The sequence below is a fragment of the Callithrix jacchus genome, chromosome 5 (assembly GCF_049354715.1).
Source record: "Callithrix jacchus isolate 240 chromosome 5, calJac240_pri, whole genome shotgun sequence".
NCBI classification, from domain to species: domain Eukaryota; kingdom Metazoa; phylum Chordata; class Mammalia; order Primates; family Cebidae; genus Callithrix; species Callithrix jacchus.
This window is the reverse complement of record NC_133506.1, coordinates 28032966-28276758: the sequence shown is the minus strand read 5'-3', so window position 1 is coordinate 28276758 and position 243793 is coordinate 28032966. Positions and strand designations below refer to the sequence as shown.

Sequence of the window (243793 nt, the reverse complement as noted above, 5' to 3'; positions counted from 1 at the left end):
TGTATTTTTAGTAGAGATGGGGTTTTACCATATTGGCCAGGCTGCTCTCAACCTCCTAACCTCAGGCAATCGGCCTGCTTCAGTCTCCCAAAGTGTTGGGATTACAGGTGTAAGCCACTGCGCCCAGCCATCTATGTTTACTTCTAACAGTTTTATAGTTATAGCTCTTAACATTTAGTTTCTTGGTCCATTTTGGTTAATTTTTATAGAGTGTGAGGTAGGGATCCGCATTCATTCTTTTGCATGTGCCTATCCATTTGTCCCAGCATCATTTTTTGAAAAGACTATTCTTTCCTCCATAGAATAGCAGAAATTGCCACCCTTGTCAAAAATTAAAATTGGCTCAAATGTGAGAGTTTGTTTTTGGATGCTCACTTCTAGATATATATAAATCAACAGAGTCAATATTCCATTGATCTCTGTTAATCTAGTACCACAGTATCTCAATTACTGTAGCTTTTCATTAAGTTTTGAAATAAGAAAATGTGAGAACTCCAACTCTGTATTTCTTTTTTTTTTTTTTTTGAGGCAGAGTCTTGCTCTGTCACCCAGGCTGGAGTGTAGTGGCATGATCTCGGCTCACTGCAACCTCTGCCTACCTCCCAAGTTCAGGCAATTCTACTGCCTCAGCCTCCCAAGCAGCTGGGATTACAGGTGCATACCACCACACACAGCTAATTTTTGTATTTTTAGTAAAGATGGGGTTTTACTGTGTTTGCCAGGCTGGTCTCGAACAGGATCCTGACCTCAAGTGATCTGCCCAATTGTATTTCTTGGCCTCCTAACTGTATTTCTTTTTCAAGACTGTCTTAGCTATTCTGGGTCTCTTGAATTTCCATATGAATTTAAGATTGGCTGGCTAATTCCTACAGAGAAAGCAACTTGAATTTTGATAGGCACTGCATTCCTCACTTTGCTTCACGATGACACTTAAAAATGATTATGCAAGTTCATATTTATAAAATTTCACTTGAATAGCAATGTAGTCCTATGTTCTCCTATGAAACAATTAGAAAACTTAAAGGAACATATTTATTTTGGCATCACATATGAACACAGGATTTCAATTTGTTTAAAGACTTCATTTCCAACAGATGTTACAGCATATTAGTCATAAAAATCATCAGAATCGTCGGCATTATAGTTTCTAGGGCATAAAGCAGCCTCAATTTCTGAGTTACTGTCGTCAGACTCATCCCAGAGGGCTGGAAAATAAAACCAGACAGACATTTAACACTTCTGCACTCTAGTTAAGAGCTTACAAAACAGCACAGCACAGAAGGACTGGTTAACAGAGTGTCAGTTTGCAAAATGCCTCACAGGGACACCACATGATGTACCTGACCAGATACACGCAAATGCATGTCCGTATTGCACAAATGTCCACATTTCAAAGTGTGTCCTATGCAGTGTTATGGAAAACACTTTGTAGAATACTTCCTTTTCCCTTCTGTGGTGCCCAACTCTTTATTACAGGATAGGGATTTAAAGTCAGGGTTAATGGCCGGGCACGGTAGCTCACGCCTATAATCCCAGCACTTTGGGAGGCCGAGGTAGGGGTATTACCTGAGGTTAGAAGTTCGAAACCAGGCTGACCAACATGTAGAAACCCCAACTCAACTAAAAATACAAAATTAGCCAGGCGTGGTGGCACATGCCTGTAATCCCAGCTACTTGGGAGGCTGAGGCAGGAGAATCGCTTGAACCTGGGAGGCAGAGGCTGAAGTGAGCCGAGATCATGCCATTGCACTCCAGCCTGGGCAACAAGAGCGAAATTCCCTCAAATAAATAAACAAACAAACAAACAAATAAATAAATAAAGTCAGAGTTAACATGGAAGCAGGGTTCCCTGGGGTGTTGTATCATCCTGATGCCGCCCCTCCCCAGCTGCCCCTCCACTTTCATCTCTCTCTCTTCTTTATGAGAGCAGAGAGGAGAAGGGAAAGATATGGCTGAGGAATAAGCAGAGCTGTTTAGCCTGAGACAGGACTTTGGTCCACATTGTTTATTTGAGAGGTGATCCCAGGAACCATGGGGACAGTGATACAGGAAGACGGGAAGCCAGTGAAGGGTATGATGACGAGTGGCTGCCTGGTAGTGAGTGGACAGGCGAGGCTCAGCCTGCTGGGGCCCCCTCAGAGCCTGAAGGGCTCTCCCCAGATTGTCCCAATGAAGAGCAAAGGAACGGGGTTCCCAATCACCAACTGGTCTCTGTTGGCTGAGGGTTGCTCTTAACCCAGGGCATCAACTCCCTGGCACTTTGGGCTGCCCTGTGAGGGCTGAGTCTGCTCCTGCAGCCAGAGAAAGCCCTCAGGCAGACAGACACAGCTGCCCGGTGGAGCTGAGGTGCCTTCAGGTGGCCGGCAGGATGTGGTGGTGGAGCTGACCACATCTACTACAGCAAGAATCTCGTGACTCTGCTGACACCTGCACGTACCGCCTGCCAGCTCTGTGCTGACTTCTCATATGTGACCCCATCTCATCCTCACACCAGCCTGGCAAGGTAAGTATTAATGTTTCCATTTTACTGAGCAAACAAACTGGGGCTGAGGGGTTAAGTAACTGGCCACAATCACAATGCCAGTGAGTGGCCAAGCCGGGAGTCCCACCAAGTCATCTGACTCAAGCCCATACTCTGCATCACAACCCACTGGGTACTCGTCTCCCCAGCATTAGGTAGCTGTCCTTCTAGAAGAGTGATTCATACTGGAGTACTTGCTAAAAATGCAGATTCCTAGGCCTAGGCACTATAGCAGCTCTGAATTCGTTTCCATGCTGGGTTAGCAAAGTGGGACACATTGGGTGTTTAAAAAATAGTAAATATCTTTGTTATTAGCAATAAAACTATTAATCAAATTATACCTTTAATTTAAGGTATAAGGGGGTTTAAGGAGACAGGAGTTGAGAAAGCCCAAGCTGGGCAATGGGTATGCCACAGTGTCACGGTAGAAGTAGGCCTAGATCTTTCCTGTGAGCAGGGTGTTGAAGGATGAATAGGAGCTCACTGGGCTGAGGAGAAGGAAAAGAGACTCCCTACAGAAGGAACAACATGGGCAAAAATACAGAGGCACAGGTGTGGAATAGCTGACAAAAACTGACCGTGGCTTGACTCAAAGAGGACAGAACCTTGGGACGAATAAGCTGGAGAGCAGGGCTGGGGCCTCCCGGGAATGGAGAAAGCTCAGACTCTGCCCTGCAGGCGGTGGGGAGGCATCGGTAGTCCTTACATAGAAAGGTGGGGGAAGCCAGGGTTTGGAGGCTGGTGGTCAGGTGGAGGATAGTCAGGAGCTGGGAGGGACTGGGTATGAAGAAACCAGTTAGTTACTCCAAGAGCCTGTCTTGGTCATGAGCAACGAGTACTTCTGAGGATGGGGAGAGAGGCAAGAAACATTTTATTGGTAAAATACATAATGCTGGTAATTAATGAGATGTGGGGCCAGGATCCCCTGCAAACTCACACTTGCAAATTACAATGCTCTGCCCCTGTGGTCCATAGCACCTGTGTGGCCCTGTCTACGAAGAACTGTGCCTCCAGAAGCTCTCAGGTCCCACCCCAGGGAGAGCTGCAAGGGCAGTCCCTGTGAGCATGGCCACTTCGGGACTCACACGAGGGTGTAAACCACAAATGCATGTCACAGAGTTTTTTGGTTAAAACAAAAAATGAAAATCTGGTGTCCAGTTATTTCTCTTACCATTAGATATTAAATTGATCATGGGTTTCTTTTTGTTTTCATGCCTGCAAAATAAAGAAACAGTCTAAGTTCTGGAAAAAAAAAAAGACAATGAGACTAACATTTTTGTAATTAATGCATTATTAGCACTTTGAGTCACTGGAGGCCAGAACTTTGCACTTACTTCCCAGATTTTAAAAGTAAAAGGAAGATATTGGGATGCAGCGTGGCCTTGTTGGGAGGGTCGCTGCTCAACAGCATCGCTCCTGTCTTGTGTGTGTCCCCTCGGCAGGTCAGCATGGCCCACCCCCAACTGCTGAGCTGTACCTGCGTGGGGCCATGTGTTTTTGGGGGAGGATGACTGCATGGGCCCCTGAGGCAGAGGACTGGTTTCCCTTCAACAGTCTTCTGGAAAACAGCAGTGTGTAAAGCTTTAGTGCTTTTAGGCAAGCTAAAAATGAAACACTTCCAGTGGGGAATTCCAGATGTTGGGGAGGAAGTTAAAACACTTAGTCAAACCAGTGGCGACGATACTAACAGCTTAAGAAAGGATTCCAAAATCAACAGCTGGAGGACAGCACAGCAACTGTCACATAAAAGCTAGTGTGCATGACATCCAGGACCGAGTGACCTCTCGACTGAGGCCAAGACAGCAAGAAAATGGCTCTAGGTGACATGATTTCTCCATGTGCCTTTTCAGGAGCTTTTGCAATTTTAATAAATTTAAGATTCTTTTAAGACTTGTCTGAATGGTCACAGGAGATGTCAGAAGAGAAACCATTCTTGGTGCATGGCTCGACACTTTGCCCCACACCACACACCACCACCGCCCTTCTCACGGCCGGAGCCTTGCTCTTCCGGACACGGGAAACCCTGCAAATACATCTTTTCCGTCCCTTTGGGCCAAGTCTGGTTGTTTTGGCTTAAAAATCTACCTTTTGGTATAATTTCCTTTTTTTTTTCCCAGAAAAGCATGCTCCACTATGGTATCTTTTCTAGGCTATTTTCAGTGTTCCCTGTAAATTTAGTGCTTGTTTCTTTAATTGCCATGACTGAGTAGTGCTCACAGCCATTTCTCCATGAAGCATGGAAGACCTCTATGAGCATCTGGAAGGGTCAGCAGCTGATAGTCCTAGAGCTGCCAGGATTGTGGGGACCTGCCAGTGAGGTGAGCCTGCAAGAACCCATTTTACAGCAAGTCTCTCTCTCTCTCACACACACACACACGCAAACACAACTGTGGGGATGTGTATCATTTCCCCACCTCCCCCGATACCTGAGGACACAGGGATAGGTGCTGCAGGGGAGGGTAGATTATAAAAGTCTAGGAGTAGAAAGAGCCTAATTTGCCAGCCGTGGTCCATACAAGAAGAGCCACAGCGGGAGGGGGAGAGATCTTTGCTGGCCGGGAGGACTGAGAGCACTGTGGCAGCGATGCAGGGAGCTGCAAGACCACAGAGGAGGCCAGGCACCTCCAAAGGCAGAGGCCTTCACAGGCTGGGACTGAGGAACAAGGTGTGGTGTGGTGGGGTAGCAGGATACAGGAGGAAGGACACAGTGGCAGGAGAGCTCAGCCAGGTGCCCATGGCCTGGGTCACTTCTCTGAGCTCCAGAAAGAAACACATTAAGTGCCCACTTGGTGGCTTCATGTAGCTCCTCCAAAATGTCTCATGGTCAACACTCCCATCCACAACCAAACTCACCATCCTCTCTGCCAAACCAGGCCCTTCCTCCCATCTCAGCAAATGGCACCCCCGGCCCACTAGTTCTCCCAAGCCTCTCTCCAGTCTCCACTCCTCTTTTCTCCACACTGTCTGGCCCTTGGTCCTGCCATTCCTCCCCAACTTCCACAAGACTTCCTGCAGTCCTCACCAGTTCCCTGGGCACTGCCACCACACTAGTCAACAAAACTATCAGGTATTACTGCTATCTCTGCAACAACCTCCTAAGTGGTGACACACTCATCTTGTCCCCTACAATCCATTTTCCACTAGGCAATTAAGAGTGAGCTTTCTGAAATGCAAATCTGGTCACTTCACTTCCTTGCTTAAAATTCTTCAATGCCTTGCCACTGATTTCTGCTCAAAGACCTAAATGCCAAGCAGTGCCTCCAAGGTGGATCCCCAGGAGTGTTGTGCTGTCCCACTGGAGCCTTCCCACTTCCGCCTCCCTGTCTTCACCACTGAGCCCTCATCAAGTTGCTGTTTCACATTCACTTGTGCAGTGAACTGAGGAGCCACCCCTTTCCCCTCTGAACTGCAAGCTCCATGTGCGTGGTGACCGCACCTGTTTCAGCTCACCTGGGTAATGTGGTACACAGCACATAACAGGTGATTAATGAACATGTTCACTTGGAATGAACAAGTGGTCCTCACTAAGCGGAGGGCCCTGATTAAAGGCATTGGATCAATATTCAATTTGACAATACTTAATTTGCCTATTTCTACTTCACATTACACTTCAGAATCAAGTTCAAGTTTCTCTGGCTTTCCTGCTGAAAAAAAATAAAATAAAAACCCAGAAAAGCTAAAGGGAAAGGAAAAAGGTCACGTACAATGCGGTAAACACAGACACATGAGAACCATCTATGCGAGTGTGTGTCAGTAGTCACTGAACTCATCAAAAGCAATCAGCCAGCAATGCTGAGTCCTGCCATGGAGGTGACCCGCTGCGCATTTCAGGGACCTCACTTCTGCATGTGGCACTCTAGGAAAAAATGATTTCCTGAAGCCATGTCTCTATGAGGCCACTTGAACTTGCTTTTTCTGTCTGTCCTGTGGTTATACAGTGCGGCTTTGAGAACATTTAAGCCACAGGGAGCCAGTAAACATCCCAGTGAAATGCGAATTAATTGTGTAATGGTTCTTAATTGTCTGTGTTACTGGTTTTCTCCCAGGAAACACGTGTCAGAGCTACATGTGCACAGTGTGTGGTCTCCTACGGAGAAGGGTGAAGGGCGCTTTCCTGGGTTTTGTTCTCGACTTTCACATTGAAGGGGCAATTATTGTTTCTTTTGAGAAAATCTCTGAAAGTCAATGTAAACCTGCAATTCGAGGTTGATTTTTTATTATACCGAATTCTTAGGGACAACATTTTCTTCTTTTGGTCATACCTAATACGTAAAGCTAAGGCAAGGCTGATGGAGAAGCCCGGGAACTTTCTATGATGTGCTGGATAGAGCCAACGACTGTGGCTACTAGAGTAGATGAAATAAAAACAAAGGTGCATTTCAGAAAGTAAAAGAAATCAAAGAGCAAAGGGTGTAGGTCATGGGATATGGTCGCCATGTGGTCTTACGTGCTTGGAATCTGACTGCCTCATCTCTGCTGAGAGTGCAGAAGTAATGTCTCCATCTTGTAAGACAGAGGCTGGCAAAGGTTTTCTGTAAAGAACCAGACAGTAAATAGTTTGGGCTTTGTGGGCCGGATGGTCAGCTGCAACTACTGAATTCTGTGGCTGTAGCATAGAAACCACCATGGACAATTTGTAAACGAAAAGATGTGGCTCTATTCCAGTTAAACTTCATGGATAGACACTGCAATTTCAATTTCATGTAATCTTCAGATGTCATGAAACATTATTCTTTGAATTTTCTTCCAACCATTAAAAAATGTGAAAACCACTCTTCGCTTTTGGGCTGCACAGACCCAGGCAGTGGCCTGGGCATGGCCCAAGGGCCATTACAGCTGTCAAGAATTGCTGCAAGCCAGAGTCTGCCTTTTCCCTGCACTGTGGCTCAGCGGTGACTCTGGAACCCCAGAGAGCAGACTTGGTATTCTTTCCCTAGAAGTTTACAATTGGACTGGAGGTCCTACTTCAAAATAAACCATTTTCAGGCAAAACACTAGAGATTATTAACTGAGCAAATTAAAACCTAACTCTGTTCCGCTGGCCTCATTTTAATGGAACAATCAGCTGGGTGCAGTGGCTCTCGCCTATAATCCTAGCACTTTGGAAGGCTGAGGCAGGTGGATCACCTGAGGTCAGGAGTTCGAGATAAGCCTGGCCAATATGGTGAACCCCTGTCTCTACTAATAATACAAAAATTAGCCAGGCATGGTGTTATGTGCCTGTAATCCCAGCTACTCGGGAGGCTGAGGCAGGAGAACACTTGAACCTAGTAGATGGAGGTTGGAATGAGCCAAGATCACACCATTGCACTCCATCCTGGGTGACAGAGCAAGACTCTGTCTCAAAAAAATTAATTTATTTTAATTAATTTAAAAATGATATGACAATTATCTCTGTAGAATTTTCCAGTAGGTTTGGCCTTTTTTTCTCCCAGCTGTACCAGGAGTGCCCCGTTCCCGTTGGGCAGACACCCACTTATTACCATTCCGCCGTACTGACTTCATCACATCTCTCCCCTCTGCCTATCCATTAAACCATCTCACTTTGGATGCATTTTGATAAATACTTATCAATTCCCCTGCTACTGATAAACCAGATTAGGACAATTCTAATCAAAGTCACTTTTGTTCTCAACCTTGTTAAGAAGTGAAGGCCAGCCAGGTTTCAACAGAAGAGGTTTTATCTGAGAGCAGCCCTGACACACGGTGAACACCCTATGCATGGGGGTCAGGATGACACTGTGTGTGATGGAAAACAGTAATAATTACGTGTCAGTTGTTCATTTCATAAGAGCAAAAGGCTAACGTGGCAAGAATTGGTCTACACAGCCAACATCAACATGAAGTTAGATAATAAGGATTATTGACAATAATAAGTTTTGCTTTGTGGAGCCAACAAGTAAAGACAAAAAAGAAACACAGAATACCCAAGGCCAAGAATGCCACTATCAGATTAGAAGACAGCATTTACATATTATCAACCCAGAGCCTTTGCTGTACAGGGGTCGAGCCCAGAGAGGTTGAGAAATGTGTCCTGAGACACACAGAACGAGCCAGCAATAGAGGAGAAGTGGAACAAAACACTCTTTTTGGGACACTCCTAAAGCGCACACATTGTAGACACCCACCCCACGGGACCTCCTGAGAAGCGGTAAAACACCAGGACAAGGAGAACCCTACCATAGCGTGTGCTTCGCTATATGAGCTGCCTTCATGAGAGAGAATCAGCTCTGGGGCCAGACAGCCTCTGCTCACCGCAGGGTCTCGGGCAAGTTCCCTAACTCTCCAAGCACCAGTTTCCTCATCTGTAGAATGGGGACAGTAATGCCTTCTTGGAAGTGTTCTGACACATTTACAGACAATCCCATGTGAGATACTGTAGAGAGCAGACCTCAGTAAGCAGTGCCACTGCACAGTCATCACATTTGGCTCAAGGAAAGCATGTGCTCCGTTTGGTGATGTGCAGCCATGGGTTCTAGGTGGGGGTGATCAATACTCAGGCACAGGGGCCAAGGAATGAGAGGTTCAGGGACAGATGGAGAGAAGATAGGCCTGAGATGCGTGAAGTTTCTTCCTTGAAGAACCTGATGGGTGGGTGCCTTTGAAACGGGAAGAGATAGGGAAACTGCCTCAGCCAGGCCTTCCAAGAGCAGGGGCAGAGCAAGGCATCAGACTTTGTGCTGGGGCTGCAGCCGCAAACAAGACCGACTCGCTTGATGCCCTTGAGGTGCTCGTGCTCCAGTAGAGAGACTGACACCAGAATAACCACCATGACATGGGCTGAAAAGGCAGCTGCAGGGTTGGCCAAGAACTGATAACCGTGGAGTTGGGGGATGATGTTCCAGGCCTTCAACGTGTGCCAAGAGCTCTCATCAAGGTCAGGGCCCGAAGCCAGACACCTTTCCATCAGCAGACAAGACAGCAGCCAGGAAAGAACCCCAGTGAGGCTCTCCGCAAGTGTGTTCAGCCAGGTCCTACTTCCTGAAACTGCGGATGCATCAGCAGAGGGCATATTCAGTCACCACCAGTCTTCCTTTGAAAATCTGTGTGTCTAAACACATACACATACACATTCACTCACACATACTCTCTCTCATACACAATCTCTCACACACTCAGGTAGATAACTGTAAGAAATGCATGATTCCCTGCAGCTCAAGTACGTGATGCCATACAGAAGGGAGGGAACTTGTACAAACTGACTTTCATTAAAAACAAACAAAAACTGGAGTGAATGGTGAAGCTATATATCCATGCTTACTCACTCAGGAAACGCAATGCCTATCCAGCACTGGTGATTAAGAAACCCGCCGCTGGGCATGGTGGCTTGCCTATAATCCCAGCACTTTGAGAGGCTGAGGAGAGAGGAATGCCTGAGCTCAGGAGTTAGCAACCAGCCTGGGCAACATATCGTTTCTACCAAAAACACAAAAAAATAGTGGGGCGTGATGGCATGTGCCTGTGTTTCTGCCTACTTGCCCGTGATTTATAATACAATAAACATCAGATTCTATTACGGCTCATGCACTGAAGCTGCTGCTCTGAAAAACGGAATATGAAAGCACCCAAACCCCACCACCATCACAATGAAATGAGCATGTATAAATGTGCTAAGAGTATCTCTTTGCATCTTTTATAGCTTGTGTGTATTAATCTGTAACGCTTATTAAGAAAGTCATTGCTATTTACTTGGGAGGCTGAGGAAGGAGAATTTCTTGAACCTGGGAGGCAAAGGTTGCAGTGAGCCAAGATTGTGTCACTGCACACCAGCCTGGGTGACAGAGCAAGACCCTGTCTCAATAAATAAATAAACTCATGAAATCTGCCACACTGTGGGAGGAAGGATACAGGGAAATGGCTTCTATCCCTGCACTACACATGGTAACAGAAATAGCTAGGGCGACCACAGGAGGGGTATGCTGTACAGCCAGGTCTCTGCTTCGGAAACTTTCAGAAGGTTGAGTTAACCCTTGAAAAACCTAGATGGCCTTAACCAGGTAAAAGAGCGGGGTAGGAACATTCCAAGGAAAGCTAGGGACATGAAAGAATGGGTCACATGCGGGCACGACACGTGGTCTGACTGTTAACTATTCATGAGCAGGAGGATAAGGGGAGCTGCCTGGTAAGGGTGTGCAGTGTGCAGACCACCCATGCTTGACAGGGTGCAGGTCCTCCTGAGAGATTCATGGCAGCAGAGGTGGGTGTAAGGTACTCATTCCTGGCCCAGAGAGGAGGCGGGGGGTGGAGTTTGGAATAAAGAGCAGAGGGAAAGCCTAATGTTTGTAACACATTGACTCAATTTCATGATCAATTTTTTTTTTTTTTTGAGACAGAGTTTTGCCCTGTCGCCCAGGCTGGAGTACAGTGGCATCAACCTCTGCCTCCCAGGTTCAATGATTCTCCTGCCTCAGCCTCCTGAGTAGCAGGGATTACAGGCCCCCACCACCATGTCCAGCTAATTTTTGTATTTTTAGTAGAGACAGGGTTTTGCCATGTTGGCCAGCCTGGTCTCAAATTCCTGACCTCAGGTGATACACCCACCTTGGCCTCCCAAAGTGCTGCGATTACAGGCGTGAGCCACCACATCCGGTCGTCATTTTTTCTTTTTTTTAAAACAGTCTTGCTCTGTTGCCCAGGTAAGTGCAGTGATACAATCTTGGCTCACTGCAAATTCGGCCTCCAGGTTCATGAGATTCTCCTACCTCGGCCTTCTAAGTAGCTGGAAATACAGGTGCACACCACCACAACTGGCTAATTTTTTTTTGTATTTTTAGCAAAGATGGGGATTCACCATGTTGGCCATGCTGGTCTCAAATTCCTGACCTCAAGTGATCTGCCTGCCTCAGCCTCCCAAAGTGCTGGGATTACAGGCATGAGCCACTGTGTCCTTCCTGTCGATATAATGCTATAAAAAAGAAAAAATAGTCATGGTCCATTAACAAACATACCCAAGTTATTGTGATTGTGAGGCCACACCAGTTGAATGTGGCAATGAGACTCAGAGGGTCCTGCCAGGAGCACTGTCTATGGTGTCCAGGATTAGGAGGAATGGCTCCTGGCAGGAAGTGTCCTTCCAGTTCTGGAGTCTTATTAGAAAGATGAATAGCTAATTTATAAGAAGACATGGTCTTTAGACTCCAAATTCTAAAATTATTAATGGTTTTGGACTGCTAGCAGAAATCAGCGTTACAATTTCTAAAGGAGCAACTTCGGCTGGAATGTTCCTCAAAACAGACATATGTTTCTGAAAAACAGAAGGCAAAAAATAATCCAGAAAGAAAAAAAATCCCAATGACTGTGCCAACAAATTTCTGTAAGCCACTGACTGTAGGTTTTAAAGGCCAACCAGTAATTTAACAAAGTCTGAGCGCCCCCTGATGGTTAATCAGGGGTCCTACAGAGGATGCCACTTTTAGCGGCCTGAGGTCAACTTGTTAACTTTTTCTCTTCAAATAAGCAGTGATGGTTCTTATTTGCTTTGTGCAGAAAAAGAAAGTATGTGGGCTTGCGATAAGAAGCATGCCATATTTAGGAAGCTGCTAATTCAATGGAATTTAAGAACAGAGATTTGCCAAACCCACGATACAGAAGAGTGCTTTTATGTAAGCACCTAAAGGACTTCCAGCAAAAACTCATTTTTATTTCATTGGACGATTGGTTCCTTATAATCTTTATGCTATCCCGGGGAATATGCACAGTGACCAGGCAAATTCAGAAGATGCCACCGCCCCCACCAGAGCATCAACTGCAGCCTGGCGCCCTCCACTGGTCGCTCCGGTGGCTGCAAGTTGGCACAGAATGCCACCCACGGTGGCCCTGCCAGGGTACAGTGGCTGGGTGACTTCTGCTACCTTTCCCCCAGGCAGTTATGTTGCAAGCACACACCCTTTCCTTTTGGTAAAACACTGTCTGGTCCAACCAGTAAGCTGAAGTTACAAGGCAGGAACCAGTAAGCTAAGGGCAGGCTGTTAAAATATACTCTCCACTGAAGAAACGGATCCGGGAGAGTGAAAACCACTTGCTGGGGAAGGTAAAGCGAGACAATGTTTGCAGAGGAGAGGAAGCTCTGGCATGCACCCATGAACAAAAGGGAACAAGTGGTCTTTACTTGGAGAACAGCTTCCTATTAGGACTCACTCCTTCGTACATTATGCCTTTCATCCCCACTCAACCACAAAATGATTTTGCTGAAGCAAATACAATGGTAGAAAAAGATTTACACTGAAAGAATCTTTAATAATAAACTGTTGCCAATCTGCCTACTTGCCCGTGATTTATAATACAATAAACATCAGATTCTATTACGGCTCATGCACTGAAGCTGCTGCTCTGAAAAACGGAATATGAAAGCACCCAAACCCCACCACCATCACAATGAAATGAGCATGTACAAATGTGCTAAGAGTATCTCTTTGCATCTTTTATAGCTTGTGTGTATTAATCTGTAACGCTTATTAAGAAAGTCATTGCTATGCAAAGCAGCACCCAATCCCTTTCTCTGGCTTTTCAACAGGAGTGCACTGTTTAGCCAATAGGACGGACCCTCTGGCCCTCATTCTGCATTCATCACAGGCAACATTTGCACAATGTATCTCTCAAAGGCGGCTGAAAAGAAGGCCTTAATACTCATGTAAACAACTGCAAACCAATTACTTAATGAATCAGGCCCACACATAATGAGGTGCAGACAAAGAGCTATAAATGCATTTTTGCGCCCAAGCCGCTGCTTTAAAGTGAAATCCCTCAGCTGTAGTTTGCGCTTAACTAGCACATCATAATTATTGTCTCTAGGACATCAGAGGAAGCCATTTTTTTTTTTTTTTTTTTTTAGGTCCAGCGGGGTCTTTTTTTTTTTTTTTTTTTTTGAGGTTGCTCATCAGCTCACTGACAAAATAGAGCAAAGAAGAATTTTTAAAGTGCTACAGCAGCACTGCACTGTTATGTTTATTCTCAAGTACCGGGTTTGAGACCACTTGTAAAAGCAATAAAGCACAAGGAGTGACTGCCGTAAGTGGGATCCTTAAATGTAAGCCTCTAAGAAATTTCAGTGAATCCAGCACAAACAGCAAAACTGGAGCTCTCCAAAGCCCAGGGTGGCGTATTGACAACACCAAACCCGGCACAAGAACCAAACCGTGACCAACAGCACACCAAACCCGCGCGCTCTGGGCCCAGACCTTTTCATCACTGCACTATTATCAAGTGCCTAGAACCAAGAGTGCCTTGAAGGCCTTTTTGTGTGGTATTTTTTTTTTCACCTTAAAGGGGATGATGAGATTACCTGTCATTTATTAGGAAATTAATTTCATACAGAAACAATACTAATAACAAAAGGCCTTGGCCTGAATTTGAAGAAGAAAAAAGTTTGATTTTAGTTTAGTGAAATATAGACAAGATGTGAAATTATTAGACTGGGAATTGTTCTACAAAATCCAATTGCTTTCTCAATGTCTTTAAAATTCTCCCAAAGAACCTCTGCAAAGACTGTCCCGGAAGAACTGAGGTTTTCAGTGTCTCTATATTATTAAGCCAAATGGTAACATTCGACCCTGAAAACGATCTGTAGAATTTATTGTCATTTAAAATTTGTTTTGGAAGACCTAGAACCTGAATTTATAAGCTAATCATAATAACATAATACTTTAACACTCTTCCTGTCCTGTTTACCTCCCCCTTCCTTCAAAAATATGGATGAAAACCCGGGTATCAAAAATAATAATTTCTGATAATTAAATGAGTTGTTTCCCTAAAACTGAACTTGTCGAGCTTCTAAAACCATTTTAGAAATTTAATCATGTTTTAAAATATTCCACTTTCTAAAAACATTGTATTGTTTTATAAAATATGAATAAAAATAGGATTTTTTCATTTTAAAAATTCGACACTTCTGGCTCAAACCATTTTCTCTTACGGAACATTATATGTTATACTGGGAATGTAAAGTCCCTGTTCTAAAATTTCATCGGGGACAGGCGGTTAATTCAAATGTAATATAATCATCTAAAGGACACCTTTTTACTGAGCAACACTGTTACAAAAGGAAACTTGCTATGCTATTTTAAACAATATTTGGCTCAAAGCAAAAGAGTAGGGTATTTCATCAGATGATTGCTTATATTCCCATCTGTAAATTCTAAGTGACCTGAAGCTTCTGTGATTAGTATTTTATGTTAGTGACAAATTCAGTGCACAACTCTCTTATCACTGCTTACAAAAAGCTACTGCTACAGTTTAACAAATGTGAAAAGATAAGTTTTGTTCTTTATGGAAAATAAGCACGAAAGTATTAGAAAAGGAAAGAATCTAACCTAAATACTTGGTCTAAAAAAGAAGAGGAAAATAAAAATGAATATCCACCAATTACTAGTTTATACATTAGCCATCACAAAAAGAAGAAACATGTCACTTTATTTCTTTTAAGGCCTGATGTTTTCTCTCTGCCCTTTTTCTGACAACCTCCATTGTGTGGTCTCTAAGCAGTCCTACTGAGAGCAGCTGTAGACGCTAATTTGTGGTTCACTGAGGTGTCAATTGAGTCTTAAACCAAGGAAACAACAGCTGCAAAACAATACTTGGCTCTGGTGCAAATATTTTCAAAGGTAGACTAAAGTTTCAACTGTTATTTTAGATAAACAAAAACCCAAACCATAACCCTCCAAGTCACACAACAAAATAATATGCAGCCAGGCTTTAATTCATTGCGTTGTGACATTTCTCATCTTGTTGCCACTATTCAGAAAGCCTTTCACAACTTTACCTTGACAAAGGACTTCCTTCGCTGCTAGATGAAAAAGTAGCTTCCAAAGCAATTTTGTTAGTTGTCTTTGCCTCGAATGCACCGCTGCCAATATTCAAACCTGTGATAAGCGTAAACATGGAGAGTCAGCATTAGCTGTCGCGCAGCCATGGGACAAAATGAACAAAGTGGCCTCACAGTAAGTTTGGTGAAACAAGCACCAACAGAGTAAGATGCTGTTCAAGCCACAGAAGGCAAGGGAGCTTCTGAGGCAGAGAATGAAATGTTGGCAGAACACTGAAAGGGAGTGGGGTGTTTTCTTGTGACACCTACATAGAAATCACAAAAAGCAAAAACTGAAATCATCCAAACAGGTCAGTTTAAAATGACCAAGATGCACATGTAGGCATATGGATCTTTACTGTGTCACAAAGCACTGGATAATTCCCATTGTTAAAACACACAGGCAGCAAACCAGGGCTCAGAAATAATTGAGGCCCGTGGATAACAGTTACCCACCTTATCCACTCTCAAGGCCCTCTGCAAAATCTTCTATTTTCCATCCCACAGAGGAGACTGAATTTCCACTGAAAACCATCAAGACCGCTCTTTATCAGCCTCTAAAGGTTGAGAAGGAGGATGCACACTCCACCTCTTTTCCTGGAGCCAGAGACCTGGATATTCCCACACTGCCCCCAGTTTGCAGGGCAATCCCTGATCTTTGACTCCTGGGAGTTCTCAGCCTTGGATGTTTCTGCTACAGGTCTGCTTCTTAACTGGCAATCAAAGTCACACATACAGCATGCATGGGCATCTTTGCAAAAAGCATTTGCTGAGTTTCTAACCTGTAACCTGCCTGCTTGCATGTACGCTCTGCAGCAAAGCAATTATTTTTAAAATGTGTCCACGTTCAGCCCAAAGAGGGTGTCCACATGCTTAACAGGAGGCAGTCTTTTCAGACATGAAAACTAAGGCTGAAGTTTTAAGTGGCTTTCCTCAGGTCAGGTCCAAAGACCCAGGAGTAAGTGAAACGTGCACTGCTTCTTCGCTAGTTAGATTTGGGGTGGGCTCCTTGAGTGCAGAGTGCACCACGGCCTCCCACCCCTGCTACTTGTAACAGCACTGTGAAGCTGCCCTCCACCCTCCCAGCCCACTTTCTGCTTCTCTTTAGGGCTCAGATAAGTCCTTAGGATCAGAAAAAGAGTAAGGGCAAAAAGACAACACACAGCCAAATCTAAGATGAACATCAGGGGAAGGATCTGACCACAATGACAATGACAGCAAACACAGGCAGGAGCACTTCCATGATTCTACTGCCAGAAACTCTGGAACCTTGCAAAACACGTAGTGCAATTTTGAGTATGGAGTAAGGAAACTGAATTCAGGGGTGCCTGACTATACAACCTAGAGAGCATCATTTCACTTATGAATTAATAAACATGCATTAAACATGAGATTAATAGTACCGTAATCTATAATTTCTGGTACATATCCAAGGGACTACAACTTATATGTCAAATTTAATCATCTTTTGTTTTTTTGAGACAGAGTCTGGCTCTGTCACCCAGGCTGGAGTGCAGTGTCATGATCTCAGCTCACTGCAACCTCTGCCTTAGGGGTTCAAGCCTTTCTCCTGCCTCAGCCTCCCGAGTAGCTGAGGCGCTAGTCAGCATGCCTGGCTAATTTTTGTATTTTTCGTAGAGACGGGGTTTCACGATGTTGGCCAGGCTGGTCTCAAACTCCTGACCTCAGGTGATCCACCTGTCTTGGCCTCCCAAAGTGCTGGAATTACAGGTGTGAGCCATGGCCCAGCCAAATTTACTCATCTTTTGCACCTGTCCAATTAACTACTGAAAATAACACTTACTAGAAAAAGATGTGTGGAGTCACTTTTCAGAGTCTGTGTCAGCTATCCAGCTGAAAGGCTCTGAGCAAGTATTACTCTCCTCGGGCTTCATTTGTGAAATGAGAGTGTTGGGTACATTCTACTATCCCTCTAGATTCTAATTCCATGACTCAAATGTGAAGAAGATCATGGAAAGCAAACAGTTAAGAGTTTGCAAGTGATGACAATCTCCAGTAGGACAGAGACCCTGGTTATTTTTTTTGAGATAGAGTCTCATTCTGTCACCCAGGCTAGAGTGTAGTGGCGAAATCTTGGCTCACTACAACCTCTGCCTCCCGGGTTCAAGCAATTATCTGTCTCAGCCTCCTGAGTAGCTGAGATCACAGGTGTCCACCACCATGCCCAGCTAATTTTTGTATTTTTAGTAAAGACGAGGTTTCACCATTTTGGTCAGGCTGGTCTTGAACTCCTGACCTCGTGACCTACCCACCTTGGCCTTCCAAAGTGCTGGGATTACAGGCGTGAGCCATCGCACTGGGCCAAAGGCCCTGTTTTATACCTAACAAACTACAATGTCTTATGTTTGCAGAGTTCAAATCACCACTACCACTGCAGTGGCCGGCTCTCCAGGGGACTTTTTACTATCAGACACTGTGCTGGGCACTTAACGTGCAGAGGGTCACCAAATCCTCAAAACCACCAAAATAACTGAATTTTGCCACAACTGACTCTATCACTAGTATTATCTAGGAAACAGCTCTCAAACACAGACAGCTAAGTCTGATGCACCATAAGTACGTCTCTCAAAAATATCTGTCTGAAGAAGACATTTTTTTTTGTCTTCTTTTTTAGATAGGATCTTGCTTTGCTGCCCAGTGCAGTGGTGTGATCATAGCTCACTACAGCCTCAAACTTCTGGGCCCAAGTGATCCTTTTGCCTTAGTTTCTTGAGTAGCTGGGACTATAGGAACACACTAACATGTACGGCTAATTTTTAAACTTTTTGGTAAAAACGGTGTCTTGCTATATTGCCCAGGCTGTTCTCAGACTCCTGGCCTCAAGCAACCCTGTCACCGTGGCCTCCCAAAATGCTGGGATTATAGGCATGAGCCACTGTACCTGGCTAAAGAAGACATCCTTGAGACAACTGGGAAATCTGAATATGGACTGGGAATTATGTGGTATTTAGAAAACACTGTTCATTCTGCTAGGTGAAATAATGACATGGTAGCTAAGGAAGTCATTAACGTTCATTTCTTTCTGTATTAATCCATTTACTGTCACAGAGGACATTAAGGTGATTTATACTTTAAAAACTGGTATAATGAAAGGAAAATCACTGAAAATAATAGATAAACAATAACAAAGTATAAAAACCAAAATTACAATTAAAACAAAATCCTAGATGGAAGGAACTATAATCAAGTTTAAAATTTAGCTTTCCTGGACAGGCATGGTGGCTCACACCTGTAATCCCAACACTTTGGGAGACCAAGGCAGGTGTATTGCTTGAATCCAGGAGTTCAAGATCAGTCTGAGCAACATGGGAAAACGCTATCTCTACAAAAAACAAAACAAAACAAACAAACAAAAAAAACAAAAGTTAGCTGAGTGTGGACCGGTGCACACCTGTAGTCTCAGCTACATGGGAGACTGGGTGGGAAGACTGCTTGAGCCTGGGAGGTTGAGGCTTCATAAGCCATGCTAAGAGACAGAGCAAGACCCTATCTCAAAAATAATACATACATAAATAACTAAATAATTAAAATTTAGCTTTCCTGGGATTTATACACCTTTTCCTAAAGAACTCAAAGCCCTCCAACATTTTGGTGAGGGAGATCAGCCCAACACAACACTGCCGCTCAACGACTAAGAGACCAGCAGCCACAGGGAAAAGAAGGAATTTGGGTGTGTCTTCTCAGGGTCACTGGTGACAAGTCACTATCATGACATGCCTGGCAGAATCCAGGGCCTGGGAGGGCCATTGCCATGCTGGCCAGCACATATCTAGGACACAACAAAAGGGCTTTTCCACATGTCCATCTGCTAAGAATAGAAAAGTATTAGCTCATTCTGACCTTGTGACAGCTTGTTACAGAGAAAACTTCAGAAACCTTCAAATAACCACCCTTCCCTGAACACAGCCCTGCCTTGCCACTTTGGTCCCCTGGACACTGCCATCTGCCCTAACTTACCTGACAAGTGTGACACAGGAGCATCTGCCTTTTGAAACCTGTTTTCAGTTTGATTTGTATTATCCTGAAGGGTAGCCTTCTTCAGCAACTGGTAGGCTTCTGTTTCTATGGATTAAAGAAACACACAAAAACACATTTTTTACTGCCCAGAAAGAAGCTTCTTAAATTCTTCCTATGAGATTAACACTTCTCATATACATGCAAATTATTTTTTCAACTGTCGCTTTTTAGACATTCTGAAAAAAAAACAAAAACAATTTAGTTGAACCCAAGTTTCAGGACTCAAAGACAAATAGTATGAGTTTATTTGAGGCAGCAAAACTCTAGTCATTGTTTGAACGTATCTGTGGATCTGTGGATAGGTTCACTACCACAGTAAAGTAGTTTCTCTTCCCTCTGGGCCTTGTAGAGGCAGCCACTGGAATGAACCAGAAGAGAGAGCCAGTCTTCCTAAGTGGTCAGGTCACTCAGAAACACTCTTTCCTCTGGCTCTTGGACTCTCACACTTGAGTGCAGGGGCTCCGGCACAGGGCTGTGGGAATGGGGAGAGGGTCAGGAAGGGTGGTGACAGCTGAATGAGCTCAGAGTCCCACAGCTGAGGAAATCTAACCAAGTCTTGCCATGGGGAAGGAGTGAGAACGAGTTTGCAGACAGCAAAGCCAGGTGTCCACAAGGATCAGCGGCAGCCTGCACCTGCTCATGTTCATAGGATGCCCTCGGCCATGCAGGGCTTCTAATGGCATCTGCTGTAGATGAAATTGAGGAAGACTTGGGAAAAGCAGTAAACAAAAATATTTAAAGAAGCTGAGTGACACAACCTTCCCCATTACTCTAAGTTTCAAGGGCACCTAGATGAAATGGAGAATGGAGAATCAGAGTTTCATCACAGACATAACAAAATAGCACCTATGTCTACATCTTCAATGTGGCACAAAAAGAATCCCACTGTCAATGTCAGGGGCTGGCAATAGGTTGCATTTCTGCTTTTGCTGGCTTCATTTAAGAGCTTAACCGTGAGACTCTTATTACGAGTACTTAAGATGAGCATTATACTTTGGAACATTAAATACTATATAATTAAAATATGTACAGATCAGGGATTCTTCGCTCTGAAGATAAAAAATTCTAAGGTAACACTTGCTGGATGGTGAAATCAGTTTAGGTCACTGAAACTAGTATTTTGAAAAATCTAACAAAGAAAACATCAGACAGAGTGCATACAGAGGGGAAAGTACTGTTTTGTGTAACGTGAGTCTGTGTGTGTGGGCGGGGTGGGGGAGGGAGCTGGGACAAAAGTATTTCCTGATGAGACTGGTCACAGTGTCCTAGGGTGGCTCCGATGGGATGGTGTCATGATGCCCTCTGGCTAGTCCTAACATCTGTGTTACTTCAACTATACTGTAAGGTAACTGTGAAAGAGGGACAATATTAACAAAATCAAAAACAGAGCATCTGAATTCTAAAGGTAAAGAATCAGTGTAAAAGAGGTAAAAATGCCGTTTCATTTTTACTTTATAAAAATCAACCAAAAAGTTTTTCAGGATACAAGTCCAGATCTTAATTACCATACGTTATTTCTGCATTCAATTAAACTTATTTCATCAAGGAAAAAATAGCAAAGACGGAAATTAAAAAAAAAAAAAAAAAAAGGAGAAGCTTCTTGATCAACAAAGCCTCCCGGCCACTGGAAGCTGGAGCTGCGCACTGCAGGTTCTCTTGTCCTTTGTCTGAAGGTAAATCACTTGACTCCAGTGATGGCTCTCCTGCTTCTCAGAAACCAGAAAATGTGTCACTGGCAATCAGAAGAGGATTTCTGTGAGAAATACCAAGCTAGTCGTCTTGAGGTAATTTCAGATTTGGGAGGGATTAAGCATTCTGCCCAAACAGAAGAAGGACTGATAATATTACTGGTTTGAGGTAAGCAAGGGAGGAAATTACCAATGTGAAGTGAAATCACTTAGAGCAACAAGGGACCATTCTGATGCTCCGGAAAAGATGGGCCCTTTCTGTGCTCCACGTTTTCCATTCTGGTACCCCTCCCTTCCTTCCTGAAGGTTGTGGGCTCTGTAATTGGGCTTTCGCTCCATGACTTTTGGCTGGCTCACTCTCCTGCCCCATTCAACCAGAGCCCACCACTTCCCAATCACACTCCTCACCAGTGTTTCATCCTTAAGCCTCCGTGGCCCTTCTCCAAGCAGAGTCACCGAAGCCCACCTGGATAGTTTTTATCTGGATGCGGATGCCCTGACATGAGTCATGAAGGTGTGGCAAGATCAGGCTGAGGACTGTTGGGCACATCTCTTGCCCCCAATCCCAGTGTGCACTCCCTCCAACTGCTTAAAGGCAAAGTGAAGTTTAAAAGGAATAAAGATGAAGTGTATTCACCTGGAGGAATGACACTCACTGAGGCCGGACCACAGACATCAAAGCAGCTAGAGAGGGCAGAGCAGCCAGCACTGCTGCCGTCTGATTGAGGATCAGATGCATCAGAGCCAGAGTCGTTTTCCCCACAGCATGCGTCACACCTCTATTTAGTCAGAATTGTTGCACAAAACTATTTATCAAAGACTAAGAGATTATCCACATAGGAAAAACAAAATTAATAGGGCTGGCTAAAACAAATTATAAGTGGTTAAAGGATACATAGCCTGCAGAGAACAAGGTTGGAGAAGGGAGGGTTCAAGGGCAGGTATTGCAAACAGACTGGACGGGGTGGGCACTGTGGATGCAGATGCCTCTGGGGCCAAGCAGGTACCTCCAGTAAGTGACTATCGCCAGGCAGGGGCAGCAGGAAGGGCCTGCCTTGAAGCAGGCAGGGAGGCACATGACCTGTGTGTCCATAGAGCACAGCTGCTCCTTGGCTCCAGCCAATTGCTGCCTGGTGGGAAAGTGGGCCTGGTCTTGCCAGACTTCTGCCTTCTCTTTCTTCTTTTTAAAAACAAAACACTGCACAGACAAAACAGAACATATCTGCAGCCTCAAAACTAGATGGTAGTGAGCAACTTTTTGTGTTCACTGAAAGTGGTACAAGAATACTTAGGGAAAAACTGCAGCCAAAAAATACAAGTTAGATGTTAGGAAAAGCTTTCTTGTTGAAAGGGCTGTTGGAACACGTTACCCAGGGACGATGCATCAGCTGTATGAAGATTTTTAAGGAGCTGTCTGTATGAAACAGATCAGGTTTCAGACTCTGGAGGGAAGAGTGTACTTTTTGCTAGAAGTTCTCAAACAATCAGACATCCTCCGGAAACAGCCCAGGAGACTTGGCCAGGATACTAGCTTTATCAAGCAAGAGTGTAAAGCTATGGACTGAGGGTTGTGGCAATTCAGGCCCAGGATTTTTTAGAAGGAAGAAAGACAGTGATGAGCCAAGCAGTTAAAAGCTGCACTTTGCTGCTGCTCTGCAAATTCATAGTTATTAAATAATGAACAAATAAAGAAGTAAAAGTAATGAATCTAGAAGTTCAAGTTAGACTGTTATAAACAAGGTAGCGACAAAGTTTATATATTTCCGAAGGGAAAAGAATTTAGTTTTTCAACTGCAAGTAAACTATAAGTCTGAAAATTTGAGGACTGGGTGACTGCTTTAAAGGCTTCACTTTCTAGCCTCACTTAGAACCCCAGGGATAGGAGGCTGAGGCAGGAGAATTGCCTGAACCCAGGAGGCGGAGGTTGCGGTGAGCCGAGATCGCGCCATTGCACTCCAGCCTGGCTAACAAGAGCGAAACTCTGTCTCAAACAAAAAACAAAAAACAAACAAACAAAAAGAACCCAGGGAAACATTTCCTAGCCTAAAATGCTCAGAAAATATTGAGTAGTAAAAATGTTTCGATAAAACAAACATTTCTAAAGAATGCAATCATTTTTGGTTGTAATGTTCTGATACACACAGAAACAAACACACACATGCATGCTCAAGCTTTCAGTTCTCAATCTTTTGTTCAAGCATCAATTACATACTCAAATTGGTGCCAAGATTTAGTTTAAAAAGTAGAAAATATTGCAGTTTAAAATGTAAGGCAAGGCAAGGGGGGGGCCATCCCATGCAGTCTACATACAGCTCCAGAAGGTGGAAATCTGTCCTTGTCTATTGACTCCTGCCTGATGACATGAGATAGATGTATTTTCCTCTACTTTGTTACATAAGCTGCCTGAACCCAATCATCTATCTTCCTTCAAACTGCTGAAGGACTCCTGAGACTGCTTTTTATTTTTTGGTATGTGTTTTGTGTCTAGAAAATAGAAATGGTTAGAGAAAGAAAGGGAAAACATGCTGAATAGAGAGGTGAGAGAGAGACGATGCTGAGAGGAGAAAGAGAAAGCCTCAACTTCTTATCTTTTTTCTCTTTTATATGCAAATGTACACCTGCTAAAATACTTCTAAATCTACAAATAAAAAGAAAATATCCGATGAACAAGTGCTTTTAACTCCCCATTACAGGAGCCAGACAAACACTTGGTTCACAGTCTCTAAGGGGTATCTCGGAGGCAGGGAATTTGCCCATTGCTTTTGCAGAAATCCTTAATGAAAAAAAGAAGAGTTGGGCCCAGAAAAAAAATAACAAAGGGAGATGCACACAATACTGTCACTACGGCTAAAAAACTGACCTTGAACCGACAGAGAACTGGGCATGTGTGAGTAGGGAGGGTAACTGCTATTTCTATATGAAGTTAAAATGAAATCCGGAAAATATTCGCTGTCCACTGAGTTTTCCAGCATGGTTACTTTTCACATATTTCTACACTTACGTGTTTTTTCATATTGTACTAGATGTGTTGCTGACACAGCAAATTCGGTCATTTTTGCAAAATAAAATAAAAATTGTGGGATATATTTCTTAAGTTACTTCTAAAGGTAAATATTATCATTGAAAATCCAGAAATCATTTGCCTAGTAATCTGCTTAAATAAAAATAAGGGCGGGGCACTATGGCTCACCCTGTAATCCCAGCACTCTGGGAGGCTGAGGCGGGAGGATCACCTGAGGTTGGGAGTTCAAGACCAGCTTGACCAACATGGTGAAACACTGTCTCTACTAAAAATACAAAAATTAGCCGGGCATGGTGGCGCATGCCTGTAATCCTAGCTACTCGGCAGGCTGATGCAGGAGAATCACTTGAACTCAGGAGGCGGAGGTTGCGGTGAGCCAAGTGCCATTGCACTCCAGCCTGGCAACAAGAATGAGACTCCATCTCAAAAAAAAAAAAAAAAAAAAAAATGGAAACAGGGCCAGGTGCAGTGGCTCATACCTGTAATCCTAGCATTTTGGGAGGCCAAGGTGGGTGGATCACTTGAGGTCAGGAGTTCAAGACCAGTCTGGCCAACACAGTGAAACACCATCTCTACTACAAATACAAAAATACAAAAATTAGCCGGGCATGTTAGCAGGTGCCTATAATCTCAGGAGGCTGAGGTACGATAATCGTTTGAACCCCAGAGGTGGAGGTTGCAGTGAGCCAAGATAGCACCATTGCACTCTAGCTTGGGTGACAGAGCAAGACTTTGTTTCTGGGAAAAAAAAATAGAGAGAGAGAAAATAAGATATGGCTGCTTTTGCAATTGTCAAAATATAGAAAAGTCGTCTATATTTAGGAATTTTTTTAAAAGGCAGGAAGATACACAAATCTTCCATAACAAGGGGTCCATAACAAGAATCACTTTTTATGTCCATCACTTGGGTCCATAACAAGAATCAGTTTTTAGGCCCAGACTTTCTGCAACAAACTCCACTCCACCAGCAGACCTGGACCTGCAAGTTCTATTGCCAAGGTTGCTCTCTGTGCTCCTAGGAAGAGGGCTGATGCACAAGAAGAGACCAGCCTAAATCACAGGGGTCGCCTGGGGCTGCTTCAGAAAACAGAGATTTATATTACAAATTAATATCTATGGGGCACTTAACAACTAAACCTGAAAACAAATTCCAGGCTCGAAACTGACCTTTAACCAGCATTCCCCAAATGAGCGGAAACACTTTCGCTTGGTATTACTTCCCACATATACAGCCACAGTGCCGGCCATTTAACACTGTTCAGTCAGGAGAGGTGAATTTTCAACTCTCAACCTCAAAAAACCTTTGACTTTTCAGAGCTAGAGTAATCTTAATCAGAAAACTGTATTTTATTGATATATTTACATAGATTTTTAAAAAACAGTATATTTTAGCCATTTGTACTCAACGATTTATTTAATGAGAGAAATTAGAAATAGACAATATTACCTTTACCATTATTTATAGTAGGTTCAGAAATAATTACTATAGAAGATGAGCTAGATGCTAAGAATGTAAAATATGAAGAAGTCCATATTCCTTGTAGTTAGTTGAATAGTGCTGTTCCCCTCAACCCAACAAACTCATGGCCTCCCAGAACCTCAGAATGTGACCTTATTTGGGAATAGGTTCTTTACACATAGATTAATTAAGGTTCTCAAGATGAAATCCTTCTGTATTTATAGTGGGCCCTAAGTCCAACTTCTGGGGTCCTTCTAAGAAGAAGAGCAGATACAGAGACACAGAAGAGAAGGCCAAGTAAAGACAAAGGCAGAGATGGGGCTCATACTCCCACAGGCAGGAGCCACCAGCCAGCAGCTTCAGAGGCAAGAGCCCTGCTGACACCTGGACTTCAGACTTCTTGCTCTCAGAACTGTGAGAGTGCATTTCTGTCGTTTTCAGTTTGTGAGACTTTGTTCTAAAAGCTCTAGGAAAATAATACGCTCCAATCCTCCATTTATTAAAATATTTAAAGCTGGATTTCGTCTCTCTCTTAGTTTCCTATGTAAAATGAGGGAGCTCCACAACAGGACCTACAAGGGCTCTTCTGAACCAGGACCCCAGCTCCGCAGTTCTCAAACCTAAGAATTCACCTGGATGTGTTATAAAGTAGTTAGTTATACCTGGGTCCCACCCCCAGAGGTGCAGAAATAATTGGCCAAGGGTATGGCTGGGGCATGGGCATGTTCTAAAACTCCACATGGGATTCTGCAGTGAACCACTGGGGAGAATTTCTCTCAGCATTTATGAGTTCATCTCCTTGAACGTAGAAGCATCCAGTCAGGAAGACCATTCAGAAAGTTCCCTTCTATTCTTTTTGTTTGTTTTTGTTTTTTTTTGAGACGGAGTTTCGCTCTTGTTGCCCAGGCTGGAGTGCAATGGCGCGATCTCAGCTCACCGCAACCTCCACCTCCTGGGTTCAGGCAATTCTCCTGCCTCAGCCTCCCGAGTAGCTGGGATTACAGGCACGCGCCACCATGCCCAGCTAATTTTTTGTATTTTTAGTAGAGACGGGGTTTCACCATGTTGACCAGGATGGTCTCGATCTTTTGACCTCGTGATCCACCCGCCTCGGCCTCCCAAAGTGCTGGGATTACAGGTGTGAGCCACCGTGCCCGGCCGGTACCTTCTATTCTTTAATGACCATGTTAAATGAACAGCACTGCCCTGCAATATAATGAGGAATGTTTTGCTACTGCAAGTAGCAGGTAGCCGGCTCCGTGGGTGAAGCCCCAGCAGGCTGATCCCTGGCACAGAGATGGCCACGTGGATTTTCAACGGACAATCCAGCAACATATGGTGCATTCCTCTGGTTTTACACAAGCTGGGGTTTCCTGTCTCAGGGACAATAGGTAACATGTTTTGACTGATTCTTGTCAGGAAAGTGCTTCTGGGACAGGACAGGTGAAGCACATTCTCGGTAAAGCCTCAGTACTTGCAGTGTTATGCCACTGTGCTTTCCTCTCAGGATAAATCAAGTCACCAGTGACAACCTAGCCACTTATATCTTTCCAGCCCCTTTCCAAATTGATGTAAAACTCATGCAATCGTGTTTTGAGAAGCACTGCCTAGAACTCCAAGTGGCACCCTCTAAATCTATGCTGACCTACTGGAAATATTCTAAATGGATGTCTCAGCATTACCTTGCAAATTTACACTTGCCAAAGAATATCTATGAGGAATGGCACAGTCAGGGAACCACTTTCAACACAGCTTGACCAAGAGAATTGGTGTCAAAAGAATGAGAGGCTGAATGGACATTCTTAGAGGCTTAATCTTCTTGAGATAAAAGCTGAGAGCCCTTTTCACATGGAGCTTAAGGAGACTAGTTTAGCCAGGATGGGCACATGGGGTGGGAAAAGTATTGGTGGAGTGAATGATGGAAAGAGATAGTATTCTGTCCTGAATTAACAAGCATTCAAGAAAATTCCTTAATAGCCCTATTTTTATTCATTTGACAAATTAAGTGCCCACTCTGTGCCAGATACTGTGCTAGGTGCTGGGTTTTTATGACATTTAGCATAGACGCAGCATCTGCTGAAACTAAAACTCACTTAATGCTGAAAGGTAAATTTAGTGTGAATACAAACAAAATTGTCCATGTGGGGAGTTTTCACTTTGGAGGCATAAGTAGTTCAAAAGACAGACTTTCTCTCCCAATCTAGATAAGTATCACTTTTCTCATGGCCTGAGTGTTTCAGGAAACTGACCTACAGTATTAGGTCAGGAAGTGTTTCAGGGAAACTGACTTCCCAACAGCCCACCTGGGCTCAGGTTTGTCCTACTTTATAAAAGGCATACCTCTTGGGACAAGCCGGTTTGAAAATCCTTGCAAGCTGACCACCTCTCCAGGCCTAACCCAAGAGAAAGAAAAGGCAATCTTTGTTTATCTTTGCTCTCAGAAGCAGCCTTGCAATGCTCATCTTCTGTTACAATGTATGCTGATGTTTAATTGGTCCTCATACCCTGATGCAGTTGTCTTTTTGGTAAAATAAAAGAGGCAGGGTAGGCTAGGCATGGTGGCTCATGCCTGTAATCCCAGCAGTTTGGGAGACCAAGATAGGTGGATCTCTTGAGGCCAGGAGTTCCAGATCAGCCTGGCCAACAGGGCAAAACCATCTCTACTAAGAATACAAAATTAGCCAGGCATGGTGGAACACACCTGTAATTCCAGCTACTCAGGAGGCTGCGGCACAAGAATTGCTTAAACCCAGGAGGCAGAGGTTGCAGTGAGCCGAAATCATGCCACCACAATCCAGCCTGGGTGACAGAGTGAGGCTCTGTCTAAAAATAAATAAATAAATAAACAAACAAACAAATAAATAAATAAAATAAAATAAAATAAAATAAAAGAGGTAGAGTAGTGAAATGGAAGAAGTTCAGGGACCCAAATCCCAAAGTCTGAGTTCAATTCAAAATCTATCACACTAACTACACGGCCTTGAGCAGACACCTTTCTAAGTTTCTGTTTGACCACTTGTAGGGCAGTAATAATGTTTACCCTATAGGACTGTTGTGAAGCTTAGAGATGAGGGAGGCTTAGCGAGGGCAGGGATCCCATCTTCTGTGGTCCCTGGTATCCCAGGATTCAGCCCAAGTAAAAGTATTAATTATATTAATTAATACAATTAAGGATTTTATATATGATTATAACTAACATATGTATCAATACATCTAATTATATATTAATTATATACAGAAAACCATACATTTAGAGACATAAAAATTCATCTTTGATTTCCACCAGATTCTTTAGTGAACAACAACTAGACTAATAAAAGGGGTAGATTATACTCACAACAACAGATCATACAGGCTATGGAATACTGACTTTATGTGTGTAGTTGGGGCAGCAGTGTGTGACCAGGAGAGTTTCTATGTAAATCTCAACACAGAAAACTCACATGTTCCATAATAATGATTAACAAGGCAGATGCCTTCAAAGTGATAGCTGACTCTTTAAGGAGGAGCCCCTCGGCCAAGATAACCTCCATTTGGGGTGATGAGCAAATGAGAAAGGAAATGAAGACACAAGAATGCTGGCACACTGTATTCCATTTAGCAAAGAGTAAGAAGCACAGTCCCTTGGCATTAGAATGGATGTCAGGGGTCACAGAAACAAGAATTCCTTCCAAAATGCCTCTTTTAGCAAGTCACAGGGCCAGGCAAGGTAGCTCATGCCTATAATCCCAGAACTTTGGGAGGCCAAGGCGGGCGGACTGCTTGAGCTCGGGAGTTTGAGACCAGCCTGGTGAAATCCCGTCTCCATAAAAAATACAAAATTATCCAGGCATGGTGGTGCATGCCTGCAGTCCCAGCTACTTGAGAGGCTGAGGAAGGAAGATCACTTGAGCCCAGGAGATAGAGGCTATAATGAGCTGTGATCACACCAATACACTTCAGCCTGGGCGACAGAGCAAAACCCTGACCCTGTCTCCAGTATTGAGAAGACTGGTGCCCCCACTGGACTCACTGCTTTAAAAAGTGTTCCAAAAAAAAAAAGTCATGGTTCTTGCCATGGTTCAAGCACTCACATCTGGAAGGTATTGAACCTGGTTTTGCTGAAATGAAGAGCTAGAAAGTTGTTTTGTTACTGAGCTACTCTCTATAATTAAGCTCAATAAATATTCTGCCTGGTATATGGCAGCTCCTCAAATATTTAAAGAGCTACTGTGCACTTACTTCCCAGGTTAAACCTCCCCAGGACCCCCTCATTCTGATAACGGTGACTTCACAGCCTCCCACCCCAACCCCCTGTGACTTCCCAGATTTCACCTCAGCCACGTCTTCTCTTACACTTCTTCTGAAATGGCTAAAAAGCAAGTAAAGACACACAGAAGGACCCCACACTGAAGAACGGCACCTCTGGGCACCTTTAGTTACGTTAGTTACTACCGTAACCTCCTCATCAATTCAAGGAGAAGCGGTAACGAGCAGCTGTCAGTCATAACATCTGAGTGTAGTTACACTACAGTAGCCCCAAACCTCACTACAAAGCAATCTCAGCCACAAAGGAGCTTCCCACAAAATGAAACCATAGGAACACTTTGAAGATAATTTTAGTGTATTGAGAAGACTGGTGCCCCCACTGGACTCACTGCTTTAAAAAGTGTTCCACATATATGTGTGTATATTTTACAAAGGATGCGCCACAGAACATTAATTCTGTTGGATGTTAGGAAGAGTTCTATTTTCAAAAACATAAGTCATCTCAAACTCTAGGATCACACTTTTAAACAATTCCTTTGCTGAAAGTCGTCTAAGTCTTCACTATGCTTCTATGCATTATGCATACTGCAGAGAGAGAGAAGGGTCATACAGGGCTTGACAACAAAATATGTTAATTGATGTATTTTCTGAGTGGAGCATTGCAAAGAACACATTTCGGGAAATGCTGCATTAGCTCAATACTTGTGGGGCAGCACACTCATCAGGGGAGGTCTTCCACCTGATACCCTACGTCTTCCACTATGAGTACATAGGGGTTACCAAGGGCCCATAGGCACCCCCAGGCAGAGATGTCTGGGCCCTGACTCATGAGATCTTCAGGAGTACTTCAGCAGCTGTTTGGGATTTTTCTCAACGGATTTCCTCAGGGGACTAAGTGGAAGTTGGAAGTTGGAAAGTATCATCAAACTCTCCTTGAGATTCCTTTTTGATAATGTAAACATCCTTCTGGATTTGAATCTCAACTGTGTTCTCAAGTGGCAATTTCTTGCAGAAACTAACATAGCAGGACCACCGGGAAGTACTGTCTTGCAGGTACTGCAGCAGCGCTGTGCCTGCGTGGGTCCTGGTCCCAAGTGGCTACCACAGCTCGGGGAAGGCATGCAGGTCCACAGGAACAGACTAGAAATGTCCACTCTTCTGGGGCGGGGGGGTTCATCTGTCACGCTGCACCCCCATACTCTCTGCTTCTGTTCCTCTTTCAGTTTGCTGTGTGAGGCTTCCTCATAGCTGGCATGGAAATGCGGGGGATTGCGGGGGCCACGGAAGACCGAGAACTCTAATCATGTTCACATGAATATTATCCTACATCACAGATAAAATTGAGTGTCTAGTATCTGCTCGGCACTTTCACAAATGATTTCATTTAAACTGTAAGATAATTCTGTTGGGCAGTATGTCTGCTTTCCCAATACAGAGGCTCAGAGAGGGTGGAGAAACAGAGCAAGGAGTAAAAGAGCTGACAATGATGGCTCGTTCCAAAGCCCCAGCCCAACTGCTACATTTCCTCAACCCCCAGCAATATTTCTTTTCTTTGGAATATTCTAGAAGGAATGCAGCCCATACATACACATCCAGCATGCACCCGCCCAAACAGGAAACCCCAGCAGAACTAGTATAAAGAGGCAGGCGGACTCCGCCGTAAACTACGTGCTCGCTTTACTCGACCGAGAGCCAAATCTCCCACAGTCACAGACGTTTAATAAAGGGATGATAGTCAGGACCTCAGAGACCAAAGTAGCCACAGTGATGGACAAAGCAACAGTATTAGCAGTGCCAAGGTGCATGAGGCCCTCAAACATGAATGTCATGGGACGTCCCGGGGTGGGGAGAGTGCACTGGCACGGACAGAACGGCAACACTTTAACAAAGTGTATGGCTTTGCTAATTTTTTTTTTTTATTTCAAAAGGTTTTCTTTTTGTCTAATATTTTGGCACAAAATAGGCACAACACATTTTTTAAAAACTGCCAACTATTGATTAATCAATGGCAGGTTGTTAGAATTACAATTTCTTTTAAAATCTTAATGGCAAATAGCCCAGGTTGCTTCTAGGCATACTGCACATCTTTCTGCATAATGGAGGATTTGAAACCCTGGTACTTAACTAACGGTTTTCTTACAAAGAAAGTCTGTGAGAAAACACATTTGCATTACCTTTAGGGAGAGTCAACTACTCCCAGCAAGGGATGATTGTAAAGAATGGTGAGAAGAGAAGAAAGAATGAACAACTACGTCATTTCCTGGTTTCTCCTCAACAAGCTTTTATAATTTTAACTGAAATAAATCCAGAGGCCATTAGATACTTCTGCATCCAAAGGTAAACGCAAGGGAAAAGCATCCAAACGACTTCTTGGTTATCTGTAGTTTGGGATCATCTATATTTCTATTAATAAAAATAACAGGGACCCATATCAGATTTTTCTGAAAATGAAAACTAAAAACACTATGAACATATCATTGGGGAAAATGTTTAAAATTATAAAAAACCTGCATTTTGGAGTGAAATATTATCTGGATGCATAATATGTACAATAATTGTTCTTCCATAAACTCCGTTTTCAAAACCAGAGTTCATCACAGGAACATGAGTTTAAAAAATTAATCATCATGCCAGGAACTGCACTCTGCCATAAAAGCAAATCATTCTTTTCTGCTTACAAACAAAAACAAAACTACCACATATGCAGATGCATGCCTCAGTACCTTGATGCAATGGTGTATTTACTTGTATAAATATTTAAAGTCAGACCTTTGAATTTATAATGAAGTAGTACACCACTTTACAAAACAAGGTACTAGTAAATTCAGACTATGACAAATAGAACTCTGTACAGAATACTAATTGCTGCTGTTGATATTCTAAAAAGAAAAAAAATAATGATATCATTCAGATTCCACCTAAAAAAGCCTAATACATGTGCAGAAATCTTAATAGGTCTTGATGAAGCCTGATTGGTACAACTTTTAAATTATCAGACAGGTTTTTAACTGAGGCAAACGCAAGCTTCCTATTTGGCATTTTTTTTCTTAATTTCCTGCTCTTATTTTAATATACATATTCAATTACAACAGGAAAAAAAAGAGTAAAATCAGACACATCTATAGTTTGCTATGTAATGACTGGGTGTTCCCCAGGGAGATGGACCGTTTCACACAGACGCAGGTGCAAAGGGTGCGTGCTGGTGGATGTTACAGATGTAAATACGTAACACGGTGAGGAAGAATTCAGCAGACACGGTGATTTTCCACCTTAGTTTATGTTAACATAAGCATTTACGTTCTGCCCTTATGACTGATCTCCTGCTCCAGCACGCAGTAGCTGAATACACTTGCTCTTCGTGGGGTCCAAAAATCACTAACCAAAAATGTTCTGATTATACAACAATGCTAAATTCTGTGTTTGAACCTCTTATATAGCCATAGCTTTACCTGTGATTGGGATATCTGCAGCCACATTTTCTTTCTTGTTCTTGTCTCCACAGCCACTTGAAACTTCTAAAAATTGGATGTATAGTAATAAAAATGATTTCAAAGTTAAGAAATAGATCCTTTGGATGTTTAATTGCCATTCCTTTCATGTTCACTTTTTTTTGTTGTTGTTAATGTATTTCTTGTCTGAAATAACACTGTTACTAAAAGGAAACCTATTCTAAAATTAAGGCATCTCATAAATGAAAATTTAAAAATAAAATTAAATAAAGGTACTCTATGTTGCTTTCATGCAAAATAATTTGCCCTGACATCTATCAAATCTGGGTTAGACATGAAATAAGCAAGTCTCACATCCTGCACTTCTACATCGACTCGAGCAATTCCTGAGGAATTCATAGCTGTCTTGGAAAACCACATGTCTTAGCAGTAATGCTAAAATAATAACAGTTTCTGGGTACTCAAAACTGGTTAGTAAATTTTGGGGGCATAAATTCATTGATTCTTAATCAACTGTTTGGATACTGACAAGGTTCTATTACAACTAAAAGGTATGTTTACAATTATGAGTAAATTCCACTAAGTGATATCAAAAACTTCACAGTATTTTATGGAATCATCTTCATCTTTGTGGGAAAAAAATTATCTACTGCCAAGTGATTAGTTTTGTTAAGATTTCCCAATTTCTTCATACTTATTTTGTTAGAAAGTCACTAGAACTACAGACTTACAGTTAGATTTCCCATTCCTGTTAGACTAAAGGGAAGATGGTATAAAACAAATAACATATTATGCATATTAAAATCAGAGGTATTCTCTAGTCAGTGATAGTCCATAGGTATACCTCGAGAAGGATGATGGTCCTGAATGCCTTTTTGCTGTGGACACACACTTTAACAATAGTTACCTTGTTCCCTTGTAGGAACACTGTGGAGCCATACAGCAGGTTTAGCTTCCTTCACTCCACTATTGTCATTCAGAATAGATGACAAGCTGCAAGATGATTCACTACTGTGAACAGTTGACCTATGGCCACACTCTTCTGTAAGGGCGTTTCTCAATAATGCTGTTGCCTATAGTATTTCAAAAAAAAAAAAAGCACAAAGAAATAAAAAACTGCAGCCACATTTCCCTTGGTCTCAAAGACGTAGCCTTCAAATATAATTTTATGTTAAGCTTTACTTAGGATTTAATTTGTTTCCTACATTTAAATAAAATTTAAATGTCAAGATAAATAACACCTGGTCATTTTCTACTATAATCTAATTCCTTGCAAGTTACCCTCACAATAATACACTTTTTGAGGGCTGAATCTTATATAATGCAGAAATGTTTTTCTGCTTGTGAAGTATGCATATGAAATGTGACTACCTCTGTTAATCTGGGCAGGTTTATCCTCCCTTTGATATATATAAATGGCAGAGCCTCAGACCTCCTTTCTGAAGAAAAAATTTATTCTGTCATTACATGAATCCTATTTTCCAGGCATGTCAGACAGAATTACTCTGAACCGGGAAAGAGATCTGGAAAGATGTGACCTTGCAATATCCATATCCTCCTAAAAATGACCCATACACTTCCCCTAAACAAGAAGACTGCAGAAACATTTGTAACTGAAGAGGATGCACTGAGCACAAAGATAGCTGCCTCATTCTAAATCCCAATCTTCAATCAAGTACGAACATGGTCTGCACTTTGCCTCTAAGTTGGCGCGGGATCTGGGGGAACTCTCCCACCACATTGCTTATCTGTTTTCAAAGGCATTGTCTTACTTACATACATCATGTGTCCTGAGCAAGGGTGAGGACACAGGTTTTTATCAGAGCCAAATTTAGAGGTGGAGAAAAGGCAACTGCCTTTAGTCCTGACATCCCTGCAGAGTTCTTGCCTTCTGCCCTCCCTAGGACTGGCTGACCTCCTGGACCCATGGCCTACCCTAGGAGCTAGAACAGCTGATTAGGGGAATTTAAGGAGTTCTAGTCCCCTTGGCCAAAGAACTTGGTGTCAAGTTAGCCTTGCAGCCAGGACCTTTCTGTGGTACAGTTCTAGTGACCAGGGGCTTTTCCTCTGTTTCCAGAAACTACTCCCTGGATTTCACTCCACTGTGATAACTCTGTTGGGATGACCTGCTCAGTATGCCCATTTCTGCAGACTAAGGGGAAGGCATAGGGTCCTGCCTTTGAAGCCTAGGCCAAGGCTGGTTACAATCAATGCCCCCCCTCCCAATTGCCTACAAGGACCACTGCACTGTACCTGCTTCTGGAATCTACCATGAACACCTTTCCAATGAGTCCCAGTATGCTTGGTAAGAATACCGCCATTGCTAACAGTTCTACACTGAGCCCTTTCTCCATGGTGAGGTAAGCACTGTGGCGAGCACACTGCACTGCTAGTTTAGTTTACTTTGCATGCAGACACTCCTTGACTTTATGAAGGAGTCACATCCAATACACCCACCACAAGTTGAAAAAACGGTAAGCTGGAAACGTATTTAACACACCTAACCTTCTGAACATCATAGTTTAAGTTCTGCCTAACTTAAACTGCTCAGAACACTCACATTAGCCTACAGATGGGTAAGACAAAGCCTATTTTATTATAAAATGTTGATTTTCACATGGAATTTGTTGGATACTATACTAAAAATGAAAGATATAATTGCTGTATGGGTATTTGCAGTATGGTTTCCACTGAATGCCTATCACTTTCACACCACTGTGAAATCAAAAAGTTGTAAGTTGAACCACTGGAAGTCTGGGACTATCTGTATTTTATCCCATTTATCTTTACTACTCAATACTTATCTCCAGGATTTCTGTTACTTTTTTGATAGAAATGTTTATAAAAGAACATATCTTTTAAGATAATTCTATAGATAATTCATCAAAGATGATAAGCAGGGACAAAGACAAAAGTAGCCTCAGACAAGGATAGACAAGAATAGGTCATAGATTTTTAGTCGAAAACAACTTCTTTTTGAGACGGACTCTCATTTCTCGCCCAGGCTGGAGTGCAGTGGTGTGATTGCAGCTCACTACAACCTCTACCTCCCAGGTTCAAGTGATTCTTGTGCCTCAGCCTCCCAAGTAGCTGGGATTACAGGCGTGTGCCACCACAGCAGGCTAATTTTTGTAATTTTAGTAGACACGGGGTTTCACCATGTTGGTCAGGCTGGTCTCGAACTACTGTCTTCAGGTGATCTGTGCTCCTTGACCTCCCAAAGTGCTGGGATTATAGATGTGAGCCACTGCGCCTGGCAAAAACAACTTCTGCAGTCAGGAAAACATCTGTAACACATTCTCAAGATGTACTGTTTGCAGATGTTCCAGAAAAGTACATTTCTAAGGAAACCTCCAATATGAAGGAGATTACAATCTGAGACTGATGACACTAACCCACAGGGAAGCTCAGAGAAGAGTTAACAGGTTGCTTTACTAAATTTCATGCTGGGACTCAATGAGTTCTGCAAATTGGTGCTAATTCTCTGAAAAAATATCACCAGACAACAATTTTACCACAGGCTTTCTGATAGTGCTTATGAATGACCAATGCATGGGTTTCAACTTACCTGTTACTAATAAAGGCTCTCTTTGAATCATGTACATTCGGAGCCCAGAAGAGATAACCAGAGATTGTTTCACTGTTCTCAGCAGTCCAAAGCCTAAGTCAATACCAACAAACCACCCTCTCACTTTTCAGCCTTCCCAGGAGTCAGGAGAAAGGGCTTGGAAATTAAATGTCAGGGCACACACTACTTGTGGAATGACTGATGTTGATACCTCCATATTTCAGACATTATGGCAGATAAATCGTTCAATGAATTATACCTACAGTGCTATTCCTTTAATTATTAGCTCAGTTCTACCAGAATTTTCCTCCATGTTCAGTTTAAGTATTAATCTTGCTATGTCTAGAACCCCAAGAATCATCTAGGCTGACTCTTAAATTATATCCAAAAATTGAATGGTTGTGATATTCAAACATACAGACAGACAGATGAAGATATTAATGGAAACGACATTGTGTCCAAAACACCATTAAGAAAAATGACAGAAATTAAACTGCTAAAAATATTGCAACAAAATGTCCAAATTTATATGTTAAAAGTTTTTGCAAGTCAATAAGAAAACATATTACTAACCTAATGGAAAAATGAGCAAAGAACATGAGCTGGCAGATTATGAAAAAAGAACTACAAATAGCTAATAAATAGGTAGAGAAAAAGTTTGACCTCAATTGTAATAAAAAGGTCAAATGAACAACAAAAAAATTGGATGTCATTTTCATCTCTCAAATTGGTGCCCCTAAAAAAAAAGTTGATAGTATACAATTTCATAAAGAACTCAGAGAAATGATTTATTCATCCATTCCTGGTAACTCTGATGACCCTTCTAGAGTGAGATCTGGCTATGCATAGCAAAACCCTGAAAGATATACCCACCTTTTGACCTAATAATTCTACATCTAGGAATTCATTCTAAGGAAATATTATAGATATCTGTAAAATCTGAATTGCACAGATACTCTTGGAAACTTTTTTACTAGAGGAAAAATTAGAAAATGTTGAACAACAGGTAAATGACTGAAGTGACAGTAGACCTCTAGAAAGCCATTTGAAATGATGTAAATAGAACAGGTAATGGTATGAAAGAATTCACCTTGCAGCATATGGGGATAAACAAAACAAGGTGATGTGTACAAATAATGCAACCTATGTTTTTCAACATACTGAATTTTTTTTTTTCTTGAGACGGAGTTTCACTCTGTCATCTAGGCTAGAGTATAGTGGCACAATCTCGGCTCACTGTAACCTCCGCCTCCCAAGTTTAAGCAATTCTTGTGCCTCAGCCTCCCAAATAGCTGGGATTACAGGTGCGTGCCATCATACTAATTTTTCTATTTTTAGTAGAGATGGAGTTTTGCCATGTTGCCCAGGCTGGTCTCGAACTCCTGACCTCAGGTGATCCACCCATCTTGGCCTCCCAAATAAATATATTAAATATTAAAAACCACACATCATAATGTTAACAGGGTTATATATAAATAGCAGAATAGTGGGATCATGACCAGTTTTCTTCTTTTTGTTTACCTTACTATTTCAAGATTTTTTAATGCTTGTTTTTAAAAAAAAAAACATATGCTAGCTCTAAAGAAATCCAATTTCTGCTATTCATGGTACCAATACAAAGAGAAAATGAATGCAAATGCACCTGATAAAATGAAATTCCCTTCTATGTGCAAACCAGTGTTACTAATACAGACACAGAAAAGTAAAATAATTAAAAATCATGCATGTGGACAGCAGATATTTTCCCCTAATATGCAGATTTAGCTGACTCTTCCTTGAGGTTCAAGAACATTCCTTTTGGACACTGGAAGTAATTCCTTGGTCTTTAAAGAAAAGTGCAAGCATCATTACTTAAGTTCTAAGTTAAAGGGAATGAAGGGATTTTATCTGTGTAGCAATTTTTTTAAATTGGGAAGATATTTATATGACCTAGCAAATAAGTATGCAGGAGATAAGAACAAGAAAACAGTCCAGCATTTGGGGAAAGCATCTTCCTGGTGAATAAAACTGGTCTGTGTGTATGGTGAGGGCAGGACCCGATCTACTCTATGAGTGTCACCAGCAAGTTGCTCTGCTGTGACAAAGTTCTCCAGAGTGGAAACAGATATCCATTGGGAGAAAAGTAATATTAAGGCATTTTGTATTTTAATGAAACACCCAACTCATTTTTTCTCCACAAAAAGTAATTACAAATTTTTCTGATTTAAAAGCATGCAGCTCAATTATGTAATTGCCTAATGGGTTATGCGGGCACTGTGGACCTTATCTGGTCTCCTGGGGACATAATCTGAGTTTCTACGGCTTTGATGATGTATTTACTCAAGAGAAGGGATTGACTCGCTGACAGCACAGGGACCCACAGGTAAACATCATTTACATGCGGCTTTTTAATTAGCCATTTACCCAAGAGATCAAAAAAAGTATTTCTGAGCTTCATTAGACTCTTAGCTAAGGAGTTTCTAGTAGAGCTTTTTTAAACTTTGAAAATCACTTACTTTTAAGATTTTATCTAAAGAGAGAGATTTAACCCTAGCATTTACTAAATGTGTACATGGTTTCAATACACAGAAACAACTCAAAGACACTTTATTTCACTAATTGAAAAAGAATGACATGTAAACCAAAACAGTTCTAGGACTTACAAAGCATTTGATCCTTAGGTTCACAAACCTGCCCTGCTTGTATCATTTTGTTAATATTGTTCTTGGGGCTGTGCATTTCTTCAACCACATCCTAACTGTACGAGAAATTACCAGTTTACTTCCATTTTTAAGGCTAGATTTTGTCATTAATGCATTGGTAATTTTTATGATTGTCACTAAAGTGACAATCACATTGTGATCATTAAAGATCACAATGATTTAAAAACCAACAAAGATCTATTATGGAGGCAGAATATAATTTGTTTCATTAGTTATTAGTTGGACAGCACCCCCTCCCATTATTGGAAAAATTACGAGTGGATTGATTGATTGGGACTTGGACCATGTTTTCTAATATAAACAATACCATTTTTAAAAAAAGATTAGATAGTAAAAGACGCCAATCAACACTTATTTTACCCTTAAAATGCCTGAGATGTGATATACTTGCAGTGAACAAGTATAAAAAATAATGGTGTTATAAGACAGTGCTAAATCAAAGGAACAATAAAACCCAAACAATATCTTTCTTAAGATCTACGTTCATCAGCCGGGCATGGTAGCTCACACCTGTAATCCCAGCACTTTGGGAGGCCGGGGGAGGCAGATCACCTGACGTCAGGAGTTTGAGACCAGCCTGGCCAACATGGTGAAACCCTGTCTCTACTGAAAATTTAAAAAAAAATTTATACTCTTGCCATGGTGGCATGTGCCTGTAGTCCCAGCTACTTGGGAGGCTGAGGCAGGAAAATCGCTTGGACCCAGGAGGCGGAGGTTGCAGTGAGCCGAGATCATCACTGCACTCCAGACTGGGCAACAGAGCGAAACTCTGTCTTCAAAAAACAAACAACAAAAAAGACCCACATTCATCAACAGAGAAGGAATTGATCTAGGTTATCTTTGAAAAGGGGCATGAAATCTGTAAGAGGCATACAGGGGGCTGTATCTATCTTTTTAATAATTTATTTCTTCCCCCTAAAGCAAAGGGGAAGGGAAGGAAGTTTGAGGAGAAGAGAGAGGAGAGAGAAAGAGCAGAAGAGAGAGAAGGTGGGTGAAGTTGGGGTAGGACACAAGGAGGAGAAAGGGAGTGGGGTTCGAAGATGAGGTAAAGGTGGATGATGAGAAGGGGGTCTGAAACAAATACGGTGCAATGGTAACAACAACACAGGTGAATTGGGTTGTGGGCACGGGATTAGTGGGTCCGTCCTATCACTGAATATATGTATGTGTGAAATGCTAAAAAACAAAAGTCCTGCTGCTCTCTTAATTGGAGTGGCAAGGAAAGAGGTGTCTGAGTAGGACTAAAGGTGCTCTCGAAGGCTGGAGGGGCAATTCTAGAGGCTTTAGACAGCATAGCTACGTGGGCATGTGACTTTAGGACAGACGCAGCAAGGTGTGTCTCCAGAAGGTGCAGATATATAATCCTTGAACTATGAGCATGGTAATAATAGTTTTTAAAACACCTTAAAAAGAATCAAAGCCAGAAAATTCTATATTATGTATAAGGATGAAAAAACATGCTTTGAAACAAGACATATTCCCCAGATGTTCAACCTAGGAGAAGAAAGGCTGTTTCCCTGGGTGTGGCTTTTCTAGGGAATGAGGACAGAATATGCCAAAGGACATGCTCTAAACTTGGGTTTCTAGTTCTTCCCTTCAGAATTTCCTTGGGAACTTGCTCCATCCATTTCCATTTTCCGTTCATCTTCAAACTCTCTCTTGGCACCAGCTCCCAAATCATGACCCTCCTTCCTCTTCCCTGAACCACTGCTGCAGGGCTCTCTCCTTCAATGTCTCAGTCCCAAACCAAACATGAAATTCCCTAAGAAACTGCAGAAATCCTATCACAGCTCTGTTCAAAAAGCTCCAGTGACTTTTCAAAAGGTACGAAAGTCAACAGTCTCCGTGGCCTGGCACTGGATGCTGCACAGCATGGCAAGAAACTACCTCTTGTGCTCCTTCTTACCACCCCCAGACTTGAGCCCACGCTTCGGCCTCAGGATGTCCATGTCCCCTGAATTATGTGTTGGGTTCCCCAGTGTGTTCTTTGGCTCATGGCAACCCTCTCTTGTCGCTTCTGCCCCCATGCAACTCATACCATCAAAAACCTGTCATTTAAGGGTTCTCTCAGAGTCATAGCTTGGCTCTCTTTCCTGAAACCCCTATTTTTGCCATTTTCTTGTTATATGCATCCCATGATGTCAGACCCCAGAAGGAGGGGCCATATTTTATTTGTCTCTTTCCCTCCGATGGATCTGGGCTGATATCTGTGTACAGTAATGGATCAATACGTATTTGCTGAATTGACGTGAATGACTAGATAGTATTTCTAAAGTATGGCGTGGAGACGGAAAACCCGAGTGTTATCTTATAGATGCCTCGATAGTTCTTGGAAAATGAATTCCTACATAAAACATTATGTAAAAGGCCTGAGGTCCAACCACAAAACCTCACTTACTACTTTTCTTACTGTTTTTTTTTTTTTTTTTTTTCAAATATAACATTTCCTCAAATGAGTAACTTGCACATCTTGAGATATATGGTTTTTAAAAATAAAAATTACTAAACTTGCCCTCTGGTCCACATCTGTGATCGGGAAAACTTCAGATAGTTTAGCTACTGACCTCTTCTTTGAGAGAATTATCCTGTTCTTTCAAGGTGGCAACATGCTGACCCACCTGTGTCCTCGGTCTGCTTGAGTCTGGTGCTTGTCCAGGTCTATAAAACAGAAACAGGACACTCACTATAGACTTGTAATATTATAAGATTCCCACATTTTTAAAGGCCTCAATTATGTTAGTAGAACACAGTTTATCCAGAAAAGTCTGGAACTCAACATATTCTGGACTAAGGGAGTTTGAGTCCAAGTATCTTTTTTTCTTTAAACTTTTAAAACCTTTGGTTATTATTTCATTGCTAAATAAGTATTCTCAACTTTTGCTGCACATAGAACAACCTGGGGAGCTTTGCACAATCTGGGTGCCTGATGCCACCCCTATAGAGTCTAGGAAAATTGGACTGGGGTGTGGCCTGGCCAATGGGATTTTTTTTAAAATTTTATTTAAAATTTTATTTAAAAATTTTAAGCTATTTATTTATTTAGAGACTGGGTTATGAAACTGACTAACTTTTGTATTTTTAGTAGAGGCAGGCTTTCACCATCTTGCCCAGGCTTGTCTTAAACTCCTAGTCTCAAGCAATCCACCTGCCTTGGCCTCCCAAAGTGCTGAGATTATAGGCATGAGCCATCACGCCTGGCCTGGTCAGTGGGATTTTTAAGGCTCACAGAGTGATTCTGAAGTACAACAATGGTTTTGAATCACTCAGAGATGATCAGTCTCCTACATGTAGCTAAGAGAAACAAATCACATCTTCATCTCAACAGCAGTTTTTGTTGTTGCTGTTGTTATACTCTTACCATGGTATACTTACAATATTTTTAAAATTAAGATACTAGGAAAGAGTTAAAAAGTAAGCCTATGTTGCTGCCCAGGTTGTGGTATTTATACACTAAAAGGAACCAGAGTTCTTTGAAGAAATGCCCTACTCAGGGCTGGGGCAGGAAATGTACAAGATGAACCTGAAACTTCTTGTTGTATCAGAAAGTAAGGAAGCTCTCCAAATTGTGTCAAAAGAACTGAAGACGGGGAGGGGGTACCTTGAGGAAGCTCTCGTTGTCACAGATGGGACAATTTAAACACCAATAATTGCAATGGACTCAAACACAGGGAATACAAAAAATCTACAAGTTTATCTAAAAATACAAAAACAAAACTTAAAAAATAAAAATCTTTGGATTCAGCCTTAAAAGGAAGGAAATCCTGTCACATACTACAACATAGATAAATCTTAAGGACATCGTGCTAAGTGAAATCAGTCAGTCAGAAAAGGACAAATACCGTATGATCTGACTTACATGAAGTGCCTAGAACAGTCAAATTCATAAGGACAGAAGTTGATAAGTGGGTGCTAGGGCCTGGGGGAAGGAAAAATGGGGAGCTGTTTAATGGGGATAGATTTTCCATTTTGTAAGATGAAAACGTTCTGGAGATCTGTTGTACAGCGAAGTAAAGATATTTAACACTACTGAATTGTACAGTTCAAAATGGTTAAGACGGTTAATTTTACATTTTTTAAAACTACAATAAAGACAAAATAAAAATAAATTTTAAAACCCTTTGGAGGCTGGTAGGGCAACAATTCATTATTCTGCGAATTGGTAAAGAAATAGAGTCAAGCATTTCTCCCACTTTTGTGGTAAAAAAAAAAAAAATGCATTTCGGAGTCACCAAGTAGTTTATAAGGGAAAGTTCTTCCAATAAATGCAGAAGAAATAATCAAATTAGAAAAGTCATCATTTTGTAAGTCCAAATTAATGAATTTGTCTAGGAAATTGTCATAATTTTATAAAAATTACATAATAGTAAACTTCTGTACTGAAGTCATCAACCTTCCAACATTAGTATCACTAACCATGGGGTGACCAAGTATCATGTGCTGCCCAGTTTTAAGTACCAGCACCACCCATGACATTTTCTTGCCAAAATAACTGGCCTGGAACTTAATCACATATTTGGATCTAACCACCAGTTTACAGGTAATAAAGAGTAAAGAGGATCTAGTTAAACATACCAACCAAATAAAGAATGTAAATTCTCCCGGATAAATGACCCAATTCCTTCAACAAATCAATAGTATAAAAAAACAGAGGGAGGGAATGTTACACAATTAAAAGAGATTTCGGAGACATAGCCAATTGTAATACGTGGACCTTATTTGAACCCTGATTCAAACAAAACAAATGTAAAAAAACATTTTTTGAGATAAGCAAGGAAAACTGACAAGGACTAGGTATTAGATAAAGTGAAGACTTTTGTTATGTTAAATAATAATATTTTAAATCCTTATATGTTAGCGGTATAAGTATTTGTGAGTGAAATGATATGCTGTCTGTTTTAAACTACTCAAGAAAAAATGGGTTAGAGAAAGAGATAAAACAAGACTAATGAAACATAGCCAGTTGGTGAATCTGAGTAATGGGTATATGAGTCTTCAAATGTTTAAAAATGTCAAGGTAAGAAGTTAAATGTATGCGAGTGTCTGCAACTTACTTAGAAATGTATAAAAATAAGAGACTGATGGAAGGATGGATAAACAAGTATGAGAGTGTAACAAAGTGTCGGCAGCAGAGTCTGCGTGGTATGTATAAAATGTTCACTGTATGATTCCTTTTACTTTTCTTTATGTTTGAAAAATTTCATAATAAAATCTCTGGGAAAAAAAGCAAGTCTAGGTATAGTTCAGAACCTTCCTTAATAAATCTTAATTGTTATAACTGGTGCCTGACCTAACCCTATTTTTTTTCCAGGACTTTCATAAAGTGAGATGAGTCACTAGAATCCTTTAACATATTTAAAAGCTTCCGAAAAATGATTCTAAGGCTTGTGATGAGTTTGATGGAAAGACCTTTCAGCAACTTGCCTTTCTTGGTTAATATCATACTGCAATGATGTCATTGAACTTCCCAATTCCTTTGTCTTGACCTTTGCATCTATATTCGGTTTCTTCACAGAATGCCCTGCATTTCAGGGAAAATGGACTGACCAGTCATCAGCAAATTCTAGCCCGTTCCGCAGATGTATTTCTTATAATAAGTAAGACAACTATGCTTTTGGCTTGAAAGCAAGTTTAATTAGGATGAACTAAATTAGTTAAATAGCTAAGTGAGTCAAATTAGCAAAGAACAGTCCCTCTGTTGTTTGTACATGACTAATGTACATGAATTTCTGCAGAAGCAAAACCAAGGCAAGACTCTGGTGACTAATACACCATTCAATTGCGACTACCCTTTGGGTCCTAGCAAGAAAAACTAGTTAAGGTTTCCTATAATTATTATACTTTTCCCACGAAAGGGCAAAATCGATTAACTGACTTGCACAACGTCAAATGGAAAATGAGCTGTTGAAGGAAGCACAGCACCTAGGGTTTGTGACTTCTGAACAACTAACGCAACCCCTAAAGCACAAAAACTTTCAGGACAGATGAGGCAAGAGGGCAAGAGCCATGGCTTCCTTAAATCAAGTTTTGTCCATCGTACTACAAAAACATGCCATATTAGAAAGTTTGCAAAGTGGTACAAGGATTTAAAGGAGATTTTTCTGTTTTGTCTACTTTACATTGGAAAATTTATAACATTGATGACACATAGAAAAAACAAAGTTTGCTGTCAGGTAATTCTTTAAAAATGTAATAAAGAAATATACTTCAAATTGTCTATAATTAATTTCACGTACTTGAAAGGGCTTCTAATCGCAAACAATAGCTTGGTCCTCTACATGATAATAGCAAACATCGTATATGAGACTTTTTTTTTTTTTGAGACAAAAAAAAAAGTATTGCTGTGTCACCCAGGCTGGAATGCAGTGGCACAATCACAGCTCACTGCAGCCTTGACATCTTGGCCTCAAGCAATCCTCCTGCCTCAGCCTCCTGAGTAGCTGAGACTATAGCTGTGTGCCACCACACCATGCTAATTTTTTTGTATTTTTTGTAGAAACATGGTTTCTCTATGTTGCCCAGGCTTCAAACTGCTGAGCTCAATCCACCTGCCTCAGCCTCCCAAAGTGCTGGAATTAAAGGCATAAGCCACCTGGCCCATATGAAAGTCTTAATCCTTGATATAACATAAACCAATAATGATGACAAGAGTGATCTGTTCTTTTCGTCTCTCAAGATGCTCCATTTTGTGAGCAAAAATTCAGAAATCTTCACATTATCTTCTAGAGCAGGAGTTCCAACTCCTGGGCCACGTACTGGTACTGGTATGTGGTCTGCTAGGAACTGGGCCACAAAGCAGGAGGTGAGTGGCAGGAGGGCAGAGCATTAGCTCTTCCTGAGCTCTGCCTCCTGTCAGATCAGGGGCAACATTAGATTCTTATAGGAGCACGAACCCTACTGTGAACTGTGCATGCAAGGGAGCTAGGTTGCATGTTCCTTATGAGAATCTAATGCCTAATGATCTGTCACTGTCTCCCATCACCCCCAAATGGGACAGTCTAGTTGCAGCAACACAAGCTCAGCGCTCCCACTGATTCTCCATTATGGTGAATTATATAATTATTTTATTATACATCAAAATGCAGTAATAACAGAAATAAAGTGTGCCATAAATGTAATGTGCTTGAATCATCCTGAAACCATCCCTCTGCCCACACCCCCATAACCCCAGTCAGTGGAAAAACTCTCTTCCATGAAACCGATCCCTGGTGTCAAAAAAGGATGGGGACTGCGGCCCTGGAGTATGCTACCGCGGGTGGTGTCTCATTTTACAGATGAAGCTTAAAGAGATGGATGTGAGCTGCTGCTATACTACACACTCCTTAAAGGACTTTGTAACCAGTCAAAGCCTTTCCACCCTGCCTGGATTAGAATTCTATGATACCAGGCCAGGTGTGATGGCTCACACCTGTAATCCTAACACTTTGGGAGGAAGAGGCAGGTGGATCACTTGAGGCCAGGAGTTCAAGACCAGACTGGCCAACGTGGTGAAACTCCGTCTTCTACCAAAAATACAAAAAATTAGCAGGACGTGCTAATACAAAAATCCAAAATACAAAAAATTAGCATGCACACTTGTAATCCCAGCTACTCGGGAGGCTGAGGCACAGGAATTCCTTGAGCTCAGGAGGAAGAGGTTATAGTGAGCCGAAATCATGCCACGGCACTCTAGCCTCAGTGACAGAGCACGATTCTGTCTTTAAAAAAAAGGAAAAAAGAATTCTATGACACCAGAGTTATTAACCATTAAAGCACAAGAATAAATCATTCTCTCCAAAGCAGCGTTTCTGCAGTGGTTGATCAAACTGGCCAGGTGATGATCACAAAGCAGACAGGTCTATTTCACGTCGACTTGGAGGTCCTAGCGGGGACTTCTGGGTGCTAAAGGGCACAAGGCGAAGCCAGAGTAAGGAGAGCAGCAGGGGAGCCTGGTGAATAAAATCCATTAGAAAGAATCTGTATTTAAAGACCCGACTGCTGTTCTCTCAAAGGTCACAAATACTTGGCACATTTTCAAGGCTAGAGAGTGAACCAGTGACAATCAGTGTGCATTAAACTCCAGTCACAACGTATGAGGCAATTCTAACTGTAGCTGGATACAATGCTGACAGCAGAAAACATTCTTGACTTCTTTATCTGGCTCTAAAACATGATTGTGGTAAAGAAACAGTTTTGAAGACTCCAGATATTAATTTAAATATTTGTGGTCGTCATAAAGAAAGATCATTTCTTATGGAAGGCTGATTTACACATAACTGTAGATCAATAGTCATGTAAAACACAACCTTTCATAATGGAAATCAATGCTCTATCATGAATGATGAGAAACTCTAACAATCGTTAGTCTAGTAGGTGCAGACATCATGGCTTATCACCCATAATCACAGTTTGGCAGCCTAGGTTAAGAGAGTCACAAAATGAATCATTTAGTTTAACAACTCAGTTTGCACAGAGAATTATAAATGCACATATCCTTCCCATGCTACACCACAACTGTGGTTTATGCCAAATAGTATATAAACAGATACAAAAGGCAGTGAAAAAGAAACAGATTAAAGAGCCTTCTAACACATAATCACCAAATGACCTAGAGAGCTCAGAAGGACTCCTCCCAAGCCGGCTTCTTCCACCACGTTGTAAAGGAGTATTTTAAGACTGTGGTTTTTATTTTGCATGATAAAAATGGAAAGAGGGTTTTCTTGCATTGCCCTTTACTGCATTAGGTTGAAAAGCTACTGACCGGGAAGGTCATTTCTAGCATTTTCCATAGCTTCAATATTACAAGTACAGATGCAGAAGGTAATGTAAAACGGAGCCACTTAATACAGTGAAGTTTTCCTGTGACAAGGTCCCTTTAAAGACTATTATCCTGGTTTCTATCCACCCTTTGATAGAATCCAATGTGTACTAGATTTAAGGCGAATCCTCTAAATATCCTCCCTATTTATATCATTAACATAAAACAGCCTAAATGGCACATGACAGGTGAGGAAGACAGCGCCATTTGTAGGCTAAGCAGACCCAAAGCCACGCACTCACTTGGCCAGCCAAACAAGGTCCCTTCAGAGGGGCTTTCACAGACATGCATCTCTGACCACTTCTGAGTAGTAATCTGTTCTCTGCTAGTAAACAGTACAGATGTATTTTAATAAGAGGATTGCAACTTGGCGCTCTTTCTGATTTTGGAGCATTTAGGAACAAGAATGGCCATCCCATCATGACAGCAATGTCAAGCCAGTAAGACTTGACTTGCTTTTCATTGCTGTCACCCCCAGGTAGGAGTCCTGGGAGCCAGTAAGGTCAGCTGCTCTGTGAGCTTCAAGGTCTTCTTTCAGAATGTCACTGTGATTACAGAACTTATAAAATAAAACAGGTGCTGCAGGAGATGCTTATATAAGCACAGATTGCCAGCTTCTAGAATCTACAGTGGTTCTTCATGGTTTACTGCAATGTATCTGTAGTATAATCTGAACATTAAAATGCAGCAACTAGACTGTCTCTCAACAAAGATATAAAATGGGGCAGTTTGAAAACTTGTTTGTGTGTATGCAGCAATTTCAAATCCAGCAGAGGAAGTAACTTTTAACCCGTTGTTGACTTTACTAATGTTCAAATCCACAGCTGGGCAATCTCATTCCACATTCCACCTGACTGATAGGTATGCTAGATAATCTTAACAGCAGAAAAGGCTAATTTTATATTGTCAATCATAACAAAGTTAGATCCCTACGACTCGTATGAAATTTACTTAAATTGTCACTTCTAAGAAATTGGAAACTTCTGGCTGAAGTATAGGTTACGTCCTCTATTTCTGAGTGTAGAAAAATGACTATCAGTTTTTTATTCAGATCCTATTGTAAAATTTTCTTTATTCTTAGTAAGAATAGGAAAGTATGAAACGACGGATTTATCCTTTATTATCTATATCCAGTCTACTGGGTAAGTGATAAAAGTCCAACAATTCGGTCACTGTTTTAGGTGAGGTCTTTCATTGCAACACAGTAGCCTTCAAACAGATTGGTTAGTTATGATCTTTAAAAAAAAAAAGTCTATTTGGGGGGATGCATGATTCTAAAAAGCTACAGGAGAAGATATTAAAGACAAAACAGTGTTTCTATTTTAAAGGAGCTATTCCCATTTGTAGTTGGGAATATCCGACACATACCCCAAAAAGAAAATGAAGATTAGTCACAAAGCAACTTGTAAAGCAAAATGTTATTTGCAAAGTACTAATCTGTACATAGTACTACAGTTGGCGAAGTTACTGGACCTAGTTGATGGCCATGTGCCTGATGCGATAAGGATGAAGGAGATGTGGTCCCCTATTGCAGGGTGAGTGGCAACTGCAGACTTAGGCCTACCCCTACTCTGAAGTATATCTTTACACTGGGAAGGAAACAGTCACAGGCACACAGGATCCTAGTGCTATTACTAGTGCTATTACAATAGATCCTAGGGCTATTCGTGACTCTTTCCCACACTGCTGGTGCTCCAGCTCCTTGCCAAGTCCCAAGCTTCTGTCTACACTCTAAGCCTGGGTTCTTAGTTCCTACAGGTCAGACCCTGAGTTGGGTCCTTCACTCCTCCGTTCTGCTGCCCCAAAGCTTCCAGACTTCAGGCCTGTCTGACTTATTGTACCTATGAATACCTCTTACTGCCCAGGCAAAATCTGGATCCTAATTCTTCCTGGAAGCCTTTATCTTGTTATCACTCAATTCCCAGAAAAACACCTGCCCTTCAGAGGTTCCACGAATCGTGAGCTGATTTCAGGGCAGTAAAAGAGAACATGTAATCAATGGTGAGAGGTAAAGAGCAGGCCACCAATCAGGAATTATGAAGCAGTAAAGACACAGAGAGATCACTGGAGTCCCAGGGGCACTAAGGAGGAAGAACCTGAGATAGGCAGGTTTTTAGGGAGAAGGGGAGATGATGTTTGAAATTAAGGAGAGACACAGGCAAAGTGACAGGAAATGGCAGGGTAAGGAGGTGTGGGGACCAGCAAGGGAGACAAGTTTGGCTGGGTGGGGGTTGCTGCTGGGGATAGGATAGTAATGGAGAATTAAATTCAATATGAAACATTGGAAAGAATATAGCAATAAGCTTGTGGATTTCTGAGCCATCGCTGTTTTTCAGAGGGTTAGCCAGCAGCCCTGCAAGGAGGGAGTTGGTGAGGAGAGACCTGAGGCCCAGAGATCATTCAGGGGACTGACTTTGTGCTATAGATGGCAGAAGAACAGTACGTAGGTGAGCAAGGGAGAAAGAAACAGGCCTTCACTGCTCACTAGGATGGCAGAGATAAAATACACCTTCCCATGGAGGGAAGCTGCTCCCACTGCAGCATCGGCCAGCACTGACACAGAAGGCAGACTGACTTTTAGTGGTCTTATCATTGTTTTCAAATTCTTCCACGGAACGCACCTACTTATTACCTGCACGTGCACCCCTCCAACACCCCCTCACTACCACCGCGCCACAGCATGTCGGTGCTCAGTAATGCGTGATTGTCCCGCCAGGACCAATGCTAGACAACTTTTGTTCTTTGCCGATCTGATCGATCTAAGTGTCAGACTTCCTCACACGAGCTCATCCCACAGCCCACTAGAAGCTTTCCTGACTACCTTACTCAGAGGAATCTTTCTTACCCCTGAATTCTTTAGCACGAAAGAGACAACATCTTACCTTCTTACCTTGCGCTATTCCATAGTTGAGTCAGGCCTGCCGAGTCTTCTCAGTAAGAGCAAAAGCCTGGTGAGAATAGCAACTGTATTTCTGCATTTTTATTTTACTTCACATTTCTCACAGCACTCAGCACAACGCTGAGCATCTAACTTAATACTACATGTCGAATGACAAGCCGAAACTTCAACCCAGATAAAAGAAATTCACGACACTTATCTTTATAGTGTGTGTGTATGTATAGGTATATATATATTTCTTTTTTTTTAAATAAAAATGAGATGGGGTCTCGCTATGTTGCCCAGGCTGGTCTTAAACTCCTGAGCTCAGGCGATCCTTTCACCTCAGCCTTCCAAAGTGCTGGGATTACAGACATGAGCCACCGCACCTGGCCGACAGTACTTTTTGTAATGTTGTTGTTATGCCAGCCCAGGGCTTTCCCCCTTAGTACTAGGTGCCCAATCAGCTGGCCACAAGCACTACGCACAGAGCTTATGATCTACTCTAACTCAGAACTTTCTCTGGCTAAAAGGTGACCTGGCTTATGCTGAGAATTTCTAACAGTGCTCTTCCCAGATACCAGACTTTAGTTTATAAAATATTCAACAGTTCTTTTGCTGAAAAGAAGTCAACTAAAGAATTCAAACACTGTGATGGGGTTAAACAGTGAAGACTATGTGTTATCAAAACCCTGTAACTATTTTAGAACTCAAGACCTCAACTCCTTTTTCTATGTGCATTCCTGCCAAAATCATTCCAGCTAGAAGGGCACTGGCCTGAGGAACTCGCGTCCAGTCTCTGGCACCAACACACTAGCCCTCCCATCACCTTGCTCTCTGAGGTCTGGCAGGTGGAGAAACTGCTGAATGACAAGTAACCTCGGGATGCACAAGTGGCACTTTAAAGATATAGATCTTATCCAACAACAGTTAAAGCATATAATACATTTTTAAAAATTTGGACAAATTAAAAATAATTGTTTTCTAGCTTCATTTTCAGTCACACAGAATTTAGAAGACAACTCCACTCCAGGCTATTGTGAACACTGAAATTAAGGCACAGAGTTTTTAAAAGTAGTAAGAGAGAAAACGTGCTATGCTCAGAACTGCAAACTGAGAATTACTTCTTGGCAAAAATGACCCTGTACGAGGGCTACAGAAAATAAACTTTTCCTGAACCCTCCCAGATAACTTCTACGCATTCCTGCCATTGTTATCTTTTTGGTGTTAATTGTGTTTCAGTTGTGGCACGATAGGCTTGATTTGCGGATTTTATTTTCTCCAAGGAATGGCAATCTCAAATGGTGTGGTAATCCCTGATCATAAAGAGTAACAAGTTTGCCAACAGTGGGGCTTGGAAGCGGATAGCCCAAAACACAGCACTTTGAAATGCTGGGCCGGAGCGGCGATGCAGGGTCTCACCAATCTTCCTCACCTTCCTGTCTCTCAATTCTCTATCTCTCCTAAAACGCAGGGTGCAATTGTTCTCCGACATTCCCTTATCTGCCTAAAGTCTGGACCTGCTGCAAGAAGAAAACAATCACCTCTGGTCCCTTCTCTGAATTTTCATTCACTTAACTTACACTGCAGGAAGAAAAGACTAAGTCTGTCAACACACCTAGACAGGTTTTGTCACAAACCACTGTCTACTCTGCAGGGCCAAGAGACTTTGTCCCAAGCCACTGTATGTTCTTCAAGTCCTTTCATTTCCTCCCAAAAATCACTTACTATCCCCCAAATTGCCAGCTTTCAACACCTCCCCTCCTCTATGAAGAAGGGTAAAGAAGTATCCATGTCCTAATGGGTTATTGGGTAATCATTCTCCTGTAATTCCCCTGTGCTGTGCACATCAGAATAAATGTCACAAGTCTTTTCTCGTATTAATCTGCCTTGCATCAGTTGATTTTTCAGGGAAGCTTATGTGTTCCCTAAGTGATGAACATGTAATTCGGGAATACCCTGTATTCAGAAAGGTGGGAAGAGGCAAGGCAGCCAACCTTTGTTATTCAGTACTGACTGTTTTCCAGTGATGCATAAAAACTGGCTAGGAAACTCAACTTCCATCTTCTCATGGGATCGGCCCTACCTTCCGTCCTGGTCCTGTTCCTTGAAGCCCTGGTTTCCCTTCTTTCAATCCCAGCATATTCCTCCCCGCCAGCAGGAGCTGGAGTTGGACAGTTCCCAACAAAGAGGGTTTGTGAGTGGAATAAACTAAATCATTCTCCATAAGGGAGCTCTGGGCTGCTTTAATGCCTTCTCTCACTAAACTCCTTTTACTGGTAGCAGTCTGGGGCTGCTTTCTTTTTTTCTTTTAAACAACCCCCATATCCTCCCCCCCAAAAAAACAAAACAAATTTGTTGTTTAACCTCATATACTAAAATTCTTTTCGGGTACAAATCAATGAAGGTAAGTCCCCTCTTGGATGCTTCCTCGCCCTTTGTTCTCTTTTAGCATGTGTACAAAGACACATTAAAGCAAAATGAACAGGCTTCCTTATTTCATATTTTAATTTTTAAACAGTGATGATTTATTTAGCCTCTGTGAGGATCAACAAACATCCAGTCATTGCCTCAAAATTTTCCAAAGTTAAAATACAAAAAATAATTTAGCTGTGGTTGCTTTCTTGGAATGCCGAAGCCTTTGCTGTGGCTCACCTCTCCAGCAATGCCTGGCCACCATGCTTTCCCCAGAGGCTCCAAACCACCTTTCCCGGGGAGTACCCCAAAAATCCTTCCACCCGATGCATTCAATTGCTTTAATGTTCCTTAAAAGGGCACTATTCATTTATAAACAGTTGTATCTACTTTCCTTCTGCCTGGCATGTCTATTACACGGAAAACTTGCAGGCTGCAAAGTCTGTTTAAATTATGTTTACCATCCTGACCACTCTCAGCAACCAAAACAATTCTCTTTACTCCACACGCAATATCACTAAATTCGGTGGCTAACACCACGCCTGAGATGGACACTTAATAACTATTTGTTTAATAAATGAACAAATGCTTTACGAGGGAAAAATAGTGGAACTGGTGATAAGGTGGTCACTAAAATGCCCCAAGCTTTGTTTTCATCCCACCTGAGCGTTCCAAACTCCATCAGTTTTCATCCATTTAATGCAGTTTAACACTGTCTCTTCCTGCCAAGCTCCCGACCTGCTAGTTTCCCTCCCTGTCCCCCCAGCCCCCGCCACTCCGTCTTACAATTAAAACTCACTCAGGCCTAGGCTGGGCATCTGAAATTGATGTGCAGCTCCAGCTTTACACTAGGAAAAGACAAATTCATCTATTGTTTATTGACAGGGCAATTCTAAACATAAACAGGCTCTGATCTTTAAGAATATATGGTCTGGATAGAAAAAGGATACTTTTAAAACTATCACGTTCTGGTTTTGGTTTTTGCATATAATTCCCAAGGAAATTTGTTGCTTACAATCAACAACATTTAGAATCCTCCTAACCCAGGGACACGGGAGGGGAGCATCACACCCTGAGGTCTGTGGAGGGGAACTAGGGTAGGGACACAGCAGGGTGGGGAGTTGGGTAGGGATAACATGGGGAGAAATGCCAGATATAGGTGATGGGGAGAAAGGCAGCAAACCACATTGTCATGTATGTACCTATGCAACAATCCTGCATGTTCTTCACATGTACCCCAAAACCTAAAATGCAATAAAATATATATATATATAAAGAATCCTCCTAGACCCATGAAAATTTTTACTTGAAACAGATGTAGAATAATGCATCCAGGTACCAAACACTCAAAGACCACAACTGCTACAAAATATTATTAATGAACCAAAGCAGACTACTGTCTGCCAGTTGGAACCTGAGAGGCTAATTCAGTATTTGTGACATACAGGTCATCCCGAAGCAATTTAGCACCCTCATCAATAAGAGAAATCTCTAGTGACTCTCCCATCTACAGGTACAGAAATCCAGCTGGGAACCGGAGAGGTCTCTGGACGCTCTACCTCCATAAGGATGCAAGTTAAGATTTAAACAGTGTAACAACTGGCTGGTGCTAATCCTTTTACAGAGGTGTGAATGGCTACTGAGAACTGAATTCCAGGCTGTTAGCTTTTGTTCAGTAGCATTACAGGCAAATTTTACCCAAGAGCAATACCCAGCCGTCAACTCTGAGGACTACTGATAAAAAAAGTTTAATGAAGCCAGTGTAATTTGCTTGTTTTGATATCACATTTCTTGGTCATAAATCTAAGCATGTAACTAGAAACCACATCAAGAATTAGTGTCCTGGGAAAATAAACTGGAAGCGACTATCTCAAGGCTGACACCCGATGGCTGGAACAGCTGTATGTGAAGCCACATTGAAGTTTGTATACAGGGTTTTGTTTGCCACACAAAACAGTTGTAGAAAGGACAAACACATACATAGTTAAACAGTATTTTTCTTTTAAAGGGCTGTCTTACAAAACCTGTATTTTGGTGGCTACCTCAGTCTCCATTGTGCCGACCCCTGGGTGGTCCCTTCCAGGGGGCCACTTGAAGGGAACACAATGCCAAAAAGGAGGGAAGGAGGGGACAGCGACACAAAGGCCAGCAGAGCAAGGCGACCACGGCAGGCTGTGGACCAGGGGTCAGCAAACAACGCTCCTTCTCTTTACCCAGGAAACAAGGGCTCCTTCTCTTTACCTGGAAACAGTGTGAAGCTGACAGCTTGAATGATGGGCTACATTTGGTAGGGTACCGTCTGTCTGCACTAATGTCCTCTTCCCTGTAGCACAGGCTGCACAAGCAAAACCCTTGCCTTGTCCCCACTTTGGCCTCTGAACAGACCTCATCATTCTGCTCCATTTTAATTTTCAGAACGAACCCCCTCACATGTGGCTTTTTAAAAAAGTTTCTTAATTGGAGAGCTGGAAGGCCTGGGAGAATTTATAATACATATTTCCCTCCACCTTAAAGAGAGAACCCATCACACATTTTTCCCTACATCCTCAAATTGCCTGAACCCATCACCCATTTTTAATAGCCAAGACTCATCTGTAATGGTGGCAGACAGACATCCTTTATGAAATGAATAACATTCCCTCTTTGGTAACTCTATGGATCCCAAACTTAACCCCTTCACAGAAAGAACAGGGCTTCTGTTTTTTTCAGGTTGGAAAAAATCCTGAGCCCACTGGTACCACCTGAGGCTTGGGCAAAGCCAGCCTGAAGACTGTCTTCCGTCGGACTGCACTGACACGTGCAATGACAGAGTCCCAGTGTATACAAAGAGAAAACACACTTTAAAAAGAGGTGAAAAGGACCAAAAATAAATCCTGTAATTTACTGTTTCTGTATCAGTTTTATTTTCATTGTAAGCATGCCAACTCTTTGATTATAAAATACAAAATGTTTTGCATGACCTGAAGAATATTTAGCACATATGTAAAAAGAAACGGTCATTAAAACAACCCCATTATGGGAAGATTTCCAGGGCCATCCATGAAAGCCGCGAAGCTAGCCCCACCGCCAAAGGCGCCCTTGCCTCTGCAGGGCAAGCACCACAGAGCTGTGCTACGTGCTTTTTAAGCTTTGGAATTCAAATGTATTTTTAACTGCTCTACCGAGATATGATTCACTGACTATAAAATTCACTAATTCACTGACACTTCGTTTTTATTAGTATACTCAGAGTTGTGCAGCCATCACACAACTGAATTTTCGAACATTTCTGAAAGATGGTTTTAATTTTTTTTCCGATTATAAAAGCAGTATCTATTCATCTCAGACAACTTGCCTGTGGCATTCCCATTTTAACCCACCAGACACAGGTCAAACACCTTGCTGGGGTAGAGTTCTGTCTCCAGACTCGGTCCCTTTGGCTGTTTCCGACATCTACTAACCTTTTTTTGGACCAAATTTAGCAATGCTGTGGTTGCCTACTCAATGTCCACCTCCCTTCTTCCTTTTTGTGGAGCCCCATTTTGTTCAGTAATCAACTTCTCTCTTGTATAACTCATGGGGCAACACCCCTTGCCTGATTCAGGGGTAGACTGTGATTAGTCAGTCTACTGCCTAATCAGGTGTGACCAAATCCAGTCAGAGCCTGATGTTGTATAGCTCTTAAGCATATACTGAAAGAGAAGACACAGGGAGGGAAAAGGAGGAGAAAAGAAGCCTAAAATATTTATTATTATTGTTATTATATTATTATTATTTTAGAGACCATCTTGCTCTGTTGCCCAGGCTGGAGTGCAGTGGCACAGTCTCAGCTCACTGCAACTCCACCTCCCAGGGTCAACTAATTCTCATGCCTCAGCCTCCCGAGTAGCTGGAATTAGAGGTGCGCACAAACACACCCAGCTAATTATTGATATTTTTAGTAGAGATGGGGTTTTGCCGTGTTGCCCAGGTTGGTCTCGAACTCCTGAGGTCAGGCAATCCACCCACCTTGGCTACCCAAAGTGCTAGGATTACAGGTGTGAGCCACCACGCCCGGCCTTACTATTTGGTCTTTTACAGAAAAGGTTTCCTTAGTCTAGGCCAAATATAGTCACTCTTGCCAGTAATTAACTTAGGAATAGGTCTCCGAACAAATTTTGGTCAACGAGATGCAAGGGGAAGTCTACTGAACACTTTCCTTGCTTCTAACAGAGACCCAAGAAGAGAGAGTCTCTTCCTGTCTTTTGAAGCTAATAGGCTGTAGTGTCTAGATGGGGTCCTTGGTACTTACCCACCTTCTCACTCCTCACTGTGTCCTCAGATGGTAGGGGAGAGAGAGAGTGCTCTTGTGTCTCTTCTTATAAGAGCATTTAATTCTATCATGACAGCCTTACCATCCTGACCTCATCTAACCCAAATTACCTCCCAAAGGTCCCTTCTCCAAATATCAGCACACTGAGGGTTACAGCTTTAACATAAGGAATTTTAGAGGGAAACAAACATTCAGTCCATAATAGCACTGCTGCTGTCACTTTGCTCCTGGCCATAGCAAGAGGTCAACACTGAGGATGTGAGAGCAGGGAAAGGGAAAGGATCTGGGTCTTTGACAACAAAAGTGAAGGAACTCCATGGCCTGCTGTACTTCCGGACTTCTGGAAATGAGACATAACAAATGTATCTCTTGTTTAAGCACATGTGTTTGAGACAGTGTTCCTGTTACTGGCAGCCAACAGCATCCTGATATATCAAGAAAACTAACAGCTGCATGTTCAACAATGCCAGAAAACTAAGTTTTAAAAAAGAACTCTGAAGCCAGGTGCAGTGGCTCACAACTGTAATCCCAGCACTTTGGTAGGCTGAGGTGGGTGGATCACTTGAGGTCAGAAGTTCAAGACCAGCTTGGGCCACATGGTAAAGGCATGTCTCTACTAAAAATACAAACATTACCCAGGTGTGGTGGCGCATGCCTGTGATACCAGCTACAAGGGAAGCTGAGGCATGAGAATCACTTGAACCTGGGAGGCAGAGGCTGCAGTGAGCCAAGATCATGCCGCTGCATTCTGGCATGGGTAACAGAGTGAGACCCTGTCTCAAAAGGAAAAAAAAAAAAAGAACTCTGATAGATAACTTTTCAGTAATTCAAATTTATGTTTCACTGAAAAGAATTTAAGGAGGTATTTTAAAATGGCAAATGTGCGTCCTGCCCCTAACATGTCTCCTCTTTGCCCTTTTAAAAAATCTGAGTTAACAACAGAACCCTTGCCTTTGGTGTGGCTAAGGCAGCAAGAGGCAAGACAAGGTGGCTGCTCTTGTGTGGGAACTGGAAAGATGAGGAAAAGACATTCTGCAGACCCTGACTGCATCCCCTGGGTGTCCAGTGCTGCTATCTGCTGGCATGTGAGCCACTCCTTCAGTTGGAATAACAACAGTTCCCAGATATAGGCATGCTGGCTTATCTCCAGGCCTCTGCTCAGATGCCATGATATACAGAAAACTCTAAAGAGCACATACACACACACATGCTGCACACTGTTAGAACTAACAAATGAATTCAGTAAAGTTGTAGGATACAAAATCAACATACAAAAATCAGTTGTGTTTCTATACACTAAAAACAAACTGTCTGAATATGAAATTCAAAAAATAACCCCATTTACAATAGCACCAATAAGGATAAAATATAAAATACTTAGGAGTAAACTTAAGGAGGAAAAAGACTTTCATGCTAAAAACTACAAAACACTGATGATAAAAATTAAAGAAGACACAAGCAAATAGAAAAAAATCCATGTTCTGGCTGGGCGCGGTGGCTCAAGCCTGTAATCCCAGCACTTTGGGAGGCCGAGGCGGGTGGATCACGAGGTCAGCAGATCGGGACCATCCTGGTCAACATGGTGAAACCCCGTCTCTACTAAAAATACAAAAAATTAGCTGGGCATGGTGGTGCGTGCCTGTAATCCCAGCTACTCGGGAGGCTGAGGCAAGAGAATTGCCTGAACCCAGGAGGCGGAGGTTGCGGTGAGCCGAGATTGTGCCATTGCACTACAGCCTGGGTAACAAGAGTGAAACTCCGTCTCAAAAAGAAAAAAATCCATGTTCACGGATTCGAAGATTTAATATTGTTAAAATGTCCATAGTACAAAGCAACCTTCAGATTCTATGAAATCTCCATCAAAATCTCAATTGAATTTTTTTTCCAGAAATAGAAAACCAAGACTAAAATTCACATGGAATCACAAAAGACCGTGAATAATCAGGACAATCTTGAGAAAGAAGAAAAAGTTAGAGGCATCACACTCCTGATTTCAAAATATATTACAAAGCTACAGTAATCAAAACAGTATGTATTAGCATAAAGAGAGACATATAGATCAATGAAACATTCAGAATAGAGAGCCCATAAATCAATCCATGCAAATGCAGTCAACGGATCATTGACAGGGGTGTCAAGCATATATGATGAGGAAAGGATAGTCTTTTAATATATGGTGTTGGGAGAAACTGGAAATCCATATGCAAAAGAATAAAATTGGACTCTTATACCACACACAAAAATCAACTCAAAATGAATTAAGGATTTAAATGTGAGACCTGACACTCTAAAACTCCTAGAAAAAGACATAGGGAAAAAGCTTCATAACACTGGCAAAGATTTCATCAATATGACACCAAAAGCACAGGCAAAAAAGCCAAAACATTTCTCCAATATCTCCCTAAAACATCCAGATGGCCAACAGGTATATGAAAAGATGCTCATCACTAATCATCAGGGAAATGCAAATCAAAACCACAGAAAAATATCAGTTCATATCTGTTAGGGTGGCTATTATCAAAAAGCACAAAAGATAACAAGTGTTAGCAAATATGCAGAGAAAACTGGACACTGTTGGTGGGAATGTAAAACCATGCAGATGCTATAGAAAACAGTATGGAGATTCCTCAATAAATTAAAAGTAGAACTACCATTTGTTCCAACAATCTCAGTTTTGGGTATATATCCAAAAGAACTGAAATCAGGATCTCAAAGAGGTATCCTTAAAAAGGAACACTTCAATGTTCGTCACACCACTATTCAAATAGTGAAGATTTAGAAACAACCAAAATGTTCATCAATGGATGAATGGACAAAGAACATATACATACGATGAAATACTATTCTGCCTTAAAAAGGAAGGAAACTTTGAGACATGTCCTAATATGGATGAGTTCTGAAGACATCATAAGTGAAATGAGATACATATCATTTCTCTACCAAGTCCAATCTACTGATAAGCCCATCAAAGGCATTCTTCATTTCTGTTACAGAGTTTTTTAATTCTAGCATTACTTTATTCTTCATTATAATTTCCATCTTTCTGTTTACATTATCCATCCTTTCCTACACATTGTCCTTTTTCCTTTAGAGCCCTAGCTCCCTAGCATATTAATCAGTTATTTTAAATTCCTAGTCTGACAAATCCAACATCTGCCATATCTGAGTCTAGCTCTGATGTTTGCTCTGTCTATTCAAACTGTATTTTTTTTGTTTTTTTTTTGCCTTTTAGTGTGCCTTCTAATTTTTTGTTGAAAGCCAGGCATGACATACTAGGTAAATAGCCCTTTAGGGTGACTATGTAAACAGGCCTTCAGAGTGAGGTTTTATGTTCATCTGGCTGGAAATTAGACGGTGTTTATTGTTTGTTGTAGCTACAAATGTAGGTATCGGAGGCTAACATTGCCTTGGGTGTCCTTGTTTTTGTCTTCTTCCCTTGTCTTCAGGTTTCCCTGAAGACTTATTTATTTATGTTTTTGAGAAAAGTCCCACTCTGTCACCCAGGAGAGGGTGCAGTGGTGCGATCTCGGCTCACTGCAAACTCTGCCTCCTGGGTTCAAGTGATTCTTGTGCCTCAGCCTCTCAATTAGCTGGAATTACAGGCACCCGCCACCATGGCCAGCTAATTTTCGTATTTTTAGTAGAGACGGGGTTTTGCCCTGTGGGCCAGGTTGGTCTCAAAATCCTGACCTCAGGTGATCCACTCATTTTGGTCTCCCAAAGTGCTGAGATTATAGGCATGAGCCACCGTGCCCGGCCCACTTTCTTTTTCAGACATGGTCTTACTCTGTTGCACAGGCTGGAGTACAGTGGCACAATCTTGGCTCACTGCAACCTCTGCCTTCTGGGTTCAAGTGATCCTCCTACTTCAGCCTCCTGAGTAGCTGGGACTACAGAAACACCATCATGACCAGCTAATTTTTGTATTTTTTGGTAGAGACTGGGTTTCACCACATTGGCCAGACTGGTCTCAAACTCCTGACCGAAAGTGATACACCTGCCTTGGCCTCCCAAAGTTTTGGGATTATAGGCGTGAGCAAGCCACCATGCCTGGCCTCCTAGAGACTTCTTAACTAAGGTCTGAGACATGTGGTTCATTCAGTTGTACAACAGTTTCCTGCTACTATACAGAATCCCTATTGATGTGGTGGCAAGGTATGGGGGAGGGGAAGCCTTTATGGTCTGTGGATTAAGTCTCAGTCTTCTAGTGACCTGTGCCCTGACCTGAGCTGTGACCTTTACAAGTGCTTCTCAGTTCCTATCTAAGCCCTGCCTTTGCTCCTTGTCACTCATGTTCTTCTGACTGAGGCTAGAAGCCCATATGGTGAGGTGACTGGCAAAGGATGGGGAACTGGGTTCATTCACGTTGGCCAATGGAGACTCCTTTTAACACCTCCTACAGACACCAGGTAACAGTGACTGCGATTATGATCATTGCCCATTTTGCTGAGGATCACGTCTCAGGACTACTCCCTTCTCAGAAACCTGGTTTGGACCTTTGAAAATTTAAACCAAAATAAGCATAATGAAAGTCTTAGATTTTTCAGATCAAACTAGATGAGCTAACGGGAAAAGCACAGGCAAGACAAGAATGAAGTGACAGGTAGAAAACAAAGGGAATCCTCTGATAGCCACACCTACCGGCACTGGGTTGTTTTGCCAGAAGTATAATGCATAGCCTTACTTTGGGAACAAAGGCCAGAATCTGTGTGGTGGCAAGAAAAGGCTCAGGGGCCACCTGTGTTGAGGGGCAAAGGTCACGTTCAAGAAAAACAAGCAACTGTGCTGATGAAAACAGACAGCTGAGAACAGACATTCGAAGGCAGCAGCACATCTGCAGGAAAGCTGGATTTCTAAATATGCTTCCAGCTCCTCATAAAGCGAATTTAGGGTCAATTCTAAAAGAACACAGTACAAAGCTATTATTACAGGCACATGACTTTCAGCAACAAATTTTTCTCAGATGCAATAACTTCTTTCCTACATTTAACTTTGAAGAGGGGCTAAATTAAAATCACTGGATGGGATTCAATCTATGCCATCACATTTTTATGACCTTGAGAAACCAAGGCTTTCATGTGACTTAGTTTAAAAGGCAGCATTACATTCTGTTTTCAGTCACACTCCAGGGGGAGAGGGAACAAAGAAACTTTGCAAGTGCTCTGCTCAAGCTTGAAGAAAGGCACATAGCACTTCATCGGCCTATTTGAGGCTGGAAAGCACAAAAATCAATATGGATGGAGCAAAAGGTCAAATTGCCGCCGCTTAATTTCTTTTCTTTTTTCTTTTTCTAACTAAAGAATCTAATTTGCTTCTTGAGCTTCCTGTTTAAGCTTATAAAATATTATCCTTGATGACACTCCTACTATCTAGGTAGCAAAGATTTACTGGGAGACAGCATAGGGTACCCGTTAAGAACACGAACTCCAGACACAGAGGGCCAGTTTGGCGCACACACAGCTGTTTTATGACTTTCCATATATCACATAACTCCCTGTGCCTCAGTTTCTTCATCTGTAAAATGATGATGATAATAGGATTAAATTATTATAAATAAAGGTGTTAAAACAGTGCCTGGCATGGAGTCAGTAATATTGAAGGATATACCACCATTATGGTTGTGATTTAGGTGGTGGAAAACGGAAAATAAGAGCATGCATTCTGGCATTAGACTGTTAGTTTAGACCCTAGCTGCACCTCTGTGACTTGGGCAAGTTATTTAAGCTTTCTAAACCTCATCTGAAACACTCTACTTGGCACCTGCAGCACAAAGACCCCTCTTGGTTCTCCTCATTCTTCCCTGCGGCATCTTCTCATTCCTTCTGATCTTCCCGACCCTGAATGTGGAGTCATGCCCTGGGCCGCTTTCCTATTTATATTTACTCTCTAGTGTTGTTCTTAGGGCCCATGGCTTTAAAATGCATTTATACCCTGATGATTTACAAATTTATTTCTCTAGCATCTCAAATGTAACATACCCAGAAACTTCTTTGTTTTCTTTCCCTCAAGTCTGTGCATCCTACTTGTTCCGTATCTCAATAAATAACTCGATGGTTACTCTCCTGGTCACTCTGCCCCCAAACCTTGGAGTCATCCTTCTGCTCCCTTTTCATAACCCATGCCCAATCCATAAAGAATCCAGCTGGTTCTTTTATACAAAAATATATCCAGAATCTGACCACTTCTCACCACCCCACTGCTGCCACCACAGTCCAAAGCAACAGCACCTCTCTACAGGATCTCTGCAATATTCTCCTTTCCCCCAGTTTATTTTCCATAAGTGGCCAAAGTGATTCTTCATTCCACTTGAGGTTCAATCCAAAGTCCTTCCTTCAGCCTACTGACCCTTCATGATGTGGCACACTTATGCTCTCTGACTGCAGCCTCTCCCTTCTCCCCATCACCTGTCCAAATTCAGGTGCACCAGCCACTTTACTGTTCCAGGAAACAGTATGCTCCCACTGTATGGCCTCTGTACTGTGGTTCCCTGTGCCCAGTTTGCTCTTTCTCAAGACATATCCCATCCTGCTCTCCTCTCTCCCCTAGAGAAGAGAGGAAGCCCAAACTAAGAAACAAACACATAGGCTGAGCACAGTGGCTCACACCTGTAATCCCCACTCTTTGGGAGGCCAAGGCGGGCAGATCACGAGGTCAGGATTCAAGACCAGTCTGTGCAACAGAGTGAAACCCCACCTCTACTAAAAATACAAAAAAATTCGCCGGGTGTGGTGGTGTGCGCCTGTAATCCAAGCTACTCAGGAGGCTGAGGCAGGAAAATTGCTTGAACCCAGGAGGCAGAGGTTGCTGTGAGCTGAGATCGCACCAGAATAGATCAGGTTAAGTGGATAGAGAAGGCATAGGCACAACTGAATGTGGCTTACCAACTCTCTCACTTCAGGTCCTACTCAACTACCATCTTCCCACAGAGACCTTTCTCCACCATCTTATATCCTATATTAAAATGCACCCATTCCTTCTCTATCTACTTAATCTGCTTATTCTTCATCATAATACTTTTTTTTTTGAGACAGGGTCTCACTTTGTCATGCAGGCTGGAGTGCAGTGGCACGATCTTGGCTCACTGCAATCTGAACCTCCTGGGTTTAAGTGATCTTCCTGCCTCAGTCTCCCCAAATAGCTCAAGCGTGCACCACCACACCTGGCTAATTTTTTTGCATCTTTTGTGGAGACGAGGTTTCACCATGTTGCCCAGGCTGGTCTCGAACTCCTGAGCGCAAGCAATCCATCTGCCTCAGCTTCTTAAAATGCTGGGATCATACGTTAGTCACCGCGCCTGGCCTTTTGTCATAATACTTTTCATACAGATTGTTCACTGGTTTATAATTCCTTCCTCTCCTCCACAGGCACGATCATAAATACCATAAGAGCAAGAACAATGCCCAGCACAGAGCAGGTGCTCCAGATGTAATGTTAAAAGAATGTAGCCCTTTTCACATTTTCTATAGACTCACAACAAACTACCTCAAAACTTAGTAGCTTAAAACAACAACCAAGTCATTATATCGCACGCTTTTGTGGAAATCAGGCAGGGAGTGGCTGGATGATTCTTCTGTTTCACATATTATTAAGAATATTTAGCCTGTGGATGGACTTGTCTGGAGAGTCCAAGAAGGCTTTGCCAACATGCCTGGCACCTTGGTGGGGATGACTGGAAGGATAAGGCTCAGCAAGGACTATGGACTGGGGCACCTACACATAATTTCGTAGCAGCCCTGGAATGATCAGACTTCCAGTATGGTGGCTCATGGTTCCCGCAGTAAGAGTTCCAGCGAATAGGGTAAAAATTGCAAGGCCTTTTAAATATAACTCAACCTCAAAAGTCATATATCAACAGGCATGGTGTGGTGGCTCACACCTGTAATCCCAGCACTTTGGGAGGCCAAGGCAGGTGGGTCACCGGTGGTCAGGAGTTCGAGATGAGCCTGGCCAACATGGTGAAACCCCATCTCTAGTAAAAATACAAAATTAGCTGGGCATGGTGTTATGCACCTGTAATCCCAGCTACTCGGGAGGCTGAGGCAGAAGAATTGCTTGAACCCAGGAGGCAGAACTTGCAGTGAGCCGAGCCGCACTACTGCACTCCAGCCTGGGCAACAGAGCAAGACTCCGTTTCAAAAAAAAAAAAACCAAAAAGAAGTCACATAGCAACAATTTTACCATGTTCCATTCTGTCGAAACAGTCATAAGCTCACCCAGATTCAAAGGAAGTGGACGGAGACCCATCTTTTGACAAGAGGATACAGAAGAATTCACATTCTGTTTTAAACTGCTATAACCTCACAACTAACAGATGAGAACTTTTGGCACAGCAGGTGTCCAGGAAATTTTGGTTGAATCAAAATGGAATTATAGAATGGTATTTTCAATTATGGTACTCTAATTGGAAGGGAGAGTAGTTTGATTATTTAATATAAGGGCTTAGAAAGAATAATTAATTTAGATGGTCTATAAACTTTGAAAACAAAAGTAAACATCAAACTCAATACAGAATGCCTGTGGTGGGCACCAGCAGACTAGACATAGTTAAGGTAAGAATCAGTGAGTCTGAAGATACATCAATACAAACCTCCCAACCCGAAGTGGAAAGAAAAAAATTAAAAACTGGAACAGAATATCCAAGAACTGTGAAACAATTTCAAAGGGTGCAAATATATGCAATGGGAATACCAGAAGGGGAAGAAAGAAAAAGGAGTAGAAGAAATATTTGAAGTAATAATGGCTGAGAAATTCCCAAAATCAACGACATATCCCAAATTACAGAACCAAGGAGCTCAGAGAACACCAAGCAGGATAAATACCCAAAAATCAATACCTAGGAATATCATTAACATCCTTAATGTGTATGTGCTTAACAAAGGAGCATCAAAATACTTAGGCAAAAATTAGCAGAGCTGTAAAGAGAAATAGGTAACTCAGTCTCTACTACAGCTGGAGAGCTGCACACACTTCTGTCAGTAACTGACAGATCCAGCGGGCAGGCAGACAGTAAGGATATGGTTGAACTGAATAGTACCATTAATCAACTAGATCTAATTGATATTTATAGGCTATTTCATCCAATAACAGCAAAATACACATTCTTCTTAAACCCACCTGGAACATTCACCAAGACAGGACACATTTTGGGCCATAAAACACACCCCAACGAATTTAAAAGAGTAGTCCTAAGAAGTATGCTTTCAGACCAAACAAAATACCATAGACTGGGTGGCTTAACAATCAAATTGTATCTCATAGCCCTCGAGGCTGGCAGTCCAAAGTCAAGGGGCCGGCCAGCTCAGTTCCTGCTGAGGCCTGCAGATGGCAGCCTTCTTGCTGTACTCTCACACGATGGAAGAAAGAGATCTGGTGTCTCTCTTCTTACAAGAGCACAAGCACCTTCTTATAAGGGATCTCACCTGTGTGACCTCATTTAACTTTTATAACCTGAATTTGGGGGGTTGGGGAGAGACACAAACATTCAGTCCGTAACACCAAAGAAGCTAGGAAAAAAGACAAAAGAAATATCAGAAGATACAAATACCAGCAATGATCGTCATTACTAATCCCAAGGCTATTAAAAGGATAATAAAGGAGTACTATGAGCAACTCTATGTCCAAATTTTGATAACTTAGATAAAATGGACCAACTCCTTGAAGGACACAATCTACCAAAACTCACACAAAGAGAAACATAATCTGAATAGGTTATGATATTAGATTTCTCTAATACCTATTAGAGAAATTTAATCAATATTTAACCTTCCAAAACCAGACCTAAATTCAGCAGTGATTGCTATCAAACATTTAAGAAAGAAATTATACCAATTCTTTATACTGTCTTCCAGAACAATAGGAACAGAGGGAATAATTCCCACTCATTCCATAAAGTGAGCATTATTCTGACACCAAAACCAGATAAAGATATCACAACAAAGGAAAACGACTGAACAATCCCTCATAAACATAGAGGCAAAAATCCATAACAAAACATGAGCAAATTGAATCTAACACCATATAAGAAAATTACATACTGTGACCAAGTGGGATTTATCCCAGGTATACAAGGCTGATTCAACATATGAAATCAGTAAGTATAATCCTTTATATCAACAAGCTAAAGAAGAAAAACCATATGATCATATCATTAAGTGAAAAAAAGGCACCTGACAAAAGCCAACATCCATTCATGATAAAACTCTCGGCAAACTAGAAATAGAGGGGAAGAGGGGAACTTCCTCAACTTGATAAAGAAAATCTACAAAAAGCTACATACAGCTAACATCACATTTAATGGTGAGGAGCAAGATGCTTTCCCTATAAAATCAAGAACAAGGTAAGGCTGTCCCTTCTGATCACACCCAGTCAATACAATTAGTCCAAGCTAAGGCAATAAGAAAAGAAAATAAAAAACATACAGATTGGGAATGAATAAACCTTTGTTTGCAGGCAACATGTTTTTATATGCAGAAAATACCAAACTGACCAAAAATCTCTTGGCGCCAATAAGCAATTACAGCAAAGTTGCAGGATATAAGGTCAATTGCTTTCACATATGCCAGCAATAAACAACTGGAACTTAAAATCAGAAGCACAGTATCTTTTATTTACTACATTAGCACCAAAAAACCTTAAGGATAAATCAACAATATATGTGTCAGAGTCACATCAACAAAATGACAGAACTCTGATGAAAGAAGTCAAAAAATATAAATAAATGGAGAGATGTTCCATATTCACACACAACAAGGTTCAATATTTTTAAGATGTCAGTTCTTTCCTAACTTGATTTCTGGACTCAATACAATCAAAATCAAAATTTCAGTAACTGTTTTGATATTAAAAAAAACTAGTTCTACAGTTTATATGTAAAGGCAAAAGACCCAGAGGAGACAACACTGTACTGAATGAAAGTCAGAGGACTGGCAATATATATGACATCCAGGCCGAAAATAAAGTTGCGATAATCAGGAGGGTGTGGTACTAGTGAAAGAATAGACAAGCAGACCGATGGAACAGGATGGTGAGCTCCAAAATAGATGTACACAAATATAGACAACTAATCTTTTACAAAGAACCAAGAAAATTCAATAGAAAAAAGACAGTTTTTAAGAAATGGTGCTTGAAAAATGGACATACACATGCAAAATATATATATATATTTTTTTGAATCTAGACAATGACTTTATATCTTGCACAAAAATTAAGTCAAAATGAATCATAAATCTACATGTAAAATGTAAAACTAAAAAATCTCTAGATAATTGTATAGGAGAAAATCTAGGTGACCTTGGGTTTGGTGATAAGTCTTTAGATACAACACCCAAAGTGCAATCCATTAAAATATATTTATTAAAATTTAAGCCAGGTGTGGTAATACAAGCTCATGCCTGTAATCCCAGCACTTTGGAAAGCCAAGGCAGGCAGATTGCTTGACCCCAGGAGCTCAAGACCAGCCTGGGCAACATGGCGAAACCACATCTCTATAAAAAATTTATAAAAAATTAGCCAGGTATGGTGGCATGCATCTGTGGTCCCAGCTACTCAGGAGGCTGAGGTGGCAGGATCACCTGAGCTTGGGGAGGTTGAGGATGCAATGGGCCATGATCTTACCACTGCACTCCAGCCTGGGCAACAGAGTGTGACCCTGTCTCAAACAAACAAACAAAATACATTTTTAAAAATAAAATTTAAAACTTCTGCTCTGTAAAAGTCACTTTTCAAAGGAAAAGACAAGCCATAGACTGGGAGACAATATCTGCAAGACACACTATCCCCCTGATAAAGGACTGGTATCCAAAATACAGAAAGAGCTATTAAAACTCAACAGTAAGAAAATAATTGAATTAAAAATGGGTGAGAGATCTGAACAGCCATCTCATTAAAGAAGATATACAGATGGCAAATAAGCATACGAAAAGATGTTCCACATCACATGTCATTAGGGAACTACAAATTAAAACATTCACATACCACTAAACACCTTTTAGAATGGCTAAAATTTTAAAAACTGACAATACCAAATGCTGACAAGACAGAGCAACAAGAACTCTCCTTCATTGCTAGTGATAATGCAAAATGGCACAGCAGTTTTTTACAAAGCTGAACACAGACTTACCTATTTAGCACAGGAAAGAATAAGATCCTATCATTTACAACAACATAGATGGAACTGGAGGTCATTATGTTAAGTGATACAAGCCAGGCATGGAAAGACAAACTTTGCATGTTCTCATTTATTTGGGAGAGCTAAAATTTAAAACGTTTGAACTCACGGAGACAGAGTAGAAAGAAAGATAGTTACCAGAGGCTGGGAAGGGTAGTAGGGTTTGGGGTGAGGGGAGTTGGGGAAGGTTAATGAGTATAAAAAGATAAGTTAGAAAGAATGAATAAGATCTAGTATTTGACAGCACAACAGGATGACTATAGTGAATAATAATTGTACATTTAAAAATAACTGAAAGAGTATAACTGGATTGTTTGTAACACAAAGGATAAAGGCTTCAGGGGATGGATACCCCATTTACCATGTGTATCAAAATATTTCACGTAGGCCGGGCGCAGTGGCTCAAGCCTGTAATCCCAGCACTTTGGCAGGCCGAGGCAGGTGGATCACGAGGTCAGCAGATCGAGACCATCTTGGTCAACATGGTGAAACCCCGTCTCTACTAAAATTACAAAAAATTAGCTGGGCACGGTGGTGCGTGCCTGTAATCCCAGCTGCTTGGGAGGCTGAGGCAGGAGAATTGCCTGAACCCAGGAGGCGGAGATTGCGGTGAGCCGAGATCGCGCCATTGCACTCCAGCCTGGGTAACCAGAGCGAAACTCCGTCTCAAAAAAAAAAAAAAAATTTCATGTACCCCATAAATATATAGATACCTACTATGTACCCACGAAAATAAAAAATAAAAAAATAAACAACACCAAACCAAAAATAGACTTACATATCATCTAGCAATGACACTCCTTGGTATTTACTCAAATGAGTTAAAAACTTAGGTTCGCACAAAAACCTGCAGCGATATTTATGGCAGCTTTATTCATAATTAGCAAAACCTAGAAGCCACCAAGATATTCCTCAGTGAATGGATAAACTGTGGTACACCCAGACAATGGAGTATTACTAAGCGCTAAAAATAAATAAGGTATGAAGCCATAAAAAGACTTGGAAGAACCTTAAATATACATGACTAAGTGAAAAAAGCAAATCTGGTAAGACTACTTGTTACATAATTCCTACTACTCAACATTCTAGAAAAGACAAGACACTAAAAAGATCAGTGCTTGCCAGGGGTTCAAGTGGAGTTAAAGGAAGAGGGGTGAGTAGATGGAGCACAGGTGATTTTCAAGCAGATAAACTATTTTTTAATGATACTGTAAAGGTGGATACATATCATTATGCATTGATACATAAAACAAAGCAGGCTGGGTGCATGGCTCATGCCTGTAATTCCAGCACTTTGGAGGTGGGAAAATCTCCTGAGGTTAGGAGTTCGAGACCAGCCTGGCCAACATGGTGAAACCCCATCTCTATTAAAAATACAAAATTAGTTGGATGTGCTGGCACACGTCTGTCATCCCAGCTATTCAGGAGGCTGAGGCACAAGAATGCTTGAACCGGGTGGCGGAGGTTGCAGTAAGCCAAGATCATGCCATTGCACTCCAGCCTGGGTGACAAGAGCAAAAACTCCATCTCAAAAAAAAAAAAAAAAAGTGAAACAAAAAACCCACTAGCACGAGAAACTGCTTGCTGGTTAATGTGGATAGGCACATCCACTTTTAAAGTCCCTATTAGTCTATAATGTTCTACCACTGCCTACCACAGTGTGAAAACGCTCTTGCTCAGATGGTGAGGATACAAGGTGAGGGGAAGCACAGGTTACCTTGGCTGCTGGATCACGCACTCAGATACCTTGTTACCATGTGTTCCCACAACGAACCCTGAACGTGTCCAATTTAGCTTGTTTCCAGTCATTATGGGTAGACACTTCAATCCATACAATCCTAGCTTCCAATTCTTCAAATGAGTTTATTAATTTTCTTACTGCTGTATCACAAAGTACCATAAATGTATTATTTAATTGTTCCCATGAGACAGGAGTCTGGATCTGGGTGAGTGGGGTCATCTGCTCAAGGCCTCACCAGGCTGAAATTAAGGTGTCTGCTGGAAATGCAATCTCATCTAAGGCTCAGGGACCTCTTCCAAGCTCACTGGTTGTCCACAGAATCAATTTCCTTGGGGTTGCAAAACTTGAGGCCCTCAGCCCCTAGAGGCTGCAGGCAATTTCCTGTCATGTGATCTTTCCCACAGGATGACAGTTTGCTTCTTCAGGCAAACAGGAGAGTATCTTAGCTGTTTTAAATCTCTCTGGCTTCAGGCTGGATGCAGTGGATCATACCTCTAATCCCAGCACTTTGGGAGGCCAAGAGGGGTAGATCACTTGAGGTCAGGAGTTTAAGACCAGCCTGGCCAACATGGTAAAACCAGGTCTCTACCCAAAATACAAAAATTGGCCAGGCATGGTGGTGGGCATCTGTAATCCTAGCTATTTGGGAGGTTAAGGAGGGGAATAGCTTGAACCCAGAAGGCAAAGGTTGCAGTGAGCTTAGACCATGCCACTGACTTCAGTAAAGGCCCAGTCTCTAAAAAGTCTCATCTGATTAGATAGGTCCACTTGGGATAATTTTTATTTGACTAGCTCAAAGCCAACTGATTTGGGACCTTCATTATATCTGCAGTAGCCTTCATCTTTGTCATGCGACATAGCTTCATCACGGGAGTAAAATCCATCAAACTCCCAATCCTGCCCACTCTCCAGGCACAGGGATTACACTACACAGGGCACGTACAGCAGGGAATGGGAATCTTGGGGCCATCTACTCCTCTGCCTACCACACAGATAATTAATCTTAATAAACTAATGCTGTCAGGCTAATCCTCCTAAATCAAGCCTCATCACACTGTCCTTCTGCTAAAGTAACCTTGAACGGCTCTACAAAGCATAGAAAGTGAACCCTCAATTCATCAACCTAATATCCCAGGCCTTTCTTAAGCTCAACCCAGGTGGCATTTTGAACCTTAACTCCAAAAGGCCCTCCTTGCCCACAGGGTCCTTTGCTCTGCCTCCTCATGCCCTCTGTGTTCTCTGCTCTGCATTCCTTCTCGTGTTTTCCTCCAAACTCTATTTGTTTTTTCCCTTCTCCTCCTCATCCTTCAAAGCCTATACAGCCTTCAAGGAGCTGCACAGATTCTACATTCTGGATCATATGCTTCTATATGCCCTTCTCGTCCCATTTATGCATTTTTGCTAATTAATTCATTCAAGTGATTTTTCTCCAGGCCCCCAACAGATCCTAAAGTAAACTGAAATTCTAAACTGTTGGGGTTATAGTGTTAGCTCCATAAATATGATGCTATGGTCTCAGACTAATAACCCTCAGAGCAAAGGCAAAGAGCTTCAGCTAAACAATAAATTAAGAAAATGTGGGGCCTCAAATGCAGTGGTGATGTCAGCAAGTTAACTAGCATCATTCAAAACCACCTTCAACCTACTCCTAGAGAGTATTTTTACCTAGAAAATCAGTAGTCTCAAATTTGATCATGTAGACACAGAAACCACCACTGCTGACTGACATTTTCATTCTGGGAACATTTTATTAAGAGAAATATTCACAATTCCCCATATGCCCATAGTTTCCATTAACTATTGGGAAACAATATGACAAAACTCCAAGGAACTTGACTTTATGCCTCCAAGATCATTAAAAAAAAGTCATTCAAATGGAGACAGAATGAACATTCTTGACTCTTAGAGAAATGTTAAGTAGGAATTCCATACACATACTCAATTTTTTTCACCTCAGAAAAAGACTGAGTCCTGGGTAGGTATACTATGGTATACTATGCATTACCTACCAAAGCACTAACTTGTCCATGATGATGTAACATGTCCTGCCTGCACCTCTTTGATGACGGAAGTATTATTATTAGAAAAATCCATTTGGCTTGCCTCCCCCATAAATCAAATTTCCCAAAGACAGGAACCATATCGGTTCTTTCATCCATAGTGCAAGAACTCTGATCAGTAGCACAAAAGCATGTATGAGCTTTTATCAGTCAGATATTATAAGTTCTCAAAATGTATAAAGCTGATGTTCCCATTTAACATTAGAGATTCCAATGTTTCCTATTTATATTCAAAAAAGGAATGCTTGTAATACATACAGCTAGAAGAACTTATTAACTCATATTTAATCAGATGACAAAATCGATACTATGGCGACGAATGTAAGCATTAAGCAAATTAATTAGGTCTAAAGTTCTCAGGCTCTGACGTTGCATTCCTAGTAAGTTTAACTGTCACCTTCTGTGGTACCGAAACTTCAACACAGATTTATTTTCTGAAAGGCTGGAGAGTAGGGGGTTGGGGAATGAATGACTTATAAGTTAAACAGGGATTATGTGTATATAAGCTGTCAATCACCATGATTCAATGATATGCAAACTTTTTAAGCTATTTTGGTAAAGAAAGAAAGAAGGAAGGGAGGAAGGAAAGAAAGAAGGACAGAAAGAAAGAAAATTAGTTCTTACCTAAAAGACTAGTTATGAGACTGAAGGAATTTACACACTCATGGCTGAGAGCTCAACAATACATCCCCAGTGGAATGGTCTCTAAACATGTCTACAATTAAAAACAGAACAGTAGGAAAAATAATTGAATGGCTTACTCTCTTATTGGTGCATTAGTGGAGGATTCCTTTTCTGAATCAGGAGAGCTCAGGGTTTGCAAAATACAATTACTTTTTTCAGTAGATAGGGCATCTCTTTCTTGCTCAGAGTGGATTAATTTTAAGGCCTCTATTCCATCTTCTCCCTCCACCTTGCCATCCGGATTTGGCTGTGGTTCTGGGCTCTTTAAAATCAGATCATCTTCACTTACAGAAACGGTGAGGTCACTGCTGGTGCTCCAACTTTCCTCCTCCTCCTCTTCCTGCATTTTTCTGAAGGGCTTTTGTGACTCTGGGTCCCCATGAGCAAGATGATCTGCAAGTGGGGACATGAATTGATTACCAATCTCTGACTTTAGGGGGAAGCAAGGTGAAACACAGCAGAATTACTCACTGGTCAAAAACACGGAGGAGCAGCCTGCAATTCACTACAGAACTTAGAAGCTTAAACATATGTTCAAATGCTTTTTAAAAAATCAGCAAATTCACTTGCATTCAAGAGTTCATTAGAATGGAATTTGTTGGCAAAGACACTATTTTATGACATAGAGATATAATTAGAGAGTATATTTTGTCCTTATATAAGATCACTGCCACCCAGAAAAAGTAAAAATCACCACCGCCCAGAAAAATCAGCAAACAAACTCAGCCTCTTGGCCCACCTGAAACACCTTCCCAAGCAGAATGCTTCTCCTGAGACCACTTATTTTCAGATCCACGGTATTCTGAAACTGATATCGGAGAGACTGGTGGGCTGGCTCTTTTTTCCTCAACTTCAATATGTTCCCGTGTCAGTATTTCTCCCTCTGATCCCCCTGATCTGCTGGAACTGTCACACTTTAAATCAGTGGTTCTGTTCTCTGGACTTAATCTTTCCTGTAATGGGGAATTGAGTTCAGCAGACTTTTTGCCTTCAGATAAATTACTCTTGCCATGATGTGTGTTACTTCCTATCTCCAAGCAATGAGTTTGTTCCTCCTCAGACAACACACTGGCTGTGACTGGCGTTTTCTCCCCAATCTGAAGAGATGCCTTTCCATGTATGTTGTCAGACTTATTTAAGCACTGTGTGTCACTACTCGTTTGTACTACACAGCTGTCTGTCACATTACTGCTCTGGGCTGTCTGTCGGTGTGAATGTAGGTCAGGAATTGAAAAGTTCTTTGTGGGTTGGGGACATTTGTGCTCTGTACTGAAATCTCCCATGCTTGAGACGGCTGACATTTGGCGGCCCATAAAGATTGCTGCTGGTTGATAGAATCCTCTCGACGCAGCTATTCCTGAGTTAATAATTCCCTCCTGCACTGCAACCTGCAGCAACAAAAGAGATGTGAGTTAAACACAGTGTGTATGAACAACAAAATTATGTATCTGGGTTGTTTTTTTCTTCAGAAATAAAAGGAGGTCAGACAAAGCATGAATATTGAAATCAGCACCTATCATGTTTTATAAAACTCATGGCTTTCTACATAATGAATGAGAAAAAAGCAGCAAAATCCATATGATTTAATTTTAATAACAATGATAGTTCATAAAACAACTATAGTAAAGATAGCAAGCCAGGTGCAGTGGCTCACACCTGTAATCCCAGCACTTTGAGAGGCCAAGGCCGGCAGATCACCTGAGGTCAGGAGTTCGAGACCAGCCTGGCTGCCATGGTGAAACCCTGTCTCTACCAAAAATAACAAAACTCAGCGGGGCATGGTGGTAGGTGTCTGTGGTCCCAGCTACTCAGGAGGCTGAGGCAGGAGAATCACTTGAACCCAGGAGGCAGAGGTTGCTGTGGTGAGCTGAGATCATGGCACTGCGCTCCAGCCTGGGCGACACTGTGAGACTCCATCTCAAAAATAAAGTACAGAACATATGTTTTTGAAAAAAGAAATACCTGCTTTGAAAAGACATCATTAGGAAAGTGAAAATATAATCTACACAATGGGAGAAAATAAATTATGTATCTGATAAGGGTCTAGTATCTGAAATACACAAAGAAGTCATATAACTAAATAATAAAAAGACAAACAGCCCTTAAAAGTAGGGAAAAGATTTGGATAGCCATTTCTCCAAAGAAGATATATTAATGGCCAACAAACACACAAAATGATGCTTAATATCATTACTCATTAGGGAAACATAATTCAAAAGCACAATAAGGCATCACTTTACCCACTATGATGGCTATCTTGGTCTGTTCAGGCTGCTATAACAAAATACCATGGACTGGACAGTGCATAAATAACAGACATTTGTTTCTGATAGCCCTGGATGCTGAGAAGTCCAAGATCAACATAGGAGCCAGCAGACTCTGGGTCTGGGAAGGGCCTACTTTCCCTTAGACAGCATCTTTCTGCTGTGTGCTTGCAGGGTGGAAGGGGTACACAAATTTCCCTGGGCCTCCTTCATAAGGAAACTAATCCCACTCATGAAGGCTCTGCCCCTCGCCCTAAGAACTTCCCAAAGTCCTCATCCTCAAAAACCATCACCTTGGGGATTAGAATTTCAATCTCTGAATTTTGCAGGGGCACAGAAGTATTCAGTCCACAGCAACGGTTATACTTTATCCTAAGAATGACGGGTGCTTTAGTTTAAGATCTTCAAGATGGAGAGTACTCCTCCAATAACCAGGAGAAATATGACATGGAAATAAAGACATGATCACTTACAGGTTCTGGGAGTACACAGCATGCCTGCAGGCCAAACACACAAAGGTCAGGAGTACAAGTAGAGAGAGAGAAAAGGGACCCATATCCTCACATGGTAGAAGTGGGGTTTGTGGGGAAGGACACAGGAGCCAATGTCTTATTTGGGTCCCAGGTGTTTCCAAACAGATTTCCCACAGGCAGCATGGACAGTTTTTTGTGTTTTTGAGATGCAGTTTCACTCTTGTTGCCTAGGCTGGAGTGCAGTGGCGTGGTCTCAGCTCACTGCAACCTCTACCTCCTGGGTTCAAGCGATTCTCCTGCCTCAGCCTCCTGGGTAGATGGGATTACAGGCATGCACCACAATGACTGGCTAATTTTGTATTTTTAGTAGAGATGGGGTTTCTCTATGTTAGTTAGGCTGGTCTCGAACTTCTGACCTCAGGTCATCCACCCGCCTTGGCCTCCCAAAGTGCTGGGATTACAGGTGTGAGCCACCGTGTCCGGCCGGGGAGTTTAAACTGGTGAGTTTCAAGCAAGCAGGCATGAGTTCTGGGAGGTTACCCAGTAAGTGAGACGTGGCCACTGTGGCATATCGGTGTGGTCTATGGGGGATGCGAAGGTCAGAAGGACCTGTCAAGCAGGCTGCATCCAGCTGTCCCATAGGGAAGTGGTCACCAGAGAGTAGCTATGTAAGGCAGGTATCTGGATTGGCCACACCGAGGAACTGGGGAGGAGGGTGGAACTGCAAACTGTGTCAGGGGTGACTGAGTCTTGCTTCTGATATGAGACGGTTCAACTTAGATTTAAAATGGATGCCGAGGCAACATAAGATTATAAGAACTCACTACAACAGGCAATAACACGTGTTGTCCAGGATGTGGAGAAATTAGAATCATACACTGCTGATGGGAATATAAAATGGTGCAGCCACTTTAGAAAAGTTTGGCAGCTCCTGAAAAAGTCAAACAGAGTAACCATCTGATCAGTAATTCCATATCTAGGCAAAGGTATGGAGAATGTAACATATGACTATACAAAAATTGGTACGAGGATATGCATAGCAATGTTATTTATGATAGCCAAGAATGGAAATAACTCCAATGGCCGTCATTAGATGACTAGATAAAATGTAATACATTCACACGAGCGAATAATTTCCAGCTATGAAATGAATTACTGATACCTGCTACATCAGCGATGAACTTTGAAAATATCATGATAAATGAGAAGCCAGTCACAAAAGACCAATTACTCTAAGATTTCATTTACAGAAAATGTTCAGAATAGCCAAATTTTTAGACGCAAGAAGTAGTTAACTGTTTGCCCCAGGCTGGGGACTGAATGGAAGGGGTGGGTGATGGGGAGTAGAAGGAATCGGAGCAGGTAAAGAGTGATTGCTCACAGGTGTGGGGTTTCTTTTTCAGGAATGAAAGTATGCTCACCTTGATTGTGATTATTACGGCTACACAATTCTGAATACAATAAATTATAAAGCTGTCACCAAAAAAAATGAACAAATAAATACAAAATTCTCAGAAAAGAAATTAAGTTATGCAGCTAATCTGAGATTACAAAAAGTTCCCAGCACGGAGGCTGGGGTAGGAGGAAGGGGTAGGAGGCTGGGGTAGGAGGATGGCTTGAGCCCAGGAGTTCGAGACTAGCAAGACTCCATCTCTACAAAATAAAAAATTGAAGAAAATTTTTTTTTAATGAAAGGATATTCAGGCACCTGCAATCCCAGCTACTCAGGGGCACTGATACAGGAAAATCACTTGAACCTGGGAGGCAGAGGTTGCAGTGAGCCGAGATCACACCACTGCACTCCAGCCTGGGTGACAAGAGCAAAACTACATTTCAAAAATAAATAAATATTAGCTGGGCATGGTGGCACACACATGTGGTGCCAGCTACTTGGAGACTGAGACAGGAGAACTGCTCGAGCCCGGAAGTCAAAGCTGCAGTGAGCTATGATGGCACCACTGCACTCCAGCTTGGGCTACAGACTAAGACCCTGTCTCAAACAAACAAACAAAAAAGATTAGAAAAAGTACATCCCTCCCATCTCTCCCCATAGAGGGAGGAGGGACAGGAAGATCCAGCTGGATAAAAAAGTACAGAGGAAAAAAGAAGTTCTACCTCCATGATCCTTTATTCCTCTAGCTGTTCTCCCCAGAGAAAGCAACTCTAGTTTCCTGCAGAAAGGACACACTGGTAGGTATGTGCGTAGAGAGTGACATACTTTGCATTATGTAACTATAGTTTTTATTATATTCAATTTTAACAGCTGCATATTAGCCTATTCAATAGACGTACCATAATTTATGTAAACAGTCTGCTACTGAAGGACACTGGTTTGTTTCCCACCATCTTCCACTCCAAATCATGCTGCAGTGATTACCCCTGAGTGTATGTCTCTCTGCACACAGGCGAGTGCATCAGTAGGATACTTTTCCAGAACTGAAATTGCTGGGTCAAGCCTGCCTTATAGAATAGTGTCATTTCACCATCCAAAGAAGCCATTATGTCATTTTAAAGAATTTTCCATTGTTCCATGTGGTTTAAATAGCAAAATGATATTAATCAATATTCTAACTCATCAATGAATAGTATTTGTAATACATGTGTCTTCCATTTTAGTAATAAAAAAGTTGATATATATTATACTGGTATAATAACAAAGACGAATTTTAAAACAGGCCTGTCACAAATCAGGAGGTATAAAAAGGTGGCCCTTAATGACATATAAAAACAAGTCTCTGGACGATGCAGGTCCCAAAAAAGGCAACGTGTAATCTAACAGCTACTTTCATTTTTTTCTGCAAATAGATGGCTCTGAGGGTGGAGACTTCAGCAGGTTGGTGGGGGGGTGGGGGGGCAGGTCTCAGAGTGGCTGTGCAATAGCAGTCATTTGGTGGAGACATGAGGCAAATCACTCTCAGGCCTGTAAGTCTGAGAAGCCTTTAATTCTTCATTTTCAAGACCAGTTTACAAGTGTTAACACACCAACACCAGAGCAATGACTAACCCAGCACAGAGAGGACACAGGAGGCCTAAGCAGCTTACTCTTTTGATATGCTAAAGGCCAAGGCAAAGCATAAAAGAAGGCACATTTCAGATATGAGAAAGCCACCTGAGGAGGGCCAAAGGAAGTGCCCCTGAGTCACTCCTTTCAACTAGTCATTCTCAAACATTTCTGACCCACTAAGAGAGGCAAAACTTAACAACGAATCCAGAGCCAAGGACTAGAGAGAAATAACAATCAGATTGGTAATCTGTGCAGTCAGGAAAAGTAGTGGGGAACCATGATGCAGCATACAGTAAATGCTTCAGAACTACAGAACGTGAAAATAAGGACCCAATTCAAGAGACAACACTGTTAGCAGAGGTTCACTTCCCAAAAAGAGGAGCATTTACCAGTCTCTGTGACAGCGAGTAGTTATTAACTGTTTTGCAATTGCCAAACTTCTTGGAATACTGAACTCTGGGTCCTCAACAAACTCTACTAATATACTAATTAATAAGTACATGGAATGTTAGTGGCCTGTAACAAGTCAGGAGTTATAAAAAGGTGGCCCTTAATGACGTGTAAAAATAAAAGTCTGTGGAAGATGCAGGGCCCAAAAAAGGCAACGTGTATTTTAGGATCTGCTTCAATTCAACAGGAAGGTCACCTTCATCTTCCTGCTGTATTTCTGGTGGTTGCCAGATTTATTTTTAGGGAGCAATAACTTATTTTGATATAATTTAAAAAAATTGTTTTTTAAAACAGAGAGATGAGGCCTATGTTGCTCAGGGTGGAATCGAACTCCTGGGCTCAAGTGAACTTCCTGCCTCAGCCTCCCAGGTAGCTGGGACTAAGGTGTGCACCAACATGCATGGCTTTATTTTGATAGAATTTTATACTTACAGGAACATTACAAAAATCGTACAAAATATTTCCCTAATAGTGTTTAGCCAGATTTACCAATTGTTTACATTTTATCTCATTTATCATTTTCTCTCCTTCTACATATATGAGTTTGTGTTTATATGTGTGTATACCTAAATATAAGCATACTATTTTTTTCTGAATCATTTGAGGGTAAGTTAGGACACCCTGCCTATCTACCACTAAGCAATTCAGTGAGCATTTCCAAAGGCACAGGGACATTCTTGTTCTTGAACAAAGTTCATGATCAAAATCAGAATATTTAACATTGATATAATCTTGTTTTCTATTCCACAGCCCATAATCCAATTTTGTCAACTGGCCCAATAATAAGCCAGTAACAAGCTCACTTGTTGTTATTCCATGTCTGATACACTATACATTATTGTTTGTGTCATACTTTTATACAACTGGCAGCACAGTAGGCTCGTTGACACCAGCACCACCACAAACAGGTCAGGAATGCACTGCACTGCAGTGTGAAGTCATTAGGCAGCAGGAGGTTTTTCAGCTCCATTATAATCCTATGTCTAAGACGGACAACAATGTGGTACCGTTCTATACACAGTATACTAAATTTTTAAAAATTAAAATCGTAAAATCCTGGATTGGGTCCTGGAACAACAAAAAAAGAAGACATTAGTGGAAAAACTGGCAATATCTGAATGAAGTCTGGAGTTGAGTTAATAGCAATGCACCTGTGTTGGTTTCCTAGATTTGACAAGTGTGGCATGGTAATGTAAGATGGTAACAATGGTGAAAACTAGGTGAAGGATCCGAGGGAACACTCTGTACTATCTCTGCAACTTTTCTGCAAATCTAAAATTACTGTAAAATAAAGATGATTTTTAAAAATTATAACTCCCCAGTACCGAGGAAAGTCAGGTGAAATAGAAGCTCTAAAACTACTGGTAGCTTAATGAATGGGCGGAATCCTCTTAGGAAAGAATCTGGCAGCAAGAGTCCTAACCATGCTGTTGTCTTTGATTCAGTAATTCTACACGAAAGTCCATCATAATAAGGAAATAAACCTAATAGAAAAAAAACAGCTATGTGGACAAATACGTTCACTTACAGCATTATTTAAAATCATAAAAAGTTGGAAAAGATCATGAAAAATGAGACAAAGACTATGTCATAACAAAGATACTTAGATATGATAAACTTTAAAAAATGATATACTCAGCATGCTTCTACCTATATAAATTCTAAACACAGGAAAAAAAATTTACCAAAATGTGCTTATATAGAATTATGTCAAGAATATTAACATTGCTATTCTCTTTTCTTTTTTCTGGTTTAATAAATTCAACTTGATTTAAACTTTTTAAAACCATTTTACTGAAACATAATTCACACACCATAAAATTTATCCTTTTAAAAGCATATAAATCAGTGGATTTTCAGTATGTTCACAGAGTTGTGTGACCATCGCCACAATCAATTTTAGAACATTTTTTCATCACTCCAACAAGCAGCCCCATACCTTTTAGCAGTAACTCCCCGTCCTCCCCAGTCAGTCCCCAGCCCTAGGCAACCACTAATCTACTTTCTCTTTGTAAAAATCCACTTATTTTGAAAATTGTATTAGTATGTAAGTGGAATCATATAATGGGGGTTGTCTTTTTTGATCGGTTTCCTTCACTCCGCACAATGTTTTCCAGCTTTAGCCATTCTGTGGCGTTTATCAGTATTTTTTGTGTGGCCGAATAACATTCTGTTTCATGGATATAGTGTATTTTGTTTATCCCTTCATCAGATGAGGGTATGTGAACTGTGTCCACTTTTTGGGTACTATGAATAATGCTGCTATACTTTTGTTCACTTTTTGTGTCCAGTCTTGTACATAGCAACCTGTGACTGAAATTGTTGCCTCATATGGTAACGATATGTTTCAGGAACTGCCAAACTGTTTTCCAAAGTGTTTGTACCATTTCACGTTCCCACCAGCAATTACATACACTTTTATAACAAAAAAATGAGAAACTTAAAAAATTAATTGTGCTCACTCTAAGTCAATGCTACATTTGAACTAACTCAACACTTGCAAAGTAAAATAATGGCTCGTGTAAAATGCAAGCTGGGCTTCTGTAGACTGGCAGGTTTCCCATTTGCTGAGATCAGGCTCTAAGACAGGTGTCTCTTTTCTTTTTTAAAAGTCTGTCATTTTATTAGCTTAGCAACAGGAAAGAGAGTGCTCTTTAATCTAAAATTCTGAACATTATTATGTGTCTTCTCGAAGCAGTTTCTGAGCCAGGGAAGCTGAAAAGAGAATGCCATGTTTCACATTATTGTTGACATAGGAATAATATTAAGAATTCAGAAGTTTTTGAGAGACAGTTGTTACTGCCAAAAGCAGCGGCATGTGTCAGTACTTAAGGACCTGACATAATGACCAACGCTTCCACAGCTTCCTGTCACTTTCTGTAGTTGAGTGCTAGAGATAAATCTATGATCCAAGACTTTAGTTCAGTTCTTCTCTTCTTGTCACAGTTATTCATCTGCAGTCTTAAAAATGTTGGGAGTTGGGGGAAGCAATAGCAAAGCAAATGAGCATGGCTGAAAATATTTATTAGTGAACAGAAGGTAACTTTTAAGTTAGAAATTCATCTTTACTGGGGAAAAGAAGAGGAGTGAACATAAGATACCAACAAGTTTAGAATTCTAATAATGTCTTAATCATTATGAACTACAGTATTTAAAGGCAGACCTTAACCATTAATATACTTTGAAAAAAATGTTATGCTTCATGGTGTGCAAATGCTAAGGAAATCTTATTTTTTCCTCTTATCATTATTTTCACAGACAAGGGAATGAAAAACAGCAAGTTAAATGCAGAATGGAAATGAAGCTGTTAGGCCAAATTTCCAGCTTTTTACATGGCACAATTATTGTTTTTAATTTCTATGTAAGTTCTTAAGTCATATTGAGAGATTTTTAAAAAATCCATTAACAGTAATTTACATGCAATAATCCTAAAGAAATTATTTTGCTTTACCACCTCTCATGCACTGAATTACGTCCAATTCATACGTTGAAGCCCCAATCCCCAGTGTGGCTCTATTTGGAGATAAGGCCTTAAAGGAGGTAATTAAGGTTAAATTAGGTCATAATGGTGGGCCTTTAATCCAGTAGAATTGGTATCCTTATAAGAAGAGGAAGACACACCAGCGATCTCTCTGTTAATGTACACAGAGAAAAGAGCAAATGAAGACACAGTGAGAAGGGCCCTTCTATGACTCAAGGAGAAAGGCCTCACAGAAAGCAACCCTGCTGGCACCTTGATCTCGGACTTCCAGCCTCCAGAACTTCAAGAAATACATTTCTGTTGTTTAAAACACCCAGTGTGTGGTATGTTGTTATGTCAGCCCTAGCAAACTAATACAGCATGCCACTGTGATTTTTAAGTCTTCTTACATATTGCCACCATGATAAAATTATAGTCCCCACCAAAATCTCACAACTTAGACCACAAAGAGATAGCTCTGGCGATGAAATTCGACAGTTACTGGAACTATCTAAATTTTTAGATGTGTCTGTTAAATTAGGCTTATCAAAGTAAGGCCACCCTAGTGGAGAACAAAAATGGTGATGATGGTGTTGACGGTGGCACCAAAAGCAGTGAACATTTATCAAGCACACACAAGGTGATAAGCAGGAGCTAAGAGATTTATATTATCAAAACAACCATTATTATTAGCCCTACTCTTATGGGACGTAGCCAGGTTGAGGAACTTGTCCACATACACAGAGCCAGGATTCAAACCCAGTCACCAGGACTACAATGCAGATCTCTTATGCTACAATATCCAAAATGGAGTCAGTCAAACTCAAACTGCATTACTTAATCAGGCTTTTTAAAACAAACAAACAAACAAACAAATATAAAAATTGCTAATAATGAATCTGAAGCCTGTGCCTAATTTCTAACTTCAAATAATTCAAAATCTGATCTCGCTAAAATAGACCCTGAATAGAACTTATATATGATAAATAAAACCTAGCCTGTGTGCAGCAAATGGAAGAGTAAGAGAAAAGCAAGTGTGAGCTTTCAAGAGAAATTCAGCATTCCAAAATAATGCCAGTAGGTCACTTTCACAAAATAAACACATACACCCCAGAACCACTCTTTCTCTCAACATCTGTAGGCCTATCCAACTGTGTTGGTCAAAGAAATACAAAGTTAAGTTACGGTTTTCAAGTAACACTTCCTAAGAGGCTTAACAAGTACCTAAAAATGTCAAGGTAACAGCCCTTTTTTTATAATACAATTCATATTCCCTTTATATGCTCCACCATCCCCAAATAGGGTAACTTGGACTAGAACTCTCTTAAGAGATCCCCATTCACAAACGAAACATGCAGAACTACATCAGAGGGATAGAAAGGCACCTCCACTTTCTATAATTCTGAGGGATTTGAGTAAGGACATAAGCAATCCACACTCTCACACAATTAAAAGTACAGTCTCAACCACAAGCAGGTTCCTTCATCCTAAAATGAACCAACCACCTGCTCATCCTTTCTTCATATGTTTAATTTTAAAAATTGTATTAAAATTATTAAATTATAGAAATGAGACACAAAGCAAAGATATGTAAAGAACAAGTTACTTATTTTCCCCACCTCATTGCCTCCCTCTCCCCTCCATGAGTTAACTGAAGCAAACCAGTTAGGATGCCTATTCACATCTTCCTTCAAACCCATGACAACAAATTCCATACTGGTAAGGTTTGGCTACTTGCACAAAGTGAGGGCGTGATGTAAGCAACCCCTTGCAAGCTGCTTTTCTCTCTTAAACATATTTCTTGGACACTGCCCAGATCAAGAGAGATGCACTGGATTCTGGGCACCACATGCAGAACACTTGACCATGAGGATGCACCCTCTCCCTAGCTCAGCTTCTCCTCTGCAGCTGCTCATTCAGGCTGCTTCCACGGTTTTGCTACTACAGACAATGCTGCAACAGACAGACTATATTTTTGCTGTTTTGAACTAAATATTTTCTTTCTAGGGGACATACTGCTGAAAGTGGGACTGCCAGGACAGAACATGTGTATGTATGTATTGTGATCATTATTGCCAGATTCTTTTCCAAGAAAGTTCTAGGCACTAACTTTTTTTTTCAGACTGCATGAAGTATATCTTTTTCTAATAATACAGTATTTCATGGACTATGAATATATGAATTTGTAAAGTCTTCTAAAGAACAAGAAATCAATACTTGTTCTCCTGTGGAACTTCTATAAACCCTTTTCTACTATCAAAAGGAAAAAAGAAACAGTGTTTCCCCACACAATTTATCTTCGTCTTGTTATACTGACTTATGTTTCTTTTCCCCTTCTCATCCTCTTTTTTCTCCTCCCTCTCACTCCACTACACCATAGGCACCTGTCTCTGTGAATACAATTTTCTCACTTGTTAGAGCCTTTGTCACATGATAGACTTGTGCAGAGAAGAGCAAAGGAAGATAGCTGGCTAGCCAAATGTCACCACAAAAGGTAAGTTTTAAAAATACTGTTTTCCTTTCATTCTTGACTATAAGAGAGTAGCTAATCCCTTTTTAAAAAGGCCCTCTCCCACCAAGTTAATCCTTTCTTCCACTAACTGTAAAGTAGGCTGATGTTTATTAAAACTTCAGACCAGTCTGTGTGACTGAGAAATTAAGTTACTTAATTTCTTTGAGTTCCCATTTCCTAATCTGTAAAATGGGCATTAAAATAGTTCTTATTCTATAAGGCTGCTGTAACCAATGTGTATTTGTATATGCCTACATATACAAAGTCCTGAGTACAGTACCTGGAAGACTAATGGGGGAGCTGTCCATCAAAGCCACACTCCCCACTTAGTTCCTTGGAAGGCACCCCTAAAAGCAGGAGTGGAGAGTCCCAATGTCATCTGCCCTTGAACACCACATGAAGTGGGGAGCACCTGTCCCTCAGAGAGCAGCTCTCTCCTCTTTCTCCTTTCAGATCAGCAAGCCATCATCACTCACCAGGCGCAGGGTGCTGTGGGGAGGTGCGGCAGGCAAGAAGGAGCTGGGCCCTGCCACATAAAAGCTTACTGTCTAGTAAGCTGGGAAAGAGTATGTTTTACCCACTCCTAAAAAAGAGGTCTGCAGATGTTAGGGACAGGACTTGAAATACAATTTGGGTTAATTTCTAATTGTTTTCTGAATATAAACACATATAAATAAGAGATCAATTAATATAAAAAGGGCCAGCTGAACAAAGACAGACTAGTTTTTGACTTGTCATGGCTCTGTGTAAATCAAGTACAGCCCCAATTTTGGGGATGGCAGAGCTGAAGGCCACATTCCCTGTGAAGGCAACTACTCAGAGCCCCCCTCTAGGGAGATTTTTGTATTGTTTATAGTTGAGCAAGGAGACGGCGGGTGAAGGCAGCACTGTGGGCTAGTAAGGATAAGAAGTCAGGCTTATATAGAGAACTCTAAGGAGTAACCTCTACCTCCTCCACCTACTGTTCTTTCCCACAGCAGGTGAGGGCAGGCTCATATCCCTGCGCCTTCACCATTCCAGTACCTGCCCGGCGTCCTCCTGTAAGCACCTGTGCCTCTTGGCCCAAGCGCTTCTCTTAGCTGCTGTGTAGCCTCCACCCACTGTTCTTTCCCACAGCAGGTGAGGGTAGGCTCATATCCCTGCGCCTTCACCATTCCAGTACCTGCCCGGCGTCCTCCTGTAAGCACCTGTGCCTCTTGGCCCAAGCGCTTCTCTTAGCTGCTGTGTAGCACCAGAAGAGGAGTCAGGCACGGCACTTGGGCAGTGGGAGACCTGGAGGGGAAACACCTCCCTTTCCTACTCCTCAAATGGGATATCCCTGATGCATGCCCTACACAGTCATCCAAGTTTCCCAATGGGACTAAGCACCAGGTGCTCTGAGTGGTAACCCACTCAATCGCACACTCCTACAGCCTGCTTTCCTTTCCCCATGCCACCTTCCTCCCTCTTCTATCTGTGCTTCCTGGGACTGCCTCCCAAATAAACTACTGACACTCAAATACTTGTGTTAGGATCCTTCCCGGGGGATTCCAACCTAACTCACTTGCTCTTTCAATAGGGACACTTCACTATAGTCTTAGGATTCCTTTCTCCTTGCTGCGATATTTATTTCAATCAGGTTTCCCCCACACAAGGTATCTGGTTCCTCTACTCCTTGGAGCTGAGCCAGGCCCTACTGTGGCGGCCTTGGACTTATGAATGGTACTCAGATCCTGGGAATAGCAGTCTATCTCATCTGGAATATAAGAACCCTTTCCACCATCTCAGACTGAGGTGTCATCTTCTCTGTCTTGTGCCTCTCCTGCAGTGGTACTGGTCCTGGGAACACCTTGGACACCTCTCCTGACATGCTCATTTCTGTGGCAAAAGCCACGGCACAGCTCATCCCTGCACACCACGCACACAGCCATCTCCTGTGGCTGTGCAGGCTTTCTCCCTTCAAGTTCTTCTTTAGTCGAGCTGTAAGGCATTTCTCCTGCCCAACAAAGCCAACAGAAACGGATGCTTCTTTTATTGCAAACATGGGCAGTTTAGGGGGTGGGTCCTCTGCTTGCCACCGCTCACCTGATTCAGTTTCAAATACTACAGCACCAAGGAAGATCATTTCCCACCTTAAGGCAAGGTAAAAATGTAGTACTTAAAGTTGATTTTATTTCACCAGGAATTTCTCCAACATTTGAAGAGCTACCCCTACTACCTTAGAGGGCAGTGTTGCAAGGTGGTTAATAGCATGGACACTGAAGTCCGATGGCCTGGGTCTGAATTGTGGCTCTGCCTGGCTGTGTAGTTTTTGGCAAGTTAACTAACTTTTCTGAGCCTTACTATAAAATAGGAGCAACGATATCCTCTGCTTCTAGGGTTGTTGAGAAGATTAAATGACTTGATACATATAAAGTGTTAATACAGCACCTGGCAAAGTAAAAGTGCAGTGATTATTACCCAGTGTTGCTACTAGTATTAAAAGTGGAAGTAACACCTTTATAACAATTCTCCACCTGATCCTTGCAGGGAGGGTTACCACAGTGGAAGTGACACTCCCCAGCAAGCCTTTAGCTCTATGATGAAATTCCCTGGTCCTCCACACCTATCCAGCCCTGCCAGAGTATAATCAGTTCACTTCTACTTCTAGTACGATATATTTCACAGCAAAATAGTTCAAAGAAACCGCACAACCCCCATCCATAAATGTACACTTTAATTCACAAACACCATCTTGATCTTTGTGTATATTCTCTAGTCATTGTTCTCCAACCAGAAGAACATGCCTGGAAAAAAAACAGAATTTGGCCCCAAAATAAAAAATAACAATATATATAATAGGGGTGAAGAATTACTATAGTAAAATTTTTGAGGATTCAAGTGAAGATTGAAATGTGTCTTTTTGGTATCTACTTTTTGTTACAGTTGACTAAATAAGTTAATAGTGGAAACAAGCATGGCGGGTGAATAGACTAGCTATTAAACCTTCCAAGTGAATGCATGACTCTCAAGAGCAACTACTGGATGCAAGCAAACAAGGGATGTCCTACACCAAAACTGGGCCAGAGTTTTATATTTAAAAAATGGACACCCACCACTTGATGACTTTTCTTGGCATCCAACTTACAGCCTATGGCTGAAAGCTATACATCCACTTAAAAAATATATCTTTTTATAATTCAGAATTATTACCAATTTAATAGATCCTCTCCCCTTTATTAGTGTTTTCCACCTCAATAACCATCCCCAGTACAGGCCCTCCATTCTGTTAATTCCTCCTGCCTGAATGGAGCCTGATTTCCTCAGCTCCATGTACTCCTCCCCAGGCTCATCCTGCACAGTACTGCCAGCCTCATTTTCCTTGTGACTGCTCTGCTCACAAGTCCTTCCTTCAACTGCTCCAAAACACACACACACACACACACACACACACACATACTCTCTCTCTCTATCACTAATTAGAGAAACAAATCTCAGTTCTTAGTCTGGTACCATAGTTCCAGGTACCAAATCCCATAAGGTAACTTTCCAAGCTCATTTTTCTTTTTCCTCTTTTTTTTTTTTTTTTGAGATGGAGTTTCACTCGTGTTACCCAGGCTGGAGTGCAATGGCGCAATCTCGGCTCACCGCAACCTCCGCCTCCTGGGTTCAGGCAATTCTCCTGCCTCAGCCTCCTGAGTAGCTGGGATTACAGGCACACACCACCATGCACAGCTAATTTTTTGTACTTTTTGCAGAGACGGGGTTTCACCATGTTGACCAGGATGGTCTTGATCTCTTGACCTCGTGATCCACCCGCCTCAGCCTCCCAAAGTGCTGGGATTACAGGCGTGAGCCACCGCGCCCGGCCCTCCAAGCTAATTTTTCTACCACTGACTGGCACCCTGCCTGTCCTTCAATGCCAGCTCACACACCACCTTCTCCACCAGGGCTGGGGTTACCCAATTCACAGGAAGCAGGACCTTCATTCTCCTCATTGCTCATGCTTGTCCCATCTGACTGGCACTTTATCACACACCATTGTCTGCCTTAGAAAATTGCTTTGTAAAAAGCACCTTGAAGGTAAGAAAATTGTGGCATTCATAGAGGTACCTGCTGTGGCTTCTCAAACAGAACAGATGCTTAGTAACTATTTACTGATTTAACCAGTGACTTGTACTACACTTCAGGAAAGGCCCTGGAGACCAATGACCAAGACCAATTCATAACACTGCCCAGAGAAGAAGAGCTTAGATTTCCCCTAAACAATAAGACATAACTCAAGACGATAAGGAATTGTTCAGGAATTAATACATGATAAGGATTAATTAAAACATTACTTCACTGAAATGTATTTACCTTTTAATTGGTTGAACATCAATGGAAAATTAGAAAAGGCAGAACATAAATTTCTCCAAATTTTACCTAATTGATTCTTATATAGCCAATAGTCAAAGCACTTAAGGAAATGACACCTTTCCATATAAATGAAAAGACTTCTAATTATTATATGTAACATTTTAAAGGGTTGTCAACTATATGTCTCTTGCTTTAATTTTAAATATGCCCTAAAAGGAGACTCCATAACTATATGTAAAGAATCAGTAGTGTAAACAGAGGAAAAAGCTTCCATTTTACTCAAGTACCATTGACACTGCAATACTAAGAATATGTCTATCAAGAATGGCATAGAAAGAACTAACTGGCTTATAGATTAAAAACACATCAATTATTTCATGACCGAATGTCAAACGGAAAAACTGCCTGAATGGTTTAGAAGTCTATCACATCATAACACATTTGGCCCACATCGAATGGCATATACATCACTTATCATTAAAGGTCTTTTTATATAGGTCAAGGTTGCTGGGGCTTGGTGTTTTGTATCTCACAGTTTAAAGAATGCTCTAAATTCTAGGTTTTTTTTTTTTTTAACTTTTTAATCTATGAGAAAGGAAAACTAAAACTTCCTATAAACTCAGATTAATGCCTGCTAATGCATGGAAGAAAGAAAAACTAAACCTTCCTCCTACTATAAAAACAAAATAGTGTGGCCTGTTTCTTTTCTGATAAGAGTCTTAAATACCAAACAGTTAACTGCATAATAACGTTTACTGGCAGCCAGGCAGCCTGCTTAGCAGATATATAAAGCAGGTAAAAGGAGAAAAAGTTAATTTCTTGGCTGAATGATTCCATCGGTAGCTATAGGGCAAACCTGAAAGTCTTTTAGTAAAGTAGCAGTTGATTCTTCTATCAATCTGTAGCACACATACTCTTCCAAGGAAAGCATTAAATATGAAAATCATATCCCGTTATCATCTGTTTCCAGCTTTCAGCCCAGTAAGCTTTTCTTAATGAATGCTGCAGCCTAAGGAACAAGCACGCTGTTGGCTTTTCTGAATAATGGAGTGATGCTACCATTTTTGCTTATTACAATATCGACTGGCTGAGGGGGTTTCACATATAGTCACAAGTGACTACTCTTGCCAGCATGCTCCAAGTTATTACAAGATGTTTTTAGACATTTCATCTAAAAGAGCTTTACTGCTTTTAGCGAAGAAAACATCTATGGTCTTGAACAGAATCATTTATATGGAGATAGGCAGGAGGATTAGAAGCCTGCATTACAGCAGATACATAACAGAATTTATTTAAGTATTCCTTGCCGATCTTTTTGTCTATTGCGTAAATATGCAATCTTTTCTTTCCACTTTTTCTGTGCAAAGGTTAAAATGTACAAAATTATATATATTCACACAAAAGAATCAAAATGCCATAATTTGTTTACTTTTCATTTAAAACTCTTCTCAAACTAAGAAAAAAGCAGCTAGAAAGCATGATTTAGAAAAACAATTTTACCTATTGAGAACACTGAGGTTTTCTTTAGTCTATCCTTTTACCCCAAAGTAACTCCTTCCTTTCAGCAAATTTAATTAAATTAGACATTAAAGCAATACTCTGTAAGCAAAAATCTTTAAATAATCACTTAAGGTTTAACCAAAAGGATCTTACCAATAAGATGATTTTATTTAAAACAGTATCTTAAAATATAAACACTCTAGAAACTCTCTGTTAACAGAAAGTTTACCAAGTTAGTTTATTACCTTTTCTCTGTCTTCATCTTTCAGTTCGCCTTTTGGTCCTAGGCTGTCTTTTTCAAGCAGCATCTTCTTAACTTGAGTCTCATATTCAATCTAAATACAAACAAAGCTTGATTTTGTAATAAATATCTTTACAACTAGCACCTGTCTCTATAGTGCAGTCTTTACAACATACAGGGAGCACTGAAGTAGAAAGTAAAAGCTGATGTTGCCAAGAAATTCACCTTATCTTAGAAAATGAACAATTTTGCAAATAACACATATCAAAAGTTGAATTTTACAAAATGCTACAATTTTTAAATAAAATAAGATTTGGGCCGGGCTCGGTGGTTCATGCCTGTAATCCCAGAACTTTGGGAGGCCGAGGCGGGCGGATCATGAGCTCAGGAGACTGAGACCATGGTGAAACCCCATCTCTACTAAAAAATACAAAAATTAGCTGGGTGTGGTGGTGCGTACGTGTGGTCCCAGCTACTCAGGAGGCTGAGGCAGGAGAACTGCTTGAACCTGGGAAGCAGAGGTTGCAGTGAGCCGAGATTGCGCCACTGCACTCCAGCCTGGCACCTGGCAACAGAGCAAGACTCTGTCTCAAAAAATAAAAAAATAATAAGATTTGATAGATTTTTACTTTCATCAATTCAGGGAATAAATTTATACACACACACACACACACACACACATATATATATACAGTTTGATACTTTAAACTATCACAAAAATATAATTGCATTATTAGGGAAGTAACACATTAGACAGTGTTTCCTTTGAAAAGTTTTGCCCCAAACAAAAGGAAAAAAATCAATCCTACTGATTTCTTATCTATATATCTACATAACATCATGGTTCTGATAGTCACAGCAATTGACTATACCTGCTAGATCATCAACTTAAAACAAATTCCATTTTCTATGAATAAAAATATACTGCAGACATCAGTGATCAGAACAGTTTGCTCTGGCACTAATAACTACATAAAGATGTCTGCATCATTACTACACTATAATTGGTGAAAGTGATTCAATCTTAAAATGACTTTTGCTTAAAAGCAAGGCATAAAAAAGCACTTTGATTCAGTACGCTAGTAATTAAAGCCTTAAAAAAGTCATGGATTGTGGTCCATCACAGATAAGTATCAGAACATTTTCTAAATTAAGCAGTTATGCACTGCAATTAGAAACACACCTATGAGATGATGAAATTTGAAAGCTGTTTCCTTAGTTCTCTCATAGAACATAAAATAGGCCTAAGCTTTGTTTCGACATACAAAAAACAAATGGGCAATAATAACCAAACTGATTTTTTTCCCTCAAAGTATTTTAAGAGGTATTATTAATATATGCTGTCTCATTTTCAGTGACAGGTATGGATTTTTTTTTCCTCCAGCAGAGTACAATTAATATGATAGATGGCAGTAATTCTCTAAACAGATACCCAATTAAATGAAAATGTTATAAGGCCAGTACAAATGATAAAATAATAAACTAAGAATATATAAAGCAATAACAAAGATACGATTTACATCTCTCTGTACTGTATCTATTCCTTTGAACTTAGAGATGTTTAAATTTTAACCCCAAGGGCTTTAAACAGGCATCCTTTACAGATTCCAAGGAATAATATCTCAAAAAACAAATGGGGGATGAATTACAATATAAACATATAATTATAGGTTAAACAAAAATTTTTTTCCTGTGACACAAATGTTTTCTTACGCTCTTTGAGATCAATGAATATTGTATCTGATTTCCTTATTATAGGATCATTTCAGAGTCATACCTTCCAAAGACAGAGCACTTTCTCATACAAATTTGAGATTTGTTCAATTCATTTTGCTGAAGGAAAAAGGAAGTGATAACTGCATTAAGGCTTCCTAAAGAACGGAAAGAAGTATCTTTAAGAGCCCAATTTAGATTGCTCTCAATACATCTGAAAAAGTCACTGAACTGTAGATATTCTAAAACAGAAATGGCAGAGAGAAGTCAGGGAGATACTATGATAAATTACCGACTGACAGACTGGACATCTGCACCCCTCAGTCCATGGATTTCCAACAGAAAATGCTTTGTTCTCTTTTTTCCTTTTATTTTTACATGCAACACTTGGTTATAATCCATATCCTGCACACTGGAGAGCAGGAGTTTTCCACAGAGCCCTTCAGAGCCTACTCATGCCCCAGTAACATCTCCGGTCTAGAGCCCCTCTAAGGATAATCCCCTCTTTTCCCCCACCCCAACCCAAGAAATCTGTTTTAATAAACCCAAGAGCACTGAGTTAATCCATCAGGTAACTTGTTCTGTCTGTCACCGTGACCCTTCACAGCACTGGCTTGATGCTCCCTGCCTAAACTTAGGAGCACCTTCCCATTTACCTTCTCACCATGCACAAGCAATTTATTTCAGCTTAATTACTGAAATCTGTTAACAATGACTGGGGGTTGATGGAGGTTCTGGCAGAAGTTTCAGGTCTCTGGGATCTCTCTCAATGCTCACAAACACTTTCTATTATGTTTCTTTCCGCATTCTCATTTCTGTCAGTTTCCTCTCCATCACTTCACTGTTTGCCTGAAAGTGCCACCACTACCTTTTTTGCCACAGACTTCCTTTTTCATTGTTCTCCAGGGTGCAGAGCTAATTCTCAAGTAACAGAGTAAATAAATAATTGAACTGAATTGACATTTAAGATATGCTGGCCCTGTCTCCTCATATTAGAGTTGAGGAAATGGGTACAGAGAGTTATATAATGAGCTGATTTGATTCTTGGGTGAGTATGAGAGATGAGACTAAGATTCACAGTCTTTTGTTTTCTCTTCTTTTTTTCCAATATCTGTGCTTTGTCTTGGATCATGAACTGTTACAAAAAGATACGGGGGAACGTTTATTTGTTCAACTAATGCATATTAACAGGCAACACACTCTCATTGAGGCAGGAAAATCGCTTGAACCTGGGAGGTGGAGGTTGCAGTGAGCCGAGGTCGCACCAGTGCACTCCAGACTAGGCAACAAGAGCGAAACTCCATCTCAAAAAAAAAAAAAATGGCATTTGCTACACACTTTGTCCTCCAGGGGACTGAAGGTTGTGCCCTGCCCACAATCCTTAGTAGAAATCAAATCAGACTTCAAAAGATTTGTTCTCCTCAAATATTAGCCCCTAATAGCCATACATAACCTAATGACTGAATTTTCATGGAGAATCACATCTATTTCATTTTACTTTATTTTTTTGAGACAAGGTCTTGCTGTCCCCCAGGCTGGATTGTAGTGGCACGATCACAGCTCACTGCACTCAACCTCCCGAATAGCTGAGACTAGAGGACTGAAGCTAGTGCCACCACGTCCAGCTAATTTTTTCTATTTTTTGTAGAGACAGGGTCTCATCATGTTATCCAGGCCTGGAGAATCACATCTTTAAATAATGAAATTATATATTCAGAATATCTCTGCTATTAAATAGAAATGCTAACTGGGAAGGTATAATAAAGAGTATCATCAATGCCACATTAGTTCTTACATAGTTGTTCATGGTCCATAAGAGAATAAGGTAAAAAAATATGGGAGAATTAATTTCAGACAAGGGGAAAGTCTCAACGCTTACGGAGTGCTCATTATGTGCCATATTCTGGGTCAGCTACTGAGAGCACTGAAATAATAAGACAAGGAACTCACAGTGAAGTGGGAAAACAGACATGTAAACAATTATAACACCATGAAGGAAGTGCTTACTGAGATAATTATGACACAGACCTAAGGCAGGGCAGGGGGGAAAAGGCCTTCTAATTGAAGGAGGTTATGAGATAATGTGGTGCTTTCAAGGAAATGCAAATTGTGCAGCATGCTTTAAGTACTGTGGGTGCGTGTAAGAGTGTATGTGTGTGTGTGTGTGTGCACGTGCAAGAGATAAAGATGTAGAGAGACAGTGGTAAGATGAGGTGGAAGAGTTAGAGGATCTGGAGGAGACAGATTTGGGGGTAAAGAGAGGCAGGGAGACAGGAATAAGAGAGGGGAAAAGAAAAGAGGGAGAAATGGGGATGGCAGGAGAAGGTGGAGGGGGATAGATTAGGGAGAGATGGGGAGAAAAAAATGTGCACATCTGTGTAGTTGTGTGAGAGAGACAGCAACAGAGAGGGAGAGAGTGAGTGAGAGTGTGTGTGTTGAGAGAAGTAATAATGGTGAGGCTATTCGGTGCAGGCAGAGACCAGCATCTGGACAGCCCAGATACTGGTCTCTGCCCTGAAAAGCCTGGTCCAGCACTTCAGGCCAAAGAGAGACCCCACCAGATGAAAGCTTTCGTGCCTGCCATGGGGATCCTCCCTGAATGCCCTGACATGTCAGCCCCATGCCTGGCAATGCTGCCATGAAGGAGGCTAATTAAGGCAGATGTTGGCAATGTTCCACACATGTCTCTGGGATCTTTCTGGCCGGAAAGTTCTGGAATCAGGGCTCTGTGCCTAAGGCTTCTCAGAACCCGGGAAGGCTGCTGTGGAGAGCATATGGTTAGCTCCCTACCACCTACAACCTCACCCATCTGTCCTCAATCACTGTTGCTTAGGAGCTGCTGGACATATATCCCAAATGTGCAAACCACTTGCCAGAACTTCCCTGTAGGATTCAGCGCTAGAGGCTGACTATGGTAGCTGGCTTAATAATATACCCAGTGCCCTCCTTGCCTACTGATATTCCTTATCTCCCAAATAAACCACTTAACGTCAAATCCCTGTTCTCCAGGTCTGCTTCAGGGAGAACCCAACTTGAGACAAGGATAATGGGCACCTGAGTGAAAATGCTTTAAGTTAGGACCAACTGGGGCCCCTTCTACAAAAAGCACCTAATACAGGGAACGGGGGGGTGGAAAATGAGGGAGAAGGGCACACTCCTCACAGCATTAATACTAATATTTACATTCTTGCATTTTTAAAATTTATTTTATTATTATTATTTTTTTACAAAGACAGGGTCTTGCCCTGTCACTTGGGCTAGACTGCAGTGGCACCATCATAGCTCACTGTAGCCTCAACCTCCTAGGCTCAAATGATCCTCCCATCTCAGACTCCTGAACAGCTGAGACTACTGCTATACACCCCCAGAGCTGGCTAATTTTTAAATTTTTCGTACATTTGGGGGTCTCACCACGTTGGCCAGGCTGGTCTTGAATTCCTGGCCTAAAGTGATCTTCCCACTCAGTCTCCTAAAGCACTGGAATTACAGGCATGAGCCACCATGCCCAGATCTAATATTTATATTTTTGAACTGCGTTTATTCAGCCTCTTTATCCAACCGACAAAGAGCAACATAGATACAACACCATATTTTCAAAACTACGTAACAGGTCAATATCCTTTAAAAGCTTTAAAAATTATTATAGGCCTCCAAATAAAGTATTATGAGTCATAAAATCAGTTGACAGTGTTGTCAGCATTTAGCCCATTTTAAGAGATTTTAACATTATGTAATGAACTGGGCCCAGCCCACCTCTACAAAGTGGGAGAAACTCACCTGGTCTAACATTATGTAATGAACTGGGCTCAGCCCACCTCCACAAAGTGGGAGAGACTCACCTGGTCTAACATTATGTAATGAACTGGGCCCAGCCCACCTCCACAAAGTGGGAGAGACTCACCTGGTGTTGATCTGGGCAAAACCCCCACCTCTCTCAGATGGCTCCACTTGGTTTCACTTTCTGGAGTTCTACCAATTTGAAGTTCATTTGTATTAACTGTAGTCTATTCAAGGTGAACTTCCTGTGGCATTTTGGGGTGTGTGGGCAACGCACTGTGAATACCTTTCTCCTAAGACTTATGTGAGGTCAGTCAAGAAAGGAGGCAAAGATCCAATACCCAGATGGGCAGCATTAAGAGGAGACAAGTGGTTCTGGCATACCTGGGCCACCACTGGACACTGGCCCAAAAGGAAGAAGAAGAAAGAAATGGGAAAACACCAGAGATAAACAACCCCTGTGTAGAACCTCAGTTCACTGCACAGCCTGCTGAAGAAGGTGGGATCACTGGTGGGGTCTCTGACATTGCTGTCTGGGTTTGTAGGCACAAAACAAACATTGGCTTTGGACTGAGGGTGACAGCCAAAGTCCAATTCTCCACGGAACTCACACCTTTCCAGAGTGTAGTGCCGTGATTTGGTCTTTTATGCTATCAGAAGGTTTTTGTTTTTTTTTTTTTCAAGACAAAGTCTCACTCTGCTGCCAGGCTGGAGTGCAGTGGCAGGATCTCTGATCACCTTTTGGGTTCAAGCAATTCTTCTGTCTCAGCCTCCCGAGTAGCTGGGACTACAGGCATGCACCGCCATGCTGAGCTAAATTTTGAATTTTTAGTAGAGACGGGGTTTCACTGTGTTGGCCAAGATGGTCTCGATCTCTTGATCGAGGGTTGGGCCTGTTTCATACTTGGATGTGAGACTTCCTGAGAATACCAAGTGCTGTTGTAGACTTTAAAAAAAAAGAGATTGAAAGGAAAAAAAGGAGGAAAATGCTCTTCATTATAGAGGAAAGTCAGCTAACAGAAGATACAGTAAAACAGAAAATCACCATTTTTCATAACCTCCACTAGAAATAACTGATTCAGGCAAGGCTCATCTATGGATCCTAAAACCATTAAGTAAAAGGATATTGAGGAACACAATATTCCCATGATGCCAACTCATCACTCCATAGATTACTTACTAATATGCAAAGGGGAAAAAACGTATCTCACAATAGAGACATCTGGAGATCATCACCTTAACCAAGGGATCGAAGTCAGCCTCACTCAGGGGTCACCTGACATCACGGGCCTCCTGATGGGATACAGTTGGCAGTATAACCTCAGCGGTGACTATTTAACTTAAAATTAATTAAAACTGGCAAAATTAAAAATATAGTCCTCAGTGTCACAAACCACATTAAGTGCTCAATAGCCATATATGGGCAGTAGCTGTATTAGATAGCACCAGCATAGATACAGAACATTGCTGTCACTGCAGAAAGTTCTATCGGACAGCGTTTGTACAGACCACATTTCCAGTTCACAGGAAATACGGGGGATGCTGTGCAAGTTTAATGATGCTTTAGATTCAGAATGTGCATCATTCTACAAGCAGATGGACTCCCCTTTTCCAAAATGGGGGGGAAAAAGGAGAAATAGTAGGAGACTAAATGAGATGAAAGGAGAAAAAAAAAAAAGGCAAAATAGCCAACAACATAAAAAACAAACAATATGTGATCCCTAGTTGGCTCCTAGGGAAAAATACATACAAAGCAAATATAACAAGATATTTACAACTACTGCTGCTAAGTGAAAAAAAAAATTACTTTTTGGGTGAGGTGGGGAAATCTGAATATGAGCTGAATGTTAAATAAGATTCTGTCTGGGTGCAGTGGCTCAAACCTATTAATTCCAGCAGTTTGGGAGGCCAAGGCAGGAGAACTGCTTGAGACTAGTAGTTCAAGACCAGCCTGGGCAACACAGTGAGACCTTATCTTATGAAAAATAAAAAAATAGCCAGGCATGGTGGTGCACACCTATAGTCCCGCTTGAGGCTAAGGAGTAAGGCTCGCCTGAGCCCAGAAGGTTGAGGCTACTGTAAGCCGTAATCATGCCACTGCACTTCAGCCTAGATGACAGGTTGAGACCCTATCTTAAAAAAAAAAAATATTATGGAATCACTTTCAATCTTCTTAGATGTGATAATGATATGATTATGTAGGCGACTGCCCCTGCATTTAGGGGATCCATGCTCAAGTGCTTAGGAAAGAAGTGTCATGATGCCTGCAGCAGACTTGCAATGGCTCAGAGAAAAAAAATACATACAAAGCAAATAGAACAAGATATTTACAACTACTGCAGCTAAGTGAATTATGAGTGTTCATCATCATAATTATGGTAATTCTTCTGTGTATTTGAAAATTTTATAATAAAAGGCTGAAGAAAAACTATAGAGCAAAAAAAAAGTGTGGGGGGCTCAGTAGCAGGGTAGCAGACAGAATACTGAATCCAATTCCTCCTGTGACCAGTGTTCAACTGGGTTAAATTGGACAATATCTGACCAGTACAAATGGTGAGAATAAAGGCCTAGCTCCTGGCCCTCCATATTTGGCATAATTTGCAAAGCAGCAAGTAGCTAAGCACCTCTACCTTAAGGTGAAGAAAGTGCCAGAACCAGAGAGGGCTGCAAGGGCAGTCACTCTGGATTGCATGGTCCAGGAGCAGGAAGGCAAACTCCCTGGGGACAGTTCTACCCTTACTGCTATTCCAATGCACTGTTTGCCAGAGAAGAGGGGCCCAGACCATAGAAAAACAACCCTTTCAAGACAGAAGCAGTTTCTAGAAAGAACCCCAATGCTGCTCAAATTCAGTCATTCAGCCAACAAATTCCATATGTCACACTGTGCCAGGTACTGGCTAGTGATCTTGCCTGTGTTATAGATATCCCATTGATTCCTTGACTAAAGATGAATGTTGGAAAATGCAGTATTAAGTTATCTGATAAAATTTAGCCATATGGTAATTCACAGAAAAGGTGATACTTAATCCTAAGTATGAACAACTGAACATTAGTGACTAACACTGATCTGAAACTTGCTACTCATTATTTCTCATTTTAGAAAAAAAAAAAAAAGAATAGAAACAAAACATAAACCTGGGGTGTGTACCTCTAATCCCAGCTACTCGGGAGGTACACAGCTACATGGGGTGCGCATGTGTAACCTCAGCTACTCAGGAGGTATGTGGCTGTGGGGTGTGCACCTGTAATCCCTGCTCCTCAGGAGGCTGAGACAGAAGGGTGACTTGAGCCCAGGAGCTCAAATCTAAACTGGGTAACACAGTGAGGCCCAATCTCAAAAATAAATAAATAAATAAAAGAAATACAATAAAACATAGTAAAAAACAGGATGTCACCTTCAGTTTTTGAAGCTTCTCTGTATTTTTGGCGAAGTGCCCAACATGAGCTTGGACACGCTCCAATCGCTTTAAATATTCTTGATTTCGAGTATGAGCCCTCTTTTCAGATTCACATATTTCCTTCAGATAATTCTTTAGTTTCACATATTTCAGCTTAACTCTAGAAAAGTAAAAGCAGGTTTAAAATAATGGACTAGAGTTGGAAGAATCTAAGAAAGAGAATTTTCTTTATTAAAATTGTTAATGAGACAATGTATTCTAAGATATTTTACCCAAACCACTGAAACCCAAGGACAAAATATATATATATATTTTTTTGGAGAGAGAAAATGAATGCGGTACTGCTGAGGTATCATACTGGTTTCCTCTAAAGCACAACTCTCCTGAGAAATATATACAAGACCACATTCTAATATTCATACAGTTAAGATTTCTATGGATTTATTTCTCAAAATTAAATGTGATGTCAAGAGTGGTGTCTATGTGGCCATGTTCGACAAATGTCTCACTAACATTCAGATATATGACAGACAATTTCAAAAACAACTCCTCACATGGAAATTAAATCAAACTACAAATCACAATCCATAAAATTAAGAAATTAAAAAGAAATTTAAAAATTTTAAATACCAAAATTTCTCATTTAGCGAATATAAACATATTTTTTTAGAAATTACAACAATATAATTCACTATTAAAATATTTTAAAATAAATATGAACTATAACTAATCCAACTGTGAAAAAACCTTTAAGACTCTTATTCAAAGTAAAATAGCAAAAACATACTCTGCATTCCAACTTTCCTGTACTTAAAGAAAAAACCAGACTGGATAGTTCAACTTGTGCAGTCCGCTTTTCTCACGGTACCAATGCTGTTAATTCTAACTCTTCTTCCCCATTATACAGCATTTCTATTGTTGGCTCAAGAAATTATTCAACATTCTTTCATCAAGCAAAAATAAATTTTAAAATGACAAAATATTCACCCTTAAAACAAAGATTTGCAAAGATGCTGGAGATGTCCAAAGCTTTTCAGCAACAGACCTTAAAATTCCAACCCTAGGCCAACAATTTTCAAGAAAGTCTTTATCGTGTTAATAATTCTGTGTTTTGACCATGGTTGGCTGTCTTCATTTTTCTTTCTGAACAAAAAACTGAAGGCTGGTCTTATTGCTGCCCATGTCTCTGCATTTTTGATGCAAGTAACTGTAATGGAGGTGGCTACTGTCTTTCACACTCAGGCACTCAGTAAAGCTGCTGCTAGTGGTGTCTACCTGGAGTGCGCATAATAGTACCATGCCTTTTCCATCCAAATTCTAGTTCCATTCGGCCACCACATTAACCTTCAAAGTGGAACACATGAGTGAGTAACTCATCTGCCCAAGAAATCATCCATATATTCAGCACTCCAAATATCAAAGTCTTTCAGCTAAGCTCAACAAAGAAAACAATGAAATAAGTAAATACATGATGAATGAATGCTATGAGGGAAACTAAAAAGGTCTTCTACATACTGGGCAACCTGATCTAGCTGAAAGAGTCAGGGAGGCCTTCCCAGCGGAAATAATTTTCAGCTAAGACCTGAAGGATGGGTCAGGTACAGTGGCTCATTGCCTGTAATCCAAGCACTTTGGGAGGCTGAGGTGGGAGGATCATTTGAGGTCAGGAGTTCAAGAGCAGCCTGGCCAGAATGGTGAAACCCCATCTCTACTAAAAATACAAAAATGAGCCAGGTGTGGGGGCATTGCCTGTTATACCAGCTACTCAGGAGGCTGAGGCACGAGAATCACTTGAACCCAGGAGGCAGATGCTTCAGTGACTCGAGATCACACCACTGCACTCCAGCCTGAGCAACAGAGCAAGACTCTGTCTCAAAAAAAAAAAAAAAAAAAACCTGAAAGATGAATTAGAGTCAATCAAAATTGGTAAAATCAAAAATGAAAAGATGAGGGTAAAACATTCCAGGCAGGGAAAACAGCATGTCAGAAAGCTCAAAGGCAATAAATAGGAACAAGAATGTTGATACAATTATAATAAATAATAACTGACTCTAGGTCGGACACCGCTTTAAGGCTTTCTATGAATCCTGTTGAGTTCTCACAGCTATCATTCTTCCCATTTGACAGAAGAAATGGAGGCACAGAATGCTGGAGTAATTACCCCAAGGTCACAGGCTAAGAGCTGGTGAGGCTCAGTTAGAACTGAGGTAAACTAACCATAAAGCCTAGAAGTTAGACTATATTACAAAAGATCCCATCATGCTTAAGAACCTGACATTTCAGTCAGTGTCAAATCGTAGGGGGAGGCTGGAAAGAGATGGTGATGGTAAATGTAAAAGGGTATACAAAATGGTGGGTCTGGTGGGATGCTGGGGGGACATCACTTGTGCCCACCTCACACCTCTTGGCCCAACCTTTCCTCTACCAGACACAGTCACCACAGCTGCCACAGCCTGCTGCACGTGGTATAACATCACCTGAGAACATCTGCATCTGCCTCTGCCTCAGCTGCACTTAGCATCTTGCTATCTCAGGGACGCCTTTCTGAGTCTGCAGCATGGAAAAGCCTAGATGTAAGAAGGAGTTAATGCCACCTGGGGCTGCCCTTACCAGTAGGGGTCAGGAACCAGTAGGAATGCAACCGCCTCTCCTTTCACAGGGGTGACTGTGCAAAGCAGAAGGGTACACTGCTCCTCTGAAGGCTCCTCTGAAGGTCTGGAGGGGCTGAGCCCCAGGTGCTCACTGCAGTGAACAGCTCTTATTTTGTTCTATCCAGCTCTACTCTTCAATTTTAGGTGATCACCTCGTAAAATAAATTACCACCTACACACAGACCCTCATATCTCACACTCTGCCTTCTGGCAGGTACCAGGTGGAAGCAGCCTTGTTTGGATTTTCTCCTACAGGCAATGTAAGCAAGCCTATTTTTAGAAAATCATATCCTCAGTAAGAGACTGAGAGAGAAGCAGCAGCTCAGTGAACTGACAGCTTGGTAAAGGTGCCCATCCTTTTCTCCCAACACAGAAGGCCAGGAGGCTTCCTAAGAACAGACTACATGAAATGTCTACACACAGTCTTCTGCCTCTTTAGCCATGGGCTAGAAAACTGACAGCTGCCAAGGATCCCCTCAGACTTCGGCCCACTCCTGAGGCCACAGCATCCACAATGCTGGCTATTTCTTCCTCACACAAAACAAGTGAGTTCTTGTCTCTTTCAGAGTTACTAGAGACGTATGGCTGCTTTAGAAGCCAAACATCTGGCTTTAGAAGTACACTAACTAGAAGCTTTAGAAGTATACTAAATCTTAAAACCAAAGAATGATTTTGAAGACAAGGAAAAGAACTGACCTAAGAGGTAATTTGATTTTAAAGGATTCTTAGCCTCTCTCTTCTGGATGACATCTTTCCATTTCTCACTCATAGTATGACATGGATAAATCACAAATTTAATGCTATCAAAGCCAGAAGTTCTTCATATGAATAATACAAGAGGTAATGCCGTACTTTCAGCTTAAGGATAAAGTTCAGTTTTTATAAAATAGAAATTAAAATATTTAAAGTCTGCTCTTAATAGTAGAGGAAGAAACCTAAAAAGGATAATATGTACAATATATTATTCACAGCTTATGATTTTAACAGTCATTCTCATATATCCATGAACAAATGAGATACCAGGTAACCCTGCCTACGGTAGTACGTTGAAAGATCAACCACAAAATTATGTCTTAATAATCACACAAGCTCAGTGTGTTTAAACTGCAACCAAAAAGATAAGCTATGTCTTATTTTAAGATTTTTAGGCAAAACAGATTCTTGAAATAAAACAAGTATGAAATAATGAAAATAAGATATTTTAATCTCATACCAATTTTAACCAAATTTATTTGATAATAATTAAACTGCAGTGTTTTATTTCAAATTATTACACACTAAAAATAAGAGAATGGTCAAGAGTACTCCAATCAGGCTGGGCACAGTGGCTCACGGCCATAATCCCAGCACTTTGGGAGGCCAAAGCATGGGGATCACTTAAGGTCAGGAGTTTGAGACCAGCCTGGCCAGCACGGTGAAACCCAGTCTCTGCTAAAAATAGAAAAATTAGCCAGCATGGTGGTGGGTGCCTTCCCAGGTATCCCAGCTACCTAGGAGGCTAAGGCAGAAGAATCGCTTGAACCCGGGTGGCAGAGGTTATCATGAGCTGAGATCAGGCCACTGCACTCAGCCTGGGTGAAAAAGCAAGACTCCCTCTCAAACAAAACAAAACAAAACAAATAAACAAACAAAAAAAAACAGTCTTTAGCTACAATATTTATGATATAACATTAGGGTTAAGTTTTTTATTAACATATGGAACCTGGCTTGAAAACCGTCCCCACTGTCGTCTCTTACCTGTATGTATCAGACTGATGATATTCATAAAGTTTCTTTTCCAGGTCCAACCTCTTCTTTTCACTATAATAAAGAAAGAAACATTTTTATAAGTACTTATACTGATAAGTAATAGGGAGTTGGATTTAGACCATGCTCTCCTTTGAAATCATGGCTTTGTGGCAAGGTGTTGATTAGAGGTCAAAAAAAACTCCAAATACCAAATTACTCCTTTATGAGAATGTTTCTCTGGTCTACGAAGAAAATGCCAGATGCATCTAAAACAAAGACATAAAAGTATGCAGCCGTCACCAGGGAAACCTAAAAAACAAAGTGAACACCAATACGAGGCAAAAGAACAAGTTTCACAAAGTAAATGGGGAAACACAATAGGAAAAGGCTGGGAAGAGGTACCTTAATTTAGCAAGCATTTCCTGAGTGCCTATGATGACCCAGGTACTGTTCTAGGCCTGGAAACTAATACGGTAAACTAGCCAGCCAAGATCCCTGCCCTCAGACAGTTGACATTCTAGGGAGAAAGACAGACAATAATAAACAAGATAAGTATATAAAATGTAATGTGGCTAGACTTCTCTGAGTCTCTGGCATGTCAGTGATAGGGTCCCATTACATCTTGTATACAGATTGAAGACTGGTGGCTTGCTCTGTTTTCAACCAGACAAGCCTGGGCACAGCCAAGTGCATGAGCTAGAGAAAGGCCTCTGAAAAGTAAACCAGGTCTCCTAACACTATCATTTCAAATTTGGAAGAATTTCTTTTTATGACTCTGTAATGGTACCATTATTTGTCACAGATTGCTGTTTTCCTGGAGCCACTATCAGTAAAACTTGAACCTGTGCTGTTCAGGTGAGTGCTAGCAGTAGGGAGAGGGGAACTGGGCAGCAAAGGAAGCAGAGGCAGCCAAAACCAGGGAGCTGGGAGGTAAAAATGGTGAAGCCATTCAGTCCCAAGAAGAGTGCCTGGGAGATTTAGCCACAGAGGGTTTCATTTGAGCACCACCATTTGCTTCAAACCCACCTAACTGGAGCTAAATTCCTAATCTAAGTTAACATTAAGTAAAGGCCAAAAAAGAAACCACATAATATCCTATCCAAGTGGAGAATCCTAAATAAAAGGCTGTGAAACAAAGATAAAGACTCCAACAGAGGTGATCTCAGGTTGGCTTCCTGAGGGAAAGGGGCTGGCCTCATGTTCCATTTGGGAGCACTTAATTATTAGTTTCTATATTTCTTTACATAACTTTTTTCCTTTAAAAAAGGATCATCCCCAAAGTCACTGTTAGCTACATTACAGGTTAAATAAGTTTCTTTCTTTTGCATAATGTTAAACGGAAAATACTATTTAACCAAAATTCATTTAGTGGGAAAATGGGGTCCAGACACAGAATCTTCACTTGGGGAACACAACCTATGGGCTGGAGTATGCCTATGTTAAAAAGGGAAGAAAAAAGATTAAAAGGAAAAAAATGACAAAAACACACATTTTTAACTAACAGCATCACAGATCTTTACTTTCTCACTAGGAGTGAACTTAGAGTAGAAGTGAAGGACATGTGGCATAATTGCTTGCACATTAGAAATTTTTATCAGTTACCACCCCCCCCCTAGAGTTTCACAATCAGTTGGGTACTTAGTTAATGAAGAATGAATGTCTGAATACTGTGAGATTACATTACAGGGACAGGAAGACCTAAATACATCTAGACCCTGCACCCTGGGGTAGTGCTTCATCTCTGTTGTATTCCTAAGAAAGCATGACTGTAGTCTGGTAATGAGACACCATCAGACAGACTCAGCTTGAGGGTCACCCTCTAGAATGAAAGCTGTATTCTATGAACTTGTCAGGAACATGAAAGACAGGGAAAGGTTGAGGAATCATTCCAGATGTGAGGGGACTGAAGAGACATGGCAACCAAATGCAACCCAGGTTCCCAGATGAACCACTAGACAAAGACAAAAAAAAATGGTGGGGGGGGGGCATCGTTAAGATAGCTGGTGAAATCTGATAGGGTCTGTGGGCTGGTTTCACCACTAGGAGGGCTGTACGGTGATTATGTACAAGAACATCCTTGGTTTTTGGAAATACACATTGAAGACTTTAGGAGTGATGAGGCATCATACATGCACTGCTCATAGCTCAGAAAAGGCTAATGGTTTTAGACAGAAAGATTTAGATAGATACTGAACTGTTATCTCAGTATCAATGAATGACGAATAAAAATCTAATAAAGTGTTAATAGTTGAGGAATCTGGGTGACAGGAATATTAGAAGTCTTTGTCCTACATTTGCAACTTTTTTGTAAGCTAGAATTTACTTTAATATATAATTACATTAATTATATAATTATATATATTAATATTTTAATTATATAATTATATTAATATATAGAATTATATTTACCTCTCTCTTTCTCTTTTTGAGACAGTCTCACTGTGTTGATGGAGTCTTGCTATGTTGCCCAGACTGGAGTACAGTGGTGCAAGCTCAGCTCTCTGCAACCTCTCTATCCCAGGTTTAAGCAATTCTACTTCAGCATCCCAAGTAGCTAGGATTATGAGCGTGTGCCACCACACTCAGTTAATTTTTGTATTTTTAGTAAAGATGGGCTTTCACCATGTTGGCCAGGCTGGTCTCGAACTCCTGCCCTCTGTCTCTCAAAGGAATTACAGGTTTGAGCCACCACACCCGGATACTTTAAAATAATTTTTAAAATTCATCTATGATTTCTAGTGAAAAAGGACCACAGTCACTTTAGAAATCCATCACCTCCCAAGCAGCAAGTTCTTAGTAATGAATGTAAAACTTCTTCAGCAGATGCAGACATCTGCTGCTCACACTTCTTCTCTATCATAACACTTCATACCCTGACAATCAAACACCTCTTGGCTTTCTCTGCCAGACAAAATGGCACTCATCTTGTTAACTCTTCTTCACAGGCCTATTTTCTAGCCCCTCATCCACACTGCAGCACCTCTGAATGCTGAGCCCTCCATATCTTTTTTAAATTTAATACTAAAAATCAGGTATTTGCCTCAATGAAAAGCTTTTCCATGATTTGCAATTCCTACACATTAAATCTCTATTTCAGAATCTTTGAAACATCCATCCCTGGGATGCTTACCCATAGTTCATGTTTTCAGTTACCTGCACCCCTCACTTGGACCTTTCAGTTTTACACAGCTGAGAGGTCCTTATCGGGCTGAGTTTTCTGCTTTTGAGCCACTTGTTATTCTGCTTTTGTCTCAATACCACAATTCCATACCATCTTCAACTTACTCTACTAATATCTCAGTATCAGTTTCTAGACCATTATGATATTTTACTCTGAATCAATATAGGCACTGAAAAAACCATGGCTGGCTAATGGGTACTTTTAAAGGGATGTTTTTACATAACTGTAAGAGCCAATTCCACTTATAAGTCTCTATCATGCTTGTGGGTGCTATACACACTGTAACAAGTCACTCCATTAGACTCATTTAGATTCAATTATTGACTTTCACCACAATGCAGAGAAAACACTGTACACATATAGGAAAACATTCAGACTATAAAATTGCATCTACATGTAATTATAGCTAAGATGACTTGGGCTAGAAAAGGGCTGAGAAAGAGGGAGTTTTTTTTGTCTTTCACTCCCCAGAAGTTTCTGGATTGATAAAGCTGCTGTGACTACCCAGGGCTGCAACCTATGCAATGACTCAGAAACTTAAGAGACAGTGGTTTCTGTAGTCACTGGGATTGTTTGTGTTTGTTTAAAAAGATATATCCAAGGCTGGGTGTGATGGCTCACACCTGTAATTCCAACACTTTGGAAGGCAGAGGCAGGCAGATCACCTGAGGTCAGGGATTCAAGAGCAGCCTGGCAAACATGGTGAAACCCCATCTCTGCTAAAAACACAAAAATTAGCTGGGGTTGGTGGTGAGTGCAATCCCAGCTACTTGAGAGGCTGACAAAGGACAATCACTTGAACCTGGGACTCGGGCATTGCAGTGAGCTAAGATCACGCCTCCAGCCTGGGCAACAGAGTGAGACTATGTCTCAGACAAAAAGGTACATCCAAACGCTCAAATTGGATACAGCCAATAGTATTCTTTACACATTGCTTTGCAAAACTACAGCTTTCGGCTTTTTCTTTTCTTTTTTACTTTAAGGCCTATTATTCTAGCAAAGAGAAAAAACAAATCTGCGGCTTACGTTTGCATATTAGTCAAGCCCCCTCATTCTGGTAAAGAACCAAGATTCAGAGAGATGGAACAACTTGCTCAAGGTCACACAATTGTTCGTAACCTGGGATCCGGACTGCAGCCTTTTCTGTATCTAGAGTTATCTGCCTCTATAACTGTGTGCAATGTGCATTAATTTGAATCAGCTGTAAATTCTTCAAATGAAAAATGAACACACATAGCAACATATTTGTACTGACTTAAAAATAAAACAAACCTCCAAATGCAGAACCATGAACAGACTATAAAATTTGACTCAAATTCCTTATATGTTTTCAACAGCCTCACCTTGTTTAATAATTAAAGGAATAAGTGTTAATCATAAAGTACATAATCATTATACAATTACTGTGCCATAAGGACTATAAACAGCCAGGTGTTCCTAGCACAGCAAACAAAAATAACTTACAACTAATAGTTCAAAGAGAATGCTATTTATGAGTGCTGTAAGAATGCCAAGAGTCACAAAAGTTAAGGAATGGGTTGAAACAGGGAAGGCTCTGCAGGAAGTGATTTCTTTCTAACGTTAGAAATTAAAAGGTCACTGATATGGGTGAGTGATGATATGTCAGAAAGAAAATGGGAAGTAGAAAAGGCGCACAAAGGAAAAAATGATAAGGACAATTAAGAAAGCCTGTTGCAGATGCTCTATAAACATCTGACAAGAATTAAATCTAGCATAAGATAAATGTAATTCCTTTTCAAAATCACTTACTTCTGCCTTTATTTTCCATGTAATTATTATCATTTTAGCATTGTCACACACACAGCTCTCCTGTTCACTAGAATGGTTTTGTAACTTTTAACACTCATTAAATGTTTTATCAAGAGATCCAAAAATCCATTTTCTTTCTTGCCAACTAATGAGATTTACAACTCTAATTAACTTAGCTAAATAAGAGGCCCAGCAATTTATTTTACGTGGTTATTTATAGTGCATTGCGGTATAATTTTCTCTTTCTATGAACTCTTAGATCTAGCTGTTTTTGGTGGTTCCCATCTTTCATATCTTTTTTTTTTTGGGACGTAGTTTCACTCTTGCTGCCCAGGCTGGAGTACAATGGCACGATCTTGGCTCACCGCAACCTCCGCCTCCTGGGTTCAGGCAATTCTCCTGCCTCAGCCTCCTGAGTAGCTGGGATTACAGGCACGCACCACCGTGCCCAGCTAATTTTTTGTATTTTTAGTAGAGACAGGGTTTCACCATGTTGACCAGGATGGTCTCGATCTCTTGACCTCGTGATCCAGCCGCCTCGGCCTCCCAAAGTGCTGGGATTACAGGCTTGAGCCGCCGCGCCGGGCCCCTTTCATATCTTAATCAAAGGCATCAAGAACCTTCTTGAAGCTGGACTTTCTCTAGCTGGAAATTCATCCCTTCTCTGGAAATCTAGCCAGCCCTCGCTCCCCACAAAAGTCTCCAGAGTTAAACAGGGCACATGTCTGACAAACACACACACACACACACACACACACACACACACACACACTCCCGTCTGCGTTCCAGGACCTGTCATCATTGTTGCAGTGCAGCTGTAACGGCGGGATGACAATTTGAAGAGAGTTGGGAGGGGGCGTGTAAAGGGGACAAGAGAAACTCACAGGGCTTGATGGAGAGTGACAGGCAGAAGAACTCCCACTTTCACTTCCGGGCAAATTCTGTGACGCCGCCACATCCTCAAACGCAGACCGGGCTTTAGCAGCTATTGAGAGGGACGGGGGCGGTCTCTCACCTCTCTCCGCTCCCATCCCAAATACAGGTGGTGTCTCTAGTAAATGTTGTCCTCTAGGCCCCACTGGAAGCCTGGGGGGCGTCGCGCGCGGGCCTAGGTCCCGGGGAACCTCGGGAAGGAAAAGGGGGCAGGGCACGTGGAAGACCCTCCGCGCCGGCCGACTCCCTACCCTACCCCAGTGGACGTACCTGTCCCGCAGCCCGTGCTGGAGTTGGCCCAGCCTCTCGTAGTACTCGGGACTCGACTGGTGCGCAGACGATGCGGGGGTCCGGCTCATGTTGCAGCCGCCGCTGCGCCAGCTCAGCACAGCCTCTGGGCGGCAGCTGGGCCGAGGTTGCCCGAGGAGACCGCCCCACGATGCACCGCGGGTAAACCACCTCGCCAGGCCTCCCGCAGGAGGAGGGGCAAACGCCGTAGGGGGCGGGGCGCCGAGGAGGGGCGCGGAAAAGACGCCACGGAGGGCGGGGCGCCGCGGAGGGACGGGGCGGAGACCGGCTTTGCAGGGGGCGGGACGGAGACCTGCGTAGGGCGGGGAAGAGGCGGGGCGTCATGAGGCCGGGGCGGGCCACGTCGGAGGGGCGGGCACTCCCGTGCACTCTTCTCTCCGCCTCCGCACGCTCGTGCCTTTTCCCCTCACCTTCCAGAATTCGCACAAACTACAGTAACGTTTACAAGGCGCATTCCCTCCCTTTCTCCCGTCTCTCCTGGCTTACTTCTTCTCCTCGGCCTCCTTTCTTGCCAGGATTTGCTGAGTGCCAGGCACTGTGCTAAGGTTGTTCTATTACATCAGCACTCAAAAGCGACACAAAACACCAAAAAAAAAGACAAACCCTCAAATACTAAGCAACTGTGCTCAGCCCCGACAGTGCACCAACCTTTTACTCGAAAATCCTTGCTGAATCTAAGGATGTGTTTAGTGCTCCAGGTGCCAGTATCGTTGACGAGAGGGAAAAATTAGTAACTAGTCGCTTGGGAAGCAGAAGTTTGTGAAGACAGCTCTAATGGACAATGCTCCTAGCGTCCTGTAGGATCCTGTAGCAGGAGTCCTGGGGCCAGACTGCCTGGGTTCACATTCCCTATCCGCTTCCCAGCTGCCAGGCCGTGTGCAAGTCACCCTTTGAAGCCCAGGTTTACTTCTATGTAAAGTGGGAGGCTGTTAACACAGGATTAATTCGATTGGTTAATATGTGTTAGTGTTTATAAGAGAACCCAACACATAGACAGCATTAGGTTTTATCATCACCAACTTGGGGAAAAAGCTTCCTGAAGGAAGCCAACCGTGTTCCAAAACCCATTGGGCAGAAAAATTAAGCCTTTGCCTGCCTGCCTGGCTGCCTGCCTGCCTGCCTGCCTGCCTTCATTCGTTCATTCCTTCCTTCCTTCCTTTTTTTTTTTTTTTTTGTTTGAGATGGCCTCTCTTGCCCAGGCTGGAGTGCAGTGGTGCAATCTCAGCTCACTGCAACCTCCGCCTCCCAGGTTCAAGAGATTCTCATGCCTCAGCCTCCTGAGTAACTGGGATTACAGGTGTGCAGTACCACACCTAGATAATTTTATTTTTGTATTTTTTGTGTTTTTAGTAGACACAGGGTTTCACCCTGTTGGCCAGGCTGGTCTCGAACTGCCAACCTCAGGTGATCCACCAGCTTTGGCCTCCCAAAGTGTTAGGATTACTGGCATGACCCACCATGCCCAGCCTGTAGAGTTTCTTTAGTCTCTTATTTTTCACTTCTTTTGTTTTCTTTTCTATGCCATTAATATTACTTTCACTTACAAGATGAAAGGTGTGACACACTAAAATTGTAAGAGAGATGGAACACTCAAAGACCAACAAGAAAAAACTATGATTTAACTCAGTCTTCCATTGACATTTGCAAGGTCCAGGGCAAGAGTGTGAATGGAGGCCCTCATACCAACTACCCTTAACATTAAATTAGAATTCAGGATAACAAACTGTAGGTAAAATATGTGTTCTCCTCTCCACTTTGACCAATATGCCTTCTTAAGAACCTGGAAAACTAGGGTGGACTTTAGTTTGCCTCCTTCTCTAGCTCCCCCCAACCCCATTTCCCACCCTAGGCCCAGTCTTGCATTGTGAGGGGTCTCACACACAGGCAGGGATGTGTGTGCCCTTCCTCTTCTCCTCCTCCTCCAGCCAACAAATCCTAATTCTGCCCACATCCCCTCCTCAGCCACCTCTTGGCTCGGCACTGAGCCATGCTAGTGATGGTCATCCTTGCCCACATCCCCACCTCAGCCACCTCTTGGCTCGGCACTGAGCCATGCCAGTGATGGGCATCCTTGCCGGAAAGATGCAGCCGAGAGGTCTTTTAAAACTTTACAAAGCAGCTTGGGCCCCTCTTAGCAGGGAATGTCTGGGTGTTGGGTACTTAGAATGTATTCTAGAAGAGCATGTGTAGTATGTGCACCCCAGGTGGGCCTGCCACTGGCCTTGGTAACTCCCTGGCTTGCATGGAGCACCATGGGCAGAGAAGGGCTAGAACAGACCCTCTAATATACAGAAGCCAGGGCAGAGGCCTTATTGCCCTAGTCTAAGGGGAGCACTGATATGACTTTTATTTAGTTATTCAAGTTATATCTAATTGATTCAGTGGTAACATGCAAAGGTTTATTTTAATGAGTTTAGTGTCACTAACATTTTACTCATATTTTACTACAACCCAGGCAAAAAAAGAAAGCATTAAATTTTTAGGATATTTTCTTTAGGACCATACCCCCAGAATTTTTTTTCTTTTTTAGTTTTTTTTTTCTTTTAATTATCCCAAACAATTAATATAACTATTTTCAGCGAATAGCACAGAGTAAGCAGATGAGGCAGTCATTTAGCACCCCCAAATTTTCATTAGGCAATTTTAGGAGAATCTAAAATTAAATGTAATTAAACAGTAAATGCATAATTCAAAATAATTGTGATTCGCATCCTATGGTTGATTCGTTAATGACGTATGACAAATCTAGATGTAGGATCTCCTTCACTAACAATAACACATAGCAAACAAAGGGACTATTTCTAGGGAATTTATGCTAAAGTTATGCATTTTAAATGGCGAAGGCTTTTAATAATTTCCAAGTTCTTCATTTTGAATATTGAATTTGCTGGACTCCTCTCTTTTAATATTTTTCTTCAAACCCTTATTTAGCTGAGATTATTTCCGTGAGCAGCCCTGCTTTTAGCTCATGGGCCCAAGAGTCATCAAGTCTGCTCAGATCAAGGCATCTTGTAAGTCCCAGAAAGTCTTAGCTATAACCTAGAGGGAGACTAGCCGCATTCCCTTGTTTTACATGGGAGGAAAAGGGTGCAGGGCAGGTAAGGGACTTGGCCAAAGTCACATAGCTGGAAATCTATGTAATATTAATGAGTCTAGTTCAAAATATGGTTCCCTAATGGTCTCATTAAGCAAACAGCAAGGGAAGCCAGCGTCTCAGCCCAGAAATCACATGAATCTTAGGGTGCACCAAAGGAAATTGATGTTTTTGTAGCTCAAAAATGATTAATAAGTGAAAAATTGATTTTGGAAAATACATTGAAATTAGAATTTCATATGTATTCTAATTCTGGGAAATTCTCATTTCAACGTATTTCCATATATACATGTGTGTACACACACACACACACACACACACACATACACACACACTACATTTACAATGTTATTATAAGAATACCACAAAGGATACAGATGAAAAGATTCATCGGGTGAAGTCTGGGGGAAGGGGTTTAAAGCTTCCACGCCCTGCATGGGCACACCACCCTTCAGGAACCTCCTACACTTGTTCAGCCAGCTCAGAAGCTTCCTGAACTCTGTCCCCTTGGGTCTTCTATGGGGACTTCATTGGATAGGCATGATCGATGGTTGTGTAGAAATGTGACTGGACAAGGGGAGCATGATCTAATACTAATTGAGTGGTGTTGGAAATAGATGTTCGAAACAGATGCTAGGTGCCATAAAGAAGAATCAGCACCGAGACAAGGGATCTTTCAGCAACACAGCTTTTACTTCCTGGACGGCAGGAAGGGGACTCTCACTAGCCATCCTGCCACAAGAGTACAAAGAACAAAGGGAATACATACAAATTTATTCCTTATGCATTTGGGGTTGTCCTTACTGCACCTCACAATCTAAACTAAAACCCAATTGACTAACAACTTAAAATTTTTCTAAACAGGTAAAAGCAATGAAAAGCTGGGACATGGCTGTGAGCACATCCCGCACAGATATCTTGTTTAAAGTACGAGCACACAGAATGTACTGTGTGCCTGTAAGCATGGCATATCTAACAGCTACAAAGGATAAAGCCGAACAAAGTTATTAGGACACTTATTCTTTAACAAGATAGAAAACTTAAAAAATGAACTTTTGTACTATCCACAAGTGGGGAAACCCAGTAAGTCCTGTTTCGATTCCTCTGGGCCTCTCAATGCTGCAGCATTTTATATTTTAAAAGGTATACACCATATTGCCCTTAATGAAATCATGTATATTTGAGTTAATAACTGCTTGGATATCATATTAGTTTGCTAGGGCTGCTATAACAAGGTACCGCAAACTAGGTGTCCTAAACAATAGGATTTATTGTGTCACAGTTCTGAAGGCTGGAAGTTCAAGATCAAGGTATCCTCGTGGCCTGTTCCTTCTGAGGGCTGTGGAGAGGACTCTGCCACACAGCCCTCTCCTGGCTCTGGTGGTTTGCAGGCAGTCTTTGGTGCTCCTGGTTTGTAGACACATCATCTTGACCTCTGCCTTCATGTTCACATGGTGTTCTCCCTGTGTATGTGTCTCCAAATTCTGCCTTTTTATGAAGTCATCAATTATATTGGATTAGATGCTCACCCTTCTCCAGTATAATCTTATCTTAACTAATTACGTCTGTAATGATCCTGTTTCCAAAGAAACTACATTTTTAGGTACTGAGAGTTAGAATTTCAACAAATGTATTATGCACGGGACACATTTCAACCGATGATAGATATGACAGTAGGAAAAGATTTCATTTTGCAGTCCTTATGCAGAAATGTAAGACCTTGCTTCTTACCCCATTAGAAAATTTGATTTAAAAGTAGAGATGAGGCTGGGCAAAGTGGCTCACGCCTATCATCCTAGCACTTCAGGAGGTCAAGGAAGGAAGATCACTTAATCCCAGGAGTTCAAGACCAACCGGGGCCACATAGTGAGATCCCCACTCTCTACCATATTTTTTTTTTTTAGTGAGCCAGCCATGGTGGCACACACCTATAGTCCCAGCTACTCAGGAGGCTGACATGGAATGATTTCTTAAGCCCAGGAGTTCAAGACTTTAGTGAGCTATGAGCCATTGCACTCCAGCCTGGGCACCAGCCAGCCTGGGCAAGACTCTGCCAAAATAAAAAAGCAGAGATAAATTAAATGTAGGAAGTAGGGGGGAAAGCTGTGATGTCCCATGTGTGAATATGTAACCCCTTCTGTCACAGCCTCATTTAGATCTACAACAGTTCTTTGAGGGTACCACAAGTCTAAGCAACTAGCCCAAGATCACACTACCAGTGTGTTCCTGTCAAGCTAATGGTAGTGGCAGGACCAAGAATGGTAGGATTTGGACACAGGCCTGTTCCAATTCCAGAGTCCATCCTCTCTTATATATATTCTCTCTATATATATATCCTTTGTCTTGATACCCATCATTTGGAGCTACCTATATTTTTTATTTTTCTTCAATGAGATGTGTAAAATACGTACTGTGTGACCCAGAAGGGTTTTTACAGATACGTGCTTCATGTATTGGGAATAGCATGCATAGAATGCATTTCTCTGCATGCTCTGATACGGCATGATGTGTTCACCATTCTGGTTAATTTTCCTTCTTGGACCTCAGAAAGATTGCGTTTATCATCCTTGCTAGCAGTTAGGTGGGTCTACATGACCAAGTATGACTAGTGAAATGTGAGCCGTGGTGATGCAGCCACTTCCAGGCCTGACCCCAAAACACCCTGCACAATCTTCCCGTTTTCATTAGTTGCCTGGCTAGATGCAAATAATCCACTGGAGAACTCTGAGGCCCTCGAATAAGAGTGACTGACTGCAATAAGCATGGGACAGTGACTTGAGCAAGAAAGCAATCTTAATTGTGTGGACCCACTTATTTTAAGGTCTCAGTGAGGATTTATGTGACTATTCAGATGGTAATGAAAACCTGGAACAGTAACATTAAGAGCCAACCCTCAAAGAAAGAATCCCAGATAATGAAGCCAAGGCTATAATAAAGAACCATTCAGAGGCCGGGAGCGGTGGCTCACACCTGTAATCCCAGCACTTTGGGAGGCCGAGGCAGGTGGATCACGAGGTCAAGAGATCGAGACCATCCTGGTCAACATGGTGAAACCCCGTCTCTACTAAAAATACAAAAAAATTAGCTGGGCACGGTGGCGCGTGCCTGTAATCCCAGCTACTCAGGAGGCTGAGGCGGGAGAATTGCTTGAACCCAGGAGGCAGAGGTTGCAGTGAGCCGAGATCGCACCATTGCACTCCAGCCTGGGTAACAAGAGTGAAACTCTGCCTCAAAAAAAAAAAAAAAAAAAAAACATTCAGAGCAACACTGTCCAACAGGAGTTTCTGCAATGATGGAAATGTGCCATTCTGTGCTATCCAGTCTGGTAGCCATCAACCACACATGGCTATTGGGCAACTGAATGTGGCTAGTGCAACTGAGAAACTCAATTTTTTATTTAATTTTATTTTAATAATTAAAATTAAAATTTAAGAGGCTACAGGTAACTAGTAGCCACTGTGTTGAACCACACAGTTCTAGAGATAAAGTGGAAAGATGGGAACAGGGAGAGAGAGGACATAAGTCACTGGGAAGTGCGAAGGTAAGAATAGAAGGTAAGATGCCATTTTTGGTGGAAGGTTGTTATGATTTTGCTCTGTGTCCCCACCCAAATCTCATCTCAAATTGTAACACCCCTGTGTCTAGGGCAGGATCTAGTGGGAGGTGATTGCTGTTCTTGTGGTAGTGAGGGAATTCTCATGAGATCTGGTTGTTTGATAAGTGTTTGGCAGTTTCCACTGAGAGTTCTCTCTCTCTCTCTCTCTCTCTCTCTCTCTCTCTCTCTCTGTCTCTCACACCTGTTGCCATGTAAGACGTGCCTTGCTTCCCCTTTACCTTCTACTATGATTGTAAGTTTCCTGAGGCTTCCCCAGCCATGCAGAACTGTGAGTCAATTAAATGTCTTTTGTTTATAAATTACCCAGTCTTGGGTATCATCTTTATAACAGTGTGAAATGGATTAATATAGAGGTGATGGTCATCAAGAGGAGAGGTATGATGGTTAATTTATTTTGTGTGTCAACTTGTCTAGGCCATGGTGGTCAATTGCTTTATCAAACACCAGTCTAGACATCACTGTGAAGATTTTTTTTAGATGTTAATATTTGAAGCAGTAGGCTTTGAGAAAAGTAGATTACTCTCCAAAATGTGCATGAGCCTCATCCAGTCGGTTGAAGGCCTTAGGAGAAAAGAACGAAGTCCCTCACAATCTCATGAGCCAATTTGTAAAAATAAATCTCCCTCTCTCTCTCCGTGTGTGGGTGTGTGTGTGTGTGTGTGTGTCCTACTGGTTCTGCTTCTCTGAAGAACACTGATGAATACAGGAATGCCTCACAATCTCATGAGCCACTTTGTAAAAATAAATCTCCCTCTCTCTCTCCATGTGCGTGTGTGTGTGTGCATGTGTGTCCTACTGGTTCTGCTTCTCTGAAGAACACTGATGAATACAGGAAGGCATGAGGTTACTAATAGCACTTTGCTCAAAGGCGTTTGTTTTTTAATTAAATTAATTTTATTTTAAGACAAGGTCTCACTCTGTTACCAGGCTGGCATATAGTGGCATGAACATAGCTCACTGCAGCCTTGAATTCCTGAGTTCAAGTGATTCTCCTGCCTCAGTTTCCCAAGTAGCTGGGACAACAGGTGTGTTCCACTATGCCTGGCTAACAAAGACATCTGTAATAGCTAATTTAAAATAATAGGAATTGGGTGCAGATTCCAATAAATAAAATAAAAACATAGATTTCCTCATTTTATTTCATATTATATAAAGCAGCAATTAATATGTAGGTCCTGGCTGGGCACAGTGGCTCATGTCTGTGATCCCGGCACTTTGGGAAGCTGAGGTGTGAGCATTCCCTGAGCTAAGGATTCAAGACCAGCCTGGACAACATGGTGAAACTAAACAGCCTGGACAACGTGTCTCTACTAAAAATACCAACACTGAGCTGGGCATGGTGGCACATGCCTGTGAGGCAGGAGAGCTACTTGGGAGGCTAAGGCAGGAGAATCACTTGAATCTGGGAGTAGTTAACTGCCTCTAGTGAGAGACTCACTACTTAAATGAGATGGGCTCACTCTGTCTCACAGCTCTTTTATGCCTCTGATTTCCACTGAAGTCCGTTAATTGGGCTTCCATGAGGCCTCCAGGATTATCCCTCTGTAGACAAAGAGGAATTCTCAGAGGAGATAGACAAGAAGCAGCAAATCTTTCCACTCTTTTCTCCCTGCAGGACTGGCCCATGGCATGGTGTGCCAGGCAGGAGCAGCTCAGCAGCCTTGCAGAGCTGGGGCATGAGTGGCAGACTGTAGGTGGTGATGTCACATGTGAACAATCTTTGAATGCCAAGATTCTCCTCAAAAATCATTTGGTAAATTTCTTAATTGTTTGCCACTTGTATGCACTTCTCATCAGGGTTCAACAAGTACTCCTAAGTACAAGGGCTGGAAACAAAGGGACGCTCTAGACCTGTTCTTACAACTCGCAGGCAGGTTAAAACCAAAGGGTTTGCATAATAAATACCATTTATTTGACGGCTCTGTATTTATGTTTACGAGATGATAGGGCACCATGTGTAGAATGTTCCACTTCTCATTGTCTGCAATTATCCACAGTCTTTGTAGAATTGTTGGCTTCATTCATTCCTGGGGCACACCTCGATGGTGACTGCTATACAAAACACCTCCCTACTCTTAATCATCAAACACTTGCCATTGCGTCCTTGAGAAGCAGTCACATACAAGGGTTGGGATTTGGGCTCAGGTGCCCCCTCTGCATGTATACTACCACTTCTTTTACAATCTGTGTAACCCTGGGAGATTACTTACCCTTGCTGTGCCTCCAATTCCTCATCTGTGAAATGGCGATCATAAGAGTGCCTTCCTCTCAGGGTCACTGGGAACCTTAAATGTGACGATCTGTGTGGTGCACTTGGAATCATGCCTGGTAGTTACTCCTCAACCAACACAAACTAGCGTTGCTTCTTAGGGAGGCAAGAAAAATATCCCTGTGGGAGGTAAAGCAAGTCATCAGAGGTAATGGCCCAAATTTTGCATTTTATGACTGGTCACTTTCTCTCAAAAGCATTTTCTGAGCTTCCTCTTGGTCCTTTTCATCAACCCTTCTGGCTCTGCAGTCACCTGCCCACACAGGGTCAGGTTCTGGTCATCCGAATTCATCAGTGATGACTCAGTGACCTTCAGCTTGGAACCTCAACCTGGGATTCAGTTTTACTGCTTTTGTGTCAACCCTGGCAGTTGAAGAGATCTCAGTCCATCAGCCTCAGGGGTAGAAATCAAGGACATGCACCATGTCGTCTAAAGACCATGTGCTTCAGAATCAGTAGACTTAAGTCCCAGTCCCAGCTCTGCCTCTTCGTGACCATGTGACTCTGAGCACATAGCAACAGTTTGAATGCCTCATTTAGCTCATTTCTAAAATGAGGGCAATAACACGTTTATTGATCAAGTAATTGCAAGGAGTAAATGAAACAAATATTTAAGATGTCGTCAGCACAGGCCTGGCCGGTAGAAAACACTCAGTAAGCAAATGATTCCAAATTCTCCCTGAGGACAAGGAAGCATTCTGAATTTTCTAGGACTTCTAAATGTAACCGAAAAAGAATGGTGACAGATTAGTTAGAGGTTGTGCGTGTGTGGTTACGTGCATGTGTGTCGGTAAATACCAACCAATAGCTAATGTGATGGAGCCTCACTTTGTGCCTGGCTCTTTCCATGTATTGGCCTCATTTTCCAGATGAGAAATTTGGAGCATGTCAAAGTTAAGCCACTCCATCCAGGCCAGACGGCTTATCAAAGGAGGGGTGGCGTTATAATCCATCCAATGTAGCACCAGAGCCCTAACTCTCAACCACTATATTCTACTGCTTTTCACAAGGGCAAGTGTTTGTTGGAGTGAGGAAACTGAGGCACGAGACGCTGTGTCATATCCAAGGTGGGCCACTCCTCCAGGAGCGGAAGCTGGGTGGACCTGTGGAGGTGTTATGGAGGGATTGCATCTTCCCAGTGGCGGACCTTTTGGGGATGAATTTAAACTGGAATCTTTTTGCAAGTATTTTAACACCATGTTCTATGACCACAACTTGACTACAGGCCATCTTCGGGACAAAGGCTGCCATATATTTCTTTAGCATTCCTCAGCTGAGTTCTGAGACCAGACTAACCCAGACCAGAAGACCACCCCAAAGATACTGGCTGATGGTCAGGTGTGCAACAAGAAGCCAACAAGATGTTTGTTTGTTTTGAGATGGAGTCTCTCTCTGTCGCCCAGGCTGGAGTGCAATGGCGCGATCTCAGCTCACTGCAACCTCGACCTCCCACATTCAAATGATTCTCCTGCCTCAGCCTCCTGAGTAGCTAGGATTACAGGCACTCACCACCACATCCAGCTAATTTTTGTATTTTTAGTAGAGACGGGGTTTCACCATGTTTGCCAGGCTAGTCTCAAACTCCTGACCTCATGACCCACCTACTTCAGCCTCCTAAACTGTTGGGATTACAGGCATGAGCCACCACGGCCAGCCCAAGATGTTTTTAAAAATTGAGATAGAGTTCACATGTGATGAAATTCATCCTTTGACAGAGTAAAATTCAGTGATTTTTGGCCTATTTACAAAATTGTACAACTATCACCACTATTAATTCTAGAACATTACATAACCCCCCCCCAAAAATCATATACCTCTTGGCAGTCATTCGCCATTCCTTTGTACCCCCAGTCCTTGGCTACCAGTAACCTACTTTCTATCTTTATGTGTTTATCTATCTGGGAAATTTCATATAAATAGAATTGTACAATATGTGGTTTCATAGCTGAAAAAGCCATTATTTTTAATGGAGTAAGGTGGTCAGTATAGAAGCCAGCTTCCATCATGGCCCCTGTATTAGTTTGTAGGGCTGCCATTACAAAGAACCACAAATTGAAAGGCTTAAACCAAAGAAATAAATTTTCTCACAGTTATGGAAGCTAGAAGTCTGCAATCAAGGTGTCAGCAAGGTTGATTTCTCCTGAGGCCTCTCTCTTTGGCTTGTAGATGGCCACCTTCTCCCTGCGCCTACATGGCGTCTCTCTGTGTCTGTGTCCCAGTCTCCTCTTATAAGAACACAGGTCATGTTGGGTTAGGGCTCACCCTGATGACCTCATTTAGCCTTTGATATGATTTGGATCTATGGCTTCATCCCCCAAATCTCACGTTGAGATGTAATCCCAATATTGGAGGTGGAGCCTGGTGGGAGATGATTGGATCATGTGGGTAGACCCCGTATGGCTTGGGGCTGGGTGCTGTCTTCGCAATAGTGAGTGAGTTCTCAGAATATCTGGTTGTTTAAAAGTGTGTGGCACCTCCCTGCCTTCTCTTTTGTTGCTGTTCTGGCCACATGACATCCTGCTCCCTTTTTGTCTCCCATGTGATTGTAAGTTCCCTGAGGTCTCCCAAGAAGTCAAGCAGATGCCAGCATCATGCTTCCTGTACAGCCTACAGAACCATCAGCCAGTTAAACCTCTTTTCCTTATAAATTAACCAGCTATCGGTATTTATTTGTAACAATGTAAGAATGGCCTAATACAATTTTAATTACCACTGTAGAGAGCCTATCTCCAAATATAGTCACATTCCAAGGTACTAGGGGTTAGGACTTCAACATGAATATTTAGAGGATACAACTCAGCCCATGATAGTCCTCCAATATTCCTTCCCCTGGAATTCATGCCCTTGTGTAGTCCCCTCCTGCATTCTATCAGGGCCAACCTGTGCGATGTTGTATGACTTTCAAAGATGACTCACTTGGGGGTAAACCAGCTACCATATTCTGAGGACACCTGAGCAGTTCTCCTGGAAGTACTAGGAGAGCAACTGAAGCTTCCCGCTAACTGCAATACCAACTTACCAGTGCTGGTAAGTCTCCAGCCCTGTCTGATTTTCAGATGACAACAGCTCTAGGCAAAAACCAACTGCATCCTCACAAGGGATCTCAAGAAAAAACTGAACAGCCAAGCTGCTCTTGAATTCTGACCCCCAGAAAGCATGAGATAATAAACTATCATTATTCTCTTAAGTCTTTAAGATTGGGGATGATTTGGTAGACAGCATTAGATAACTGATACAGTTGGGGTGGGATGGTGGTGGTTCAAAAAGTCAATGATTATTATACACCTACTCTCCTTCAGCCATAGAATCATATGTGGGAGATTACTTCTTCAAGCCTTACAAGAGCTCTGCAAAATGTGTGTTATTATTCCTGTTTCACTGAGGCTCGGGAGGTTAAGGAACTTGCCGACTATTGAGATCTAGTCCAGCCTTTCTCCAAGGTCTGTGTGTTTTCAACTGTATCATTGGGTCCCTGTCAGAGGAGACCACCACTCAGGGATGGTGTTGTGTACACAGTTAACTACTTGCTATCACTTAGCAGCAACAAGAGTCACCTAAAATGTGTCTCATACTTATGTTAGAATTCTACTTTGGAAAAGTCACCATTTTGCTTTGAACTTTTTCTTCTCTCTTTCTTTCCTTTCTTTTTTCATGTGTGTGCATGTAGGTTTTAGTGACTTATTATAATCACATGACTTACTATATCACATGAATCTGTGGGTTGCCTGAGCTCATCTGGATAACCTGGTTCACATATTAAGCACATTTAACCTGGAGCTTTGCTAAGGCTGAAATGTCCAGGATGGCTTCACTCTTGTATTGGGGCCTTGGTATAGACATTGGCTGGGCCTTTCTTTTCACATGTTGGCTGGGCCTTTCTTTCTGTGTCAGTCAGCGGTCTAGTTTCTTTCTCTGGTGGCTGGCTTCCGGGACAGTTCTCATATATTACTTCCTTCATTATTATAATATTTTTGAAACAATACATTGTACGAAATTCAATTGTAAAAAAGATAACAAAAAATGCTCCTCTTGTTCCACAAGGCTCCCAGTTTCCTTTTCCAGAGGCAATGGGTTACCAGTGTCTTACGTGGCCTTCCTGAGTTGTTGTAAGCACATCTATGTCTGTTTATCTGTGTACCTCATTTCTGAGCCCAGCTATTAGAGCATTTAAAATATGTAAATGGCAACACTCTTTACACACTGTTCTGCATCTTGTGTTTTTGCTTAACGTATCTTGGAGTTCCTTCTGTATCCACATATAGAAAGCCATGGATCTACCTCCTCCTTTTAAACCATTATATAGAGTTTTGTTTTGTGGCTCTTTTTAAGGCAGTTTATCTAGTGAGTTCTTTTTGATGAGCATGTTTTCATTTCATATACTGTAATATTAACAATGGTGGCATTTAATATAGTCACTGCTATTTAACTTTTAAAACTGACTTAAAATGTCATGGGTGGCCGGGCACGGTGGCTCAAGCCTGTAATCCCAGCACTTTGGGGGGCCGAGGCAGGTGGATCACGAGGTCGGCAGATCGAGACCATCCTGGTCAACATGGTGAAACCCCGTCTCTACTAAAAATACAAAAAAATTAGCTGGGCATGGTGGCGTGTGCCTGTAATCCCAGCTACTCAGGAGGCTGAGGCAGGAAAATTGCCTGAACCCAGGGGGCGGAGGTTGCGGTGAGCCGAGATCGCGCCATTGCACTCCAGCCTGGGTAACAAGAGCGAAACTCTGTCTCAAAAAAAAAAAAAAAAAAAAATGTCATGGGTGTCGGCATCTTGCTGGTGTATTACCGCACCATCATGCTATAGCACTACTAATAAGTCATTTGTCAAATGTGTACTTTGCTTATGGAAACAGGTGCCTAGTGAATGCTGCCGACTGGTACCTCTGGGCTTTCTAAACCTTCATCTGTGCACTACTGCTGTAGACTCCCTTCCCCCATGACACTTTAAAATATCAAATCCCTTATAACCACTCTTTCATTATCTTAAAAAAATATCTTCAGCGACCCACACCTCAGTCCCCCCTTCAATCATTTGCTGATTACATTGCTACTTGAGCCCACTCAGAAGAACAATTCCAATTCCAGCTTTAGGATACAAGCACGGCCTGCAGAGTCAGTACTGGGCTATTAGGTTCAATTATAGACTGCTGGATGCTGTGTTGTCACTGTTGCAAGTGCATTACTTCCGCGTCTGGTAAGACTGAAGAACACAGTCTAGAACCAGAAGACCTGGGTTCTAACTCCAGTTCTGCAACTAACTACCTTGATCATTTGTCAAATGACCTATCTTGGTTTTGATTCCCCAAAGCAGTTCCCAAGACAAGTTTGGGGGCACAACTAGTTTATTTTAGAGGTTATCCCAGGAAGTGGTTGAGAGAGAGGGACCAGGAGACAGAGAAGGAAAGGAAGCAGATTTAAGAGGCCTTAATGAGCAACTTACCACTGAGGACAGCTGTGACACAATTCAACTGGGGACCTCTATGGGACTATGTAGGATGGAACAGAATCATCTTGACTGAGGGATGAGAAAGTAGGCTTTTGAGTCTATCCACTCCCACCATTCAATGATGGAGAGTTGCTCCTTAAGTTAACTCCTGCTGTGGTCTGAATGTTTCCATTACTCCAGAATTCTTATGTTGAAATTGAATCCACAGTGGGTTTTTTTTTTTTTTTTTGAGACAGAGTCTTGCTGTGTTGCCCAGGCTGGAGAGCAGTGAAGCAATCTCAGCTCACTGCAACCTCTGCCTCTGGGGTTCAAGCAATTCTCCTGCCTCAGCCTCTCAAATAGCTGGGATTACAGGCACGTGCCACCACACTCAGCTAATTTTTCTATTTTTAGTAGAGACAAAGTTTCACCATGTTGGTCAGGCTGGTGTTGAACTCCTGACCTGATGTGATTTGCCTGCCTCGGCCTCCCGAAGTGTTAGGATTATACGCATGAGCCACCATGCCTGGCCCCCAGTATTTTGATATTAAGTGGTGCTTTTGGGAGGCAGAGTCCTCATGAATGGGATTAGTGTTCTTCTAAAAGAGGCCTGAGGGGACCTGTTTGCTCCTTTTGCCCTTCTACCATGTAAGCATGCAGCAAGAAGATGCCATCTGTGAAGCAGAGAGTCCTTGCCAGACACCGGCTCTGCTGGTGCCTCGATCTTGAACTTCCCAGCCTCCAGGACTGTGAGCACTCTACTTTCCCATTGTTTATAAATTACCTACTCTAACACATTTTGTTACAACAGCTTGAACTAAGACAACTCTCTAATATTTCCCTGCTTGCAATCTCCCAAGCAGTCCCAGCACCAGAGGACACCCTCAAGCAGAGACATGGAGGATGTCCTGGACTGTACTGAAACTATGAAGGTAACCTACAGGGTGAGAAAAGAGAAATGAACACTGACAGCACCTGCTATTTAGAAACAGCATGTGCATTAACTAAAAACATAGCTCTTGGCTCCTTAATGGAGCACGTCATGATAGGCCAACAACTGAGGATGTTTTGAACACTTGGACCTAAAGGGTATTTAGCACTTGGGAGCACAAAAGAAGTTTCCGTGGAGAACTTAGAATCAAAGGACACTGATATGTTCTGAGTGCTATGATTCAGGCCTTGGCTGGGCTTTCAACATACAGGATCTCATTACTCCTACCTATAGCATGGCAAGGTAAGCATTATTATCCTGAGGCTTAGAGAATTTGCTTCTCTTGTTTGAGGCCCTGCAGAAGACAGAGAAGTAGAGGGCAACCCATGGTCATCTGCATGACAGATATCCTCTTAGAGGACAACGGGCAGAGAAGGTGGGAAAGGAAACCAGGCTGTGTCATTCTGGTTTCTCCTGCCCAGCAGAGAACTAATAAGTGAGTTTAGCAAGGTTGTAGTACAAAAGATCAATATATAAAACTCAATTGTATTCCTGTATACCAGCAACAAACAACAGGAAATTGAAAATTTTAAAATACCATTTACAAAAGCATCAAAAACCATGAAACATTTAGGGGCAAATCTGACAAAAGATGTGAAAGAGCTGCGCACTGAAAACTGCAAATATTGCTACGAGAAATGAAAGAAGATCTAAATCAGTGGAGAGAAACATGAGCAAGGACATCCATGTTGTTATAATGTCAATTCTCTCCAAATTGATTGATAAATTCTACAAACTCCCTATCAAAATCCCAGCAGGTTTTTTTTTTTTTTAAAGAAATTGACAAGCTGATTTTAACAGCCAAAACAACTCTAAAAAAGAATTGTGGAAAGAATGTTGGAGGACTAAGACTGATTTCAAGACCTATTATTATATAGGACTACTAGAATATAGTACCTTGCTTAAAGGGAAACTGTTCAACTTCCTCTCCATGCTCAAGATTTGCATTGAAGAACTGGATGGATACACTCAGAATTTCTCAGCTAGAGGGCTCGGGCATGCACAGGTCTCACCCTGAGCCTGTCTTAGGCCAGTTGGTTGCCTTGTGATGTTAGTACTCTGGCTCCTTCAACAACACATATACTTACTGACTTTCTGGCTTTTGTTGTAAAATGAGAGCAATGCTCTTTTCAGCTCTCTTTTATCCCCAAGCAGAGCCTGAAGTCAGTGGGATGAATTTGAAATAAAAAGTAGAGGGGCCAGGTGCAGTGGCCTATGCCTATAGTATCAACTACCTGGGAGAATTGCTGAGCCCGGGATTTCAACGTTGCAATGTGCTATGATCACGCCTGTGAACTTCAGCCTGGCCAACATAGTGAGATCCTACCTCTTAAAAACAGAACAAAGCAAAACAAAAAAAGTACAGAGAATGAAATCGTAGTCTAGAATTGACAATATGAAATGAACTGAGAGCCTCAGGCCCACTGGATATTGAAAGGTGTGTAGAGCAACGAAGAGAGCAATACGTTGAAATTTTCTACCACTTTGCATTCTAACCCTCCATGAGATTCCTTCTCCAACATTCTTTAATTGCTTCCCTTTCTTAAGATTCCTTGAATATTTCAGAGCTGAATTTCTCTACAGGAATAAAATTCTAATAAACATGTTGAAATTGTGAGTCATTATCTTTGGGCAATTAAAAAAAAACAGAAAGAAAAAGAGTTATCTGCTACAGGGAAGGAAAAGAAATACAGACTCCCATGACCCCTCGAATCTCAGAAAATGCACCTAGGCATTCCAAGAGCAGGAGAATAATTGAACCTCATTTTTTTTTCTATTGCAATATCCAACTTGATTTCTAGAATATTTTGGCTACATCCTTGATGAAAATGGTCACCTCTTATTCGGCAGGAAGCCTGTAGACAAGGTCATTGCCATTATTTCACAACAGCACCGATAAAAACTCTCTCGTCATAAAACCACAAAAATATTTCAGGTTTACTTAAGCAACTTAATAAAGAAGAATAAAACCCCTTTTACCTTCACGTACCTAACTTTTTAACCTCTTCAGGTGCCAGAGTTTTTATAATTTAGCAATCTGTCCATCTTATCTTACTAATTCTTTGTTCACTGTTTCTTTTTTCACCTTGGTGTTAACACAGTATGTTTATCAATTTAATGTCAGCAAAATAGTTCATCTCATTGATGAGTCTTGGGGATTTGAGAGCAAGAAAGTTCGAAAAGAACTAAAATGTCCATCTAGGACAAGATGTTCACTACAGAGATGATGAAACTGAGGTGCAGAGAAGCAGAGTGGAGACTGTCACTTCCTGTTCTGATAATTCTCATTATCTATCGCTGTGTGATAAACGATGGCTTTTTATTATTTTTATGGTTCTGTGGGTTTACTGGGCTCACTTGGGTGGTTCTTGGCCTGGATCCTTTTCAGCCAGAGTTCTCCAGAGAAAAAGAACCAATTATAGACATAGGTACCATATATATATGTCTGTGTGCTGTGTCAGTGGTAACTTGCTCATTAAGGCCTCTTAAATCTGCTTCCTTTCCTTCTCTGTCTCATGTATATACTTAAAGGAATTGGACCATGTAATTGCAGGGGTTGGCAAATCTGAACTCTGTAGCCTAGGCTGGCAGGCTGGAAATATAGGCAGTAGTTGATGCAGCAGTCTTGAGGCAGAATTTCTTCTCCAGGAAACTTCAGTTTTTGCTCTTGAGGCTTTCGACTGATCAGATGAGGCCAATTCACATTATTGAGGATAATCTCTAATACTTAAAGTCAACTTAAAGCAATACTTAAAGATGTTAACTACATATATAGAATACCTTCACAGCAAATTACTGGGTACCATAGCCTAGCCAAGCTGATACATAAACTAACCATCGCAAGATCTCTCATGTGGTTAAAGTCAGATGTGGGAACCACAGTCTTCTGAAGGCTCAGCTGGGCTGGACATCCAAGATCACTCACTCCCATGGTGGTTGCTCACTCCACATTGGTGGTTAATGCTGGCAGTCTATAGAGCTCAGCTAAGGCTGTTGAATGGCACGCCCACCTGATCGGTCTCCAGGATGGTGGTTGGGTTCTGAGAGGGAGTGTCCCAAGAGCCAGCATTCCAAGAAAGGAGAAATGGAAGCTGCCTGGCCGGTTAACACCCACACTGGTGTTAGTACAATGTCAATTTCACTGTGTTCTATTGGTTGAAGCAGTTACAGGGCCCATCCAGATTCAAAGGGTGGAGAACTAAGTCCCACTGCTTGATGGGACAGTGGCAAAGTTAATTGCAAAAGAACATGTGGGCTGGGAAGTACAGATGCAGCTGTTTTTGGAAAATACAGTGGGACTCACCATTTCCATGCACAACAGCCCACCATCCAACTGCCAGCATCTATGACCCTTTATCTAAGACCTTTCTTCGGCCAATGTCTTCTTTGCCTCCTATGAAGCAAGTCCACAGTGTGGGCAGATAATGCCCACCCCAGAAGTCCTCAGCCAGTAATTGGACACTACATTTCCCCTGTTCCTAAAGTTGGCATCTACATTGCTTCCCAAAGTTTCTCTAGCAGTACAAAGTTCCAGTTGCATAAAATGATAACGTGCTTAGTAATTCACTCTATTGCTCCCTGCCCTTTCTGGTTTCTTTTCCCTACTCCCCTACTGTGTTGCTTCCTGAGATCACTTCCTGAAAAATCTATTTGAACTCATCTTGGGCTCAGGGCTGGCTTCTAGGGGAACCCAACTAAAGTAAGAGAGTGACTTGTTCAAAGTCACAGAGCTGTAATTAAGGGCTGAACTGGCCTCCAGTCAAGAGTGCTTTCCAAACTTGCTACATTCTGACAGAGCTTCAGAGAATTAAAGTGTTCAATCTTATTTAGTGATGGGAGGGCCTATGAAAAAGAACAAACTAGATGTTTATGTTAGCTATTGTTTGGAAAGAGCACTGGACTAGGAGTCAGGAAATGTGGATTCTTGCTTTTGCTCTACTGGTGAACAAGTTCCATAACTTGAGCCTCAGGAGTGGAGATAAATTCTCATCTCGAATTCACACTTGTAGCATTCCAGTGAGCATCAAATGGGTGATGTGGGCAAAAAAAGGACAATGAAGAAAATAGGCAAATAAATGGAAGGAATTATTCCCCCCCCCTTTTTTTTGAGACGGAGTTTCGCTCTTGTTACCCAGGCTGGAGTGCAATGGCGCGATCTTGGCTCACTGCAACCTCCGCTTCCTGGGTTCAGGCAATTCTCCTGCCTCAGCCTCCTGAGTAGCTGGGATTACAGGCAGCGCCACCATGCCCAGCTAACTTTTTGTATTTTTAGTAGAGACGGGGTTTCACCATGTTGACCGGGATGGTCTCGATCTCTTGACCTCGTGATCCACCCGCCTCGGCCTCCCAAAGTGTTGGGATTACAGGCGTGAGCCACCGCGCCCGGCCTATTTTTTCCCATTTTTAGTGACTCTGCTCAAGAAAATTATGTTTTAATTTTTTTTAAAAGCTTCTCATATAGTCTTGATCCTCGTTCTACATTTCAGAAGCACACAATTGCCAAGTTCACCAATCCATGTGGTCTGGATAATTCAGGTTATGTTCAAAATCTCCAGTTTTAAAACAAACTCTTCAGATACAATTTTTTACCCAATGGCTCACTTTTACTAGAAAAAGCTCCTGGTATAGAAAGCCATCTCTCAGTCCCTGACAACAAATGCCCCCGTCATTGCAGAACATATGTAGGCATGAACTGCCTGGATAAAGACAGTCAAGATATTTTTCTCTATCGACTTATGAAAAAATATCACATCCATATTACGGCTTTTCCACCTCTGTACTAGCTTCTTTAGGATGTGTGAATTTCACCTCGCAGTATGTGTGTGTGTGTGTGTTGAGTTTTGATACCCATCTCTTCGTGTGTTAGTGGACAGGATAGAAAAATGCAGACAACAGATTAATAGAAGAGAAAATAACTGATGAATGGTCTTGGACACATTTAATATTATCAATGATATTCTGTGATAAAACATAAGCAGGGGGTAGGATTTATGTACTTATTAGCTTACTAAATTGATCACACTTTCGGGTAGAAAAGTTAAATGCAATTTAACTGCTGAGGATTTGGAACATGCCCCGGTTTGTTATTTGTTTATACTTCTATTTTTAAAAGGGAAAACAACTTGATTTGATCTCTGATTTGTGTAGAAAACTTGGCTTGACAACTTAGTGAAATTCACAGCCCTTGACCAGAGGAACTGGTCATCTGCTAAAAACTAGCCTTGGTTTATGCTAAGGTTGGAAGAGACTTAATTTGGGAATTACATTTCTCTCAAAGACTAATTTCAGACTAGGTATATTTTTTAAAAGTTGGTTTGCAGATTCACATCGACACCACCTCTTCCAGAGGTGAGGGATGCTTTCCCTCTTGTTCATCGTGCTGCTGGTGTGAATGCAAGAACTAATTACTCTCCTTTGTGCCATTAAGACAACTTTTAATGAGCATTTGTTTCTTCTATTGTATGGAATGAAATAATGTTTTATTTAATTGGTTTATTCATTTAAAGAGATTCCTTTAATTGAAATAGAGAAAAGGAAAAATAAAACCAGGTTCTAAGCACTCCAGGGCGAAACCGGTAGATCATTTTTTAAATGAATACCCCAAATTAAGAATTTAATTTAAAAAATGATTTATTTCTCTCCCTCCACGTATGTAGTATGTGAAAGGCAAGAGAGACCCTTTGAACTAGGGAAAAGTTATCTTTTGAAATGACTTCAGTGATCTGACTCGATCTGTATTTCAACCGCTTTAACTTCACACCATCCGCACTGGGCGATGAAGACGCACAGATTCAGGTCAAATTCACCCTCCTGAAAAACTGCAAATTAAGATGCTGTTGATTACGCACCGCAGGCTGTTTTAATCGTCGTGATCAAAATCCAAAGATTCAGGAAAGGGGCCCAGAAGGGATACGTTTGGGCTTTTGACAGACCCTCGACCAAACCCTGACGCCCAGCCTTCGCGTTTCCACATCTTTTTCCAGGCAAGAGGCTCCACCAGCCCGCGTGGGGGTCGCAGTGTTTCTCAAGAGTGGCTAGACATCCCCCATCCCCCAAACCCAGACACACCCCGACCCCCGCGAATGGTTCCGGGCTGTCAAAACACGCGGCGGCGTGTTCAGTCCCAATAACTCGCGTGATGATTAATGAGCAGCTTGATAATTTAATATCGCGTGTGATTAAATTATAAGGCGTGGGGGAGGGGAGCTCCGCGCCGCCTCGGCAGCCCAGCCGACGCCGACGAGCCAGCAGGTCCCGGCTGTGCGCCGAGCCTGCTCTTCCCGTGCACAGTGCCCGGCGAGGCTCGGCGAGCGGCGGGTCCGCGCCTTCCTAAGGTCAGTGGGTCTGGAGAGGGGAGGGCGGCGGGGTCGGGTGGGGGAAGGGGTGCCTTGCAGAGGGGAGGGGAGGTGTGGGCAAGGGTAGTCTGATCTGAGCGAAGAGCAGGGCGAGCCATCGACTCTTCCCCGGCAAAGGCGCGTAGAAGGCTGGAAAATGGCCTCAGGCAAGGGAAGATTTGTTTTTTAAAATTCCTATTTTCTCTGCCCTGGGGTCTTAGAGAGTCCCTAGGATCCCGAGACCCCTGGGGGGGAAGGGGCGCCCCTCTGGGTCTGTCTCTGGCTCCCGTCATCCGCCCCCACCCCGCGCCTTGACTTCAAGGTGTTTCCCCGCATGCCAGGCCGAGGCGGCGGTCGGGTTGGGACACCCGAAGCCCCTTCTTTTCCCCAGCCCGCGGACCCCGGCCTTGCCTAGTGCTCGGCAGGGTTCAGGCAAGTCTGGGGGAACCGGAAGCTGCGGGGAGGCGGAGAGACGCCCACAAAACTCTAGGCGCAGAGTCCCCGGGGGTTCCAGCCGGATTCCTAGGGGAGGCGCGAAAACCCGATCTAAACTGAGGTTATTGGAGGGACTCCTAGCCGTCACTCCTTTCTCCTGAAGGGGTCGGGTAGAGGGGCTCGGGCGTGGCCACTCCTTCCCCTGGGAGAAGGGTGAGTGCAGGACCCGCGCCGGATGAAGAGGCCCGCGGCGCTCCCACTGTCCCCGCCGCAGCGGCGCAGTCCAGCCCCGGGCGAGGGAGGCGGCTCCTTTTGCCGCGGTACAGAGCCGGGTCTGCGCGGGGGGCGGCAGCCTCACAGGGGTACCCCGAGAAGCCACTGGCGGGACACAGGGAGAGTCGCCTCTTATTCCATGGCCGCATCCAATAACCGAAATTTTAGCCTGGGGAGCGCAGGCCCTCGATAGTTAGGGATGTCCTCAGAAGACTCTAGGAAGCAACACGCTGGGGGGTTGCTCAGACCTAGAGAGTGAGAGTGAAAATGAAAGCGTTCTGACCAAGGCTCCACCGGGCTCGGCGTCCAGGCCTTGCTGGCTGGATTTTCATCTGGGAAATGGCATTCGAAAGGGGACGCCGCGGGTTGAACCCAAGCTGCCCGCGATCCTTCAGCCAGAGAGGCCCATGAAAGCGCCGGGAATCCCGCGCCTGTTGTCCAGTGCCTCGGGCTCCAGGTGCAGTGGCCGAATCTTCCTCCTAGGCAGAGATGGAAGCTTCCTAGGCTGGGCTCCTTGGATATGCAAGCATGACCATTTCTCTCCCAGCTTCTCCAGATATTTGGAGGTAACACCAAGGAAAGGGAAAAATCATGAACAACCAAATGGGCTCGTAAACTGAGGAAAAAATGTGTGTGTGTGTGTGTGTGTGTGTGTGTGTGTCTTCTCTCAAAACACCCAGAGAGAGTATGTAGACAAAACCTGCCTAGCTAGAGCAGAAACAAGCAACAAACTGGTTCTAGGAGGCTCAGCCTGAAATGCCCCAAATTAGCAGAGGATGTAGGTTGTGACAGCAATTTCAGGATATTTGGAACACACAAAACCCTTCTTAGGAAAACACACACACACACACACAATAAGGGGAAGGAGGGCAGAGACGTGCTGGGAAGCCGCCGCTGCAGACCTGGATGCGTCTTTCTCCTGCACTTCTCTGTCCTGGCCCGCTGGCTCTAAAGAGGAGGCCACTCCCCTCAAGGTGCGTTAGTAGTAACTAATGAAGGTTTATGGACAAGGCTGTTGCTTGCGGCCTTCCCTCCATCTCTGCGGTCATTTTAAGGAGAGGCAGCCTCTGGTATTACCTGTGTGCACGCTGGCGCTCCACCACGGGGGTACTGATGAGACCAAAGGCCAACGCGCTGGTTTCGGCAAACCGCTTTTGTCCTTGTTATGAAAATCATTCCTAAAATTTGCCCATCTGTGCTTCTCTCAGACACAAACTGATCCCCTTATATCTGGTTCCACCAAACAGTGGCTGGGCCCACAGAGAACAATGTAAAAGCCCAAGACCAACCTGTTTCTCCCAAAGGTGCCATGCATTTTAAATAACGTGTGCCTGGTGGACATACTATCTTTCCCAGGAATTAAATTTGTTTTCCAGAAGCTAGACTGGAAAGGTCCTACACAGAAGTGAGTCATTGGAAGAAAGGACTGAGAGTGTCAGTAATAACTTTGAGGTGCGGGGGTGGGGTGGGATAAGGGGCGCCAAGCTGGGTTTTATTTCCCAGATTGTTGTCAGTCTGCTGCACGACTGAAGGAAGAAGAGTTAGTCTTATACTCCGTCCGTCCACAAGATCACTCAAGTCTAATAATGATTTCGGACACCTGCAAGATGAGTCGATCGGTGACTCGTGGGGTGGCATTGTTCCTTCGACGTGCCAGGATGCGAGCGGTACTACCTTTTCCTGTCTCCTGAGCGCGAGTTGGCGCACATTGATTTCACCCCTCGCTCTCCGCCCCGCTACCGAACACCATTTAGGCCAAGATCGGGTATAATGGGAAACACCATCAGCAGACAATTACCCTTTCAGAGGATTCACTTCTCCTCACAGACACTGTTATTTGAGAAATAGGATCATTTGATTTCATATTGCACTAAATAACACCCAGCCGGTTCAAATTGCCAGCTTCTTAAAAACCGCCCATTGGAATAAATTGCAGCGGCCTCTTTTGCTTTTCAGGGCAATATGATGGGCACCAGGCAGAACTTGGAAAAATAACTACCAAGCCAGCCCCAAGCCGTGTCTATTGGTAGGAACAGCCCTGCCACCCCTCAGGCAAAGGCATCCAGCCACCTAGTTACCCGCCACCATCCCCTCCACCCGCCAACTTTGAGATGATTCGACCTCTTGGCTTTGGAATTAAAATGCACAACCCCAGCCACCCCAAGGAAGCGCTTCAGGCCACAAGGCGCTTTAGTGTTGAGCAGAGAAAGATGGGCAGGTGCGCGAGAAGCGCATTTCGGTTTGTCCTGCCACCATTGCTTGCAGCGTTGGCGCCTTTGGAGAGCGCCGCGGTTTGGGGCTCTGCGCCAGGGGAGTGCGCCCTCCAGATTAGAGGGTCTGGGGTTCCTAGCGCCAGACCAGCCGCTGCACGGTGCACACCCATGCGCCCTCCAGGCCTCTAGGCCTGCCCGCCGCGATGTCCTTCTCCGCTCTCAGTACAGGCGCCAAGCCCGGAGTCAGGGCTCCCAGGCCCAGCTGCGGACAGAAAAAGGAGGGAGCCGCACTGGGGCTTCAAGCACCGAGTCCAGAAGGAGAGAGAGGAGAGCAGGGTGAGCGGCGACCGGCGAGCTGGGGTTCTCTGCACACCCACCACCACAGACGTTTCAAAAAGAATTAAGCCTGTTGAAGTCCGCCAGAGCTGCGGTTTGTTAACTGACACTGTTCAACTGCGTGACAATTGTTCCGCTCAATGGGGGCTATCCACTCCCTTACCCCTCCTTTTTTTCTTATAAAATAGGGGTTGACTCCTTGATTCTCCGTTCTTCTGTGCCAAGGAGCAGGATTTATTTAAGATAGCAAGGGCTTTGGCAATTCTGTGCGTTGAAGTCTTTCTCACATATATGAAGGCCGCATTAAATTCTCTCCAGGTCTCGGAGGCTCGCAGCTGCACCCCAGCTGCACCTCGTTCGGGGCAAGAGCTGGAAAGGCCCTTTTAGTGGGTCCCGTGACCTGGAGCGAGTTAGTCTGAGACTTTGGGGACAGGATGGGAGTCTTTCCCCCTCCTTGGCACTGGGAGGAGCCAGGGAGCAGGGGGTTGTGGGTACAGGGAAGGTTCCAGACACGTCGAGAGTGGGAAACTTAAATTCCCCTCTCTGGTGTAGGCGCAGACTTTAACTCCAGGGTGTTTTCCGGGTAAGGTGTGGTGCCCGCTTAAGATGGTATGATAGGCAGCAGGGGGCCTCATCGTTCCCTCAGTCTCCACTTGGCCTTGCGGTGGAGACACTTAGCTGCGCCGCTCCTTGGCGATTCGCCGGGGTCTCTGTTCGCAAACACCCCACTTGCGAGGCCCAAGTATACCTAAAGCAAAATCTTGGCCGCGGGACTTCAGCGCTGCGCTCCAGGCCTGAGGAAGATACCGCGATGCCCAACAGGCCACGCCGCCAGATCTGGCTCTCGCTCTGCGTATCCGCTTCCAAGGATCCAAGGCCGGCCTGGGGCTATCCAACCCAGCCTTGGGAGAGCCCGAAGCCTGCTCCGTCACGGAAACTTCCCCAAGGCGGTCGCGCCTTCACCCCGCGCTGCACTCCACCCCCACCCCCGCGTGCCACCCGAGAGCCTCCAGCCCCCAGCACGCCGCTAGGGAGCTTCGTTCCAACTTCCACCTCCTCCCGACAGTGGCGCAGCCGAGGAACCCTTTCTTGCCCAAAGCCGACCCCAAGCCCAATCGTGGGGGAGGCAGGAACGGGGCGGTTACATTAGAAGGAGCGGGAAAACACTTCCTGCCCGGCTCCAAAGTTCGCTGCCTGCCCAAATGGAAGCGTTGAGCTCCGGGTTGGAAAGGCCGCGCCTCTAGCTTCACGATTCCGACCTGGGCGGCCGCGGACTGCGTCCCTGGGGGCATTGGAGGGAACTCCAGGGGCGGCGTGGGTGGGCTTCTCCCCCCGCACGCGCCTCTGTCACTCTCTTTCAGGGCCAGAGCTGGGGCAGCGTGTTAAATTAAGGTTGACCTCCAGCGCTGGGTGAGGTCTTGGGTCCGCCCGGTCCCGGCCCGGGAGCTTTAGGTGAGGGTGGTCGGTGTTTGTCAGGGGCTAGCAGGTCAGCCCCTATGCCCGCGATTCCTGCCCCCACCCCGATCGCGTCTAGGTGCTGGCCCGCACGCTCCCTCCTTCGCCCGCTCTCCCTGCACGTCGTCGCGTTTACCAGCGCGTTTGTTCTCCTGTCGGATTCCCGGCCGAGGGGCTGTAACCGTGCTCTCCTCCGACGGACGCTAATCAAGTAATTTCCCCATCCCAGCCCCATCAAATTGCTCTTTAGCTGTTGAACCGCGGAGTTTTGCTCGCCTTTTCACATGCTAATCACGCCCATTCAGCGGCTCTCGGTGGGGCTGTTTGTCGCGGGATAAATCTCCTTGTTTGCCCGCTGCATGATTAATTGATATTGTTGTCTGGCTTTTGTGGGAGCCACGAGGAGCTGAAAGGCGGCGCGCTGTGGCTGCGCGGAGGCCGCTGGCGACAACGTCGGGCTGCCGAGGTCCCGGCGAGGTCGGGCGGGGGCTGCTGACATTATGGGCCCGATTTGGTTTTCCTTATTAGAAACGATGAAAGACTGGAGATCCCCAGTCTTACAACCCACCAACTGAGTGCAGAAACCGCGAGGCGTTTAAGCCACAAGCTCAGACAAAGCCCTGGTGTTTGCTCAATTTCAGGGGAAAGAGTGGGTGTCACTTCTCCACGCAGGAGACAATTAAATCTTATTTCGGTCCACCCGGGATTTCAATAGAGTTGAACTTGAACGCACAGCAGAGTGGTTTGGTTTTACAAAGAACAAAAAGAAAAAAAAATGTTTTTTGGTAAGCGATTGTAAAAGCAGGAACCTTCTAAGGTTAAAACTCCCCATAAATAAGTAAATGGAAGCCCGAGCTCAGGGAAACCTTGTAGGCAGCGGTGGAAGAAAGCCGCGCAGAGGCGCTTACACGCCGGGTCCCTAGCGATGCAGTGTGCGGAAACGCGCCTCCCTTCGAATCGCCGGCCTCAGTGAAACCCGGGCTAACGCTGAGCTCGCGCGATTCCCTAGGCCCGTGTCCGCCTACAAGCCAATGTTTTATTTGACATCACTGGTCCCTGCTCTTGGCTGTATTTTCCCGCCGCCCGCAGGTGTACAGTCAAACCAACAAATTCCTCCGCCCCCTGTCTCCTCCCACCTTCTCCCCTGCGCCCTGTGGTTTTATTCTCCACGGACATCCATAAAAACTTGGAGATTCAATTAAATAATTCCAGTTACGAAGTGCTCCTACCGCCTGCTTATTGCAAATATTTCCTTTTTCGAGTTCTAAAAAAAAAAAAAAAAAAAAAAAAAAAAAGCAAAGCGAAGAAAAGAAACTGTCGCTTTCGCTTTCACCCAGCGCGGGATAATTGATAGGCGCCATCAGAGGTCAGAATTTGCATAAGAATTAAGAGCAGTAAATTAATTTAATATTCCGTGCACATCTCCAATTATTCCTGGAGACCTTTGTCTCCGCGGCTGCCAGAGAGGGGATTCAGCTGCTCTTCAGCCAAACAACATCTGTGCGGTTAATAATTTGATAAACAGCTCATACAAATAGTTTCTGAATTATCTGGCAGCCCAATGACTATTCAGTTTGGAAACGTTTTGGCAGGGTCTGTGGAGTCCTCTGAGAGCCTCAGGCACCCGCCCTGACAAATGTCTTCTTATCTTTTAAACATCAGCAGACGACAATGTGTAAAATAAGTAATAATGATTAAGTAATAACTCTAACCCTTATATTAAAACACACACACACACACACAAAGCGCGCCTGGGTCATCAAGGTGTCAGCAGATCTTCCTTCAGGTACCTCGAGGTGAAGAAACAGGTTGGGGAATGGGGCTGGGTAAAGAATGACCTGAAGGGAAAGAGAAGACCTGGTGCTGGGAGGGGCTGGATTGGGATGAGGAGCTGTGTTTTTCAAGGTCATGGATTGAAATTGAGTGACAATTTGTGCGTGGAAATATCTGCAAGGAAGGCGTACAGTTGCCACTGGAGAGGAACCAAGGTAGTGGCTACAGGGAGACCAACTTTCCACTGTGCTGTTTTTTGTAACATTAACTTTTCTCTCCACATACAGTTATTATTTATTTCAAACACAAATTCATAAAAATAAATTGCATTTACCAGAAAACAGGGGTAATTTATTTTGGCTGGATATTGCCCTGCCTATCCTCCTCTTGGCTATCCTCCTCCTGACCACTGTCCTTCCTTCGTATCTTCACCCTCAGCCAGGGCACCCTCATCCTGATAGCAGCTTCCCGAAAAGCACATGTTTATCCAAAACCATGGAGAAGGCACACATCCTGTCACAGATTCAGCCAAAGCACTGAGTTGGCCCAATTGGGAAGGAGGCACTTGTAGAATGAGGCCGTTCTGTTGTTAAACACTTACCCCTTGCTCTCTTTGTCTCTACACTAAAGATTGTGTGGCTGTGATTGTGTTCTTTTATCTTTCTGTTACTCAGAGCAGAGCCTGTTCCTGATAAAAAGTCTAGAAAGGAACCATTTGATCTTGAATGAGACTCAGGCTGCTCTAATTCGTGCAACCTGCACATTGCAGCTCTGTTTACTCCAAGTCTGTGTTTACCCTGGAATTGTTCTGCACCCTCTGCTATATAGTAGGATGTTCGTGGAGGATCTTTATCTCTCTGTCTATACATTCCCACATGTTTGATGTATACACCTCACGCATTCAATATTCTACTTTCTATTTCCTATACTGCTGAAAATCTAAGTACTTGAAGCCACTGAAAACTACCTAGAAGTTCTGAGCAGTGTCAAAGCAGTAATATGCTAGAGCTTTGTCCTGGTGCTCTAATGAGCCCCGGTAGCATCGAGCTTTAAATACAGGCAAACCCTTCAGACTACATGTTTAAATATACAACTTTACAATGAATACAATGCGTGCCTGGGCTCAGTTGAAGAATTACGTTTCCAGAAAACAAGTCATTGTGTCACAAGGATATGAAAATAGCATTTCTACCAGGCACATTCATTTCTATTTTTAACAATTTCTTCTTGCATTTCATTAGTTTTTTTTTTCCCCATAGAGCTATAGACACTGCTAGGCCATGCAGGCTTTTATACATATAAAAATCATCTCTGTTATTTATGATTGGGGGGGTCTCTGTCTACATCCTATTATTAATTTCTGACTTTGATTCAGACTTGTCTAGTCAGCAGAGTGATTTGAAAACATTTCTTTTCTTAAATGGAACATTTTCAATCCTTCGGGGAACCATTCTAATTTTAAACACTAACATATTCAGGTTCTTAATCTGCAGCCACTGGTGCTGCTCATTTTTATGTACAGAACCTATCCCCGTGGGCGCTAGTTCATTTATCCTTGATAGTTATCATCTTTACATTTGTTTGACTATTTTTCAAGGCAGTATATAGGCAGAAAATGGCTACTAAACAAGAAGGCAGAGAACTTGGATTCTATTTTTGACTATGTAAGTAAAGCTACAGAACATGGACATTTTGAGATTTTTTTTTTTTTTTTTGACTACTAAGTCCTCTCCAGAAAAGCCGTCTGGATACCATTAAAGTTGATGAGTTTGGAAGGCCTATCCTGATAAATATTTGGCGTTTTTGGTGATTAGACACATACTTTCAACACAGTCTACTGAGACTGAGGTTCGCATTTGGAGGGAGGTTTGTTGAGCATAACAGGAAATTGTTGCAGGGAAAAAAAATCAAAAATACCACCTTCCTGTGTAGAGTTGAAATCAGAGGTAACTGCTTCTCTTGTTCACTTGCACAGAGATATTAGAAATATACCAATGATTTGTGTCCAGTAACTTATACGGCACAAACCTTCATAATTTTCAACCTAAGTGTAAAAAATATATACCTTATATCTTGGGAAAAGTTAAACAATGGTCAAGGCAGAATAATGATTTTAAAATTTAGTGCAATCTCTATTGAGGATAAAGGATTTTTTTTAATTGACAGAACAGTGCAGTCATTAAACAAATTTTTCCAATAAATAATTCATTTGCTTTCACTGTCCTTTTTTTTTAAATGACCATTTGTACATATATGGTGAGCATAACCCCAAATCCAGTCAAAAAGTGAATTTGAAAAATTCAGGTTAGCATGTAAAATTTCTGAATAGGATCCACTTAGATAAACCCGTCTCCTCTCATTTTCTTCCATTTATAAGTGAGCTGTGCTGGGTGGGCTTAACTTTCTAGTACTTTCATCTGTGATAATGGGCTCAAAGAGAAACAGCTTTGTCAGCCTGTGGATAATTGGAAGCTGCTGAAACAAGTTCAGATTCTTCAGAGATGACTGCAAATATCTCTGCTCTCCGTAGATTTCAGCTAGCTCCCTGGTTCTTTCCTCTCCCTCTCCTGGCCAGGATTCCAATCTGACAGGTTGAGTGTCATATAGGTGTACCCTGCCCATCATTGTTGATTTGTGTGGCTTGTATGGTTTCTAAGACATTGTTTTGGTGTGTGTCAGTAAAGTAACAGGTGCATTTAAAAATCTGTACCGTGGGGCGACACGGTCTAGCAGTGAGGCTGGCTGGCTCTGTTTGAAAGCATAGAGCCTCTATGCTATTGCTTTGACCACAAAGTCCAGTCCAGCAACCTCATGTAAACTGAGCCTGAGAGGGGCTTCAAGGGCTTATTCTGCTTTGCTGCTTCTGTGATGAGGGGAGATGGACCTTGCAGAATACCAGACTCTTCAACGTGACATTTGAGCCCTGCCGCAGTCTGGTTAGAATCCAAGTGAGGGGAGTAAGGAAAAAGTAGTATGCAGAAAGGTTTATAGTTCCACTTGTCCACTAACTAGCTGTAGGCACTTTGGCAACCAACTAATCTTCCAAGGTCAGAGAGTCCTGTCTGCCACTTGTCATCATTTATTCTCTTCTTGCTGGGCACCCGCCCACCAGCTGAACTACGTTTCCCAGCCTGCCTTGCAGTAACACGAGGACCATGTGACTAAGCATTCACCAGTGGCATGCAAGCAGAAGTGATGTACATAATTGTATCTCATACTTGCACCTCCCTGTTCCTTCTTGCTAGCTGGGAATTACACTAATGAGAGCCATGTACTGAGGATGGCAAAGGTTCCCCAATGGTCTGGGTCCTGAGAAGACTTCTGGGAGCAGAACCTGCCCTCCCATCCTGGACTGTTTATATGGCAAGAATAAATTTGTTTTGTTTGAAGAGCTGCATATTTTGGTTCATTTCGTTATGACACCTGCTCAAAGTAATCTTCGTCCTGGCTTTATTTTTTCTTACCTGTAAAATGAAAGCATCTTAGTTTGGGTTTCTCCAGAAGCAAGCAATTGAAAGGTGATCTCTGGAAACACCAATGGGGGAATGAGGTTGAGAGAGAAGGGAAGGCAACCATAAAGGTGTATTATAAAGCAGGTTGCCATTGTGGACACCTGGAATTTAATTCTACTGCAAGCTCTGGGAAACAGTGTAGCACACACCTGAGCTGGAATGTTTATACAGCAATTCCATCAGTCACTGGTTGAGGGCTACTCCTCTGCCATTATTTCCCCAGCACTTCTAGCCTGTTGCATAAGCAGAGTGAGGTTCAGGGACCAAAACAAAGCTCCCAGGCAATGAAACACACAGATGCTGGTGTTGTACATTGAGCTAGTCCACACTGATATAGACAGGTAAGGAGCTATTGACACTGACAGCACCTCCTTTAGAGGACATCGCACGCGCTGCTTTGAAGATCTCCTTCCCACATTAAAGCTATTTGGGCCTGATTTATCTATCTGTATTCTTCTAGTTGTTGACCTGAAATGCTTGCTCTAGCCAGGCTGGTTTACCCAGCGTAGGGCTCCCTAATACTGTATGCACCCATTTTCATTTCATTCATTCCATCTTCTCATGTGGAAAGCAGTTCATCACTCATGTACTCCCTTTATTTTACTGTTTCACTTGTCTGTTGCTGCTTAATGAATCACCCCAAAACTTAGTGACTTAAAACAATAACAATTTATTTTATTTTTTTCACAATTCTATTGTTCAGAATTTCTAGCAGGACTTATTGGGCACTTTTCTATGAGGGTCAGCTGGGCTTATTTTTGTGGAAAGTCCAAGACACTCTCTCACCTCCCAGGGCCTGTCTCCACATGACCTCTAATCATTCTGTACCCTAGCGTGGACTTCTCTGATGCATGGCAGCTGGGATCCAAGAGAGAGGCAGTGGAAGCTGCTAGTCCTTTTATAGTCTATGGAACCAGAAGTCCCAGAATGTTATTTCCATCTCATTCTATTAGTCAGAGGAAGCTGCCAGGTGTCGCCAGATTCAAGGGGAGGGAGAAGAGGCTCCTCCTCTTTTTATTTACATTTATTTATTTATTTATTTATTTATTTTTGAGACAGAGTCTCACTTCATCACCCGGGCTGGGATGCAGTGGCGTGATCTCTGTTCACTGTAACCTCACCTCCTGGGTTCAAGCGATTCTTGTGCCTTGGCCTCCTGAGTAGCTGGAATTACAGGTGTGCACCACCATGCCCAGCTAATTTTTTATATTTTCGGTAGAGATGGGGTTTTGCCACTTTGGCCAGGCTGGTCTCAAACTCCTGATCTCAAGTGATCTGCCCACCTTGGCCTCCCCAAGTGCTGGGATTACAGATGTGAGCCACTGTGCCAAGCCTATTTATTTATTTAACGGACAGTGTCTGGCCATGTGGCCCAGGCTGGCGTGCAATGGTGAGATCATAGCTCACTGCAGCCTCCAAGCAGGACCACGGTGTGAGCCGCCACTCTTCCTATCAGTGGGAGGAGCTGCATGGAATGCAGAAAACTGAGGGTGGTTATATTTGGACACTATCATTCTTACCCACCCCTCTCTCCACTTATTCAAATCTCCAAGACACACTCTTATCCTACTTCATGTAGAAAGCCTTTCCCATCATGCTAGTCCATGGGAGCCTTCTATGCTAACCCAACTCTTAGGGCACCTCTTATTATACACACTTGTTATTTTTGTCTTTGGTCATTTACTGCCTTGTGACACTTTTTGTCACAGGTGTCACAAGACACTTGTTTCTGCCCTGTTGGCTCTTCGAGGGCAGAAAATGCAAGTTAGAGCTCCAAGAACACTCTGTACAGTTTGAGTTCCTAGTGGACTCCCAACGTGTGTCTGTGCAAAGCCGAAAGACCCAGAAGTAAGGGCTGGGTGGAGAGAGTGACCAGCATATATCTGCCCTTGGGTTAATATTAGATCAGTAGCCCTTGGGTTAATATTACATCAGTAGAGCTCACTTCTAGTAGAGTTCTCTAGAGTCTCCAACTGATCATTCTGAAAATTAAATAATTCCGACAGCCTGAGTGAGGCTTAGGTGATGTAAACATCTACATCAGGAATAGCCAAATTCGTTCCCACTGGAATAGATCACCTGGAAGGCTTCCCCTCCCCAAGTACCACACCTCCCCTCCATCCCCATCATGACACACTATTGCTTTGGGTCAAGCATTGCCCTCTTTTATGGTACAAGTACTACTGTTGGAGATGGAATGGGAAGGATAGGGTTTACATTTGAATCTCTAGTGTCTTAGTGCAAATGAACTGCTAAGAGCAGTGTTTCTCTTTCTCTGGCAGAAGAGACTGGGGAAGTATGAACGTGCTGGAAGATTAGAGGCTACTGATGCTGAAGGAAGGAGAAATGAGGAGGAAGGGTCCCTGTGGACAAGTCATCTCCCTTAATTTTAGCCAGGCCAGTAGTCCAGGAGACATTCTGAATGATACATTATTTTAGGCACCAGAAAGTGGCTAACATTCTCATGGACAGCAGGGAAAAATGAACACATGAGACGGGAAGATTCCAGCACCTGTGAACATGTTTGTGTAGGTCTGTAGTCAATAGATGGATATCCTTCAAGCCTTTGGAATCCGGTTTCTTGTGTCGTGATTGGAACTTTCCTCATCAGGTTTCCAATGGTAGAGTAACCCTGTGGGAGAACTGGCTATGACAGCCACAGGAAGTGCATTAAGTATTTTTTTTTTTTTTTTTTTTTTTTTTAGCAGAACCACTAAAGGAAGATCCACAGGCAACAGGGATGAGTATAAGAGCCACAGACTGACCAGACTTCCTCAGATGCTCCTACTGACCAGTGGGAGCATTTCTATAGCCCCCCCGAATATGTTCTCCCTGCAACCCCCATCAGTTTTTAATTAAGTGGTCAGAATTGCCTTTTGTATCAAAATTTGCTTTATTCTATTAATTAAGTGGCCAGAATTGCCTTTTTGTATCAAAACTTACTTTATTCTATCAAAGAAGGCTTCCACAGCCCACCTCATAGCAAAGGATATAAGATATGTAAAAGATGATGGTTTCAACATATTTATTATCACAGCTAGCAACTCTGTCTGCATTCATGTTGGCTGGCGTACAAAAAAGGGTGCTTGATAGGATTCTTGGAAATGTGTAGCAGATGCTGGCTCCAAGGGAGGTGGAATAGAGTGTGGGCTCTGCCATGGGTCCCATCGGGTTTTAATTCTGCCTCTGCCACATGACCTGGAGCACACTGGAAACCCCTGCTAGATGCACAAGAAGGCTTCTTCATCTGTAAAGGGGAATAATAATACTTATGTCACCGGGTCGTGAGTAATACATCAGTTAATATATGCCAACTTTCTAGAAAGTTTCCTGGCACAAAGTTGTATTTAATAAATGATTTTTAAAACAAGCTTCTTTTGTGGGGTTACCATCTGATCATCTCATCACACCACCGTGCTTGTAGACCATGTGTATGCATTTTCTATTAGGTGCCTGTGACTCCTAATGATAGGGAAGCAATCCACAGGATCCAGGATGATGGGCCATTCTATTAATTGAAAAGAATTTTTGGTGCCAGTTTGAGGTATTCATAAAAATGAGGCATTTAAGTCATAACAGAGAGGAATTCTCTTTTATCATGGAAAAAACAGATAAGCTGGTTATAAAAATTGGCAGAATCTCCTGGATGGAGCTCTCCCTTCTACCTAGAGCATTCAACCCCGAATTGCCTACCGTCTGGGCATTCCCACTGATACATCATTATAATCTCTTGTGAATGTGTAAAGAAGTCCCTTTTTTTTGGATGTCTCCTAGTTATTGAGTGTTACCCTTTTTGTCCTTCTCTGAGTTCCAACCATACTGAGACTTGCTCCTCAGATGGGAATGCTGGTCAACACTTGTTCCAGCTTTATCCTTTGATCAGGCTTCTTGTGCAATAGCGCCCCCTGAAGTAAACCAAGAGTAATTCTTCCAATCATCTCTTCCAAAGGCTACTTACTGGTTGATAATACTACAGAATTTGCAGTGTCCTTAAACACTGGGTTTAGCAAGTATCTTTGATGGACGCTTTGAGCTGAAGTACCTGATGAGGGGGTCTTAATCAGTCTTTTCCAATTGTTAATAGTGATTTGTCAGAAAGCCAAAACTGAGGGATTTTGGAAAGAATCAAAAGAGCTTGGTGTCATTACAAAACTCCTCTCTCAAAACTGGAAAGAGAAAAAAATACCTGGGAAAAATTAAAGAAAGATAAATCCCAAAGAAATGTGGGAAATTGCTGGAAATGGATGTGCTTACAGATGTCACTTTCCTAAAGGCAGTTAGATTCTTGAGTTTCACTTCACTCATTATTTTAATATGTGCCCATTGCCAAGGATGAATACTTCCAAGAAAAATAAAGGCAAGTTTCTTGGCATCTATGTCGCTGTATCCTGCTCTGAAAAACTCACTAAAGTCATTCTTTTTTTCTTTTTTTTGAGACGGAGTTTTGCTCTTGTTACCCAGGCTGTAGTGCAACGGCACGATCTCGGCTCACCACAACCTCCGCCTTCTGGGTTCAAGCAATTCTCCTGCCTCAGCCTCCCGAGTAGCTGGGACTACAGGTGTGTGCCACCATGCCCAGCTAATTTTTGTATTTTTAGTAGAGACGGGGTTTCACTTTGTTGACCAGGATAGTCTCGATCTTTTGACCTCGTGACCCACCCGCCTCGGCCTCCCAAAGTGCTGGGGTTACAGGTGTGAGCCACCGCGCCCGGCCCAAGAGTCATTCTTGATGGCAATAGGAGATGTAAATGAAATGGTGCCCCTTTTAGTATTTGGTTGAGATGGTCCTAATGTTCGGTGGAGTCATTAAACCTTCTCCAAGTAATATTCACAAAAATCAACAAGTTGTCCATTCTCGGCATTGTTAAACGTCTGTGGGTAGCCACAATCAGAGGGAAACGAAGCCACACTTGCATGGCAGAGTGGCCTCAGTAAGAAATTAGGGCTGTAGCTCCACTCCTGGGGGGTGGGAGGGTTTGCCCAGTCTCTTTACTGAGTTTTTAATCAAGTTGCTAGTCCACTCTTTCTTTTATGGAGCCATAGAAGTGTCTGTAATGAAAGATTAAAATGGTCCTGTGCAGTGGTTTGCAGTAGCTCTGCTCGAATAAAATATGACAGCTCTCTGGTAGGGCCTGTATGGAAGCAGAGGGAGCTGATAACAAGCTGCATTATGCTCTCTGTTGTGCATACTGATTGCAAATTGTGTGGGTTACCCTGGATGCCATAAAAAAAAAAGTGCGTGTGTGTGAGTGTGAGTGTGAGAATTTCTTTCCCCCAAATGATTATGAACTTCATGAAGAGCAAGCAATGGAGCAGCGATGCTCAGATTTCCTGTAGCAGAGGTAACACACACACGCACACACACACACACACGCACACGCACATTTACACACTGACAGGCTAATGGCTACTTTCCCAAAGAGTGGTTAGAAAGAAGTAGTAAATGGGACTGTGTTGATGCCAGGAGAAGACCCGGGCAAAGATCAAGATACCCAGCAACATATCGGATAACACATAATTGGCGGGTCACAGCCAAATGAGTGTAGTCGTGCATCTCCGGGCAGGCCTTTGCTGGCGATAAAGACACTTGTAAACAATTCAGTCCCAGAACATGGCAATAATATGTTGATCCGGCGTGTAATGAGGTGTTCCAGGAATCAATAAGCAGTCATGGAGAGCAGGGAGCAAGGGCAGCGGCTGTCTTTTTGATGACCTTTCCTCACCACCAAGGACCTCATCTCCCCTGAAGAGGACTTTTCTCATTTTGCAGCAAGCTCCGAGTGTCAGAACTTCCATTCGCAGCCGGCAAATGAACAGCCAGGCCCTGCATGCTAATGAAGTCCAGGCTATTTTGCACCTTTTCATCCGCACATTATGCTCTTGACTCTGGAGAAGGTGGGAATTAGGCCGGACCCCGGTGTCAGACTGCCTGATGGCTCGGCTCCGGAAAACTGGTAATTGAAGCTGATGACTGATGCGAGGGAGGCCTGAATTTGGAAATAAACAGTTTCAAGCACTGCATGTCATTTCTAGAGAGACTGCTGAGAGAATGGAAATGAGCTTCGTTCCTTGAATCTAATGCAGTTTCTCAGCAGGAAAAACACCGTCTTTTAGACAACAATGCCAGTCATTAAGATTTAAATGTTCTGGCGATAATAGAAGAACTGGCCTTCCTGTTCACAAACAGCACTTATGTAAATGTCTTTCAACACCCAGATCTTCATTTAATCCACGCCCAAGAAGATAACTGTGTCGGAAAGCGGAACCAAATGCAATTCGGAGTCTATAAATATCGTTCATAAGAAGAGAGAGGAAAACAGTAAAATTGTTTGCCAACATATCACATAGCATTGCCTGTCAGCTCGGGAGAAAACAGCAGCTCTCTGTTGAAACAATGAAAGGGCATTCAGAAATCTGCATAAAAACACCCTGACGCTGCACTTTGACTGATTATTTTGGTACTGCTGTATTTCATTCCAAATAATATGCCACCCTTTTAATGCGGAAATGGCATATTTCCTACCTTATATGCAGAACCCGTGTTTGAACAGCGAATCCTCATGTTTTATGTTGTAAGAGAAGCCCAAATCTAGACCCCTTCGCTTGTCATCTTTTAAAAGAAGCTCTTTTATCGAGGATTTAATTTTCTCTTAACATCACCAGGTTGTCACAAAACCACAGACTGAACACTGCAAATTGTCTTAGTCCCACCTCCCCAGTCTGCTGAGATTAATTGGACATTGTTTGTTGCATGCATAACCCAAACACAGGCTTTGGCGTTTTAAGAGGCTTTAAAAATCATTTTTACTAGATATCCCTCCAGCCGAATTCTTTCTGGGCAGGTGAAACACCTTCAGGGAGAATATTATGAGCCCAGCGAAGAGGAGAGAGAGGCCCCTGTTATCATGGCAGGCGGGGAGTGATTCATGAATAACCATCGGTTTGCTTTTTTCTCGCTTCCCTTCCCTACCAGAAGTGAGGTTTTGATATTTCAGGCCCTTTTCAATTTAATGGTGACATACAGGATTCTCACAGGCAGTCTCTGGTTTGTTAGAGACATCAAGGATATCAGCCCAACTTGAGAGAAACCGAAGACGGCTTGGGTGTTATTGTCACTTTAGTTTAAAGGGAGCAAACCTATCTTGCAAAGGATCAACACTGAATTATTTCAACATTTCAAAAATATAGATCAGTAATACATTTCTAATAGCATACTTGTGGTTACTAGATAAATCAGTGACTATTCAGCAATCCTTTGCATGAAATATATGAAACTCAATGAGAAAAAGGTTAAATCTCGCCCCCCCCCACACACACACACAGGCACACCTATTCCTCACGGTGACAATGTTGCTCCATTCTGACATTATTCTTGCGTCTCATGGGGCCTCCTACAACTTAATGGCTAAAAAAGAGGGAGAAAATTGGGGTCACCACAATCTGATCATAACCATAGGGTTTTCTGTGTGTGGGTTACACATACACTAGGAATGCAGTATTCGTATAGTGATTCCCTCCAGGTTCAGAGCACCGAACGTGTTGATTTTTTTTGGAAAAGCTTTTATGTATATTTCATCATTGGATTCTCATCACAAGCCCATGGCACAAAGATCTATCTTATCAACATTGCAAGAAAAGGAAAACAGACAGTAACGATGTGATTTTTCTAAGGTCAACAGCGAATACAACAGTGAGGCCAGAGTCAGAACTTTGTTTGTAAACGTTTGTCATGTCGTTCTTTTCTATAAATCCACGCTTCCCTGTGTAGATGCTATCAATACAGAAAGTTAAGCTGTGTTAGGCTATTTCTACTTTTATCTCTCACTAGTACCACCTTTTCTATTATCATTATGAGGTTGAAATTATTCTTACTTCCAAGACTTGCAACTCCCAGATGTCCCGAGAAAGAGTAGCTGGAGCAAGATTTTTCCAGTGTTTATTGGCCACAGATAGTGACTGCTGTAGTAATAGCATTGCATTTGTGTGGAGAGCTTTACCTGGACCAGAAGGAATGACTCAGCATAGCTTTCGTTCAAACCCTGGCTCCATCATCGTGTCAGTAATAACAGAAAAGCAGAGTGGGTTTGCTCACGTAACCAGAATTACAGACATAAGTGATCTAGGGTAGAGAACAGGCCCCACGATGCTGTCAATGTCCCAGATTCCTTTTATCTTTCCACACTACTTTTTTTTCACGGTCCTCCCTTGGCTGCTGCAGTAGGAGGAAGGGAAACAAAACAACTACCCCTCCTTTCAAGGAGCCTTTTGGGAAACAGCTCCACCCTCAACCCGCAGCTGTAATGCATTGGTAGTAGCAATGTGATCACATGGCTATTCTCCCTACAGGAAGGCTGGGGGGTGTGAATTTGAAGCGACACAGTTACTGCTCCCATTAAAGTTTGGATTATTTTACTAAAGAAGAAGAGAACGGATACTGTGTAATTAGTTGACAGGAAGAGTTTGCTGCCACAAACACTTACTAGATGTATGAACCCACTCTAGTTCGCTAGCTTCTAAGCCTCAATTTGCTCATCTGTCACCTGGGAAAAATACTGGCTCCTTCCTCACTATTATATTAGGGACGAATTGTGAAGATAAAAGGAAACAGTTCATGTAAACTGCCTGTTATAGTTCTGGGCACAGAAACGGTAATTGAAGAATTAAGGCATGAAAATACATTCAGGCTTGGTAGAGACTGGGGGAATGCAAACTAAAACACCAACAAGATGTAATTTTTTATCCTTTCCGAATGACAAAAATTAAAAGGAACAATAATGTTTCACGTTGGCCCGGTCATGGGGAAATGGTACGTTCCTAAACCACCCGTGAGATATAACTGGGATGACGTTTTTGACAGCAAATTTGACAGCAGTCCTTCTTTGTCCTTCCTCAATCCACTCCAAGTAGATATTTGCACAAATTTATAAAGAGACCTGTCTAACAATGGTCACTGAAGTACTGTTCGCAACAAAAGATGGAAAAAACCGAACCCATTCGAAAGCGGAATAATTAATTAAACCATGGCGCATCCATGCCATGGCTCTCTAGGTAGCAGTTTAGAAAAAGGAAGATCTGTTGGCATATAATGGCAGGGAAAGAAGGAAAAGAAAAATGTCAAGATCCTTTTAAGTGAAAATAAGTTGTAAAATAACACGGGAGAACGATGTCAAATTTTTAATTCATACTCCCTACTGCCCCCAAGTCACTTCTCTTTGTCTCTATCTCTGTTTCTGTCTCTCTCTCTCTATATATAATGTGTGTGTGTGTGTGTGTGTGTGTGTGTGTGTGTGTGTATAGAGAAAGAGAGTATACATGTAGGTATCGATACATAGATCCTCATCTATATAGATCCGTATCTATATAGATTCTTGTGATTGTATAGCTAACAGTCTGGAAAGGTATGCACCAAACAAGTCATGATCACCTCTGGGACTTGAAGAAGTGGAATATCAAATTATGGCCTTGTCTGTAATGATTCACCTAAAGACTTTGTAAGTTACATTTTGACTGCAGTAGTGTTGAGAGGTAATTCTCTACAGGTCTCTCGTGTTTCTGCAAGTCTTGTGAGCAAAGGCACTAACAGGTTTTGTTCTAGACTCTCTTTTCAAATATGTTCATATAGTGAATACCCTTGGAAGATAGAAACAGGGTCTCCCTGTGAGGAGGGGCAGATTTGTTTGCTGTGCAGTATAATAAAAATAATGTCTCCTTCCAAGACAAAGTTTAAGCAGGGTTTGCTTAGAGTCCCTTCAGGAGACTGAGGTTTCCTAGGCTAGGATTTCTCAGGTCTGATGCAAGTGCACAGCATGTGCAGCTTCCACCAGGGATAATCTCCACGTCATCCCTGCGGGTCTTGAGGGTTAAAGGGAACTGATATAAACATGAAGCTTATGATTCCTGTGAATGATGAAGTCCTTTGTCTCCTGACCTGGGATCCTGCAGCATCCATGAGATGCTGGGCTATTATTTAGTGGAAGGCTAAAATCACAGACTCTTCAGAGCTTTGATAATTATAATGTAAATATTGCAAAGTACACATACAATAAGTGTACAACTGATGCATCTTCACAAAGTGAACTCACTCATGTAATCAGCACTAGATCAAGAAAAAGAACATTAGCAGCATCACCGAAGACCCCCAGATGTTCTCTTCAGTCAATAGCTTCCCAAAGATAACCACACTCCTATCTAGCAGTGTGGATTAATTTTGCTTGCTTTTGAATTTTGCATAAACTAAATCATACAACATGTACTCTTTTGTGTCTGAGTGCTTTTGTGCAACAATGTTTATAAGATTCACTTGTATTATCTCATGTAGTTATGCTATGTCATAATCATTGCTGTATACTATTCCATTGTGTCAATAAATGACAATTTATGTGTATTTTGTTGTTGATGAACATTTGCGTTGTTTCTAGTTTTTTACTATGGATTATTTTTTACAGGCAAGTGTATTTACATTTTACTTGTATGATTTTTATTATGGAATTTTCAAACATATCCATAAATAATAACAATGGTATAATGATTCCCGAGACAACCATGGCCCAGATTCAAGTATTAACTTCTGATATTTTGTTATAATGAAATTGTAATTGCAGTTTCAAAATATTTAAAAGGGAATAGGCCAACTTTACTCTCCCCTGAATTACTTTTTTTTTTTTTGAGACGGAGTTTCGCTCTTGTTACCCAGGCTGGAGTGCAATGGCGCGATCTCGGCTCACCACAGCCTCCGCCTCCTGGGTTCAGGCAATTCTCCTGCCTCAGCCTCCTGAGTAGCTGGGATTACAGGCACGCGCCACCGTGCCCAGCTAATTTTTTGTATTTTTAGTAGAGACGGGGTTTCACCATGTTGACCAGGATGGTCTCAATCTCTTGACCTCATGATCTACCCGCCTCGGCCTCCCAAAGTGCTGGGATTACAGGCTTGAGCCACTGAGCCCGGCCCTACCCTGAATTACTTTTAAGATGAAAGTATTTTACTCTCTTCTCTATCTTGAAATCTCTGTGATGAAAGCATAACACCAACTCACTCTCATGGTGACCTCACCGTGTCTCATAGCTTTAAATTCCATCTACATCTGGTTGACATCCAAGTTTATTTTTCTAGCTGAAACACCTCTTACGAGCTTGACATCTCTGCTTGGGTATCATTTTGGATCTGGTTCCTCAGCAGGAGACCTTAGATGAGGATTTGTGTACACATGATCCATTAGGAGCTACTCTTAGGAAACTAGCACGGAAATGGGTGAAGCAGGACAGGGCAGAGAAGGCGAGGAAACCAAGCAAAGAGTGGTCTCAGGCAAAGTTCCACTGAGGGTGGCTTTAACCTAATCTCGCAGGGCTGTTCACACCACAGTGTTGGTAGTTTGTCCCAGTGCGAGAAAATGGAAGCTGGGCTATTATATTCCTGCATTTATCAGTCATTGGTCAGCCACTGCTGTGGAGAAACATAAACTCCCAGGCACCTCTACCTGGGCAGCAGGGCTGCCGCAGAGCCTATCAGGCGTCGTGAACTGAACACAGCCTCAACTTCTGGACTCCTTCCCTCACTCCCGCTGATCTCCCAAACTCATCCACCTACACTTCCTAGATGCTGCAAACAGCGGTTATACCTTGGCGTCATCCGTGAGTCCTCTCTTTTTATCACACTCTTGTCAATGCAGCAGGCGATCAGCTTGGCTTCACCTTTAAAATGTATCTGGGATCTTCTCCTCACCTCCACTGCCACCCCTGACATGAGCCACATCATCTGTTGCTTGAATTATTGCTGGAGCCTCCTAGCAGGGAGAAAGGTCCTCTCAACATAGAAGTGATCATATTAGTGTGATCGAAACCTTTCAATAGGTTCCCATTTTCTTCAGAGTAAAAGTCAAGATCCGTACACAATGGCCTTCAAGGCCATGCGTCATCTGCCCCTCCCCTCTGCTCCACCACCCTTCCCTCTTGACCACCTCTCCTTCTGTACTTCCTGTCACTCCCTCTCTCCCGCTGCACTGGTCTCCTGGCTGTCCCTCAGACACGCCAGTCCTTGGCCTGTCTTACGACCCTTGCATTACCTCTTCCCTCTGCTGTTATTCTTTCCTCCCACGTAACTGCATGGCTTCCTCCTTCAAGTCATCTTTTCAGAGATCTACCTGAACAACACATTTCAACGTTGCAGCCATTCCCCTGTACCCTCGTCTCTCTTATCTGTGCTTTTTTGCTTTTCATAGCATATCATATCATTTACTTTCTTTCTTTCTTTTTTTTTTTTTTTTTGAGATGGAATCTCATTCTGTCACCCAGCCTGGAGTGCAGTGGTGTGGTCTCAGCTCACTGCAACTCTGCCTCCCAGGTTTGAGTGACTGTTGTGCCTCAGCCTCCTGTGTAGCTGGAATTACAGGCATCCGCTCACCACAGCTGACTAATTTTTGTATTTTTAGTAGAGACAGTGTTTCACCGTGTTGCCCAGGCTGGTCTTGAACTTCTGACCTCAAGTAGTGCACCCGCCTTGGCTTCCCATAGTGCTGGAATTACAGGTGTGAGCCACCTCGCCGGCCATAATTTATTATATGTATTGTTTACTATCTGTCTCTGCCCTCAGAGAATGTAAACTCCACAAAGGCAGGAATTCCTGTGTTTAGTTCACTGATATATATCAAGCTCCTGAAATAGTTCAGACTCATAGTCTATGCTTAATATTTACATTCTAAATATACTAATAGACCCATATATTAGTATATTTAGAATGTAACCTCCACAGGGCAGGAATTCCTGTGTTTAGTTCACTGATATATATCAAGCTCCTAAAATAGTTCAGACCCTTAGCCTATGCTTAATATTTGCTGAATGAATGAGCCTCTGTAAATCTCACTGTGTTGATACTGTCTCAAAGGAATATGCTTAGATTTATAGTCCAGGAGCCTTTCAAGTTATACCCCTGCAGTGACCGATTATTGGATGTGGACTGTCCTCAGAGAGGGGCTGAAGCTTGGGCCAGGCAGCTGCTGTCAGCTAATGGCTATTTCTGGGGAGGGACCCAAAAGTAAGTCCTAAGGAGGAAAAGTGCTGTCCACCCACGCACTGCATGCGCCGGTCCTGAGGCGAGAATCTGGGTAGTGTCATAGCGCCCTCTATAGAATGGGCTTTGTTCCTCTCAGGTTTCCTTGCTGTCATGTAAATTCAGCTTTCCAGGATTCTCAATGTTTTTTCCTGGGGAAACTTACAAGAGGAAAGTCAGTGGGATAAACTACAGCTCCTGGTAACATAGCTGTCTTGAGACTGAAGCTGATACTCATCTTTTCCTTCCCCCATTCTCCATTCTAGATTTCCCTAAGACTCAGCCAGCACCTGTCCTGGTCTAGGTACCCTCCTTGTTGGGGTAACCCAGACCTTTGTCCCTGAGGAGTCTGAGCCTCAGGTCTCCATGCCCTTCTGTGACTATGGCTGCTATACTTGTCCATTTACCATTAAAACTGGGCAAGGGAAAGCCCAGAGGCACTCAATGGATGCTGCACGCATTCCTCCCTGCCCTCACTGCTTACCAGCAGCCCTGTCTCCTTGTGATGATCAGGGTTAATTGATGCTTTCCAAAATGGTAACTCCTGTCTTTGCTTGCTGGTCTCTTGACATGGGGAGCCCAAAGTTGGCATCTGCCGCTTAAAGTTTAATGATATACTTACATCCTCTGGTGGAAGTGTTCCCCTTCTAAGAAGCAGGATGTCTACACCCACAGAAACTAGGTTTGAAGAGATGAAAAGCACATGTTTCCAAATAAATTACTGGAAGTGAGGATACGTGAGGCTACTTCTATATTTAGCCCTTGGTCCCCAAATCTATTTATTTCATCTACGGGGACGCAGTACCATATAAAGGACATTGATTAGGGAGTGTGCCATATTCTGGAAAGCAGCCTCATCCCTGTAAGATATTGTCTCTCGGCCAGCACATTGTCTTTGCCTTGAGCAGGTGATGTAACTCTCCGATCAGGCTGGCAGCTTCCTCGTGGTGTTGAATGCAGCAGGACTTGTAGACCCCTGGGCATCAAACTGCTGCTGCATCACTTTTGCTTCCATGTGGACTGTATAACATGGTTGTGTCGCTACAACAGAATATCAAAGACTGGGTAATTCATAAAGGAAAACTACTTAGCTCATGATTCTGGGGTTGGGAAGTCAAATATTGGGTGGTTTCATTTGGTCAGTGTCTGCTGAAAGCCATGTGCCGCATCATAACATGGTGGAGAAGTGGAAGCAGAAGTGTGTGCATGCAAAGAGGACAAAACATGAGAGGCAACCATACGTAAGTTTTTTTTTTTTTTTTTTTGAGACGGAGTCTTGCTCGCCAGGCTGGAGTGCAGTGGCACAATCTCTAACTGCAACCTCCGCCTCCTGGGTTCAAGCAATTCTCCTGCCTGAGCCTCCCGAGTAGCTGGGACTACAGGCATGCGCCACCATACCCAGCTAATTTTTGTATTTGTAGTAGAGACAGGGTTTCACCATGTTGGCCAGGATGGTCTGGATCTCTTGACCTCGTGATCCACCCGCCTCGGCCTCCCAAAGTGCTGGGATTACAGGCGTGAGCCACCGCGCCTCACCTGGTTTGTTTTTGAGTTGGAGTCTTGCTCTGTCACCAAGGCTGGAGTGCGGTGGTGCAGTCTCTGCTCATTGCAACCTCCGCCTCCTGGGTTCAAGCTATTTTCCTGCCTCAGCCTCCTGAGTAGCTGGGACTATAGGCCCCCGCCACCACGTCTGGCTACTTTTTGCATTTTTAGTAGAGACGGGGTTTCACCATATTGGCCAGGCTGGTCTCAACTCCTGATCTTCTGATCCGCCCACCTTGCCTCCCAAAGTGCTGGGATTGCAGGCATGAGCCACCGCACCTGGCCTCTTCTTATTGTTTTTTGAGCAGAGTTTTGCTCTGTCACCCAGGCGGTAGTGCAGTGATGTGATCATGGCTTGCCTTAACCTGAAACTCCTGGGCTCAAGTGATCCCTCTGCTTCCCCCTCCTGAGTAGCTAGGACCAGAGGCATGCACCACCATGCCTAGCTTATTTTACTTTATTTTGTAGAAACTGGGTCTCACAATGTTGCCCAGGCTGGTCTCAAACTCCTGGGCTGAAGGCAATTCCCCTGCCTTGGTCTCCCAAACTGCTGGGATTACAGGCATGAGCCACCACGCCCGACAACCTCACTTTGTTAAGCTCTCGCTGCCACTAATCCAGTCTCATGAGAGTGAAAACTCACTCAGTCCTGAACGATTGCATTTATCCCTTCACGAGGGTGGATTCCTCATGACCCAAATACCTTTAGGTTCCAACATCCCTCAGTACCGTTATAGCCATCACCACCATCCATCTCCAGCACTCATTTCATCTTGCAAAATTGAAACTCTGCACCCACAAAAAAAAACTGCCCATTTCCCTCTCACCCCAGGTCCTGGCAACACCATTGTGCTTCCTGTCTCTGTGAATTTGACTACGTGGGAACCTCATGTAAAAGTAATCATACAGTATTTGTCTTTTGTAACTGGGTCATTTCACTTAGCATAATGTCCTCAAGATTCACTCATGTTGTAGTACCTATCAGAATTTTCTATGTCTCAAGTTATGTCATTGTGGTCTTTAGTTACATTTCCCTGACGAGTAATTGTATTGAACACGTGTTCATATATTTATTATCCATTTGGATATTTTCTTTTGGAAGTACCTGTTCGAGTCTTTTGTCCATTTTAAAAATGGGGTTGTTTTGGCTTTCTCTTCCTGATTTACAGGAGTTTTTGTAAATTATGTACATGAGTCTTTTGTTAGATACACAGGTTGAGAATATTCTTTCCCGGGGTGCCTTTTCACTATATTAATAGTGGGTTTTCTTGGTTTTGTTTTTTGTTTACTTGTTTGGTTTTTGTTTTTTTTTCCTCCAGGCAGAGTCTCACTGTTTCCGGTTTGGCCTCAAATCCCTGGGCTCTAGAGATCCTCTCACCTCAGTCTCCTGGGTTGCTGGGACTACTGGTGTGCACCACTGAACCTGGGTAACGGTGTGTGTGTGTGTGTTTTCTATGAGTTTTATACTTTCATGCAGGCTAATTTATTATATTTTTTCTCTAATGGTTTCTATAGTTCTGTGCCTTAAGAAATATTTCTCTAAGATAATGAAGATAGTCTCATATATATACATACGTATATGACTATACGAGACTATCTTCATTATCTTAGAGAAATATATATATATTTTTGAGACTGTTTCACTCTGTATATGTATATGTACACTCTGTATATGTATATATATATATATATATATATATATATATATAGATAGATAGATAGATAAGATATAGATATTTTTTGAGACAGTTTCACTTTGTTGCCCAGGCTGGAGTGAAGTGGCGTGATGTTGGCTCACTGAAACCTCCACCTTCCAGGTTCAAGCGATTCTGATCCCTCACCTTCCCAAGTAGCTGGGATTGCAGGCGTGCGCCACCACAGCAGCTAATTTATGTATTTTCAGTAGAGACGGGATTTCACCATGTTGCCCAGGCTGGTCTTGAACTCCTGGTCTCGAGTGATCTGCCCGCCCTGGCCTCCCAAAGTGCTGGGATTACAAGCATGAGCCACCGTGCCTGGCCATCTCCCACATATTTTTTAAGGAACTTTGTATGTTAACTTTCACATTTAGGTTTATGATTCATCTTAAAATTTTTTTGTGTGTGTGAATGGTGTGAGGTAGGAGGCCAAGGTTCATTTTTAAGATACAGATTTTAAATTCCTCCATACTATTTATTGAAAATATTTGTCTTTCCCCTTTGAGTTGTTGAGCATTTTCACTGAAAATTAACTGACGGCCGGGCGCAGTGGCTCACGCCTGTAATCCCAGCACTTTGGGAGGCCAAGGCAGGTGGGTCACCTAAGGTCATGAGTTTGAGACCAACCTGACAAACATGGTGAAACACTGTCTGTACTGAAAATACAAAACTTAGCAGGGCATGGTGGCACATGCCTGTAATCCCAGCTACTCATGAGGCTGAGGCAGGAGAATTGCTTGAATTTGGGAGGCAGAGGTTTCAGTGAGCAGGGATTGTACCATTGCACTCCAGCCTGGGCAACAGGAGCAAACCTCTGTCTCAAAAAAAAAAAAAAAAAGAGAGAGAGAGAGAGAAAAGAAAAGAAAATTAATTGACTTTATGGGTCTATTTTTTAACTCTAGTCTATTACTTTGACCAGTGTGTATGTCTTTGCACAGATGTACTGCTTTGTTTGTTTTGTTTTTTCTTGGCATAGATGCACTATTTTAATTCATGCAGCTTTGTAATAAGGCTTAAAATCTGCTGGTAGTATAAGTCCTCCTGCTTTGGTTTTTTTCTTATGATTGTCTTTGCTAATCTAGGGCTTTTGTATTTCACATACATTATAAAATCAACTTGTTGATTTCTAAAATAAAGCTTGCTAGAGTTTTTATTAGAAATATGGTGAATTAATAGCTCAGTTTAGGACAAACTGCTATCTACAATACTGGGTTTGCCACTCCATGAAAATGGTATATCTCTGCATTTATTTAGGTCTTTAGTTTTTTTCAGTAATACTTTATGGTAGTTTAAATGCCTTGCACATATTTTGTTACATTCATTCCTGGGCATTTGATGTTTTTGATACTATTGCAAATGTCATTTAAAATTATTTTCCACCTGTTTGTTGCTGGTATACAGAATAAAATTAATTTTACATATTGATCTTGTATCCAGCTGACTTATTCTATTTATTCATTAGTTTTAGTAAATTTTTGTAGATTTTTTTGATTTTTAACATATACAATCATGACATTTGTGAATGAAAACAAACATTTCCTTTTTTCAGGTGTTTGTTCTTTTGCTTCTTGAATTTGCCTCTTCTATTTTATGGTATTTATTTTTCTCAAATGCATAGTACTTCTTAAATATCTTCTGTTTTACAGGTTTCCTGTCTTCAAGTTCTATATGTTTTAATGTAGTTTGTTTCCAGTGTTTCATGAGTGAGATGCATAAATCTAGGACAACTCCCTAGTCTTCAGCCTAGGTAACAGACTAGAAGCTATTTACCAAAATAGCAAATGGAGAGTGAGAGCAGGTTGGAGAAGAAAAGATGGAGACCTGAGATTTGGACACATTGAATTTCAAGTGCCAATCTGATCATCTGTAATGTTCAACAGGTTGTTGGTAGATAACGAATACTTTGGAGAGGACAGACTGGTTTAGTAGCCATCAACATAGATGTGGAGTTGCATACATGGATGGGAAATGATATTACTCACAGAGAGTGAATAGAATGAAAAGAGAAAAGGAGAGAGGATGGGGCCTTGAGGAATATAACTTGAATTGTGTCCCTCGGATTTGCTAATTAGGAAGTCATTCAAGAGAGCAGATTGAGTGACGTTACAAAAGCCTTCTGGCGGTTGCAAGCGAAACACGGTGGGATGGAAAGAGGAAAAGAAAGAGGATGGGTGTTTTAGGCGAGGGTAGGGTAGTGAGGTGGGGAATGTGAGGCAGATGACAGTGGTTGAGAAGTAAATGAGAGATTTAAATGCAGAGTGTAGATTGTTATTTCTCAAATGGAAAGATATTCTGAAAATAATATTTGTGTGTATGTTAAAGAAAACCAAGAAGTGCCAAAGGTCTCTGATGAAAAGCAAAATCCCTTCAACAACTTTAAACTTTCTTTGATTTTCTATTTTCCAGCAGTTGCCTCCGTAACTCTAATGAACATGGCCTCCCATTAATTCTTGATTTTTTTTTCTTTCCACATTTCCTACTGAACTTGTTATATCAGATGAGGACTTGCTTCATGTATACTCTTTCTTCACCTTCCCCTTCCAAGTTTTGTTAAGTAGATCTTTTGTATCTGTCTGCTGGCTACATTTACCAATCTTTTTTTCTCCTGTATTTTCTAATGTAAGCAACTCTGCAATGTATTACTGCTATTATATACAGTGAAAAACATGTGCTTTATCTAGATGAGACCAGACACTTACATGTTACTTTTCTGGCTATAAATATTTTTTCCTTTTTTGGGCTGAATGCATTTTTCATGTTTGATTCAATCTGCATCACTTCAATTAAAGGACAAAAAGAAAAAAAAAAAAACCACATGGGAATTCCTGTGTGTGTGAAATAGAAGCCTTATCAAATATTAAAACATACACACACTTTTACACACATACACGCAAAGCCAAACTCAACACCTGAGTCTTCCTTTTATCCGAGTAACAAGGGAGAGAGACTCTTTGAAATCCTCCCTGTATTCCACGTAATTGACCAAGATGGTTAGGTGGCAAATGATCTTCAAAGTAGGCATCTGACAACAGACGTGTTTGCATTGATTTTGTTATTTCTAAAGGCTGACTGGAGCCAGAAAGAACAAAGTCATGAGGCAAAAACGGTCTTTGTTATCGTTCCCTTTGTCCCATATTTTACAGTGATGACATGACACTAGACCGACTCTCTGGTCATGTAGAGAATTTTTAGAGATTCCCCATCAGGGGCTAAGAGGGACTGGCAGGTGGGGAAGGATGAACTGTGCCGTGGGGTCAGGTGTCCACAAGTTCTGTGTCCTGCCTGTGAGTTGTTCTTTATGACATTTGGGGACTAAGCTGCATAAGAAAGGGTTAGAGAAAAACCAACCAGTTATTCTGATCTTGCATCTATCACCTTACTTTAATTTTTAACTTTTAATTCTTTACTTTTTAATGCTGTAATATTAAGTAATTTACAAAGATCGCCCACAAAGTCTTCTACAAAACCTTAGAATTCAGTTCCTACAGCCCCTCAAACCCTCACTGCCCCACCACTGACTATGTCAGGCCTATCTAAAAGTTGTACCATAACCAGAGACCCCATGGGCTTTGTTTTCTCTACTCTGCTGCTGATGAAGAAATTAGCGTGAGTTTCCAGCATGTGTTAAATAGAAGAAAGAAAGGATACAGATGCCTTTATTTATTTATTTAGAGACAGGGTCTGGTTCTATCGCCCAGGCTGAAGTGCAGTGATGCAATCATAGCTTACTGCAGCCTCTAACTTGTGGGTTCAAGTTATTCTCCTGCCTCAGCCTCTTGAATAGACATCACACTTGGCTAATTTTTAATTTTTAAAAGTTTTTTTTATAAAAACAGGACAGGGTCTCGCTTTGTCGCCCAGGCCAGTCTTGAATTCCTGGCTTCAAGTGATCCTCTCTACTTGGCCTCCCAAAGTGCTAGGATTACAGGTGTAAGCCGCTGGGCCGCATCAGACATGAGACGCTTTGCTTAGGAATTTCCTAGTAACTGAGTCAGGAGGGCAGAAAAAAACAAGGTAAGTGGAATGGGAAGACAAATTAATCCAGGGCATTTTGACACACGCACACACATACACACACGCATACACATACATACACACACATACATACATGCACACACACATACACACACACACACATACACACACACACACATACACACACATACCAGGGAACCAGGATGGAAGGATTAGTTTATAAGGAAGAATCTTTTCATTATTTGGAAAATTATTTCTGATTCTTAAATATAGGTGTATTTAACAAGATTTTAATGTTGAAAATATTATTGAGAAAACTTACAAATATGGCAAGTAATGGAAGATTTAATAATATATTAGAATCCAAGAATAAATGGTTGGTTTCAATTATCTTAATCTTTGTAGAGAGGACACAAAAGAACCTGGAACTTTAATCCTTTTGGCAAAAAGAATCCATATTTTAGTTTATTTACTTACCCACCTTTGGTGAGCAATGAGTTTAGTTTGTAAACATCCTGCTGTTGTAGGCAGATTTGTGTTCTCCCAAAATTCGTAGGTCAAAGCCCAAGTCCCTCAGAGCATGACTGTATTTGGAAGTAGGCCCTTTAAAGAGGTAATTAAGGCCAGGTGCAGTGGCTCACACCTGTAGACCCAGCACTTTGAGAGGCCGAGGTGGAAGGATGGCTTGAAGCCAGGAATTTGAGACCGGCCAGGCCAACAAGGCCAAACCATCTCTACTAAAAATATAAAAATCAGCTAGGAGTGGTGACACGTGCCTGTAATCCCAGCTACTCGGGAGGCTGAGGCAGGAGAACCACTTGAACCTGGGAGGCAGAGGTTGCAGTGAGCCGAGATCATGCCACTGCACTCCAGCCTGGGCAACAGAGTGAAATCCTGTCTCAAAAATAAATAAATAAATAGGTTATTGAGATAAAATCAGGTCAGTTGGGTGGGCCCTAATTCAATCTGACTGTGTCCTTATAAGAAAGGGAAACCTGGACACACACAGAGACATCACGGATGCTCTCGCACAGAGAAAAAAGCCATGTGGAGAGGCAGCAAGAAGATGGTCATCTGCAACTCAAGGAGAGAGGAGGCCTCAGAAGAAGCCAAACTTGCCTCTGACTTTCAGCCTGTGGACTGTAAGAAATAAACTTCTGTTGTTCAGGCCATCCAGTCTGTGACATTTTATTACGGTAACATGGCGAAACAAATATAGTGGCCCAATGTATAGAGGGTTAAATAAAATTCAGGTAAACTCACCCTTTCAGAGGTGTTTCTCCTATTTAGTCACCAGTTTTATATTCAAGTGTCCCACAAATTCTTAAAGCTTGGCTTTCTGAAAACCAACTTACGAAAAATACAAATCCACAGGGTTTTAACATTTTTTTAAACTGGCTTTGTGTGCAAGTTATTTATTGGTTGGGTGGCCAAGATGTTGCGTGCAGTTCCCATTTGGAAGGTAAGGAGTGAGTGAGTCACACCAGAAAACCACAAACCCAGGACTCATGTTCAAAATGAAGTGTCTGTGCCCATCGAGCAGAGCCTCTTGCCTTTGTCCATCACAGGCATCAAGCCTCTTCATGGTTGCCAAAGTTCATGAATAACGTTTGTATCTATGCTAATACAATCAGAAAATTATGCAGACCGTCTATTTCTTTCCAGAGAGAACAGGGTGATCAGCCATTAGTGATTCACACTGATGAGCCTCCGCTAATTGCACAGAATGTAATTAGTGATTATATAATATTTGAGCTCTTGCAACTGTCATTAATGTCCACAATTCGCCAGAGATGGGCCCTGCTGAATGGAGTATGATTGCCGCATGCTAAGTCTAGTTAATCCGAGGCATGTTAATCAGCACAGGGTGCTCTGTAGGCAGTGGTTAAAAGCACTGGTGACCTCGGGAAAAAAAACCCTGCCATCCACCAAAGTCTGAATTGCATACAATGGAGATCCCTTTCACAAGGGAAATTTAATAATTAAATGGCCTGGAAAACTTGAGGGCAGAGTTATCAGATGGTTTTAACACATGTAGATTTTTTTGTAACAGATATGGTGATCAAAATGCTGTACTGGTGCTGGCATTAATTTATGATACATTAGACTACTGATTGAGAGTATACAATGTGTCAAAGTTATGATGGATTTGTCACGTGGCCAAGGGGAACTGGATTAAAAAGTAGTTCTTTCTAAGAGGAAAGATGATTATATATAATTGCCCAGAGCCCTATTAGATGGAGCTTAGTTTCAAACGTTCATTTTATGGAACAAAGTTTTAGAAGTAATAACATTACAAGTTATTCTGCTTCTTGTACTAAAAGTTGGGTTCTAAAGTAGATTCACAAAATCATACATTTCACCATGTTCTGAGTTACAGTACAGTTTTAAGACATTTGTAGCAGATGCTACAAATATATATGTATATATGTATGTATATATTTTTTGTCACTGAGGCTGGAGGACACTGGTACAATCATGGCTCACTGCAGCCTCACCCTCCTGGGCTCAAGCAATTCTCCCATCTCAGCCTCCCGAGTAGTTGGGCCTACAGTGACCACAGGTGCATGCCACCACCTCAGCTAATTATTTATTTGTCTATTTTGTAGAAATGGGGTCCCACTATGTTGCCCGGCTGGTCTTGAACTCCTGGGTTCAAGTGATCTTCTGCCTTGGCCTTTCAGAGTGCTGAGATAACAGGTGTGAGCCACCGTGCCCAGCCCCTTCCCTTCTTATTCTCCATCCTGCCCATCCCCCATCACCCTAAGAGAAGGTAACCAGCTGCAGGACTTCCAGCAGCCTCTTTATATGTGTGGCAAGCCCTGAGTAGTTCTCTCCTAGATATGTAGTTTTTACCAGTAAATTTATGTGAATTAAAATCGTTTACACCAACCATAATTTGTGTTTTAAGTGACAGTATATATAAGTGGCTGTTTCCAATGCGGGATTGTACAGGTTTACAAATTTCCAAGGCCTGAGTAATTTAATATGGTCCTGTTTTTCATAAAATAATATGGTTGTTGTAGATTCTAAGGAAAATAGCAGCTTGTGATTTATGTGACTTCCTCCTGTTTATGTATTTTATATAAATAGTAAACAGATTGGCATCTTTGTTTTGTAAGGTGCTTTCTAGTGGTTGTTTAAACTGCTCAAAGTCCTTTAGGTCTTGTTTGCCAGACACTGAGAAAAGTTCTGCTAAATAATAGGGCCAACCGAGGCGACTCTCATAGGTCATCACAGCACTTTGGGAGGCTGAGGAAGGAGAATTTCTTGAGGCAAATAGTTCAAGACCAGCCTGGGCAACATAGTGAGACTCTGACTCTACAAAAAGTAAAAATAAAAATTAGCTGGATATGATGGTTTGCACCTGTAGTCCTAACTATTTTGGGAGGCTGGGGCATGAGGATAGCTTGAGCCCAGGAGTTTGAGAATGCAGTGAGCTATGATTTCACTACTATACTCCAGCCTGGTGAGAAAGTGAGACCCAGTCTCTAAAAAACAACAACAGCAACAAAAAGCAATAGTAATAATGACAGGAACTTGTATTGCCACTTACTCTATGTCAGGCACTATGCCAAACTTTCTGCTGTAAGAACTAGTGTCATTCCCAGTTATAGATGAGGAAAATGTGTCTTAAAATGGCAGAAAGATCACTTGAGGTCAGGAGTTTGAGACCAGCATGGCCAACTGGCGAAACCCTGGCTCTGCCAAAAATACAAAAATTAGCTGGGTGTTGTGGGAGGCACCTGCAATCCCAGCTACTCGGGAGACTGAAACAGGAGAATAGCTTGAACCTGGGAGGCAGAGGTCACAGTGAGCCAAGTTTGCACCATTGCACTCCAGCCTGGGCAACAAGAACAAACCTTCATCTCTCTCTCTCTCTCTCTCTCTACACACACACACACACACACACACACACACACACACACACACACACACACGTTATGTATATATTTTTAAATTAGTCATACATGTATATATATATATATAAAACTAAACCAAATTGAAAAAGAAATCAATCAAGTGAAAGAATATTTAGGACTGATTGATAATGATATCCTACTTTTCAAAAGTTTAAAGTGGTGTTCATAACTAAACATAGCACTTACAAGGATTTTTTTTTAGCTTTTAAATACATTAATTAGGAAATCAGAAAGGCTAATAATAAATATATGAATGTTTGACTTACAAATTTTGAAAAGGCACTACAAGGCAAATTGAAAATAAATGAATAAAGGACAGACATTCATAATATAGAGAAAAAATTAAATTTGAGTTTTCAAACAAAAAACTAGTTTATTGAAAAAAGTTGGTAATGTAGTCTGCCTTTTGATCTCTGCAAATGAAGAATGAGAAAAAGCAAATAACTGCAGACACTCTGGGATCTAAGTAAAGTAAAATAATAATATATATGTATGCCAGTGGATGAAAACTCTTACAAAAGTAATTGAATTCCTAGAAAACGTGTAATGTCCCTAAATTAGTGTAAGGAGAAAGAGATAACTCATAAAACCAATAAATATCAAGTAAATTAGAATTGGCCAAAGACTTATTTTTTCCCAAACCTCATGATGTGGTTTGGCTTTGTCCCCACCCAAATCTCATCTTGAATTGTAGTTACCACAATCCCCATGTGTTGTAGGAGGGACCTAGTGGGAAGTAATTGAATCATGGGGGCAGTTTCCCCCTTGCTATTCTCGTGATAGTGGGTAAGTTCTCATGAGATCTGGTCGCTTTATAAGGGGCTTCCCCCTTCTCTGGATTCTCATTCTTCTCCTTGCTGCTGCCATTTGAAGAAGGATATTTCTTTCCCCTTCTGCCATGACTGTAAGTTTCCTGAGGCCTCCCCAGCCTTGCTGAACTGTGAGTCAATTAAACATCTTTCCTTTCTAAATTACTCAGTCTTGGATATGTCTTTATTAGCAGTTTGAGAACACACTAATATATCTCACATGCCTAGGTGGTTAAGATGAATTCTAAAAATAAAATTTCAAGGAGCAGCTAATTCCTCTTAAATATAAGGTGATACAGAAAATAGTGGAAAGGAAAAAAGCTGCCTGATGCATTTTATGACATCATTTTGGCTACACAACTTGATTGAGGACAATATAAAGAAAGGTTATAGGCCCATTTCACTAATTAACATAGATGCAGAAATCAAAAACAAAAACAAAAAAACAGTGGACTGAATTTAACAGTATACAAAATATTTCAGAATCAAGTAAGGTTTATCCCAGGAGAGTAAGGATAGTAGCTTTAGCGTAATAATAAAGTAGAGAAAATCATGTGATTTTTCTTAGTTGATTCAGAAAAAGTGCTTGTTAAGTTTCAATACCCATTTATAATAACTTTAGGAAGTTAAGAACAGAAGAGAACATCTCTTGGCTGATACAAGTTTTGTACCCAAAGTTGTAGCAATCATTATACTTAACAGATATTTAAACTCATTTCCTTTAATATCAAGACATTGTGGAATGAGTAAACCAGGGGTTTATTAAACTGGAAGATGCCAGGTACAGTTAATACAATAATACCATAATTAACACACCAGAATTTATCTACTAAATGCCTAGATGAATGCTACATGCTGAGATTCTCATTCTTCTTTTGAAGCCTCCCAGAAAGCTAGAAGTAAAATCTTCACCATCCAGGTAGAAGACTGGAAGATTCTATTCCTGGAAATCTGAGCAGCACAAAAAGAAAAACCCAAAGATGCATAATTGGAAGGTTTTTCAACAGAGAACCTACCCTGATCACTTTGGAGTGAGGCTGAAAGTCAGCAAACTCCATATTAAAACACTAAGGATGTATAGAACACCGCGAACAATTCCGAGCATATGAATTTGGAATCCCAGAAAGAGGAGGAGAAAAGAATGGAGCAGAGGCAATATTTGAAGAGATTGTGGCTGAGAATATTACAAAGCTGATCAATGATATTGAGCCACAGATTTTAGCAGCACTATAAACCTCAGACAGGATGAATACAAAGAAAATATACCTCAGGATAGCATGCTGAAACTCTTGAAAACTGAAGACCAAGAGAAAATCTTAAAAATAGCTGAGGAGGATGGTGGTGGTGGTGGATTAACAGTTTGATTCCATAATTTCTGTCGAAAAATTAACTATGTCATATTGTTGCTTTTTTGAAGGTAAAGCACTGAAAGGAAATAACTGCAAATCAGAATTCTATACCCAACGAAAATATCCTTAAGAATGAACATGAAAGGACAATGTTTGAAGGCAAACAAAAACCGAGATAATTTTTTTAACCAAAAACACCCTTGAAGGCAGGAGGAAAATTATCTCAGAGAAAAACACAGAAATGCAGGAAGAAATGAAAGATAGAAGAAACAAAGCATAATACATAGTAAATATACCTGGAAAGTCTAAATTACTGGTTCTCATCTGGAGTCAGTTTTTCCTCCTGGGGGACATTGGCACTGACTGGAGACAATTTTGAGGCCATAACCTGGGATGGGGAGGTTGCTACTGGCGTCTAGTGGGTGGAGACTGGGGAGGCTGATAAACATCTTACAATGCCTAAGGCAGCTCCTACACAAAGAAGTACCTAGCCTAAAACGTCAACAGTACCAAGTTTGAGAAACCCTGATCTAAATGAATATTGAATGTATAAAACATCAAAAATAATATTGTCTTGTGAGGTTAAAATACTTAATTAAAAGTCAGCAATAGCATAAAAGTTCAGAGAGAGTAAATGGAATTAGTGATCTAAAATTCTTTAATTGCCTGAAAATTGTATGATACGAATTTATAGCATTTTGATCCTGTAGATTTATCAGAATCTATTAAGGTGCATGTTGTAATCTGTAGGTCAAAAAACAAATAATGAAAGAGGGCATAACTTAGTAATAGAGGATAAAAATGGAATAATTTCTGTTTTTGAAAATTCCGTTTAGTGGAATAATTTTCCATTAATGGAATCCAAAAGAAGACAACAAAAAAAGGCAAAAGAAATAAACAATAGGTAGGACAAATAGGAAACAAATACTAATATGATGGCCTTAAACCCAAATATATTAGTGTATACATAAAATACAAGCAGACTCAATGTTTTAATTAAAAATCAATACTGTGATAGTGCATCAAAAATTCAATGTTGTGGTGCTTAAATAAGACTTAACTGTAATATTAGGACACAGCAAATGTGAAAAATATAAGTCTGGAAAAATATATCATGCAAACACTAACAAAAAGAGAGCTGGTATGGCTGCATTTTAAAATTAAATTAAATTTGGTTTAATTCAATTTAATTTATTTCGAGTTCCAAGTTACATGTACAGGATGTGATGGCATCTCATGCCAATCAGAATGATGATTATTACAAGTCAAGAAAGAACAGTTGCTGGCAAGATTGTGGAGAAATAGGAATGCTTTTACACACTGTTGGTAGGAGTGTAAATTAGTTCAAACCTTGTGGAACTCAGTGTGGCAATTCTTCAAAGATTTAGAACCAGAAATACAATTTGACCCAGCTAGGTTAATACTGGACAAACCAATTTAAAGAAGGAGGGGTCGGGCGCAGTGGCTCACGCCTGTAATCCCAGCACTTTGGGAGGCCGAGGCGGGTGGATCACGAGGTCAAAAGATTGAGACCATCCTGGTCAACATGGTGAAACCCCATCTCTACTAAAAATACAAAAAAATTAGCTGGGCACAGTGGCACGTGCCTGTAATCCCAGCTACTCGGGAGGCTGAGGCAGGAGAATTGCCCGAACCCAGGAGGCGGAGGTTGCGGTGAGCCAAGATAGCGCCATTGCACTCCAGCCTGGGTAACAAGAGTGAAACTCTGTCTCAAAAAAAAAAAAAAAAGGAGAAATTATTCAAGATAAAGGGGAATCTTCCACAACAATAGAATGTTTAATCCAACAGGAAGACATAACAATCCTGAATTTGTATATAGTTAATAACCTGCTTCAAAATATATAAAGTGATAGAACAAAAAAAGATATTGTAATCATATTTATAAATGTTTAAAAACTCTCAGTAATGATAGAACAAAGAGAAAGAAAAATCAGTAAAATTCTAGAGTTAGACAACCAACATGGCCTAAATAACGTATATAGAATACTTCAAACAAAAATTGGAGCTAGACATACTTTTCAGGTATATTATATGAAACATTTAACAAAAATGATGATAAGTTAGGGTCATAAGTCAAGTTGCATTTCACAATTTTAAAACACAGGGAGCATATTCTCTGACTTCAGAGGAATTAAGCTAAATATCAATAACAAAAGATAGTTAGGAAAATCTCTATTGGAAATAAAGCAGTATTCTTCTTGATCTTCTAAATAACCCATAGGTTAAAGAAAAAAAAATCACAATGGGCACTGGAAAATATTATGAACTGAATAACAGTTAAATATGGCACATGAAACTTGTGAAAAGTAGGTAAAGCTGTTCTTAGAGGGAAATGTGTAGCTCCTGATGCATACTTTATAAAAGACAATTTGTGATCTAATTCTCTCTGTCATGAAGTCAAGAAAAAATATTGAATTAGATCTAAAGAAAAAGGACAGAAAGAAGAAAGATAATATCAGAAATTAATTCGATGAAAAGAGGCATAACAGAGAACATCAACCCAGAAAAAAGATAGCTCAATGGAAAAACTTAACAATAGTTATTAGACTTCTGATAAGACTTAATTAGAAGAGAAAAGCCACAAATTACTACTTATCAACAATGAAAAAGAGACCATCACTACAAATCTCTTTCATATTAGAAAGATCATAAAAGACCATTTTGAACAACTCATGCCAATAAGTTTGGAATTCAGATGAATTATACAATTCATCTAATTTTCCAATTTCCTTGAAAAACACAAATTACCAAACATGAAGGACACATGATGAAATAGAAATCTGAATAGTCTTCCTAGATTTATTAAAGAAATTGAATTTGTAATTCAAAAACTTTCCAATAAAATGCCAAGACAGAGGGCTTCACTGTTGAAATATTTCAAATGTGTAAGAATGATATAGAATACACTTACATAAACTCTCTCAGAGATGAGAAAAAGGTGAGACACTTCCTAACCTGTTTTATGAGGCCAGAATAACCTTGATATAAAAATATGATAGGAAGAGAAAATAGGACAATATCTACCATAAATATTGATGAAAAATCCCGAATTATTAACAATTCAAACTCAAATATATATATATATATATATGATAATCATGATTACATTGGGTTGATGTGAGAAATTCAAGCTTGGGTGAATATTTGAATCAATCGATGTCATTTACTATGTTAACAGAGAAAAATGAGAAAAATATCAAATGATTATCTCAAAAGCAAAAAGAGAAGCATTAAGTTAGATTCATTGTTAAATAACTCACAGCATACTAGGAATAGATGAGAATGCAGGAGGACCGGTCCCTGGACGACCTTGGCCAGTTGAGCTCATCCCCCTCTCGCCTGCAATTCTTAGGCAGAATGTACTAAAAATGCAACGTTTTGAGATGTCATGATTCCTCCTAGAATAGGATATTCTGCAATGTTGTGCTCCATGAGCCAAGCGGTGCCCAGGGTGGAGTGCTTTCAGTTTCCTTCAGTTGCAGTGCAATGTGGGTTATGTGCAGATGAGTATCCATCCACCCTGGGCAGCTTTCCTGAGCCTTGAGAACTGGCTGGCCATGGAGCGTAGGCTTCTGTTTGCTTTTGCTGTCTATTTGTGAGTAATAACGTTGTTCTGCCTGGCTTATTGAGTCAGTGTTCTCTGCCTGGATTGATGCAATTGGTAGAGAACCTTTGCAGAGAACTTCTAACAATAAAATGTGTTTGCATAAGCCCCACAGAAAACATCACACTTAATGGTGAATTATTAAGAGCTTTCCCCTGGTGATTGAGGGAAAAAGGAGGATGAGAGCATCCCATGCCTGCAACATAATATTGGTGGTTCTGGTCAGTGTAAACTGGGAAGAAAAAGAAAGAAAACGTATGAATGCTGGGAAGGAAGAGAAGAAGAAAAAAAGAAAGAAATAAAAACAAATGACATGTACATAAACATGTTAAAGTAAGTAGGATAAATGAATGGGCTTAGCAAGGCTGCAGACTATAATGACGAAATCAGTGTAATTTCTATGTTAGCAATAATTAGAACATGACATTTAAAAAAACAATGTGATTTCTGATAGCATTAAAAATGAAATATTTAAGAATATGGATGTGCAAGAGATTGACACAGAGAGTTGCACAATGTTACTGAAATATATTAGTCAATTGAAAAGCTTAATATTACATAGCTGCAAAGTTTTTCTAAAGTAATCTATAGAGTCAATGCAATCATAATAAAAACCAGCAGGTTGTTTGTGTGCGTGTGCAAATCTTTAAGTTGATTCTAAAATGCACATGAAAATGCAACAGACCAGAAATAGCCAAGGCAGTTGTGAAGAAGCACCAAGATGATGGATTCACTTAATTACTGGTGCTTCATAAGAGGACAGTATGGAACAGATGCAAAATAGACAAATAGACCAGTGAAATCGATGGGCCAGAAGCAGATTCACAAACATTTAGTTTCTTGATTTCATTGCAAAAGCACCACTAGAACACAGTAGGGGAATGGTGGTCTTTTCAGGAAATGATTCGACTTACATCATACACAGAAACAAATTCCAAGGGGGTTGTGCATCTAAATGTTAGAGGTAAGCACATTTAGAAGGTGGCATAGCAAGATATCTTCACGGCCTTTGGAAGGCGAGCGTTCCTTCCTTCCTCCTTCCTTCCTTCCTTCCTTCCTTCCTTCTTCCTTCCTTCCTTCCTTCCTTCCTTCTTCCTTCCTTCCTTCCTTCTTCCTTCCTTCCTTCTTTCCTTCCTTCCTTCCTTCTTTCCTTCCTTCCTTCCTTCTTTCCTTCCTTCCTTCCTTCCTTCCTTCTTCCTTCCTTCCTTCCTTCCTTCTTTCCTTCCTTCCTTCCTTCCTTCCTTCCTTCTTCCTTCCTTCCTTCTTTCCTTCCTTCCTTCCTTCCTTCTTCCTTCCTTCCTTCCTTCTTTCCTTCCTTCTTTCCCTCCTTCCTTCCTTCCTTCCTTCCTTCCTTCTTTCCTTCCTTCCTTCCTTCCTTCCTTCCTTCCTTCCTTCCTTCCTTCCTTCCTTCCTTCTCTCCTTCCTTCCTTCCTTCTCTCTCTCTTTCTTTCTTCTTTTTTTCCTTCTTTCTTTCTTTCTGATGGAGTGTTGCTCTGCTGTCCAGGCTATACTGCAGTGGCACAATCTCGGCTCACTGCAACCTCTGCTTCCTGGGTTCAAGTGATTTTCCTACCTCAGCCTCCAAAGTAGCTGGGACTACAGGCATATGCCACCATACCTGGCTAATTTTTGAATTTTTTAGTAGAGACGGGATTTCACCATGTTGCCCAAGCTGGTCTCAAACTCTTGAGCTCAAAGTTTTCTGCCCGCCTCAGCCCTCCAAAGTACTGAGATTACAGGCATGAGTCACTGCCCCTGGCCTTACATTTCTTAAATGGATGCAACAATCACTCACCATAAAAGAAAAAAGTGAAAAGTCAAGCCACAGAGTGGGAGAAGATATTTGTAGTAATATGTATCACCAGATAATGATACAATGAACATGGAAAATATTCCACATGTCAATTAGAATAGAAAAGACCACACAATTCAAAAAAATGGATAAAAGGCTTTTAAAGATATGAAGAGCTGCTCGACTTCATTAGACAGCAGAGAAATGCAAATTAAAATCTCAGTGAATTGTCATTACATATCTACCAGATGCCTATGACTTAAAAAAGAAAAAGGACAATATCAAGGGTTGCTGAGGATGCAGAGCAATTGGAACTCTTATACACTGGTTCTGGGAGTGTAAATCGTTACCACTAGTTTTGAAATCCATGTTAACATCTACTACAGAGTAATATACACAAGCCTTATTGAGGTAGGAGGTGGGACTCAACTCCAGAGGCAATGCTTGGACACTGGACCAAATTGAGGACTAGCTAGAACAGAAATGTGGCTGGAGCACTAAAAAACATCCTTACCAGTGTGCCATGCTGGTTTACCATTGCCATGGCAACACCAGAAAGTTACTGCCCCTTTCCATGGCACGGAACTGATGACCTGGAAGTTACCACCCTTTTCTGGAAATTTTCTGGATAATCCATGTATACATAAACAAGTGAAAGCAATCTACAGATAGATAAGTAGGATAAATTTATACCTATTTCAAAAATAAATTTTGATAAGCCTTTGGTTCCCATTGACCATGTGCTGAAGAAGTTCCTGCCCTGAAACCTGGCAGCCCGGACTGAGCACTCATTTCAGCTTACAGGGGCTTCTGCTTGCACCTACACCTGCAAGACCAAGGAAGGGCATGGCAAATTTAGAAATAGAAAATACAGAGTGACCCAGGCTCACTGACCACATTCTGGGAAGGCGTTCAATGCTGGTCCCATTGAATTCCTTGCAGACACCCTCATTGTACAAAGCTTCAAGTTTTCTGGGTTTTTCTTCAGTCTTGCCCTCTGATTTTTTTCAAAAGGGACTCTTCTAAACTGCGTGGACAGCTGACGCCAAACTATATCCCAGAAGATCTCTTCAGTTTGTTTTCTCTAGAAGCCTTCATTTCACAGCAATGATAGTGTCCCTCCTTCACACAGAGAAACAAGTACTTCTCACCTTGTTAAAACATGTGGCAATGTATTGTTTAGGAATACAGACTCAGGTGTTAGATGTATTTAAGCGAAAAATCGAAACAAAAAGTAATTAATACTGAAGTTCTGTTGTTTGTCTCTGGGGAGAGATGAGTCAGGAAGGATAAGAAGATATGAGTTGTACAAAATTGATTCAATTTCTCAATCTGGGTAGTAGGTATGATGTGGATGTTTATTTTTCTTTAAACTGTATATTTTAAACTTTCCGTTTATATCATACATTTTATAATAAAATATTGTTATAAAAAGAGATCTGCCAATACCTGTTATGACCAAAAGGATGAGAACCAAGACATTATGTGCTTCCTGGTAGAAATACACACTCTACTATAAACTAGTTTTAACAACAACAACAAAAGAGAGCAACTTGTATATGCGGGTACAATTTTTTTCCCCAGGAAATACAGAGGATTGAGGAACTTTATAGATAGTATAATGGAGATGAACCCAGCAAAATCCAGATTATATGAAGTCATATGGGCCAATCAACTCCTTTCCTCAACAAATAAATCACAAAGAAAGGAGAGATGTGAGTAGAAGAACTACAGAAGGAAATAGATCCGACAGAACAATCCAGTGATCGTACGGCTTTATTTAAATAAACACACTTCAGAGAAGCAAACTGAAAATTATGACATGTATGAAACTATTGGAAACTTGAACATCAGTGGTTATTGATGATATTAAGGAATAATTGATCTCTGTGAGCAGTACGATAAATTTGAAGGTCAGATTCTAAGTTCAACTTATTTTAGTTCTTGCTTTTAATGTCTTAAGAAAAAGAAACCTCATAAAGTTTTATATATCCAACGGAAGAAGTGCATCAATGGCTAGGCTAAGTGACAAGACACATTTGTAATCATATCCTTCAATTTTCAAAACTCGTTATTGGAATTTGGGTAAGTAAACTGTATCTTCCTTGCTATCAGTCTTACAAAATGATTGGAAAGTATTGCGTTTTTATATTTTCAAAAATCTGCTCAGAATGAAGGAAAACTCTGTGTTTATAAGACTTTATAACAAGTTAAAATTCTGTTTGTGAGGGTGCAAATATGGGGGCTTTGGGTAATAAATATATTTGTGTGACAATGGAAATGTTTCCAAACATACACTGTTCAAAATGCCTCATTATGGCATGTATTTTCTTTTAAAAGCAGCTACTTTTCACTCCGTGGCAAATAAAGAAACTTTCCTTCTCTTTTACCCAGTAGTAATAGATTGTGTGCTTGCTTACTTGAAGAATATGTGTGAGGTCACATACTAGTGACAGCTACTTGTCATCACAGAAAAGTCTGGATATCTGGAACCCTTTTAGTTTCCCTGTTTTTTTTTTTTTTTTTTTAGGTACATTGTCCAAAGGACAGTCTGTGTAGACCAAAGATTTCTTAGGGTCATTTCCACTCTCATTATAAAATGTGTTAAAGATTCAATCACATTTGGCCAGTCTCGTTTTAATAAATTTAACCTCATAGGTGACATCCGTTTTTCTCTTCATCTTGCTTCACTGCTTGCTAAGAACGACACAGTAAATGCATTTGATGGTTGTGCTTTCTTTGTTAACTTTACTGTAATTTTTTTCTTAAAAAGCAAACAATAATTCAGCCGTTCCACCACTAGTGATTACACGTACACATTTCCACCCTAAACACTTTTTCAGTCATTTACTATTGAGACTATAATGGTTTAGTGGCTCACAAAAAAAAAAAAACGGCCTTTGGTGTATTTCATTATTGAAATGGAAGCCAGCAAACGCCACATAGCGAGACATGTTGGAAACATCTGTACTTTCATTCAATTCTCTGGCAAACCTCGGTAAAGCATGATTTGTTCTAATGTGTGTATCTTTAAATCTTCAGCATTGTTTGCTATGCGTTTCCAACCGCGTTGCTAATAAAAGCAGGCAGTTTAACTTGCCGCTGTATTGCCGTCTCTGTATTATTGCAGCCATTTTTACTGGGACATAAAGAAGGGTTTACCCAATGGTAGGTAGCTTTTTTTGTTTTTCTTTATTTAAAAACTTCAATATTTTTCAGTAAGCTATGTGAAACTTTGAAAATACAGGATTGAGTATCTCACAATTATGAACATTGCTTAAAGGTCTCATAGATACTTGCTTCTGCACCCCGAATGTATGTAGGTCTTGGTTATGACTTTACATCACCTTCAGCTCGAAGCTTCAAGCCACCACACAGGGATGGAATTCATAGTCCACGACAATGGTGGTATATGTTTATTATCAGTAGTCTTCACTGTAAGTTCAATATTTTGGGCTGAATTCTTCTCACTAATTAGATTGTTATAATTTTTACCTTGTCATGAGGCTAACGGGAGGTATTGGGAATGGAAGGGTCCGTTCTATCATTGATTTTCATCCTTTCTGCTTGTGATATTTGGATTATCTTCAATCCGTTGTTTCTTGGCTAGAATATTTTTAAGCCACTTTCCCCGGTTGAGAAAGGTATTTAGTTAAAGCTGGATTCATATAATCTGTACATTCATTTAATGAGGCTCATAAAAGTCACCAAGTGGACATGCCACGCTCAGCTGGAGTGGTGGAGTTCCTGTATTTCCTTAGGGGGACCTCTGGTACCAATTCTACAAGACTGACACACAGACCCAGGGAGGGCACTATTGTCAATTAGTATAACGTGTTTCAGTAAAACTTAATCACTTTGCAATTTTTACATAAAACTTACAAATAGATGTCCTGATATTTTCTTTTTTACCCAGTGGATTGTCACGCACCCCCCATGTGGAGACCGTGGCTTAAGGTTGTATGTGTGTGTCTGTGTGTGTACCTCTCCAGTAAGAGAAGTTAATATTTACAGACTATCTTCTAGTGCCAAGTACTGTATTAGCAGGGTGCCACAACTGATTTTCATGGGTGCCACCAGGCTAAGCCCTTTGCACACATGCTCTGCAGCAACCCTATGAGTTAGGTATCATTACTTGCCTACTGTTCAGGTGAGAGAGGCCAGGTATTTCCTTGGTTCATCTGGGGACCTGCTGTGGGGAAGGGATATCTTTCGACACCTGGAAACACACGATCTCGCTCACTCCTCAGAACCCTTCAACATCTTAGCTTTTGATCTTATTGATTTTTAACTATTAAATTCCTTTTAGTTTTTAACTATTTTTGTTGTTGCTGTTTGTTTGTTGTTTTTTTGTAGGGACAGGGTCTAGCTTGTAGGCCAGTCTCAAACTCCTGGTTTCAAGTGATACTCCTGCCGTGGCCTCCTAAAGTGTTGGGATTACAGGCACGAGCCATTGTGCCAGTCAACTAATACCTTTTGAAAATAGTGCTCATCCATGTACTATGTGAAGTCTCTCACCTATCCCCTGCGGCCAAGACGGGTAACCTCAAGGGGGCAGGAGCCCAGTTAATCTTGAGCAGTTACATCATTAGCGTCTAGCAGAGCGGCTAGCAAAGCGGGCAAGCCAATCTTTGTTAAAAAATATGTGAATTGAAAGTTTTACTTCTGAAAGACAGGAAACATACAAGCCTATCTAAAATATGGGCTAAGCATCCTTTAAAATGTTTTCTCTCTCTTTTTTTTTTTTTTTGAGACGGAGTTTCGCTCTTGTTACCCAGGCTGGAGTGTAATGGCGCTACCTCGGCTCACCGCAACCTCCGCCTCCTGGGTTCAGGCAATTCTCCTGCTTCAGCCTCCTGAGTAGCTGGGATTACAGGCACGCGCCACCATGCCCAGCTAATTTTTTGTATCTTTAGTAGAGACGGGGTTTCACCATATTGACCAGGATGGTCTCGATCTCTTGACCTCGTGATCCACCCACCTTGGCCTCCCAAAGTGCTGAGATTACAGGCTTGAGCCACCGTGCCCGGCCCAATGTTTTCTCAATTAATAAAATCTTCATGTGATCTTGAAAATGATAGTACCCTTCTCTGTATTTGACTAATTTTATTTGATGCTGTCTTGAGAGAGGCTTCTTCTCATAACCTTGCAACTTCTAAATAGGGGATTACAATACCAGCTGAAGCACCAGGCTTTGCATCCTGGAAAAATTAAATCTCAGCTCTAGGCTGTGTATTAATCATATAGACATGAGCAAACAGTTGGTTAACATTGGAAACCTGGATATTTTTCTGAGCATTCATTTAGAATTTTAAACGAACTTTTCTCGCGTGTTTATGAGAGGCTTTGTAAAAATACCTCCAACCTTTTCTGAACTGAGGCTCAGCTTATTTTTCTTTCCTCACTATAAATGCAATGCCACTGGCTCATTTCTAGAGTTTCTCTGTCAGCCAGAGAGGCTGTTAATTTCAGCAATGTTGCATGATTTTCTACCAAATTGAGTTGGCTTAAATTCACTCAAGAAGTTTTATGGCTACTAAAAGTTCTTAAGGGGTTCCTTTCAAAGTGAGCTGAGACCAGAAGGATCACTTTGTGGCATACACACGCTCTTGTTCCTTATGTTCTCCTTGCCTTTGGAAGAGATCCTGCGTGAAGCCTCCCTGTAGAATCACAGAGGGCTCCATTTCACGACCTTCACAGCTGCAGCAATTGCTTGTTTATAAATCAGATGGATCCCTGGGGAGAGTGCTTTCCCCTCAGCCGGCCTAGGTTTCTACCGCATATGAGCTATAGCTGAATCTAAAATTATGAATAAACTGATAACAAGCAGAAGGATATATTTTCGGCATAGCATCTTCAAGCATGGCGGCATGCCGTGGAACATGGGAATGAATGTGTTAAAATCCTTCCTACTAGATGAGGGTCCCCTGGCCAGGGAGTTCTGCCGGCAAGAATCTTTCCTTTGTCTCAGCATGCCCCCAGCTGGCAGACGGGGCTCACAATTTGCTTTCCAATATCTCAGCCTGGCTATAGGATCTGGTGTTTAAAAGAAAAAGGGTACTCGAAGATTTCCCCAGCCTGTAACGCTCTGGGCAAATAATAGCCTTTGCGGGGTGATCTTGGTCTGCTGCAACACTCAAGGCTTAACTATTCAAATAGAGTTCCTTCTCTGCTGGAGAACAAGCCATTCATTCAAGCTTGGTTTATCTGCTCCAGGCCTTGTTTTTTTTGCATTTTTGCATCAACATTTTCCCACTCTCTCTACCCCTCCTCCACCCTCTGTGGTGACAGAGAAGGGAACATGAATTATGGTCAGGGTCGCACCGGCTGTTCTAATCTGTATGGTTTAGTCAGTGGGCCTACTAGGGGCAGGGGAAACTCTTAACTTTGGGTCTAGGGAATGTAGCAGGTGCTGATGGTAGCCTGCCACTACTCCCTTCGCCCACCGGGGAGATGTCCTGCAGACACTCCCTCCCCCGTCAGTTTCCTGTTCCTCTCTGTCAGAAGGTGTTGTCTGTAGACTGTGCTTATCCATGGGACAAACCAGAAGTGCCAGGGAGTTAACACCCGGGAGTGACCCTCAATCAATGATGAGTGGGAATTAATGGAAACACGTTCAGCGTCCTCACTTCTCAGAGGGACAATTCCTTACAGACTCCCAGACTGTCCTGGGGATTTCATCCCGGGTGCCTACGGCAGTCCCCCACTCACTAACCCATACCGGGTTCCCTCCTGCCTGGCTCTCTGCACTTCCCCACAGGGCTTCCTGGGGTCAGGCTCTCTCCACTTCCCCAAACCAACCACTTGAACTCAAACCTTCATCTCAGGCCCTGCTTTGGGGAAAAGCCATGCTAAGTCAGGCACCCTGTACAGTTGGTGGGAGGTGCAACTGGACAGGCCAGCTAGGGTTATGAGCCAGGCATGGGACTCAGTCAGCAGAGGAAGGGGAGCTTTTTGTGAACTGGTCCATCACAGGGGGCTCTGGTTGTCACCCCAGAGTGGTGACTTTTCTAATTTGCTCACAGTTTCTTTCAATGCAGCAGCCTTAGCCAATAGAGGCTTGCCGGTTGAGTTACTGCTTGTGACCTCTTCTCTGCTTTCTGTCTTCTTGAGGGAGGTGTTATATCCTGCCCTGGGTGACCTCCCAACTCAGCCCAAAGCCCTTTTCCCAGAGGACTCTGTCTCCTAGAGATCACCACCTCCACGGAGCTTGTTGACCAGGAAGTCACAGAAAAACTTTGTGAGAGCAAGGCCACCACTCGCCATGAAAACGTAAGAACGGTTGCAATTTAGGACAACTGGTGACATTCAGGTGAGTGATTGGTTTTGATTAAATTGATCTGTATAAACTTGAATCAACATGTTACTAAAAATAAATCATGTGTATAAACTATTATGCAGTTTCTACTGAAACTAAATATATGCATACCAGCAACTTCACTCTCAGGCATAGATCCAACAGAAATGATTCAATGTGTCTACAAAAAGACATGTTAAGACATGTTTTTTTTTTTTTTTTGAGATGGAGTTTCACTGTTGTTACCCAGACTGGAGCGCAATGGCACGATCTCAGCTCACCACAACCTCCGCCTCCTGGGTTCAAGCAATTCTCCTGCCTCAGCCTCCTGTGTAGCTGGGACTACAGGCATGCACCACCATGCCCAGCTAATTTTTGTATTTTTAGTAGAGACGGGGTTTCACCATGTTGACGAGGATGGTCTCTATCTCTTGACTTCGTGATCCACCCAACTCGGCCTCCCAAGGTGCTGGGATTACAGGCGTGAGCCACCGCGTCCGGCCAAGACATGTTAACAGTCATTTCAACATTCCGAATCTTACTACAAAGCAACAGTAATCAAAACAGTGTAGTACTGGCAAAAGGATAGACATGTAAACAATGGAACAGAATTGAGAGTCCAGATATATAATCACGTGCCTATGGCCAACTGATTTTCAACAAGGGTGCCAAGACCGTTCAGCCATACCCATAAGACTGAAGTCGGACCTTACCTCATATTATATACAAAAACTAACTCAAATTGGACCAAAAATCCAAATGTAAGCCTAATAAAACTCTTAGAAGAAAACATAAAGGCAGAATTTCAGATTTTGCAATATATTTTGAGATACAATATGAAAAGCACAAACAACTCAACGATTGGTCAGTGCAGGGTGTAAAGTCAGCTCCCTTGTACCAACAGCTTGGAGGTCCTGGTGGGATCACCTGATACCTGGAGACCTCACTCCAGTCCAGAGTTTTTCAGCCTCTGCTTCCTTCACACCTCACAGGTGTTGATACCAAGAGCGCTGCCTAAAAACTCAGCTTCTGCCTCCTGGGGAAATTGACCTGTAATAATGAAGTTCCAGCACAGGTAAAACTACTTGATAATGGCATTCAGAATAGCAGTTCCTCAGAGTTGGGGGCAGGGGTGTGTGGTTACTGTCTGGGTCTGGACGTCCTGCTCCTTCATGTTTGGTCCTCATGGGGCTGCACCACCTGGTCTGTTCATGGTCATCTCTGAGCTGCAGCTGCGTAGGTAACACCCTTTACATTCCCAGGGCTGGTGGGGCCATAGCGCTCTGCTCACAGGGACAGCTCCCAGCCACGAGTCCATGAGCCCTGCTCCAAACCTGACTCGCTCACCTGTAAAATGAGGGAGTCAAATTCGATGATTTCCTCTTTTGATATGGCTTTTTTTTGTTGCAAAAGATTATATACTTGTTATGAAAAAACCTAAACTGTTCTGGAAAGCATAATGAAGAGAATAAAGACTCCTGCTTCCCAGGATTGTTTATCATCAACAGTTTGGTAAATATCCTTCCTGACACTTCTCTATGTGAATTGTACACCTTCTGTGCCCTCTTCATAGCCCCTTGACCCGCCTTTCAACTCCAGTTGTTGCCACGGCCACCAGCTGTGCCGGTATAACTCCAGCTCCCCTGGCTATCCCTTGCTCTATGCCCCAGAGCACCCCTGCCACTGCAGGATGGAACACTTGCCATCATTCTGGTGCCGGTGATTGCTGGAAAGAGAAGGGAATGAACACCTCACAGGCAACTGGCAAACCAATGGGGCCTGTATCTAATGGATAAAAATGCCCCTGTCCTGTTCCTCAAGTGAACGATTCTGAGGCTGTCTACATAGTGCCCCAAAGGGTCCCTAACAGGCTAGGTCCAGATGTTGACAGTAGTGATTATTCCTCTGTCCCTGTCTCTTTCTTCTCTAGCCTCCCTCTCACGTTTCTGTGGTCTCTTTCCAAAATATACTGCCCACGTGTAAGCCTTGTCTCAGCCTGATCTGGGGTACCACATGCACTAAGATACTGTGTGTGTGTGTAAATCAGTCAGTCAATGATCAATATAAAATAACGAAGCCACGCTATTCACATGGCTCTCCACCCTGAATTTGCACTTTTTATGCCAGAAGATATCTACATCTATATCCGGATTTCTGCCATCGGTGTAGTGCTTTATTATTGTATGTGTCATGCTTTTCCTAACTTATTGGGTGGGTTTCTAAGTTTTTGATGTCGCACACAGGATTCCACCCTGGATGAAAATGGGTATTGTCTAGTTGGAACTAAGTCCTATGGAGATGAACTCAAAAACCCCTCCCTGCTGGGTAAATGGAAATGTCATTTCAACTTTATCAGTTAATGTTGCTCAGAGGTATGAACCGTGTCTGGAATTCAGCTCCAGGAGCTCTGGAGTGTGAATTGCACTGTGGAGCTCATGTCCCTTGAGGCATCTATGAGCCCTGTAAGGTATGGTCACTGGGCTCTGGCAGCGCATGGGTTGGGCTCATAACCCCCTAGGCAAGTAGCTTCCCTTTTGGCCTGAGGGCAATTCCCCAGTGAGGGAGGCGGCTGACATCCCTTAGCAGCCAACACTCCCAGCAGCTGGTAAGGGGCTCTGGGCGGGGCACTGACAGCACACCCTACAGTCCCAGGCAGGATAGCACCTTACTGAGAATCACACAGCATGTTCTCTTTACACTATGTGTGGATTACCAGTTTTCAATCCACACCTTTGCTATATTCTCAGCGGGGCTGCCTTGCCTGTTCCATTTCCAAATGTTCTGATGAAGATCTATTAGGATAAATTTCAATTAAGTGACAGCAAAGTCAGCTCTTAAGACGGCATGCACCATTAGGCATATCAGAGTAACTCATAGTCCTTATTGAGCCACAGTCTCTGAAAGCGCCACAAAAACCAGTTCCCAAAGACACATGAGGTCCCTGGGCACTCTCGTACCTCACCTGGACCATGGGAATTTGTCTCACTTCCCAGTACCCTCTGGCTGGGACAGCAGCATCCATTCCCCCTCCACCCTCCCAGTGCCTTTTGTGCCCTCCTCATTCCCCTCTGCTCACGTCTGCCCTCTAGTGGGTGCTCTGATGGGCTCGCCCTCTGGGAAGCTCACAGGGTATCCCTAACCCGAAACTCCGAGCTCTTCTGGAGCCTCTGGGGATAGTGGAGGAAACTTTCTCTGCTTTCACTTCTGGGCATCCCAAGGGCTGCTGATGCTGTCCTCTGAGCAACCTACCTCTCCTTCCTGTTTCTTCTCCCCTCGTGATCCGAGCTGGTTTGCGCCTTTGTGAATTGAGGAGAAACCCAATGAGATCAGTTTATGAAGAGAAACAACTGCAGACCCTCCCAATTCCACTCCGCTTTGCCTCTTTCATATGACTGCATGACCGGAAAAACAGCAGGGCTGACCTCCTGAGGCTGTGATGTGGCTTCAGGAAGCTGACATCCAGAAGGTTCCCAGAACAGTGTAGTCTGTGGTAGGGACTTAATAAATGTGTGCTATTATTGGTATAAGTTCACCAGCCACTGCGTCTTCCTGCTTCTTATCACGTTTCATGGTCAAAACGGTTTTTCCCTGCATTTTCCTTCTGCATGTTGAATTAAAGGCGTCTGAGTTGACAAGGGCGGCTTTGATGTGTGCTGGAATAAGTCTATCTTGCTCCTGATACAGCCAGGAAATAAGATGCAGGCAGGATGCAGCCGAGTTCAATGCAGGCATGTGGGTTTTAGAGCTGGAGAGAATCAGGTTGGAATTCGAGCTAACCCACCTGAGTCTCAGTTCTCTCATACAATATGCCCATGTAGGGCCATTGTGTGTTTTGATGGAGGAAATAGAGCCTGGTGGTGGAGAGTGTAGTAGGTTCTAGAGCCGGATTGCCTGACACGGAGTCCCAGTTTTCCACTACCTATCAATTGTATAACTGTGGCAAGTTACTTAATCTCACCGTGCCTCAGTTTCCCCCATTACAAAATGAAATAATGACCACATTTACTTTGTAGCAGATTGAATTAACATCTCTGCTTGGCTCATGGTGTTAAAAAAGATGAAGCTCTTTATGAATTATTATGTGAAAAGTTAATAGCAATGTTAATTAATACATATTGGCTTTTAATTATTAGGAGAATCATGCAGATGACAATTATGTCATAATGATACACTTTTATGAGAATCTAATTGAGTGTTACATAAAATATTAGTTATTTTATATTTTTGCTATGAATTTGAAATAGTGCAAGTCTCTATGAAATAAAAATTAATCTAGAATTGGGTCATTTCCAAGCTGATAAGTTGAGTGAATTGCATACTGGTTTATGCTGTTTCCACATGGCTGGTGATCGAAATACTCATTGAATGTTAAAGCCCTTGACCACTGGCTGCCATACATAGAGGAGGCACTCCACGAATGACAATTACCACGGAGGTGTCCTCTGCAGTCAGGTACCAAGAAAATAGCTCGAGTTCTCGCGAGCTTGGCTGGTTAAGTCATCTCCCATCAAGCACAGTGGCTCCCTAGGAATGGGAAGACGAGTGATATCACTACTCTGGTATTACCACTCAGCGTGGAGACCACCTCTCTGCAAGCCTCTCACCCCAGTCACTGCGAGCCAATACTGTGGTTTTGCTATGAATACAGCACACTGCTCCCTTGACTGAATTCTTAATACTGTGACATTGGGGTGCACCTTTTCTCTCACGTTTGTTACCTTGTCTCACAAAGCTCTAGGCATACAGTCAATATGCAATACATTCTTATCAGCTTCGGTAATTTTCAAAATTGGGGGCAAGAAAGGGGAAAGGCTGTATGTGGCAAAATTACCCACTCAGGATACGTGCGTGATTTGTCAATTTTGTGGATGTTTGTTTGTACATCTCCCTGGTGTTAATAAATCTGAATGAACGAGGGTGTTTATTCGCTTTCAGAATCTAGTTTCAGGTGGGGCACAGTGCAGGCTGCACTCTGAGCATCGCTTCCACTCTTCATGGCATCTGGAGCAGCAGTTGAGGAGCTGGGGTCTCAGCTGACCCAACTGGCCTTCAGCCTGGTTCCCCATTAACTTACTCTTCATCCCCTCTGGAGCCGCCCCCGAGATGAGAATTTGCGGAAATGTTGCCGGGAAGCACCAGTAGGGAGGAGTCAGGCAGAGCAGCCCACGACAGGTGTTAGCAAGTCGGGCTGCTGTGAGCTGCTGGGAGAAGGTGCGGAACCTCTGTGGTGGTGTGAACATGCATTGGAGTTTTCTGTCTGAGGAGTAAGAGTTGGGCTACTTATCTAGAAATTTCCGTTTCCATTAATTAAGGGCTTCTCTGGAGGCAATAACTCCCTCGTACTTCATGCCTGTCCCTCACCGGCCACATGGGCTGAGGCAGGAAAGCCCCCAGGCAGAGAGTGACAGTAGCTTTCAGTAAGAAGTTGACAGCTGGTATGGAAATGATGAATAGTAGGGGGCTGTAGACAGCACTGATAACATCTGCTGCATAGGCTAAGGAAAAGGATGTGTATAGAGAAATAGTCTAATTACACTCAGTGTTCTGGTTATGCATTGCTGTGCAGCAGCATTCCAAAACTTACCGGCTTAATCTCTGACTACCATTTTATTCCTATTTATGGTTTCTGTGGGTGAGGAATTTGGGAAGTCTCTGCTGGGCTGTTCTTTCATGTGGGTGCCATCAGTCGGTGGCTGGAGCCGACACAGCAGCTGGAGATGGCCAGGGATCTCTTTCTCTCTCTATGTGGTCTTCTGCATGGGCTTGTTTGGGCTTCCTCACAACATGGTGGTCTCTGGGTCCTTCAATGGCAGCTGCAGTCTGTAAGAACAGGCATTCCAGCTCCTAAGGTGGAAGCTGCATTACTTTTTATGACCTGGCCTTGGAAATCACTTCTGCTGGACTCCGTTGGTTGTGGGTGAGTCGCAAGACAGTCTAGATTCAAGGGCAAGTGAATTAGACTCCACTTGTTGACAGGAAAGTTCTAGAAGACACTGGTGAAGTCATCTTTGGAAAATGCAATCAGCTATGTGTGTGTGCACGTGTGCCTGTGTGTGTGTGTTAGTAAGTGCTGCCGTCTCTCAATACCTATGAAATAAATAACATACACAGAATAGCAAATGAACGTGGGTCAGCACAAATGCTTTGACAAATAAGATATGCAGAAATGTACAAATTTTGTAACTGTCCAAGGCTGTCTCCCCCACAGGCATTCTCAGCAGGCTGTGCACACACACACACACACACACACACACACACACACACATATGCATGCTGTGCATTCTTAGATGAGACAGTATTGGCTAATGATTATCAGCAACTGCGGAAATGAAGGAAATCAGTGACACAATAAAAACTCTAATTGCTTGGCAACAGCGTTTAGGCCTCATTAGGTAGATTTGTAACAGCTTCAAGAGAAATAAACTCCTGTGTCATTAGATAACAAGGCAAGAAATAGGTTATTTCCTTTTTGAAAGGTATGAAAGCTTCCAATTGCCTGATATATTCGCTTAGTAGATTATTTTCTGTCATCTCAATTAATTGAATTTTATCCCTTGCTCTTAAGATGCTTTCCTTCAAAATAAAGTTATGAAGTTCAGAGAAGTCATATTTGAAATCACAGTCACAGAAGGCAGGAATCAACCTTATCTAGACAAAGTGCTCCAGGAGGAAATTAAAAAAAAATCCAAACGTTTAGGAGACCACCTTTTTCCCATATAGTTGGGTGACTTGGCATTGAAGTTGTATTTTGTGGAATATATCTTTGTATATTAAATTTAAATTTTAAAATGAAAAGTAAAAATTATTTATGGTTTCATCTATATTCTTTCTATGGGAATTCCATAAAAGCTTTCAATATTGAAATGTTTTTCTGTTTTAGTTAAAAGGAACGACAATCAGAATCCAGGTTTGGTTCCAATACAAATTCGGCTTGCCATGTATCTGGCAGTGGCACACTTGCAATCTGTCTGTGACACATTTCAGGCCCTCCTGCTCGGTCTTGGTAAACTCAGGAGCCCTTCTTGGTTATGCATGACACACACACACACACGCACACACTACACAGTCAGTTATAATGTGGTGTAAAACTCATTTTTCCTTTTAAGTGCTGAAAAGTGGAGCAAATCGATGTAGCAAAGACACTCACAGTATCTTACACCTGGATTTCCAAGGCTAAAATGCCCCTGACCGTGCTGTGTGTCACTTCCTTCTTCCACGACGGACTGTTAACTCCTCTGTCAGGAAGTAGAAATCTGAGTATGCGATACTCTCCCTGCCTGCCTTGGACACTCCCCTGGTTTGTTTCAGTCGCCCATTTGTTCCAGCCCCTCGGAAGTTTAGAGATGCCGATGAGGAAGGCAGGCAGATGTTAGTGCCTTGGGAAATCTACAGCACGGACTTGGACTCTCTGGTGCCAAACAAAGTCTCATGCAGAGGGTGTCTAACCCTCTCCCTTCTTAGAGGCGAGCAGTTGGAGGGTCTAGGAGAAGAGGGATATTCTACTTCCAGTGCTCATAATTCCAAGCCCTTGGCTGGAGCAATTTCTTAGAACAATGCCTTTGTGAGAAGGTGAAATCACTGTCAAATCTGAAGCCAAAAGCACCTCCTGGAGACACATATGGTGGAGCAAACACTGTCAGTGCTCACGCATATCCCTTGCCCTCACCACCCTTCTACATGCCAGCACCTGTATCAGGCAGAGAATCTGTACAGCACAAGCAAACAAGAGGCCTCAAATGCTCAGAAATGAATGCCACCAAGAGGGGCCCTGGACCCTGGGCCAACAGGAGTGGGTGGATAAATAATGCGGCTTCCTTGGCCCTTGGGTGAGACAACTCTGAGGGGTGTTTAACATAGTTACCCAGGTGTCCCCTCTGGGCTCAAGCACATTGCCCACAGGAGTGAAGCATTCATTTGTCTGCCTTGAAGGGGTTTCCTTCTCTTCCCTGTCTCATTTCCCCAGCTTGCCTCCCCATCCCCTCACCAGCCTTCCTGGAATCACCTCCCAAATAACCTACTTGCATTTAAATTTTTGTCTCAGGGTCTGTTTCAGGGGGATCCCCGTCTATTTTCATCCCTAAGTGTGGTGAAATCTAATATTGGATGATTTCACTTAACAAAGATGGGGGCCAATCCATGTGGAACAGATTTGGATTGGCTGTGAATTTCTGGGCTCTCATTCCCCTGCATTCCTGGTCCTCTCTGGTTTTCTTATACGCTAAGAGTTCAGTCTCTGAGCTCAGACCATCATGTGCTTATTTCCAGTCTCATTCACCAAGAACCGGACAACCCTGGGCAAGGTCCTTAACCTCTGAGGTTTGTTTTCTAACCTGGACCTGGAGAGGAAATAATTCCAAGATCATGGGATTGGTGTAAGGAATGTAGGAGATACTGTTTGCAAGAGGCTAGTACAGTGCCAACACTTAGAAAGTGCTAATACATGCTAAAATACTATATTACTACTACTACTGTTGTTATTATGCCCAACCTCCTAAAATACATTTCTGCACATAACTGAGAAGTTTGCTATTTATTTCTTTGGTGCAGTGATAAGATAGATATGCCACAAAGAATCCAAATTGGCAATGTGGATTCAAATTGGCAGTGAGTTCACACTGCTATAAAGATACCGCCCACAACTGAGTAATTTATAAAGAAAAGAGGGCCAGGTACAGTTGCTCATGTCCATAATCCCAGCACTTTGGGAGGCCAAGGCAGGTGGATCACTTGAGGTCAGGAGTTGGAGACCAGCATGGTCAACATGGTGAAACCCTATCTCTGCCAAACAATGCAAAAATTAGCTGGGCATGGTGGCAGATGCCGGGAATCCCAGCTACTTGAAAGGCTGAGGCAGGAGAATTGCTTGAACCCTGGAGGTGGAGGCGGCGCCACTGCACTCCAGCCTGGGTGACAGAGTGAGACTCCATCTCAAAAAAAAAAAAAGAAGAAGAAAAGAGGTTTAATTGGCTCACAGTTCCATGAGGCCGGGGAGGTCTCAGGAAACTTACAAGCTTGGTGGAAGGTGAAGTGGAAGCAGGGCATGTCTTCACGAGGCAGCAGGAGCAGGAGAGAAAGAAGACACGCCAGACACTTACCAAACAACCAGATCTTGTGAGAACTCTCTGTCACAACAGCCGGGGGGAAATCCACCCAATGATCCAGTCATCTCCCACCAGACCCTCCCTCGACACGCAGGGATTACAATTCGATATGAGACTTGGGTGGGGACACAGTCAAACCATATCACAGTGAATGAAATTTTGGTTCAGAATATTCCTATGGCATAAAATATCTGAATTCCAGAGCCCGACATTTGCAGATCCTGAACTGTATAGTGACAAGTCACTTAGTTCCTTTTAAACGGAGGAAGTTTTATCTGACAAACTCTCTAGACCTTTTCTTCGTATTTGCAACTTCATCTTTTGGGCTATTTCTAATCGTGTTGACAGTTCAGTAGAACTGCCCGAGTGCTTGAGCTGACACATCCACCTCCTCCTGCCCTCGGTGCTCATGGTTCTCAGGCCTTCGGACTCAGACTGGCATCTATACCGTTGGCTCTCTGGCTCTCAGGCCTTGGAACGGCACCACTGGCTTTCTGGGTCTCCAGGATACAAGTAGCAGACTATAGGACTTCTCAGCCTCTGTAATTGCATAAAGCAATACTTTATAATACATTTTGCATCTAACTACCTATCTATCTATTATGTATGTATGTATGTATCTGGCTAGCTATCTGACTGCCTGTCTGCCTGCCTGCCTGTCTATTATCTATCTATCTATCATCTATTATCTATCTACTTATCTATCATCTGTCTCTGCCTGCCTATCATCTATCAATCTATCTATCATCTATTATCTATCTATCTTTCTATCTACCTATCATCTGTCTCTGCCTGCCTATCATCTATCTATCTATCAATCATCTATTATCTATCTGTCTATCTACCTACCTACCTACCTATCATCTCTCTCTGCCTGCCTATCATCTATCTAATCTATCTATCTATCTATCTATCTATCTATCTATCTATCAATCATCTATCTATCTATCTATCTATCTAATCTATGTATTGTCTCCTATACATATTGTTTCTCTGGATAATCAGGAATAATACAACAGGTGCCGTCTTTTCATGGGGTGCAGTGTGAGAAGGAGGAAGGTGTAGAGTACAGAGACAATGTGATGGGAGAGCCCCATCTCTAGAATTTAAATTCTAAATCTTGAATTTAAATCCATTATTTCTCTCTCCTAATGTCATTTGCATTTTAAGCTTCTATGAAAGGAATTTCAGGCAGCACTGAGGTAGGGAAGGGGAAACGGGGCCCATTGACTTCCTCTGTCAGGGAGGTGTCAATAAAGGCCCATTTAGTGACTTACAAAGCCGTGGCTAAGGCTGTGAGCCTGGAAGTGCCTGGAAGGGTGAACAGGTGAGCTCCCCTTATCTCAGCATCAGCTCATGTGGGAGCTGAATTGGAGGTCAATACCTTGGATTTTCCTGCAGTAAGCAGGTGTCTAGAGAGTATAGATTTTCTGCTATGTAAGCTCAACTCTCCTCTTATTGTTGGCCTGCATCAGGCCAATTTCAAACCTGTCAAAACATATTACGGAGAAGCCAGGCCTGAGCAAAACCCTCCACGTGGCACTTTTGGAATTTAAGGCTGTTATCGTGCAGGGCGGACATTGTGCTTTCTCCTCCCCCCACCACCTCCATCCCTTCTCTCTTCATTTCATGAGGACAACACATGCTGACCAGCAGCAGCGTAGCAAAGATGTAACACTCCAGCTGGAGTCACACCCTTTTTAATTCATCCACTGCTACCGGTGTTCTAGAAAATGACAGGTGGTGGGTGAGCCACCTCTGCTCTGGGCACTCGCCACATAGAAAGAGTACATTAAGCACATTTGGTGTGTCAACATGGCTGGGCTACTGGGCACCCAGAAATTATTCTGAGTGTCTCTTTGAGGGTGCTTTGAATGTAATTAGTTTTTTTTTTTTTTTGAGGTAGAGTCTTTTTCTGTTGCCCAGGCTGGAGTGCAGTGGTGCATTCTCAGTTCACTGCCATCTCTGCCTCCCAGGTTCAAGTGATTCCCCTGCCTCAGCCTTGCAAGTAGCTGGGATTACAGGTGTCTGCTACCATGCCTGGCTACATTTTATATTTTTGGTAGAGATGGGCTTTTGCCATGTTGGCCAGGCTGGTCTTGAACTCCTGACCTCAAATGATCTGCCTGGGATGGAATTGATATTTAAAATGAGACACAGAATTTAACAGATTCCCTTCTCTAATGTCGGTGAACCTCCTCGAATCAGTCGAAGGCCTGAACAGAATAAAAAACTGTCCTTCCTTCAATAAGAGAGACTGTTTCCACATGATGGCCTTCAAACAGGAACATTGGCCGTTTTTCTAGCCTTTGGACTCAAACTGAAACGTTGGTTCTTCCTGGGTCTTGAGCCTGCCAGCCTTAGGATTGGAACTGTACCATCAGCTCTCAGTCTCAGGCTTATGGACTTGGATGGCAACTAAACATTGGGCTCTCCTAGGTCTCCAGCTTGGTGACTCACTCTGCAAATCTTGGGACTGGCCAATATTTATAATAATCTGTGTAAATCAGGTAATAAATCAGGTACACACACACGCACACACACACACATTCATTACACACACAACATATCTAAATCCTATTGGTTCTGTTTCTGTGGAGGACCCTAATAAAACTAGCACCCAAAGTAGGCATTGAGCCCTTCCAGTGTTTTCATCCAGTCGTTATGCATTCATTCATTTGTTCAATTATCTACTCACAAAACAGTTATTCTTTAGTATTATTATTTGACAGACACTGTGCTAGGTGCTGGTTATACAACAGTTAACAAGACAGAGTCTCTGCCTTCGCAGAATTTGGAGTTTATCTATGCCAATCAAAAATTGCCATGTACACTATGTAGCTCACAACTGTAAAATGTCTGGGGTGCACAGCAATAAGATTCATTCAACTCATCTGTGGGTTGGCTGGGGATAGGCCAATCTTGGCCGAGTGGCCCTGCTGGTCTTGGCTTGTTTGGATTACATACTTATCTGGGAGTTGGTCTGTTAAACTGTCTTGGCTGGCAACTTGGATTAGTTAGGTTGGGCAACCATAACGAAACACCATAGAATGGGTGGCTTAAACAACAGAAATTTTTTCTCACAGTTTTGGAGGCTAGGAAGCACAAGATCAAGGTGTCAGCTGATTTGGTTCCCCATGAATGTTCTCTATTCCTGGCTTGGAGATGGCCTCCTCCTTACTGTGTCCTCACACAGAGGAGAGAAAGTGCTCTGATCTCATTCTTTTTTTCTTTTGAGATGGAGTCTCGCTCTGTCACCCAGGCTGAAGTGCAGTGGCGAGAACTTGACTCACTGCAACCTCTGCCTCCCGGGTTCAAAAGGATCTCCCACCTCAATCTCCCAAGTAGCTGGGATTACAGGTGTTTGCCACCATGCCTGGCTAATTTTTGTATTTCTAGTAGAGAGGGGGTTTTGCTATGTTGGCCAGGCTAGTCTGGAACTTTTGACCTCAGGTGATCTGCCCACCTTGGCCTCCCAAAGTGCTGGGATTATAGGCATGAGCCACCATGCTCAACCTTCACTCTCTTTTTATAAGGACATGAGTGTCATCATGGGATCCCTGCCATCATGACATCATTTAAACATAACTAGCTCCAAAGGCTCCCTCTCCAAATATCGTCACACTGGGGGTTAGGACTTCAATGTCTAAATTTTGGCAGTGCACAACTCAGTCTATAGCATAGCTCTGTTTCATGGATCTGGTTGGGCCTGGCGCCTCTTAACCTTGCATCTGCTCTTCCTGTGTCCACCTGGAACTCAGACGGAAGGGGAAACAGCCGCCTGGGGCACCGCACCCATGATGGCCAAGGTTCACGCCCAATCATCAAGGCCTTCCAGGTTGTCAGTCATGTTGCCCTTGCTCACAGTCCATTTGCCAATCCAGTCACATGACCAAACCTGATGTGAAGAGGGTGGGGAATGTCCTGTGCTGCTCTAGTGGGAGGAGTGGCAAAGTCACGTGGCAAAGGGAAAGGTGAAGGGTCAGGGCCATCTGTGGCGCGCCTATCACACCTGTGCTACTGGTGTTATCTCTCAGAGGGCCCTCGAGGCTCAGGCTGAAACTTCTGCCAGAAGAGGTGGAACATCAGCAAGTGGCTGGTGTGGGAGGTGGAGACAGTGGGTGTCAAAGCCAGGGGTCTGCTGGTGAGAATGGCCCCTGGGGAGTCAGGAGGGAGCCTGGTGGGACATGGTGGTGGCAGATGGAAGAATGGATGAACCTCAAGTCAGGGGAAAGGCTGAACTCACCTAACGACATGGGAAATTTGAGACGTCATTGTATGTGTGTGTGTGTGAGACTGTGCTTGGGGTGTGTGCCTGAGTGAGGGGGGCAGATTGAGAGGGACATCCCATAATACCTAGTTTGGAAAATAATTTATGGAGAAGGAAAATGATAACAATGAGTCAGTTTCTTTTCACCATGTATCAGAATGTTAAAATATCTGGCTGTGTCCTAGGTATGAGGTTTCTGTTTTAGCAGTGCAGAGAGAATTCTTTAGTCAGATTAAAAATATTTGTACATAGTCATTCGCTTCATAACAATGTTCAGGTGAATGACAGATTGAATATACAACAGTGGTCCCATAAAATTATAATGGTGTACTGTTTTCTCATCTTTTGTACCGAACTTTTGTACTATACCTTTTCTTGTTTAGATAGATATTAGATACATAAATGATTACCGTTATGTTACGGTGGCCTACAGTATTCAGTACAATAACACATGGTGCAGGTGTGCACCCTCAGAGCAACAGGCTCTACCACATAGCCTAGGTGAGTACTTGGCTATGCCATCCAGGTTTGTGTAAGTACACTCTATGTTTGCACAATGGTGAAATTGCCCAGTGACACATTTCTCAGAGTATATCCCCATTCTTAAGCAAGCTACAACTGTACTCTGTTCTAAAACCGTTTTTATGCATCTATTTGGGAAGGCTAAAAGTCACAAACCAACAATTGACATTTATACTATCGTTATTATGTGAGTATTCAGCATTCACCGAACTGTTAAATATAGGACAGTCTATTCCTTTGTCTACATTACCAGTGCCTCTCAAAGTAGACTCTTCTTTGCTTCAAGGTAAAGCTGTAGGCTGGTGGGGGTGGGGGAAACACTGGTTTCCATACAGACCTTAAGCCAGTGGTTCTCACCCAGGCTGCACATTAGAATCACCTGGGGAGCTTTTAAAAATGCCAACAACCGAGGATGCACCTGAGACCAATTAAATCAGAATCTGTCAGGTAGCATCCAGGCACTGCTGCCCTTCAAAACTCGGCAGACATTCCCCTCTGCAATCAGGGTTGAGAAGTACAGCTTTATTCCTCCAGTGTTTGGCTGGCTTCTTGTCCCTGCCCCTGCTGGGCCTGCAGGGTTCTGCCAGGCAAGTGGGCCCCTCCACCGCAGCACTGCCTGCAGTTCCTCTAACCCCTCTCTACCTTTCACTGTCTTCCCAAAATGTGTTGAACTCTAACTCACTGCTAAGGCTTCCTCCACTCCATTTGCTTTGCTGTTACTGGGTTTTATTTTTAAAAATACATTTTCACAGGCCGAGGCTGGCAAATCACAAGGTCAGGAGACTGAGACCATCCTGGCTAACACAGTGAAACCCCGTTTCTACTAAAAATACAAAAGTTAGCTGGGCGTGGTGGCAGGCGCGTGTAATCCCAGCTACTTGGGAGGTTGAGGCAGGAGAATCGCTGAACCCAGGAGGCGAGACTCTGCTTCAAAAAAAAAGTTATCTGCCTGATAGTGACTCACAGCCATGAGCTCACTTGTGTGCATTAGCAAACGGTGGATACACCAGGTTTCTCGAGAGTGTTGATCATGTGTTGATGACATGCTCTAGCTGGGTAATGCGGCTGTGTAACAACAGGGCGCTGTAGTAGGAGAAATATTGGTTTGAGACTCACAGAGTTGTGGGTTCTAATTCCAGTTCTGGGCAAATTATCATCTAAGTTTTCCAAGGCTCAGTTTCATTATGTAGAAAATGAGAATTACACTTGCCTGGCAGAGTTTAATTATAGCTCCCAGGGGAAGCTCCTGGTGCAGTGCCTGGCACAGGTCATTTTCCTTCCTACTTCAAAACTGCCCTGGCGCGGTGTGAGTAAACTTAAACTTTCTGCCTAAACCAAAAGTCTCCCTGTTTATTCTGTGGTCGAGCTGGGTGTACCAGTGTAGGAAACTGTCTGCATTTTCAAAGGAAGAAAATGCAAATGTAGGAGGAAATGGTTATGTCGTGGTGGGCGGGGCCCAGAGGTTCCTCTCCCATTTTCAGGTATGCAGGGCCACGCGCTAATTGTGCTAGTAATGTGATCTCTCTCCTTTTCAGGCAAACCTGGGCAGGAACTTTAAATTTCTTGGTCATCTTCGGAAAATGCTGCTCCTTCTATTGGTTGGTTTTCCAGTAATACCTAAAACATTCTTTCTTCCATCCCACATAATTATAAAGAAAATTTCCAAAGCAAACTTGAAGTATTTCTAAGCAATATCCATAATTTTCTTCCCTCCCTTCCTCCCCTTCCCCTCCCCTCCCCTCCCTCCCTCCCTCCCTCCCTCCCTCCCTCCCTCCCTCCCTCCCTTCCTTCCTTCCTTCCTTCCTTCCTTCCTTCCTTCCTTCCTTCCTTCCGTCTGTCCGTCTATGGAGTTTCGCTCTTTCATCCAGGCTGGAGTGAGGTGGCACAATCTCTGCTCACTGCAACCTCCGCTCCCCGGGTTCAAGAGATTCTCCTGCTTTAGCCTCTCAAGTAGCTGGGATTATAGGTGCCCGCCACCATGCCCAGCTAATTTTTGTATTTTTAGTAGAGATGGGGGTTTTGCCATGTTGACCAGGCTGGTTTTGAACTCCTGACCTCAGGTGATCCACCCACCTTGGTCTCCCAAAGTGTTGAGATTACAGGTGTGAGCCACCGTTCCTGGTCCTTTATGCATAATTTCATGAGGACCCAGCTGTTGCTCTTGGTAATATGTTGATAAGAGCACACCTATACCAGAGAACTAATTCGGAGAGACTGCAACCTTAGCAAGCTGACATCTTGTATATTCTTCCAGCCAGGGCTGTGTAGACAGGAGCAGGGGTGCGGTGAGGCAGGAGGTGGGGCATACCCAGACAGCCCAAACTCCAGTTTTCTTGTCTTAGTTACGGTCCTTCCTCTTCTTGCTACTCAGTAGCACTGAGTAGTGTTTCAGCCCAAAGCCTTTGGAGAAATAGATGTTGGTTTGGACCTTGGTATGAGCTGTGGACATCTGAGCCTTGTCGGCAGCCTGGACGTGGCCATTCTTATCCCGTGAGGGTGAGTGCGGATCACAGCACAGGGCTCGTCACATATTGCTAGCTAGTGCCCAGTGTCACTGTGCAACTGATGGGTCAGAGAAGAAACGCAGCAGGAAGCTGGGTGCAGGAGGATTCCTTGAGCTCAGGAGTTTGAGATCAGCCTGGGCAACATGGTGAAACCCCGTTTCTACAAAACAAAAGTAAAAAATTAGCCAGATGTAGTAGTGTGTGACTATAGCTGCAGCTACTTGGGAGGCTGAAGTGGGAGGATGGCTTGAGACCAGGAGGTTGAGACTGCAGTGAGCCGTGATCAGACCACTGCACACCAGCCTGGGTGGCAGAGCAAGACCCTGTCTCAAAAAAAAAAAAAGCAGAGAGAAACACAAATCAGATAAGTTTCCTATGTAAGCACTGCTGAAGAAATGGTTAAGGAAGAAGAGGAGACTTCATAGCTAACATGCGGTACGGGAATTTGGTTTTAGTAGCTGGTGTTACTTAAGAAAATGGGAGCTCAGGTTTTGTGTCGAATGACACTGTGGACTTTCTTATGCACAGCTCCGTTTTGTCCTCAAACATCCCCATGGAGCCAGGACAGTAGGAATCACCCGCACTGGCCCCAGATTGTAGCAGCAGCAATGGCAGCCGATCTTTCCCTGGAAAATGAAGAGCAGCACGAGAGCTGTTGTCTTGATCAAGTGCAGTGCACAGGGAAGTTAACCTAACACATGTCATGAAACCGGTCATCATCTTGGGGCTGGGGATAAATTAGGCCTCTGGGTAAGTCAGGGAAGTGATATTCTGTTGTTTTTTTTTTTCTGAGTGACTTGAGGGGTGGCTCTGCATGGACCAAAGAAAGGAGTGGAGACGTGAGTGGTGCACCAGCCTCTTGTGTCTTGGAGTGCTTGGATCATAACCTGAGGGGCCTCAGCTTCACCCATTCTTCCAGGAGCACCAATGGCAGGTGTTTTTGAAGCTCAGGCTCAAAAGTTCACCACCTCTGGATATGGAGAATGCTGAATCCACAGGGTGGCTATCAAGCTTCAGACTGGATAGTCAGTGGCAACAATTTGTGCTGGAAGATGATTCTGCTCATCAAGGAATGAGGAGCAGACAGGGCAGATGAGACCAAAAGCTGATGAGGGGCCAACTTACCCACTTGGTGGGGGAAAGAGTTTGTCAGGGAGGTCAGAGGGGGTGTGCTTGGTGGTCCCTTCCTATTCAGATCAATTTTCAATTTCAAAGAAAGCCCATTACTGTGAATTATGGAGAGACTTTCACCAGTGTTCACACATTCCTTCCTTGCATGGCTTAAAACACAAGTAATTAAAAATTTATTTTAGTGAACAGATAAAGGCCATTCCCTACTGAGTGTGAGTGAGTGTAGCTGGTTGTTTTCCTAGAGCCTCTCAGGAACCTAGCAAGGGCACTGGGGTTTTGTTAGGGCCTGCAGTGGTTGCAGCGCCTGGAGGTTGTGTATTGAGGCTGCAGGAGGACAAGGCAGGAGTGGGCTGGGTGGGTGGAGGGCTGTTAACACCCCAAGTCAAGATCAGGAGGTTGAGTGGCTGTCAGCATGTGTGTGTACGTACGCGCGTGCATGTGTATGTGTGTGTGTATGTGTATGTGCATGTGCATGTGCATGTATATGTGTATGTGCATGTGCATGTGCACGTGTATGTGCATGTGCATGTATATGTGCATGTGCATGTGCATGTGCACGTGTATGTGCATGTGTATGTATATGTGTATGTGTCTGTGCATGTGTATGTGTGTATGTGCATGTGCATGTGCATGTATATGTGTATGTGCATGTGTATGTGTATGTATATGTGCATGTGCATGTGTATGTGCATGTGTATGTGTATGTATGTGCATGTGCGTGTGCATGTGTATGTGCGTGTGCATGTGCATGTGTGTGTATGTGCGTGTGCATGTGTATGTGTGTGTGCATGTGCATGTGTATGTGTATGTGTATGTATATGTGTATGTGCATGTGCATGTGTATGTGCATGTGCATGTGTATGTGTATGTGTATGTGCATGTGCATGTGCATGTGTATGTGTGTGTATGTGCATGTGCATGTGTATGTGCATGTGCATGTGTATGTGTATGTGCATGTATATGTGTATGTATATGTGTGTGTGTATGTGTATGTGTATGGCAGTACTGATGGTGGCAGAGATATTAAATACGGGGGGATGGGAGGAAGAGGTGAAAGTGAAACCAGGAAGCCGAAGTAAGGGAAGAAAGAAAAGAGAGACAGAGCGGGGAAGAATGCCTATTTATTCAACATATTAATCACCCACTGTGTACAAGAGAGCATTTCAGGTCCTGTAGGGCTGTGGTTCTCAAACTTTTTAAGTAAAAAGATCATTTTTGGTATGAAAATCCTATTATATAGTGGGCTAATGCATATATAATGATTCATGTTTCACTACTTCTTGACTAAAAAACAACATAATGACCAAAAGTTAAAGTACCCCAGGTCTAGGCCCACATGGTTGAAACAGTTTATGGGTGGGGAGAAATTGATTAAATGCAAATGAGTGTGGTTCTGGCAGGCAGTTGATTTCCGAGCCGATGAGTCTGATCTTTGGAAGCTTCTTTTTTAAGTTTCGTTAGGGTGAGTCTAGAGTAGTCCTTACTTTAGACCTCTAGTTGAGTCCTACTCCCAAGGTGTGGCTTTCTGGGTGTCTTGACTCAATGCCTGGGATACTCAGTGACGTGTCTCCACTCTGGCTGTTAGAACTCCAGCATCTCTCCATCCTCTGTAAACTCCAGAATCCCCATCCAGCACACAGCTCCCCAGTGATTGTTCTCATGAATTATTTCTTTGCACAGGTGCAATTTAGTTTTGAGCCAAAGGTTTAAGAGGATATTTATGCAGATTCTAACGCTCTTTTCGTGCACAATTCCATCCTTTTCATTCTCCCAACCTCATACTCCCGCCAGTCCAGCAGACCCAAATTCGGATGTTTGAGTCCTTCTCTCAATGCAGCCACCATGGTCTGTTTGGCCTCCATCTTTCTGTACTGTGGTCTGGATAGTGTCTCCAGATAGACAGCTGGGCCATCATGGGTCTCACCTTGTGTGTTTCTCTTCCCTCAGGGCCACAGTCTTGTGTTGCCTTCCAATGTCTAAAAATAGTTTTGCTAGTGGCCTACAGTGAAAGGGCTAGTTTTGTACTTGGCATGCCGTCATGGTCGGAAGCAGAAATTATCTTCCCATTGTTCTCATGCTCTTAGATTTGGAAAGAGTCAGTTGCCTCTTCTACACTCTTCATACCTACTTACTGTCTGTTTGCAAGCAGGCAGGAGGGTACTTCACTGGGGGGTCTTGAGGGAGATGTCCTCTGTGCTGTGGATGAGATCAGGACCTCAGAGGGGCAATGAGTGTGTACATCCAGGGGTTATGCCTTGCTGGCTCGAGTTTCTTATTCTGCCCCTTCGCTTAGCAGGATGCAGGCTGCCTTTTTCTTTGCATTTTTTAAAAATAGGGGAGTGGGAAGGTGCTAGGAGGAGTAGGAGAAGGTCCAGACCAGGAGATCTGAGGCCCATACCCAGTCCCAGCACTTTTATGCTGTGAGATGCTGGACCAGCCATTTAGACGGTCTTGACTTTCAGTTTCTCATCTGCGAAGTAGGAAAAAAGGCCATAGTGCCAGACAACATCAGTGAACTCATGGGAGTGAATGCATCTCATAAACCAGGAAGTCTCATAAACACGAAGAGTTTTTTCTCTCGAGGAATCCAGGTGCGGTATGTAGTGTGTGGTTTGCCCAGGGCCCCAGGATCCTTTTGGAGAAATCCCAGATTGTGGAAAGAAGCAACCAAGAGAAGGAAGAAGGGAGAAATCTCCTCTCTTGTCAGCCCCCTTCCAGCCTCATTGCTCTGTTTGTCGCTCAGGCAGTAGTGAAATCACATGTGTCCCCTTGGTGTGTGTGTAGTGGTGCTTTTGGCCCAGGAAATAAATAGGCAGCCCCAAGGCCTGCGATTGCATCCTGCCTGGCCTGTGTCTGGATGCCAGGCCTGCTCGTCCCCAGGGCTCAGGCTGGGTGGCTTTGGGGACCTGCAGGAGAGGAGGCAAGCCCTTCTTTCTGTGAGGTTCTGACTTTTCTCCCATCCGCCCACCCTACCCCACAGGCTGCTGCAGAAGATCAGGTATACAACTGTCAGAGAGGCCGGGTTTGGTGATCTCCTGGGCCCTGAGGCTGAACAATGGGGACCACCAGGGAGGGGCGCCAGCGTGGCCTCCAAGGCTGACCCCAAGGCTTTATCAGCAGGATGAGGCCATATGTCCTCGTTAATCCAACATTTGGGTCACAGGGTGAAGAAGTGTATAGAGCCTGGCCAATACCACGGCTTAACTCCCTCCCAAATGATAATTCTCAGTGGTAGGGGAAATTTAGTCATTAAGGGATGGTAGTGAGGAAGGTAGAAAACAAAGCAGGTTTTAGAAAACAAACATTTAATTTGCATGTAGTGTTCTTGAGAGCATAACGGGTTAATTTTAACGTCACTTCTCCTCGCCTGTCACCCCAAGATTAAACGAGAAAGAGGGGGTGGAGTGAGAGAGAAGACAGTTCCTTTATGGAACTTTAGGCTGTGATGTGGGAATCTGGTTTTCTCATTAACCTTTATGAATCCAGGTTAAATCCACACCCCACTCCTAGTTGCATTTTTTTGGTTGTTGTTTGAAAAGTGAAATTTAAATCCAACTTAGTACAGTTAAACACCCTTGCCAGAGTTCACAGCACAGCCCCGGAGCAGCTAGCTGGCAGTCTTGGCTGGGCAAAAAATAAATAAACAAATAAAATCTGCCTTTGCAAATTAAAAAGATAATCAGGACGTGAAAAGAACAAATAATTGAGTGGGGGTTTTCAGATCTTGTTATTTTAATTACAAAATCACTCTCCTAAAGTTCAGTGATACATTTTCAAGTTCATTCTCCACAGAGTGGAAATTCTATGTTCCAGGGGGGAAAAAAAGCAGTTTCCTCCCTACTTGATTTAACAGACAAAGGTGAACTGGCCAAAATTCAGCTGTTGTTCCCCCCACCCCCACCCCATCCTCACAAAGCCTGAGCTCTGTGAAATGTTCTGACTCACGTGCTGGCAGAGGTGGGAGGGTGGGGGCTTGGGGATGTGTGGGTGGCCCAAGGTCCCGGCCAGAGGCATCTGAGTATAAACACATGTATGGTTTGCTGTGCCTTCCCTGAAGACACAAGAAGACAAGCTTTGAGCTACTCGTTGGGTGGGTAGAAAACCTAGGATTTCTATTTAATTATAAACAATATCCTTCCATTTTGGGAGAGTCACCTTTGCTGAATTGGAGACTTGATCTGCAGAGCAACCAGCAAGGCAACCAACAGGGGCTGATGATTCTGCCACCCAAGATTCCACAATCATGAGAGATGGCTCTGGAGTGGCAGCGTCTCAATTCCTTCTTTTTTTTTTGAGGTGGAGTTTCGCTCTTGTTACCCAGGCTGGAGTGCAATGGCGCTACCTCGGCTCACCGCAACCTCCGCCTCCTGGGTTCAGGCAATTCTCCTGCCTCAGCCTCCCGAGTAGCTGGGATTACAGGCATGTGCCACCGTGCCCAGCTAATTTTTTGTATTTTTAGTAGAGACGGGGTTTCACCATGTTGACCAGGATGGTCTCGATCTCTCGACCTCGTGATCCACCAGTCTTGGCCTCGCAAAGTGCTGGGATTACAGGCTTGAGCCACCGCGCCTGGCCTTCAATTACTTTTTTTTTTTTTTGACAGAGTCTCTATTGCCCAGGCTAGAGTGTAGCAAGATCTTGGCTCACTGCAACCTCTGCCTCTCAGGTTTTAGAGCTTCTCCTGCCTCAGCCTCCCAAGTAGCTAGGATTACAGGCTCCTGCCACCATGCACGGCTAATTTTTGTATATTTGTATAGTAGGGTCGGGGTTTCGCCACGTGGCCCAGGCTGGTCTCAAACTCCTAACCTCAAGTGACCCTCCAGCCTCAGCCACCCAAAGCGCTGGGATTATATGACCACCACTCCCGGCCAGGATCACAGTCACTTTTGAAAAGGCTGTTCCATTTTCTGCTTGACTATCCATGAGGCATATTAGAATAAATGGCACAGTATGTACTATATTGCTATAAATTTCCCAACTGTTTCAAAATTGTGTCTTCTCGAGCCCCTTTTTCCTGGGCTAGTGGGAGTAGAGCAACCCCAGGAAGCAGATGCAGCAGCAGAGGCCAGTGCAGCCTTCTGGATCCCAGGTACCCGCTGGCACACATTGGTACAGTACTTTCTCGGGCTCTGCCTGTAAGTAGTAAAGGGAAAAGTATTCAAAAGCTGAGAGAGACGCTGCAACACTGAATTCCAGAGAAGCAGGTGGACATCGAGAAAAGACTTCTTGGCGGAAACTAAAACTTGCCCATTGAAAGGCGGAAGAGGGATAGCGGTAGCACTTTGAAAACATCACCTCTGAGTACATGTTGAATGTGAGGTCTTCTGTGTCCAGAATGTCAGATTAGCAGCTTGGGATCCTTATTAAATAAATGGTTATGAGCTGTAAGAAAGCTCATATACTAGTGTGAAAATTCTGACTAAAAGAATCATGACGAAGCAGCTGTAGGGCTAAGCAAATATGCCAATCACTTCATGAACTAGAATGAGGTGACTGGGGAGGGAGACTGAATTGGGAGGGGACTAGATTGGGGTACAGCTCCGGGCCTGTCTCTGAGGAAGAATGCACCCACCCTATGACATGTCACCATGATTGGAAAGGTGACAGCAATAAATACAGGTTACCTTTAGTTTGTCATTAACTTGTCTGCTTTCTGGGGGGTGTACTTTGTGGCCTTAGGTACACACATGGAATTCCATGATAAAAAACAAGGCCCCTCGCCAGGTGCAGTGGCTGATGCTTGTAATTCCAGTGCTTTGGGAGGCTGAAGAGGGACCATCGCTTGAGCCTACGAGTCTGCCGCTGCAGTGAATCATGATCAGGCCACTGCACTCCAGCCTGGGTGACAGCAAAACCCTGTGAAAATTTTTTTGTCAATTAAAAAAAGTTTTTAAAAGACTCACATAATCCCTGATTGTTGGGACTCACGGTAAGGACAGATAAATTCCTCCTCCTCCTCTGTAAAAATCACCGAGCATTCACGTATGGCACTTTATGTATTTGAGCCCAATTGATTGCCACAGAAAGCCTCTGAAGTAGGCACGCTTCATATTCCCATTTTATTTTAGAAATGTGGAATACGAGGCCAAGAGAAGTACAGAGTTAACGAATGCAGAGCCTGGATCTGCAGATACATATCCGCAGAGCTCTAGGCAAGGTGTGGTAGGGGCTGCTGGAGAGGTAGAAATCAGACGCAGGGTGGTTGACAAGCGGAGGTCAGTCACATTTGGCTAAGGAAAGGGCAGGCCTCAGGGAGGAGGTGGCAGTTCAGAGGGGGCTGGGAAAGGCAAGACCGATTTCATCAGGTGGGGACCAGGGTCTGGCAAAGGGGGCAACTGATGGTAGACACTTTCATGGGTGAACGCTCAGCCAGGCACTGCCACCCTGTTCCTGAGGACCCTGTCCCAGCGCTCAGGAGGGAGGCCTTGCTGTCTGACGTGCCCTGTTCACATTCAGACTGACATTACCACTGATCACATTCAGACTGACATTACCACTGTTCACATTCAGACTGACATTACCACTGTTCACCTCATCCAAAAAGGTGAGTTTCTGTAATTAAAACAAATATTATTCAAGATAATATCTGCATGGAAGAAAAGGTAAGTGGAAGGTTCCCCAGATGGCAGTGGGACTACAAGTGTGCACTGCCAATACTCAACTAATTTTTTAAATCTTTTTGTAGAGAGAGAGTCTTGCTATATTGCTCAGGCTGGTCTTGATCTCCTGGGCTCAAGTGATCCTCCTGCCTTGGCCTCCCAAAATATATCTGTTTTGCTGAGAGTATGTTTGGGAAAAGAGTGAATAAGGCTTCCTGTGGGTGAATATTTGACAATAAGATAGAAAAGGAAGAGAGAATTAACTACAGTGAGAATTAACAGTTGGGGGCCCGTGGGGCAGACCTACGAAACTGCCAATATCTTTACATACCTTATGTCATTTTATCCCAAATGATATCTACAACATAGGGTAGAAGGGTAGAAAGTACAAGGTAGACGTTACTGCTGCCATTTTGTTGATGTACAAATTAAATACCACGAGATGAAGTAATGCACTCAAGCCACATAGCGAATTCAGCACAGGTGCCAGGGCATTGAGTGCAGGCCTCCCTCATTTCAAAGCCTGAACTCTTTCCATTACATCTCTAAAGCCAACTCATAGCACGTAGCAGATGCCAGGCAACTAACCTTTTCTTCATTTTTATTTATTGTGGTAAAACGCACATGATATAAAATTTGCCGTCTTCCCTGTTTTTAAGTGTGCAGTGCAGTGGTATTAAGTGCATTCCTATTGTGGTGCAGCCATCAGCACCATCCATCTCCACAGCCCTTTACCTCTTGTAAAACTGAAACCCTAAACCCATTAAACAATGACTCCGATTCCCTCTGCCCCCAGCCCCTGGCAACCGCCATTCTCTCTTCTCTCTCTGTGATTTTGACTATAAGGATCTCATATAAGTGGAATTGTACAATACGGATACCAAAATCCATGGATACTCTGAAGTCTCTTATATGAAACGGTGTTGTATTTGCACACGCCCTGCACACAGCCTCCTGTATACTTTAAATCATCTCTAGATAATTTATAATACTGAATACAATGTAAATGCTATGTAAATAGTTGTTCAACTGTTTTTATTGGGATTATTGAAAACATTTAGGAAAAAGAAATAAAAAATAATACAAATAAAAATAGTGAAATAAGCCAATTGCCAAAGGACAAGCACAGCTGGCCCTCCATACCTGCAGGTTCCATATCCATGGATTCAACCCGAGGTGGTATTTCGTTGTGTTCTCATTTGCATTTCCCTAGTGATTAATTATGATGAGCATCTTCCCATGTGCGTTTTGGCCATTTGTTCATCTTCTTTGGAGAAATGACAATTCAAGTCCTTTGCCCATTTTTTGTGATCAGGGGACTGGAAAGCTCTCATCTTTAACCCACTTTCAAAGCCTGTATCCAACTGGTCCGGGGAGGGACTCTGGTATCTTTAGATTGAAAAAGCATCACAGACGTTTCTGAAACACGTCAGGCTTGAGAGCTGCTGTGTCACATAGCAAGAGCGTTGTCTCTGTCAACTTAATGAAACATGCACATATTCATATGAATGATCCAATGTTGTCCAATTTCTCTTTATGTCAGAGTCACTATGATTTTGTTTTGGTCACGAATTATCCAGCTCTCTTCCTTCATCTTTCAACAATCTCAAGGTTAATTCTGGTCACTAGTGGCTGAGGAGGGTAGGCGAAGAAGAGGGCGCTAATGTCTAACAAAGGGAGAGCTTTAGTTAGGTAAAGGCCGATGCTCTTTGCAGCAGTGCAGTGAATTTCATGTTTTTATTCTTCTTGGGACCACACTGCCTGAGTGGACAAAGAACAGACTTCAGAAATCCTGAGGGGAAACACCATATCCAATATATGTCCTACAATGACCAGTTAGTCTGGGTCTAATGGTGGCTTCAGCAAGTGGGTTTTATGTAAGACCAAGAGTGTCGGGAAACCAGGAATCCAGAGCTGTCAGTCAACCAGAGATCTGTTGGTTGCAAGTGACAGAAACATACCTTGAACTTACTTGGGACAAAAAGGCAGATTGGCATCTCATCTCATGGGGAAGTTTCATGACATATTCTCTATTGGTTTCTTTTTTTCTCTGCCTCTCTGAATATCAGGCTACAAAGGAACACAGTTGCTGAGAGGTCCTTGATGACAGGTTAACCCCCTGTCTTTCCTAGGCTCTAGTGTGAAAATTCCAGGCCAGGATTCTGGTTGGTGTGATTTGGGTCACTTGCGTGTTGATGGATCAGTCCTAACCCTAACCTCTGGCTGGGTGGACTAGGACTGTCAGTCCATGAGAGTCTCATGGTTGGGTTGGGTGAGGAATAGTTTCTCCCAAAGAAAGGGGGTCCTGGCTGCTGAAGTGAATACACACACATTAAAATGACAAGGACGTGAAGGAAATAGGGACAGAGCACAGACAGCATCTGCTATACACACACAAACTCATTCAGTCCTCAAAATATCCAAAAGTGTCATTTCAAATACAGTTGCCTGTATGGTTAAGAGCAGGCTTTGTCAGATGGTCTGGTGTGATTGGTAGGAAGGCACACCAGGAGAGTCATAAATACGCCATCCACACTCCTTGGCACCACAATTACATGCTTAGCACAATTTTGGTTGTTCAAGAATATTAAAAAAAAAATTCGGGGGTTCAATAATAAAAGGGAATTTTTAGGAAAATGGGACTAAGTCTTAGCCTCTGTGCATATTTGCCTATACCTGGAGTGTTATATTTAGCTCATGATTCTGTAGCTTGTCTGGGTGGCTTTTCTGGGCTGGATTGGCCTGGCTGAGCCCTGTTACACTCTTAGCAACATACATCTGCAGGTGTCTTGTGACCCGATGACAGAAGATGGCCTCACTCACAAGTCTGATGGTTGGGCAGGTTGTCGGTTCTTCTCCATGTGTCTCTTGTCTTCCAGCAGGATAGCTCGGGCTTGTTCACATGCAAGTGCAGCAAGAGGGCAATGCTAAATGCTTTTCAAGTCTCTGCTTGTGTTACATTTGTTGATGTCCATTGGCCAATCAACAAAGTCACGTGGACAATCTCAGAGTCAAGTGTAGAGGGCACTACCAGGGGGTGGACATGGGTTACTTTCTCATCATAGGTGGTCATGGGACATATTCAACGTTCCTTTTATGGTCAGCTTTCCCTATATTTTTATTTGACTTTTTTTTTTTTTTTTGAGACAGAATCTCTCTGTTACCCAGGCGGGAGTGCAGTGGCATGATCTTGGCTCACTGGAACCTTCACTTCCTGGATTTTAGCCATTCTCTTGCCTCAGCCTCCCGAGTAGCTGGGACTACAGGTGCCCACAGCCACACCTAGCTAATTTTTGTATTTTTAGTAGAGATGGGGTTTCACCATATTGGCCAGGCTGGTCTCGAACTTCTGACATTGTCCCCAGCTGGATCTGCCAGCCTCGGCCTCCCAAAGTGCTGGGATTGCAGGCATGAACAACTGTGCCTGGCTTACTTGACTTTTAATTCAGTTTTGGGATTAACCAATTTTGAGGTTATAATATTTTATTTCATTTATTTTTCTGAGATAAAGTCTTGTTTTGTTACTCAGGCTGGAGGATAGTGGTGCAATCACAGCTCACCGTAGCGTCAACCTCCTGGGCTCAAGTGATCCTCTCACCTAAGCCCCACAGGTATGTGGGACTACAGGTGTGCACCGCCAACACCGGACTAATTTTTAAAATTTTTTGTAGAGAGAGGATCTCACTATATTGCCCAGGCTGGTCTTGAACTCCTGGGCTCAAGCGATTCTCCTGCCTTGGCCTCCCAATATGTAGTTTTTTTTTTTTAATTAAAAAATAAGAGTAGCCTTTGGATCCCAACCAGATAAGGACTCTTTTCTCACCTGGTGTTAGATCCCACCATTCTTCACTCAGGAGGGTTGTTTGTCAGGCATTTCCTTTCTCTCTGTACCTTGGCTGAAGATGTATGAAGAGCTCACATCAATGTGGTTTTTGTTCTGTCAACAAACAGGACAGAATCTGCAAAACAAAATCATGTGGAAACAAGGTCACTCAGGATTTGCGAGCAGTGCTTCACTCCCTTAGGTATGCCCTCTATTTCCCCATGAGTACTCCTAAAAATTTTCTGATTAAAAAATGGACACATTTTAACAAACGTGTTAGCTAGTAACACCCAACAGGAGGAGTACCGAAAGAAGCTGTGTATGATGGCAAATGTAGACCCAGGTAGTAAGAACCTTCTTTTTCTTTCTCCCTGATTAAGCACAAATATTTTTCTTTTAAATCTCTTCTTGTGGAGTAGCAATGTTCTGGTGCTTTCCCCACTAAGGGAGGAGCAGTTTCTGTTCATGTGGCCTTGTCCAAAACTTGAGCATGTATTTTAAAAATGAGAGGCCCCCACCCCACCTCTCCCAAATACACAACCCTCAGATTCTGCCTTTCCCATTTTCTCTATGATGAGTCAACGTACCTACCAGTTGTGGAGCTGGGGTCCAGGATCGAATGATACACAGACCATCCTCAGTCAGGATGAAGTCTGGAATCTATGAATCTGAAGTCTGGGTTAGCAGTTAGGATGGGGGGTGGGGTGGACCCAGGACACCTGCACACAATGACATAGACACTCAATGGTAAGCTGGTTTGGGCTATTACTAGAGCAAATGCCACCTGGTTCTGGAAAGATGGCAGGTAGCAAAAGCCCTGCCTCCCCTGAAGGAAGGCCTTGGGAAGGAGGGAAAAGGTTGATTCCTAGACAAGCCAGGCAACCGTGGACTTACAGACCTCAGCTATCCTGGCAGAAATGAGCCAGTGAGCTCAAGACCGCAGTTTGTGACAGACAGCTCCTTATTTGTAAGTAGTTAATGTTTCTTAGCAAGCACTTCTAAAAGAAATTGGTATGTAATGACAGCACTCACTGGAAAACAGGCCGATTAGAAAATGCACTAACTTATCTGGTATTCATTTGAAAAGTAAATGGATGCACGGCAAGGTGAGAGTTCACTATCAATTCAAATATTTTCCCTTAACGGGCTCTAGCACTCCTGCTTTAATTCAAGCAGAAACACAAGTATGAATAATCAAACTAGATGACGCTCATCAAGAACCTTTGTGCCTTGCACCATTTCAAATGGTCATTGAAGCTTAATGGCAAAAAATTTACATTCTTCCTTTAATTTGTATTCTGTTCCTTTCTTCTGAGTGATGTGATTGTGGCTTGCTGTTGCCTGCTGTATTATTTTGATGCAAATGCTATGTTGTGTGTGCCTGAGTCCAATTTCCTGGCTTTTGCTAGCAAGAGGAGTGACTGTGGAAATAGTTGAAAATCAGGGTTATTTAAAGACTTTCTAACTGCTGCTCCTAATGAGTGAAACAATACAATTGATGAGCCCACTCTTTGGAGACACCTTGATGGCCCCAGGTTAACAGACGCCCGCAGAGGAAAATAAAATCAACAGGAAAATCACTGTTTGCTTGTGTCTGTCTCCCCAGCCGGAATATTAGACTTTATTCTGGCTGCTGTCTACAAAAGAATTAAAAAATTTGTAATCCAAGCGAAACTCCGCTTCCTGCGACATACTCACCCGGGAAGGAGTGCTTTATTGAGATACAGAGGGTTGATCGCCAAAGACTGCAAACACCGGGCCCCAGGGGCGATCCTTGAACGTAATGTATGCACAAACTAATTTGTGATACTGTGACTAATTTCCATTTCTTGTGCTTAGAGTTGCCTGGCTAATTACAGGGATGTTTTCTTAACTTTAGCAATTACGCTCTGTGCTTTCGACAGGCAACGGAGCAAATGAGTGAGGGCGAATTGCGCAGTATTGGAGACAGGCACGTCCAGGAGAGAGGGGACTGCGCGCGGCCCTCGCAGGGCCGGCCGCCCTGATCACAAGCCTCGACAGCTTTGACCAGCGCCCGCAGGCTGCATCGGAAGCATCTGGAGAAATATTTGATGGAACACCCTGTAATTAGATGGACTGGCTTAATTAGGAGAAGTTTGCGGGCAGAGGGAAGCCAGGGGGTCTGCGCTGGGATCTGAAGGTTTGCAGCCTCGTCCCAGGAGGCCCAGCGCACAAAGCTCTGCCTGCTGAGCTCGCGCGCGCTGGTGTGTCTGCGAATCCTAGCGGGGGGCCAGAGGCTTGCCCCCCTGCAAAGCCTTGCCAAAACGACAGCAGCCACGCTCATCTGATGCCCCCACCGCCCATGTATTCTAACAAGGCGGACAGGATGAAAACTCGATGTGGTCGCCCCGTGGAAGCTGGCTGTGGGAGGCATTTTTCTGAGATTGGGAGGAGGTGGGTAGTGCCGGTGGGGATGAGGGCACCGCAGTATTTCACTCACTCTCCGGGGGCCCCTTCCCCAACACAGAATTCAACATTCCAAGCAAGCACTTTGCTCTTTAGAAACCAAGGTCCCAATTGTCTAACTCCATCAGTCAGGGCTTTCAAGCAAACTTAAACGCCAGGCGCTGCCCATAGAATCAGGCTCCACATCAGGGCAGAGGAAGGGGGCTGGGCAGGGGCTGCGGGAACAGCGCACATCTCGGAGACATCTACCCACGGTTTGGAACAGGTACTAAACACATCGCTCAGGATTCTAGGTATTGTGGCTTCAGCAAGCACAGTATGAGGGAAGAATCAGATGGAACATTTCCACCATCTGGAACCACAGCAGCCAAAAGGAGAAAGGAGGAATAATTGTCACCAAAGCATCACAAGCTCTCCGTGTTTACTTACTCTGCTCACACTCCTGGAGACATCTTTTCTTCCTCTCACGTGGGGAGACAGCAAGGGAAAAACTGAAGGGGTGTGTGTGTTGGGGGGTGGAGAATTGTTTTTCCCTCAGCTCAGAGAGTGTTGCTTCCTGGGACATCAAGGCTGTTTATTGCTAACATACTATTAGAAAACATGAGAAGATTCCAATAATTTGTTCCCCCTTTAGCAAATTAAAATGATTCTCCTGCCTTGTGGAGATGAGGTGATTTTATATACCAGGCCATTCAAGATATAAAAAATGATCTGTCCCCTAAATATCTTATTAGATATAAACATTTGATGAAATGCACTTCAAGCCACTTGTGACATCAACTTTAAAACTAAGCCAAACAGGTAACCTGCATCAGAACAGGCCACGACGAGGACACATCTGTTGAATTGTGAATGCCACTGAAAAACATTAATAGGGCCGGGTGTGGTGGCTCATGCCTATAATCCCAGCACTTTGGGTGGGCAAGGGGGATGGATCACCTGAGGTCAGGATTTTGTGACCAGACTGGCCAACATGCGAAACCCTGTCTCTACTAAAAAAATACGAACACTAGCTAGGCATGGTGGCGTCTGCCTGTAATCCCAGCTACTGGGGGGCTGAGTCAGGAGGATTGCTTGAACCTGGGAGGCAGAGGTTGCAGTGAACAGAGATTGTGCCACTGAACTACAGCCTGGGCAACAGAGTGAGACTCCATCTCAAAAAATAAAATAAAATTAATGGACTTTATTCTGAAATTCTAAAAATGATTTTCAAATGCATTTGAACAGAATTCTTCACGAAATAATGAAACCTACATCTGAGCTACTATTTTAAAGTTTGGTTTCTGAGTTAAAGAATGAATGTTTCAGTGGACATCACCTTTAGTAAAGGATAAAGAACACAGTAGATGAAATTTGCTAGAGTGGCAGGAATATCCTCAAACTTGCAGACCTCAATCACATGGGACATTCACAGGGCAAATATTCCAGCGTGGCTTCCTAGTCACCTGAGAAAGGAGAGATACAACCGAATCCACAATGTCGCCTGGAATTAGCTCCGGCAGTGTCTAAAATCCCAGTCCCATGACGGAATGGGGGCCCTCTCACCGCTGGGCATGTGTTCCTCTCAGAACAGCCTTCACTGAAAAAAACCTCCTTCTTTCATCTGTTCAAGTGAGGCTGATGTGCTTGCTCATGTGATGTGGAAGAAAGGAAAGCAACAAGAAATGTAATTATTATGACACATTCTTTTAAGGAAGGTTATTATTCCTACTTAATGCAAAGTGGTTTACACTGCCATTAGGAGAGCGTCCACTGTCCTTGGTCTCTACACTGTGGGCACGCCGAAGATTCGGTGCCAGATACAATCGGCAGCCGCTAAGAGTTGGATGACAAACTGTGGGGAATGATCATCTCCGGGCTGTGAGAAATGCAGAGGTTTCCTCCTCCTTCCAGCATTCTCTATGCCCTACATTTTACCCCGTTTTTACCTGGAAAAGCTAATTTTTACCATGTGAGAAGAAGCAAACACTTTTGAGGGGTCCATTCCTCATGATTCTATTGTTTTCTCCCCAAGTGACTCGCTTACCCTGGAACACCATTGCGTGAGGCCTCAGTGGTGTGATTCTTTTTAAACAAGTTCTGGATGAGAATTGCACCTTTGAGTCATCATGACACTGTCCTGCCTGCTGCGAGAGCAGTTGTGGGTGCCTGTGCGTCAACAGTTGCTCCTTTGGGGGAGAAATTGGCTCGTTTCTGTCCCATCCCATTTTGTCCTGAAGACGGTTTGATGCTAGGAGGTGGACATCTTACAAACCCCAAACTCTGCTCAGCTTCGACCCACCCTGCGGCTACAGAGGGACTCAGATGTTCCACCGCAAAATGCCATTTGCAAGTAGGAGATCAAAGCCACTCCGATAACTCGCCCGTCTTATCATGCTCCTTGGGCTTCCGGGGGAAGGAAGGATCTAAGTCATAAATAGAGGCCATATCACTGATGAATAATTTACATGCACAGTAGGTGGGAGTGAGTTCGTACATAAAGGTCCCTTTGAAGAGGAGGAAAAAAATTGCTGCCTTTCCTAGCGAACATTGGCTTTGGCAGAAGCCTGTGAGAGGGAACCTTTTCACGAGAGGATTTGGCTTTGCTCGGACCATGGCCCGATGCTCTGAGAGTCATACACGCACACTGGGGCAGGCCTAGCAGGCTGCAGAGGGCTTTTAAACACTCGTTTATTCATTCACTGCCCAAGTGGTGAGAGTGCTCAGGCTCCATCGCTGAGTTAGTAACTCCAGCCAGAAGAAGCCTGCAATGAAGGAATTCCAGCGTCCCTGGTTTTTCTCATCATGTTAACTACCTTTCCCTACTGTGTCCACTCTCATCTCTAGGGGTTCTAATAAAGTTATTTTAAATTAAAGACAGGCTTAAAACTCCACCAAACCAAGAGAATCACACCAGATTTTCCTGCAGAGTAATAATTATATTTGGAACAAAAGTGCTTTTAGGTGTATGTGTATCTGGATTAAGTGAGGCTGCTGGCATTCTACTATAAATGGAAATTTCATCTCTCTTTACAGGATGGAGGCATAACAATTGGCTTTTGAAAGCAGTCAAATTCATGTTTCTGAAAAGGGAAAGAAAAAGCAGAAAGAAATAAAGATGCATTTAGCTTTTTACTCAAGAGCAGCCCGTTCTTCTTCCAGTCTGTCTTCATTTCAGATGCTGACATCACTTATGCGTTTTAAATTATTAGATTGGTAATCACTTCCTTAAAATAATTTCAGCAGTCAGCTACAATAAAATAGATTTCTTTCAAAGACCCCTTAGTTAAATGTGCTCAGTGCTACTTTCTGTATCATGCAGGTCAATTTAATTCAGCTCAGCTCCTCTACCCAGCTAAACAATTGCTTTTCAGTCTCTGGAGAGCGTGGTGAATACAGCCAAGAATACCCATCTAGGGATGGCCTTGGACACTTTTGCTCATAAAAACTTGACATCTGAAGTCCCACTCTTTATTAATCTCTTGTCAAAGAGTTAGTCAGGATTTCTGAAAAAAAGTCAATGTCATATAAATCATTATTAATGATTCAATAATGAGTGAGATTAAAATGGAAGAATGAAACATTTTAAGAACGGCTGGCTAGGCATCCTGCCGACAAGCAGCTCCTCCCATGACGGCTCCACCTTGCCATCTGCAGCCTGCTCTTCTCTGTAGCTCCAGACTACGGAAAGTAGCCTCCCATTGCATCTGATGGTTTCAGTAAGACCAACGTATCGGGTATCTGCATCTGTCTCTCTCTCCAGGCATTTGCTCGTGCTTCGTTTTTTTTCCCTCTCTTATTAACATGGCCTCACTACATGCTTTTCCTGCAAGGCATCTTTGTTTATGGTTCTCCAGGAGCAGATCCTCAGAAAAGGTGTTGAGGGCAAGGCGTGGAGTGATACATTTGAGAGGTGACTGCAGAAAGTACAGGTGGAGGAGAGTGCAAATGAGATAGGGAAGGGAAGGAATCAACATGTTTGCATAATGAGCAGGTTACAGGTGTGGGCCACTGAGGCTCAGTCCTGCTGGGGACCTCTGGGAGGCAATGTGGGACATGTCTCAGACTTGTCCTACCCAAGGAGTGTGGAAGCTGGGGTACATACCCCCAATTCTTGTTTGTCTTTAGTTGCGAGGCCAAGAATACCTCTTCAGCCAGAGAAAGCTCTCTCTGAAGTTGCTGGCTCACATGGGAATAGGGAGTGTCCAGAGGAAATGGAAGGGGCATTGACTGCCTCAGCCACACCTGTCAGGCTGAACTCACACAGACAAGATGCTCATATAAGATGCTCACACCTGGCTCCATACCCAGTGTGTCACTAATAGGCTGTGTGTGACTTCCAGAAGTCATGTACCCTCCTGGGGCCTGTGTAGTATGTAATTGACTAAAGGATTCTTTGGGGTTCTCCAAGCTCCTACAGGAGTCAATAGTGGGTCTCCCACATCTTTAAAGTACTGCGCTAAGGACTCACACCAAAGCTGCCCACCGTGTGATTGCCCCACAGCCCTGCTGTCCATGTGGGTGGGGTCCTGGACCCATCTCCTGTCCTAGAATACAATTGGTTGGATGAGTGACCACCTGATCCTAGGAAACCAATCAGAAAGTGGGTTAGAAATATTCTGTGGCTTGATTTGAAAAGATAAGCTGGGCCAGAGGGCCTCTTTCAAGGATCTGAGCTAAGAAGCAGGGAAATGTGCCCCTGAGTGGCAGAGCGTCTGTTAGAAGTTTGTAAAGTAGAACTTTAGCTGAAAAGAGCACGATAGAATCAAGGTCGATGAGGAAAGGGATAGTTGAATGATTGGCACAATGCCCAATGGATTGATTTGTCTCATGCAACCCCAGGGCTTAAAATAGCACCTAGCACACACGAAGTGCCAATTAAACATTTGTTGAATCAATGAATGAATCAGTTGTACAAGCCGAAGTAATGGGGGAGCAGTAACTGTGAGTCGCTAAAGGAAGCCGAGTGGAAAGAGAAGAGTCAACAGTGAAACTCATTCATGGCAAGTCGTATAATGAAGATACAAATAGTCAACCAATCATAGATTACAATTTACATCCTAGATTACAACTTCTGGTAATAGGTGCTGGATTATCCATTGTAACAGATAAGGAAGCAGAAGCATGGAGATATTAAATAACTTTTCCAGGACAACACTGTTAGTACAAGGTGGAGCCAGGCTTTGAACCAGGCTGTCTGGCTCCAAAAGGGGACTTTAATACCATGTTTCCCTTATGTCAAAAGCTACGGACTCCCTGCATTCAGAACCGGTCCCAAAGTCAACTGCCAAGAAGGGCAACCATATTTCCTATAGACATATTTCTATTTCTGGCCTCAGATTTCTTCTTGACTGCATCCCTCTTCTGTTCCAGAATATCCCTATAATAACTTTTCCCTTAAAAAGTTATTTTAAGGAATAACTTTTCTTAAAAGCAAGTTCCTGGAGATAGCCTCAGTGCGTCCCATTTCTTGCAATCAAGGAACAATATTAAAACAGAACACAGATAGCTCTGAATGTGCAGTCTCTGCAACACCCTCCCAAATGTTTTGCATGTGGCCTGGACTGGGTCCTTTGGCAACCACCCCCAAATGGTATAGTCCTGATGTCAGAGAACATTTGCTGAATAAACTCTGAGGTAGTCACCAGAACCTGCGTCTCTAAGTCAAGTAGTTTAGCATATTGTTGTATTTTGCTGTGTTAATAAAGCACTTCAAATTTTAGTGGCTCGAAACACTGGCACATTTATCTTGCTCAAGAGTCTGCAATGTGGATGGAGGCTCGGCAGGCATTATGGGCTGACTTGTGTCCCCCGAATAAATTCATGCTGAAGTCCTAACCTGCAATGCGTCAGAATCTGTGTGTAGAGACAGAGGTGAGTTAGTGAAAACAAGGTCATTAATTAGGGCGAGCCCTAGTCCAATATTACTGGCATCCTTATAAGAAGAGAAAATTTAGACATAGGCAGTGACAGAGGGCGACATAAAGATACACTGAGAGAAGACAGCTATCTCAAGCCAAGGAGAGACACCTGGAGCCTGTCCTTGCCTTCTGGCCCCCAGAGGGGAGCAACTCAGCAGTTACTTTGATCTTCAATTTCTGGCCTCCTGAACTGTGAGAAAGTACATTTCTGTTGTCTCAGCCACCCAGGCTGTGGTTCTTTGCTATGGCAGGCCTAGCTGACTGGCACTGCAGAGGCAGCTCATCCATGTTGTATGTGGTGTTAACTGCAGCAGCTCAGAGGCCAGGGGCTAAATGAATGAAAAGACTGCTTACTTATGCCTCTGGTGGTTGATGCTGGCTGTGGGCTGGACCTCAGCTGGGGCTGTTGGCTGGAACCCCTGCCTGTGACCACTCCACTTGCCTGAGCTTCCTCACAGCATGGTGGCTGAGTTCTGAGAGTGGGGCCAGTCAGGTGGAAGCTGCACCTACTATGACCTAGCTCAGAAGTCACTCAGAGACACTTCTGCTGCATTTTATTCATTAGAAGTGAGTCCAAAAGGGCGGTTCATATTCTATGGGGGGAGAATTACACTCTGCATTTTTCAATGGGATGAGTTTTAAAAATTTTTCAGACATCTTTTAAGATTACATTGGGCCAAAAAAGCAATATTCTTTCTTAAGCAAGGGCCTCAAGATGCCATAATTCACACCATCTTGGACTCCATCAAGATTCTTTGTAATTTATTCACATGAGTACAGTTTGCAGAAAGGAACCACCAAATATGTGCATCAGGGACATCATTGTCATGTGGTGGATGTCCACTGAACTAGACATTGCCAGATATTTAAAGCTAATACAAATCACATAAAATGTACAAACTCTAGGATTGTTAATTCATTGAATTTGGGGTACCTCAACCTCCTCTGTCATAAAAGTGCATCCCCAGGTGATGTTTGAACTGACAGGTCACAGGAAATTTAGCCACTCAGAAATTGGCAGTGCCCTGACTCCAGCTCATGGAATTGTTTTTTAAAACCAATCTGTCAGAACTTGATAATGAAATCAAAGATCAAACTTGCTGTGACATTTTACAGGCAATATGGACAAGTGAATTTCCCAGGGATAATAACTAGTGATACTTTACTAAGGTTTTACACATTGCAGAAAAGGTGATAGGAAGGAGACAACATGCAGGGGCAGGAACTGGAATCTGGGCGCATTAAGATGGCAAACTCAGAATGCTTTGGATGTGCAGCCTGTCTCTGGAATAGCTTCTGCCTCTGACCTCACAGCAAGAGGGAAGCTTCTGGCTGGGGGAGACAAAAAGGAACTCTCTTCTATCCACCTGGGGGCATCAGCTACTCCACCACCTTTTCTCCAACCTCTCCCGCAACAGTGTTTCGAGGCAGCTAACTGGATAGTTGGGGACTGCTCTGTGGATATTCCCTCACCAAGCCAATTCCTATGACAGGAAGACTGGAAGCTGCTATTCCTTGAGAAATGAATGCTTCTTATCCTTTTAAGGGTCCCTGCCCATGACTGCAAATCACCAGGACACCTATGACTTTCAAGAAGCATAAAAGTAAGTGGGTGCCTGGCCTATGCCCTGGGGGCCACATAACTCTTATTACAACAGAGACGAGATGCAGCATGATAGCGGGAAACGTCATTTGAGAGGCATGTGCTATGTGCATTAAGCTGCGTTCTTCAGATTCAAGATGGCCGACCACTAACAGCTCAGGATTGTAGCTCCCAGTGAAAGCTCAGAGAACGAGACGACGCCACATCTTTAGACGAATTTTCGTCACTCACCGATTAGCCGATTCCCAGTGGAGGAGCCCCACGGGTCGCCAGCGCGACTCTTGTGGCCGCCGCAGCGGTTTTGCCGGCGTCTCGGCGCAGCAGCTCTTCATGCAGAGCCAACGGGACTGCTTCCCCTACTGACCGGAGTTTGGAGCTCCGGGAAGTCAGAGCCGCTTGTTGCGGACTCAAGAGGGAAGCCAGACCAGAGATTCCCGGGCAGAAGAGCACCATCAGTCTTACCGCTGCTATTTAGGCTGCCACAGTGGGTGGCTCGGATCCCAGCACTGGGAATCAGTAAGTCGGACGTCGACTCAGAAAACTAATTAGAAAGGCGGTTCATCTATAATGAAGGGAAAAAAACAGCCTAAGAAGGCCGAGTATACTCAAAATCAGAACCCATCAGCAACGGAACAAGCCCTGATGGAAAAGGACTCATCAGCAACCGAACAAGCCTTGATGGAAAAGGACTCATCAGTAACGGAACAAACCCTGATGGAAAAGGACTGTGTTCCATTATCTGAAGTAGGCTTTAAAAGGTGGATGATAAGAAACTTCTGGGAGTTAAAGGAACTTGTTCTAACCCAATGTAAAGAAACTAAGAACTTGGAAAAAAGGTTCGATGAAATGTTGAAAAGAATAGACAATATAGAGAGGAATACAAATGAACTTATGGAGTTGAAAAATACAACACGAGAACTGAGTGAAATATGTACAAGCTTAAACAGCCGAATGGATCAAGCAGAAGAAAGGGTATTAGAGGTCGAAGACCAACTTAATGAAACAAAACGACAAGACAAGAATAGAGAAAAAAGGATAAAAAGGAATGAGCAAAGTCTCCAAGCAATATGGGACTATGTGAAAAGACCTAATATACGCTTGATTGGTGTACCTGAATGTGACGGAGAGAATGAAGTCAAGCTGGAAAATACTCTCCAGGACATTATCCAGGAAAATTTTCCTAATTTAGCAAAGCAGGACACTATTCAACCCCAGGCAATACAGAGAACACCACAAAGATATTCCTCAAGAAGACCAACCCCAAGGCACATAATCGTTAGATTCACCAAGATCGAAACGAAGGAGAAAATATTAAGGGCGGCCAGAGAGAAAGATCAAGTTACCCATAAAGGTAAGCCTATTAGGCTTACAGCAGCTCTATCAACGGAAACCCTACAAGCTAGAAGAGAGTGGGGGCCAATATTCAATATACTTAAAGAACAAAACTTTCAGCCCAGAATTTCATATCCTGCCAATTTAAGCTTTACATTTGAAGGAAAAATAAAATCTTTTAGGAACAAGCAAGTACTCAGAGATTTTATTACCACCAGGCCTGCTTTACAAGAACTTCTAAAAGAAGCATTATACACAGAAAGGAACAACCAGTATGATCCTTTCTAAAAATACACCAAAAAGTAAAGAGCATTAACATAAAGAAGAATTTTTATCAACAAAAGGACAAAATAGCCAGTTAATATCAAATGGCAGCAACCCTAAAGTTAAATCAACCAAATCTCCCAATCAAAAGATACAGACAAAATCCAACGGTATATCCAAAGATATACATAGACTCAAAATAAAGGGTTGGAAAAAAAAAAACGTACCAACCAAATGGAGAGCAAAAATAAATAAATAAAAAGCAGGAGTTGCAATTTTCACATTTGACAAAATAGATTTCAAAGCTATAAGGATACAAGGGTAAAAGGATTAATGTAACAATAAGAGATCTTAACACCCAGATACATAAGATACATAGTGAGATTTAGATTCAACGAGACAACAAATTGATAACGATATCCAGGATTTGAACTCAGAGCCAGAACAAATAAACACAATAGAGGTCTCCATTTTAAACACATAAAATATGCATTAACCACTTTAAACACTCAAAATATTGATCGGCCATTATTGAAACCCATTTTAGGAATGAAGTAATATTCCTTTTTCCCTCTTTTTCTTTTTTTCCCCTTCTTTTTCTCTTTTTCCAAAAAAAAAAAAAAAAAAAAGCTGCGTTCTTCAGCGGGGATGTGGCTGCGGAGGGTAAACTTCGAAGTGAGAGCATCATAGGCATTCTGCTGCTTCCAGAACTGTAATCCCCGGTTGCAAAAATCTCTTTCACCTCTGCCGAATCTTTATACCTACTAACAGGAGCACTGTAGCATCTTTGCTCTGCTCTTTTTTCAAACTCCACCTACATTAGCAAAAGGACAAAAGACAGAGGGAACTTAATTCATCAGTGAAGTAGACCGTGCCACAGCATCATCACACCAGCCACAGCATCACACCAGCCACAGCATCATCACACCAGCCACAGCAACACACCAGCCACAGCATCATCACACCAGCCACAGCGTCACACCAGCCACAGCATCACACCAGCCACAGCATCATCACACCAGCCACAACATCACATCAGCCACAGCATCATCACACCAGCCACGGCATCACACCAGCCACAGCATCATCACACCAGCCACAGCATCATCACACCAGCCACAGCATCACACCAGCCACAGCGTCACACAAGCCACAGCGTCACACCAGCCACAGTGTCACACCTGCTACAGCATCATCACACCAGCCACAGCATCACACCAGCCACAGCATCATCACACCAGCCACAGCATCACACCAGCCACAGCATCATCACACCAGCCACAGCATCACACCAGCCACAGCATCATCACACCAGCCACAGCATCACACCAGCCACAGCATCATCACACCAGCCACAGCATCACACCAGCCACAGCATCATCACACCAGCCACAGCATCATCACACCAGCCACAGCATCATCACACCAGCCACAGCATCACACAAGCCACAGCGTCACACCAGCCACAGCATCACACCAGCCACAGCATCATCACACCAGCCACAGCATCACACCAGCCACAGCATCATCACACCAGCCACAACATCACATCAGCCACAGCATCATCACACCAGCCACGGCATCACACCAGCCACAGCATCATCACACCAGCCACAGCATCATCACACCAGCCACAGCATCACACCAGCCACAGCGTCACACAAGCCACAGCATCACACCAGCCACAGTGTCACACCTGCTACAGCATCATCACACCAGCCACAGCATCACACCAGCCACAGCATCATCACACCAGCCACAGCATCACACCAGCCACAGCATCATCACACCAGCCACAGCATCACACCAGCCACAGCATCATCACACCAGCCACAGCATCACACCAGCCACAGCATCATCACACCAGCCACAGCATCACACCAGCCACAGCATCATCACACCAGCCACAGCATCATCACACCAGCCACAGCATCATCACACCAGCCACAGCATCACACAAGCCACAGCGTCACACCAGCCACAGCATCACACCAGCCACAGCATCACACCAGCCACAGCATCACACCAGCCACAGCATCACACCACAAACTGCCACATTCCTGGCAAATATGAGGAAATCTAGGCCAAGAGGACACATGCTGCTGCAAACCTGAGAAGTGTAAGCACCTCTCCAAGAGCATTTCTCCACATCAAGAAAAATATAGCCAAGGATTCTTAGAGGGTCAAGATCCAGTTTCATGGGCGGGCCAGGGGAGAGATGAGAATGTCATTTGTCCATTGCTTATAGCGAGGTCACGGATGAAGGGGTGACTAAAAAAGCCGTGGCTATGTGGGTTGTCTGTTTCTATTGCCTGTGATCTGGCCTCCTATTCAAGGAAAACTTCCAGAGAGGCAGAGAGGGGAGGGAGGGGGAAGGAAAGCCAGAGCCTGCTCACAGTCCTGAAGAGCTTTGCTATAAGCAACCGTCGTCCAGGACACAAGACCTGAGGTAGGATGCGTCCTTGTGATGGGTAGGAAATTAAGGGTTATGAGGAAAATACCCGAAAATAAAGACAGCCTTGACGTTATTGCACAAAATGAAATGGCTAAGTCAACTATAAACAACAAATGCAAAGAAAATGATAGACATGGAAGACTAAGGAGACCGTCACATCCATGATCAGTGTTTCTGAAAAAGAGAACCTGAAAATGGAGAACTACTCACAGATAGAATAGATGAGGACTTTACTAAAATAAGGAAACATTGATAGAGCAAAATGCCCCAGAGAAAGATTATATACGATGATCAACACTGAGATATGTCCTGGGGAAGCCATCGAACCCCAAGGTTAAAGAAACAATCATCAGGACATCTAAGAAGAAATACTTTGTAAAATGCTTCTTAAGAAATATATTTTAGAGACAGGATCGTGCTCTGTTATCCAGGCTAGAGCGCAGTGGCGTGATCATAGTGCCTTGCAGCCTTGAGCTCCTGGGCTCAAACAACCCTCCTGCCTCAGCCTCCTGAGTAGCTGGGACCACAGGTGGGCAAAACTGTGCCCTTCTAAGAATCAATATTTCAACATTCAACAGATATTTTTTGAGAGCCTGCTATATGCCAGGCACTGCTAGGCTCAGAGGGTTCCATGATGAACAAGATAACGGAAGTTCCTGCCCTCATGGACTTCTCCAGTATAGGGTTTGGGATGCGGAAAACAAAAAATAAACAAGTAAATGAATACGGTAATTAACACGGCTTTTCCCCCTAGTTAATCACCTCTACCTGTGTTTTGCTCATTTGAGTTGCGTGAGTCAGATACAGAGGTCTGAGACGGTGCTCATCCAATGTTGAAAATCATGATTTCTAGGCAGAAGGCTTTTTTGCTCTTTCTTTGTAATGCCTAAATGTATATCACTAGAATATATCATATTCTAGATATATATATCACTAGAATATATCATAATGAGCATGTATTTTAAAAGTGAAGATGAAAACTTTATTCTAAAGCAAATCAATAAAAGCGTAGGGTCAGGGCCTATGGCATCATAAGAAACATATATTAGGTCTCTGCCCCTGGCTCCTGGTATAAAGCTTCTGAAACCTTTGTAACTTCCTGAGTGATTAGGGTGACAGGAGCATTTTTTGTTATAATATTTGTTTTTTTAAACCCCAAAACAGAGCTTCTAAAATCCTTGGAATTTTGCGAATGAGTTGAATGGGAGAAGTGTTCTTTCCATAATGAGTCCCTTTCAGCTGTACCTGAGTTTCTGCTAATGGGGTGACTTGCTGGGCCCCTCGATGGCTTCAGGGTGGGAGCTGGTTGCCAGAGGAACTCACCATGTGATTAGAGAGTTCAGTCCTATCCTTCAGCCTCCAGGGAAGGGAGAAGGGCTAGAGATTGAGTTTAATCACCAGTAGTCAACGATGTAATGAATGCCTCCGTAAGAAATGTGAGCTCCTGGGTTGGCGACAGGAGGGTGGCGCGCCTGGAGAGGTCATGGAAGCCCTGAGCCCCTTCCCTATACTTTTCCCTATACAGCTCTTCATCTGGTTGTTCATTGTATCCTTTATGTTAAACCACTCAATGGAAGTAAAATGCTCTCCTGCGTTCTTTCAGCCATTGCAGCAAGTCACTGAACCTGAGGGAGGGGTTGTGGGAACCCTCAATTTGTAGCCAAGCTGGACAGAAATGTGGGTAACCTGGGGATCAATTACTTGGAGTTGGCATTTGAAGTGGGGGACAGTTTGATGGAACTGAGCCCTTCACTGTGGTGCTTGTGCTGACTCTGCATCATTCGTATCAGAATTAAAGTGTAGGACAACTGCAGTCAGTGTCTGCAGAGAGGTGGCACACTGCCTGGTGTAGAAAACCCGTGCATTTGCTCTCAGAAGTGGGTGTGAGTAGACAACACAGTTTTTCCTTTTAGGAACAGTTGATTCCCTTTCCATCCCTGATCTGCTATTTCTCCTTATGCAATGCTCCACAGCTGGAATGGCCGAGCTGGTGGATAACTCACATGTCCAGGCTTGGGCAAAATCCCAACACTTTGGGAGGCCGCGGTGGGTGCGGATCACCTGAAGTGAGAAGTTCGAGACCAGCCTGGCTAACACAGTGAAACCCCATCTCTACAAAAAATACAAAAATTAGCTGGAAATGATGGTTCACGCCTGTAGTCTCAGCTATGTGGGAGGCTGAGGCAGGAGAATCGCTGGCACCTGGGAGGCAGAGGCTGCAATGGGTCAAGATCATGCCACTGCACTCCAGCCTGGGCAATAGAGCCAGACTCCATCTCAAAAAACGAAAACAAACAAACAAACAAACAAAACAAAACAACAATCAAACAAACAAACAAACAAAAAACCTTACATGTCTACAGATCATGTGGCCTGAGCCAGAGGCGAGGCAATGAGACATCATCCAGTGATGTTATTAAGGTCACAGGAATAATTTGTTGTCTTGTCTTCTGGCTTTTAACTATTTACTAACAAAACCTTCAGGCCCATCTCTCCGTGCCAAGGATGGGGACCGAATTCAGATAGCAGGAATCACAATCAGTTGCTCTTGCTGAGATTAGAAAACAAACGTTGCTGTAGCAAGCCGGAGAGCAGGGAGGGCTTGGGGAAGACTGTCTTTTTCACGGTTCCTTAGACACATCACAGGCCTGGCTCTCCCAGGAAAACACTAAGTGTTCTGATGATGGAAATGAGGTTGGTTTAAGGAGCAAATGTTCACTTTTTTTGTTGGCCTACCATGTGGCAGGTGCATCATTTCCCTTCAGAATCTTATACCATTTTATAGCAGAGGAAAGTGAAATTCAGAGAGGGTAATTAAGTTGCCCAAGGTCACACAGCAAAGTTAAAAACTGAAACCAGGACTGTCTCCAGACAGGAGAGACTTCTTCCCACAGATGGAAAGTTTGTGGGATGTCCAAATCCTTCTGATTTTCTCATCAAACCAAGTTAAGAGGGCAGTGGAAGAACAGAGACTTTGGTTGATGTTGCCAGCGTCCCTTGTAAATATCAGTCCACAAGTCTTGTGACACATAAGCGAATTACTGAGCGGTTCCTTCATGGCTTGAACCTTTCTGGGAGCCAGAGGACCATGAGGCAGGAAGACAGCAGACTGGTCTGACATACACCTGGCCGCCTGTCTGCAGATGCCCAAGTTCAAACATAATAATTCATTATTATATTTTCATTTCATTATTATGTTTGTAATAATGAAAACTGAAAGCAAGCATAAGTGTACACCAAGAGGGAATGGTTAGATAATCTGTAACCTTACCTAAGCAATCATAAATAAGAATAATATTAAGCTCTATGTGCTGTTGTAGAATGATCTCCAAGATATATAGATAAGTAAAAAATCCTGGCTGGGTGCTATGATCATACCTGTAATACCAGCACTTGGGAGGCTGAGATGGGAGGATTGCTTGAGGCCAGGAGTTCAAGATCAGCCTGGGAAACACAGTAAGACCCCATCTCTATAAAAAATTTAAAAATGAGCTGGGCATGGTGGTGAATTCCTGTAGTCCCACCTACTTGGGAGGCAGAGGCAGGAGGCTCACTTGAGCCCAGAGGTTGGAGCCTGCAGTGAGCTATGATGGTGCCACTGCATTCTATCCTGGAAAATGGAGTGAGACCCTGTCTCCAATAACAAACAAACAAAAAATCCCAAGATGTAGACCAGTTTATCTGTTATGCTCTCATTTATGTAAAAATATTATGTTGATTGATATGACATTGTTACTTTTATAGATCAAACATATTTCCACAGTGGCAATTTCATATCTTCAATCTACTACACAGATGCTCCTCAACTTAAGATGAGATGATGTCCCCAAAACTCATGATTAATTGAAAATATCGTAAGCTGCAAATGCACTTGATACACCAAATCTAGCAAACATCGTAGTCTGACCTAGCCTAGCCTACCTTAAATGTGCTCAGAACACTTACGTTAGCCTACAGTCGGGCAAAATCATCTAACACAAAGCCTATTTTATAATAAAGTGTGACTCTCTCACGTAATTTATTGAATACTGTGTTGTATGGGTACCCAAAATATGGATTCTAATGAACATGTGTTGCTTTCGTTCCATCGTGAAGTTGAAATATCATTAATTGGGGAGTGTCTGTATGTGTGTAACACACATGTACATATGTTTGCATGTATAAGCAGACAGGATATAAGAAACTAGTCATAGGGGATGCAAATTGAGCAGGTGACTGGAAACGGGAGGTCTGGGGTAAGAAGGACAGGGAATTTACTACTAGGAGATGGTATTCTATGAAATAAAACTAATAATAATAAAAAAAAGAAATGGACTTGACACCTTTAATCTGTGGTTATGGGTTTCTCAATTTATTGCAGATTTCTTGATCCAGATAATAAAGAGTCACATTTTTCATTTCCTCAGATTCTGATGTGAGAAACAAACTATATTTACTCTTTAGTTTCAGAGCAGTTTAAATAGGAAGGATCATTAAAACAAAACGGGGAGAACAGAGTTTGGATTGGAGATAGGAGCAGATGTTAAAAAATGGAAGAGGGGGCTGGGTACAGTGGCTCATACCTGTAATCCCAGCATTCGGGAGGCCAAGGCGCATGGATCACCTGAGGTCAGGAGTTCGAGACTGGCATGGCCAACATGGTGAAGCCGTGTTTCTACTAAAAACACAAAAAATTAGCTAGGCTTGGTGGCACATGCCTGCAGTCCCAGCTACTTGGGAGGCTGAGACAGGAGAATCAGTTGAACCTGGGAGGTGGAGGTTGCAGTGAGCCAACATCATGCCATTACACCCCAGCTCCATCTCAAAAAAAAAAAAAAAAGAAGGAAGGGGGAAGCCAATTCTGCAGTTTCCTCTCTCCCTTACTTTTTCCTCTCCGGTGGCACAAACCTCTTCCAACCCCCTTCAGTTTTCTTAAGACCAGAAGAAATGATGCAAGATGACCATCAGAAGAGGTAACACAAACCACAATGGTCAATTGGATTTCCACCTAGCTGAGTCAGAGGGAAAAGAAGGTGATTTGGATTCTGTGGTTTTGTGGATTATAAAGATGGCCGACTGCCGCTAGGGTCATAACTGAGGCTCTATTATGTCAGTTACACAAATTCAACTCTTGAGAATGTTTGGGCATCAGAGAGGGTCTGGGATGTTAAGTAAACTCAGAAAAACCATTATCTTCATATAGAATTACAGCCTCCGAAAGGATGGCATCCACGGTGGATTCATTACAGGTATGGTCCCAGTTTGCTCATCCCTCCCTCTGTACATGCCTTTTGGTACATCCTTCTTACATAGACTCTAGGCTAGAGTAACTTGCTTTGGTCAACAGGACAGTAGTAAATGTGATGTGAGCAGAGACATGTAAAGCTCTTGAGTGGTGTCCCTCTTGCTGCTTTTGAGGTCCTGCTGAGTCACCATATCAATAAGCTTGCTGGAGGATGAGAGCCGCCATGGAGCTGAGACAAGCCATCCCAGCTGAGCCACCCCATACCAGCCAGTCTCCAGCCACCTGGCAACTGACAGCAGAGCATGCCCAGCCAAGATCCACTGTGTGCGGTTCAAATAGGCAACACTGCCGAACTAAGCCCAGCCCAAATTGCCGTTACTTAGGATAGTGACTAAATAAATGATCGTTGTCTTTATTTTTATTATTATACTTTAAGTACTGGGGCACATGTACAGAACTTGCAGGTTTGTTACTTAGGTTTACATGCGCCATGGTGGTTTGCTCCCCTACCCCCGCAACCCCCGACAGGCCCCAGTGTAATGTTCCCCTCCCTGTGTCCACGTGTTCTCATTGTTCAACTCCCACTTATGAGTGAGAACATGTGGTGTTTGTTTTTTTGTTCTTGTGTTAGCTTGCTGAGAACGATGGTTCCCAGCTTCATACATGTCCCTGCAAAGGACATAAACTCATCCTTTTTTATGGCTGCATAGTATTCCCTGGTGTATATGTGCTGCATTTCTTTAAAATGATCGTTGTTTTAAGCCATTATAGCAGTGGTTTATTAAAGCAATAGTTAAATGATACATCTTTCTTTTTTAATATCTAATTTCAAAGGTACTAAAAATAATGAACATTTTTGGTGTATACATTCTGGTATACAGTATATTTTATATATAATATCAATTATATATTATATATAAGTATATAAAATATATTTAAAATTTTAAATTTATATTTATTATGTAAATATAAATATATAATATATAACATATTTAATATAAGTATGATATATTATATAATATGTAATTAATTGTATATTATATATATAAATTATATATTATAAATTTTACATATAAAATAACTAATTTTTATAAAAAGGAAAATTTTTTTGATTTGCAGTAGCTTTGGAGGAAAAAAATTATTTAAAAAAAGAAAATTTTTTTATTAGCTGTCCAGAAGTGACTTTTTACTTTATCCAATCAACTCTTAAAATTTGGTGTGTGTGTGTGTGTGTGTGTGTGTGTGAAAAATGTTCATTATTTTTAGTACCTTTGATATCAAATACTAAAAAGCTATATATCTTTATATCTATATATAGAGAGAAAGAGAGCGTGGAATACTCTCTTTCTCAGCCATACAAAAGAATGAAATTGTATCTTTTGCAGCCACATGGATTTCCTCAGAGAAATAACTTAGAAAGTCTAATATTGCAGGTTCTCTCTTCTAAGTGGGAGCTAAACAATGGCTACACTTGGGCATACAGAGTGACATAATAGACAGTGGTGGAAGGGTAGGAGGGGGTGAGGGTTGAAAAACTACCTGTGGGGTACAGTGCTCACCATCAGGTGATGGGGTCACTCAAAGCCCAGGCTTTTCCACTAGGCAATATACATGTGTAAGAAATCTGCACTTGTATATCCTAAATATATAAAAATCAGTAACTTATAAAAAAGAACTTTTGTATTAGCTCTCCAGAAGTGACAACATACTTAGTCTAGCCAACTCCTGAATTTCTAGATAGACATAAAGAGAAACCAGACTTCACAGACAACCCAAATTCTACATCTGCTGAAAAGTTCTGGAGCTGATGGTGGTGATGATTGCATGACGATGTGAAGGCACCACATGCCCCTGAACTGTACACTTAAAGTTATGATGGTAAAGTTTATGTTTTACATTTTACCACATTAAAAAAATGAAAGACATATTCTCTGTTGCTAGTTTAAACTTCATTCAGGCAGGCCTGAATCAATAGAAATAAAGGACTACCGTGGTTCTGATCCCACCATTGTGCCTTCGCCATGGGTGCTAATGAGCAGTGAAAGGGAAAACGGCAAGCAGCTGGTGGGGTGGGAGGAGAAGCAGGAGATCTGGATCATCAGTTTCTGGTTAATGAGTCAACGAGCACCAGGGGTCTACGGGAGGTGAGCACGTTTCCCTCCCACCGTCTTTTGATCAGCTTGAATCATAATCAGCTGAGATGCACCTCGGCTCCTCCATTACACAAATCCAAGGTTCACTTCTTAAATACACTCCAGTGTAATATGTGACAAACCCTAATGAATGAATCTTGTTTTTGAAAAATAATGGGTACTCTGCCTACTTCTAAAAAAGAATTTGAGGTGGTGGAAAGTCTGCTATGGTAGAGACAGGAGAGGGATGTTTGTACTGGGAGATGGTGGTTGAGGCACTGTGAGTGTCCTGCCATATCTCCTTGGCTTGCCGTTGGGGTCTCCTGTAGATGGTCCTGTATGTGCTGATGGCTTTCTGTGTCTCTCTAGGTCGACAGCCCAGAAGTGCTACGTAGTAAGTACTCCCAGGAGCGACCCCCAACCAGCGAAGGACCGGAGATGGTGGACCCAAGCTTGCTTGACCATGGTGGGGCAGCCAGGCATGACTCTACCCAGCCCCAGGTTGCCCTGTGATAACCTGTTCATCAACACAGTTTCTGTTAGCTTTTCACCCTTCCCTTCCTCCCTTCCCTGTTCCCTCATAGTGCTTTCTGGAAGCATTTGACAAATAAGACATTTACACACAATTCCTCATTTTAGAGTCTCATTTGTGTTGGGTGGGGGGACCCAAATCACAACAGAGTCACCACAACTGGCATCCAATATACTCTTAGCTTCCTAGCTAGCAAGAAAGGTTAAGAGAAACACAAATTCCATTATGCAGTGGCACCAGGTATAAGCCATTAGTTATTAAAATATTGCCCCTTTTCAAGGAATCCTCTTGGCCTTATAGGGACAGCTTACTCCTTCAGGTCACTGTCTCAGAAGCCTTATCCTGCTAACGGGAAGGAGTCGCCCCAGGGTTGGGTACCATCTTGGGCCCTAGAAAAGTTTATAAGCATTCTGGAAGAGTTTATAAGCATTCTGAAGAGGAGACCAGCTCTCCCAGTGAGAATAATGTGGGAAGTCACCATTTCCCTGAGGCCGTTAGATGGAGGAACCAACAGTAGCACCCAAACGTACTAGTTAGGTTGCTTGAGGTGGCTTAAAAACACATCCAAAAATTATTTGCAACTCCTACCATCAAGAGGTGAAATCTACGTTCCCTCCCTTTGAATGAAGGGCTCACCTTTGTAACTACATGATGAATAGAATTTGGGAAAAGTGAGACTGTGCGACTTCCAAGGCAGGGTTAGAAAAGGCCTTGCCTTTACTCTGGGAATGTTCTCTCTGGAGGCCTTTGGCTACCATGTGAGAGGTCACACCTGATTTCCCTGAGGCCATTAGATAGATGGATACATGAATGACAGATAGTTAGGAGAGACGATAGGTGACTGATAGGTAGATAGATAACTAGAATAGGTGTATGTGATAGAATCAATATGACAGACAGATAGCAGATATATGATAGACGATGGCTGGACAGAGACAGATAGAGGTAACTGGGGAGCCCCAGCTCTTCCTGCCCCCCAGATCTTCCTAACCCCAGATGCTGAGTCTTCTCAGCCCAGGGGCCAGACATATGAGTAAAAACACCTTGAAAATGACCCTAGCCACAGCCATCATCTAAATGCAACCACATGAGAAACCTATGCAAGTATCACCCAGCTAAGCCATTCAACCACCAGATTGGTGAGTAAAAGAAATGCTTGTTTTTCTTTTAAGTCACAATCTTAGGAGGGTTTGCTATACAGTACCAGATCTAACTGGTGGCAAGTGACAGACATCCAACTAAAAACTGAAGCTGCGTTTTCTTCTGGCAGCAAGTCTGGAGGCAGGTTGTTCTGGGTTCACTCATTCAGCGGCTCACAGGTGTCAGGGCCCTGAGTTGGCTCCTCTGTGGACGTTTTTGTTTTCTCCTTAGATAGCAAGACAACTGCTGCAAACCCAAGGAGCATATTCTCACTCAAGATCAAAGGTGGGGTGGCGAGGAGTGGGGCGGAGGGGGGCTTGGTTAATGGGTACCAAACATAGTTAGAAAGAATATATGAGACCTAGGACCTGTTAGTACAACAGGATGACTATAGTAAAAACTAATTTAATTGTACATTAAAAAATAACTAAGAGTATAACTGGATTGTTTGGAACACAAATGATAAATGCTTGAGGTGATGGATACCCCATTTGGCCTGATGTGATTATAACACATTGCATGCAAGTATAAAAATATCTCACGTAACCCATAAATATATATACCTACTATCTACCCACAAAAATTAAAAATTAAAAAAAACACTAGAAGCTGGCACAATGGGCATTTTGCCCTACGTGGTGCTCTTTTTATGAAAAACCTTTCCAAAAACCCCTTTTGCAGACTGTCCCATGGGTCCCATTGGCTGTGACCTAGCTATAAGGAGGCGGGGAAAGAGAACAGCTCATCACTGTAGTCTCTGTAGTGCCAGGTGAGCTCTGCATCACGGAAAAGGGGGCTGGATAGCTGTTGGATAGACAACCAACAGTGTTCTCCAAAAACGAATTACTAGATAATTGAAGTTGCCTTAGGTGAAGTTCTATTTTAATCATTTATAATAAACATCTTCCTAAAATTTTTCTTGTTTTACATTTACTTCTGGTTCCTTTAGCCACCTGGAAGCAGTTCCGTCCCCATTTGGGGCATGAATCTACTCGACGGCATGGGGAACGTTTCCAGGCCCTCGTGGACTGCTTGGTTCTTGACTCTGCCATCCGTGGTGACTCCTGTATTGTCACCCTGGCCTGGTTCTGCACTTCCTTTTGGGTTTAGCGTCTGGGTTTGCTTCGACCCTAGCATTTGGTACCACCCACAGGCACACAGAATCATGCTTTGAAAACATGCTTCCTGCATTAGTTATCTTTTGCTGCATAACAAATTATGCCAGAAATTTGCCAGTGGCTGAGCTGAGTGGCTCTCAGTGTCTCTTTAGAGATGGCAGTCAAGATGCTGGCAGAGGCTGTGGTCTCCTGAAGGCTTGGTGGTGGCCGGACCATCTGTTGCCAGCAGCTCACTCACACAGCTGTTGGCTGGAGGCCTCAGTTCCTCACCTTCCACAGGGCTGCCTGAGTTCCTTAACATGGCAGCAGGCTTCCCCCGAGTCAAGCCATCCAGAAAAGAGTCAGAAACCAATCTATCTTTTGGAACCTAGTCAGCAGAAGCGACACACCATCACTTTTGCCATATTCCATTGGCTACACTAACCAACTGTGATTCAGTGTGGGAAGAGCCCCACCAAGGGCATGAATCCTGAGAGGAGGTTTGTGATGGTTAATACTGTCAACTCGATTGGATTGAAGGGTGCAAAGTATTAGTCCTGGTGGGGTCTGTGAGGGTGTTGCCGAAGGAGATTAACATTTGAGTCAGTGGGCTAAGGAAGACAGACCCACCCTTAATCTGGTGGGTGCGATCTAATCAGCTGCCAGCCAATATAAAGCAGGCAGAAAAACATGAAAAGGCAAGATGGGCTTAGCCTTCCAGCCTACATCTTTCTCCCGTGCTGGATTCTTCCTGCCCTCAAACACTGGACTCCGTGTTCTTCAGGTTTGAGACTTGGACTGGCTCTTCTTGCTCTTCAAGCTTGCATACAGCCTATTGTGGGACCTTGTGATCATGTAAGTCGATACTGATAAACTCCCCTTGTCTACCTATCATCCGTCTATCTATCTATCTATCTATCTATCTATCTATCTATCTATCTATCTATCTATCTATCTATCATCATCATCATCTATGTATCTATGTATCTATCTATGTATCTATATACCTATATATCTATGTATCTATCTATCTATGTATCTATCATCTATGTATCTATGTATCTATCTATCTATATATCTATGTATCTATCTTTCTATCTATCTATGTATCTATGTATGTATGTATGTATCTATCTATCTTATCTATGTATGTATGTATCTATCTATATATCTATGTATCTATCTATGTATCTGTGTATCTATCTATCTATCTTATGTATGTATGTATGTATCTATCTATGTATCTATGTATGTATGTATCTATCTATGTATCTATCTTATCTATGTATGTATGTATGTATGTATGTATCTATCTATATATCTATGTATCTATCTATCTATCTATGTATCTATCTATCTATGTATCTGTGTATCTATCTATCTATCTATGTATCTATGCATCTATTTATCTTATGTATGTATGTATGTATGTATGTATGTATGTATGTATCTATCTATCTATCTATCTATCTATGTATCTATGTATCTATCTATCTATGTATCTATCTATGTATCTATGTATCTATCTATCTATCTATGTATCTATCTATGTATCTATCTATCTATCTATGTATCTATGTATCTATCTATCTATGTATCTATGTATGTATGTATCTATCTATCTATGTATCTATCTATCTTATCTATGTATGTATGTATGTATGTATCTATCTATCTATATATCTATGTATCTATCTATCTATGTATCTATCTATCTATCTATCTATCTATGTATCTATGTATCTATCTATCTATGTATCTATCTGTCTATGTATGTATGTATGTATGTATCTATCTATCTATCTATCTATGTATCTATCTATCTTATCTATGTATGTATGTATGTATCTATCTATCTATGTATCTATGTATCTATCTATGTATCTGTGTATCTATCTATGTATCTATCTTATGTATGTATGTATGTATCTATCTATCTATCTATGTATCTATGTATCTATCTATGTATCTGTGTATCTATCTATGTATCTATCTTATGTATGTATGTATGTATGTATCTATCTATCTATCTATGTATCTATGTATCTATCTATGTATGTATCTATCTATGTATCTATCTATCTATCTATGTATCTATCTATCATCTATCTATCTATCTATCTATCTATGTATCTATCTATGTATCTATCTATCTATCTATCTATGTATCTATCTATGTATCTATGTATCTATCTATGTATCTATCTATGTATCTATGTATCTATCTATCTATGCACCCTATTAGTTCTGTCCCACTAGGGTTCACTGACTAATACAAGGGTGTTTGGGGCCATGTTGGAGGCTGCCTCCCTAACTTCATAACAAGTCTAACAATACTACCTGCCCCTGTGATGTTTTGAGCTTTTGTCCTGATTTTTGAAAAGAATATTTAATTGTTTCCCCTGTTATACCTTCCCAATTTTTAATACTTTTTTCTCCTTTGTCTTTATGCCACATGCCCCATAAAGGTTTCCACCATTAGAAGATGCTGCTAGCGCTTTGCCGACATCCACTCAGATATCTCCTCCTTCTCATGGAGGGTCTTCCTTTGGCTTTGAGTCTTTGCGTCAGGTTGAGATAACCGTGAGGTGTAATCCAGTCTCTGGAGTTCCCTGTGAGATGATGCTTGAGTTATCCTTGTGCAGGGCTTTGCCCAAGACCCCTCTGTTGTTTGGCTTTTTTCATGTCCTTTTTATCTTTTCCTGTCCCCTTTCTGTCTTCTCTAGGAGCACTTCCGTAAGCAAAGACCTGCTTAGGAATCCAGTTCTGGGTCTGCTTCTGGGGAACCTGCCCCAATACAGCTGTTGTTCTGAGAGGAGACAATGTCCTTGTTTTATAAGCTATGCATATGTGTTTGTAAACTTCCTCTGAGGAATGAGAGAGAATTTCTTTTTAAGATCACTCAAGATTTTAAAAGAAACAACAAAACATTCAAACTAGACATTTCTATGGATTTTAATATATGTAGATATGTCTGGTTTAAATGAGTTTTTTGGTTTCTTTTGTTACAGTATGCTCAGGTAACAGAAAACATGTCCTGTGCCTTTATTTACCTGCTAAACCAGTCCTCAGTGTCTTCTTAGCTCAAGCTCCGAGTATGCTGAGCACCTAACGAGGGTCAGAGAGCCAGGCATCCTGTGTGATGACACATGAGTAGGGTCATTAACTTTTGAAGGACATATGCTAAACCTACTCTGCAGTAAGGAGCTATTAAGCTCACTCAAAACCTTTCTCTAGGAGCCCTCTTGGCTGCTCCCAGGTCTGTGGAAATATGAAAAGGGCTATCAAAATTGCTGTCTCCAAAAATAAACATGCATTTGGTTGATGACCGTGAATCCTTTGACCATCTGACACGTTTAATATTAAGATTCCAGCTTATACAATGCACAAGGTAAGGCTCTAAAGATGCTTTCATTAGCCTTTGAATGGAGTAGAAGAGACTTGTCTTCCTTTTCAGATACCTGCAATTTCTAGCTTATCTACCATGTTCATGAATTGCTGGTGAACTTTTTTTTAAGGAGTAGAAATTTTGTAGAAACTTTGTTCAGAGGAACCAGCCAACATGGCCATGCTGATTGGTTTACAGCAGTCTCTAGTCTGCAAAGACTTAGAATCTCACTCCTGTAGCCACTGCTTTTGATGTTTGGATGTGCATTTTAGATGGTGGTTTGTCCTGGGAGCCCTATTTTCTTCACATGCCCTTCAGCTGCGTTTGGGACCCCATTTGCAAACCCCATCCTGGGATACATTGCTCAGCAGTGAGACACATTCACCTGGAGTAGATGTCTGCAGAAGCAGCCTCCCCAAATTTTTCCTTTTGAAGCATAAACATTTCCAAGGACACTGTTGACACTCTTCATTCCCAGCACAGTTCTTCTTTACAAAGGTTTCCATGTGTATAGCAGGCTGCAAACAACGGTCTTTTATCCAGACCTGCTGGGGAACCCCTTTCTCCCCCTCGGAATGGACTCTGTACCAGTCTCCTTCCCTCTAACAGCATATTTTCCACTTTTCATAGTAGATGCAAAAATGACTCCATCTTCACTAAGCCTTGTTTTTGCCATTTTGATTGTTTCAATGATATCTGGAAGTTTAAATTCCCATGAAGAATATCTTTTCTTCTTGTTTATTTCACCTCTTTTCTCTCTAAGATATAATACTTTTTTAATGTCTTGTTTAAACTAAATCTCTCTGAAGTTAACCCTATTGATGTTTTGTTTTCTTTAGGGGTTTCTTAGACCAAGATTATAGCTGGATCCACAGACAATTTGTCCACCAAATAAATAGACTCACAGTTAATTTAATCAAACCAGGGCTCACTGTTTTCAATTTTTCATTTTTGTGTGTGTCAAGTTGGATAAACTAATCAGGGCTCTCTGAAGAACCTGAAACAGTCTGTCTCTGAATTTTTTGGAAGTTTAAATGAAAGGCTGGCCACCATTACAAATGATTATTTTATGTATAAGGAGGTTGTAGCTGCAAGTGCAGAACAGAAACTAAATGAAGGTACACAAATGTCCCTGCACTGCAGGAATGTCCCTTCCTCTCTGTGCCATGGTCCGCTCAAAGAGACAGCAGCACCATGATGCCTTGGGCTTAGCTCTCCTAGAAATCCACCATCTGTACCCATTTGACACATGTGGGCTTACTAATAAAAGGAATTAGACACACTACACACATAGGCACAAGCACTGTCACTCCAGGGAGAGCTGCGTTCAGGAAAAAAACCACCACCACCATTTACCTATTCAAATTCACAAACTTGTCAAAAATTATGGTTCTTGGTTACTTATGTCTCAACCAGTAAGGCTGAGAACAGTCTCAGAGGGAAGGGGGAGCCTGGCACATCATGGGACAGCTGGCCACACTGGGGCTCTGTGGTGCTGCTGCACACACAGCTAGCTGGGAGCTATCTTAGGGGATTTTTTTACTGAAGGAGAAGGCATCCCTCAAGCTGGACAATAATCATGTTACTACTATGTTCAGGGAAAAATATCCTCACTTAAAGCATCACCTTTACCCATTGGAGTTTGTCTTCATTCAGAAACAAGGGAGGCACAATCCATTCAATAAATATTTCTGAACTCCCACTTAGTTCCAGTACATGATAGGGGCTGTGGGAGAGGCCACGATGAAGCTGACTTCTTTAAATCTAGGAGCACACAGTGTCGATGGGAAGAAACTTTGTGCATGTGCACACACACGTGCGTGCGCACACACACACATCCCCTAATTGCTACAAATACAGTGCCTAATAAGGCAGCGATTTTGAGGGATCTGTGAGCATGGAGGAGGAAGGTCTACTAACTAGGCTTGGCTACTGCACCAAACTACCATGTCAGTGGTTTACGCAACAAAGGCTTGGATACCTTCCCCAGGTAATCTGGGGCTGTCCTCCACTCACTTAGGGACCCGAGCTGATAGCGGTGCAGCCCTTTTGTAGCTGCCTCGTTTGAACCATGTGACTTCTGAGGCTGCTGTAGCAGGAAGTAAAGGACTGAGCATGGGCTTTTCACAACCATATCCTGGAAGTGTCTGCCTGGTTTCTGCTCACATTTTATTGATCAAAACAACGGAGGCTGGGGCATGCAGGGGACCGTGCAGGTAACAGCAGAGTCACTCTATTGATCTGCTGCACAACTATGAGGTCCCACTGTGTGTCTGCTTCTAGATACCTACCCAAGGGAGCAGAGCGTTTCTGAAAGAAAGAGCTTCTTGACTGTGCCTTGAAGAAATCGTAGGGTTTAAACTGGAAGAAATCGATGGAGGAAAAGGAGGAAATTCCATCACATATGCTTGTGGGAAAGGGGTGGAGAGAGGGAGAGACAGAGCAGCTTTGGAAAATGGGGAGGGGTCTGATCTACTAGAGATCTCAGGGCTGTGCGAGGGGTCGGGTCACAAAGGGCTTTGAATGTCATAGTCAAGCGTGGGTTTTGTTTTCCAGGCAATGGAAGCCTGTTGAGTTTTGCTCAAAGAAATGGCATCATAATCACCAATATTCCAGGAGCTACCATTTACTCAGTATGTCCAATATATTCTAGACTCCACTCCGAGTGCTTTACATGGATTATATCATTTCTGTCCTCATAGTAACCCTTGAGGCAAGTACTTTTCTTATTCCTATGAAACAGATGAAGAAACTGAAGTTCAGAGAGTTTAACGAACCTTCCCAAGATCACGCTGCTAGCAGACAGTGGAGAGAACCCTATTTCCTTGAAAATCATTTAGAACTGGGTAGATTCACTGATATTGTCATACTTATTGGTATTATTAAAAACAAAAGCATTATTCTGGTTCCATGTTTTAAAAAGACTAAGAGCCTGCTAAGAATCTTGTGTAATAAGAAAAACGTGTACGCTGTTGACTTTTTTTTTTTTGAGACGGAGTCTTGCTTTGTTGCCCAGGCTGGAGTGCAGTGGTGTGATCTTGGCTCACTGCAAGCTTCACCTCCCACTTTCAAGCAATTCTCCTGTCTCGGCCTCCCCAGTTGCTGGGACTACAGGTGCTCAGCACCACACCTGGCTAATTTTTGTATTTTAGTAGAGACAGAGTTTCACCATATTGGTCAGGCTTTTCTCAAACGCCTCAGCTCAGGTGATCCACCCACCTCAGTCTCCCAAAATGCTGGGACTGCAGGCGTGAGCCACCGTGTCTGACTTATGCTGTTGACTTTTATGGTAGCTGTAAACCAGTGAACACTAACTTTAATAAACCCCATGTCTGGACAGATAGGAGCAAAACAGACTGCCAGAAGGAACAAATGAAGGTAGAGAGTGTGTTTGAAGACCAGTTAATCGGCTAGGGGCATCTCCATTTTGCTCTGGAAACAAGCCAAGCAATTTACATTAGAGCCAAATCTGATTGCACGTGACTTTGCCTGATGAATGACGGCTCGTTTCTGTACACCTTTTATTTCCACATTAACAAGGAGCTTAGGACCTGCCCTTCTAGAAGGATCCTAGACTCGGGGTTGTATGTTCTGTGGGCTGCTGTCCCTCTGGGATGTGATTTCCAGAGATAAAAATGCTTTCCCTGAGCATTATCGTTCAGATAGGGAAGCCATGTATAAATAGCAGCTCCGAAAGGGAGCTCTTTTCATTCACGTGACTTGATTTGGCAAGTGCATCAGAAAAGCTACGATTTAAGGCAGGGCAGAAAGAATTTGTTAAATGTTTGTAGAAGTTTGGGAAGTAGCCCTGGGGCATCCAATTCTTCACCCCTATGGTGGTGGCATCTGTAAGCAGAGCAGGTCACTAGTGAGGTCCACGAAGTGATTTTTTCTATCCTTAGTCCCCTCGTACTAATTTTTTCAAATTTCAACATTTATTTTAGCTCCGGGGGTTACATATGCAGGTTTGTTATATGGGTATATTGTGTGATGCTGAGGTATGGGGTACTGATCCCATCACCCAGGTACTGAGCATAGTACCCAATGTGGGTAGTTTTTCAGCCCACACCCCCTCCTTCTCTCCTGCCTCTAGCGGTCCTCAGTGACCACTGTTTCCATGTTTATGGCCATGTGTGCTCAATGTTTAGCTCCCAGCTATTGTGCTACTGAGGCGAGAGAATGCACAGATGTCTTACATATTGCTTTAAAAACAGTAAGCCTTTTATTAAAAGTATATATTGTACTTTTAATAAAAGCCTAACACAGAAAAGGATATAAATCAGTGAATTTTCCAAAACCAAATACAATACTTATAACCAGCACCCAGATCAAGGACAAAACATTTACCAACAGAACATTTTACCAGCCCCAAGAAGCTCCTCATGTGTCCTCTCCCAGTCCTTACCTCCACCAAGGGCTTCTCACACCATAGAGCAGTTTTACCTGCCTCTGAACCCCTATAAGTGGAATTCTTTACATATGCACTCTTTCATGCTTGGCTTCTTACGTCCAACATCCTGTTTGTGAGATCCATCCACACAGTTCCCTCATTCCGATGACTGCACGGTACTCCACTGAAAACCAGTCCCCAATCCATTCTAGCCTTCCTGTTGCTGGGCAAGTGGATGAATTTCAGTTTGGCATCGTCATGAAGGGTGCTGCTACGAACATTCTGGATCATGTCTTTTGTCAGATACACACTTGCATCTCCGTTGGGTGTCTACCAAGGACAAAACTCCTGGTTTTGATACTCTATGCATGTAACAAATACTCACATGCACTCCATAAATATGTAAAATATTCTGTATAAATAAAAATTGCTGGGTTTATATATGTCTGGCTTTAGTAGAGACTGCTGCTTTCCTGAAGTGGTTTTAGAAATCAGCATCAGCAGCGGGTTCTGGTTGCTCCAGATCCTCACCGAACCCTGCGGTTTCCCAAGTTCTGCGTATTTTTTGGTTCTGCAGCAGTGTTATTCTCAAATAACCAGGAAGGATTAGGCCTGCTATAAGACTAATTTGATTTGGTTAATGTCCTGAAGAAGAATTCCACAATCCACACACCAAAAGCCCCAGCCAATGATGTTGGTAGTGTCACCACAATTATTTATAAGCTCCAGCCACCCGGCCTCCCTGAACAATACAGGTATCCTGGGAAACCCTTCTGGAGACAAATTAGTGTAGACAACTGAGAGATTAGCCAATGGCTGTGCTTCTGCAGCAGTGATCCCACCTCTTCCCCACCCCATCCTTCTTCTCTCCTGCAAGGCCACCATGGAAGGCTCACAGGGAAGCTGACTTCTACGTCTAAATCCTAATAATAACTCAGCATCTCCACCGCCTGCCCGACAGCCAGAGCC

General features: G+C 42.6%; 1 protein-coding gene and 1 long non-coding RNA gene across 14 annotated transcripts; one reads left to right on the top strand and one right to left on the bottom strand.

The window, feature by feature from the left end:
• Positions 1 to 1018: 1018 nt before the first annotated feature.
• KIZ (kizuna centrosomal protein) lies at positions 1019 to 112573 on the bottom strand. Of its 13 annotated transcripts, XM_078371505.1 has the most exons (15): positions 112166 to 112573; positions 111847 to 111947; positions 106021 to 106083; positions 101630 to 101792; positions 92749 to 92838; positions 75263 to 75911; positions 74601 to 74916; positions 42059 to 42152; positions 34132 to 34297; positions 33225 to 33290; positions 19299 to 19403; positions 15279 to 15378; positions 6969 to 7053; positions 3693 to 3736; positions 1019 to 1205 (listed from the first exon to the last, which is right to left on the bottom strand). In XM_078371505.1, exons 1-14 carry the CDS (start codon positions 112526 to 112528, stop codon positions 3731 to 3733), a joined length of 2367 nt encoding a protein of 788 aa, XP_078227631.1. In that variant the 5' UTR covers positions 112529 to 112573; the 3' UTR covers positions 1019 to 1205; positions 3693 to 3730. The 13 variants fall into 13 exon arrangements, with proteins under 13 accessions (XP_078227631.1, XP_035154358.3, XP_078227632.1 ...); XM_035298467.3 differs by lacking the exon at positions 6969 to 7053; XM_078371506.1 differs by lacking the exon at positions 6969 to 7053 and having other exon boundaries at positions 42113 to 42152.
• Positions 112574 to 175139: 62566 nt separating this feature from the next.
• LOC144582853 (uncharacterized) lies at positions 175140 to 184495 on the top strand. Its single transcript, XR_013536341.1, has 2 exons — positions 175140 to 183005; positions 183216 to 184495. It is a non-coding gene; the product is annotated as an uncharacterized LOC144582853 (long non-coding RNA).
• The last annotated feature ends 59298 nt before the right edge of the window (positions 184496 to 243793 follow it).

What these genes read in the sequence shown, in the direction of transcription:
- KIZ (XM_035298467.3), bottom strand. Translation starts at nt 112,528, where the DNA reads ATGACGCCCCGCCTCTTCCCCGCCCTACGCAGGTCTCCGTCCCGCCCC. An exon ending in AAGATGAAGACAGAGAAAAG is followed by an intron (nt 75,912 to 92,748) that starts GTAATAAACTAA and finishes TTGTTGCTGCAG; the next exon opens with GTTGCAGTGCAGGAGGGAAT. An exon ending in GATCAATTTAATATCTAATG is followed by an intron (nt 1,206 to 3,692) that starts GTAAGAGAAATA and finishes TTTATTTTCCAG; the next exon opens with CCCTCTGGGATGAGTCTGAC.